Below are 243,793 nucleotides of genomic sequence, written 5' to 3' on the forward strand. Positions count from 1 at the left end.
ACACGGGCAGGGACTGATGGAGCAGGGAGGGGAGCCGGACGCTGCCCAAAGATGTGGAAGGAGGGTGTCAGCCTCTACGCCAACCAGCGTGACTCGCCCCCGCGCTGTGCGGCATTAACCTGCAGCCATGGCCTATCTGCAGAGAGCAGGCTTCCCTGACCCCTGGGCTCATTCCCACCCCCCTACCCCGCCCTTACATATTCGCCGTCTCCCTCGTTCTCCCAGTCTCCTTCTTGACCTCGCCTCCTTTTTATCTCCATGTCCTGCCTTCCTGTCTGTCTTGCTCCCTCTGGGATCTTAGAACCTTCTTTTCAAGGCTCCAGGCTCCCTGCCTCCACCTTTCTCTAGAGGTGACTTTGGGACCACTTTGTCATCAAAACCCATCCAGCCGCCATCAAGAGTGCAGACCCAGCTTTCAGCACAAGCATGAATTAAGTGAAGGTGGTCTTCATATTCCCACCATCCCCAGCCCTGTTGGAACTCAAGCTACCCTTTTCCCACCTCCTCATTCAACAGCCATCTCCCCATCCAGTCCCATGGCTTCCAAGAGCATATCTGCACTGATGATTCTGAAATTTATGTCTTCCATCTCAGCTCATCCCTTGACCTGCAGGCTTGCATATCCCACTGCGTGATTAGGATGTCCACCTGGGACTCCAGCACAGCTCTGAAGCTTACCATGTCTAAAACCAAACCTCTAACTCTCCTCCACTCTCTTCCCACGCTCCTCCGCACCTCAGTTACAAGACCAGCATTTGCCCAGTTGCTCAGTCATCCATGACCACTTCCGTCTCTCACTCCAAGAGGAAATTCTTCAGCCAATCCTGAGAGCTCAACCTTCACGATACATCTCAAATCTGACCCCTTCTTCCAGCCCCGCTGCTACCACCGTGGTCCAAGCCAGCACCTCCTCTCTGCTGGATAATTACAACACCCTCCTCACTGGTCTTCCGGCTTTTCCTCTTGCCTCCCACTACAGTCAGGCTCCATACAGAGGCCAAAATGAGTTTTTCAAAATAGATATCAGCTCACCTCACTCATCTGCTGGAGACCCTCTCAAAGTGTGACGTCCACCATACAGACACCCAACCGTGGCTTCCAAGGGTCTACACAACCTGGTTCCTGGCTAGGTCTTCAATCACACTTGCTGACAGTACTCTTGACTGTTTCTGTCCAACACCACGCCACCCCACCACCCCACCACCTCTCTGCCTTTGGACTTCCTGCTGGTCTAGTCTTCACTCAGAAATTCACGTAGTTCACTCGCTGCTTCAGATCTTTGCTCAAATATCACCTCTCCAGAGGGTGTTGAAAGTGATACCCTACCCCTCCTGCCCCGCTGCCCCTGCCTCGCTGTCCATATGACTTTCACCGTCTCATTATATTTATACACACACACACACCGCTACTCACACGTGTATTTGTTGATTGTCTGTCTCCATCCAACAATATGAACCTCAGGAGACCTTTTCTGTGCTGATCTCACCTGTATCCCTCATGCCATGGACAGTGCCTGCAGCATAGTAGTTATTTACCCTCACTGTTGAACAAATGGGTGACCTGTCTGTCCCTACCTTGCTCAGCAAGGTGTTATCTGAGTTATAAGAACCAGGCCTTGTCCCTTAGCATGTAGCTCATTGTCCTGGCATCTTGCTTTTCAGCAGATTACCTGATAAATGCTTGCTACCGCAGAGCTTGTTAAATAAGTAATGCAACATTCACGTCCCAGAATTCTACGTATTCTTACCCCATCTTTCTTAAAAAGCCATAATGCCTCTAGAAAAGAAGACAAGGAGGGTACACCCAGAACTGAGAATGAAATCACCTCTGCGTCTTGAGATTATGGCTAAAGGTTGGTTTCTTCACTGGCTTTGCTCCATTTTTTAATTTTCCACGATGAAAATGCATCCCTTGTGCAATCAAATCCAATTTTTAAAAAAATTTCACTGTGTTCTTGTTTAGAGGTAAAACAACGAATCGTTTAAGACTCTGAGAGACGCTGTGCTGAGACCTGGATTCTCACCTCTGCTCCTCAGGCTGCCTCAGACACGTCACAGTTTCTCGGGACTCAGTTTACTCCTCTGAAAAATGGGGGCATCACCTGGTATTCTGGATAGAGAAGTGTGATGAGGCTCCCATGGCAGTGTCTCCACACAAATATCCGGGAAACAGTAGCACACTTTGAGGGGTTAGCACTAATGAACTATTTCCAGGGCACTGGTGGGGATTATAACACTTAGTCCCTACTTAGCAAAGACGTGCGCACATCCCCGCTTCACCCAAAAGCCTTGGTGGAAATGTAGGAGTGGAGGGAGGCAAGTGGAGAAACCAGTTCTTCATCAGGCAGCCCCTTTGTCCCCTCCAGGTTACCATTAGCTAAGTGACCACCCACTGTTTATGGATAAGACCTAGGTTTCAGGGTATTCTCCTGAAATGACCCTTCCAGGGAGGAGAGATACAGAGGAGCTCAAGGAGGAGATGGAACCAAGTAAAACCCCCTTCCTTTCCTTTTCTTTTTCCCTTCAAGTCAGATCCCGATTCCCAACTGTCCCCCATCACCTGCCCAGACACCCCCCCCACAAACACATGCATATAACTAAACAGCCTTCATTTCGCTTGTGATGATTTCCCCTTTAAAAATAAAAGTGGGTCTGAGAGTCTGTGATATTTTGCTCAAATCGAGCTGAGTGCTGCCGACAAAGGATGACGGCAGCCCCAGGCACTGGCTCATTACCCTTTCCTAATGTCTCCACCACCATCTCAGAGGAGAAGGCTCACTGGGCAGCCACCAAATGAGAACTCCATTAGGGCTCCTCCCCACGACAGGGGCCTCAGTCTCCCCATCTGTAAAACCAGGAAGCTAGACTGGAATGAGGAAGCGGACAGTTACGTATCTCATATAGATCAAGTGTTTGAAATACGAAAGAAACCAGCCCGAACCCTTATCCCACAGGCAGTGACAGACCCAGCGCCCTTCCCAAGTGGCCCGGGGACCTGTGGGAATGGGGATGAAGGCTGCATTTCTCCATCTCTGAGTTCCCCAGTTTGCCAAATTTGGTTTAGTTTACAGGTCATCAGTTTAGCATCCTACAGGCTCTCTCGGTTTTCCCATATTATATAACATCTCATACTGGACGCTCCCCTATTCCTTCATTCCCGTAAATGCCACCAACACAAGTCTCTGTATGTAAAACAGACTGTTACTTTCAGTTTTGGTCAACAAACTACTTAAAATTGGTAATGCGGTATACTGAGCTTTGAAATCCTCTCCACCAGCACGAGGTCCCCATGTCTTCCCTTCTGTCCGAGGGTCAGCTATCCGTCAGGTGGTGCAGCCTCTCCTCCCTACAAGCCCCTTTCATTCCCTCTCTTTCCTTCTCACCCATGACCTTGAAGTCCTATTAATTATGCAGAGCAATTTAGTTCTGTTTTGCTGTGTTCTTACAGCTTATGCTTCTCAGGGCCTGTCTTCAACACTTAAAATAGCCTAGAAAAATACATTCCAAGACAAAGACTGTTTTTTTCTCTAAAAGGGTTCTGATAGTAAACTGTGTACAGCTTTTCTGACCCCTGCTCAAATACCTGCCATAAATCCCTAGTACCATGCCTGAAGCAGACATCACCAATCAATCTCACCATTATTTGCCACTAAAGGCGTCTCTTCCCAACAGAGAACTATAAGCAGCCACCACTGATCAATTACAGCTGCCACCCTAAGTGCAACCTTTTTTGGCAAATTCTGAGCCCCAGGTGACCTCAAAGTTTCCTTCCAGCTTTGGCTTTCAAGGGTCTGGTGAGACTAGAATATTCACTGAATAAAACCAGCTGAGGACATCATTAGTCCATGGAAATGTTGCAGGAACTCTGAATCGGATATACTCCGACCTCAGACTTCCCTCTTCCCTCAGCTCCAATAGTCTGCCACAGATCTGCAAGTGGCCCACATTTGATTATTCCTTGGGATTAAAATATAAAAGATCATGGTTAAATAAGAATAGCACGACCTCATTCTCTAGAATGGTGTCGCCTCATCCTTTTCTTTGAGTTGACTTCCTCCGAGTCAGCCTTCTGGGCTCGGCTAAAATGTCACTTTCTTCAAAAAGACATCTCTGCGACCTCCCCCTCCAAAACAGAGATCAGGTCCCCCTCCCCTCACTATGAGCCCTTATAGCACCATGCCACTCACCTCTGTAAACTTCATCATCATTTAATTCTATCATTATTACTTGTCCACCTTCGTATGGACTCCAGCCCTACCACCAAGACGTGCCTGCACCTAACAGATGCTCAATCAGTATTTGCTAAATGATGAATTGATTACTGATTAATTAATATCTACTTTCTGGGGTGGCTGTGAGACTTCGAGATGCATGCTGTATATAACGTGTTTAGCAAAGTGCACGTGTTCCACAAAGGACAGTAATAAAAGTATGACTGATACAGGGTTCTGCACCCTCTCTCTATACAGCGTCTCAGTTAGTCCTCACAAAATCACACATGAAGGCACTGTGATTGTTCCCAGGCGGTAAGAGAGGAAACTGGAGCTCGGAGAAGTAAGTGAAGGGCGCCAATGCTGCAAAGTGGCACCACTGAGATGGGTGCCTAGGCAGCTTAGCCTCAGAGCCTCCGCCTGAGGGTGGTCCAAGAGGGATGGGGGAGGGCCTCAGGGTAAGGACTGGAAGGTGAGGGAGGGCCCCACTGGAAGGGAAGGGCCAGTGCAGTAGACTGGCTGAGACTTGAGCCTTCGAGTCAGAACAGCCTGAGCTCCCATCCCTCTTGCAGCCACTTCCCAGCTGGGTGCCTTGGGCAAGTGATTTAACCTCGCTGAACCTCAATGTTCTCCTCCATAAAATGGGGGTAGTAAGACCTGTATCTGTCATTGTATGACGTTGATGAAACAAGATCCTATTAGCAAAGCACTTGGTACACTGCCTGATGCATTATATAGTTCTCATAAAAACAGAACCAAATTATTCCTTCCTCCTCATGCTCTTCTCTTCCCTCTCCCATCTTCCCCTATCCCCCTCAGTGCTTGCATATGCCATTTGAGTCTTAGAACATAATCATTTTTAAGTGGGTAAAGGAGCTAAGTAGAGGCTTCTTGACCCACCACCCAGTGGTATGTGCATTTGGAGGAGAACTGGGGTTTTTTCCCTTAATGCTTTGAAACAAAGAGAGCTTACTGGGCACAATGAATTGTTCAAACTGCCAGAGATTTGAAAGTGGAGGGGTAAACAGATGCTGCTTGGAGCACTGTGCTCATTAACTCAGAGAAAGGATGCATTTCCTATGCATGATTAACTCCCCATCGTCAGTGATTTATACAGCAGATGATCATATGAGAATTCATTATTCCACAGACGGAGTCTGGGCACTAGGCATTCAGCCTCCCTGGGACAGCTCTGTTCCCTAAAATTCCTGGGGTGTCTGTGGTTTGTGCCTTGACCCAGGAAGATGCTGTTTGTTTCTGGCCCAGTTCTCCCAAGGGCTCTAAAAAGGGCAGTGATCCAAAGCGGCCCAGGAGGGAGCCACAAGACCTCCCTCTGCTCCATGACTGGAAGGGATCCGGAACCCAGCTGTCTTTGGTCTCCATTATGTCTCACCATTGCTTACAGGAACACCTGTACATTGGAATACAAAGCCAAGAATGGCAGGGCTCATATTCAACAGAGAAAGGGCCAAAAAAAAAGAGTCAGCCTCACAGATTTCAAGCTCTAGAGAGGTATGTCAAGTATTAACTGAGCACCTACTATGGTATTACAAATCCAGAACATCATAGCCTTTTCTCCCTACATTGGATGGACAATGTCTTCCTCGAAGGTTACGTGAGTACCTTTGATGCTGAGTTAGCAGGCAAAATCTGAGGGCTCTCCACTGCCCTTGCCTGCCAGAAAAGGGTAATTCTACTGCAAGGGCTTTCATTAACCATCAGTGGCACAGAGGCCAAAGGATCAGGGACCAAAAGTATTCCAGAGGGAGATCTCTGCCCTCCGTGACGTCCAGTCAAATAGCCTTACATCGGTCACCTTGAGCCAGGCTTTGCTGGGAAGATGGTGCTCAATTAGACACATTCCCCACCCATGAGGAGCAGTGATGGTGTAGGGACCTGGAGAATTAGGGGACAACGTTTCCAAATGTCCCTTTCTAGGTTTTTCTGTGATGAATTCTTTACTAGGGACTCATAAACAAGGGAAAAATAAGAACCACCCTTGCATGAATTTTCCATAGAACTAAATTTATTTCATTATTAAGATGATTCCTTATTTTGAAATAATGCCCTTCCTTCCCCTTTTCTCTTTTTCTGTTTAAACGAATTGCTTTTATGAAATGATGGTGGTGATAAGATTTGAGTGTTTCAAGGTCTTTTGGGCAAAGTCAAAAGTTGCTAAATCTATGTCAGACACCCCCCCCCCCCTTTCAAGTGCTATTGGTTCAGGAAATCTCTAAATTGGGCACCTACAGCTATATATAAAAGCAGTACAGATAAAACTCAGCAAAGAGGGTGAGAAACTTCATTTGGGTGAAATCAAGAAAGGCTTCAAAAGAGCTGACATTTGGGCTGAGACTTTAAAGATGGATGGGCTTTGTATACCCAGAGTTTGAGGTAGATTTGAAAGGGCACTCCAAGAGGGGGACACAGCTGGAACAAAGGCACCGGGATGGGAACAGAATCCTGCAATGAGTCAGGCTGCAGGGATAGTACAGACCTCGTTTGTAACCAGAGTAATGGATTCCAGACTGTGAGCCACCGCCTTCTAGAGGGCTGTAGAGGTATTGCAAGGTGCCTGCCAATTTTCATACCAATTTGCCAAAGCCTTAGCCCTAGCACGACTACTTTTCAAGTGTCTGTAGATCTACTTATTCAAACACATTATTGAATTCATACATGCATTGGTCAACAAATGTTTTCTCGAGCAAAGTATACTAAAATATCAACTATAATTATGTCAATCTATGATTTTTTTTTTAATGTCAAAAAGGGAACCTCAGACTATTCCCTAAGCATTCATTCATCAGGTATTCACTGAGGGCCATATGTGCCAGGCATATGACACAACTTGCTGTGCTTAGCAAGATCTGGAGGAGGGAGGCCGGTGAGGAGGATGTTGCAACTTGGATGACAGATGAAGAAATGACTTAGACTGGAAAGATAGCAAAAGAAAGGATGAAAAGTAGCCAGACTAAGGCATATTTCAACAGTAGAATAAACCAGACTTGCTGGTGGATTTGATGGCTGGGGGTCAGAGAAAGAGGAATAAAAAAATTACTTCTGGGATTTTAGCCTGGATGACTGGTTAGATGGTCATATGAGAAAATGGGAAAAGGCTGGAAACCACTGGACAACAGAGTGGGGCTTGTGAAGGTGGGGGTGAGAGGGTCACTGGAAATAATCCTGGAGGTCAGATCAAGAGGGTTGGGGACCTTAAATGCCAGAGCAAGAAGTCTAAATATTCATAAGTGAAGGCACTTTCTTTAACCATCCCAAAAAGTCAGCAGCTTGGAATCCATGAGAATGCTTAGAAGAGATGCTCTTCATTCAACTCCTCTTTCTGAGTACCAGCTGTATACAAGACACCACACTTGGCATCACGGGGAACACAAAGATGACAAGACATAATTTCTGCCCTGAAGGCATCATCAGCTGATCAAGTGAGTCTCAAGACTTGCAGATGAGAAGATCAAGTGTCCTGTCTTTGAACAGTGGCATAATAAGATAGGCTCTGGTGGGAAGCTGGGATTCTGGAAGGTGCCAAGATCTCTATGAGGAATCGGTTGGAAATATCCTAAGTTACATCAGGGTGGGTCTTCCTTGCATCTTTTTGTCAAAAGGTTCATCCTCATGCTACATAAAAACAGGCTTGTTTGTTCAGTTCCCACTCTGCAGCCTTACCCTGACAACTGAAAGGGACCCCACTGGTGCACCCAACCCTGACACCCTTTTCTAGCCCAATGCATCCATCACCCAGAGGCGGTGAGTACGGGCTGCTCGGCTCACATCTGCCCTCGGGGAGAACTGCTCTCAAACAGGAGCCACCTAGCCTAGAAAACCCACTTTGGGCACACCCCTCCCCAAGGCATCCTGTATCCAATGACTAACTGACCTGGAGTTTAAAAAGGCTCACCCCATTGCCTCAAGGCAGGATCAGTTCTGCAGCTCAGTCCATACTCTCGAGCCCCCTGTGGGATCAGGCTGTAGTCAGTCTCCAGTTGAGATCACATCCTTATTTAATTCCTTCTCCTGCACTTTCCTGCCTCCCTCACTCCCTTGCTTCCAAGACCTCAGCCTATCACATGCATGAAAACCCCAGGGAACCCAACCTCAGATATCAACTCTGCACTTTACTCTCGAACACAATGCTATTGTTAACAATAGCTAACATTTCTGAGCTCCTACTATGTGCCAGACAGCACGAGAAGTGCTTCATGCACCTTACCTTCTATGATCTCAAAGTTCAACATCATTGCATCCATTTCACAGATGAGAAAACTGAAGCCCTGACAGGTTATTATGAGTGGCATCCCTAACTAGTTTCCTCCAGCCTCTCAGAAGGAACCCAGATCCAGGGGGCTGCACTGCTGTTTCTGCAAAATCATCGCTTCCTCCACTTACATGTTCCTCTGAGCATCTCTTCCTCCTACCCTCTGTTCGCTTCTCATGCCCACCCTCCTCTGAAAACCACTGGTCAATTACATGGGTTTCATTGTTTAAGATCTCCTAGGGCAGAAAATTCAATTGATTGCCATCTATTTTAGTTTTCTCTCAGAATGGCTTTTTTAAATTGGCAATAAGCACTTTAGTTCTCTCAAGAATTGTTCATTCAACAAAATGTTCCTAGCATTTTTAATAGTTATGTGTTGAGGGGAGAGAGGATGTCCCACAGCCTTCTCTTCCAGGTGCTCAAAATAATTAAGGAGATACGGGTCTGCTGTACAATCACAGAGGCTTCTCTCTCCCAGAGAATCAAGCCTCATTGCCAACAGAGTCAAAGGGTGAATACTGTGAAATCCTAAACCTTTCTCTGAAGGAAGGGGCATAAAAGAGTGAGGATGACTTACTTAAACTGGCCATCTCTTAAAAAAAAGTCGGGGGAGAGGGTATGGTGGTCATAGCTGGAGGCAGAGGGAAACAAATAAGAAACAAAACTACATGCTTTGCATAGGCTGTTTCTTCTGTCTGGAATGTTGCCTCTCTTTCTCCAACTACTGAACTCTTATTCATGCTTCAGAACCCATATTAAACATCATCACCTCTAAGATTTACATGAGCTTCTCCAGCCCCCAACATAGTCACTGACTTCTGTGGACGTACAGAGTACAATCCACTTGGAGAACATGGAATGGCAGGTTCTTAATTAAGAGCTCATTTCTGGGTGAGATAACCCAGGATCAAATTCTCACTCCATCACTCCACTGGCTGTGCGACTTTTTGCAAATCATTCAACTTCTCCAAGCCTCAGTTTCCACATCAGTAAAATGCTAGTGCACACAAACAACATGATGCCTGGAACGCGATAAATGCTCAGTAAAATGGTAGCAAATTTCTTCATTACTATCATCATGATCACTCCCTCCTCTGAATTCCCCTAAGCACAATTTTTCTGTTGTCCATTCCATTAATTTTCTATTTACTCTAGATGGCCTTGCTTTGTTAATCAACATTTCATGTGTGCATATCTCCTCTCCTTAACTACACTGCAAGGTCCCTGGGGGACAAGAATGCATCTTATACTTCTATATCTTCCACAGCTCCAAAAACTGTGCCAAACATGTAGTATGTGCTCAAATATTTGCTGAATAAATTCTTAAAGCTTTGGCTACAAGAATAGGTGCTTATTTTGCTTGGCAACAGAGTAACATTTGTATTTACATTCTGGTTTCTAAGGCTAATTTGATGTGGGTCTTATAATCATAAAAACCCCTCTAAACTCTCCCCTAATAATGGCAGAAGCCATCAATTAAATAAGCCATTAGATGTATCAACAATCTATTAATCCACTCTTAGCAAAGGGACACTGGTTGATTTCTCAGCTGTCTGGCTGCACAGAGGAATTAGATTTAACGGTAATATTCAGTGTGGTTTCCAGCTCTCCATCAACACTGCTTACTCTATGAAATGAGGATTAGATGATAATGTAGCTAATATACATATGGAGATAGAGAAAGCCATGCAAATCGCATCAAACTCAGTTCCTGGCATACTGTGAAGCTTTGATACATGGCGGCTCTCGAAATATGGGGAGATAGATCTTGAACTTCTAGCCTCCAGAACTGTGAGAGAATGCATTTCTGTTTTCTAAACCACCCAATTTGTGGTACTTCGCTGCAGTGGAAGCGGATAACTGAAAGGATGTTCAACTCTGGGTCTGGCACTTAACAGCTGTATGACCTTGGGCAAGTCATTTGATCCCGTTGATAACCAGTTTTCTCATAAGCAAAACAGGGGGGGAAAAAAACATCTGCACTGCAGAGCTATTATGAGGACTGAGTGAGCTAATATGCACGATATGATAGCTGTCCGGATTGGCACAGGTGACACAGGGCAGAAAAAGAGACAGAGCATCTGTCCTCCTGAGGTACACAACCTAGGGGAAGACACAAATACTCAGGTAGGACAAGAGGATAGCAGATGCTACGACAGAAGGCAGTACACAGGACTGAGAGGACACAGGGAGGCAGAAGACTAGCCAGGGCTCGTGTGCTGAGGTCACTGAAGGCTCCCCGCAAAGAGGGGAGTGCTGGCCAGTGCCCGACTTCACGCCCTCCCTTCCATCATCGTCTGTGCGCTGGTGCTGACCTGCCACTACATCCCTGCTCCACCAGCTGCATCCCTGGTCGGTCTTGTAAGATGTAAGCCAGGTGGGAGGAGGCTGTGTGATTTCTAGGACCGCCACAGCGAAGTACCACAAACTGGGTGGCTTAGAAAACAGAAATGTATCCTCTCGTAGCTCTGGAGGCTGCAAGTGCAAGATCGAGGTGTCGGCAGGGTGGGCTCCTTCTGAGGGCTGACAGAGTCTGTCCCACGCCTCTCTCCTCGTTGCTGGTGGGTCGCTATCAGTTGCTGGCGGGTCGCTATCAGTTGCTGGCATTCCTGAGCTGGTAAAAGCATCGCCCTCATCTCTGCCTTCACGTCCTCATGGACCGTGTGTGTGTGTGTGTGTGTGTGTGTCTCCAAGTTCTCCCTTTTTACAGGGACACCAGTCATTCTGGATGAGGTTCACCTCAACTAATTACATCTGCGATGACCCTAGTCCCAAGTAAGGGGTACTGGGGGTACTGGGGGCTACGACTTTACTGTATGAATTTGGGGGTGGGGATACAATTCAACCTTTCACGAGGGCAGAAAGGATTGCTCCTTCCAGTCTGCATCCTGTTCCTGACAGTGTGACTAGTTCTCCCCTGACCCTGGGTGGTGCCAGTTGGTTCCAGAAACAGAAGTTAGCCCCTGTGTCCAGGTGTTTCTCCTGGAAACCCCTTCATTATGCCCCATCAGAGTCACCAGTATCAGCTGGCCAGGGCCACCCCCTCAGAGGCAATCTCCTCCCCAGGGGGACCCTCCTCCAAATATGTAGATTCTAAAACTCAGCCTCTCCCCTTTAGGGGTGAAGGGCAGCCTCTCACATGCCCCCCAGTGATCCCTGCCCCCTGATATTTGTGTCTTTGTGTAACCCCCTGCCCTGGAGTGCAGGAGACACTTGCTGACTCGCCTGACGGGATGTCACTTCAGAGATGAAAGAGTAAGACTGTGGCCTGCATCAAGGGTATTCTGGTTTGCTCACTCGATCAGATGAAGCCAGGAGCCGTGCTGAGAGCTTCCCTTTGGACAGGTCCCTGGGGCAATGAACTGAGGGAGGCCTTCAGCCAATAGATAGTGATAAACACAGAGCTTCAGTCCAACAGCCCACGAGGAACTGACTCCTGCCAACAACCACTCAAAAGACCTTACAAGCAGATGCCTCCCCAGTCCAGCCTTCAGATGAGACCCCAACCTTGGCTGCCACCTTGACTGCTGTAATGAGAGACCCTGAGGGAGAAGATCCAGCCAAGTCGCACCCAGTTTCTGGACACACAGAAAATATGAGATGATGAATGGTTGTTTTAAGATACTGAGCTGTGGGGTACTTTGTTATGCAGCAGTGGATAACTAATCCACTGCAGCGACTATCTCTGTGACCTCAGTGTTCCCTTTTTATCTTTTCCATCTTCAAGTAAGTGCTTAACCAATGCCCTATTAAATTCTCTCAGTTCAGTTAACTCCTTTGATTTCTATTTTCCTGATTAGATACCAACTGGTACAAGATGACATCTAAGTTGTGACCTTGAGGACAAATGAGAGTGAGCCAAGCAAAAGGATGGGAAGAGTGTTTCAGGAAGAGGATACAACATAGGCAAAGGCCTGGGAAACATTTATTCTTTAAACACATTCATTAAGCACCACGTACTATGTGCCAGGCCCTGTCCAAGGAATGAGATTACAAGTGAGAGAACAAGGTCCTACCCTCATGAAGACTGCACTGGCATGTTCAGAATAAGGCAGCAATAGGACAAAAGCCAAGACCGGTACATCAGAGAGAGCCTGGGGGACACGTGCATCCCATTAAGATAGGAGCGCTTGGCGTTCTTAATTTAGGCATGACGTGAGTAACCACCTCCCAGCTTCAGCATTTTCAACGGAGACGCAAGGATGACAAGCTCTCCCTCCCAGGACTGGAGCATCGACCAAATGAGCTTTGGGGGGGGCCTTCACGTAGATTTGTGCAGGAGGCAGGGCTCGACTTCTGTTGAGACACAGGAGTCCTACTTTAATCACTGGCACTCCCCACTCAGAATGATCCAAGCTCTTCATCTGCCCATGCGGCCAGCGGCCCTCTGTTGGCCTGGAGTTGGCTGCAGACAAGGCCCAGGTTAACAGGATTAAACAAAGAGCCTGTTGCTTCTGGCTCCAGCCGGCGGGTTGCTGGTCATTGATAAAAACAGGCTGTAATACAAAGAGCAACCCCCCTATGGCTACCCACCCCATAGATCATCAGCTACCAAGGGTTATTGAATTACCTTTAGAAGACGGATGACACCAAGCCGGAAGGCTGCTTGAGAAGGTTTCCCTTTGAATAATTCTGTGAAGAAAGCTGGGTTTGAGAAATGGGTCTTTCCACCAGCTCAGCCCCCTCCATGCCGTCTCCACCAGGTGCTTTCAAGATAAACACGTTTCCTTCTGGGCTGCCAGAGTATCTGCGACAAAGGAAGAAAACTTGCTGCCAGGCTCCAGGAAAGCATCTACTTCCGCCCAACGCACAAAAGGTGGTTTTGTTTTATTATTATTATTATTCATTTTTTCTGCTACTAACCATTAACAATAGCTATGATGTTTTAAGCATATTCTATGTGCCAGGCAATGTGCAAAGCATTTGAGATCATTACATCCTTAAACAGCCACATGAGGCAAGTCGTGTTACTGTCTCCATTTGATGGATGAGAAAATTGAAACTCAGAGAGGTAATGTGACTTCCTCAAGGTCACACAGCTAGTCAGTGTTGGAGCTGAGACTCAGACCCACACTCTTAACAGGAATCAGCAAACATGCTCTGTAAAGGGCCAGACAGTAAGTATTTTGGGCTTTGTAGGTCATCCAGTCTCTGTTCCGTTGCAACTAGTTCCCTCTGTCCTGGTAGTACAAAAGCAACCATGAACAACGCATAAACAAATGGGCGTGGCTGCATTCCAATACAGCTTTATTTACACAAACAGGCAGAGAACCTGATTTGACTGATGAACCATGACCAACTATGACAACCTCTACTCTTAGTGGTTACATGGCACTACCTCCACATTTGGACTTTTGCAGTTTCCTTCACTTCTCTATTTCCACATCGAAAACATGCTGGCTCCTCGTGGAGTTACTTAGTTTATTCAGTTCATTTATAATTCCTCGATGGCCTTCTTGAAGGCTCTAGCTTTAAGGAAAACAAAGAGATTCTGCAAGGTGGAGAAGCAGGATGTGTAACAGATTTCAATCATTCGTTGTATCAGTGAGGAAAAGACTCATTACGCTGCAGTAACAATAAACCCCCAAATCTCGGGGACTTAGGAAAGGGCTTCTCAGCCTCGGCACTATTGATTTTGGGGGCTGGATGATTCTGTTATCCTGTGCACCGGTGAAAAAGGGGTGAAGGGGGATGGCTGGGGAAGCCTTTCCCACGGGAGTGACGAGAACTCTAAAGGGTGTGTGGGTATCAACTAGGTACAGAGGAGGGGGAAAGAATTGTAGGCAGAGAAGTGGGGAGGAGCCTGCCGCCTCAGGAGAGCTGAAAGGTCAGCGGCACGAACACACAGAATGTAAATGTGAGTGGTGTACGGTGCGGTTTAAGAGGACCACAGGGGCCGGATCATCCAGGGTATGGCAGACCAGTTTAGAGGGTTTGGTTTTTCCCTTGCAGGCAACGAGGAGATACTAAAAGTTTTAAGCAGGGATTGAAAAATCTACTCCGCATTAAATATACATATAATAGAAATACAATCAGTTTACAATGTGGTGTCAATTTCTGGTGTTCAGCACAATACTTCAGTCAAAAAGGAACATACATATATTAGTTTTCAAATTCTTTTTCACCGTAAATTACTACAAGATATTGAATATGGTTCCCTGTGCTATACAGTATGAACTTGTTTTACTCCGCATTTTGAACAGACCACTCAAGCCGCAACGTGGAGAATGGTGTAGTGGGGGACTGAGGGGGCTGATGCAGGGAGACGGCTCAGCTGACTGTCCCCGTCTTCCAGGTGATGGGAGCTCAGGCCAGGGTGGTGGTGGTGGGGAAGACAGAGAGGAACACATGTATTTGAGAGATAATTGGACGTGAGATGTCAAGAGAGGAGAGGTTTTCAGACTGCCTTCTACACTTCTGGCCTGTATAACCAGATGGATGATTGTGGGGTTCACTGAGATAAGAAACACTGGAGAAGGATCAGGTTGGGGGTCAGGGGAGGGGGGAGACACTACAGTCTGTAATAGACGGTGAGCTCAAGAAGTCTCTGGGGCAGCCAGGTGAATATCAAGGAGGCAGGTGGATATATTCGTCTGCAACTCAGAGCAGAGACAAGGCTGACGTTATTAACACAAGAATAGAGATGCTCAACCCTCCCACTGCAGCCTGTGGCTTGGACCCCAATCCCTGGCTTCATCCTTTGTGCCTGGTTATCCTTGACTCCGTGGCTGTAACCATAACAACTCTACCAAGAACCATTTGTCTGCTTCCCTCAGAACTCATTCGTTCATTCAACAAACAGTCTTGGACCTCCTCATTTGTGACTGGTTATCCTTGAGTCAATGGCAGTAAGCATAACAACTCTATAAAGACAGAACCATTTGTCTGCCTCCCTCAGAGTTCACTCATTGATTCATTCAACAAACACTCTTAGATGATGGTGTGTACCAGACTTTGTCCTTGGGGGCTGATGATACAGCAGGAAATGAGGACAAACAAGGTAATGATGGTCCTCAAAGGCTTTTAATATTTTATGGCTTCTTATTGTGTGTGAATTGCTCACAACAATGGACTTTTGCTCCTCCATGTCAGGTCTGGAATAAATCATCCCACGCTGAAGGAAATGTTTGCCTGTAAAATGACCTCAAGATTTTCACATGAAAATAGAATTACAGTATCTCAGCCTTATATTGGTAGGATCCATTTAGTTCAATGACATCAAATAGATTTCTTCTCACACGGCCAACTTTAATTGAATGATGGTGGCTGCCTGGAGAGATAGGCCGAGAATGATTCAGTCAGAAAAAAACCAAAGTGATCAATTAGTGATTTTTGTCAGGGGTTTGATATGGCAGAGTAGGATGCCGTGTGATCATGGTTCTGATCTCAGATCCACCTTTTTTACGTACTGCTGGCTTCTGCTTGATGGTATCTTGTTAAGGAATTTTGTGTCACGTTTATGAAAGACAATGGTCTATTACTTTAAATGTCCTCATCAGCTTTTCTTATCAGAGTTATGCTAATCTAAAGATACGCTCTGGAAATAATTCTCTTCTTCATTTTCTGAAAGGGGTTTGTGTAACCTTGGAATAACTTTACCCTTAAATTTTGATAAAATGGGCCTGTTGTGGTCGGGGAGGGAAGTTAAGGAGAGATTTTAGTTGTGAATTCGATTTCTTAAATAGATACAGGGCTTTTTAGATTTTCTATTTCTTCTTCTGTTAATTTTGGTATGTTGTATTCTTCAAGGAATGTGTACCTTTCATCTAAGCTATCAAATTTAACCCATTAATTTAAAAAATTGTGAAACCTAACCTTTTATGACAATTTATAAGCCCTGCAATACACAGGAAATAACAAGAACTCAGGGCTCCAGAGGCTGATTCAGTTGCTCTCAATCTGCCCGTCCCGATTTATCCTGCTTGCAAAAGCCACAGGGAAATGGTCTAAGGATCTTTCCCCAAGTGACATACACATGCATTTTTGAATGCCCACGTGCTGCAGTATTTAGCACAATCTGATGACTGAGAGAAAAAGAGCTCTCCAGGAGAAAAATCACCTTTATCAGCACCAGACTGGAGTCTCAGATTTTAGCAATCTTACCTGCCAAAGAGGCCTGAGAGGCTCTTTGAGAAAACTCACAGTTCGCAAGAAAGAGAATCCACTTGGTTTCGGTTGCCCTGGGAAGTAGCCCAGGCTGCCCTCCCCTCGGCCCCCTCAGCTGAGTGCAAGAAGCCATTCCGTCCATGCAGATTCCTCCCTGCCCCGAGTCTGGGCCTGGCCGGGGGAAGACCAAGTCCCTAGGGACCTTCTCTGCCTGGCCTGACCTACTTGGATGTGACAAGCCTAATGAGAGTGGGAAGGGAGCTGATGGGGATGGACTGCGGTGGCCCGTGGGGGCTGAGCTAACAGGACTTGGCTCAAAATGCTCCTGTGGGAAGGTCTCTCCAGAGGAGAAGCATGTGTTAAATCTGGAAACATCAGTGCCCTGCTTACAATTTTTCAGTGACACCCTTTGTGCCCTCATGAAATAATCCAAACTCCCTCCAGAAGCTTTGCACGACCCTGATCACTCCATGCTTCTTCCTCCATCCTTCCCCCAGCCACTGTCTTCTTCAAGTGAGACTGACCTACTCTTAGTTCCAAAATGGCAACTCGCCCTCCCTTCCCGCGGGGCCTGGCATGGGCGTCTCCCTTTGCCTCAACTCTGTCCTCCCTCTATTTTCACTTGGCTTGTCCTGCTTAAGTCAAAGCTGCAAGATCACTCACGCCAGTGGCATTACCCACCAGCACAAGGCTGTGCCTGTCTGACGTGCTCCCCTAGCCCCCTGCACTCACTCATCCCTTTAGAACAGTCTGCATATTGGTTGACCGGTACCCCTCACTGGTCTGTGAGCTACATGGCCTCTCCCCCGAGTCCCGCAGTCCTATGATCAATGGGCTACTGGACGTCTCCATCTGGATGCCCATAAGCATGTCAGACCTAACACGTCCAATACTGAACTCCCAATTCCTCGTCCCAAACTCTTCCTCCCACAATCTTCCCCATCTCAGCAAACGGCAACTCCATCCGTTTAACTGCTCAAGCCGAAAACCTTGGTGTCATCCTTCACCCCTCGTGTTTCATCATATCGCACACCCCTATCCATCGGCAACACACCCTCCAAAACGTGTCTGGAGGCCGGCCGTGTCCCAGCACGTCAGAGCTGCTACCCGGATCCAAGCCCCACCCTCCCTCACCCAGGTTATTGCAACGGGCGCCCAGCTGGCCTCCCTGATCTAACCTTGCTTCTGTAAGTCCTGTTTCTAATGCAGCAGCCAGAGGAATCACTTGAAGAAAGAAGTTAGATTATGTCACTTCTCTGCTTACAGCACCCCCTCCCTGCCCCATCTCACACACGGTATAAACCAAAGTCCCGGCCACGGCATACACATCCGGATAGGGTCTGACCCCAGCTACCTTCTTCCCACATCTCCTCCGTGCCCTCACTCCCTCATTCCCTCTGGCCACTCTGGCCTCCCTGCTGACCCTGGAACATGCCAACCACACTCCTGCCTTGCACCTTTGTACCTGCTATTCCCTCCGCCTGGAATGCTCGCCTTCCAGAGAGCCGTGTCATTCCTTCTCCCACTTCCTTCAGGCCTCTGCTCAAACCTCACTTGATGAAGGACATCCCCGTCTACCCTTTGCAGAATGGCAATCCCCACCCCTTCCAATTCTTCCATCCTCCCTCACTCTTCTATTTTCCTACATAACACCATCACCACCTGACTTACACATTCCACAGTTGCCTATTTTTTATTTGTTTCCCTCACAGCAATGTAAGTGCCACGAAGCCAGGGACTTCTGCTTTTTCACTGCTGTAACCACAGTGAGTAAGAGTGTCCAACCATATTGTTGGTTGAAAGACTAAACTTCCGACCACATGGTGGACTGACAGATGTAGACAATTCCCATTTCCCGAACACCTGTTGTTAGGAAAAAATGGAAATTGACACAAATGTAGACTCAAAAATAAGTAAAGGAACATCCCAAGGGGTCAGAAGTGAAAAGCATGTAAGACTATAAACACTTCAAGCAAGGTCCAGGTGAGACCAGGGCAACCAGGGGGCGCCACACACAGAACACGGCCCCGAGGGGTTAGGAGCTAGGGGCTAGGACTCTAGTATCACCAGGATAACCGGAGACGTGGTCTTGGGCCTCTGTACGGAAGGCAGCTGGATGGGAGACTCCTGCCTCAGAATCAGGCCTCTCAAAGAGACTAGAAAACTTCCCCAGCAGCCCAGGGAGGCTGCAGATGACTGTGCCATCGGCCTGGGCTCTTGGCGGTCTCCTAGTCTGGGTTCCTCCAAAGCAGATCCTGAAACAGGGATTTGGGTTCAGAGAGTTTATTGAGGCAATAATCCCACAAGGCATAAAGGAAGTAGGGGAATTAAGAGAGAAAATGGAGAAAAGCCAATAAAGGTTGCATAATAAGCAAGTTACTGCTAGGGGAAACTGAGGCTCAGTCCTGCCAGGGAACCTCTGGGAGACCTCAGAACCATCCCTCCGAGGATGAGGGGTGGGACATGAATCCATCAACTCCCATCCCCCAATGGTCTAAGGTTGCTCTGAGGGTGTTAATATCTCTGAACTTCCGGGTTATACCAGAGCTCAGACAAGACAAGCTCTCAGGCAGGAAGAAGGGGGAGAGGGGGCAAGCACTTGCGGTAAAAAGCTGTCATCAGCACCCTCGGGAATGTTTGCAGCTTAAGAAAAGCTCATGGGGACCAAAGGGATGCAAGGTGGGGCATCTACCATGTTGGGGGAAAAGAGTCTCCTGTAAGAAATTGGAACCCCAAGCATATATGTACCATGGTACAGGAGTCAGACTTTTATACTCCCATGTGATACAGAAATCCTCAGCCAAAAACTCAACATAAATGTAAGTCTGGACTCTGAAGCTCTTGAGACGCAGGAGAAACAAAAGCAAAAAGACTGCATAAGATGGAATCTATTACCAGGGAAGTCTGTTGGAGTTTCCACCTCCCTCAGCGCAAAGTCCATGGACAGCAAGCTGGACCAGTGGAAATGACCAGCAGAAAGAGGACAGCCACGACCCCCTCAGCGTGGAGATTCTCCCACGTAGATACAGCAGTTAGAACAAACTGAGAGGACAGCCAGCTCACCAAGGACACGTCAAAAAGAACTGTTCCAGCAATGAGATACCACCACACGCCTTTCACGATGGCCAAAATCTAAAACACTGACAACAGCAAATGCTGCAGAGGATGTGGAGCAACAGGAACCCTCACATGTTGCTGGTGGAAATGCAAAATGGGACAGAACTAAACATGCTTTTACCACGTGGTTCAGCAAACATGCTCCTTGGTATTTTCCAAAATGAATTAAACACTTAAGTCCACACAAAAACCTGCCTGCAGATGTTTATAGCGGCTTGATTCATAACTGCCAAACCTGGAATCAACTAAGTTGTGCTTCAATGGATCAGTGGATTAAAAAAAACCATGGGACATGCACACAGTGGAATATTATTCAGTGCTAACAAGAAGTGAGTTAGCAGACCACGAGAAGACACGAAAGAACCTTAAATGCATCTTACTAAGTGAAAGAAGCCAATTTAAAAGGACTATATATCTTCTGACTTCAACTATATGACATTCTGGGTAAGGCAAAACTAAGGAGATGGTAAAAAGGTTGCCAGGGGCTGGGGTGGGGGGGATGAAAAGCTGGAGCACAGAGGGTTCTGAGGGCAGTGGAAGTATTCTGTACGATACTGCAGTGGTGGATCCATGTCATCATACAATTGTCCAGACCCACAGAATGTACAACACAGAGTGGACCTGAATGTCAACCACGGGCTTTGGGTGATAATGACGTGACAATATAGGTTCCCTGATTATAGTAAGTGCCCCACTCTGGTGGAGGATGTTGACAGTGGGGGAGGCTGTGTGTCTGTGGGGACGGTGGTTCCAGGGAACTCTGTGCTTTCCACTTAGTTCTGCTATGAATCTAAAACTGCTCTAAAAAATAAAATATATTAAGCCCCCCCCCCAAAAAAAAAGAGAGAGAGAGAAAGACAGAAATAGCCCCTTCCTCTCTCTCCTTCCCATCTCAACACAGCAGGACAAAAGGAGCAGGAAAGTGCAAGGCCAGGGGAGTTAGACCAGACCCACCCCGGAGTCCAGCCAGGGCTGGGAAACAGAGGGGGAACTTTGAATGAAATCTAAGGTGTAAGCTGAAAAACGGCCTGGTGACTTGGCTATTTTAATAGCCCACGGAGATTGAAAAGTTATGGAACCCAACTGACTTATCAGGCAGCAAGAAGGCACGGTGTGGGTGGGAGGTGTAACAGAAACTGGCTTCCGCGTAGTTACCCAGGAAAATAAGATAATTCCATGTTTATTCTTCAATGAGAAAACACTTCTCAATGTATCGGGCTCCAGAGGCAATTTCTGAGATCTTTCAAAAATCAGATAAATTCTCCCTTGTTTCTATGCTTAATGTTTACCCTCATGTATACATGCACTCACACGTGCACACACACACACAGTGCTGAGAAAAGCCTTCGTGGCTGGCAGTATCCCAACACCTGTTTTCATCTTGTTGGCAGAACACAGGGCATTTTAACAAGAAGATGCTCTGACTGTGCTGAGAAGCAGAATATCAATCACAATCACAATTACAAAATCTCACACTTCTATCCCATCTCGTTTCAAGAGATTTAAGACACCTGGCGGACTTAAATTCATTAGCATGGGGACACACACTCACCACTCCGGAGAGGAATAGCAATTGTGAGATGCTCCTGCCCAAGCCTGATACGATGTAATAAGGTCCTGGACACCTGTCAGACGTTACATGCAGCCCCATGTCCTGCACCTGTTCTGCGAAGGTTGAGACAACGACTCCCTTCAAGGGTTTCCACATCACCGGTGGCCAATGGGCTGCCATATTGGCTCTTTAGGTTTTAACCAAAGAGGTCATTGCTTCTCTACTTTGACTTGGGTCTCATCTTCATCTCACAGATTCTAGGGATATATAAAGACAGGCAAGGCCCCCAGAGAACAGTTCTCTAACAATGAGGGTTATGGTCATGAACCACCTGTAATAGCGTTATCTTTTCTCTTCCCACAAAGCACAGCAGTCTTCTCAATTAAAAACTCGACCAAGTGCAGGGAAAACGCCCTGAACTGTATCACTTTCCAGGATCAGAGAGACAGAGGTGGAAATCGGTTGGGAGGGGTAGGGGTGGGGGTCCCTCACATGCCATGTTCCTCCCACTACAGGGCCTTTGCAAGGGTTGCTCCCTCTGCCTGGGACACACTCACACTCATGTCTCTCCCTCACTTAATTCCAGCACCTCCTTTAGAGCTTGGCACAAGTCACTTCCCCAAGTCTGGAGCAAACATCTTTGTTAGATGTTCTCACAGAAGCAAGTCTCCTCCTGTACATTCTGTTCACTTTGTAACAATTTACCCATTTTGGGGATTATTTGATTATTTGACCTGCTTCCCCACTCGGACTCTATTTCCAATAGAGCAAGGACTGTTGTTAATTTTACTCAGCAACATAGCTCCAGAATTTAGCACACTGTCTGGTTCGTAGTCGATACTCAATAAATATTTTAATGAATAAATCAACCAGTCCTATTTTACTGAGAAATGCAAACACATTCAATAAATACTTGTTGAATAACCAATATCTTTAAAACTGGCTTAATATTAATACCTACTTAATAATAAAATCTACCTCATAGAGTTATTAGGAGAATTACATTGTTAACACAAATAAAAGTCTTAAACAGCGCCAGGCACATAATAAGCACTCAATAAATATGAGTTCATCATACTGTTAGCATCGCCTTATCCCCGTAATAGGAAGAGACTTTGAATTACTACGCGAAGAGAGTTTTCTTCTTTACATTTGCTGCTAACCCAGCCCTTCTTTCAGCCTGGGCAGCATTTTTCATATGTGGAAACAGAGACTCAAAGAGACTGCGAACGAAAAATACTGCAAACCATACCAGTAAACAAAGAATGCTGAAGCCATCAAGTCATCAGTGGCTGCCGCCACCCCCCAGTGAAGACAAGCATGCAGCCCAGCCTCCAGAGCCACTCACAGTGGTGCCCTCTGAGGGGACTCAGAATAAGAAAGGACAGGACACTGGCCCTAGATAGCTAGGTGCTTGTCAAAGGAATGAATTCAGTGAGCCCGAATGTTTGCTTCCTCCTATACATAGAAAAGCACCAAATTCTTTAATTTCTTGAGATGCCTGGTTTTCTTTAATTAACAAGTAATCTTTTAATGTTCCAACTGCCTGGTCTTTGTTGTAAAACTCCTATCTATCCTAGCCCCTCCCCTTCCTCTTGGGAGCAGTCCCTCAGAGCAATCTGAGAGGCTGTCACCCTGGGCTCGAAGGGGTTCGGGTCCTCAGAAATGTCCGCCAAATAAAACATAACTCTCAACTTTCAGGCTGTGCATTTCTTTCAGTGGACAAGACCTTAAGCTGGGCAGCTGGGAAACGGCAGGACTTGGATTCCAATCCACTTCCCTCAGACGCCAAAACACTAGTGTTTAACTCACTTTTTTTTCAAAACATCTAGCAACTGTAGGATGAACAAACAAATAGAACTTGGACTTTATTCATCTGAAAGATCAACTTATTTTTTATTTGTCCTCTGAAGAGAAAGTACCACTTGACTGAAGAATCACCACCATTAGGAAAGGAACCTAAAAACGGTAACAATCCCATGTCTGGCTAAGAAATAAATTCTCCTGTTTTATTATAACAAAGGCAGCGGTGTGCTGAGGCATTATTGGAAACAATTATCTCCATAATACTTGGTGTGGGCTGTAGCTCACCAGAAGCTGCTGCCTCAGCTGGTATTACTTAAAGATGGTGATTTTTTTTTTTTTCATTTGTTTTAGTCCCATAAAGTGTATTTTAAAAGTGAGTAGGGGGCAGGGTATAGCTCAGTGGTAGAGTGTGTGCCTAGCATGCACAAGGTCCTGGGTTCAATGCCCAATACCTACATTAAAATATAAATAAATTAAAACCTAATTAACTCCTTCCCTGCCAAATTTTTTTCTTAATTGGAAAAAATAAAATAATAAAAGTGAATAGGGAGCCCTATTTGAGAAATCAACTACATATTTCCATTTTAATGTAAACATTGAGTGTCCAACCCTCCACCTCACTATCTTATTAGCATTTGAATGCAAAGCACCATTGCAGACAAGTATTTCAAAACCTTTTTAAAAACTTTTTTTTCAGGCAAAGAAAGCAAACAGAGCAAAGTAGAGCGCCTAGCAGATAGCTGACCAAATGGAATAATCCCGTCAAGGAGTCAGGGGCAAACTGCAGAAGAAATGAGAAAATAAAAGGTAGCTTCAAATCCATCTGCCTCCAGGGAGCTGCTCAGGCATTTATTTGGATTTTTAGTTTTGCAGAACTTTCAAGTTCTGTTTTGCAAAACTTTCAAGTTCTGTTTTGCAAATACTATACCTCCAAAAAGTAATAATAAACAGATAAACTGGATTCTATGATGGTCAATTTCAGCCCTAAATGACCAAATTTTCCTTTTCTCTATGCTGAGGAATCAGCACAGAGAGGCTCTGAGAAAGACCCCTCGGCTAAAACGCACAGGGTCAGAGAGGAAAGCGCTGTTTGAAGCCCAATGCTTCCCCCACCAGTGACCTGGTGCCCTGTCTCCAAAGCCACAGAAAGCAGCCAGCGCTCTTCCGGATGAGCATTCAGTCTACCTGCGCGGCACACTCAGCACGCCAGGGGTGATTGAGGCAATTTAGGCTGAGTGCGAAGCGCTCCATTTCAGGCTGAAATCACGCCAAAGACTCCTTACAGAAGCTCCACTCAGCACCTCCAATTTCACGTTCCATTCCATGCACTGTCTGCCGTGATTACCCAGGATTCCAGCAGCACTTGGCCGCATTAAATGAGAGTCAGGAAGGAAAACAATAGCAAGGGACGGCTTGAGGATGCAAAGCTGGATAATGCAGGGAAGTTGTGGGGAGGCAGCCAGCGATGCCAGCTGAGCTCTGAAAATAGACGCAGCTCAATGAGCAGGAGGGAGGTTGGGGTTTTCTCCAAAAAAGGGGCAGATTCAACCAGGTAAGAACTGGATCATCACCCTCCACAGGTGAGGTGTGCCTGGGTTCAGCACCTTTGGAGGGCTGCCTGGCAGTACTGACTCCAACTAGAAGATGCATGTGCTCTAGGATGCAGGCATTTCTCTTCCTGGTATCCCTCCTACAGAGAAATGCAGACGGCTGCAACGTGCACAAGGAGGGCTGCACCAGAATTTCCAACACTGAGTTGTAATAGCCCGAAGGCAGAAGATGACCTAATTCCATCTACAGGGGACAGTCACCGTCCAGTACTAGCCCGGAGCGAAGGGATTACGCCCTAAGCAGAATCAATAATAATGTCCACACATACCTGTCCAGGGGTTGAGACATTCCAGAAACTCTCCCAAGTGCCTCACGCACACTGAACCATTTAATTCTTCTCACAGTAGGTTCTGAGTACGTCCTGTAGCTATGCTCACAGACCACCTCAGGCACCAAGATGGTAAGTGACCTGCCCAGAACCACACAATACACAGGGCATTGAAACTCAGGCCAGCTGGGTCTGTTACGGAACGCAAATCTGTGTGTGACCCATGCACAGTGAGGCCAAACAAACCAAAACATCAGAGTTTTGGAGCAAAGAAAGGTGTATTGCAGGGCCAAACAAGGAGAAGGGGTAGCTTGTGCTCCAAAACCCTGAACTCCTCGATGGTTTTCATGGGGAAATCTTTACAGGCAAAATCTGGGGTGAGGGCTGCAGGCTGTGTGACTTTCTTCTGATTGGTTGGCGGTGAGGGAACAGGGCGGGGCTCCAGGAATCCTGTGCTCAGCCTGAAGTTACCATCCTCCACCTGGGAGGGGTTCTTAGTTCCTGCAGAAAAACTCAAAGATAATGTTATACCTATTCCTTGAGGAGGAACCAGGACCCTGCCGCACTACTGCCCGCTGCCCTGTTGTCCTTGACTGCTCCTCCTTTGTTTCCGCGTTCCCTTACTTCCCTGATAAGTAACTGTTTGAATCTGCCCTTTGGAATTCAGGGAAGGTCAAGGTGGGTGAATGAAGCCTATCCCTGCAAATAAAAAACAGGGGACACAGTAGGGATATGGACCCAGAGTCTTGCTCTGTTTCAGATGCAAAAGTCACACTGCCTCTCAAGGGATTTTAAAGCATATTTTTGCCCTTTAAAAAAAAAAACAAACAAGTTGCAGAATGATACCTACAATATGCACCTGCCAGCCAAGTCTCAGGTGCCGGAGAGCCTCATGGCCTGTGGCCTCCCATTCCTTGTACAGTATTGAATGAAATTCGCCACCAAATGCCTCTCATGTACTCCTTTCTCTGTTTCCCAGGTTCCTCATTCCCCTCTGATAGCACATTATTATTACGTTTAGGTATGTTCATTCATTCAGTCAGGTTTCAATCAACTTTGTAGCCCTGGGGACCCTTTTGCGTTTTTAAGATGTGGCTTGCCCCAAATCGGAAGTGGGAGGAGGAAGTACATGGAATGGTTGAGAGCATGGATTTTGGAGTCTGACAGATCTAAGTTTGCATCTGGGCTCTGCCTCTGTGTCCTTGAGCAAATGACTTCACCTGTGTAAGCCTCATTTTCCTCATCTGTAAAATGGGGACATTAATAGCTCCTACCTCATGGGTTGTGAGGATAATGCATGGGTAGTGTTTAGCATAATTCCTGATACATCATAAGCCTCTCTCTGGTCCATACTTGGAGGGGGAAAAATTACATTTTCTTATTTCTTCCTTCTTTGGGATGTGCCTGACTCTATCCAAAGGAGGAAAAGTTGCAAATTCAGTCCAGCATATAACATTTGCTGACCACCATCTGGTCCACAACTCCTCTTCCCTGTTGGCACTTTGATTTCCATTTTGGAAACTCTCCCATTGACAGTGGTTCCGGGATGAGTGCCCCCTCCCACTACGAAACCCATAAGGGGCAAGGAGCATGACACAGGTTTCTCTAGTCACAAGCTTCCCTCCAGGAACTTGGAATCCGAAGCTAGTGACCAAAGGATGTAGAGATGACTGAAGCTGTGAACCAGATGATTTCTGCTGCCAGACATTTGCTATAATTCCTGATGCTTATTCCATCACAAGCCTGGTCCTTCAGCCCACCATTCATTCCATACACCCCATGGCCTTCTAATGCATCCTCTTCTAGTTGAAGGAAGCTGGAGTTAGGTTTGTGTTCCTTGCCGCCAAGAATGATGACGGATACATTTACTATCGACAAGATGCTGTGGATATGGGAACTAGTAAGATGCCATCAGTGCCTGCACTCAAGTTGCCCACAGCCTCGCAGGGAAGTTCAGAGCACTCTCATTAGGTGCATGGTTGTGGAGTACATCCATCCTCCCCATCTCCCCCAAATAACGTAACATCTGATTAGAGCTGAGAGGAGAGAGAAGGGCAGGAGAGCGATGAGTGGACCAACGATATTTGACTTCTCTGCACACTACAGCCCCATTTTGGAGACCAGAGACCACACCCAAGCTTAATCTTATGGGCCTATTTAGAAGTCTGGCTAATTAACGGTTGTAAAAGCAGTTTGGACTTTGCAAGCCTTTTATAATGTGCCTCACTTAGACATAATGGGCTCAAGATTGCCTCTGGCATCCTCAAGGAAATTAAAAATCCAGTAGGCAGTGGAATTGCCTCTACATGGTTTTCCTATTAGTTTTATTTTTATTATGATTGAAAATAGCAGCATTACTAATGGTACTTTTTTCTTCCTGGGAAGCCTTTCCAGGGAAGGCCCACCTGTCTCCCCATGTCCACAGTATGGTTTACTGGTCCTCTGGCCAGCAGTGTGCTGGCTCCTCCCTCATGGTGTCATTTAACAAGCACCAGATGGAGGGGCGCTGGGGGGCTCCTGAACACGCGGGATCACTACAAAGGGCAACACTGCCCATCACCCTCCAGCCTGACAATACAAGTCCTAACTGGTATTCGTCTAATCCATGGCTCTAGACAAGCAGGCGTCTGGTGTGTGAGGGCCGGGCAAGATATGGTATTTGGAAGCCTAGAGTGGCACGTGGTGCAGAAAGATGGCAGCATATAAACGTGACCAAGAACAATACAAATAACTCTAACCATTCATTATTTGAAAAGAATCAAAGGACCACTACCAAGTTTAAGAGAAAAATAATTGTAATAATATCAAGAAGTTCCTGGCATCTCCAATGAGGGTCAAAGAATCGCGATCAGGGATTACATGGCCAGGAATGAAACCCAAACTACAGCATTCAGCATGGACAACTGCTGTGGCTACTCGGTACAGACACCTCGGTTAACAGTGACTCTGGGCTTGAAACACCACCACCTGCCAGCTCTGCCCCTAAAAAGCGGGCCGTGTCTGCCACGATGCTCACTCAAAGACAGGATCCACCCGTACCTGCTTACCAGCACTGCTCACCTCCAGATTTCAATTTTCAGTTTTGTACACGCGAGTTAAAAAGGCAGGACTAGGTAAGAGGCATGCCAAGGGCGGTGGGAATGGTCTGCCCCTGGTGCAAACAGTAAGAGAATGCATGGTTAAAAGAGAACTTAAAATCGACATAATAAAACTGACTACAATCACCCTGCTTTATATTATTACCATGAGCCGGTAACTCTAAATAATGTCAAAGGTATAATACACCTCTGGGTGGAGCAGACCAGGCCCACCCTCCTCCTGGCAGGCCACTGGGTTAGTTTACATTTTTGTGCCCCAGCTACAAATGACAGACGCATCTGTCAATGAGGGTAACAACAGAACCTACCTCATAGGGTTGTTGGGGGTGGTGGTGGGGGGGAGAAAGAGTCAATGTTGTAAAAAAAAAAAAAAAAACACGTCATTTCTCCTCCAATTGATCTAGAGACAGTAATCCTAATAAAAATTCCAGCAAGTTTTTCGTTGTAGTGGAAATTTACAAGGTAACTTTAAAATATATGGGGAAAATCAAAGAGCCAAAATTATCACAAAGGAGAACAAAGATGATTTTTCACTACTAGATACTGGGTGTCATTATAAAGCCAGAGTCATTAAGGGAGCGTGCTTTGATACGAGAAAGATAAATAGACAGTGAAACAGCACAGAGAGCTCAGGAACAAATCCACACATGTAGAGACACCTGATTTATAACAAAGGTGTCACGGGGGAGCAATAGGGAAAAAACGGCTTTTTCAACAAACGGTGCTAGGGCAGCTGGCCATCCATACGGAGAAATCTGAAACTTGATCTCCAACTCATTCTACACACAAAAATCAATTCCAGGTGAATTGTAAATCTGAATGTTAAAGGAAAAAAAATGATAAAGATTCTAAAAGACAACAGAGGAAAATACCTTGAGCTTGAGGCACAGATGTCTTAAACAAGACACAAAGGACCTGGGATGGAGGAAGGCCCATTGCCCAGGTGGCTCAGAGTAAGGGGGAATCCACAAATCACACTCCTCATCTCAGTCCCATCGCTTAAAGTTTCACTGCCTCAGAGCCTTTTTAAATCTCATGATGTTCAGGCTGAAGCATTCAGAAGGAGGAGGGAATTTCCTGTCATGCTCTTCATGGGAAGCATCGAGGTCTAGGCAACTTTTACAACGGCAGCGACTCTGATATCGCATATAGTGACTGTTTACTATGTGGCAGCCACCATGCAAAGCACTTTGCAGTCATTTCCTTATTTATCTGTATTTCTGGCTGTGGTTGGTGCCTGCGAGTTGGTGACCATGGAAACCATAACACAAGAAAATCTATCTTCCAAATCTCTCTCCACTACCTCATCCTTTAATATTTGAAATTTTTAATTTACAAAATTAAGACACGAAGAATCAATCATGAAACTGAGGTTTAAATGAGTGCTTCGTGCTTGTTTTGTTCAACTTAAAGTAAACCTTAACATCCAGCTGATGGCTTCAACTTTTAAAAATCCATCCCTGTGCACTCCCTTAGAGGATCTCTGTGCGGTAGCTATAGCTGATACTGCAAGTCCCATTTTCCAAATGGGTAAACTGAGGCACACAAAAAGCACCTCTGAGGGTCTGGAGCCAACGCTACACATCGTAAGTGAACGGAAGAGCTGGCTTGTGAGTTCTGTAGAGGCATGCTCAAGTGAAGACTGGAATTATTATCCGGGACTGTCTCTTTAACAGTCAGTAACTGCAGAGGGTGAGGAAGGAATGTACTTAGCCTTCACCTCTTTTAATTCAGAACAACCTCACCTCTTTCCTAAACTGGTCCCCCTCCCTCCGATTCCACCATCTCATAGCAACACGTTCAGATTTATCTTCCTACAACAGAGTTCTAATATGCCATGTCCTTGTCCAAATACCATCAACTGTTCCTCTTTTTTAAAAAAAATATAGGATTTGTAATCAAACAGCATCAGAAATCATCTTGGGTCCACTAAATGTTTCCAGTTTACTTCTCTGAATCTCAGTTTTCTTGTCTGTAAAATGGGGATAAGACTAGGGTTGATGGGAGGGTTAAAAGGGATAGTTTAAGTAGAATGACTTAGTGTATCGATGTGGTGGTTTTAAAAGACAGAATGAAACAATTCAGTTACTAGTAAAACCAACTTTCCTTCCTCCTTCCTTCTTTTCTTCCTTTTTCTATTTAGATTTTGCTGTGCATCAGGTTCTGTGCTCACAGGTTTCATGCAGGCCATTATCAAATCTGCACAACTACCCCCAAGGTAGGAATTACTTTTTTCTGCATTTTTATATACACAAGGATGAAACACAGAAGTGTCAGTGTTTACCCAGGTTTACCCAGCTGGTAAATAGTACAATTTAGTTTTAAACTCAGATCTCACTGAGTTCACAACTCATACTCTTATAATTACATATAATGGAAAAGAATCTAAGAAGAAAAAAATATATATATATGTATATGTATAACTGAATCACTTTGCTGTATACCTGAAACTAACATTGTAATTCAACTACACTTCAGCAAAAAAAAAAACAAAAAACAAAAAAAAAAACCCTCATACTCTTCACTGCAATATTTGGACCACCTACATCAAAATCACCTAGGGGAAAGCTTGCAAAAATGCAGAGCTCTATGCCCCAGTCCAGAATGCTAGACTACAGAATCCATTCTCTCCTTTCTCCCTAGCGGCAGAGAATATGGCTGCATGACTAGAAGACTTTCCCTATGCTTTTTTCAATGAGATGCAGTCATGTGACAAAGTCTCACCAATGGAATGTGAACAGAAGTAATGGGTACCATCTCCAAGTCAAGGTAAGAAACAGGTGCATCTTCCACTGACTGGAACCTGGAGGAGGTAGGAGCTCAGCCTTTGACTGAACAGATGATGACAAGCTTATAGAAGCCAGAGAAGCCTCATGATGGAAGGGTCTCTGGATCCTTCTGGCTTGCATGGTTTGGTTATCAATGGCTGCACAGCAAGCCACCTAAACAGGCACAATGTTACTGCCACAACATTCTGTTGGTCAAAGGAGTCACAGACCCTATGCAGATTCAAGAGGAGGGCACATCAACCTCATTTCTCAATAAAAACAGCATCAAATAATATGTGGCCACCCTTAATCTGCCCCAAGAAACAGAGATATCCACCAATAAGGAACCCTCACCTTGCACTGCAATGTGTGTAAGAGAAATGAGGTCTTGTTTATCTAGGCCATATTATTATTGGGCCTCTAAATAGCTTAGCCTTTTGCCATTACAAATACTCCTATTGAATCAGAATGGGGTAGGAGGTGGCTGAGAATCTGCATTCTAACTGGCAACCTCATGGCTTCACGCACATCAGAATTTAAGATCCATTCTGCTAAGCAGGACAGCTACTCCATCCCGAGTCTGACCTCCCAGTGACTCTGAGATAGTTAAGCCCTTTTATCTGATTGTTCATGGGGTTCACATCTTAGAATAGACAACCTCTCCACAGGGTTGGTTTGAAGATCCACGACCTTGCTAAATCCCACTTGGAAATACTCAGAGGGGACTTGGACTTCATCCAGGGAAATCCTCGCTGGTACAGGAGCTCTTAATACTCTCGGGCTACAGGATGTTCACTTCAGTGGCAAAAATACAGAAGTCCGGGTAAAAGGACGTGTTTTTCTAAAATGCAACTCCTATAGGCAATCAAATAAAAGGATCAAACTATGTGAGAGGCACCCGGAGATCACACACTGGAGGTATAACAGTGTTGCTTAGCTGAGTGGATCTTGAATACCAGAGACATGACATCAATTAATAGGGAATGACTTTGTAGGTGACACACATTTTAGGTAACAAGAAAGCCAAGCTCCTATACCAGCATGTTAAAACTGTAAACAAGAAAGTCACAGGAAAGAGCAAGAGTATTTAAAGTGATTAGTGAAGACACCCAACTGAAAAAAAGGACAGTTTATAAACCAACATCTGGCTATTCAAGACCCTCAGCACCTGGAGGGTCTTAGGAAATCAGGTCTCTAATTCAAAAGCCTTTCTCCTCTCAGCTCACTTCCAGTTCTATTTGAATATTAAGCTTCCTTATGGTTAATATTGGGTCCCCACAGGCTTAAGTTGGCAACGTTTCTCAACAGAGACAGTAACACCAGCCCCAGGAGGCTGTTGCAAAGATTAAATAAGATAACACAGATATTCATGCAATGAATATTCACAACAAAGATTGAGAGAAGACGTAGTACAATGTTCAGAGCGATGTGGCTGCACAGTAAACGTAAGCCCCTCCTATTCCCTTTCCATTTTTAGAAAATAACTTCTAAATCAGGAATGGCAGCTGTTATTGACTAAATTTTTATATCCTCCCAAAATTCATATGTTGAAATCCCAACCTCCAAGGTGACTGTATGGGAGGGTGGGGGGTGGGGGGGCCTTGGGGACGTGTATAGGTTACATGGGTGGAGTCCTCATGAATGGGGTTAGTGCCCTTATAAGAGACAGCTCCAGGGAGCTCCCTCACCCCTCTCACCTTGTGAGGACATGATGAAAAGACTGTGAACCAAGAAGCGGGCCTCACTGGACATTGAATCTGCCAGCCCCTTGGTCTTGGACTTCCCAGTCGCCAGAACTGTAAGGAATAAATGTCTGTCACTCAAGCCCGCCCAGTGTGCAGTATTTTTGTTACAGTGGCCCCAAAGGACTAAGACACCAGCCCAGAGAGACTTAATTTGCTGTACAAAAGGACCTTTTTTTTTCAAAAAGTTTTAAATTAGGTTCCAACATAAAACTTCGAAGCATTTACACGAAAATTCAGATTTCTGATTTCTTTGAAAAGAACAGAAGCTCTAGAAATGCAGACCAGCCTGGCCCCTACAGGCATGAGTTTGAGAGCCTAGGACCTAATAATGTTCTCTCTCGTCAATTCTTGCCTCCTGGGCCTACTTTCCTGGACTCTAATTTGTCTTCTCAGTCTGAGGCAGTGAGCAGGGAAAGAATGTGTTGAAGGTTTTGACATCACCATGGATTCTGAGTGCAGAATTTTGCCTTTGATTCTTGGCTATGTGCTGGGTGCATGAAATGAGGAAAGACAAGCTAATAATACTGTTTGCTTTCAGAGTCATCATGTTTCATTCAGCATGGATTTGGTGAAACCCTACTAATGCTCAGGGCACTCTGCTCTGTCCTATGGAACATACAAAATTGGCAAGAAAGAGACCTCATCTAGCTAACCCCTGTTCACTGTTTAAGTCTCATTGTTAATGTCCCTTCCTCCAGAAAGCCCTCCCTAATTTCTCCAACTAGGTTACTCTTCAGGTATACTCTGCCCAACTTTTTCTTTGTCACATTCCATGAACTCGGTCAAAGTCTTTCTCTAGCTCCTTCCTCTGAGTTCCTTATAATGTGCTGTTAATTGCTGCATCCCCAGTTCCTCACCCAGTGCCTAATATCCACTGTGCCCTTAATGATATGCTAAAAGAAAGAATAAATGAAAGAGTACATGAATGAATGAAAGTACTAATGGCAGAAGACTGGATGTTTATGTGTTTAATTGCAATAAAAGTGAGAGGTGGGGCAAATGTATTCACTGGTCAATTGCTCATTTGTTAAACATTTTAAATATCACCCTTGAATATAGAAGAGTTAAGTGTCCAGTGTATTAATAGCTATAGTGAATTAATATCTATAATGATACAAGCAGGTAAAGTATTTTCCACTAAAAGGGCCAGTTCTCTCCCCTCAAGGAAATCTGATATAAAGTTCCTTATATAAATTAAGCTCCTGACACACAGTAGGGCCCCAATCCACGGTACAAGATTATTATGAGTTCTGGGATTTATAATATAGCATCTGCTATCTTCCCTGCTATATTCTCAGCACAGAATATGATACAGTGATGTTTAGTAAATATTGGGTAAATTAATTAGGTAATTAATAATGAATTAACAATATTAGCTCAAAAAAAAAAAAAAGCAGCTAGTCTGATCGTCCTGAGGACTGTCTGGATCTGCTGCAGAGTGCCTGAGTGCACTCTGGGACCCCGGGGTCAATGGTGGGAAGGTTAGCAGTCAGCCCAGGATCCCAGAGGCCACACTTCTTATCTGGTCTCTCTGAGGGTCATGTCCAAGGCAACCCTGCCACAAAGGGCACCTTATCTCTGGCAGCACAGGAGGCTGAGGGCCCCAGATAAGCCCTGCAGGAGAGGGGGCCAGGCTCAGATGGGGATCCTGATTAGAGCTGAGGTCTGCAGGGCTCTGGGGTCTGGCCAGGAGTATTTCAGGCTTCTCGGCAGGACGGGTTTTTTTTTTTGTTTTTTTTTTTTGTTTTTTTTTTATATTTCACAGAAAAGCTGTAGAGCTGAGGGGCCAGAAGGCAGAGTGAGGGGGTGAAACAGATTTACAAGAGAGAAGAAAAGGACTGGAGATAGAGAATAATGGAGTCTGTCTGTCCATCCATCTCTCTCTCTCTCTCTCTCTCTCTCTCTCTCTCTCTCTCTCTCTCTCTCTCTCTCACACACACACACACACACACACACACACACACAGAGGCACAGATGCACATAGAGCTGTGGGCAGGAAGAGAGAAAAAAGAGATTCAGGGTCACAGTGAGAGCCAGACAGAAAAGAATCAGAGGGAGAGACTCACAGAGACACACCCAGCAACAGAGCCAGGAAAAAGGAGAGACAGAAGGGAGACATAGAGAGCCAGAGGCTCAGAAACATCCCCCCAGAGAGAGGATGCATCAAACTCAGAGAGAAAGAGATGAGAGAGAGGGAGAGAGGTTGTTAGGGAGACACAGAGAGAGTAAGGAGGACAAACACAGAAGACAGAGACAGAAACATAGTGAATTAAAACTAAAAAACCCACAGAGACCTAAAACAAGAGATCCACAAACCATCAGAGAAGGAGTAGAAGGAGGGAGTGCACCAGTAAATCTGTGGGTCAGCTTTATCTGGAATATAAAGCACTCTCCAGAGATTCTGACACTGGAGTTCTGGGGAGGACCTGGGTATCCCAAGTTTTATAAGTTCCCCAGGCGACCCTCACTCACAGCCTGGACTGAGAACCGCTGCCTAAAGCAAGGTTCTTCATCGGAGGGAGAATTATATCAGAACTACTTAAGGTGTTTGTTTAAAATCCTTAGTTCTTGGATATGAGTCCTTCCTGGGCTCTGAATTAGACCCTAGTGGGAGGCCCAGGCAACTGTATTTTCACATGTTCCTCTGGGTATTCTGAGGCACACTTCAGAGAGTAACTGTCCTCAGCTGGTGGCTTTGGGGAAGCCATACACATGCACGCACACACACACACATCTCAGAGCAGGTGTGGTGATGCTGTCGCCGGGTACTGGGGCCGGCTTTTAAAGAAGTTCCCTAGTCCAACCTGTCCTTATTTGTGGGAGCACGAGACTAGACTCAAGGTCAGGAAACCAGGTCACAGCCCGGCTTCCTACCTGCTGAGTGGCCCCAGACATGTCACTTAACCTTCCTGAGCTCCTCCCTACTTAGGAAGACAATGAGGTTAATAATCTCAGCTCTGTCAGCCTCACAGGCCCTCTGGGTGAAAACATGAGACGAAACCACAGGCGTGTTTGGAAGCTGAAAAGCTCTCCAATGCTATCATTATTATTATTACTAGCTTCATTATTATTAATAGGTATGTTGTCCTTTTCCAACACCAACAACCAGTCCTCCAAATCTCTGATTCTCTGACACTACCTGGGTGTCCGACAATCAATTTTGACAACACCCAGAGTTCGCGCAGACACCACAGGTGAAGCACTCAGTCCCACCGGACTGACTCCTCTGGAGACACCAGCCACAAATGGGGTGTCCAGGCTACTCACACTCCTGTCCAGCCAGCTACAAATTCAACGGTTCCCCAGACCCCTTCCTCAGGTTTGATAATTTGCCAGAACAATTCACAGAACCCAGGAAGATGCTATGCTTGCTATTACAGCTCATTACAAAGGACACAAATGAACGGCCAGGCGGGAAGATACACAGGGTGAGGTCCGGGAGGAGCACAGGAGCATCTGTGCCTGTGGATTCGGGCTGCCCCGCCCTTCTTGCATGTGGACCTGTTCACCAACTTGGAAGCTCTCTGAATCTCATTCAAGAGCGTTTATCACCTGGTTTCCAAGCCCCTCCCTTCCTTACAGGTTGAGGGAGCTGAAAATTTCCACCCTTTTGCAAGAGTTTGGTCTTTCTGATGACCAGCTCCCATCCTGAGTCATCTCATTATCAACTACTCAGTTGTCTAGAAAAGGGTAGAAAATTATAAATAATAAAAGGGACTGCTACCACTCAGGAAATTCCTCTGTATCAGGAAGGGACAAAACCAAATGTGTATTTTATTATATCTACCATAGCAGGTAAATTACTGAGTGCCTGCTAATTACTAACTGCCCTGGTAAGCATTTCACAAGCCTTGTTTCATTGGTTCCTTATAACACAATGGGTATTTTACTATCACTCCCATTTTACAAAAGAAGAAACTGAGGCTGATAGAGATCTAGTATTTTGCCTGGAATCAAAAAACAAGCAAATGGCAGAGCCAGGTCCCTTACCATCTTAGACCTGAAAGGAATCTCAAAGACCAGATGATAAAATTACCTCCCTCTATAGGTGAAGACCCCCAAAGTTTAGAGAGATCAGATGTCTGACCTAGCTCATAGAAGGAGTCACTGCTCCACTCTATGACAAATTATTTTAAACAAATCACAGTCATGACAGACAACTTGATTGTATATGGGAAAAAAATCCTAATAAATTTACACCAAAAAATTTACTAGGATAAATGAATTTAGTTAGGTCACAGCATATAAGTCAATATATAACAAAAATAAATTTTGTTTCTGTTAATAACAAATAACTGGAAAACAAAATTAGAAAAGCAATGGAATTTACAAAACCATCAGCAAAGATACAATAATTAGGAATAAATTTAGTAAAAAAAAAATGTGCAAGATCTGTATACTGAAAGCTAAGGAAGAATGTTCAGGGCAATTAAAGATGACTTGAGTAAATAGAATGATATACCATGTTCATGGATCAGAAGACGTAACACTGTTAAGATGCCCATTCTCACAAATGGAATGTAATCCCAAGCAAAATCTCAGACTGAAAAAATTGACAAGCTGATTCTAAAATTCCCTGAAGAAGCAAAACACCTGTGCACTAGTTTGCTTGAGCTGCCACAACTAAGTACCACACACGGGGGGGCTTAACAAAAATGTATCGTCTCACAGCTCTGGAGGCTGGAAGTCCAAGATTGAGGTGTTGGTGGGATTGGTTCCTTCTGAAGGGTGGGAGAGAAAAAAAATCTGTTTCATGCCTCTCCCCTGGCTTCTGGTGGTTTTCTGGCCATCTGTGATGTTCCTTGGTTTGTAGAAGCATCACCCTGATCTCTGCCTTTGTTTTCATGGGGTGTTCTCTTTGTGTGCATGTCTATGTCCAAATCTCCTCATTTTAAAGGACACGAGTCATACTGGATTAGGGCCCACCCTACAGACCTCATTTTAACTTGATAACCTCTATAAAGACCCTGTCTCTAAATAAAGTTACATTCTGGGGTACTTTGGGTTAGGATCTCAACATATGAATTTGTGAGGACACATAACAACCTAGCAAAGCCAAGGCAATCTTCAAGAAGAACTTACACTCCCTGATTGTTATAAAATAACAGTAATCAAGATAGTGAGCTAGAGTGATACTAAAAAGGAAAAATGTATCAATGTGACAGAGTAAAGAGTCTAGAAATAGATTCACATGTTACAGTCAACTGGTCCTCTACAAAAGCACCAAAGCAATTCTATGGAAAAGGAGTTTTTTTGACAAATGAGGCTGTAAAAACTAGATACTCATATGAAAAAAGTGAATCTCAATTCCTATATCATACTGTACAAGAAAAAATCAATCCTAGAATGAGTCATTGATCTAAACACAAGAGTTAAAACTATAAAGCTTCCAGAAGGAAACGTGAGAGTATGTTGTAATAAGCAAACATTTCTTAAGATGCAAAAGCACTAACCATAAACTTTTTTTAATTCATAAACTGGATGTCATAAAAATTGAAAACTTCTGTTCATTCAAAAGACAGCATTAAGGAAATTAATAGGGAAGTAACAAAGTGGGAGAAAATGGTTACAGTACCTGTATCTGATAATGTCCTTGTATCCAGAACATAAAAGATACTCCTACAATTGAATAATAAAAAGAAAAATAATCTAATTTTTAAACGGTCAAAAATCTTGAACAGACACTTCAGAAAGGAAGACATACAAATAACCAATTAGTCCATGAAAATGTACCCAATGCCATTAGTCACCACAGAAATTAAAACCAGATTGAAAAAACATCAAAAGCCCATCAAAATGGTTTCTTAACAATCTAACCAACATAAAATGTTGGCTAGGACGTGGAACAACAAAAAGACCCAAATATTCCAACCTGGGATACAGAGTGTACAACAATTTTTTGAAAAGATCTGAAAGTGTCTTATAAATGAAATTTACATCGACCTGGTAACCCAGAGAAACTCATTCCTAGCAATTTACCCAAGAGAAATGAAAACATACGTTCACCCAAAGACCTGTCCACGTTTTATTTATAAGAGCCCCAAACTGGAAACAAGCCAGGTTTGAAGAAGAGATAAACTGTGGCACAGTCATACCATGGAACACTATGCAGCAACAAAAAAGGATGAACTGCTGCTTTGGGCAACAAAACGTGTCATCCTCACTGACGCGATGATGAGCAAGAGAAGATACAATGGAACACACACAGCACGGTTCCACTTTATATAAAGTTCAAAAACAGGCAAATGGAATCTATGGTGGTAGAAACCAGCAAGGCAACAGATCAAGGGCACCTTCCCAGGATATCCAAGTGTCCCATCAGTGGGGCAACCACAGTCTAGTCCAACAGTGCTGCAGCCTATCCATGGTGCCATGAAATTAATTTAGTGGATTGAAACTAGCATTTTTTAGTGGAATGGAATGGAAAATATCCCAGCACAATAGTTATGTGTGTGCCCGTGCGTGAGAGCATGTGTGTGAGTGTGCAAGTGTATGCAGGCACGTGCCGGGTCCTGGTTGTGACATGAAATGCATTTCTTACCAAGGATCGCATCAAAATATCTGAACCTGACTCTAGTCCTTTCTCCACTCACGCAGCCCCATTGGGGCACAGACACACCTGCACCAAAAGGCACCTTGGCTGTTGATTTGTATGGAGACTCCTGTGCTGTCAACATTTTAATCAATCCAAAAGGCAAACTCGCCTGCAGCTATGGAACGAGAAAGGTCTTCTGTGTTAATTGAGACATTTACTTTAAGCAAGGCAGGAACCCCACGTGTGCGCTTGTATTGTAACGAGTGTGTACTTTTTGGTTTGCTTAGTAACCACAGTCCCTGGTGTACAGAAGAAACCCCAGACCCAACAACATCCCTCTGGGTCCAGATACAATGGAGGAGGGGAGGGGCTGGGGGCTCCCTCTCAAAAAAGGGCCAGGCACCTCACAAGAGGAATTATTGGGATCAGACAGGTATAAACTCCAGTCCTAATGCTGTTATCTCCCATCTGTATGACCCCGGACAAGCGAAATCACTCCTTTGAGCTTTGGTTTCCTCATCTGAAAAAAGGGGTGATGGTCAGACCAACCTCATAGGACTGTCATGGGTTAATAACAATGACAGTTTATCTCTAACACAGCACTTACAATGACTATGCCTACTGACCCAGGTAATCCTCACTATGACTCTGAGAGATGAAGGGTCACAGATGAGAAAACTGAGGCCACAGTGGTTCAGTGACCTGCCCCGGGTTCCCCAGCTGCTGAACTGCAGGGCCTGGGCTTCCCACTCACTCTCCCTGCTCACTTTTAGCTACTCAATGAAAAAAAAAACTAAGAGCCACTAGAGAAAATGATATCTAAGAGAGGATGCCAGTCTTTGAGGCTGTTTACCAAGAATTCGGGCTTCTCTTTCCAGGCACACAGTAGGATTACTGCTCTCTACCCTCGTGAATTTACAGCTATCAACTTGCTGGCTTTAGCTAATAAAATATAAGTGGAAGCGGAGTGTGCTGCTTCTGGGCAAAAGGTATGAAAGAGAGCATGTCCAACCCTCTTCTTCCTGCTGAGGGGATCATGAAAACATGTCAACACGGAGCCTCCACTGACCTGCTTTCCTGCACAGCTGCGGTGAGCGCAGACCTCCCCACCAATATGCCTTCATCACACTACGTGATTGAGAAATGAAGTTTTGTTATTTTAAGACTCTGAGATTTGGGGTTTTCTGTTCTTATAGCAACATCTGGCCTATCTTGGCTGATACAGGCCCTTCCCAGGTACTGTTTACTGAGTGCCGTGGGTCAGATTAAGATTATACACTTGACCTACATCAACTCATTTAAGCCTGACTACAACCCTAGAGAGAAATCCTATGAGCGTGCCCATTTGCAGATGAGGAAACTGGGACTCCAGGAGGTTAAGTCAATTGCCCAGGTTCATGCAGCTCATAAGTGGCATGGTCAGGACCCAGACTTAGACCAGAATAATGACTGCCTCCACCACTTATGGGAAGGGAACACAGCAGTGCACTGGAGCTGGCCCATGGGAATCCCTTCCCCAGTTCACGCTCGGTGATGTCACACTGGGACCTTGAAATCCAGCACAGTGGGAGTATCTACACCATGGAAATTGGCAAAGGCTACCAATCAAGGCTTTTCTTTTTAATTGAAGAGCCAATGTACCACTACGTTACTCATTAGACCCCTATTATCAGAGCCAGCCATGCTGAGTTCAAATCCACTAAACTTGCCCAGGGAAATTCCCAGAAGCTCATCCAGGACCCCTCAGGATTCCCTGAAGTGTTTTTAGCTGATTGAAAAGAATCTCTAGTGGGACTAGCACCAAGCAGGGGAACCACAGGTTGAATTGCTAAGAGCAAGAGAGAAGGTGCTCAGCAGGGTGGTTAAGAAACAGGGTGAGAGAGCAAGAGGGGGAAAATCCAGTGGAGGAGAGCAGAGCCTCCCAGTAAGGAGAATAGAGTCTTCCATCTGTGGAGCACACATTTTGTTAAGTCTGCATAATTCATAAAACACAAGAACATCCTGAAGACAGCTCAGGTTCAGGGCAGAAGATCAAGTTGACAAGACTGGCTTTGGGGTAAAGCAAGCAGAGGGTGGGGGTGACTGCTGGAAGTGACCTATATTTTCTCTGTGTTTACACTGGAGCAGGAGCTGTCTCTGCTCATCCATCACCCCAACCAGGCTTCACCAGCAGCCCAGTTTTCCCCAGGGGTGAGGGACCTCTGGAGCACAGAGCCACAAGGATGGCTACTGTGTTGGCTTCTGGTGGCTGCTCCCATATCTCCAGACCACTATATTCACTCTTGGGATAAGAGTGATGGTAACTCTGCCACTTGCAGGCAGGCTGACCTTGGACAAGTGGCCTTGTCTCTCGAAGCTTCAGTTTGTTCTTCTGCAAAGTGGGACTGAGACGAACTCCTAATTCAAAGGGCTGTAATGTACAGTGCCTGGCATGTGGTAAGTGCTTAGTAAATAGTGGCCTTCAGCTTTTATAACTACAAGGAAGAAGAATAGGAACAATAAATATAATATTTAACAGTGTCAGATGCTATTCTGAGAGTCTTACTTAAAATAAATCCTTTAATCCTCACAGCAAGCCTCTTAGACAGGTACCACCACTGTCCCCATTTTCTAGAGGAGCAAAGTAAGGCAGAGAAGGAGTGTCATCTGACCAAGGCACAGTTATTGAGCCCCCAAGGGCCAAGGAGTTTATAAACATCATCTTTCATCATCACCTGCACAACTTCGAGAGTTAGGAATGTTTGTTTCCATTTTAAAGATGAGGAAACTGAGGCTGGAAGAGTTAAATGAGCCAACCCTGGGTTACTGAGCGAGTGAGCAGCAAAGTGGGAAATTCGACTAGCTCTTTTCGTCTCTAAGTGTTTGTTTCATTCAACCATCTGTAAATTCCCAGAAATAAAACAAGCCACCCTAATACAGCTAAGTAACATTTATTTGGCACTTAGGATATGCAAGGCACTAGACTAAGCAGTCTCCTATCACAACAGCCACAGGAGGAGGACACTTAGCCCCATTTGACAGAGTGGGAAACTGAGGCACGGGGAGATTGGCCACACAGCTAGAAAGTGGCAGAGCTTGGATGTGAAACCAGCAGTTCTGAGTCTAGAGCCTCTTGGCTTAACCACTGGGCTGAATTCCGTCCAGTTCTGGTATCTATTCAACAAACATCCTGGACCTGAGATAAAGTACAGGAAGGCAGACTTTACTCAGGGGGACCACTGCCATGGGTGTAGGGACCACTGCAATGGGAGTCTGCAGAAGGGAAGAGAGATTGGGCTCAACTCTGAATACAACAAGGAAAAGTAGGAATTTATAACCAAGGAGCAGGGTAGGGGCTCAGCGGATGAAAAATTACTAAGAGGAAACTTCAGGGGGTAAGGAAGGGATTCTGGCTGAACACATCCATTAGGATTCTTGCTGAAACTGGCCAGGGTGATCAGACATCACCTGGGGGATGGTGGAGGGACCCATTCAGATATCCAGGGCGATGAGACACTGGGGAGGGGTAAACAGACTAAACAGGATTCTTGTTAAATGCAGAAAGGAACACAGAAGCCCAAAAGTCAGAGCTTATTTGAGGAGAGAGTTTAGAGGAGACTGAGTGAAGTTTGGTCAAGGAGAGAATCTTTGCCACCTGCCAGGAGGTCCTCTCATTCCCTCTGACCAATATTGGAGTAGGATTGAGGAGGAGAGGAGGGGAAGAAGTGGGGAGAGCCAGGAGCTGGAGAGAGAGGGGCAGACAGCTGAAGGAGGGGCAGTGTTGGAGCGACAGGTGATGGACAGGAAGCTCGACCAATGGCCATGGAGGCTGGGCCGGCCCTCCTCCTCCCCTGGGCATTCCTCTCTCCCTATTCCCTCCAGGAAGGAAACTATCCCAGGTGTGTCCTGGAGGTCTCGGAACTACCAATTAGGACGGGCCTGAAGAGGTCCCTCGGTTTCCTTGGAAACGGAGCGACTCTCCCTACTTCACACCAGGCTTCCCCTTCCTGGGAGGGCAGCGGCAAAGACCTGGGAGGTCCGTGCGTGCCTCGGCTTTCTTGGTTTGAAAGATTTATTAAAGCAGAACCTTCTGAAATGACAAAATAAAGGTCGGAGGCTGCCGGCTGAATGGACTTCCGGGCAGAGTCTGACAGCCAAGCCAGGAGCCGGAGGAGCCCTTGGTTCTATTAACACCACCCTGACCTCCGCGCAGGGTGGGCCACCCCCTGGCAGGGCCGCACCCCGAAAGGAAATTTCACTTCTCCTGTAGGTGCTGGACTGGATTCTAACGTGAGGAGAAGTCGGCCCAGCAGGGAGCTCACCTTCCAGAACCCCCAGACCTGTTCAGGCCGCCAGAATTAGCGCCATGTCTCTCCTGTGCTTATGCCTCAGACAGCTCCTTGGCCCCCACATGAAACCTCTAAGTGGCCTCCAGGACCCTGTGTGAGCTGGGACCCGCTGCCCTCCCAGACTCATCTCATACTAGCCTTTGCGTCATTCAAGAAATGCTGCCCGGCCTGCAGATCTTTGCCTACCCCAGGCTGTTTCTTTTCTCCTGGACTTTGATCGGGCTGTCCCTCTGCCTGGACTGCCATTTCCCTATCCCCTCCCATCTGCCACTTTTGCTAGGAAGACCCCAATCATCCTTCAACATTCTCCTGACTTCCTGGTTGCTGTCTACCTCCCCAGTGCTGGGTCACGTGCTGTGTGAAGTCTCCTAGGGTGGCTGTGAGAGAAATCCATTCTCTCACAGTTCTGGAGGCTAGAAGTCTGAGCAAGGTGTCAGCAGCACCGTGATCCTCCAAAGGTTCTAGGGGAGGATCCTTCCTTGCATCTCCTAGCTTCTGGTGGCTTCAAGCATCCCTCGGCTTGTGGCCACATCCCCCCAATCTCCGCCCCCATCTTCACGTGGCCTTCCTCCCCCTGTGACTTTTCTCTTCTTATAAGGACACTAGTCACTGCATTTAGAGCCCCTGCTAATCCAGTATGACCCTACCTAACTAATTATACCTGCAAGGATCCTATTTCCAAATAAAGTCACATTCTGAGGTTTCTAGGCAGACATGAATTTTGTGGGGACATTATTTAACCCAGTATACCCACTGTACAGATGGGACCAGCACTGCAGCCTGGGATGATCAAGGAAGGCTTCTTAAAAAAAAAAAAAAAAAGAGCTGATCTCTGAGATTGACTACTATGTCATAGGCAGATATTCCGTTTGAGAAAAATGATTTGAGCCAACACCCAGTAGGGGGGAGACAGTGATTCCTTTAAAGCCTCCCTGGCAGGTTCAAGCCTATACCTGACAGTACCTCTTCTCAAGGCTTGGTCTCCCATTTGCTTGCCCCGCTTAAAACAGACTAGCAGGAGACGAGAAATACTCAACCCCTTTAACCAGACCCCATCAGCTGATAAAGCTGAAAGCAATAATCTGTCACTTTGAAAGTACGAGCCAACACGTTTCTCAAGCAGCTTTCCATTCTAGCAATAACACGGGGCTAGTAAACGGCTTGCCTCCCTCCCTCTCTCTCATTTGTGCATTTCCAAATAATGAATGTCAAGTCATCTTTGGGAGTATTAAATACCCAGGCGACCCATGCAACTGGAGAGCAGGCACAGTATTAATTCCAAAGGCAAGGGGAAAAAATGAAACACAAAGCAATAGAGAGGGATGGAGTCAGCGACTTGGGGGTTCAAATACTGGCTTCATCACTTGCTGACTTGTGACTCTCTGACCTCTTAATCACATCTCCCTCCCCGGTTTGTTTTGGGATTAAGTCCCCTGCACCAAGTGAATACCTGAACAAATGCTACCTGGTGATGTTTTTTTAAATAAAAAATTTTGAGTAATCATATTGTTTGTTATTGTATAATCCTGAAACAAAATATATTTGTATTACTAAAAAAAAAAGCAAATTAACACCTAATTTCTCATCATTTAGATTTAAAGCTTTCCATTTAAAAGAGACACAAATGTAAGATCAAAATAAAAACAGTGCATCCCAAGTTTGAATTAGAAATATCATTATGAACACGATGTAGCTTCTCCTAAAAAAGTATGTATTTCCTAACCATCTTCTTAAAATCCCTAGAAACAATAGCTGACCTAGGAGAAATGAGCCCTTCTAACACTTAGATTACGGTCTCAAATACCATTTTCCTATTCAAAGAAATCAGGGCTCCTTGGAGAAATGGCAGACTCCTGGCCTTGGGCAGAAAATGTTCAAGATGAGCCTGAAATCATTATCATATCAGAGAATAAGAAAGCTGTTGATATATTAGGGTCATTTTCAAAGGACTCAAAGGCCAACTTTAATAATCTCCCATCAGGTAAAGATGGGATAATTTGAGCATTAATAAGAATAATGCAAGGGAGTTAAACACATCAATTACATTAAAGACCCATGAATTCATAATGGTATAAACAACTAATTCAGTTGTTTTATTTAATCCTCAATTTAATACTATGATGGAAGATCTCATTAGCCTCTGTGTCACAGATGAAGAAACTAAAGCTCAGAAAAGTGCAGTATCTCACCCAAAATCACACAGCTTACAAGTGGAGGAAGTGGAATTCCAAACCAGGTCTGTGACACTACAAAACTGCAGAAAGTGTTCAATAAAGTTTAACTTTCTCTCCACTACCCCCACCACATCAGGGCTATAGGAAGGCAGATAATAAATGGTGAGAATGTGGCACTATTAAAGTTTCATCCTGCTGTCTCGTATTCCCTGGTTACAAGCAACAGATGTTGATGGTTGAGTGTGTAGCATGATATATATGTAAAATGATAATGATGAACCAATTATAACCACTCTTGTGAAAATCCATGAGAGCCATTAAATGGTCTTTGGTTTTAAAGTGGTAACTGGCAAGATGTTTCTAAGACACTTCCTGATTCATGTCTGTACCTTCCTGCCCCTTAGATCAAAGTTTCTTAAAGTGTGGTCTGGGAACCACCTTTACCCATTACCCAGAGTACTATTTAAAAGACAAAGATTCAATGGGCCCCATCTCAGACCTACTAAAATGAAAGTAGCTGGTCATGTTATATGCTAGGAATCTCCCCTCTGACTATAGTTGATTGGACCAGGACTGAACACTTGATTTAAGTGAGCCAATCAGGTTCTGTCTTGAGAATTTGAACTAGAAAAGAGAAAGGATTTCTTTGAAGGTCATTTTTGGCATTTTTGGATCCTGTAAGCTGAGCCAGTGTGCAGAGAAAAGGAGAGAGGACCCACTAGGTGGTCTCAGAAAGAGAGAGAGAAAAAGAATGGTCTTCTTGGCTTCTGATCTCTGCTCAGGGCCCCTGTAGGAATCTCTTGTGAGAACCAGCTCTGCGTCCTACCCTTGGGTCTTAGGAGTCCCTTTCCTAGCTTCTCAGTAAATCCTCCATCTGACTAGAGTTCATTTGTGTAAATTTCTATTCCCTATAAACAAACAAGCCTTGACCCAGCTGGGGCTGTAAGCAAAAGAAAGAACACTTGGGAAGCAGAAGACCTTGGTAGTTTTGCCACTGAATGACTGCATGACCTCAGGCAAGGCACTTCATTCCCTGGGACCTCAGTTTCCACTTTTGTAAAGTGGGAGAAGCGATAATATCTACCATACAGGATCAAATAAGTAACACACATAAAAGCATTTTTTAGCTATATGACTATTAAATGAAGCAACCTGTCCAAGGTCACTGTAATGGTAGGAGATTCAAGCACCATGGTGGGCAGCCAATGGCAGAACTATGAGGCTCCTTTCAACCAGGAGCCACTTTCTACAAACTACCTCCCAGGAGTGGGCACAGAGGTTACCAGCTTCCCAGAGACACCAGCCTACAGAGTAAGACCTGGTCACCCGATGGGGGAAGGGAGCATCTCCCTCTGGCTCCTTCAGAGCATCAGTTTCTCTCTCTGAGTCCATGAGTTCCAAGGGTAGGGTTGCTGTCTTGCTAATAGGCTTATTTCCAGAGGGCACAGGGCCTAACACACAGCAGGTGCTCACAGGTGAATGAATATCTCCATACTTTCCGTCTGTCTGTCTCTATGTGTCTCTGTTGTCTCTTCCTATGTTTTAATGGTTCTGCCTCTCTCTTTACGTATTTTTCTGTGTTGTCTCTCTCTCTCTGCCTCTCCCTCCCTCACCCCACCTTGCTTGCCTCTCTCATCTCTTTCTGTCTCCCCCTGTCCCTAGTCTCACTCTGCCCTGTGCGTCTGCCTCCCTCTCTCTCATCCTCTGTGTCTCCTCCCCACCTCACCCCACACACACTCACACCTGGCCCAAGCTGCTCCCTCCCACCGGCTCCCTTTGTCTTGGTCCCTCTCCAGTTGCCTGGTAACCTTCCTCCCTGGCAGCTCTGCAGAAACCATAGCAACGGGCAGCCTAAGACACGGCCATTCCTCTCTGTTTTGTCCCTTACTTGCACTTGGACAGTCCAATTACAGGTACTCGTCGGCAGCGATGCCTTTGTCTGTGGCCCATTCACAGCGAGCCGGCTCCCAGGCCCAGGAGCTGTTGGGCGCTGCCTGACAAAGCGCCTTTTGTGCCTCCTCCCCACGCCCCACCACCAAGCTCAAGGACAAGGCATCTCTGAACTGGCGCTCAGGCTGCTGCTGGTGGTGGGGAAGGGGAAAAGGAGAGGGGAGCACCCAGCAGATGCTCCTACAGATGATTCAACAGCCCTACAAGAGAAGCCGACATGGGAAGGGCAGGCAGGGAAATGGCTGGATCTGTGCCCCTCTGGCCTCTGACCTTCTGTGCATTCCTCCAGCCTGTAGGGCATCCTGCAGCCACAGAACCTGCCCACATTCTGTTCCCTCTAGCCCAGACCTTCTTGCTCTTTGCACACTCAACTGCTACCCCACCTCCAGAGCCCAGCTCCTGCACCCCTTGGACACCTCCCCACCCGGCTTCACTGGTGACCACAGCTCCCTACGCTGTACTTCTACGTGTGCAAAAACACACCCATTTCTTGGCTGGCATATTAAATCCCTAGGGCTGCTGCAAAAAATTACCACCAACTGGACGGCTTAAAGCAACACATTTATTATCTCACAGTTCTAGAGGCTAGGAGTTTGAAATCAAGTCGTCAGCGGGGCCGTGCTCTCTCTCAAGGCTTTAGAGGAAGATACTTCCTTGCCTCTTCCTAGCTTCTGGTGGCTGACAGCAATCCTTGGGGTTCCTTGGGTTGCAGATGTGTCACTCTGTCATCACATGGCCTTTCCCTGTGTCTCTCTGTCCAAGTCTCTCTCATAAGGACAGCAGTCACTGGATTAGAGTTGCTCTAATCCAGTATGTCTTCACCGGAAATTGATTATATCTGCAAAGAATCTATTTCCAAATAACATCAATTCAGAGATTCAGGTGACCATGAATTGGGGGTGGGGGAGCTATTCAACCCAGGATAGCCCTGGGGTCTCAGCAAAGGCATCTCCATTGGGTACCACTCTGGCCCCAGCGCCTAGTACAACGTCTGGTCAGTTAAGAGGTGGGTCAATATTGAGTGAATGAATGAGTGAGCATGAGCTTCACCTCCATGAGCCTCAGGACCCCTGAGGCATGAAACAGAAATAAGAGCATCACTTCAAAGCATCGCTGAGGCCTCCACATGTGGCACGTAGAGAATGCTCAAAAATCGGCAACCGGGTATTCGTTTCCTGTGACTGCTGTAACAACGCTGGGACTTAGACCACAGAAGTCTATTCTCTCACAGTTCTGAAGGCCAGGAACCCAAACTCAAGGTGTTGGCAGGACCACGCTCCCTCTGATGGCCCTGGGGGAGAATCCTTCCTGGCTTCTGTCAGCTTATGCTGGGTAGCAACAGACGAGTGTATCACTTCCTCTGCCTCCATCTGCACATGGCCTTCTGCCCTGTTCCACGTCTTCCCTTGTTCTTACAAAGACACTCGTGGTTGGATTTAGGGCCCACCCAGAAAATCCAGGATGATCTCATCTCCAGGTCCTTAATTACACCCACCCAGCCCCTTTTTCCAAATAAAGTCATATTCACTGGTTCCCAGTATTTGACCTGAACGTATCTTTGGGGGGAGCCCCCATTCAGCCCACCACACCACGATTATTTTTTCTGTAATTAAGGTCCAAGTTCTGGTTGCTGATAACTTGTAGTCAGTACATGAGGACCAAGAGGCTACAGTTCTGAAACATGACTCCAGAGGGGCAAATCTGCTATTCCCAACTTAGAGCTGAGGCAAATGAGAGAGGAGGGGTGAAGTGATTTCCACCCCCAAGTCACAAACCAGGGAATTAGAGAGAAGCCCCACAAAGCACCCTGCTCTTTATCCCCGCCGGCGTGTGCACAAGCCATTCCCCTGCAAAGCCCTTACTTTCTCCTGATTTTACTGCTTATCCCTCAGGTTCCCTCCAACTGGATGTCCTGTCCCTTCTCCAGGAAGACTTCTCTGCCCACCCCCGGGCTGTGTGAGGACCCCTCTTTCAGTTTCCAAGGTATCTATCTATTATCTGGTGTCTCTCTGTGTCTCCTTCCTCTGAACTGTGAATTACTCGACGAGGGTAAGCACTGAGTCTAGTATGATGTTACATCATCACAGCTCAGCATGGAGCCAGACATTGAGCGAGAGCTCCATAAATATTTATGGAAGTAAAATTATGTGTATAACGGCGGGGCCATAGACTTGTTCAACTGAAACACATCAGTATCAATTATATTATTACAAATATTATTATTATTATTATTATTACTTATTATTTAATGGAGACCTCAGTCCCACAGAAATCCTGGTTTGGGAGAAGGCTAGTGGAGACTTATTCGTAGGATTCAAATACTGCAAAGGTTTAAGGCTTGGGTAATTGGTAAAATGCTGGTGCCATTAATAAAATGCAGAGAATCAATAGCATAGACCAATGCTTATCAAACATTCATGTGCACGCAAATCACCTGGGGCTTGTTAAAAATGCACATCCTGTTCGGTTGGTCTAGGGCAGGACCTGAGATTCTGCACCCACACGCTCTCAGATGATGCCAACGCAGCTGGCCCTGGGGCGAACTTGAGAAGCAAGGATGCAGCTGATTTGAGCAGAAGGTCAAAGACGATGAGTTAGGTTTGGAAATGCTGAGTTTGAGTTGCTGAAGTGATTTTTCAAATGAATATTTCAATGAGGCAGCTGTAAACGCAGGGCGAGACTTGGAGGGAGAGGTGTGGGCTATATCTTCCAATATAGCGTATCATATCAGATGTTGGTGAGCTTGCATGTGGACAAGCAGAAACAAAGGTATTGGGGGCAAATTCACATTTTGGGGGGAGACAAATGAGAGAAACAGAGAAGGAGCAATTAGAGAGAGAAAGAAACCAGGACAGTGCAGAGTCACAGGACAGCCCACTGCTGCAGAGCATACAGATGGCGAGCCAAGAACTTGCCAATGGAATTTGTGACCTTGAAATAAACATTCTACTAGAGCCCAGGGGTGTGCACCAGACACCGTTGAGCCCTACCCCATATGCCCTTGGCCCACCTGAGCTCGTCTGCAGCTGCTGCCAATAATTCCCCCAAGCGCAAGCTTCCCACCGCGAACACCTGTCTGTCTGTCCTCCCAACCTGAGGACTTCCTCCAGCAGCAAGGGAGCTTGCTTGGCCTCAACCTGGATGTGTAGGGGAGTTAGCACCCAGGGGCGAAGGGGGCAACCCTTAACCAGTCCAGTGTGGCAGTAGATTGATAAATCTCTAGGCGGGTGGGTCTAAGGCATGGTTTCTCAGTGGAACGAAGTTCCAGTTGTCCACAGCAATAATGCCCTCAGTAACACACCTCTTCTTGGTTTTTCTGCCTTCCCCATCTTACTTTTCCACTCCCTCAGTCGTGCTTCCTGAGATCACCTCCCAATAAATTCTTTGCACTTAAGTCCTTGTCTCATGGACTGCTTTGGTGGGGGAGATAGATCAGCAGCCAGAATGCAACATATAAAGTCTGAATGGTTAATATAGAACAAGTGCATTAATACAAGAAGTGGAAGGAGTTTTAACCCAGTCTTGCAAATAGCCCCGCATCCACTAGCCCAGGCAAGTAAAGAGCTGAGCCAGGCACGTAATCTAGTGATTAGATTTGGTGATTTCTCGTGGATAAGGGAAAGCCTTTGGGGACAGGTCCACAGGAGCACCCCTCTCCCCCTGGCATCACCACCACCATCAATCCCCCTTAACACTTGTCTGCACGCAAAAGCGCAGATACTGTCCCGGGAAATGGGCCCAGTCTGAGGAAGAGAGGAAAGTCTGTCTTGCTCAGTTTACATCTCTGGAGAGAGTCTCTGGGTGCAGCTGAGGTTGCTTCTATATATAACACACAAGCACAACAAATAAAACTGACTGTAAAGCACTCTGCAGATCCAAAGTGCCACGTAAACGCTAAATAAGAAAATTAATCTGAGCTCCAAAGAACTCACATTGCGGGACTGGAGTGGTTTTGAGACTGTGCCAGGGAAAAGGGAGTAAGTGCCCTCTTCTGCTCCCGGTCTTCACTTCCCCACAAACAACATACAGATACGGGCACCTGAGGAGCACGGGGGTGTCCCACATGCACCCCCGACACACACAAGCACACATTCCAATACATATATCCCGCCCCCAACATACCACCCAGATACATAGGCACCCAGAGGCATTTTCACAGCCATGCACATACCCTAGATGCACCAACACATACACACCTGCCAAGACACAGGACCCCCCATACACACTCTCCACCCTACACACACGCACCCAGAGACACCTTCACAGCCATGCACATACCCCAGATGCACACACATACATACACCTACCTACAGATGTCCACACACACACAATCTCTCATATACCTCCCACCTTCCAAATGTCCCCTGGGACCTTCTTACACACGTGGCCACAAATTCATCCCCTGAGGACCCCTCACCCACAGAATACCCTCTTACAGGCATACCCAGCACGCACACACCATCTCACACGTGGTCCTTCATACAAGCTTCAGTATCTCAAATCGTGGTTTAAAATTCTTCACACCCTCCATGTATTAAAACCATACATCCATGCCCTTTCTCATGTAACTTCCGCTCACTGTGAACTTAGTTGACTTCCCCACCCACTGATGGTGAACTTGGCCACATGGCTTGCTTTCGTCAATGGAATGTTAGCAGGTGTGACACAAGGAGGGTCTAAATAGGCTTGTGAGGCATGGATTTTCTCCTCTTCTCTAGTTATCCGCCAGGAGTCAAACATGCCCCTCCAGCCTGACCCCAGGATGAACACAGAGCAGATACAAATCCCATGGACACCAGTAGCTCAGCCCAGCAGGACTCACAGCCTGAAGTAAGAGCTACTAGCTGAGCCCAGTCTACAGCAGCCACAGGCTGACCCACAGGCCAGTAAGCCTGAAACTACACTAGAGGTTGGAAAACTATATAGCCCATGGGCCAGAGCCAACCTATGACTGTTTTTGTAAATAAAGGTTTGGGTTTTTTTGTTTTTTGGGTGTTTTAACTTTTTTTTATTGAGTTATAGTCATTTTACAATGTTGTGTCAAATTCCAGTGTAGAGCACAATTTTTCAGTTATACATGAACATACATATATTCATCAAATAAAGGTTTATTAGAACACAGCCATGTCATTCATTTATGTATTGTCTATGCTGCCTTCACCCTAAAAGGGCAGAGCTGAAAAGCTGCAACACTGGATAATCAAGGAAACCAAAAATGCATGCCATCTGGCCCTTTACAGAAAAAGTTGTCCAAGTCCTAGAATGGATGCAAGTTGTTGTAAAGCATTAAGTTTTGGTGTAGTTTGTTACACAGCATTATTGCAGCAGTAGCTGACTAATTAATATGTACAGATACAAGTACTTCAGATATTTTCTCACATCCAAGTATTTTTATTCCCATGTACTGATAGGCCATTATGTTTCATCTCATAAATGTACCCACAGACATCCTCATCTCTGACACACACAGATACCTTTTCATGATCTGCATATATACATGTGCTTGCACACACTCTGACACAGGGATCCACACACAGGCTTACATACAAGTGTACACACATACATAAACAGACACATCGAAGATATTTCCACAAAAAGGCATACAACGTCCTCAAAATCACTCATACATTCCTCCATGTGCCACTCATGTAGTCACATGCCTACATGCTCCCACACAGAAACAAAAACATGTGCATGGTTTTTGGTCTTATTTCAGTTTTCCTGTCTGTTACAAAAAAGCTTGAATAGTCCAAAAAGTCCAGGGTCTTCCATAAAAATTATTTGGGCTGACAAAAAGTGCTCCTGTAGCCTAGACCTCAAAGGACTAGGAACCTTGACTCTGATAGCCACAGGAACCCTCTCCAGGAAGGAGGAACTAGGCTGTCAAAGAGTTTGTACACAGTGGTAGCCATGACTCCAGCTTCTGATGTTGTTGAGAGCAGAGTAAGATGCAAGACTGCCAAATGGACAGAGACTGCCTAGTCAACAGATTGACTTCATCTCCTGCCTCAACAAGCCCTCTGTACTCAGAGTTGCTTCCTCCGAGCACCTCTGGCTCACTCTTTATACCCCCTGTCTGGTCCTCATTGCTGTACTGCCCCATGGCAGCTCTTGTATACACAGTCTTACAATGCTAGGTGGTTGCTATGGAATGACTTGAGTTCCTCCAAATTTCAAATGTTGAAACCCTAACCTCCAACGTGATGATATTTGGAGAGGGGGCTTTGGGGAGGTAATTAGGTTTAGATGAGGTCAGGAGAGTGGAGCCCCCATGATGGGATTGGTGCCTTTATAAGAAGAGACTCTAGAGAGCTTGTTTCTTCTCCCTCCCTCTCTCTCCCTCCCTTCTCCCTTCCATATGAGTGTACAGCAAAAAGGTGGCCATCTACAAGCCAGAAGAGAACCTTAACCAGAAACTGACCATACTGATACCTTAATCTCAGAATTCCAGCCCCAGAACTGTGATGAAATAACACAATAAAAATCGTTGTTTAAGCCAGCCAGTCTACGGTATTTTGCCATGGCATCCTGAGAAGACTAAAACAGTATTATTTCCCATAGGTTTGTTCCACCAGAAAGCAAGTTCTATGAGGACAAAGATTTTTTTTTGTTTATTCCTATAGCCCTAGTATGTAGGACCGTGCCTGGCATGCAGCAGGTGCTGAATAAAAAACTTGAATAAATGAATGAGCGAATGAATGAACGAAGGCACTGCTTCCACAGCAGGATTAAAAACATCCTGAGGACATGAGTGTTATCTCATACATTCTTGTATTTCCTACTGAACATTTCAACATAAATGCAGGAAGAAAGGAAGATGGCAAAAAAAAAAAAAAAAAAAAAAAAAAAACAAGAGAAGAGAGAAGGGAGAGAGAGAATTGAAGGGCAGAAAATGAGAAGGAATGGAGGAAGAAAACTGAAGGAAATAAGAAAGAAAATGCGAAGGAGGAAAGGAAAGGGGGGAGGACAGAAAGAAGGAATGGAGAACAGAGTTTGAATTCTTAGTCTTATCTCTACCTGCTGTGTTTCCTTGGACACATTACCTAACCTGTTTGAGGCTTGGTTATTTTCTTTGATAAAACAGAGGTGAGAAAAGTTGCTAACATGGGATTTTTTTTGAGGATAGAATGAGATGATATAGTCAGTGCTCCATGCAGTGCGTGGAGTGGAGTAAATGCTAAATAAATGCAGAGCTGCTGGGAGAATGATAATGAAGATGAGAGCAATTAATACAGGAAGGGGGAGGGCAAGAGGAAGAGAAAAGCTGGCTAATTTAAAAGCAGCCCCTTCAAAAGACGCTATTCCACAGCCCCATCCCCCTCTGTCTAGCCTCATTTCCCCCAGTTCGTGCCATTCTCCTAGACCCGTGGTTTTCAACCCTGGCTGTCCATTAGAAATTCCTGGGGAGCTTTTAAAATTCCTGTTGTTCAAGTCCCACTCCATACCACGGTACCTGGCACTTGGGAAAGGCTCAATAAAGACTGTTATCTTCCATGATTACCAGAAGCACACATTCTTGTCTTTTTTCCAAAAGCTATAGAGGCAGAAGCGGCTTCTACAGAAGCTCCTCAAAAATCCGTTGTCAATCTCCCAGCATTCACACCAGCTTAAATACAATACAGCACCCAAGCCTGCCCTATTTGTCAAGCACAAACAGAAAGTCAAACATCAGATTTTCCACGCATGGAGAGCAGCCATCTGAGCCCAGACAGGAACACGGATGCCCTCGCAGAAGGCTCTCGCGAGACCTTGGGAATCCACAGCCCAGACAAGCAGGGGCCTTGATAAATCAGAGCAGCTGGTGGGACTTCTAACTAAGCTGGAAAGAGAAGGATTTAGGCTCTTGATCACCTTCAACTCTGACTACCATGTTCCCACTTTACAACGGAGGCCAGGTGGGAAACCTGGGTAGAAGATGCACACCTGGAGTGCAGGGGACCAGACCAGCAGGGCAGGTAAGCACATGGCAGTCAGGAGGCAGCCAGACTTAAGTTCAAGTACCAGCACCGCCAAGTTTTTAGCTGAAAGATCTTGGGGAAGTCGCTTCACCTCTCTGAAACCCCAGTTCCCCACCTATAAAAGTGGCTTAATAAAATACCTCCCTGGTAAGGTGGTTTTGAAGATTAAAAGTGACATAGAAGGTTGCTTTGTAAAGTGCTTGTCACTTAACAAGCACATGATAACTGGCTCCAATTTCTCACTGCATGGGTGTCAACATTTATGGATTTTCTTTAAATACCTGAAGGACCTAGACCTTTTCTCTGTCACACACACTATCCTGTTTCTTTCCTGTTTCTTCTGTTAAGTAACATTTTTTAAATGGACATTCAGCTGCTCCTCACCCCTTCTGTCTTGTTCCCATATAAATGCATACAAATAAAATCATCTTAATGAAAGGAGAATTTCTTCTTTTCCCTTAAAGTTTCTTTAGTGATGGAATTCATGTAAAGCTCTGAATTATGAAAACGTATCCTGTTTAATTTTTTGTGAGTGGACTATTTTCAAATACACACCCCCAAAATGCTGGGGAAAAAAACCACCTATGAAGTTGGTATTGCCCTCTGTTCCTTGTCATAAGAATAAGCATTTAATACCTCATACCACATTTAACCCTCACAACCTCCTGATGAGACTGGTACCATCTGGATCCCAGTTTTTCTCAATAAATTAATTTACTGAAGTATAACACATATTCAGAAAAGTGCACAGAAGTGTGTAAGTCAACGGGTTTTCACAAAGCGATCACAGCTGTGCCACCAGCACCCAGCTCAGAGCCCCCCACGTGTCTCCTCAAGGAATAGTTTAGCTGGCGTTGTACTTTGTATAAATGGAATCACACAGTACTGTCTTAGACAGAATAATGAACCCCCTTAAATATATCCAAGCCCTAATCCCCAGAATCTCTATGTATGTTACCTTGCACGGCAAAGGGTACTTTGTGGGTGTGATTAAATTAAGGACTTTGAGATGGGGAGATTCTCTTGGATTTGGATCCCAGTTTTAAAGTTGCAGCCCAGGTTGCTTAAGTCTAAGGCCAAAAGTCATACATTAAGTGGCAAGGCTGAGATGTGAACCCACATGGAATCTAGGATCTATACTTTGAACCACCACTGCAGGTGGAAAAACAGGCTCTGAGAGGCGACGTGATCTGCCCGTGATCACAAAGGTCAAAGTGCAGAGCTGGGATCTGGACGGGGCCTCCGCCTCCTGACTGCATGGTGCTTCTTGCCAAGCTGACATGCCACGGACATTCCCAGCCTAGATCCTTGATACTAAGAGCTTCCCCTGATAACCTGCTCTTCCCAGTGCGCCACTCTGTGCCAGCTGCGGATGACAGCTGCATGAGCCACTCACCAGCCAGAAGGCAGCTCGGTTGCCTCCCGAGTGTCACTTGCTGTCCCCAGTCCCCTTGGGTGGAAAGGTAATACCACCAGCTCTCTACCACTTTCTGAGGAAGGCTGTGGTCTCTAGGCCCCTTCACACCGGCTTCAGATAGCACTGACCAGGCAGAAGGAAATGTCGGCTGCATTTTCTGCATCGTGTGCAGATTGCGGAATAGCTTAGCAGATAGGAATGAACATTACGGCTGCTCTGGAGCCAAAGAGGTATCAGCCATCCCCTTTCTTCGAGGGTAGCCATGAGATTTAAGCTGGCCACAGGACTAAATGCAAAGCCAGGGTCCCAAAGGTCAGAGGTTCCTTAATTCTCAAGATGAGGAAACCTAACACCTACAGTAACACTAGTTGGTCTTTACTGAGCACCTGCCACACACTAGACGCTGTGCTAGGTGCTTCTGCACTGATTTCCCTATAATCCTCACTACAGTCTAGAGACATAGACCATTATTGGGCCCCCTTTACTCAAAAAGAGTGGAGATCCGAAAGGCATGCTCAGGACCACCCAGCCAGAATTGGCTTTCTGACCCCAGAGATAGGGTGCCGACCCTCTACAGTTTACACCCTCCAGAAAGGTAAAGTTTTCTAGTCCCAGTTATTCTCCAAGTCAGTGACAGGCTGAGACCTAACACCAGATTTATCTTCTGCACAATGAAGCCGACTTTGCAACTAGTACTGGGCACAGATAGAGAATGAGTCACAGGCAAGAATTCACAGTATAGTCGTCACAAGCATGGAGGTAGAGAACAGATGGCTGCCCATCATGGCTGTTTCTCCTTCCCCTTCTTGACTCAGAAGTCAAGTCTAGTTGTCTAAGCCATTCCCACTCTCTTGCCAGGGACTGGTTTGGGAATGGGACAGGGAACTTAGTTTTTGGCCCATGGCTCATTGGAATATTTCCTTGCTCTTAAAGAGACATAGTCAAGGGAGGAGGGACAAATTAGGAGAATGGGATTAACAGATAAAATAGATAAGTAACAAGAACTTACTGTGTAGCACAGGGAATTATGCCCAATATCTTGTAATAACCTATAATGGAATATAATCTGCAAAAAAAATATATATAAATCACTATGCTGTACACCTGAAGCTAACACAATACTGTAAATCAACTAAACTTCAATAAAAAAAATAAAGAGAGACATAGTCAAGAAAAGACCTCTCATCTTCCCTGGATGTGTTATTTGGATGTGACACCTGGAACCACAGCAGCCACTTCGTGACTTTGAGAAGAGCCAGACTGAAGGTAATTCCTATGAGTTTAGAGATGGAAAGAATTCAGGTAAGATGAATTGTTAAAATGCTAATTAACCAGTCACAGAACCAAATGTCCTCCAGACTGCCTGTTAGGGATATTATGAAAGTCTTTCTTGTTTCAGTACATTGAGTCAAGGTTTTCTATCACTTGCAGCCAGAAGCACTCTCACTAATACAATGAACCTTGAATTCTGGTGTCAAATTTCATGAGTTCTAGTCCTCACTCCACCACCAGTTAGCCATGTGACCTTGGACAAGTCTCTTAACCCTTCTGAGCCTTGGTTTTCCTCCTCTATACAAACTGGTGGGTCATAACAACCCTGGGTCATTGTGCAGATACAATGAGAGGATAAAAATCAAAACACTTTGCAAATAGAAAACTCAGGGGTATTGCTGGATATGAGTATTGTTGCTGATGTTACAGACGCAGTAGGGCCAGAAGAAGCCTGGGGAATCCTGGGGCGGGGCGCCCAGACCCTGCTCTTGTTCCTGGCGAGAGACTCAAGGAAGGGAGCAGCTGCACAGGCTCAGATAAGGCCACATTTGCATTCCCCCAACCTCTGCCACCCCACCATCTGCAGGCTGAGCCAGACAGCAGCCCTTCCCAGGGGCACAGGGCCAGCAGTGAGCATCTGATGGAGGGAGGGATGCTGAGGTGGGCAGGGGCTGAGAGGAGACTGCACCTCAGCCATGGAAGCCCCACCAGAGCAGCTCATACACCAGTGACAGTATATGATTCTACCTATCATATTCTGACAGTCTCCTGGGTGGCCAGATCCTCTGCTTTCAGCCTCTCATTCAACCCTCATAACAACTCTATGAAGTAGATTTATTCCTATTTTATGGATGAGGGAATCGAAGCTCAGAGAGATTAACAAACATGTCCAAGTTTAAACAGCCAGGAGTGGGAAGGCCAGACCTGCAGGACTCCAAAGCCACGCTCTTAATCACCATGCTGTAGCCGAGAAAATCAGATGCCCCTCAAGCTGCATGGAAAGAAGGCATGAGCAGTTCTGGGAAGAGCTGGACTTCTGTGTTCACTGACCTGGATTTCGTGGAGCTCACCGCCGAGCCTGCGACCAAAGCATTCAGACTTCAACTGTTCCTACGTTTTGCCTTTGACATCCTGGCCTATCTCAGAACTTTCCTCTTCCTTCTGTGTCATCTCTCTCGGTAGGGGTCCTGGTCTCCAGGAGAGAGTCCTCAAGGGAAACGGCTCCAGAAAAGTGGGAACAGTACCTGTCTCTAAGAGTCTGGGGGCCCAAGCGCGCAAGAGAGAAGGAGCATTTGGGAGTGGACTGGTTACTCCCTGCTGGATACTCGCCCAACCAGATCCGCTCTCTGCCACTCCCTGCCCTGCTCTATGCCTCGGGAGGCTGACCCACACGGATGGCATCCATGGGCTCCTGGTCCTCAGGCTTCCCTTTGGGTTTAATCAATGGGAGGCATGGGGAGAGGCTGGAAAGCTAGAAGAAGGAGCTGGAGCCATTTCTCCCATCCCTACTGCCTCAGTCCTGCTGTTCTGGCTGTGACTAAGTCCTTCCGTGACAACAGCTCCTGCTGGCCTCCCCTCCCTGTCCCCACGTCTCACCAGGTTCCGATAACCCCATCCATCTCCTTGACATTCCAGCCTAGGGGTGGTAGCTGCTCCCAACTATTACTAGTGTCTGGGTGTCTCAACACCCCTCATCAATCCCCCTAACCTTGCCCACTCCTCTGTGTGTAGCCCGTTCATTAAATATTCTTCAAACTGCCAGCCTTCTGTTTCCTCACGAGGCTCTGAGTGTTGGGGGGTGCGGGTGGGGTGCTGGGACAGGAGGCCAGACTGCAATATGTTCTCAGGAGTTGGACAGTCTTGGCTCAGCTATGCAGGAAATTGTCAGTGCGAGGAGTTTTAAGGAACTGCCAGCACTTGGTGATGCTCCGCTGATGCCGTGAGAGGAGGGCAGAGTCTGGCGGCCAAGGCAGCCCTCTATTCCTGGAGGACTCAAGCTTTAACAAAGCCAAGTTCCATCTGGCCTAGGTGGCCTGGCTCCCAGTGACCTTCAGATGGAAGGTGGAAACAGCCTACGACAGTGAGATGGTACCCAGCTCTCAGACACAATAGCTCCCTCTTTTCAGCTACACGGCACTTTTAAATTGACAAAGCAATTTTTCATGAATTCACTCAGCTGAGCCTCACAATTATTCTGTGAGGCAGACAGAGAAAGGCCACTCCCCCACCTCTCATTTAACAGATGAGGAAATGAAATTTGAGAAAGGAAGAGATACACCTAAAGCCATACAGCCCCAGCAGGTCTCAACCCCCAGCCGTGGTGACCCCAAGTCTGAGGCTCCTTTCAACACATCTCACACTTTAAGTTGATGTACTCTTTGCCTCAGTGGCTGAAGGATCACTTGGCAAACCTAAGAAGGCTGGCCTTCCCTGAGGCTCAAAAAAGAAATAAGTGAGTAAGAGCTAGCCAGCATTTGCTCACTGAGCACCTATTATGTACCAGACACTGGGCAGAATACTTCATATATGCATTATCCCTTTTAATCCTCAACAGTGCTGTCAGGTAGTTACGATTATTCCCCATTTAAATGTGGAAGGAACTAGGGCTCAGAGAGTCTCAATGATTTGTCCAAAGTCATACGTCCGATAAATGACAGGCTTGAAATTTGGAACTAGACCCTTCTTAGGCCTCCTGTGCTACTCCACTGCACTGAACTGTCTCTAGTCCAAATGCTCCAAAAAGAGAGCACTGACATGATGGATGAAAGGCATGTCCTTCCCCTATGCCCACGCCTGGAGCTATGTTAGCAAGTGCCCGTGAACTGCATATTGGAAATTGATCATTCTGCAGGAAACCCCTCCCCTGACAGCTGGTCTTCAGTTTTCTGGTCCCACACAATGCTGCTCTGGACTTGGGGGGGATGAGGGAGTTACGTTTCCAAGGATGGAATGAATGATGCCACACACATCTCCAGCATTTCACATCTCAGGATGTGTTTTGACAGTCACTGGGTCATTTCATCCCTACAGTAAGCTTGTTGGGCACACAGGACAAATACTCTCTATCCTATCTTTCATCAGAGAAAACTAAGGATGCAAAGAAGTGAAGAGATTTTCCTAAAGTCGCACTGCTGGTACGGGTGAAGCCTGGATTTCAACTTGCATAGATTAGGCTCCAAAGCCTATGATCACTCCACTACAACATGCAGTTTGGCTTGGGATAAGACTCTGAGAGGGGAAGTCACTTGCCCATGGTTACACAGCAAGACAGTGTTGCTGGGATTAAACTCAACCAACGCCCCATGCTGCACCCCCATCAGCTCCCAGACTTCCTCTTCTCCATCTCCTTCTCCCTTGCTGGCAGTTCTTCCCACTTGGGGCTTCTCTCCCGCAAGTTCCCCCTCTAGAAGCAGCTAGAACTAAGAGATGCCTCCCAACCTATAGCCTCCTTGGAGCGAAACAAAGGGGAAGGGAAGACTAATGAGAAGGGAAAAAGCCGTTATGGGCCTTATTTGCATGAGCTGGTTATAGCCCGGTTTCCTGAACTCTTGGCAGTATCTGCCTGCGGGAAGGAGGTGGAACAGCTGTGTGCACATCTGCCGGAGGATTTCTTTAAAGAGCAGAGACGACACTATCATTCTACCAGCAGTAGCAGCAGCAGGGCAAGTGCCTGAGGCTCATTTTGGGTTCACTTTCTCTCTGTCTGAGGCTCACGTCTTTAGAACAGCTGTACACACAGAGCAAGGCTGTAAGGCAAAGGAGGCCTCTGAAGCCAGATCAGGAGCCCCCAGCCAAATTCATGTGAACTGACTATTCACAGAAGCTGCTTACAAGCAGAAAATAGTAGTTAAGACACACTGTGTGCCAAGAATTCTTCTAAGCTATATACATATTTTATTTCTGTATTCATATTTATATTTCATATATATTAATTTCGCCCTGAAAACATACAATCCAAAAAAATCTCTATGCCATAATTACTATTATTACCATCAGTGGTTCTCAAATTTTAGTGTGTGCAAGCATCACCCAAGACATTGTTTAAAAATCAGATTCTTGGACTCCTGCCCTCTGAGCTCAGGAGAGCTAGAGAGCCCAGGAAATCTGCACTTTACTAAGCTCCACTGTTTGATTCTTGTACAGGTGGTGGATGAACCTCTCTTTGAGAAAGACTGGCAAAGAGATTCTTTCATTTGCAAACTTTATGGGGCAAAAACTATATGCCAGCACCTGGGACAGGTATACACGATTGAGGGAAAGTATAATGCTAGATGTTACCTGGATTGTTACCTGGATGTTAACTATATTCCAGGTACCTTGCTAAATGCTTTCTACTCACTAATGATTAATTATTACAACAACCCCCAAGTCAGGCAATATTACCTCCATGTTACAGGTAAGTAAACTAATGTCCACAGAGGTAAAGTAACTTATCCAAAGCCTTAATTGTCCAAAGTCTCACAGATAACAAGTAGAGAAACTGGGATGTGAATGCAGGTCTGTCTGATTCCAGACATTGTGATCTTAACTACAGATGCACATTTCCTACTGTTGTAGAACTCCCAGACTAGTGGCAAAGCCAAGATGGGGACCTAAACAGTCAAAGCAACACAGGAAAAAAAAAGAAAGAAAGAAAAAAAACCCCAGAGAGTTTTAAAGTTCTAAAAGTTGTGAAGGTTAGTGGGGAAGATAGATCACTTCCTATCAAAGGACAACACTGGTGGGCTTCCTAAGGGAGGTGATATTTATATAGGGTCTTTTAAAAAGGGGTATGATTTGAACACGGTAATGATAGGAGTCGTAGGGAAGAAAATTTCAGGGAGAGGGAATATCACAAGCAAAAGCACTCGTATGAGAAAGGAAAGAGATTTGATGGGAAACATGAGCAACACTATCTGGTTGGTGTGAAACTACAGGCAAATCTGAATAGCTCACTCACCATATCTTTCAAATGTTTATTCATATGCCAGCATCTTCATAAGGCCTTAGCTGACCACCCTATTTATATATGCAAAGAAAACTATGCCCTACTTGTTGCATTACTCTGCTTTACTTTTCTTCCAAAACACTTTTCACCTGCTAATATACAATTTGCCTTTTTCTTTAACTTCTTGTTTGACTCCACCCACTAAAACATAAGCTCCAAGAGGGAAGGGATTTTTGTCAGTTTTGCTTATTGTTGAATCCTGGGGTCTACAACAGGACTTGGGAGGTAACAGGTGATCAGTTTCAATTTTTTTAAAATTTTAATGAAGGAAGCAAGAAAGAGCATCAAAGGGAGAGTGCTCAGAGAGTTCAGCACCTCGGACAGAGACCCATCGTTCTTGCTCCAGGGAGTTACATCCCTGGCTGCCCAACTGATTGCGATTTGGTAGATCTGGGGTAATTCCCTCTCTCCCTCCCTCCGTCCCTTCCTTCCTCCTTTCTAACTCTCCACTGAAGAATCTAATGTACATCCAGGGTGAACATCACGTTATGTCCAGCGGTGGCAGCCTACACAAAAGCCATTCCTATCACAGACATCAGTAGACTTCCCAGGATCCTGATATTTTGACCAGGTTCATGACGCAGTGTCTGGGCGATGCAAGTGGCATTCTCCCATTAAGCCCACTTAGCCTACCAAGGCGATTCCTGAATCAATTCCCCACCACAAGACAGCCTTCTGCACTCTCTTCTCCACCAGAACATCTTTGACAAATCCTATTCTCTCCCTCCTCCTTTCTGATGAGTCCTCAGAGACTCCAACCAGTCTGTTCTGATTCATATTTATCAGCTGGGGGGTTGTCCTCCCTTCTACATCACCCTTGTGTTCTCCCCCAAGTTAATCAGGGAAGATGGATGGATGATGGTACCCTGTGTAACTTAATTAAGATAAAAACTTCCACTGATCTTCCTGCCAGAGAGACATAAGATGTTGCCAGCAACAATTCCTGGGGCTGACATATCTGATATGTGTAGCCTCACAGAGGCTAGGGGTTTTAGTGGCTGCCTTCAGAACCATAGGATCCCAGTAACACAAGCCCCCATGACACGAACAGCTGTGGAAGGTAGAGCAGATAAATCCTGAACCTTATGTTTGCTGAAAATTCTTAGTGTCTGTATCCAGAATCTTCACCTGGTCCAAATCCCGCATCATGTATTACCTGGATTATTGCAGCAGCCTCCTCACTGGTCTGCCTGATTTCATCCTTGCCTCTCTATAACCCACTCTCAATACAATAATATTGTCATATTATTGTGTTCCTTTTGCAACAAATTGGCTCAAGTCACTCCTCTTTTCAAAACCCTCTAGTGGATCCCCAAGTCACTGAAAGTAACAGCCAACGTCTCCACATGGCCCTACCTGTTTAGTTGCAACTCCCTCTGTGATTGCATCTCTGACTGCTCTCCCCTTGCTCACTCTGTTCAGGTCATGTGGTCTCCTTGATGCTCCTAGAACACCCAGCATACTCTGGCCATCTGCATTGCACTGCCCATTCCCTCTGACTGGAATGACTTTCCCCCAGGTAGCCACCTGGTTCATTCCCTCACCTCATGATCACCTTATTTAAAACTGCAACATAACTATCAATCACCCTTACCCTGATTTATTTTTTTCAATAGCAGATGTCAACTTCTACTATACCAGATAATTCATTTGTCCATTATTGGAGAACTAGCATGTGAGCACCACAGAGACAGAGATTTTTGTCTGTTTCATTCCCTGCTGCTTCTCCAGCCCCTTGAATAGTGCCTGGCACATAGTAAACACTCAATAAGTAAATCAGCAGGATTACAAAAATTTGCATTACTAAAGACAGCTAGAAGGAACAAAGGTGACTGTGACAAAAACATGAAAACCAACATAAAATCACATTCCCTGAAGTATCCATCAAGTGCTTGACAGTTCACAGGTATGAAATCTGACTGTGTCAGTTCTGCATCTTATAAGTACACCTGAAGTCACATTAACATCCTGGCTGTGCCACTCCTGGCTGTGTGACTTTGGGCAAGTTACTTAACCACTCTGAACTTTTATTTTCTCATATATAACATGGGGAGAATAATAGAAACCCACCTCATGGGGTTATTGTGGGAATTAAATGACATCTAATGGGCTTAAAATAGTGCTCTAAGCTTAATGAGTAGTTATTCCTTGGAGTCCTCACGTGCTAACATAGTTCCTGAGCCACTGACTGGAGGAGGGACAGAGAGCAGAAAATTGGGTCTCACAATAGCTCAAAGCTCTCTCTATGACTCCTGTCCTCTGGCTGTATCCACTAGAGGCCCTCATGAATCCCCAGGGGCCAGAGCAGCGTTGATGCCTCAGGCAGAGTTGTAGAGATAAATTTTCCTTAAGTCAGGCTCCCACTTCACTCCCTAAGAAATCCTGCTTGGGTTCAGAACCACATATTTCTTGAACCTGACAGCTCTGACTTTTCTTCTTAACTGCAAACTTCATTGGAGCTCAAAATTAGGCCATTGGCTGGGTGTGGAGGTGGATGTGGGAAAGGGGAGGGACAGACACTTGGCTACTCTTACTTCCCTCTTCTTCCTCCCCCACCCTCCCTGGCCCCAAATTTCCCTTCTCCTTAACTACAGAGCAACAGCACCCATGCATGTCAATGAAAGCAAGCAGTCCTAGCCAAGACAGTAAACACTTGTTGTTTAAGCTGTGAAGTTTCAGGGTTATTTGTTATGCAGCAATAGATAACCAATACATCTGGAAAGAGACCTAAAAATCTTTACTACTGACAGCTCCGAGGGGATGCCCATCTTCTTCTATGGACTATACTCTGGGTAACAAAGAGATTAGATGATTTATTTGCTCAAGAAAATATACTTAGTCATAAGTGGAAGAACATGACTCTGAACTCAGATCAACTTGTCCATATCCCCTTAGTACTCACTGTTTCAACATACGCTGAGAGTGTTCTAGTGCAAGCACCACAAGTCTCCACCTGAGGGCTTCCTCCCTGCCCATTCAGGACGTTCTGAGAGTTAATGCCCAATGGCAGCAGTCACCCAGTGATGGGTGGGAATTGAAAGATTCCCCAGTTTCATTACCTCTTAAGTGGGATAACTGAGGTGTGTTCTACAACACCTCCCAGAAGTCCCCAGTGAGACTGGGTTCCAGTTGCCCACTGCGCTAATTTGCTCAATAACAATTCTTTATTGGCTTTCCCCCCTCCCCCATTCCTTATATCACTTTCCCACTACCATACCAGTAGCTCTTGGGATCATCTCCCAAAAAAACTACTTGAACTCAAATCCTTGTCTTGGAATAAATACTATGTGCCAGTTACTGTGCAAAGAACTCAATATACATCATCTCAAACTGTATAACAAGTCATATTTCCTTTTTATAACACTTAAGGCACAGAGAGGGTGGGTGACTTACCAAAGGTTACACAGCTAGGAATGAGCAGAGCACAACTTGAATACAAGCCTCTCTGACCTGAAAGCCTAGGTTCTTATACCTCTAGCCACACTCCACCCACTGCCACTTGCTCTCAGTCTTAAGCCATCCATCCACATTCCCGGGTCCTTCTTCCTGCCCTCCTTATGAAAACTTCCATGCCTCTGGCTCCATCTCAGTGTAGTCTCTTGACCTGGGAAGAGGTCACTAAACCAGTATGAATGTTCCCCAAACTAAGTCACTAAAATCTTCTCAAGACTTGTCCCAAAAATGTGATGCCAGCAATGTGGAATATCGTCAGGTTTTAGAGCAAGTCTGAGGATCCAAATGGAAGAGAACCCACTGTGACAAATGGATCCTAAATCAGTCTTCACAGGTGACAATTTAACTCAGCAAACTCCAGGGCTTCTCCCCAGGAATGGGGGTAGGAGCTTTGCTAAGCACTCTCTGCTCCAACTCATTCTCACAAATGTTAAACAAAATTTACCCAATGTCTGGTTCATAGCAGGCACTCAGTAAGTATTTCCTGAATAAATTTTTAAAATCAGTGAATGGATTAATGAACTGATGAATACAAGTGGGCCATCTAGCTGAGCACGAAGCCTTCAGCTAAGGCCCTCCCCACTTCCAGGACACCTTCTGCCCACCTGACAAAGGAGCGAAGTGCTGAACCACACGCACTAGGAATCAGGACTCTGTACATGTGGAGTGCTTCTGAAATTTTTCAACTCCCTTCACGATGTCTTATTTTATTCCCACCCAACCCATGAGAACATTTGATCCTGTTGGAATGGGAATAGAAGGCAACTGAGTGGGAATGAAAGAACTTTGGCCCCTAAGTCCAAGAGACATTAAGCTCTAGCCTTGGTTTTGCCACCATCTGCCACTAACCTGGGAATGGCCTCTTCCCCATTCTGAGGACAAGCTTCCCTGTCTTTAAACTGAAAGGGGTTACGCTGAATTTAAGATCCAAGAGTCCCTTCTGATGCTAACATTTTAGGATTCCAGTATCTATCCAGACAGAAAGGGAGGGCAGAAGAGGGCCAAATTTTACACACCACAAATTTCCCAATGATTCCTCAAATCTCATCTGTGAATCTCTGGGTACAGTTATTCCTGCCAATAATAAATGCTGTTTTACTGTGTGCTTATTATGTTCTTGGGACTCTTCAGGGAATGCACTATACATTATCTTATTTATTTCTCACAATAACCTGTAAGCCTGGACTTGGAATGTCATTTATAAATGCCTTCAGCTGCCAGAAGCAAGAAGCCTGGCTTAAGCCATAAGGACATTCTTAACAAGGGAACTGGATGTCACACTGCTGGTCCAGCATCTCAGTAATATCACTAAGTATCTAGGTTCTTACATTCTTCTCTTCTATCATCCTTAGAGTCCTGGTTTTTCATTTACAGATTTTTTGCCTCATGGTCATAAGATGGCTACCATGGCTCCAGACATCATAATCCAGACATTATAACCCCACACAATACCATTCAAAGCAGAAAGGAGGAAAGGGAGAGAGAGATCTATCCTCAGAAATGTATTGCTCTCTTTTTTACTGGAGAAAAATCACTCCCAGAATCCTCTACGCCAGCTTCCCTTTTATCTCATTGGCCAAAACTCAGTCTCATGGTCACCGCTGGCTACAAGGAAGGCTGGGAGAGTATCTGGCTTTCTCAATTGCTACGGTGGGTGATGGACATGAGGGAAAAAAGTGAGGCATGCTATTGGCCAGGGAAACAACAGTCTGCCCTACTTTTTATTCCCACTTGAAATTCAGAAAACTGAGGCTTAGAGGGGTAAGGTAACTTGCTCAAGGTCACACAGTGAATAAGTGGCAGAACCGTAAGAAAAATTATGCCCAGCTCCAAAGCTGGCGCTCCTAACTACTATCAAATCCCAACCTGGGCACCAATTAGACCTTAAACGGTTGAATAGTGGACAATTTAAAGGGAGTCATTTTTTTCTAAAGGGCTATTGAAAAAGAACAAGGACTTCAAGCCAGGCTTGAAGATCCAATGATGAGAGAGAGAGGAAATGAGTCTCCTCTAGGAGACCCAAGGGTCCTGCCCAGAGACCTGGCAGGCCGGTGAAGATGGGGCAGCACTCCCCTAGTCACAAGTTTGGCTTCACACAGCTATGCCTTGCCTTCATGGGCATAAGCAGCTGAGTCAGAAGATGGTTCTCCTAAGAAGGGATGCAGGAACCCTGGGGTGGGCTGGTCATCCCTGGGCCATGTGTCAAGGGGCCTTTAATAGCATAATCACTCTCTCCTATGAAGGCTAGTGCTGACAGGCCTTTTAATGAAGGATAATGGTATTTTGCATTTAAATATACTCAGCCACTGACTCATTACTGTGGTAGCTACCAGAAAGACAAATAAATCAGAAGGGAAGGAAGAATTTGTCAGGCTTAAGGAGAAATCAGGCTAACATGTGGACCACCAGGGACCTCTGCAGCCAATGCAGGTACCTCCTTAGCCCTCTTTGGTGGAGAACCGGACTGCATTTCCATCATCGGGGAAAGTTCTGTTGGACAGTCCTAATATGAAATGAAGCTGAAGGAGGGTTAACCCTGAAAGGAAAATCAAGCAGGTGCTGGGACCTGAAGAAGGGTGGACGGATGCGGGAGAAGCAAAACAGATGCCCACTGAGAGTCATTCTTAATGCAAGAGATGTCGACTTCTGCAACTGAAGAGAGCTATGGACCTTCTCCCCAGGGCGGAGAAGGCTGCAAGCAATTCCACAAACACAGAATTCTGCTTAGAGTTCCAAATGGGTCATAGGCTCCCTGAACCCAAACAATGAGCAGTGACCCCCGTTCAGAATGGCCAGTGTTCAGGGAATTTTAGCAAGACAGCGAGGGCTGGAGGGAATAACTTTTAAAGGCTTTACTGCCTGAGTGCTGTCTCCAGAGCCTCCTTTATTCTCCACCCCAATGCCCTTAGTCTAGGAACAAGAAGAATTTGTCTCTACTCCTAATTATCGGGTAAGACACAAACGATGCAAATATTATGCTAAACAAGGCCCCTTAAAATAGCAGAGAGCAAACCAGTGCTGAGGATGCCTTGTCATTTGCAATTTGCAAAGGAGTTTGATGCCTTTCTTCATCCTCTCCCCACTCCCCACTCCTGTGGTTGATGTTAATCTGAATTCCTGAAGGAGTCACCTTCCCCCCAGAAAGGTGTCCCTTGAGGGGAGGAGGGGAGGAAAATGGGGAGATGTAAATGCAGCTTGATTGCCTACATCTGATTAGTAATTACACACCAAGAGCCGCTCTGGAGAGAAACACTGTCACCCTCTGATGAGGCAAAGGCTTTGAGAGGCAGATCTCCCAAGTGGAGGGTGGAAGAGGAAGGTGATGAAAAGGGGTGGGGAGGGGGTAATCGATATGCAATCGGGGGACTGCTGCTAGTTGGGCTGGGGGAGAGGCAGGCAGGTCATCCTTTGCCAGAGTTTCCATTCCACCATTCCTCAGAATGGATGACCTTGAGCTTTGTGTGGCTTAAACTGCGTGCTTCAGTCTCATTATCTGTAAAATGGGGATAAAGCTGGTACCTGCTTCTTAGCGCTGTGGTGAAGACGGAATAAAACCTATGACTGTGCATGCATCCAAACACGTCCCAAGTCAGCCTCCAACTGACTGGATGTTGTGCTTGGGACTCTACAAGACGTCAGGAAGGCCACTTTGGTCTCTGCCAACATGACTGTAGAACCACATCCTTTGAAAATGGGAGACGATAGTATATAGCCAACTTTCAGCTACTTGTGTCTCCAGAAAGGAACGCTGGCTTGGGCAATCTTAGACAAAAGGAACCCAAAATCCCATATTTGGTTTTAGCTATTTCTATGAACTTCCTCACCATCGGTGAAGAATGAGAAAGGTGACTCAGCCCATTCAGCACTGTCAGTTGCTCTCAATGCAGACAAGACCCTGGAAGGAAGGACCTCCATTAAGCATCCCATCCCAAAGTGCATGGATGGCACAATACCTAGTGAATGTCCCTCCTTATTCCTCAAAAATTAGAGCATGTGACTCAGCCTACAAATTGCTGGGTGAGCTTGGGCAACTGGCTTAACCTGCCTGGTCTTCAGTTTCTTTGTGAATAAAATGGAGATAATACAATGAGGCTTCTGCACAGCTGGTTCTTCCCTCTACATTTCTTTTTTTTCTCTAAATGATTTGGATCAGAGCCCCTCTCTTCTGCCTTTATGAAGAGCATACCTACCTCCCCCCAGGGCATACAGGCCCCATCTCATCCCCCCAAATCTGCCTGGCTTCACTACGCCCTATTTTCTGCTCCAAAAAGAAAAAGGTCCACTTTGGTATTGGGCATACAGTAAATGCATGCAGTGATTAGTTTTTTGTTTTTTTTTTTTACTGATCTGTACTGGTTACATCATTCTGATGGTGACCCTTCTCACTGTGGGAAGAATGGGGCTAAAGCAGTAGTCCTCAGCTGTGGCTGCCCACTGAGCTCCCCGGGGGAGATTTTAAAATATCAGTGCCCAAGTTCAACCCCACCTCCCTACCCTTCTCTATACCCCTACCTTGAGATTCTAAATTAATTCATTTTGGGTGTGTCCTAGGCATTGTGATTTTTTTTTTAACCCAGGCTATATTAATTTGCAGTTATGTTTGAGGGTTGCTAAGCTAGAGAAACTAGGGCTAGTGCATGATCTACAGTGATAGGGTAAAGTCTGAAATCCCTATTTTTAAACTTTATCATAAGGAAAATAATGATACATCTGACCACAATTTTTTTTAATCTTTTTGCTCTCCCCAAAGCCAAAAGACAAATTAGGAAGCTAAACAGCCAACTTCTTAAAAAGAAAATGAAATAGATATGGAAGATTAAGCAGAAAGTATACATCCCCCCCAATTAACTGCCAAATTTTTAAAGCTCTGTCATATGTAAAGAGCTCCTGTAAGTCAATAAGAAATATAAAAGAAAATGAAAACTCCAACAAATTAACAAAAGATATGAAAAACAATTCTCAGTAGAATAAATACACATGTCTAATAAGGTTATGATCTTTTTAAAAACCTGGCCTTTTCAGTAATTAAAGAAATGCAAATAGAAACAAGACACCAGCTTTATACTTATTAAATTAGCAAGGACAAAAAGAAAACCTCTCTGCTGGCCTGGGTAAAGGAAGCACTCTCAAACACTGCTGGTGAGATTGTAAATTAGCTCAACATTTCCGGAAAGCAATTTGGCAGGACAATCCCAATTATGTTAAAAAATATATATATGTACACTTAGGCATATGAAAAAATACTGGGAGGATATAAAACAAACGTTAACAGCAATTTTCCTTCTATAATAAGATTAGGGTGATTTTTATATTCTTCTTTATACTTTTCTATATTTTCCAAATTTCCACCGTGAACATGAATTGCTTACATAACGAGAAAAAAAGAAAAGAAAAACAATGAAAAGAGACACATTTTTTAAAAACCTTGTTATGTTCTTTTGAAATGTATTTTTTACCGTTTCATATCAGGATGCTTAGTTTTGCAATGCCAAGCTCTTTAGGAAGAGTTTTGTACTTCATCCTGAGAGAGTTGTCAAATAAAAGGTACTGGTTATTTTAGTGTGTCTAGCAAAAAAAGTAAGCACACCTGCTCTGCACTCAGCAGAACTGTGTAAGTGTTTTGGCTTTGCCCCTTCTTGGCTGTGTGACCTTGGGTGAGTTATTCAAACTCTCTGAGGTTTGGATTCCACAGCTTGAAAGGAAGACATATAAACATTCCTACCTCATGGGATTGAATGGGATCCTTTGTGTAAGTGTCTGGGACAATGCCTGGAGAATAGGTGTTCAATAAACGGTAACTAGTACAAACCAGATGGTGGGGGGAAGGCAGGAAATCCTTGTAAATGGGAAATAGTCATCCAGAGAGAAAATGCAAACCACCCGGATAAAATTATCCCAACAAGTACCCCTCATGTCATCATTCCCTTTTTACAGAGGGCGCTTTCTCAGAAAGGTAGAATGCTTTACTCAAGACCCTCCCAGGACGTCAGGATTAGGGGCTGAATGAGCAGCAAAGCCCAGCTTCCTTTACTCTTGGACTAATGTTCCATTGCTCTCTCCCGAGCCCAGAATGACACATCGCCTGTCTTCCCACGTTTCCCCAGACCAACAGCAACAGCTCCTCCCACCTTCCAGCAACACGATCCTCTAGTGTTCACTGCAGCACATTCGTAACAGGAAAACTTTGAAGCCATCCAAACGTCTGGGAGCTCCCTGAGGACAAAAACCTTGTCCATTTTGCAACCCCCATGCTATGTCCCTAGCTTCTTTGAGTCAGGGTTAAGCTAGAGCTAGAAAGGAAACAGGAAGATTCAAATGGTCCCTGGCCCTTGGCTTATGGGCCAGTCCAAACAGGCGCTGTCATTCGTCTTCCAGCTGCTGTCACGTAGCAGTGAGAAAGTCAGCCACTGGCTGACCACCATGGGGGCAGATGGTGCAGGGTCTTGTAGTCATGCTAAGGACTCCGGCTTTCACTGGAAGGTGGGGATGTTTGCCTTTTTGTTCCCTGGTGCATCCTCAACACCCAGAGCACTGCCTGGTACATAGTAGACACTCAATAAATAGTTGTAGAAATAAAAATAAATAATTACCACGCAGCCAACAAAAAGTCCTGCCATAGGAAGATATGTATGATACACTGCTTAGTTTTTGTTGTCTTTAAAGGCAGATTACAAAAGAGTATAACACTGGGTGATCCCAAATTGTTGACAGTGGTTGGCTGTGAATTTGACTGGGGTAGTGAATTTGTGCCCTCCCTCTTCTTTCTAACTGTCTGTTTCCAAAAAGGAGCTTGTGATATTTGTGTAAGAAAGGAGAAAAATAAGTAAATCAATTGGATGGAGGAGTGGGAAGGAAGAAAGGAAGGAGCCAAGAAGAGGAGATGAATTCAGGCTGTGAAATCCTCCCCTCCCCTCCAATCTCCATCCTTTACACACACACACACCCTCTCTGGAACCTCTCCTTCCCTTTCTTGGCCTTGCCCTTGGCGGCATTTCAGGCTCTTTTTGCTCTTGGCAGCTCCTCCACCTCCTCCCTGAGGCCAGTGCCTAGCGGGCCCCCTGCTGCCCCCGGCCACAACGGAGGCTGCATTCAGAGCCGCAAACAAAGGCAATTAGCAAGGGCCTGCTGCCTGGTTCCTCTAATTGCCTGTACTCCTGAAAAGAAAGAAATGATGGCTCTTTCTCAGGAAAATAAAAACATCTCAGCCATTAGCCCCACAAGCAGACAGAGCAGGCGTCCCCAAGGAATACCCAGACATTGCCAGAGATGGGAATCACATGACCAGAAGGCCACTGTCCCAGGAGAGATTGAGGCCAGCTGACCAGGATGGTCCCTGACTGGCTCTCTGGGGACTGACCATCAATCCCCTAATGTGAAATCAGGCCTCTGAGAAAGAACTAGGTTCAAATGCCATCTCCACCATTCACTAGCTGGGTGGCCTTGGGCAAACCATACAGCCTCTCTGAGCCTTGACCATAAGTGGGGACAGTGACAGCACCAGCCTCAAGGGCTTACTGTGGGGGCCAAGTGAGAAAGCGCCCAAAAAGAGCTTCTGATTGTCGTCATTTACAAGTGTACTTGTCCCTTTGCCTACGCACCCTTCCCCCACCCCTTTCACTATCTCACTAATTCTTACCCATCCTCCAAGATTCAGTTCAGACATTACCTCTCTAAAGATGCCTCCCTGACCCCTCCTGGCTGAATGGGGTGCCCTTGCCCTGTGCTCCCAGGTTACATACTACGGCTCTGTGTAGGTCAGGGCTCACTGGTTGTGAGTGACAGACAGCCCAGGGTGAACTGAAGCAGCGAGGGAGTTTATCAGAGGGATCTCAGAGCTCAGGAAATCAATGTGAGGTTGGAGGATGGGCCTTGAGAATGAACTCCGGATGCTCCAGGGAGTGGGGAAGTAGAACCTGGGCATGAGGCCACAGCTGGGATGGAAACAGAACCTTGACCCTTTCAGGCACCTTGCCCTTCTGCTCAGAATCAAATTGCAAGAAGAGGGTGGCAGACTGCCCTTGCTCAGGGCACAGCCCATCCCTTGACCAGGATGAATCAGAGCCTCCAATTATGGCCCAACCACGGACAGAAGTCACCCCATAAAGGAAGCGATCTGTGAAATAAAAGTGGGTGCTTGTCAGTGAACAAACAATGGAAACCTATCTCAAATATAAGCAGTGATTTCTTCTCATTCATCCCCTCTAAGTCTCTAACACTTTACTCAGTGTCTTGCAGAGTTTGAATGGATGAGGGATGGGGCAACCACAGCCTTCAGGGTGGTGCTAAAGGCCCCAGCTGAGGCACCAAGGGGGTTAGTGCTTAGAAACACGGACTTGGGAGTCAAACAGAGCTGAGTTCCAGTTCCACCGCTGCCTCATTTTTGACTTCACTATCTTTGACTTTGGGCAAATTGCCTTCCAGGCTTCAGTTTCCTTATCTGTAAAGATACCTTTATGAGCTTGTTGTATGGCACCAAGATTTATACAAAGAATGGATACAATGCCTGGGATATTGTTATGGAAATGACAAATGCCTGGGATATATTAAGTGCTCAATAAACCACATTATTAATACCCTTTTGTTTTTATCACTTGTTATTACTGCAGGAAATAGGGCGGGGGGGGGGATGCTGCCAACTGAAAATGAGGCCCCCAGGGAGGAGTCCCTGTGATGTGTGTGGGCCCTGTGGGAGGTCCCTGAATGAACAAGGTGAGGACCCTGCCCCAGGGAAACTCAGAGTTGAGTGAGGGAGACAGAGGAATTCTCACCCCAGATAAAGTGTGAACGTCATAAATTTCTAAAAAACGAACAAGAATAAAACTAACATATGATGAAAAACTTACGCAGCCAGTAGAACCAGATGCAGGGAGAAGCAGAAACAAACGTAGTCAAGGGCTGACTTACACAACTCACTGAATTTGGGGGCAGTGATGAAACGCCCCAGCCCTGGGGAAGGGAGCAGACTCTGCTCCGGAAGTCTTCTCAAGTCAGAACTTGAGCTGAGGCTTGGGATAGTTTGGAAAGGTCAAGAAGGAGAAGGGCACTCCAGGCAGGGTGCAAGGAAGCCAGTGTGTCAAGCCTTAGCTCAGGCTGCTGTGGCAAATACCACTGGCTGGGTGGCTGCCACAGTCGACATTCATTTCTCACAGTTCTGGAGGCTGGGAAGCCTCTAAGATCAAGCTCTTGGTAGATACAGTTCCTAGTGAGGACTCTCTTCCTGACTTGCAGACAGCCACCTTCTTGCTGTGTCTTCACACAAAGGCACGAATCCCATCATGGGGGCCCCACCCTCATGACCTCATCTCAACCCAGTTGCCTCTGAAGGGCCCCACCTCCAAATACTGTCACACTGGGAGTTTTGGCTTCAGCGTATGAATCTGGATGGGAAGAGGACACAAATGTTCAGTCCACAACGGAGACTGAGGTGGTGGGCAGGGGGAGCTGACAGGGAGATGATGCTTCTGCAGGTGGCTTACATTTTGGGCAGACCCTGTCTTCCCTCTAGATCTCTATTTAGCTCAGATAGGAGCACCCAAAGCTGGTTTGGCACAAGTACCTACTGAGGTCTCCTTTTACAATTCAGAATCCTGGGCTCTGCCCCAGATATACTAATGCAGAACCTCCTGGGACAGAGCCAGGAAATCTGGATTTTTTTCGATTCCTCAAGTGATTATTTTTTATTGTGGTAAAAGTCACATAACATAAAATCAACCACTTAGGAGTGTAGAATTCACACTGGAATTTGACACAACATTGTAAAATGACTATAACTCAATAAAAAAAAGTTTAAAAAAAAGTGTAGAATTCAGTGACATTTAATACATTCACAATAATATGCAACCACCACCCCTACCAAGTTCCAAAACATATTCATCATCCCAAAAGGAAATTTCTTACTCATTTTTTTAAAAAAGGAAACCCCTGTATGCCCTGCTCCCTTCCCCCAGCCCCTGGCAACCACTAATCTGCTTTCTGACTACGAATTTACCTACTCTGGTTATTTCATGTAAATGGAATCATACAATGCGAGTCCTTTTGTGTGTTTTGTCTTTCACTTGGCATCATGTTTTCAAGGTTCATCTATGTTGTCACATGTGTCAGAATTTCATTCCTTTGTATGGCTGAATACTATTCCATTGCTTGGATGGACCACATTTTGTTTGTCCATTCATCCACTGATGGACATCTGGGCTACTTCCATCTTTGGGCGATTGTGAATAGTGCCATCCTCCAAGTGATTGTGAGTTCACCGACTTGAGAGTTGCCATTTGGGAATTGTACTGAGGTTACAATCCTTTAAGAAAACCAGAGTTCTCAAACTTCAGTGCGCCCTCCTCCAAATCCCCTGGAGAGCTCGATGAAAATACACATTCCACGGTGTGCCTGGAAATCTTCATTTTCAATGAGGCCCCACCCTCATCCCCCCAAATTTTGATACAAATGAGCAACCCGCCATTCTGTAAGAAGGAAGTCATCATCCATGGTTATTTGAATTATGGGTAGTTTTTTTTTTTTACTTATTAAACATTTGCCATAATTGTCAAATATTCAATAGTGACCGTGTCTGACTTTTATATTCAGAATTACGCAAGTATTAAAGAATAAAAAAAGGCAAAAGGCTCTAATGCCCTGCCTGATTCTCAGTCTCTTGCTTCTCTCCAGCCCTTACCCCCACCAGTGAAGATTTCCTCAGCCCCCTCCTGCGCTCCCCCAAAGCTCAGGCTCTTTCTGAAAACTGCACACACATATTAAGAAAGTCAACGTCTGATTTCTATGCACGGGACACTCTTGCCTACGGCGTGTCATACAATTTGCTTACTTACCGAGAGCTTTTGGAGCATCTGAGGAAATCAAAGCTGGTAGCTGGATCTCTGTTTGTTTTCCTACAGATAATGATATTCCCCCACCACCTAAGTTAATAGATTGAGGCTCGCAGGCATTTATGAGTGGTGTCTTTAATATGGTGCTGGAATATTTGCCCTATAAATTCTTAAGAACAGACTTACAGATTGCCTATTACCAGCATTATGGGCTATTAATAAATCAGTTACAGCCACGTATATATATGTATTTTTTTTTGAAATTGTATTTTCCCTGTGTGTTCACATTCTAAGCAGCGAAAAGTCGGAGACTGAGCACCCATGCTGGGTGAGGGTTGCAATTTCCTCCAGAGAGAGGGCAGGGGAAGGGAACTGACAAGTAGGTCTGCAAAGGTAAACAATTTGGAACAAGGAAGGAAAAGGTGCAAAGGGGCCCCAGCAGCCAGGCGTCCCTGTAATGTTTTAGAGCCACAATCCAACCCCCACCACCACCACCACCGGTGTCCTACGGCAGCAAGGCAGAGCCTGCTAGTGTCACCCTGGTTCCTTTGCTATAAATCCCCCCAGTGTTTCTATACTCAGGCTGCTGTTCTGTGTTAACTTTGCACTTAATGATATGCTGCCTGGTGTGTGAGTATTGCCGGGGCTCTCCAGCTGGTGTGCACAAACGAGGTCACACAGGAGGACGATTCTGAGCTCCTACTGTCCCCCGTAGCCCCTTCCCCTGGTAGGAGGAAACCTGGTCCTCCTTCGAGGCTCCTGTCCCAATCTGGAAGCTGGGGAGTCCCGGGGGGATGACAACTCCTTCCTGTTCGGCACCTCAGAGAGCTGCTGGTTCCCACTCCGTCCAGTGCAGCACCGCTTTCCAGCTGTGGGACTCAGAGCTCCCTAGAACGGTGCTAACCTCCCTACGGTTGAGCATCTCTAACCCCTCACCCTGCCCCACAGGAGGACCCCACAGCACTGGTGCAGGACCACAGTGCACTGTGCATTTTGCACAGACAATCCATTTCTCTCAACAGTGCCAAGGCCAGGATGACAAAAGTAAAAGCTGCATTTTCAGGGCTTTTTTTAAAATTAGCTTTTTTGTTTTTGTTTTTTGTCAGAACTACTCTTTTCAATGAAATAATGCCATTTGTAGCAACATGGATGGACCTAAAGATTGTCATACCAAGTGAAGTCAAGCAGAGAAAGACAAATACCATATGATATTCCTTAAATGTGGAATCTAAAAACTTGATACGAATGAACTTATTTACAAAACAGAGACTCTCAGACATAGAAAACAAATTTATCGTTACCAAAGAAGGGGAAAAGGATAAATTAAGAGTGTGGGATTAACAGATACACACTATTGCATATAAAATAAACAACAAGGTCCTACTGTATAGCACAGGGAACCATATTCAGTATCTTGTAATAACTTATAATGGAAAAGAATATTTATATATAACTGAATCGCTATGCTGTACACCAGAAATTAACACAACATTGCAAGTCAACTATACTTCAATTTTTTTAAAGTAAATTTAAAACTTTTTTTTAAAAATTAAAAAAAAAAGAACCAGTCTTTTCTTTCAACCCACAAGCCTTCTTGGGGGCACTGAGTCACTCGGCCCACTGAATTTTTTCCCACCAGCAGATCCACTTGAACAGATCCCAGTCTCTTCTCATTGCTCCTCTTCTCCCCCAGCCACGCTGTGTGCATGTTTGTTGTGTCTGAACACCAGTCATTAAGGCTGGTGGCATTTTTTTCACCTAGAAGCCGCCAGTGCAAATCAGTAGATGCAAAAAGATACAGAGAACAGAACTCTGGCATCATCCACCCTGTGTGATGGGAGAAGGCACTGCTACTCACTACAACCAACCAACCCCAGATCTCAGCGTCAAGGTTCATTTCCCACTGACCTCCCAGTCTGATGTGGATTGAGAGGCTTGCCTGGTGGCTCTCCTCCAAGTAACGTCTTAGGGATCCAGGCTCTTTATATCATGAGCTGCTGTAATCTTGGGGACGTCACCTTCACAGTCCCTGTGGAAGTGAGGAGAGAGGAACATTCAAAGAGACATCCACATTTGAGCCAAGGGGCTAAACCCCAGTTACGTGGTTCCATCTTAATTGCAGAGGAAACTGGGACGTGAGATCTTCTCGTGTGCCCAAGCAGTGGCAGCAGGATTGCTGGGCATCTAGCCATTCTCTGCCATAGACCCAATTTCCACTCTGCCTCAGCCAGGCACCCAGACACACACGGATTCTCAAAGACTTTGTTCTCCTAATGAGATTATAAAGTGCCTAAGGGTAGGAGTTATTACTCTCTTGAGTCACTCCAAGCCCATGGGCAGTGCTTAGCATACAACTGATCTTCTTCAAAGGCCACAGAATCCTAGAAGTAAAGGAGATCTCCAGAGGTCATATGGGCCAGTCCCCTGCCTTCAATTCCTAAAAGTGTGGGAAGCCACACATCACTTTAACAGATGCCAAGCACCTTTATAAATATAATTGAAGGAGTAGGAAATGAACTAACCTCCCTGAAACTAAAACTGTTTGCTGATTCTTTCTGACTAAGTAATCCTGCATTTTGCTTTCTCTCCCTTACCTTTTTTTTGTGCCAAGCAACCCCCCAAACTTCTCCCTTACATTTTTTACAACCATTTTAACCCAGAGGCTATGTTCCAGGAAGAAGGTAACGGGCCGAGAATCTCAGAAGAGTGGACAGACCCTCCGCAGTTCCCCCATGAAGCCCAGGTTAAGAAGAATGTAGCAGCACCCTATAAAGTTCCTGACTGTTCTCACCTTTTCTGATCCATCCAGTTTTTCCATAAAACTTCAAGACCCCAACCCCAAGACGGACCCACAGCTCCTAAGGCATAAGCCTGCTGTGACTCCCCTTTGCCTGGGAAAGCAACAAAGCTGCTCTTTTTCTCCCAAAACTCTGCCTCCGAGTCTCAACCTGGCTTTCAGGGTGCAAGAGGCCGGTTTTGTGGCAGTGTTATCTCATTTACTCCTCACAGCATCTCCAAGGGGTACAGAGGATCAGAATTCTTATCCCCGCCCCATAGAAAGGAGAAAAGGGAAGTGCAGTCTAAAATATAAAAATAGTGATATGGATTAACAATTTCTGAATGCTGGGATGGTTAATTTTATGTGTCGACTTGACTGGGCCACAGGGACCCCAGACATTTGGTCAAACAACATTCTGGGTATGTTGTGAGGCTGCTTCTGCATGAGATTTACATTTGCATCGGTAAACTGAGGAAAGCAGACTGCCCTCCCCAGGGTGCGTGGGCCCCATCCAATTTGCTGAAGGCCTGAATAGAACATAAAGGTGGACCCTCCTAGGAGGAAGAGGGAAACTTCTGTCTGACTGCCTTCCAGCAGGGGCACTGGGGTTTTTTTTTTTTTCTGCCTTCAAACTGAAACATTGGCTTTTCCTGCATCTCAAGACTGCCAGCCTTTGGACTGCACCTACACCATCCACTCTCCTGGGCCCCAGCAGATCGTGGGACTTCTCAGCCTCCATGATCATGTGAGCCAATTCCTCATAATAAATCTCTTCATATATATTTACATACACACACATATCTGGAGAACCCTGACTAATACAAACACCGAGGATGGGTCAAGTCCTCTAAGATGTGCATTGTCTCATTCAAAACTCACAACAGTCACGTGAGATTATTTTTGATAATTGTTCCCAAGTCCACGCAGTAAATGGGATAACTGAGATCTGAACCAAGGCAAGAGATTCTAGATTCCTTGCTGGTAACTGCTACCCAAAGGAAAATATAGTAAGAGTTGTCTTTTTTAAAGACCCTACTCTACCAAATACCCAGATCCTCCTCATTTAACTGCCACTGAAGTGCCTGAGCCAATTTGGGGCAAAGAGAGGGGGCGGGGGGAGGTACCAATCCTCCTACGTGCTAGTGGCAGCTTCTCACCCACCCTTGTCATCATCTCTCCTTGGTTTCACACAGCCCCGGAGACCATTCAAGAAACTATCTCTAGCCTAACCCTAACCCCAAACCCCCTTCCAGATCGGGTGCCCCTTGGGCATCCGTCCCAACCGCCCAGCCAGAACAGGTCAACAGGTTGACAGTTACCCAGGAGACAGGAGAGTCTGAGAATCGTCAGAAGCTTCCCAAAGTATCCCCCACCCAGGCAACTGTTACTGAATCCAAACTTCCCCTAGCGGAATCACTCCTGGGAGGAAGGAACTGACTGCAGAGGGCCCCTGTTAAAACTGTCCTTCAGAGGCGAGTCCTTCATATGGATTTGCTAAATTTGCTGATCAAATGAGCTCAGTTGTTGATTCATTCAATGTCACTGATGCCTACGGGGCGCAGGACTGGGGATACCTAGTGACAAGAGTGTACCCTTGGAGAGCAGCAGGCAGAGTTCCACAGGATGCGGACCCAGGATGGAAACGGTGGCCCTTGATCTGGTCACGGGGCTCTAGAGTGGGGGCGCCGGGGGGATGACCTGAGGCCTTCAGGAGGCACCAAAGGGCTCTGGGTAGGAAAAACAGGAAGCTAGAGAAGGGATGTTTAATGATTTGGCCTGAGGCTGGTACTGCCCCTGAAATGACTTTGTCCTCTAGCCTCTGTCACATCCTCTGGCTTATTTCTTTGAAGATAAGGTCTGGAGTTTAAAACCAGAGGCTTTCAATTTATATAAACAGAAAGCCCTCGTTGGCAAGGTCACTCAGCACAGTGGAAAGGCTGGACCAGAAGGCAGAAAACTGGCTCTGGTGCTGACTCGTGACCCAGGGATGGTAGGTCTGTCACCTCTCCTCTCGGGGCCTCAGTTTCCTCGTGTGCAGCTGGGCCACACCAGAAGCATGAGGAATGGTGGAGCTGTGGGAAAGCCTGAGGCTCTTATTAAGAGCTGGGTTCACATCCCAACTCAGATGTACATTTAGCTCATGTGACCAACACTATGGGTTCACCCCCAGAGCCATCCACAGCCCTTCTGCTTGTCTTCCTCCTCAATAGAGGCCAGAAAGCTAAGTTCTCATATTTCTAGAGGTTCTCACAGCTTGAGGTAGTTATGGCCAGTGGGAGACACAAATCTCTACGGAAAGCATCCCTTCTAGAATGAACAGACAAAGCTTTAAGAGAAAAGGTTTGCCACTCCCCATTCCTATTGCCTGGATCATGGACAAGACGCTTGAAGGTGCAGCAGCAGCCACCTTGCAACCGTGAGGAAGAAAGCTACATTATGCGAATTAACAGTAATAGTGCAGGAAGATAAAGGCAGCCTGGGTTTCTGAAGATGTTCTTGTGGATGAAATCATGAGCAGCTGACAGCAAGCCTCTTATTTCACTGACCAAATAAAACCCCTGACAGATCTATCAGTCTTCAGTTACTTGCAGCCACACAAAATTCTAACCAGTTCTTCAGTTCTTTCTAAAACTGATATTTATTGAGTACTTACTCTGTGATTAGCATGTACTAATAAGCACATTACATCTATTCTCTCCAGTTTCTCACAATAACTCATTTGATAATTGCCAAATTTGAGGCTCAGACAGGGTAAGTATTGGGCTCAAAGTGAAACAGCATGAATTTGATCTCTAGAGCCTGGGCTGTTAACCATGACCCATGCTTCACTTTCCTGACCTTCAGTTCCCCTATCTGTAAAATGAGACAGCAGACAGCACTGTTGTAAAGGAGCTAAGGCTGTGGGCTCTGGATAATTCAGTGACTTCAGCTTAAGTCCTGCCTCCACCACTTGGTGCTGTGTGACTTAAGAAAATAGCTAAACCTCTCTGACACCTAGATTCTTCTTCAACAAGTGGGGACAATGAGAGGATCTATCTCATAGGGTTGTCATAAAGATCAAGCACCAGCGAGCGCTGCAAGCACAGTGCCCGGCACAGAGCAGACAGTTCTCTGCAGCTGAGATCATCTTGCCTCTCCCTTCCAGCACAGCATTTCCATGACATTGGTGGCTGATTGTACATCAGTGAAGTATTCAACATCCTTCCCTGGGGGAGAAGTGCTACTGTGGCTTTCTAGGTACAGACAACAAATTGAATACAGAAATTGTTCATCTGAAACCAACTATTTTTTAAAACAACTGTTCACAGCTTTGTTTACTCCCGACAAGGGTGAGACCAAGGCATCCAGCCCCTCCCTGCTGCGGGTAATGGAGGGGAGAGAGAGAGAGAATCACTCTCCGGGGGGCTTCACTGGACTCCGCAGCTGAGCTAAAAACTTAAACACCTGAAAACGGGAGGGGAAGAGGGAGGCGCGGAAGTAATAAGCAGCACGTTCCAAGGAGGTTATATAAAAACAATGAAATCGCCATATTTTCCAAGACAGATTTCATCAGTGCCGCCTGAGTGCATTCTATTAAACCTCATTTATTAAATTTTGAGGAGCATAACTTAGATATAAGATCCTGGACAAACAGTTTGCAAAAATAGCTGAATCCGGATGCATCAACGTCCCCCCATGCGTGGAAAACAGGCTGGCGTTTTTCATCTTGATGGGCTCCCAGGGTCCTCCCCCTACAGCATGTGTGGGGGAAGGAGACAGCGAGATGGAGGATGGAGGGGCCTCCACACTGTTATTTGCCGTCTTTCTCCCCCCTCAACAGCCATTTGGAGGTGTGCTTCCTGCCCTGTAGCACAAACATCTCTGAAGTTGAACGGGCATGCTTCGTTGTGTTCTGGAATCCGTGGGCGAGAGGAAATAGGCGTACAGGTGCCAAAAAGGCAACAGACACACACAGCGCAGTTTATCTGTTTACCTAAAGGTCTCCCATGAGCCTCCCAAGACTCCCCCCACCCATCCAGAGAATCTCATTTACTGCTTTTATGAAGCAGGACTTGACCAGGGTCTTCCCTGCAGATGAAACAGATGATGTTTTTATTTGGGGACTTCCAGGTCTTTGGGACGTCTCCCTGCCCCGACCAAACTCCAGCCCAAAACACTTCCTCAGTCCTGTTTTTTAATGCCAAAAATGGCTCTCTGGGAAAACCAAACAAGTTAAGACATGCCAGAGGCTGTCTGCATGACTTCATTTACTCCTCTCCTTGGTCCACTCAAGGCATGGATTATTGATCCTGCTTAATGGATGAAAACACAGACTCAGATTGGTGAAGCGACTTTCCCAGGATCACTCAGTGGTTAGGTGGCAGAACCAGGAACCCAAGCCTAGGGGATGTGGTATAAGATTTAAACATTCTTTCAATGTCAGGACACAACACGCTGACACTTAGATGACAGGGAGAAGTCTTTGTCTTATTCAGGCTCTCAACACATTGGATGATGCCCGCCTGCATTGGTGGGCATGTCTTTAACTCAGTCTGTAGATTCAAATGCTAATCCCTTCTGGAAACACTCTCACAGACACATCGAGAAATAATGTTTTACCAGCTCTCCCGGCCCCGCTCAGTCCAGCCAAACTGACACTTCAACGATAACACTTGAAGATGGACCTTTGAGTAGCTACCTTCCCTCTCTCGTCTCACTCCTCCACTCCCCCACCTCCATCCTCTATTCACTCCAATTCTTGCTTCAGGGGCTGCTTCTAGGGGAATACAAATTGGCACGGAATAGTAGGGTAATCCCTGCTGGCTGCGAGATCTTGAGCGTGTTACTTAAACTCTCTGTGCCTCAGTTTTCTCATCTGTGAATGAGAATACATCTACTTACGGAATTGGAATTCGAGGATGGGATGAGCTAAGCTAAGCTTGGAAAAGTGCCTGAAAAATAGAAAACACTATAAATATTAGGTCTTAGTCATCTCAAGGTCTACCAAAGGACCTGGCATAGGCTAGGGCTTCAAAAAAACGTGTGCCGTTTAAAGCACATTGAGTCTCTCAGGATGGAGGAAGGCTGTATATGAAGCCTTTTCATTCCGCATTAGTTAGGTTCTTCCAGTTGCCAGGAACTCAGTCAGGCTAACACGAGCAAGGAACCTGTATCAAGGATGTGTCTGCAGGAATAGAGACAGGCATCTCTAGGGGACTACAGAACAACCAGCTAAGCAGACCGTAACAAGGCAGGAGCTTAGCTGGGAATCGGAAGGTGGCTCGGATTCCGAGAACAGCCCTAGAGAGCCAGTTATCTTGTCATCTTGTGTGAGCTGCTGGGTGTTTCTCCTCCTTCCCTCTAGAGACCTATCGCTAGAACAACTCACCTGCTCCCTGTCTTGACTCTGTACAGCTTTCTGGTTCCACTGAGGTCTCTGAGTTTCCAGTCACATCTCTTTCCCCCGTGGGTTCTGATCCAACTGAGAAATAGTCATAGGAGTCAAACTGGGATGAAGATACCAGCTTTAGAGGCAGTAAAGATGTGCTGAAGAACAGAGTGTAGACTTGTGACAACAGGCAAGAATACTACTCCTTCCCCCCAGGTCTAGACCATGGTTCTTCACAGAGCCAAGAGTATGCTCACCGGCCAGCCTGCCCCACACCTGCTGAGCAAGAAGAGACCTGAGGAGGGGATGGAAGACAGGTCCTCTCACTACATGGAAGCAGGAGCTGAGAACAGACGTTCCTAAAAGCAGGGCAACTCTGAAACCAGTGCTTGAAGATGAGATGGAGCTGGCCACGTGCAGACCTGTTCCCAGCTACACCAATAGATCACCTATGCACCCCCATTGGTGGAGTGAGAAAAGGAGGAGGTAGGATGCACTGACAGCCTCCCCAGGACTTCTAAAAGTGTAGAACTTATTTTAATGGACTGCGGTAGAATAGACAGGGGAGGGATGGATTATTTTTTTCCTGCAACTACTAACTGACCAACTTTGTCCACGTCTCTAGATTCCCGAGAGAGGACCTGATTGGTCCAGGGGTTCATCTTCATCTCTGTTTGAACAGAGCATCCATAAAAGGGTAGCTCAAAGGCCAATGACCAGCCTACCCCTTAGTGCAACCTGAAATTGCCCTGTTCATGTAGTTGTTTATCGTCTGCCCATACCCCCACTAGAAGGTTCCTGAAGGACAGGAATCGTGCCGGTTATGGTCATTGATTCATCCCCAGCAACTAGAAAGGTACATGGCACCAAGTAGGAGCTGGATAAATGTTTACTGAACATATGACTGAACGATTGATTAATGCAACGAATAAATGAATGAACAAACCTAACAGGTTTAGGAAAAGCACCATCTACATCACTGGAGCCGATCCTCTACTGCCCAGAGAACTCAGCCCCAGCCCGCAGCCTGCTCTGCCCACTGGGCAAAGTCCAGCAGGTAATGAGACCCCACTTACCTAGAAGGCAATTGAGTGAGTTTCCATTGTCAAGGCAGCATGCCTCCAATCCCCATCAAAGCAACTTAGCCAAGTGTTCCTTCCAACCACTGGAATCTTTCTGAGAGATGTTCTGGCCAGCATAATTTTCTCCATCTTATTCTATTTCCAGGGATGTTTTAGCCCCTCTTGAAACTGGACCACTGCCCTGATTACCTGCTTCTTCATCCAACTCTGTCTGCACCAGTACCCTTGATTAACACATTTTCCCATAGACTATAAAGTCTCCCTCCAACTCGCTCTCCAGGGCATTATTTATCAGAAACCTAAACCCAGTACGCTGATGAAAACAGCTCTTGCAAATAATCTTTTACAGAGATTTTAAGTGCCCAGTTCCTATTAAACTGACGCAAATTAATGACGTTTAGGAGGCTTCTAAAAACCCACAATGTCCTTGACCTCACTATTATTTTACCCAGAATGGAGTAGCAATGAGGTCACAGATCATAAGAAGCCCCAAGGACAAATCAGCTGCAAGTTTTATCACTGCTGAGGCTGACACAGTGTTGGAAGGGGACAATGCCCTGGAGAGCTCTGAAGAACGAGGACCTCAGCATTGCCAAGAGACATAGATGGGGATGCCCCCAAATGATGAGACTTTGTCCCAGTTTCCTCAGCATTGGTCAGAGGGGCTGGGAAGCTTAAGGAGTGAGCTGCACTCATGAATAAATAAGACCTACAGGGCCATTCCGCAGATCAGAGATAACAGGTAAAAAGTGCCAGCACATAGCAGATGCTCAATAAATGATAAACGTTGTTATGATGAAAACCACACAGCAGGGACCTGGAGAAAGAGGCTTTCAGCCCAGGGCCAGAGGTATTTTGGCACCAAAGGGCTTTCTGCACTCAACAAAGTGGTGGCTTTGGAGATACGAGTTTTTGCAGTTCTAGGACATGTTAAGGGGCCTCTAAGGCCAAAAGGGCTGATTGAGGATGGTCCTAAGTTAGCTGACTGGTTGAGAGGGCAGAGCAGAGAATTCCTCTCAAGGGAGCCGATGTCAGGGTGAACCTCTCCAATCCTTTGAGTCTGTGCTGGACCAGAGGACCTTTCCTTGTACTCCTCTTCAAAATCACAATGCTCTCTCTACTCCTTCTCACCATCCCTGTCCTCTGATTTTCAGCTTTGGGTTCACCTTCCCCAGGAAGCCCTCCTAGACTTTTGCAAGCTATGTGCTCTTTTTTCCCATGTCTATAATCCTATGCCATTCAGTCTGCAGCCAACAGTCTGACCTCCTCTTTTCACTGTACACCTTACTGGGTTCTGGCTTGTGAGATCTTGGAGCCCTCTTAAGGGTTCATACTCTGGTTCATATGCCTCATGTATGCCTCATGGATATGCTTCCTAGTCCAGTGCTTCTCACACTGAAACAGGCACACGAATCCCCTGGAGAGCTTGTGAGAATGTAGATTCTGTAGGGCTTGCGTAGGGCCTGAGACTCTGCATTCCTCACAAGCTTCCAAGTGATGCTTCTCAACCCACTGACTGAAGAATTGATTGGGAGTGCCATGCAAGATTAAACCCACTATCCTACCCTCACCTGGATGTCCACACTCCCTATGTAGTCCTCACGATTATAATAATGTCCTTAGCTAGTTCTTCTGTGTGTCCCTAACAACATGATCCCAAAGGCATCCCATGTCATCTGAGCAGACTACTGGCATCTTAGCATATTGCCTACTCTCTCTAGCATCTTCTTACTTCTCTGAATTGCACTTTAGTAAGACATAATATGAAACAGTCAAATAAAATCATATTTACTATAAGAACACTGTTGAGGCTATTGTTCATTATTTTATACACTATCTTCTATGAGGTTCCAGGAGAAAAAAAAAAATGCCTTTCTGATCTTAGAATCAATAATGGATGTGTCTCTCCTGAGCCACCAGATTCTTAGGCCTATGTATTCTGTAACTGCCATGTTTCCCCTCTTTGCACTGGCTGCAGGAAGCTTACAGACCAGGACAGCACTACTTGCCTTATAATTCGTGCATTCATCTCCTTCCAGAATCCTTATTATTTTTCTGGGTTGTTTGCCTCCCTTGTCTTATTTATCTTAATTTTCTTTTATTTTATTCTGCTGTTTTTTTTGCGCGTCTCTGCAAACCACCTTGAATATTCTGGGGAATAAGCTTGGTATATTAGATGGATAACCAATATGCTGATGAGTAGAAAGCATTATTCATGCTTTTAAATATTCAATTCAGGTGCAAATGTCAGGGGTGGGGTGCATCAGACTGTTTATTGGGAGAGGGGAGTGCACAAGACCATTTTTCTCTTTAAGCATCCAACCTTGCTCCTCTTACTCTGAGGGACCTAAGAAAAGGTTATGTATGTGTGTGTGTGTCCTCACTTCCCTGCTTCATATATACTCTTTTTTTTAAATATATTTTTATTGAAGTATAGTCAGTTTACAATGTTGTGTCAATTTCTGGTGTACAGCATAATACTTCAGTCATATAGGAACATACATATATTTGTTTTCATAGTCTTTTCCACCATAGGTTACTGCAAGATATTGAATATAGTTCCCTGGGCTATACAGTATAAACTTGTTGTTTATCTATTTTATGTATATTAGTTAGTATCTGCAAATCTAGAACCAATTTATCCCTCCACACCCCTTGTCCTCCCCTGGTAACCATAAGTTTGTTTTCTATGTCTGTGAGTCTGTTTCTCTTTTGTAAGTGAGTTCGCTTGTCTTTTTTTTTTTTTTTTTTTTTTTTAGATTCCACATGAGTGATATCACGTGATATTTTTCTTTCTCTTTCTGGCTACTTCACTGAGAATGATGATCTCTAGGTCCACCCATGTTGCTGCAAATCATATATACTCTTGCAGACGTGAGACCACCTCACAGCAACCTAAATCAGCTTGCCAGGAGGCACACAGTTTAACCTTGATACCAGATGCCCGGGGGTACTTGAAGCAAGGAGAGGAAAGAACAAGGACTCTCATTATTCCCCACCATCACAGCTCTCCACTGTCTAAACCCCTTGTCCAAGCCACTTGTGGTTTAAAGTTAAACACAGGGACTTTGAAGCTCACATACCTGTTTTTAAATCCTCATTCTGCCATTCAAAATGTATTTACTTAACCCCTTTTCTAAGCCTCAGTTTCCACATCTTCAGAATGCCTGCTTCCTAGGGTTGACGGCTTAAGTGAGATAATATATAAAAAGCACTGAGCACAATATTTGGCACATGGTGAGTCCTTAATAAATGACAGCTATTACTTTACAGATTTTATTACTCTTGTCTCCACTAACCTTGTAAAATGTTGGCTCTGTTCCCTATACGTGATGGAGGCAGAGAATAATTTGGCCTATTACATCACTGTTAGCATCTAGCCCAGGATCAAGTACATGTAGGTGTTTAATACCTGGCTGCTGAGTATTTGGAAGAATGCACACCTGGAGACATTAACAATCAATGTATTTACCATGCAGTGCAATATTCCATTAACTGTACTACTTCCTCCTTAGAAGGGTCTCTCTTCAGACTCCCAATTTGCATCAGTTGTGTTGACAGCGCCCTCTGCTAGCTGGCAGTAGCAACAACTAACCTCCCAAATCAGAATGAGATTTGCTCTGAAGGAAAAGAAAGGAAGAAAACTGACACACACTGAGTACCCGCTGTGTGCCAGCCAGTGTCCTGGACATGTCCATCATCTGTGCATGAAACTGTATGGTCGGTGAGGGAACAGCCGCATCAGCCTCCATCAGGTCAATTTTCCCTGTGTGTAAATTCTACAACCTGAGCACCTAACAATCTATATTCTTTTCCAGGTCAAGTGAAATGACAAGAGGATTAAAAATGTGTCTCAGAAACCCACACACAGAGCTCAAGACGCCAGCAACAGGGAGAATCCTGGTTAATTTCAAGATGCCAAACAGCCAGCTTTCCATCAATTTCCAGGACCTCATTTCCCCCTCACCCCCTTCATTCTCAGAATTGATGTTTACGTTTCCACCAGGATGGAGACCAATTCTCCTTGGCATCCTCCGTCAGAGAGAATCAGAAATTTTCCACCTGGGATGCTACAAATTGCATTTCTCAACACAGTTCTGGAATACAGGATATGACCAGCATAGCTAATGCTGAGTGATCAAAACTCAGGTGTTCTAACTTTATAACAATCATCATCAGGCAGTCAGAGTTTCACCAAGGGAGGGAGCCTCCTGTCCTCTAAGATTCAAAGAGCAACAGCACAGCCATCTGAAAGCAGCTCCCAAGGGAGACCGCAGTCAGTGGGGCGGCTGAGTGGAGGCTCTGCCAGCTCCACCCATGTGACCTGGGGTACACTGCTGCATTGCTCTGGGTCTCAGTTTCCCCATTTCTGAAATGAAGAGCAAAGCAGCACCTAATTCAGTGCACTCCTGGGAGGATTAAATAATAAAACACGTGTGGAGTACTTAGCCCTGTGCCCGGATCGTGGAAAGTGTGTGGTAAGTCTCAGCCAAGCTGTAGTAGGCAGCTTGTCTGGTGTTTGTCCTCCTTCTCTAAAAATCCCCCTCACTCCACACCCCAGTTAACCCCTTGGAAGCTTTATTTATCCTACCTGGAACCCCCTCCCACCCTCGCAAAGCTCCCAGCCAATGGTGGTTAGAACATGGAGGAAACCTCACTCAAACCAGACCAATCAGATTCTCCCTCCCGGAAACCTGGGACGGAGCTAAAGGAGCTAGTCTCTGTCGGCTGTTCAGCTGAGGACAGGTAACGTCAGGAGCCAGGATGGTGCCGCGTTCCATGTGTGATTAAAGAAATACAGAAAGAGTCTATGGAGAGAGAAAGTTCTCCAGGTCTCTAGCTCCTGAGCAGCAGAAAGAGAGAGAGGGAGAGAGAGAATTTGCCTCAGTCCTGGATCTTTTCTGGCTCATGGTTCCAGGGCTGTGGGAGGCCACATTGCATCTGTTCCCCACGGGCTTCCTGAATCAGCACCGTGGGCTTTTAACAAACTCCACATTTTCCTTAAGCTACTCTAAGATTTCTCTTAGTTGAAGAAAAAAGTTTTGAGGCCAAAGCAGAGATTTCAGGCCCCAAACTCTTTTCTTGGGAATATGCCATTCCCCGGGATTTAATGAGGAATTCTATGAGGAAGGAAAGGGACAAAAGAAAAACACCATCTAATGAGCACCTGCTGGGTACCAGTCCCTCTTGTTAGCGTTCTCTCATATTACCATCCAGGTGTAAGACAACTGTCTATGCCAGGGAAATCATCATCATTTTATGCAATATTTTATCAATATTTTAAAGCTCAGAGATGTTAGGAGTCTGGCCAAAGGTCACACAGCCAAAAACATGGTGGAGCTCAGATTCAAAGCCGGATCTGTCTGATTCCATGTAAGGGTTTTTCATACCTCTGGGACTTAATTCAATGTCTCTGCTGCATCATCACCACCATCACTATGATACCATCATCACCACCATCACCATCATCACCACCACCATCACCCTGTCACTGCTGTCACTATCACAATCATTACCGTCATCATCATCACTAGCAGCAGCAGCAGCATCCTAATGACTAACATTTATTTACCAATTCCATTCCATCAGTCTTTGTATTGAGCATGGCACAGATACACATTAGCACATAACAAGCCTTTGAAGAAGGTATGATGATGATGATGATGATGATGATGATGATGATGATGATGATGATGTTTACTTTACATATGAGGCAACTGAGATTTTGCGAGGTTAAGTCACTCGCCTGAAGTCACTTAGCTGGTCAATAACACAGCAGGGACTCAAACCTGCTGAGCCCGCTCTGTAAGACTACAGTGACCTGCAGGGCAGGGGCTGCATCTCCTAGCTCTTTTGTATCCCCTGTGACACCTAGCACTGTGCCGTGCATGCAATAGTTGCTGAATAAATAGCTGTTGAGATGATGAAAAATGTGGAAAGGATCCCAGAAGTGCTGAAAGGGAAAGGGTTACATGCTCTGCTCCGGGTCACCGGGAAAGACAGTAGGAAAGCCGGGCTCTGAGCACCAATCTCCAGGCACAAAAGGGTCTCTTTCATGTTGGTAATAAAGATGTTTGTCAAAATGCCTTTGGCGTAGGGCTGAGAGGCTGACAGGAGCGTGCCAAGCATCTCAAAGGCTGAGGTTCACTCCTCAGTCCTTTGCCTCATCTCCTGGGTTAAGGCAGACCATGAATAACTGTCAGAAACTCCTCTCTGACCCCCTAGTTCAAGACAAGGAGACAATGAGGAGAAGATAAGATCCCACTTAGCGAGCGCATGTAGGTGCCAGGATGAGATATGCTGAGGTCACCTGATGGTACAGCACAGTGATTAAACAAGCCTCCAGAGTCAGACCGCCTTAAGCCCTGGCTCTACCACTCACTGCTTATGTGTCCTCAGACCTCAGTCTCCCCAGATATGAAATGGGGATGATGTTATTAATAATGCCTTCTTGGTGGGGTTAGCATAAGGGAGAGATGAGCACATGGTTAGTGCTCCCTAAACATTACAGTGTATTACTCCTCCTGATGACCCTGTGAAGTAGGCGCAACAACCCATTTTGCAGATGAGGTTACTGAGGCTCATGGGCAGAAACAACTTGCCCAATATGACATAGCTAACAAGTATGGAAAACAGATTGGAACCTAGGTCATTCACATCCCAATGCTGGGCCCTTTACCATTCATACTGTCATAGGACTAGAGGGAACCTGGTCATTGTGTCCTCAGCCTTGGGAAGAGGGGAAAGCTCAAACCCTTTGTGTTCTGCAGACCTTCTGTCCCTCTTCCAAGGGTTTAATTTTGTCACACACACACATATGTGGATGCTGTAGGCACAGAGAGGTCAAGTGTCAGGGTTTCTATCACTCATTTCTTCATCCATCACATACTTATTGTGCCATGCACTGAGAAAGTGACCAAGAAAACAGACTCGGCCTCTGACCTCATGGAGGTCAGTTTAGAGGAGATGCAGACACTAATCACCGAGTCATACAATTGTACCATTGTGGCCATAACATGTGCTTAGAAGCAATGATGCTGGTGCTCAGAGGGGCTATAACAGAAAGAAATCGAAAGAAAGGAGTCTAGGAAGGCTTCTCTGAGGAGGCAATGACTGTGCTAGTGCATACAACGGTCGACAGCCACATGAAAAATGGAGGGAGAGCCATTTCAAGTGGAAGGACTGCATGTGTAAAAGCCCTGTGGCAGGAGGGAGCATGGGAGCAGAAGGGACTAAAAGAAGACTTGTGTGGCTGGAGCAGAGAGCACGAGGGATGCAGATCACAGGATTCAGTCAGAGACATTACCAGGAGTCAGGCCAAGCAGAGACTCGGAACTGGAGCAGGAGCCTCAGGCCGGTGCAACAAAGCAAATCTGAGATTCCTTTATTCACTTGTGCATTTTGTGAGTTTCAGGAGGGCAAGGATGTTGTCTGTCTGGTTTACTGCTGCATCCTGTGTCTAGAGTGGTACCCAGAACACAGGACATGCTCAATTAACATTTTTCAATGAATGCATTTATTTATTCATCCCACAAAACTTCACTGCTTTATATCAAGCCCTGGCCTAGGTCCCGAAATGAATGAATGATGGTCCCTGCCCTTGAGTAGTTCAGAGTTAATGAGAAAGGCAGACAGTCCAGCAGACTGTAAATACCCTAAGGACAGGGACTGTGTCCTTGGTTGACTCTGCACCCTGTACACAAGCAAGTCTTCACCTTTATTATGCAGGTCCATGGGTCTTGGTCTCAGACAGTCTAACCTTGTGGTTCATGTGTGGAACCTGGGACTCTGCATTTTAACAAGGGCTCCTATTGATTCTGAAGCAGGTGGTTCCCCAAAAACACTTTTGAGAAACACTGTTCTAGAACACTGCCTGACACATAATAAGTGTTCAGTATAAAGCTGACAAATGAATAACTGAAAGGATTTGAGTCATTGACTGAAGACAACCTATAATATAATGAGATTAAATGCTGTAATAACAAAAGCACGTAGAAAGAACTACAGAAGTGCTTATAGGAATGCAATGTCAGGCCTGGGAAGGCTTCCAGGAGGAAGAGGTTTTTGAGTTGCACCTCGAAGCCTGTGAAGACATTTTCCAGGTAGATATGTCTTTCTATGCCTGAACCTCAGTTTTCTCAACTGTACAATGGGAATAATAATAGCTTCATCAGGAGGAGGATGTTAGAATTACATGAAATTTACTCATTCATCCCATAAATATTTACAGAGCACCTGCCACATGCCAGGCACCGTTCTAGACGTGTACAGGCAGATCTGTGAGCAAAACAGTGAAAGAATCCTGTCCCCGAGTTACTTACATGCTTGGAAGAAGACACAGAATAACCCTAATACACAAGGATGTTGTCTAGTATTTTAGAAGGTGAGAGATGCTATGGAAAACGATAAGGTAGAGTAGGGTCCTGAAATGAATGAATGACACGCATGAATGTATCAAATTGACACATCGCACACCTTAAACTTACACAAAGTTATATGCCAATTATAATAAAAATGTAAAAAGGAAGACAGTACTTGCTGCTATTGTGGTCAAACAATTGTCAAGGAAATAACTGCTCATTTGGGCAGATCTTTTATTTTTAGGCCTTTTTCCTTGCTTGGGATAAGAAATCCCTACTCCCTCAGTTGACTCCATGAGGACAAAAGAAGTTCCTTCTCATCCAGAGAAATGCCCTTTCGCCATTAAAAACAAAAAAAGCAAACAAACCAACCTCCTACTTCAAGCACTTGACAAGTGGAAATATAAAGTCTGGTGGCCAAGAGCACCCTTTCTCCTGAAGCATAAGTTCTCAGTGGTGGGTGCTGCTGCCCTCCAGGAGGAGATTTGGAAATGCTGAGGTGGGGACGGTCAGATCATTGCTAGACTTGGGAGTGTGCAGTGCGTTCACATCAATGTCCTGCCGGACAGCCAACGTCCATAACAAATGAATTAATCATATCCATCTGAGCCTAACTCTAGCGCCTTTGTACATGGAAACAAAACAAAAATTGTCTGCATGTTTTGGTGTCCGTTGAATCTTAAAGGAATGTAACGACTGGATAAATTGAGCAAAGGTTATTCTCTGCTTTGTTCAGAACAGTACCAAAAGTTGTGCACCATTTCAGACAGCGGGGCCGCAGACAGCAGTGCCGTGCATGGCACTTTTTCTTGTAGGTGACACAACACATCTGTACAAGTTTGTCTCCGAAGCTGCAGCAGTCAGAGTGATTATATATAGAAGCAATTATCTGGCTATATCATTATGTTTTATTGTGGAGTCATACCCAGGCATTTACATATTGAAATATATACTATCTTATTATAGACTACTTTCACTCTATTCTCTGTTATAATGCTGTTAGGACGTTATATTGATTTTTTGGAAGTTATGTGTGTATGTACAGATTCTATTATCTGTGAATTTCACTTCTGGATAGTAAAGAGGGTGTTATAAAATGTTTTTTTCTTTTATGAAAAAGGGGCATTGAGTCTGGCTGAGGACTGTTTCATCTAAATGCTACTGTTTGAGCTTCAGAGAGGATGCCTTGTAGATTTTAGCACTATTATTGCCTGATTGCTCCATAATTCAAGAGAAACTGGACATTCAGATATTTATATGTAAGCTCCTGATTTTTAAAGAAATAGCAAAAATTTTAAATATATATATATAAACACACAGTGGAAAAAAATCAGTGGTGACAGGGGTTTGGGTGAGGGAGGGATAAACAGAGCACAGAGGATTTTTAGGGCAGGGAAACCATTCAATATGATACTATAATGGTGGACATGTCATTATACAGTTGTCAAAATCCGTATAATGTACAACACCAAAAGTGAACCCTAAAGTAAACTATGGCCTTTGGATGATAATGATGTGGATCCATCCATTATAACAAATGTCCCACTCTGGTGGGGGATGTTGCTGATGGGGGAGGCTGTGTCTGTGTGCGGGGAGGGGGGATACGGGAACTCTTCCACCCAATTTTGTCATGAACCTAAGACTCCTCTAAAAATACAGTCTATTTTTTTTTCTGGAATCACTATTCAGGCTGAATAATCACATCTTTTGGCTAAATGTAGCCAGACTGTGATCTCAACTTTAAAACGAGATGTGTCTGATGGGGAAAGCAGGAGAGATGCGTGAACCTCTCCAGAGTGTGTGCAATCATTCCAGTTGTCAACTATTAAACACAAATACGCATTGTGCAGTTTTATACATATTATCACTTCATTTCACAAGAAGCCTCTAAGAAAAGAAATGTCCATGTCACAGAAGGGGAAACTGAGGCTTGGAGAAATGAACTGACTTGGCTTAAAAAGTAAAGCCAAAGATCCCCACCTAACTCTGGAACCTTGTGGCTAGTTATAGTCCTTACAGCCAAAAGCATTTTAGGGCCTACTGTCTGCATGACCCGGTGCACAGTGCATGTCAAATATTCTCTCATCTAACTGCTACAAGCACCATGTTTTGAGGCATGTATTTTTATACCCACTTTCTAGACCGTGAAGCTGAGGCTCAGAGAGCAACACTTGCACAGACCTGACAGCCAGAAAGCATCAGAGTCATCTCAGGGTGACCCCAGCCAGGTCTGGTGGATTCCGAAGCTCACACAGTCAACTCAATTTCTGTATTTCCTCTCAAAAAACTAAGCAATCCTAACAATGAGATTCATGCCAGGGACTTTCCTCACTGTGTCTATACTAGAGACTATGAACCTGGAGGTCACACATTAGAATCCCTTGGGCACTCTGGAAGCTATTCACGCCTGGGTCTCACTTCATCAGCCCAGGATGTGGCCTGGGCATCGGGAGGTGTAAAAGCTCCCCCAGGTGATTCCAATAATTAGCAGTAATTATGATAGTGAACTGTAAACGCCAGGGTTGGGTGGGAATCCTGGCTTCACTTCTTGAGCCAAGTCAGTTCACCTCTCCAAGCCTTAGTGTTCTCCTCTGTGCCGTGGACACTAATCTTGGGGGCTGTGAAATTAAGTATGAGCCCCAGCTGATGCACACAAAGTGGCCAGGTCCTCAAGTCTGTGTACTAGACTCTTCTGGGGGTTTTCTTTTCTAGTTACAGATGCCCAGGCTCCATCCCCAAAGATTTTTTTTTCAGCTGGCCCAGTCACTGTGCAGATAAAAGCCTCCCAGGTGATTCTAAAATGCAACCAGGGTCAAGAACCACTGAACTAGGTGTAACTGATGCTCCATTTTGCTTATGCACCAAGTGAGGCTCACAGAGGTGAAGTGACTTTATTCAAGGTCACATATCTAGTAAGTTGTGCTTTTGACTATTATTCTACGATATCCTGAAAAATTAAAAACCTCTTTCCGTGCCGCCAAATCCAGATTGTTGCTAGAACCTCCTTGTCAAGCTAGAGAATCATAGGATCTCAGGGTAAAAAGGTCCTTTAAAGGCCACCATAGTCCAACCTACCATCTGATGCTAATCTCCCTCTCTAGGCAGTTACCTTGGTTCTACTTAGATCCTTTAGAAACAAGACCATCAGCACTTAAGCAGCCTACTCTGCCTTTAAACAATTCTGACTCTTAGAAAGAGCTGCCTTACTTACTACATAGCTAACGAGAATTTTGAGATAGATCTGCTTGAACTGACACAGAAAATTTTCCAAGATAAATTATCAAAGGCAAAAACAAGTTCAAGGACTACATGCCTAGTATGATCTAATTATTATGCAAAATACAAAACCTGAGTGTGTACATAACTGCATAGGAAAAAAAATCTGGAATCATAAGAACAAGCTAGTAACAATGGTTAACTTTAATAGGGAGAGGGAAATTTAGAGGGAGTTAACTGTGTATTTTTTCTGAATTGTAATGATACATACCTCATAGGTTGTGAGAATAAAATAAAATAGATAAATTGAAATACTTAACATGATACTGTCATAAATGCTCAATAAATATTAACTAAATATTTTTTAATCGTAGAAAAATTTCAAAAGGATGTCGACAGTGATTATTCACGAATTTTTTTGCTTGCTTGTTTTTAAATTTTTTTCTAAAATGAGCATTTTATTAGCTGTCACCAAGAAAGAAAAAAGCACTTCTGTATCAGCTCAGAATGCATCTGGCTGCAAGTAATAGAAAACCTAACGAAAGAAAAGAAAAGAAAACTTAACGGACAGTGGCTTACACAAAGAAAGATTAATACAAGGTTCATTTTCTCTTAACAAGAGATCCAGAAGTAGGTGGCTGCTTTAGTTCAGTCATCAGGGATGCAGGGCTTTTGGCCATTCTCAGCACCTCTGTGTTTAGCCCCATGTTTCTCACTGCATGCCTGCAAGGAGGCCACTGCACCTGCAGACACCACATCCACTTTCCAAGAAGAAAAAAGGAAGAGATAGTGCCAGCTAAGTGTTTTCCCTTTCACTGGGAGATACCTTTGATTCTGGAAACACTCACAGCAGACTTCTATTTAGGTCCCATTGATCTAATTTGTGTCCCTTCTACCTTCAAGGGAAGCTGGCAAGGTAAGGAACAAGATTGTCATAATTGGCTTCGGCTCATCGTAAGTCATAGCCTAGGACTGGGTGTGTCACTGTCTATTTTTTAAAAAATGTTCTGCTATCAAAGGAGAAGGAGGTTTGGATACCAGGTATGGGTCACAGGTGTCTGCTGCAGCCTCCATTTATGGAGCCTGAATTTCTCCCCCGAACATCCACCATCGATCCTAGTCGTTGTTTGCAAAATTACATGCATTATCAGTAACTCCATTTGTGGGCTGCTTACAGTGTGACATATAACTTATTTAAAATCTCTTAGGGAAACCCAGCAGGGTCAGAGCTGGGATTTACAGACATCCACCTGTGCAGATAAGTAATACTCTTTCCCCCAAGTATTCATTTACATCCAACTGAAATACAAAACCAAGAGGGAAAAAAACTTGAATCCCAACCATCATTGGGATTTATACATGTTCAAACATCATCTGAAAGAGAAATGGACAAGGGGGAACAGGTAACAGAATCCCAGCTGTTGGGAGGGACGGCTCAGGTCTAGAGAGAAAATTTCATCACAAAAGGAAAAGGAGACTGGCACAGGGTGACTTGACAACAGAGTCTGCTGGGCAGAGGGAAGCAGGAGGCCCAGGTAACACACAACAGGCAGGACAGAGCATAGTCCAAATGATGGGATGTGTGTGTGTGAGTGCATGGGCCCTGGGAGGAGGGGGGCTCTGAGATACAGTGACGTGAAACCTTTGACTTAAGTGGAAGGAGTAGTGAATTTATCCTCTCACTTCACAATCCCCAGCTACCATAGCACCATGGGAACCAAGAGCTGCTTAGAAGAGAGGTTGAGACCTCTGGTCCCAGAATCACACTACTTGGTGCACACCCACTTCTACCATCAGCCAGCTCTGTGACAAGTTGTTTAAATTGGGCAGGCTGTTTAACCTCTCTTTCATCAGTTTCTTCACCTGTAAAATGGAAATAATACAAATGTCTACCGTAAAATATGGTCATGAACATTAAGCCCAGACAGTGCCTGGCACATAGTACACTCTTGCTATTTGTTGGCTGGTGGTATTGTTGTGCAAAAGGGTTGACCACCAACAATTACAGGGGAGTCTCAGAATGGTCATGGCCAGCAGTTACTAGAAGCCAGAACTGATTTAAGAGTACACATGTAACCCTAATCAAAATCAGGATCCCAAGTGGCCAGTATGGAGCGCTGCAGATTTTAAAGAAACTCAGCCCAGCAACTAAAAGTATGTCAGTCCAGTCTTTTTGCATCTCTTGGGCAGCATTAAAGAGGGATCAAATCCGTGATCTACAGACACACTTCTTTAAAGAACCCCCCTTTGTCTCCCTCATACCTCATCAGCACATTCCTTACTCCAAACTCTTCCCCCAAACCTCCAAACACCCTACCCATGAGTATCTCGCATATCTTCTCCCTGTCATAGACCTCTCTGGTCCCTCTTCCCTCTGACAAGTCCATCTAGGTCTTTTCAGAACAAAATCCCACCATCTCTTCTCTGGCTCTTCATCCACTGTTGAGCACATCTTGCATTTGAGCCTGGGCTAGGGAGACAGGGAACGATACTAAATGGGCAAGGCCAGAAATCATCTCAGAAGAATAAGGGATGGGGAGAATATTATGGATAGTCATTTGGCCTCTGCTTTTCATATAAGGCACCTTTCCGTTGTGAATTTGGTCATTCAACAGATACTTATTTGTGCCAGGCACAAACCTCGTCTCAGGGATAGGAGGGTGGGAATGCGCGGTCCCTACTCTTAGGAACTCACCCCCATCTTCTCCTGTCTCAGCCACTTCCCAGCATAGGGGATGCCCCAGATCACCCAGGACCTGAGCCAGGAGTGGATGCTCCTCCTAAAGTCCTCCTAAAGACCTCTGGTGGAGGACAGGATTCCAGCCTCTCCACAACACTCTGGGGAAGTGAAGACACTGAGTTGACAGTGGCCTTGGCAGAGCCAGAGAGAGATCCTAACACATTGATCACCAGCTGGGGAGCTGCTGTTCAGCCTCACTGACCTGTAAAATCCACATTAAACTCAGGCCTGGCTCTCCAGCTTCTGAATTTGATTTAGACCCCAGTAAAAGCCCCCAAGGCCTGATAATGACAAATCACCATTTCTCAGGGCTGTTCTACTCAGTGGACGCTTGAAGTAGCTACTGGGAAGAGCCAGACTTGTCTCAGCTACTAGGCACAAGGGGCCACAAGGTTCCCTACCCACTAAATGCCTCTTCAATTTGGCACTTCTCCCCCAGAGCGCTCATCACATTTGGAATTACTGGACCAAAATCTGTCTCCTCTGGGGGACTATAAGCTCCAGGGGGGCAGGGGCCACATCTGACTCATTCATGGCTAGATCCCCAGCATCAAGCCCTATGTGGAGACCACGGTAGATACTTAACAGATATCTAACGATTTCATCGTACATAATACTACGTTCATGACATCTCTTAAAAAAAAAAGTGTGATGATAATAATAACAATATTTAGCCAACATTGATTCAGCACCAAGTAGGGTACTAAATGATTTACTTTCAGTATCTTAAATAAAGTCAGAGAGACAGGATTTACATCTGACTTAGCCTTTCCCCAAATGCATAACTTTGAGCAAGTGATTCAACCTCTCCGAGCCTCAGTTTCCTGACCTGCAGAAGAAATAAACAAGAATAATACCAATATGTATATGACGTGCATAGCATAGGAACAATTTTTTTTAAAGGGCCCAGCCCCCTCCAAGTCATCCTAATTTTAACTGCTCATGCCCATGACTTCCCAGTAATTCCATTTCTAGGAGTTTCTCCAACAGAAGAAAAACAATGGGCAGCTAAAAAAAGACAGTGCACAAGAATGTCTACTGCAACACTGTTAGTATGAGAAAATCTGGCAATAACCTAAATGTCCATCAACGGGGGATGGTCACATAAATCATAGCGCAGTGTATTAGCTCCCCAGGGCTATCGTAACACATGACCACCAGCTGGGTGCCTAAAAACAACAGAAATGCGTTCTCTCCCAGTGCTGGAGCCCAGAAGCCTGAAATCAGTGTGTCAGGAGGACCACGCTCCCTCCACAGGCTCTGAGGGAAAATCTGTTCCTTGCCTCTTCAGCTGCTGGTGGCCGTCAGCGTTCCTTGGCTCGTAGCATCTGTCTCTCTGCTTCGTCTTTCACGTGCCTTCACTCTATATGTGTCTGTCTGTTTGTAAAAGCTTCCTCCACATCCCTCTTCAAAGAATGCATGGGATAGCATTTAGGGCCCACAGGATAGTTCGGGATGACGTCCTCATCCCAAAACTCTTAATTTAATCATATCTGCAAGACCTTTTTCCCCAATAAGGTAACATTGGCAGGTTTATTATAGGCTGAATGTTTATACTGCACCCAAATTCATATGGTGAAGCCCTGACTTCCCAATGTGCTGGTATTTGGAGATGTGGCATTGGGAGGCTACTTAGGGTCAGATGAGGGTAGAGCCCTCAAGGTGGGATGGTACCCTTATAAGAAAAGAAACCAGAGAGCTCACTCCCTCACCGAGTGAACACAAGGAGGAAGTCGTGTGCGCACACAGCAAGATGCCAAGAGAAGAGGCTTCAGAACGAAATCTATGCTGCTAGCACCTTGAGTAGCCTCTGAATAGATGATAAAGGTTAAATGAGGTCATAAGTGTTGGGTCTTAATCCAATAAGGCTGATGACCATAGAAGAAGAGGAAGAGACACAGCAAGAAGGCAGCTGTCTGCAAGCCAAAAAGACAGCCCTCATCGGGAACCAAACCTTGCCAGAACCTTGATCTTGAACTCTCTAGCCTCCAGAACTGTGAGAAAATAAATTTCTGTCGTTTAAGCCACCCAATGTGTGATGTTTTATTATGGCAGCCCTAACAAACGCCCACTCCTTCACCCTCCCCTGCTCTCCCTCTCCCAACAAAGAAAGAAAATCAGCAAAGGGGAAATTTAGGAGCTGGGTTTCCCTAACATGAAGCTAAGTCACCAGCTGGGGATAGCCTTTTAGAAAGGCACGTACCCAAAATAAGTGAAACACTGACATCGCAAAGGTCGCAAACACAGATGCACAGAGAAGCCAGGCAGGGACCAGAAGTGAGTGAAGTGGGCTGGAGGTGCAGAAAAGGGAGAGGCAGGACCGAGAGCCCCACATAAAAGACACGGCCACTTCTTGGCCTCAGCCAGGCTTGCTGTAGACACACCAGTCAAGTGTTGGCAGATTGTGCCCTTTCATTTTTTTAAAAAAGAATCTCTTAATCTGCATTTGCATATGAAACTTCCAGAGTTTTAAACACGGCACCCTTGTATAGTCCAAACGAAACACATGTATGGGCTATTTCTAGACTGAGGGCAGCCAGTCTGTGGGTGTGTGTGCAAAGCCCTACAGGATCCAGCTGGAGGGAGGGAGGGAGGGGAACAGAAAGAGAACATGCTATGGAGTCACAAACTTGAGTTCAAATCCTGGGTCCAACACTCCGTTGCTGTGCTACTTAACAGGTCACTTAACCTCTCTGATCACTCTGAGTTAGTTGTTTAATCCTGTTGTTTCCAATAATCTGCCAATGCGAATAATGCTATTAGAAGTCATGCTGTACATGTGTCAGGTTGCATTGTACAAGTATACCTGGGGGAGAAGTTCCTGAAAGAGAGACTGCCAAACGTTGCAGGTTGGATTCTCTGGAACAAGTGCTGAGACGGAGTTTAGATCGGAAAATGTTTATTAGGCATATATGGCCACATAAAGCCTTGTACGAGAAATGTTCACAGCAGCATTACTCATAATAGCCAAAAAAGGTAGAAACAACTCAAATGTCCGTCAGCTAAGGAACGGATGGATACAAGTGGCACATCCATGGAGCAGAATAGTATTTGACAATAAAAAGGAGTGACCTACTGATGCATGCTGCACCATGATGAACAATGAAAACATTACCCCGAGTAAAACAAGTCAAACACAAAAGACCTCGTGTTGTATGATGCCATTCATCTGGAATGCCCAGAAGAGGCAAGTCTTTGGAGATGAAAAGTGTATTAGCGCTTGCCTGGGGCAGAAGCTTGGGGGAATGCTAATGATGATGGGTTTTTTTTTGGGGGGGTGGGGGGATGAACATATTCTGAAACTGATTGTGATTCGCAACTCTGTGAACACACTCAAAACTAACTGTCCACTTTAAGTGGGTGAATTGTATTTCAATAAAGTTGTCCCTGAAATGTTGAAGGGAAGAGGGAGGAAGGAGAACTGGGCAGCCAAAAAGTCTAAACTGCAATGCAGGCCCAGTGAAGCCAGCCAAGCAAGCAGAGACTGGCTGAGCCAAGACAGCCAAGCCTTTACACCCGTTTCTTTCGGCGATGGGATGGTGACCGCTCCAGAAGGCACGGCCTTGGTTGGGTGAGGGAGCTCTCTGCAGCTGACAGATGGAAGCCATCTGCTGACCACACTCCCCACCGCAGAGCAGCAAATCCTCCCCTGAAGGGGGGATCTGGGAAGCACAGCTCCATGTCTACCTCACCAACTCAAAAGGCAAATTTAATTAATTTTGATAGACAGGGCCACACTGCATGACTGTCACTGTTACCACTGCCATCCAAGAATTCCCCAACCACTGGCAATATTTTTATATCTGGCAGGTGGGATCCTATGGAACGACAGCAGGGGACAAATTTTAGAAGACCACCCTGGGAAAACCTCAACTGCCGCATGAAAGACGCTTCATTTTCTCCTGTGAGGACCGGGAGCCCCAGCATGGTTCTCTTGTTTTCCAAAGAGAGCTGACATGATGTAAAGCTATACTTTAGAATACTTACTCTAGAGACAGCATGCAAGATGGATTGGAAGGGGGGTACCCAGAAGACAAGGAGACTAATTAGTAGATTATTGAACCACCCAGCCATGGGGTGGGGAGGGCGCGTGGTTGCCGCAGAAAGGGAAGGAAAGGATAGAAGGAAGAAGGAATTTTTAGCGCACCTGGAGGCTGACTGGACCAGGGTGCAAAGGAGAGGGTAACTTCTTTTAGTCCAAGCCCAGGGGCATAGGATGGATGCCCTGGCCCTATCCCACGATGATGCCAACCTGCTAAAAACCATCCCCACCTACCCGTGTCCTGCCATCTCCACTATTATCACCACCACCTCTTGCGTGGGCAACTCTACCACCTTCTAACTGATCTCAGAACATCCATTCTGGCTTGCTGCAATCTACTCCCCTTACAGCAGCCAAAGGGACCCTCTTCAAACTTAAATTAGGTCCTGTCACTCCTAGATTCTAACTCCCCCAACTTGCACCTCATTGTCCTTGGGATAAAGCACCATATGTACAAGGCCCTTCATCGGCTGCCCCTGCCCACCTCCCCAGTCTCATTTCTTACCAGTCCCCACTCCTTTCCTTGCTGAACTTCCTTCGAGACTCTGAAAGTTCCACATTCCCTTTTGCCTCTGAGTCTTCACACGTGCTGTTCCTCTGCGTTCAATATTCCCTAATCTCTAGCCTACTCCCTACTTAAACTGTTAAGTGTCCGGTTAGATGTTGCCTATTCCAGGAAGCCTTCCCTGATCACCACACGTTAAGATTGGACAAGTTGACTGTGGTAGATTATCTGCAGGGAATGGCACAGACCATTCCCTCTCTCTGTTTGCACCCACACTGCTTTCCCCATTACGAGGTGGAATTTGTTTCCCCATTCCTTGAATCAGGCTGGTAGTCAGCTTGCTTTAACCAACAGAATGCTTCAGAAGTGGCTTCCTAGGGTGTCAGATTTCAGACCTTAAGAGGCTACACAACCTTTTCTGCTTCCACTCAGAGGTGAACGCAGCCTTGGGGCAGAGAAGTCCAGGAGACAGAAGCACCCCGTGGAGGAGAACCAAGGTCCTAGACTGTGTGCGAACCAACACCATGAGAACAAAGTGGCTGAGCCACCTGAACAAGCCCCAGGATAGTCCAACCATCCCTATGAGGTGCCAGACGCGTGACTGGGGCCACCTTGGACCCTCCTGTCCCAGTCCTGTTGCCTCAGCCAACACCATGTGGAACAGCAGTAAGTCATTGTAACTGAGCCCTGCCTGAATCCCTAGCCCATAGAATTGGGAATAATGAAATATCTGCTTTAAGCCACTATATTCTGGAGTGCTTTGATATAAAGTAATTGATAAAATGCCCCTCTCCTTAGTTCCTGCGGCACCTCCTGATTACTTCTATTGTGGCTTCTGTTTTATTCTCTTACTTGCTTGTTTAATCCTTTCTGCCTCTCCCATTCATATACGCATTAGCACCAGGAGGAAAAGGACTAAACTATATCTTGTTCAGCACTGTATATATATATACACATACATAGATGACCTTGGAAAGCTCTCAACTTGAAACACCTGGAGAACCAAGCATCCACTCTTACTCCTGTAAACCATGCACATGTCGCAGGAGAAATCAGAGTTCTTCTTTCCCCACGGGCCTTTGGAACCCCACTCTTCTCCAGGTCTGCAGCTTAGTCATGAGGTAAAGCAAGGATAGGTTTGCCCCAGCACAAGGGGGATCTGACAGTAAGGAGTTCAAGGCAGCCTGTGCTTCTGGGACATGCCACGCCTCCACTGTCTTCTGGGAAATCTCCACCCTCAGAAGCAACTCCAGACCCCAATTAACACTCAGCCCACAAAAACTATAGGATCCTTAAGTGCAAGGATTATACACATCATCCTTTCATTTCTGCCCCTCAGAAACTAGAACATTTATTGGCTCACATTCAATAATCAAGTAATTCGTGTATGAGACAGAAAGGGAGGAAACAGAATGGACTTGATAGAAAGGGGGGAAAGGAATGGCCATTTGATGCCAATTGTGCAGTCTTGGGTAAGTTACTTAACTTTTCAAACATCATATACTTTCCTTACCTGTAAAATGGGCATAATGATTTTCTGACAGATAACATTTATTGAATACTTCCTATGTGCCAAGCACAGATCCAAATGCAGTATCTCATTTAATCCTTGTAGCCTATGAAGTAGCTACTATTAGCTATCTACATTTTATTCTTTTTTGCCTATTTTTATGCCCCAAACTCACTCTAATTTTGTTTTGTTTTGCCCTTTGCAGTTCAGTTTAAATACATACACGCAACCATTTCACAGATGAGAATGTAATTAAGTAACTCGCCTAGGATCACATGGCTTCTAAGTGGTTGCGTTGGGATTCGACCCCAGTACTGTGAGCACACAGAGTGGATATGAAGACTAAACAGGATGATGGATATAAGATGCCTAGTGTAGGTCTTAGTGTGCGTGGATTGTTATTAGGAGGCAGGGAAGGAGAGAGGGAAACAGGATATCAGATCTGTCGCTCTAGTTTCTTTCTTCTGTCTGCCTCCCCTCCCCAGGTAGGGGAGAATCAGATGCATCATTAGCTAATGATTATCATTTTATTTTATTTATTATTTTTAAAACAATACAATGAATACCATAAATTCATTGACCAAATGAAGAACCTACATGTTAGCAATAATTTCATCTCCTCATGTGCTCCTCCCACCCTACCGCCTGCCTTTCTCTCAAAGGTAACTACGATCCTAGATGTTGGATCACTCACTTCACTGATTTTTTCTTTAGTTTTTTCACATATATATGCCTAACAATAAATTGTTTCGCTCTGCTTGTCTTTAACTTTCTAATTTCTAGGTCTGTCAATTATAGGCTCTTAATTCTCTCTCATCGTGGTTGAATTTTACAAGCTCACTCAGGCTACCATGTTTTGCTGTGTGGGCTCTTTGGTGCACAAGGGTTCCCAGCTGAGGGCGCAGGTAGAGGCTGAATTCCACCCTGAAGCTCCTCTGGACTTCTTCTAACCAGCACAAGATGCCGTTTCTCCCACCAAGCCACGTATTATGAGGCTGCAGCCATCGAGAGGGGAAGGACACTTTCTCTTATTTGCACAAAGGGACTACAAGGGGTGATGGGGACTCTGAGTTCACCTCCCCTGGATCACCAGCAACCCCTGTCAGACCTTCCACTTTCAAGGCCAAGATAGAGCCCAATGGGACTATAGATAGGAAATGACCCACAGTGACAGCCTCTGGAGACAGCTGCCTCGTGAGATTCACTGTTCCCACTGGAAGCTCGCTGGCCTCACTCCATTGGTCTATCTCTAACCCATCAGGAGGGATTTCCTAATCATGTTTCAGGGGCTTTAAGATTTATGTCAAGGGGCCTTGATTTATTGAATTAATGCTGCTGAGCAGAACTGTAGCTGTTAAACAGTGTGGAGATCTGGATTTTACAGCAATGTAACTAATAAGGCCATTAACACAAACGGGGCCTGCCGCTGGCCTTTATAACACCATAAATCTCTCTTCCCTCTGGAAGTATTTATGGGATGGCATGCACTCAGAGCCCACTGCCTTTTCTGTGCTCTGCTCCCAAGGCTTGGTCAGGAGGATGTGTTGCCCAATAAGGGGGCTAGTTGGGACGAAGGAGGGAGAGAACTGAACCTGGGCTGATTCTCAGCTTCCATCCCTTCCATCAACTGGAAAGGCTGGCCATTGCCGTGGGCAGATGTAGATCTTTTAAATTATTATTTATGTATTTATTTCCCATTTATGGAGCACTTACCATGTGCCAAGCCCTTTGAAAATTTAGTGACCATGAATTTCCCAGCACCTTGTCGGGAGTGAAGTATGTGTGCTCCCACTGAACTTAATTTCTGCCTTTAACACCCCCGACCACCACCAAACTCTCTGAAGCAGAACATTTAATCTTGTCACTTCCAGCTAAACTCAATCATTTTAGTGGTTTTTATTTTTCTCATGGATTTTAGCGTAAACCAAGTCAGATTTTGGATTTTCTCGCTCCTTTCCTCTTAGTGGAAAAGATGCCAAGCTCCAGGGGGTTGTGCAAATATCTCCACGCCACCAGTGGAGAGGGGTGGCCAGGTCTTATTTGTATCTGTCCATGTCCTCTACTGACACCCACTGAGATGTAACCCACGCCATAGTGTCAGCCTCCAAACTGGCGACTCCTGGGATGGCACACACCTCATCTAGTCCTCACATTCTTTACTGAAGTACCTGCACCCCGACCAGAGGCAGCCTTGCACAACTGCTGCCTCACTCTCTCTCCCTCCCCAACTCCTAAACTCCAAGTCCCATGTAGGGGCCAGGGACCACGACACTCTAGGACCACTGGTTAGACACTCTCTGTACTTCACATGCCTGGCCATACCACCAACTGAAGCTAAGGATTCCTCTTGTCTCTGCTTTTGCAGGGCTTTTCAATTGGTTTTTCTTGGCATATTGGGGAGAACTCATTATTGTGCAGGACTGACATGGTAAGAATTTTAGCATTTCTGACCTCTACAGATAGATGCTCACGCCCCTCCTCCAGTCATTCTGTCAGCCCAAAACGCCTCCACCCATGGACAAATGTCCCTTTGGCAGTGTCCACCCTCCCTGACCACTACGAGGTCGCCTACTGAAGAGATACTTCAAAGGATGAAGAATTTGCTAGTGATTTCTGACATTATCAGCCCCAGCAGAGAAACCTTTAATAAATGGTTGAAGATGGTGTAGTTCTGAGTGATATCTGCGAATTAACCAAGACAACCAGCGGAAAGAAATTCAAAAGAGGGCATGACAGGGCGGCAGACTGGCAGGGTGTTGGGTAGAGGAAGAGGGCAGCCGGGAACCTAATTAGCCAGGACTGCTCATATCTCAGCTGCTCTGCTCCCTAGCTGCCTCCTGACTCATGACATGTTGAAAATGAAATCATCACGAAGCACTCACACACAGCCACTTGTTAGAAACGGGTCCTGAGTAGGCTTAATTGGAAGAAGAGGAAGAGGGAGGAAGAAGGGCATGGAAGAAGGGAAATGGTGGGTGGCAGCTGATTGTGGGTCCCTCACACATAGGGTACCACCCAAGATAGGGTATTTTTGAAGGAACTGGGGTTTTCTCCACTTCTCCCCACTCCCGTCCTGCTACTCCACCCACTAATGACTTGTAGAGCACCAGTTCTCAACAGGGTATGTTGGTTCACTCAGAAGCATGGAAATTGATAATGCAATGTGCTGAAAGTAACCCTACTGTGGTTAAAAATCACTAACAAGTCTTTAAAAAAAATGATTTTCTCCCTTCTTTCCATGTCTTTCTTCAATCCTTTAAAAAATTAATTGAAATAGATTGAAGTTGTCTGTATAATAACTTCATTTTATGGCACTTATATTCCAAAATCCTCTTACATAGAAGAGAAAAAAAAAAGAGTTCCAGAGTGGCTTAGATATGAGCAGGTCACAACCCCAACCGATTTCATCTTCCCAACTCAATTATAAATGATGTTCATCCTCTACCTTCTACACCTTTCACTACCCACCTCACCACTAAAGAAAAAAAGTTTTAACTTTTGAAATTAGCATACTGTAACATGATAAAGAACAGTGGAGTCATATAGAACTGAGTTCTAATCCTTTTTTGGACATTCAGTGGCTCTGGGATTAAGAGCAAATTACTAACCACTCTGAGCCCTACTTTTCCTCCCCACTGGATACAGCCATTGGCAGCTCAGCTTCTGGACCCTGGATGCTGCTGAGAAATGGGGAACCTGATTCCTGTATTGCCAAATCGCACAGGGCTGTTGTGAGGATCACAAGGTTGTTGTGAGGATCAAGGAAGATAATGGATGGAAGGGTTCTCTGTAACATTCAATCAGATACCGTAGTGCCTTGGTTATATGCAATGACTTGTGCATTCCATGGATTATTTATATCTATCTCCTTGTTCTGCCTCTAAATTAATCCTAGATTGGAGATCTGGCCAGAGTGAATGAGTAGCAGCCCTTTTGCTGCCTACGCTACAACCATTTACTCTCTCTTCTTTTCCCAACACAACTCTGATTTTATTTACTCTCTCAACAGCCAAGCGCTTGTACCGGGGCTGTGCCCCTCTTAACCCCAAGAGACGGGTGAGTCTTGACTGGTCAAAACCAATCATAACAATTTCATTGTCCTTGTCAGTTACTGGCTGAAGCATGGACATGTGACAAAATTTTGACCAACGGACACAATGGGAAGTCTGCTGGGGGCTCTGGAAAATGTATTCCTTGCTCTTACAAAGTCAGTGCCTTTGATGCCTGAAGCTGTTGCAGCCATCTCTGAGCTCAAAGGGAAAAGTATAAGGACAAAAGCTAGCTGTTGAGACTTTGAGATCCTCAATGTCTTTGATCCTCAGAATTAACTCTAGATCCGCCCAGCCTAGAGATGTTCTGATATGTAGGATATGGTGTATGGTGATCACACATCCTTGTCTTAGTCAGCTCAGGCTGATGTAACAAATTGTCATAGACTGAGTGGCTTAAACAAAAGACATTTAATTCTTACAATTTTGGAGGCTGGAAGTCAGAGATCAGAGTGGTCAGGTTTTGGTGAGAGCCCTCTTCCAGATTGTAGAAGACCAACCTCTCCTTGTATCCTCACATGATGGAAAGAGAGCTAGCTAGCACTCTGGCTTTCTCTTATAAGGGCACTAATCCCATTCATAAGGGCTCCACCCTAGTGACCTAATGATCTTTCAAAAGCCCCACCTCCAAATACCATCACATTGGGGATTAGACTTCAACATATGAATTGGGGGTGGCAGACATAAATGTTCATTCCATAACAACCCTGGTTTTCCTGGAACTGTTCCAGTTGACATTTGTACCAGTGTACTTTCTGAGTTAGGGTTTGTTCTGAACAATAGTTTCCTGGTTTGAATGATAAATTATATGGTCTCCCCACTGATAATAAATGCCCTTATTATGTAAGTCACTTTGAGTTAGATTTACTCTGTGCAGCCAAAATATTCTAATTAATACAAGGCTAGGGAGAGGTATAAAGGCTGTGTGCATAAATACATGTGTGTATTTATGCATATACTCAAGTACATGAATGACAATACTAAAGCTTAGAATGAATGTTTATAATAACCCCTACTTAAAATTTTCCATGCTTTCTCTTCCTCCCTCTTTAGTAAACACCATTATTGTGGAAACAGAAAAAAAACATGAGAAAGAAACAAATAATGACATAATAATCTGAGATTTCATCTTCTCCCAAATGCCTCGTGAATCTTTAAGGCAGAGCTCTGTGCCTCTCCTACCCAACACACTATTTTTTCACTACTGTCTCATGCAGTCAAACCCTGATCCTTCTCAGTGCATGTAGCACTTAAACTTCCCCAATAGTTATATGTGCATTGTCAGAAAGTACATCTACAAATGCTTGTTCTTTCTCTCTCCTTCATCTGTCCTTCCCCAGTCACTCTGGTAATAGCTTCAATTTGCCAGTTGCCCTCTCCCCTTATGCTGTGATCAGCAGGGTGGGGTTGACTTGGCCACTGTCACAGAGAAAACTGAGCAGTCAATTGATGTAGTGTGTCGAACAAGGGCCCCATTAGTTTTCTTATCATCTGGCAAGCCTCATCCATTAGCTTGGCTGATTTGAGACAAGGTTTCAAGGTAAATCTAGCAGGCAGACACTCTACGTTAAGACAAAAGCAAGTTAGAACACTCAATGCCTGCCCATCCTGTAAATGACCCTTAAACATAAACTCTTTCTCTTTTTTATTTCTCACCTGGTGCAAATCCAAGTGTCTGAAATCAACTTCTAACCACCCAAGGTCAGGAGTATCTGGACTTGGAAATTGGAATCAAGGAACTTAGAAGATACTCACAGCTGTTACTAACACTCTTTCCAAATCAATGAAACAGGCACTCCTCTACTCTGATGGTAGCGGTATAAAAAGGTACAACAGCTCTGAGAGGGCAGTATGATCATATGCACCAAAAACCTTCCTTAAAAGAATTCATATACTTCGATTCAGCAATCCAGTTTCTATGAATTTATCCTAAAGAAATAAGGGGATAAATATATGTGTGTATAAAATGTTCATAACATCGTTGTAATGGAAAAAATTAGAAGTGCTCACTGGCAGGGAATTGATGAAATGACCTGCGATACATCCATGAAATGGAGGATAGGATAGTTATTAAAATAAGTCCTTGTCATTTTAATGCCTGAGAGTGTAAACTGGTAGAACCATTCTGTAGGATAGTTTGCCGATGTGCATCAAAAGCCTTAAAAATGTTCACACCACTTGAAATTGTCACTAATACTGTTCACAATGTTTCTGACTCTCCACTTGCCAGACACATGGTAGAACTGAGCTTCATGGCCTCCTACTTATTATCCAAGGTTCTGGCTAATGAGTTGTAAGAAGAGCTGAATACGACTTCTAGGCCAGAGCATTGAACTGTCAATGTAACAGCCAGAAAACTCTTTTCTGCTTCCATGGTGACTATTAATGATTCCAATGGTGGAAGTTCCATCAGCTTCAGTTCCAGAGTGAGAAGACGTAAGTATAACTCAGTTGGATATGCAGGATGAATGGGAAATAAGCCTTTGTTGTTTTAAGATTTTTAGAGTTGTTTGTTACTGCAGCATATCCTACCTATGCTGACTGATACACCCTCTGACCTAGCATGCCCGTCTCTAGAATTATAAGGAAACACTTTTACACATAGATATACATATTGGAGGATACTTTGTATACAGAGATATGTGTTGAAGGATATTAATCACAAAATTGCTCTTAACACACATACAAAACAGCCCTACAGCACACCTATGATGCCAAGACAACGAGGTCAGAAGGCATGGCAACATTGTCCATATGCTACCGGCTTTCCTAAGAAGACCTGGGCCCCGATGTAGAACCAAGTCCCATTCCAGTTTTTCCATCTCTCCTACATAATGAGCCCCTACGGTCCAATCAACTGACTTTAGTCAAGGCTTCTCACAGTCCATTGAAGATGTTCTAATAATTTTAAACTTCAAAAGATAAAGGTTAGAACCTCAATCTCAAATCTCTGAGGTTCCTATGCAAATGTATCCAACTCTCTCCACAATAAGTTATTAAGGTCCATACAGCAAGGAATATAGGGAGAACAAGCCTTTATCTATCCCCAAACACACCCGCTGTGCTCTTTCCCTGGAACAGTGGGTACAAATTTGCTCTACACCTACATAACCCACTCAAGCCGAGTCTCTACCTTTAGATATAAAAGCCGCTAGAAGTGTAGAAACTTCTCTCAACTTGGAGGGAAATAATTTTTAAGTTTACCAGTTCACTATACCATTATTATTATGAATTATATTGACCACATTGACACTGATGAGAAACAAAACAAGGGCGTAGCAGAGAAAAGTGACATGTTTCACCATCCAGATCAGAATTTTCCTGGGGGTCTCTGGATGCCACTTCAGCAACAGCTCTTTAAAACTTAATGGCCCTACTGGATATTCCTTCTGAGCCCTAGAAAGTAGTTGGTGAAGAGAAAAAGTAGAATGAAAAGTCCCTGAGGCTCCCAAAGGGATAGTTTCTCAGTTCCTAGAAGACCTTATAAGTTGCTAGTGGTGGCATTTGTGGCAATGGTCGTAGTAGGGGTGGTGGGGGTGATGGCAGCAGTGGTAATGGGTAAACATAGTAGACCTACTCGTCAGCCTAATCCTGACCTCTCAATTCACAAGACTGAATTAAATGTGACAGTAATGAGGCATTAATATTTACAAGGATTTAATATTTCATAGCCAGTCACTCACTCTAGAAACGGATTGAAAACAGAGAGGTTTGCTGTCACCAGGGAAAACAAGCAACTCAAATGCAATGAGAGAAGAGCAGGGAAGTAACAGGGGAGGGGACAGAGCAATGAGCAGAGAGGGAAGAACAGCCACCATGAGAGCTGAGGATCTTAGGGCACCAGCCTTCACAAGCTTTAAGCCTGGGAGACAGAAACATCACCAGAACGTCTGGTCAACCACTCGCACCTCCTATCTCTCTTCTTTCTATAATAGTCTGCCTCTGTTAGCTCATCTATCTCTCCTCCCACGTGGGGCAGAAAAGAAAAAGAAAGAGAATGTACCCTTTTACACCTGGAAAGCCAACAGGCAGACTTCAGGTAGCAAATCAAGTTGGGTAAAGGCTGCCACGCTGGTCACTGGTTGCCTTTGGGATATCTCCTCTCTAGGAATGGGTGAACCCTCCTACGTATCACAGTTTCCCCCAAAGAATATTTGGAGAAGTGGTCTGTAAGCTGGACTGGTAGTGCTGTCAAGGCGGGGACCAGGTCTGTCTTGATCACCAATGTTTCCCAAGGGCTGGAAAAATGCCTGCTGCATGGTCAGAGCTCAAGAATGTTTGAAAGATGAACAGATGAGTAGACAGCTCCATGGGATGTTTCATTTTTTAAACTTCCATAGTCAAATAACTGTGGGAAGCATGCAAATGCTAGCCCTCTCTTGGAGAATTACAGTGTAATATCAGAGAAGCCCTTGTCTAACTCTTTTTATCAATCAAGGTCTCAAATTTGTTTGAACATATTATCTGTCACCTTTTTTGGAATGTCTTAACTATTTCTATGGGACATGCTTTGGAAAATGCTGATCTATAGCATTACAGCACAGTGGAAAGAGCAAGAAATCTAGAGTCAGACAAATCAAGATTCAAACTCTCAACTTCACTACCTTCCAGCTGGGTTACCTTGGCCCAGCTGCTTAATCTCTCTGAGCCTCAGTTTCCTCATTTGTGATATGTGACTGTAACAATGTCTCCTTTCGGTATTTCACAGAGGCTGCTACAAAAATTAAACGAGATACTACACATGAAAAGTAAACTGCCTGCACATTGCAATTGTTGCTGTTTCTAAAAGCCAGAATCATGTCAAGGTGACATTCCCCAAGGCAATTCCCATTTCGGTATCAGACCCTACTAAAGGCGTCCCAAGGTACACTGCTTTCCGGGAGCTTCTTGGGCCGTGAAGGTACATTTCCAGGCGCAAGTGAGACTTTCTAACATAGAAAACAAACAGCAGAGTTTTTAAAAAGGCCTCTTGAAATATTGTAGCAGACACTGGTCATTCACAATACCTTTATCCCTTGCCACCTCCAGCTATTTGAAGGCTGGAAAGCCAAATACTCAATTTCCAGATGTCTCAGAAGCTATGGAAGTTACGGCTTACAAAATGTAAGCAGACATCTTCAGTGAGGCTTCTGGGAAAGTCTTGATTTTCTGATTTAATAAAGAACCAGGCAATACCAGCACAGCATTCTCATCACTCCTTTCTTGGACTAAGTACGGATATGAAGGCTGGAACAACAGCAGCTACCTTGCAACCTTGAGGGGAAGTACAAGGGAATTACAGAATCATTATTACGGAGTTATTAAGTCAATGCACCGGGGTCAGAAACCACCTTCCTTCAACTTCATGTTATTAAGAAAAAAGTTTTAATCACTAGAGTCAGGTTTATGCTACTTGCAGCTGAAAAAAAAAAATCCTACCTGATAAAAATAGTGGGGAAAAAAAGGGTTTGATTGGGACTTTATCTTTAAAATCAAACTTAAAATTAAGAAAACACATTTGTATATTATATGGAAACAAATTTAAGTTATAATTAAGTTGCTCTATAAATCCCATGCTCTAATCCTCCAAACCAAGAATGTATTATTGATTTTGTTGGGACAGAGCATAATTTTTCTAACCAAGTTACATCCCAACACGTTATGGAGATGATTCAGCTCATATTTGACTTTTACAGTAAATTCATTAAGATGAGTCTCTTCGATTTTCCTGCTGGTCTCTTAGTCCTCTGCTCTCATCCCTCCCCTCTGCAGCTCCCATTGTAGGGTCACTTTTGTAGGTTTTTCTCTTCTTTAATTGCCTAAAGCTGCCAGGTGCTCAGCTGTCAAGGGCTTTGCATGAGACGTGAGAAGTTCACCAGCATCATTGTCATCAGCGTCTGTAAGACTGCAGGTCCACTTTGCAGTGAGTTTGCACTATGTTTCTTTAATGCTGTTAGATGTTCACAACACTGGATACTTGAAGAAGAGGCTGAGACATTGACTTGAAGGTAGGGAGAGGCTAGTGTTGAGTGAAAAGAAGCATCTGTAGGGGGACTGATTTTTTAAGTGGACGGTTCATTGGTGAACATTTTAATGCATTAATGGGATTCAGAAATCTACCCCTGGTGTTCACCTTGATGAAGCCATGAAGGCAAGAGAATAGGAGTCAGAAGACTGTGCTCCGCTTCCGCCTCTGGCCCTGATCTGCTGTGTTACACGGAGCAAGTCATTTCCTCTTGCTGGGGCTCAGTTTTCTCAACTGCAAAGTGACTAGACTGTATACATTCTAAGATCCTTCAACTTCTAAAAAGTCCATTATCCTGCACACAATTGGTAATGAGTAGGGGGGTGGGTCACAAGCTTGAGTTCAAAAGCTAAGAAAGTCTGAAAAGGGTGACAAAAACCCCCGAACAAGGTCCTTTGCTAAATCTGACTCAAGCTACACATTTTCAACTTGAGGACTGCCTCGATCTCTTAGCAGCAAAGAAACTAATTAGATTTAATAAGAGACAAGGCTGCTAAATGAAAGCACAGGAGAAATATCACATTGCTGAAGATTAACACATGCTCTGGTCTGTCCTCATTATAAAACCAGGGCTCCCATTTGTCCTGGAATCTGTGACCCAGACAGAGTGAGAGGAACAAGCAGCTTATTCATCTAGGATAAGTAAGGATTTCATCTCCAAGGAAGAACAAGAAATACAAGCACCATTTACAAAGTGAAAACACGTAAGTGGTAAAAGGCCAATCTTGCCCCATCTTACTGCTCAAAAAAGTCCCTAATGCTTGAAATTGTTTCCCACTGAACCAACATACCCATCTAGCATGGTGTTCAAAGACCTCCACAATCTGGTCCCTGCAGGTGTCTCTGCCCTTGTCACTCACTATTTCGAGTCTTTTACTTTGTACTCCAGCCATCAAGGAATCCAATATTTTAAATATTAGGGTACATTCCATTTGCACTGAGCTCTTCCTCACTTCCACAGATGTACTTCTTCTGTATTTCTCAGAATTCTCTTTCCTTCGTTCTATTCTATCCTTCAGACAAACTATTCACAGTTCCCTGAGCATGTTCCCTGAAGCCTCTTCTTCCAGGGACACTTTATTAGTTACAGTGTACTTCACTACAATTAACAGAAGACCCAACTAAAAATAACTTAAACAATGCAGCACTTAAAATAGTTTGTTCAGTGGCTCAACATCCTCAGGTGTGACAGCCCCACAACACGTGCACAGGGTGGCAAAATGGTTGCCACAGCTCCAGGTATCACAACTCACTTAACAGCACCCAAAGGCATTCAAATGAGAACTTCATCTTCTCAACTTTCCTCTTCATGAAGGAGAAAAATTGTTCCCAGAAGCTCCTGCTCCCAGCAGAATTTCCCTCAAATTTCACCAGCCATAAAAGTTCTTAAACTTCCCAGGAGTAAAATTTATCAAGCATTTACCCTCTGCTCCATTTCTAAATGTCACCAGATCTCCCCTCAACTTCACGTCTGATTTTTTAATTTTAGCAACATTTACTGAATATTAATAAGTGCTAGGCACTCTGCTAAGCTCTCTAAAAACATTATCTTATTTGGCTCTTAGAACAACTCTGTGAGACAGGCATTGTTATACCCATTTTAAAGTTGACAAAACAGCCCAGAAAGGTTGAGCAACTTGCCCAAGGACACACAGCTAGAAAGAGGTGTTACATGGAGCAAGTCACTTCCTTCTGGGAAAGGATTCAAATCCAAGTATGTCCAACTCCAAAGCCCAAGCTCTCAGCCACTGTGTCCTTCTCACTCCTATGTCCTCTTGACATTCTTTACCCCTCAATGGCTCCTTCTCTTTAACACCATAGAAGTCTCCCTGTCTAATGGATGCTTTCCCATTGCTTAGCAACATTTTCAGATCTTCCCTATAATTAAAGAAAAATGAGGGCCGTTTTTCTTCACCCTATTCTCTCCTCAATCTATCAAACTTCTCAAAAGCACCTCTTTACACTCACCGATTCCACATCCTCAGTACACATTTACTCTTGACTTAATCTAGCATCCTCTCCTGCCTCCCCACTGAAACAGCTCTGCCCAGGGTTATCAGCACTAACCAATCGAATGGCTTCTCCCCAGGCTCCCTCCTCCTGGACCTGATTGATTGGCATGGTAGCCAGGCAGCTGCCCAGGGCTCCACTCTACTTGGGACTCTGAAAGATCACTAGAAATATAACAACATGAAGAAAACTGTGTTTATCAGAACTCCTCTCAGGAGTCAGTGCCATGGGCAGTTAGAAAGTAAACTTTGATCAGTTACTCAGTGAAGGGCTAGGAGAGCTCCCCAGGAGCCATGCCTGCGTAGCAACAAATGCTCTCCAGCTGCCCACCTATGAGGGTTGGTCTTTTTTTTTTTTTTTAACATTTTTTTATTGAGTTATAGTCCTTTCACAATGTTGTGTCAAATTCCAGTGTAGAGAACAATTTTTCAGTTATACATGAACATAATACATTCACTGTCACATTTTTTTTTTTCTTCTGTGAGCTACCACAAAAAAGGGGAGGGTTGGTCTCTTTAGCTGCAGGGCTGCTGTTTGGCTGATGATTGAATGCAAGCCCGGAGCCAGAGATAATTGCTTGGGTCAGTAGAGGAGAGGCTTTTGCCCCATGAGGTGCTCAGGCCCTCCTCCAAATTAATGCCAAGCAAATATTTAAAGAACATTCATTTGAAGGGCACAAAATTATTAGCCTACTCTATGAACCTACATTTTTCAGTCCAGATAAATCTGCTGTATGTAGTATGACTGACCCACTTCCTCCTGTCCCTGATGGTCTGGTCTGTATTCTTCTGGGCCCCAACAACCAACTGGTAAGTCCATTCTCCCTCTCCTCTTCATTTCCTCTGCCTCTTCCTACATCTACAATGGGGACATGTCCCCAGGCTCTGACTTCAGACTCCCCTCTACATCTTCTCCCTCCTGATCACCACCATTCCCAGGTGTATTCCTTATCTACTGCTGCATAACAAAGGACCCCAAAACTTCGCAGCTAAAAACAATAAACATTTGTTATCTTAGTTTCCGCCAATCAGGAATCCAGGAATGGCTTAAGCAGGTGTTTCTGGTTCAAGGTCTTTCAAGAGGCTGCAATCAAGATATTAACCAGGACTGCAGTCATCTCAAGGCATGACTTGGGGGAGAACCCACTTCCGAGCTCACCCACATGCTTCTCCACAGGCTGCACCATAACACAGCAGCTGGCTTCCCCAAGAGTGAGTGGTCCCAGAGAATGCACCCAAGATGGAAGCCACAGTCCTTTTATAACCTAATCTCAGAGTGACATCCCATCACTTCTGCTGTATTCTATGCATTAGAATCAAGTCAAAGTCCCATCCACACACAAAAGGAGGGGATTACACAAAGGCACAAATGCCAGGAGGTGGGGATCATTGGGGCCAATTTAGGGGCTGCATAGCATCCAAGGATCTCCCGTCAACTCTTAGGAGGGTCATTTCTTTTGTCATGACCCTTTCATCTCTCCATTCCCAACTGCCTGCTAAGTCATTCCACGGCAGGTGGCTGGTACCTCATGCTCTACGTATGTCAAACCAGCTTTTATGTGCTCCCTTAGAGCAGCCCAATTTGCCTTCCTTGTTCCACTGATGGCATTGTTGTTTTCCCAGCCCCTGAAGATTTGGGGCATTGAGTCATCCTTTGTTCTTTAATCCAACAAAAATCCTCATGTTGCCGTTTACTGAGCCCCTGATATGTGCCAAGCTCTTTCATGGACATTATCCTATTTAATTTTTGCAGCACTGGAAGGTGAATGAACTCATTTTTCTTTCAAAGGGAAGTCAATTTCCTGGAGTTGGGTCCCATTCTATGCACTGAGAAACAGCAATGAATAAGACAGGTACCATCCCTCAGGCTCTTGTAACCTAGCAGAGAATTTTCCCGTACTAAGTGGCCCATGGCTGAGATCGCATGTTGTATACAGTGAAAACCTAGGGCTTGGAATAAAAGATATCTAGGTTCAAGTCCCCGTTTATCCACTTACCAGGGAGGTGACCTCGGGCAAGTTATTGAACCTTTCTAGAACTCAGTTCCCTTCTGTAGCAAAGTAACAGTGTCCACCCCATGTAGCTATTTTGAGTATTAAAGGAGATGACACAAGTATTCCCCTTGGCACAGGGCCTAGCACACCAGGGCTCAACAAAAGGGAGGTTCTGATGGTGACATATGATGACGATCACTGTGACATTTTCCCAACTCACAGCAGCAATAATCGCTAACATGTATGGAGAGCCACTGTGCACCAGATGCTTTCCTAAGCACCACATGTGCAATAATGCACTCCATCTTCACAGCAACTCTGTGAATTATTAGACATATCATGATGTCCATCTTCTATATGAGGAAACTGAGGCACAGAGAGGTCAAGCCAGCAAGGGGGCAGAAACAGAATTTGAACCCAGGCAGACTAGCCTCAGGGCCAGGAAGGAACTGGATAGAATTTTAGAAGTGGAGACATCTAAAAACCCAGTGTTCAGGGAATCACAGTGGTGTGTGTGCGCGTCTGTCTGTGTGCATGACAATGTGTGTGCATTTGTGTGTGTGACTGTGTATGTGGGATTATGTGTGTGGCTATACACAGTGCTCGTTTTGTGTGTGTGTGTTCCTGCTCACTCTATTGGGTAGAGAGAAAGAAATCTACATTCTGGGTCATATTTTTGCCTTCTCTTCGCACTTGGGCATGCAGCTTTTGGTGATGAAAAACCTTGCATGTTTTTCTTAGAATGCCTCTCCTTTTTCTAAAGCATGATCCCCACTTGTGGTTCAGGGAATGATGAAAAAGCCCCCAGCGGCAAAAGAGAACCTGCCTCTTAAGGGCACATAAAAAGAATTACAAAACTCACTTAAGCCTTCCCTACTGATAAATTATAGGGAGATTTCCCCAGTAAAGAAGACAAATGAATTATACAGTATTTCATTCCAACACTCTCTCCTCTTTCACTCTCTGTATTTCTAAGACATAACTGGAAGAAGAATAGCCCTGTGGGAGGCAGCATCCCCCACCCTCCATGCCCAGACTTGGTGTCTTCATCACAAAGGCTCAGCAACGTGTGCACCCCTCCCCCACTGAGGATGTCCCCATTGGGAAATAACCAATTCCGGCATCAACAAAACCCACCTGCTACGTCTCTCCCCTCTTTCCCTTCTCTGGAAAAAACTTGAGGTTTACCCCCTTCCCTCCCATTTCCAACCTCCTCCCTGCCTCCCCCTGTTCCTTCCGTCTCCTTCCCATTTTTACTCATAAAATTAGGAAGCAGAGGTGGTTAACACATAGGGATCTGGAGTCAGACTCAGCACTGCCATTTACTACCTATGTGACCTTGAGCAAGTGGTTTGACCTCTCAGAGCCTCAGGTCCCTTATCTGAAAAATGAGGGTAATTGTGGGGATTAAATGAAATATGTAACTGAAGTGCTTAGAATAGTGCCTGACATGTGGTAAGCACTAAATATATATTAGAAGTAACTATTAAATGCATAATGAATCACACTGGGGACTCAAACATTTCCTGACTGAATGGTCACACATCTGTTAAGAACATTCCTCTGAGTCAAGAAGGAATTCAGTCTGGCATCAAGCAGCGGTCAAGAACACAGACCTGGGTTCAAGTGCAAGCTCTACACCATACTTGCTTTGTGACCCTAGGTGAGAGACTTAAGCTCTCTGGTGTCAGTTTCCTCAGCTGTCAGACGGTGACAGTAATAGTTCCCACCTCCCAGGGGTGGGCATAAGCGATTAGATTTAAGCCCTCAGGTCAGGGTCTGGTGCACAGCAGATGTTCAATAAATGGAAATTATTAGGACTGGGGCATACCCTTCCTTTGCAGCCCATGAACTCTCCTCGCCCATTGTCAGCCCTCTTCTCTCTATTTGGTCTTTAACTCTCCTCACTCCATATTTACGCGCAAAACTAGGAAAGTTCATGAGAGTGTTTATTCAATGCTGCATCTCCTATCTATTGCTGCCCAACAAAACGTCCCAAACTTAGTGGCCTAAAACAACCACAATCGTTTATTTTGCTCACAAATCCACAATTTGGGCAGGGCTGGCAGAGCTGACTGTTCCCTGCTCCAAGAAGCATCACGTGAGGCAATTCAACTGGGCGCTGGACGGTCCACTTTCAAGATGGTCATTTACTTGGCCCATAAGTTGATGCTGGTTTTAGGCTGGGAACCCAGCCAGAAAGCTATGCACTGGGGAGCTTGGTTCCTCTCCACAGGCTGCCTGGACTTCCTCACAGCATGGTGCCTGTGTCCCAAGAGTAAATGTCCTAAGAGAACAAGAGGGAAATGCACAGCCATTTTTATAAACCAGCCTGGGAGGTCACAGAGCACCACTTCCATCGATATTCCATAGCTCAGGTGGTCACAAAGGTCCACCCAGGTCCAAGAGGAGATGATACAGACTCCTGATGGCTGGGAAAGCATGAAGGATGGGAGATATCCTTGTGGCCACCCTTGGAAAACACTATCTGCCATACTTGGCTACTTTCTTTTCCCTTAACTTCTACCCTCCAAGGAAAGTGCTCCACCTAAGTTAGTTCTCTCTCCCAAACAGCTTTAATCAGGTTAGAGCTAAAGAAAGCCAAGTTAGGAGCCCTCGTAAGACACTGAACTGACCTCAGGTCTGCTTCCTAATTGGTTTGGATTATCTGTGTGAATCTGCTGGTCTGGACAGCTTTGAGTAAGTTTTATCTGGTCATTTGCAGGAGGTATTTCTGGGAGGGGTGGGTGGGGGCAACACAAGACAGTGTCCCAGATACTGTGCTCAGGTTTTAATTCCTAACTTGAGAATGTAAAACGGAAGCTTAGGAAAGTAAACTTAAGATCAAGATCCAATGGAGTCAGAACTTGTAAGCATCTCCTAATTCCAAGGCAGTGTTCCTTCCCCATTACTGCACTGCCCTGGACCCTAAAAATTTTTAATAAAGTATTTATTCACTAAGAAGGACTAGCTAATATGCACTTCCAGTCCTATATAGTCAGCCATGCCCGGCCCCAGTCCTTTCTGACAGGGCAATCATTTTTTTTTTCTTTTTAAATTGAAGTACAGTCAATTATAATGTGTTAATTTCTGGTGTACAGCACAATGTCTCAGTCATGCACATACATACATATATTTGCTTTCATATTTTTTTCATTAAAGGTTATTACAAGATATTGAACATAGCTCCCTGTGTATACAGAAGAAACTTTTTAAAAAATCTGTTTTTATATAGTGGCTACCATTTATAAATCTCAAACTCCCAAATTTATCCCTTCCCACCCTCTTTCCCCAGTACCATAGATTGTTTACTATGTGAGTCTGTTTCTGTTTTGTAGATGAGTTCATAGTGTCCTTTATTTTTTTTTAAAGATTCCACATATGAGTGATATCATATGGCATTTTTCTTTCTCTTTCTGATTTACTTAACTTAGAATGATGATCTCTAGGTCCATCCATGTTGCTGCAAATGGCATTATTTTATTCTTTTTTATGGCTGAGTAGTATTCACACACACACACACACACACACACACACACACACACACACACATATACATATACAGATATATACCACAGAGTCTTTATCCAGTCATCTGTCGATGGACATATAGGTTGTTTCCATGTCTTGGCTATTGTAAATAGTGCTGCTATGAACATTGGGGTGCATGTATCTTTTCAAATTAGAGTTCCCTCCAGATATATACACAGAAGTGTGATGGCTGGATCATATGGTGAGTCTATTTTTAGTTTCTTGAGAAATTTCCATACTGTTTACCATAATGGCTGCACCAAACTGCATTCCCACCAGCAGTGTAGGAGGGTTCCCTCTTCTCCACATGACTGGGCAATCTTAGGCAATCAATTCAAAGTTATATGATGGGAGTCTACCCTTCCATGGACAGCTGACTGGCTTGGGTTTAGTCACCTGACCTAAACACAATCAATCCAGAGCCCCAGTGCATAAAGATAAGCTAAACCCGTCAGATTCTCTCTCTCTCTCTCTCTCTCTCTCTCTCTGGACCATGAATAAGAACTAGAAGGCAGCATCTGTTCATGGCAATGGAAACTGACAGTTCATGAAGCAGAGTAGGCATGATGCTGCCTTAAAAGTTTTCTGCAAAATATTATTTTGATGACTAAAAACTGATTTATAGACGAGCTAGTCTGTAGAAAGGAAAGCGGAGCAGCCCCAAAATAGAGACAACGAGTTACAAAAGGATGGAGAAAACATTTATTGGAACCATTTCAGATTCTGAGAACTTTCCATCCCAGTTTCAGGGACTTATGATTAATTCCCTTTTATTCCCTGAAGTGGGACTGCTGGGTCATATGGTAGTTCTATTTTTAATTCTTTGAGGAATCTTCATACCTTTTTTCCATAGTGGCTGCACCATTGTACACTCCCACCAATAGTACACAAGGGTTCCCTTTTCTCCAAATCCTCATCAACACCTGTTACCTTTTGTCTTTATGATAACAGCCATCCTGACAGGTGTAGGGTTATATCTCACTGTGGTTTTGATTTTCATTCCCCTGATGATTAATGAATTTGAGAATCTTTTCATATACTGGTTGGCAACTTGTATATTTTCTTTCGGAGAAACATCTATTCAGATCCTCTGCCCATTTTTCAATCAGGTTTTTTTGCTTTTGTTTTTGTTATGGATAAAGAAAGCGTGCTATATACGTACACTGAAGTATTATTCACCCTTTTAAAAGAAGGAAATCCTGTCATATGCAAAAACATGGATGCCCTGGAGAACAGTGTGTTAAGTGAAATAGGCCGATCACAGAAATACTGCACAATTTTGTTTGCATGAGGTATGAAAATAGTCAAACTCATAGAAACAGAGGTGAATAGTGGCTGCCGGTGGCTGGGGGAGGGATAAATGAAAAGTTGCTTTTCAATGGGGCTAAAGTTTCAGTTATACAAGATGAGCAAGTTCTAGAGATCTGCTGTACAAACGACTGTGCCTAGCGTTAACAATACTGCAGAGTGCACTTAAAAATTTAAGAGTAGTTCTCATGTTAAGTGGTAAGTTCTTACCACAATTTTAAAAAAAGGTCCCTTTTATTTATGCTGGCCTGTGTTCCTTGCCAGCCACCTCACTGCTTTAACTCACTAAACTGTATTCACCCATTTCACAGATAAGAAAACTGAGGCTCAGAGAGGTGAACCAACTTACCCAAGATAGCACAGCTACTGAGTGACAGAGTGGAGCCTGAGCTTTTTCTTCTATATCTTGTTGGAAGGTCATCCCTCTCTGACCTGTCCCTCTAATTAATACTACCCCCTCCAGAGGCTTGTTCCTTGGAGGCTGCCATGGAGGTAATTTAGCCATCACCCTGTCTTGGAAAGATGACTTTGCCTTCGGATTCCATCTTCCTGATGAAACGCTTTGATTCCACCTCTTCCTCGAGCTGAGCTGATTGCCAAGACCATAAGGAAATCTCACCACCTCCTCAGCTCACCCAGCAGGACCCCCGTCCTTAACAAGGCAACTTTCTGACAAAGCATGTTAGATGGCCTCAGACAAAACTTTCCTAGCAGGAGACTGGAGAGGAAAGAAAAAAATAAATGCAGAATACAGAGGAGAAAAAAAAAAAGGGAGAATTCTTTCCATTGATTTCTTTGCCAATGAGAAGTCTTTAAAAATCACTTTTTAGCTGCAGCCCTCAGATGCATGAGCTGTTATGCTGAGGGAGGGAGAAAAAAATCAAACTCTGAATCAGATCAAATTCTGATCTTTCATTCATCTGAACAGTCGGCCCTCCTGGTAAACAGAAAATTAGAAATTCAAACAAAAGGAAGAGGGAACATCTAAGGTAGGGTTGGCCTTGGGCAGAACTGTGAGTCAGCAAAGTCTGACTTCAGAACCCCCCAGAGCCGCATTCTCCCCCTCATTCCTACCCCAGGCAGAATCCTCCTTGAGTGAGATGTGGAAAAGAGGAAGTTGGCTTTGTCTCCTCAGCTTCTTCTGTTTGGTGGTAGACCTCCTGTCACTTGTCCCATCCAGCTTTGGTATCATATGTCCCATCAGTGTTCTCTGACGCTAGCAACAGACCCCTAAGAGGGGATAACTGATAATTCAACCAACTATTAATTAACTGATAATAAAATCTAAGCTCAAGATACCCCCCCCCACCCCACCAATTCAAGGATACGTGAGATTTGAAAGAGGGAGCTCTTGGAGAGCACAAAGTCTTCAAGATACAGACTCTGTGATGGACGAATAGTAGGCAGTGTGTTGATTGAGGGGTGTGGTGGATGCCAAAAAGCACTGCCAAGATCCCCCTTCAGAAATGAAGGATGCATTGTCTCAACTGCTGAAGTACTTCTTTAAAAGAGCCCTTTGTGGTGAGTACTTACATTTTCATCTGAAGAGTGATACCTCATCCAAGGTCACGCCCCCTTCCCTGGGCAGCCCGCACCCAATTACTGATTAGCAGAGGGTATGCAGGACAAGTTCAGAAGATCATTCCATCTTCAAAACTCCCCCTAAGACTGGCTGAAGTTTCTGTTGAGACATTACAGCTCAATTTCCTCCTCTTTTCAATCTTGCATCCTTCCCTTCCCCGCTAAGTACTGATCCCAAAGGTTCTCCCTAATAAATGTTCTACATGCCAGTCCCCATCTCAAAATCTGCTTCCCCGAGGAATCCAACCTACAACAGGGCAATAAGAGAAGAGCCTTCTTGGCAGAGCCAACATGTTGCATAACTCCAGGGGACACCACTTCCGCTGCCCTGCTTGGAAATGATGCTTCCTAGAGTTATGCAATCCTAAAGCCCTGCATTCTGTAATTGCTTCAGATCACAACACCAACTCATACGCACGCATTCACGAGCACCCAGATATCCACGCTACTGACCTCTAAGACTGGCTCTTCCAGGTACCTGATTCTTTGACTGTGGCCTGTTTTTGCCACTCAGGGCTTCGCAGTGTGTTTTCCCTGTACCAATATCTGGCCTGCTAAGCTATTTCCCCGCATTGTGACACTTCTCCACATCTAGTCCTCCTGAAAATGTGTATGTTCCATGTCTGCCACTACCTATATGGCATCGGGCAAATGTTTACCCTTCTGAGCCTGCAATTCCTCAGCTGTGACATGGCACAGGCTGCTGATTAGCTCCTGATGTCCATCCTTGCCCAGAGTATATGGCCACCCACATAGACATTTCCCAGCCTGCCTTGCAGCTAGGTGCCACGTGACCACATTCTGACCACTGAGATGCAAGTAAGAGAAACTGCATAGCATATTTAACTACTGTATTCTTACCCTAAAAACAAGCTGTTTTCCCTCTACATTTTATTTCTCCTTTCTGCTGGCTAGGAAATTCCAAAAAGCAGAACCACCACCTTGAATCTATAAGTGAAAGCCAGTTTCAAACCAATGAACTTGGCCAGTTACATGAGAGAGAAACAAGTTTCTACCTTGTTTAAGTTACTGTAGTTGGGGGGTTATAGAGTTTGTGCATGTATCAAGACCAATATACATAAAAAGAAGAAATAACCTTCCCTCACAAATTTCCTAACATCTAATCACCCTCACTGAGAATTTCTGCATCCTGTTTCTGTTTAATCTCATCTCTAAAGTGAGGGGCTTAAAAAGAATGGATCTCAAGAGATACAGAAGGACACAAGGAAAGATCCTGAGCTTGGAGCCCAGATAAGCCTTGAATTCACCCTACATAAGCTCTGCAATCCAGGGCCAAGTCACTCAACCTCTCTGTGCCTTTGTTTCTTTGCTTTCTGTAGTTATCTCATAGGGCTGCTGTGAAAAATTAAATGAGAAAATGTATGTAACAGGTTTATGTAAATACATGTTACATGATGGGTGTTAGTTCTGCATAAATAGACTGTCAATCAAGGATACCTATTATTACTAGACAGGCCACTATGCCCATGGGACGTGAGCGTGTGCTCTGGAACCAGGCAGGCTAGAGTTAAATCCAAGCTCCCCCACTTACAATATGTATGAACATAGGTGGGCTACTAAACCTCTCTGGGATCTCAATTTCCATCCGTATAAATTAAGGATTCTAACAGTATCCACCTCATGGGTTCCTCATAAACATCAGATGAGTTGATAATTTTAAATCCCTGGAAGGGTACCAGCAGATTGCAAGCGTTCAAGAAGTCTGCCAACAGATCATCATTAACAAAGACTCGTTCTAGGGCTGGTAGGCTAGGACTCTCCTCACCAAACTGAAAAGCAACAAAAGACTCATCCAAGGGACAACACAGACTTCAATGCTCTGTGCAAATGAGATGTGCCCTTGCTGACCTGCTGTTAGCCCAAATCCTCAGTATTAGAACCATACCTTCAAATTAAGATGTGTTTTCATAAAAATCCTGGCCCCAAACCAAACTATACTAACAGAAAATGGGACTGCTATAATTTAGCTGAAATACACTCTGTCATGTATTCACTGAAACATTTTCTAAGTAGCTGTAAGCATAGTTCAAGGCTCTTAAGATATTTAAAAAAATAATAGAAATCAGTTTCTCCGGACCGCTATTCTCACACTGTAGAGAAAAAGGACAAAGGTAGACACTGTTAATTGCCTCGGTAATATCTATTCCTCATTTTTCTTGATAACATAACCACATTTTATTTAGAAAAGTAAAGGCCAATTCCAGGCAACGGATCATGATTGCTCTAAGTGGATCATGACAGTCTTGTCCCTCTTCCCAGCCCCTCTTGCAGCTAAGGATGGTCATGTGACCCAGGTACAGCCAACAAAGGTAAGCAAAATCAGCTGAGGGGCAGTCCTGAAAAAGCATTTGCTTTTCTGGTAAGAGGAGACAGAGCAGCTGGTTTGGTGCCTTTGCCTTTTCCCCTACCTGTCTTCTTTCTGTCTTGAACATATACGAGGTGTCTGAAACTGAAGCAGATATCACATGATCCTAACATAACAAGCATGCAGGAAAGGCCGAGGAAAGGACAGCTATACTGGCCCTGACATTCCCGGGCCACTCAATGAACCGACACCAGTAACCATTTACCTCCTGACCTCTTGTTATAAGCTACTATGAGTGAGTTTTACTTGCAGCTAAATGTATCCCTAAATACACAGATCCTTCCACAGAATACAGAGCAGGTGGGTCCACATTGTAGGTTCCAAAACATGGGAATATGTCCTTAAATTCAGGTTGTTGGGATTATAATGAAGGATGTGAAGAGGGTACTAATACTAAACCATTCCTACTTCATCATTTTGCCTGTGACCATTATCTAATTCAAGCCAGTCTTTGGTGTATTCCTCTATCCTGGATCCAAGTGGCTCACTGATAATCCTAAGAGGCACAATTCACCTAAAAATACAGAGAATAGGTATTCCCTGCCCTCACATGAAACCTTGCTCTATTTGGACAGACACTCTCCCCAGTCCACAGCTTTTTTCCTTTCCTATCATTTCTGTTCTAGCACATAGCAATTCTGTCCCAAAGGCTTCCTGTGCCTTTTCAACACTGCAATCACAAAGCAGTTGATAAGACCTATTAATATTTCAGCTCATTTTTCAATTGCAGGGCCATGATAATCACCGAACACAAACCATCTATTTGTCTACCACAAAATGCACCCAAGTGTCTCAAAATGTAACCTTCTCATTACAAAATAAGACAGTGCTCCAGGACCTTGGAGAGCATCCTTTCAGGTCCACACAGGGTCAATTTCTCTAGGAGCTCTTCCACAATCTAGGGCATGGCATTGCCTCTTCTTGACATTATTGACCAGAAAAAAAAAAAAATTTAACCACTGGGTGGAGGGAGATAGCCTTTTTCTCCACCTGAAATATGACAATCCACCTCAGGGTGCTTGGGGGGAAAAAAACAACACTTTCATTAGCAAGATTAAGATAATAATCATAATCGTTCACTGAGTACCTGGTATGTGCCAGAAGCATAAGATATTGTTGCCAGTTGATAGGTGGAAAAACAGAGGCATAAAAGGCTACCACGGTATAGAACACTTACTAAATGCCAGGCAGCCTGCCAAGCCATATATATATATGGATATACATATATACGGCTTATATATAGTTTAAATATATACGTACTTATCCCATACACATGCACAGTCCTATGAATTTCTACTGATATGTTTTGCTATATTGATCTATTCAGTCCTTGAATTTGGATAAAAATAATTTGGATAGTGAGAGATACTTCTCACTTTAGGTGAAGAAATTGAGGCAGATATTACATAGCTCTTAATAGCAGTATTAGAATTTAACCCAGCCAGTCTGACAATACCGAAGGTGACTATATACTTTACTATGCAAAATAGCATTCTTTTAAGGGTGAAAGGGATGCTATTAATGACAAGGCCAGATTAGTAGGTGTGAATCTGGGCTGTCCTACATAAACCAGAGCATACGGTCACTCTAGTGAACCTCGATGAAATAATGAAATGAAATAATGTATTTAAAGCATTCATCCTCATGTCTGAAACACTGAGTATGTGCTCAGTATATTTTAGCTGTTTTTATTATTCCCTGTCTCTCAGGGTCACTCTGAGGCCCTCATGAGTTGGAAGGTAGAAAGTGGTCCAGAGATGCATAGCATCATCGAGGGTTTCCTCAACATGCCTCCTCCTCCTGCTTTCCAAGGAAGCATTATTTCCAACACATGATGCCTGTCCCACGTGGGCAATGCAGAGCCAGAAGAACTTGAGATGACTCTGGGTCTGCCTGCCTCCAGTTGATGGATGGGAAACCAGTGAACTGCTGAGACTGGCCCAGACACCCCTCTGCTGCATGCCAGGAAAGAAGCCGGTGCTTCTAGAGCAGCCATTGATGTCTGTCTGGACGTTTGATACCTCAGCTAAATTTGGACTGGCAATCAATAGAGACTCTTCCGGAGATCTCATTTTCACAGCCTCCCTCAGCTCACCAGCATGTCATGTTGCAGTGGTGAGACCTTCATTCAGGGTGGCCACTCCTCTTTCTAAGCAGGTGTCTGAAATTTCCCAGTTCTACCTCCACTCTCCTCTGTGTCTTAAATCTCTTCATCTTGCAGCAAGGAAAACCTTTTATCAATGGCCACTTTCCTTAAGATGGGATTACAGACATCAAATCACAAAATCATGAAATTCTAGATAAAGCCAGATTGAACGGAGATGCAATGAGACAAGAGACCTGCTTAATGTAACAGACAAATGATTTTAGCATTAGAATAGGGCAGTTGTGGGCAGGACTCTAGGTTTAGATTTTACCTCCACCAAATTCAAGTTAATTTATTTCTCTGTGCCTCACTTTTCTCAGCTATAAACTGGGACTAATCATAACATCTATCTCCTTATATTCTGGTGAGGATTAAAAGAGACAGTGGACATAAACCCCTTAGCACAGTTTCCTAGGGCTTAAAATAAGCATTAGATAAAGGTTGCATTTTATTATTAATATTGATGGAGCCAGTACAAGAATCCACATCTCTTAGGAGGAAAAATTGTGAATTTGTCAAATTCCAGGTATATCCTTAAGAAAAGAGGCATTCTTTAAGGTTTTAGGTTTTCAAAGGTTTTTCCTTTATAACCTTTAATGCTCTCAAGGTTAATGAACTTGACCGCATTTCTTAAACTGTATTCCTCAAAATAGTAGTTTTCTTCAAACCTAGGAATTCCTCAAAATCCCCAGTTTGGTGGTCAAACAAGTTTGAGACTGACTGGGCCTTCTGTTTCTTCCTCCACTGGAGATTCATAATACACATGAACATACTAAAGATCCAAGAAATACCGTACAAAAGAAACCCACGTATTGTTTAAGCTGGCATTTCCCAAGCATTCTTGACCACAAAATTCTTTAGACTATCCCCACTGACATTAGTATTCCAGAACATGGTTTGAAAAATTCTGAATTAAATCAAAGCTTCTTCAAGTCCACCATTCAAATCAGAAGCCAAGCCATGTCACCTAACATTCCACAGCTTCCCAACCAGAAAAAAAAAATCTAACAAATAACCTAGACTTGACGTCTTCTGTCCAGCCTGACTCACACAGCACTGAGTCTTAACAACCATGTTTATATAATTTTACTCTGCCACCCCACCCCTTAGCTACAACTGATTGGACCAGAAGTGAACACTTGACTGAGGATAAATCAGTCAGGTTCTCTCCAGAGAGAGCCTCACTAGGGAGGTATCCCAGCTCTGAAGTTAAAGTCCCAAAGCTCCTATTGCTGGAGATTCAGGAACTGTTCTGCTTAGAGCTTCTTTCTAAATCCTCCCCTTCGAGTGATAAAGACGGTGATGAGCATGTCCTGCCTACATTCTACTTCTCACTTCCAACAATTCCATGAAAATCCCAGAACTGAGTCTTCCTGACCCTAATCGGCCCCAACTGGGTCACTCATTCATCCCAAATCAATCACAGAGGACAAGAGGGTATGGGCCTCTGATTGGCTGGGCCTGAGTCACATGACCATTTCTGGAGCCAGGACTTCATCCTCCAGATATATGCCCTCCAGATATATGCCCAGGCATGGGATTGCTGGATCATAGGCTAAGTCTATTTACAGTTTTTTAAGAAATCTCTATACTGTTTTCCATAATGATTGCAGCAACTACATTCCTACCAAAAAGCCCATCTGAATCTCACAAGATTCAGACTATAGGAAGAGTGGTTCCCCAAAGTAAAACTGTGGTTCTGTGACCAGAAGAGGGAATAGAGAGTGGGTAGAATAGAAAAAAAAATAAAGATCTCCACCATACCCATGGCCACATTATGACTTTTATGGGTCTGAAGCACTTCTATCTTCATGAGTCCCTTTCTCCGTAAAAACATATATATTTAAAATGGTATTTTACTAGTGTGTTTGCATAAAGACAAATATATTCATATTCTTCTTATAATTTTAGAAGAAGTGAAAACATTTTTATGGTCTCTAGGCTCTCCACCTGCTGTGCCACTGGATACATCAGCCCTGACCACACCTGCTCTCAGAAGAAGCCTTTTCAGCAGGAACTTGTGCCCCCTAATCAGCAAGTACTCTTCCTGTGCCTGCCTTCCACACCATACTCTAGGTCGTCCCAAGAGCTCATGAGAAGGAGCAGCCAATTTCTCAAAAGAACCGACCTGGAGAAAAGGGAACTCAGTAAATTATGGCTTCTTAATAAGCATAATCTTCCTACTAAGGGGTTTATCTGCCAGAGTGGCCTTAATCTGCTTCCAAAGTTCACATTCATTAACTGCCCAATTTCTGAATGGTGCTGACAGCCCCCTTCACAAATCTCTCACTTGCTATATAACCCAAGTTATACTTGTGGCGGCTGTTTTTAGGATTATATGAAGTCAGTAACTTTACTTTCTCCCCCTCATAGTTTGAAGAGAGATGAACCAGGGGATGTTTTCATGAAGAGGAAAACCAGAGAAAGAAACAACCTGAAAAGGGCCCTGACTGCTTTGAAACCAAAGTCCAAAAGGGACTTGCTGAAGTTAGCTGGGAAACGTCTGCTCCCTAGTAATTTATCCTAAATGACTCCGGGTGGAGGATCACCTGTCAGTGTACCGTGGTGCACGCATCCTTATCTGGTGCACATATCCTTATCTGTCAGCCACTGGCTTAATATGCTGGTGGTTTTTGCATATTTGTGTATCAACTGTAGTATTATTTATTAAGCTTTTGTTTACTTTAAACCAGCTCACTTATTTTCCACATAAGCTCATTCTAAGCATGACCATCCACGGGATCAAAAAGCTTAAAAACCAGTTATATTTTTCCTGATACACTTAATTAAATGTGAACTATTCAAATAGAAAGTAAGTTTGTTTTCTATGTCTTGAGTCTGTTTCTGTTTTATAAATAAGTTCATTTGTGTCATATTTTTAGATTCCACATATAAGTGACATATGGTATTTTTCTTTTCTCTTTCTGGCTTAATTCACTTAGTATGACTATCTCCAGGTCCATCCATGTTGCTTCAAATGGCATTATTTTATTCTTTTTTATGGCTGAGTAGTATTCCATTGTATAAATATACCACAACTTCTTTATCCGATCATCTGTCAATGGATATTTAGGTTTCTTCCATGTCTCGATTACTGTAAATAATGCTTCTATGAACACCGGGGTGCAGGTATCTTTTTCGAATTAGAGTTTCCTCCAGATATATGCCCAGGCATGGGATTGCTGGATCATAGGGTAAGTGTATTTATAGTTTTTTAAGAAATCTCTATACTGTTTTCCATAATGATTGCAGCAACTACATTCCTACCAACAATGTAGGAGGGTACCCTTTTCTCCACAGCCTGTCCAGCATTTATTGTTTATGGACTTTTTAATGATTTAACCTCCAATGTTAAAAATTATCATCTGGACTTCTGTATTAATACCATCATGTTAATGGTATTATCAAAAATATAACTTGAATCACTACCACAACCTACAGCTTACTAATTAGTTTTATCAGTCTATCTCTTCTTAACCAATTTAACAACAACAGCCGTGACTTTTCACTACAATTCTCCTCTGAGTCCCTCTTAGCACCTTGATGAATTCTAACAACATGACTCATACCAGTAATACTCAGAGTCAGCCAATGCCACCCATCTAAAGAATCACCAACTTGGAAAAAGCTATGTATTACTATATGAATCACGCTACTGATGCTCCTAATTATAACATTCATAGCCACAGAATTAACTCCATTCTATATCTTATTAGAAGCAATGCTGGCCCCAGTATTATTATTACCCACTGAGGAAACCAAACAGAATGACTTAATGCTGGATTTTACTTTTTATTTGACACACTAGATGGATCTCTTCCACTTCTAGTTGCTCTTGTATATATCCAAAATATTATAGGTTCAAAAAACCTTTAAATAATCCAATACTGAGCCCAAAGAATATCTAATTCTTGACTCAATATTTTCATGTGACTAGCATGCATTATAGCTTTTTTAAGTAAAAATACCCCTCTGACTGCCAAAAGCACATGTCAAAGCCCCCATTCTGTAGTTCTTGCATCCGTTACTACCCAAACTCAGCCACAGTATGCTATGAATCACAACAGTCCTAAACCCCTTAGCAAACCACAGAGCATATCGTTCCTCATATTGTCCTTATGAGGAATAATTATAGCTAGCTCAATCTGTTTGTGCTAAATGGACTTAAAATCACTCATCGTGTACTCCTCCATTTGCCACACAGCACGTGCCATCATAGCTATCCTCATCCAAACACGCTGAAGTTACAGGCGTCGCCCATGGCCTCAAGTCAGTTATATTATTCTGCCTGGCAAATTCAAATTACAGACATATTCACAGTCAAACCGTAATTTTAGTCTGTGGCCTACAGACATCTCTTCCACTAATGGTAACATGATGACTACTCGGAAGTCTTACAAACCTAGCATTGCCCACCGACAATCAATTTCATCAGAGAACTACTGGTAGTAATATCTTTTTCATGATCCAACATCACCATCCTCCTAATAGGGATTAATGCAGTCATTACTGCCTTATATGCTCCATATGTACTAATCACAACACAACACTAACATGAGAAGACGCCCTCATCACTCTGTACCTGTGACCCCTTTGACTATTGTTCAACCCCAAAATTATTTGGAGACCCATGTACTGTAAATACAGTTAGACAAAAACATTAGATTATGAATCTAACAATAGAAGCTCAAATCTTCTCATTTACCAAAAAAGTATACAAAATGCTAACTCATGCCTTCATATTTAACCAAACTTTTAAAGAATAAGAGTAATCCATCAGTCTTAGAAACCAAAAAACTGGTGCAACTCCAAAGAAAAGTAATAAGTTTATTCCCTCTTCTACACTAGTCATGGTAATTATATTAACTCTGACAATTATAATAACAACCTCCAATGTCTACAAGAGCAACCCATATATAGCCATTTTCTGTAAAACCCGTATCTCATATGCCTTCATTACCAGCTTAATCCCCACGACAATATTCATTTACTCAGGCTAAGAAATAATCATTTCAAACTGGCACTGAATTACTTACTGTTCGACCCTAAAACTATCACTTGGCTTTAAATTAAAAGTATTGCTCAATGATATTCGTACCAGTAGCACCTTCTGTCACATGGTCAATCATAGAAGTCTCAATATGCTATACACACTCAGACCCTAACATTAATCTATTCCTTAAACATCTATTCGTAGTTCTCATCACTATACTAAATTTTAGTTACTGCCAACAATCTTCTCCAGCTTTTTAGCTGGAATCGTGTCCTTTTAGTAATTGGATGAATGGCATGGCCAAAGCAAACACTGCCGCTCTTCAAGGAATCATATATAACCGCACTGGTCTCCAGTTGGATTCATTATATTAATAGTGTGGCTCTCACTCAACTTCAATGCATGAGACTTAACAACAAATTTTCACACTTAACTTAAATCACACAAATTTACCCCTAAGTGGGCTTCTCCTAGCTGCAGCTAAAAAACATCCGCTCACTCTGACCTTCACCATGACTTCCTTTAGCAACAGAGGGCCCCGCTTCCAGTCTCAGCCCGGCTCCACTGAAGTACAATACTTGAAGTGGGTGTTTTCTTACTTATCCATTTTCACCCACTAATAGAAAACAATAAAACAACTCAAACAATAATATTATGCCTAGGACCTATCACCACACAATTTACAGCAATCTGTTCTCTTACCCAAAACAACATCAAAAAAAGTCTTCTTTTCTACCTCAAGCCAACTGGGCCTTATAACAGTAACCGTGGGCTCTAACCAACCCTACCTAGCACTCCCCCATAACCGCACACGCGTATTCTTCAAAGCAGTGCTATTTATATGTTCCAGATCCATTATTCACAGCCTAAATGGCAAGCAAGATAATCAAAGAATAGGAGGTCTATTTAAAGCAATACCTTTCACCACAATCTCCCTCCTCATCGGAAGTCTCGCATTAATAGGAATGCCTTTCCACACAGGCTTTTGTTCCAAAGACCTAATCATGGAAACCGCCAACACATCCTATACCAATGCCTGAGCCCCGCTAATTATACCTACTGTCACATCCCTAACGACTGTCTACCGCACTCAAATTATCCTCCTCGCACTCTTAGGACAGCCTCACTTCTCCACTCTAACTCGAATTAATGAAAATAATCCACTCCCAATTAATTCTATTAAACGCCTCTTAATTGGAAGTGTTTTGCTGGATTCTTTACCTCCAGCCACATCTCTCCAACAACTACTCCACAAATAACTATGCTTTACTATTTGAAATTAACAGCCCTTGTCGTGACTATTTCAGGGTTTATTCTGGCACTCAAAATCAACTTTACTACACAAAATCTAAAATTCAGTTGTCCCTCAAACCTATTCAAATTCTCTCATCTTCTCAGATACAGTCCAACTACCATATTAGCATGGTCTCGCATCAGATTTAGATACTAAACCTATCAGCATATCAAAAATTAGCATCATTACCATTAGATAGGATTTGACCAGAAAATGTTCTATCAATATCTACCTCACTTTTCCAAATAAAAATTTCTACACTAGTCTTAGACAAAAACAGCCTAAGTAAGTATTTCCTCTCCTTCCTCATGACACTTGCCTGAAGCATAGCTCTATTTAATTTTCATGAGCAACTTCCATAATTACCACACTACCAGTAAGCAATGACCAACCAGTCACAGTCACCAGCCAAGTACCGTAACAGAGCAATTTCTATAGCTTCCTCACTAAAAAAATCCAGAATTTCTAGTATCATAAGTCACTCAATCCCCCATTCCATTAAACTTCAACACAATCCCTACTTCTTCAGCCTTTAAAATGTAAAGAATCACTGCAAGCTCCATTATCAGCCCTGAAAGAAACATGCCTAAGACGGTTTTATTAGAAACTCGAACCTCAGGACACTGTTGGGTAGCCACAGCTGTTGCATAACCAAAAACTACTAATACACCCCCCTAAATAAAATTTTAAAACCATCAAACCCAAAACTGACCCACCAAAATTTATTACGATACCACAACCAATTCCACCACTCATAATTAACCCAAGCCCACCATAAATAGGTTATGGTTTTGAAGGAAAACCTACAAAACTAAATACAAAAATAGTATTTAAAATAAATACAATGTATGTCATTATTATTATTACATGGAATGTAACTATGGCCAACGACATGAAAACTCATCATCGTATTTCAACATAAGAACACTGACGGCCAACATTCAAAAATTCCACCCATTAATTAAAATTGTTAACAATGCATTTATCAACCTATCAGTTCCATCAAATATTTCATCAGGATGAAATTTCAGCTCCCTACTAGGCATCTGTTTAATTCTACAAATTTTAACAGGGTTACTCCTAGCAATACATTACACATCGGACACAACCACCACCTTTTCATTCGTAACCCGTATCTGCTGAGATGTAAATTACGGATGAATTATCTGACATCTACATGCAAAAGGAGTCTCCATGTTCTTTATTTGCTTATTTATCCACATGGGGAGAGGACTGTATTACAGGTCTCACATGTTCCTAGAAACGTGAAGCGTCAGAACCATCCTCCCGTTTATGGTAACGGCTGCAGCCTGTGTGAGTTACGTGTTAACAAGCGGCCAAATGTGCTTCTCAGGAGCAACAGTCATTACAGGTCTCCTTGCAGCAACTCTTCACCTTGGCACCAACCTAGTCGAATGAATCTGAGGAGGATTCTCAGTCAACAAAGCCACCCTTACATGCTTCTTCTTCCACTTTATCCTTCCGTTTTTTTGCAGCCTTAGCAGTTGTCCACTTATTATTCCTTCATGACCCCGGCTCTAAAAATCCAATAGGAATCTCATCCAACATGGACAAAACCCCACTGCATCCATACACAGTCAAAGATACCTTGGGTGCCTTGTTCCTATTTCTAACCCTGCTAGTACTATCCTCACCTGAACTTCCAGGGAACCAGACAACTGTACCCTGGATAACCCTTCAACACTCTCCCTCACACCAAACCATAATGACACTTCTCGTACCATTACACAATCCTACAATCAATTCCCAACAAACGAGGAGGCATGCTAGGACTTGCTAACACTAACATGAACCAGAGGACAACCTGTTGAACACCCATTTATTATCACGGGCAACTAGCATCTATTTTATACTTCCTTCTAATGCTAGTCCATACACCACTAACAGGCATCACTGAAAACAACCTCCTAAAAAGAAAAGTCTTTATAGTATATTTATTACCCTCGTAAACCAGAAAAACAGAACAACATCTCCCTAAGACTCAAGGAAGTAGCTTCAGTTCCACCACCAGCACCCAAAACTGAAGTTCTGCTTAAACTATTTCCTGAACAATTTGTTATGGGACATTTACACTGTCTTTAAGTACTACGTAAGTATTAAAAGTGGTACCATTAAAATCAACACTGCTATGTATTCCATGCATTATGCACCCTTCCACATACATAGTACATATATGCTTTATCATACACAATACACGAAATGTGTAATCGCACATTAATGATCTACCCCATGCTTATAAGCATGTACATTATCCTATTGACATGACATAATACATTATATTGGGCAACTCATATTAAACCCTTGTTCCTACGAATATCCATGAAGTAACTGAACTGGTTGATATCACATAGGACACATATATTATTAATTGTACGTGCCACATTAACTTAAATCATTTCCAGTCAACATGCTATCATAACCGATAATCATCATTATCATCAGGCTGCAAGAAACATCAACCTGCCCACAAACATGTCCCTCTTATTACTCGAGGCTCATAAATCACAGGGGTTTCTATGAATGAACTACATCTGGCATCTGGTTCTTACTTGAGGGCCATCTCACCTAAAATCGCCCACTCTTTCCCCTTAAGCAAGATACCTTAATGGACTAATGACTAATCAGCTCAATCATGCACATAACTGCGTTTCATGCATTTGGCGTTCTTCAATTTGGGGCAAATGCTGTGATTCCGCTACGGCTGTCAAAAGTCTTAACACAGTCAAGCAACTTGTAGCTGAGCTTAAACTGAGTATTATTTACCAACGTCATCAACCCACAAGGTGTTACTCTGTCAGTGGTTATGGGACATGATATAATTACACACATACGTACACACATACATACACATGTACATACACATGTACACACGTATCACATAAATAGCCTGTTCAACCAAACCCACCCTTATCCCTCGCCAAATCCACTCTTATATATCATCATCACCCTGCCAAACGCCCAAAACAAGGCAAAACATAAATATGTAAGATTCAACTCAAACATATTATCCTCATTCTACCAACCCAAAGCTAGCATAACTACAAACTAGCCTCCAAGCTATACCAATGAATTACTTAGATATATAGGGCTTACATAGACCGGCATTGCCCTAGACCTGCCATTTACCTCAAACAAAATCAAAATTAAAATACATTTCAATAATGCACAAAAGAAAAAAAGTATTTCAATACTAATTTTGACACAACACAAACTACTACACTGAATACCAGTATATCGCTTAAATACATAAATCTTATATGTACAAAAACCTACTCAACCTGTTGATGTAGCAAGGCCCTGAAAATGCCTAGATGGGTTTACTAACTCCATAAATACATAGGTTTGGCCCCAGCATGTCTATTAATTTTTGATAAAATTACACATGCAAGCATCTGCATCCCAGGGAGCATGCCCTCTAAACCATGAAAGATATAAAGGAGCAGGCACTGAGCATACCAAAAACTAGCTCACAGCGTCTTGCTTAACCACACCCCTACGGGACACAGCAGTGATAAAAATGACGCCATAAACGAAAGTCTGACTAAGTTATATTAAACGATCTGGGTTGGTAAATTTTGTGCCAGCCACCGTGGTCATACAACTAACCCAGATTAACAGAAATCTGGCATGAGGTTTGTTGAAGAGCACCTGAAATTAAAGGTAAGTCCTAGCCAAGCTGCAAAAAGCCATAGCTAAAACAAAAACAAGCTACAAAAGTGACGTTCACATTTCTGACTACACAACCGTGGAGATCCAAACTGAGATCAGATACCCCACTATGCTTAGCCCTAATTTCAAGTAATTACAACAGCAAAAATTTTGCCAGAATACTAGTAGCAAAAAGCCTGAAACTCAAAGGTCTTGGCGATGCTTCATATCCCTTTAGAGGAGCCTGTAATAAACCCCAAAAAACCTTACCAACTCTTGCTAATACAGTCTATTTACTACCATCTTCAGCAAGCCCTAAAAAGGAAAAATATACAAGTATAGTGATCAGAAATAAAAATGTTAGGTCAGATTGTAACCCATGGGATGGGAAGAAATGGGCTACACTTTCTACCTCAAGAATATAAGCTAATTTAATACAAAAGTTTTTCACAGAATTAAAAACCAAAGCAAGATTTAGTAGTAAATTAAGAATAGAATGCTTAGTTAAATCAGACCATCAAGTTCACACACACCACCTGTCACCCTCCTCAAATATGGATAACTTTCCATAAACTATTGACAAGTACCAAACATAAAAGAGGAGACAAGCTGTAACAAGGGAAGTATATTGGAAAGCATGCTCGGACAAATCAAAATGTAGCTTAAATAAAGCACCTAGTTTACACCCAGGAGATTTCATTTTGAACTAAAACTTGCCCAAATTTCCCACCAAATTCAACTACCATAAGCAAATTAAATAAAACATTCATTCAACATCTAAAGAACAGGAGATAGAAATTTAAACTTGGTGCCATAAAGTACCACAGGGAATGATGAACGAAGCATTGAAAGTACCAAAAAGCAAAGCTTATCCCTTCTACCTTTTGCACAATGATTGAACTAGAAAACTTTAACAGAGAGAACTTATGTCAAACACCCCCAAACCAGACAAGCTACTTAAGAACAGTTTACAAGAACAAACTCATCTATGTGGCAAAATAGAAGATTTATAAGCAGAGGTGACAAGCCTCATGAGCCTGGTGTTAGCTGGTTGTCCAGAAAAAGAAAATTACTTAAAGAATCGTAACTTTTAATGTGGACGTTGCTCTTAAAAGGTACAGCTTTTTAGACACAGGATACAACTTTTCTCAGAGAGTAAACACAATTCCATAGTTGGCTTAAAAGCAGCCACCAATTAAGAAAGCATTCAAGCTCAACAACACATTCATCTTAATACCAACAATAAATAAGCCAACTGCTAATTTAATACTGGACTAACTAATCTATTAATTAATGGAAACAATACTATTAATATGAGTAACAAAAAATAACTATCCTTGCATAAGCCTATATCAGGGCAGACAGCCCACTAATAGTTAACAATAAAGTAAACCTAAGCCAACAATTATTTATCAAAACAACACTTAACCCAACACAGAAATGCACTTAAGGAAAGATTTTTAAAAGTAAAAGGAATTCGGCAAACACAAACCCTGCCTGTTTACCAAAAACATCACCTCTAGCAAAACTAGTGTTAGAGGCACTGCCTGCCCCGTGACACGTGTTTAAGGGCCGTGGTATCCTGACGGGGCAAAGATAGCGTGATCATTTGTTCTCTAAATAAGGACTTGTATGAATGGCCACACCAGGCTTTTACTGTCTCTCACTTTTGATCAGTGAAACTGGCCCTCCTGTGAAGATGAGGGAACAATAATATTCCATTACATATATATGCTGCATCTTCTTTATCCATTCATCTATTGATGTGCACTTATGATGCGTCCATATCTTGGCAATTATAAATAATGTTGCTATTAATAGTGGGGTGTATGTATCTTTCTGAATTAATTCTTATTTTGTGGATGGCCTTATTCCTTTGATAAATATATGTTTAAAAAACTAAAGCTCTAAATGTTCTTAGAAACAATGAAAAGTACATATATGTCAACTTTAAAATATGTGCAGCACATTGTGTATATGTATTTACATGCAATGCACCGTATATGTGCAGTCAAATTGTAACAATTCTATCTAATAAAACTGAAAAATGAAAAAAAAAAGAGGAGAGAACAATATAATAAGACAAGACCCTTTGGAGCTTTAATTAACTAATCCAAAAAATAATAATAATAAACAAGAACCTAACCTCAGGGGATAACAAAGCTTTTAATGGATTAACAATTTTGGTTGGGGCGACCTCAGAGAATCCAACAAGCTCCAAGTGATTAAAATTTAGACCAACTAGTCAAAATGCTTCATCACTTATTGACCCAAAATATTGGTCAACAGAACAAGTTACCCTAGGGATAACAGAGCAATCCTATTCTGGAGTTCGTATCGACAACAGGGTTTAGGACCTCAGTGTTGGATCAGGACATCCCAAAGTTGCAACAGCTATTAATGGTTCATTTGCTCAACGATTAAAGTCCTAAGTGATAGGAGTTGAGACCAGAGTAATCCAGGCAGGTTTCAATCTATTACACATTTCTCCCAGTACAAGAGGAAAAGAGAAATAAGGCCTACTTTACAAAAGCACTGTCAAATCGATTAATGATATCACCTCAAGTCAATTAATTTATACATACCCTACCCAAGAACACGGTTTGTTAGGGTGGCAGAGCCCAGTAATTGTGTAAAACTCAAACCTTTATCGCCAGAGGTTCAATTCCTCTTCCTAACAAAATGCTTATGATCAACACTCCTTCACGCACTATCCTGATCCTACCAGCTGTAGCATTCTTCATGTTAACTGGATGAAAAGTTCTAGACTATATGTGGCTCTGGATAGGGGCCAAACATCGTCAGCCCCCGTGGATTATCACACTCACTGCCGATGCAGTCCAATTATTTACTAAAGCACCACTACGGACCACCATCATCAGTTTCTATACTCAGCACTGCACCAATTCTAGCCTTAACACTAGCTCTCACAATAGGAATCACTCTTCCCGGACCCCAGTCACTAAGTAACATAAACCTATGGGTACTATTTACACCAGCCATTTCAAGCCTAACCTTTTACTTCACCCTCTGATCCGGATGGGCTTCAAATTCAAAACACGCCCTATGAGCGATAGCACAGACAATCCTGTATGAAGTAACACTAGTGATTATTCTATCAGTCCTATGGATAAACAGATCACTTACACTTTCAACACTATTACACCAGAACACATAAGATTCATTTCCTCATCCTGACTCCCAGCCATACATGATGTGTTTCCACTCTAGCAGAAACTTGCTGAGCCCTATTTGATGTACTAGAAAGAGAATCAGAATTAGGATTCGGCTTCAACGTGGAATATGCCCAGGCCCATTCACCCTGTGCTTCCTAGCAGAATATGCCATCCTGTCATAATAAATATTTTCACAACAATCCTATTTCTAGAAGCATTGCATAATTCCTACTGACCAGAATGACATACAGCCAACTTCATCATTAAAACACTCCTCCTAACAATAGCCTTTCTATGAATTCAAGCGTCACCACTCCGATGTGATCAACTCATACATGTCTCATGGAAACATTCCCTACCACTAACACTAGCCCTGTGTACATCACACGTTGCACTACCTATCGCTACATCAAGCATCCCACCACAAACATAAGAAATACGCCTCACAAAAGAGATTACTTTGATAGAGTAAATAATAGAGGTTTAAATCCTCTTATTTCTAGAAATACAGGAATTGAACCTACCCCTAAGAATTCAAAATTCTTCATGTTACCACATTATACCACATCCTATAGTTAAGGTCAGCTAAATAATCTTAGAGTCCATACCCCAAAAATGGTGGTTTATAGACTCTCTGTACTAAAAAAAACTCTTATTATCTTCACTTTTATTGTACAGACCATCATCTTAAGAACTGTAATTGTAATAACAAGCTCACACTGGTTACTTACCTGCATCAGATGCAAAATAAACATATTAGCTATTATTCTCATTCTACTAAAAGAAATTCAACCCAAGAGTTACAGAAGCATCCACCCAATATTTTCCAGCACAGGCCACTGCATAAATACTACTTAGAATGGTTTCATCATTAATGTTATACACTCTGGTCAATGAACTATTACAAAAATTTTTTTAATCAGCAAGGAGCTCTCCTCCCCATAGATACTTTCCTCTCTTCTCCACTAGCGATATTTATAAACTGCATTACTTATTTATATATATATATGTGTGTGTGTGTGTGTGTATGTGTGTGTATATATACACATATATGTATATAGTTGTTGCCATATCTGTCTCCTCCACTCAGCTGAGCTCTGCAAGGGCAGGGACCATGATTCGCTCACCAATATGTTGTTGGTGCCTAGCATAAACGCCTGGCACAAGGCAGTTTCTCAATAAGTTATGGTGTAATAAATGCGGAGCAAAGTTTGCCCACATCCACATTAAACAATGCCCAGAACCCTTCTCATTTTGGTCCAGTTCCGGCTCCAACAATCACTCTGGAGCAATACAGTCAACTTCTTTACCCCAGGCTACAAAGGGAGTCTTTGCTCTCTAGTCTATCTGTATGTCAATGGGATCACTACTTTTCATTATGGCAAAACTGACATTCGGCACATCAAGAGGAAGGACATGATGATGTAAGTAACGAAAGGCTTTTACAACTTCCAACCATGAACGTGGGGTACATGGAGGGATGGAAGTTCCTAACAAAGAAAATGGTTTGGTTCATCAACAGGGAAAAGTGTGAATTTAATTAGGACTCTACAGTGGCTGAGATGCAGACCTCATCTTTTATAGCTGCCTTCAGCAAGAGAAATGGAGATGATAAATCAGAAATCTGGAATCATTACCAAGGCTGCTAAAATCCAGCCCAAACACTAACTGACCTCCAGGAGTGACAATAGAGTTTTGGAATCAATGTATCCATACGTCCAAGCAATCAATAATCCCCAGGGAAGCCAGTCAAATTAGCCGGGGCCCAGCAGACTGCAGCCTGAAATAAATAGCCTAAAGGAAATCCATTGTTGGCCAAAATTGGAACGGAAATCAGAAAACAAAAGCTTGGCACTGGTCCCACAATTCTTCTGACAATGGATGCTCCTTTTTCCAAAAGACTGTAAACTCTTTGAGGACAGCAATTCTGTCCATCCCTTTACAGATATATTCTGAGAGCCCAGCCCAGTGACACGTACGTAGCAAATCTTCATCAAATATAAGTTGAAAGAGTGAGTGAATAAATAACTAAATGCTGTAGCATCCTTTCTTAAAATTTGAAGCATGTTATTGCTGTCAATTTCTCCAGTTTTGCATCTCACCGTTCTCCACCATGCAACTGAACCTCTAGCCAAGGTGCAGACGTGGAGGAAATGGAGCCTTCATCCATGGACAGAGGAAATGTAAATCTGTACAAGCACTTTGAAAAACTATTCGGCAGTATCTACTAGTGTTGAATATATATATTATATGTCATGATCCAATAATCCCATTTCTAAATATATGCTCAGGAGAAATACGCATACATGTTCACTAAAAGACACATACAACATGTTCATAGAAGTCACTATTCACAATGGCCCCAAACTAGAAACTACCAAGATGCCCATCAATGGTAGAATGGATGAATATGTTATGATGCAATTATACAGTACAGTATGGTAATGAGAATGAACGAACAACAATTACAGGCAACGGAGTGGGTGCAAATGACAAATATCATGTTGTGTGAAAGAATCCAGACATGGTGGTACTAGTGTGTGATTCAATTTTTATAAAGTTCAAAAGCAAGCAAAATAATCTATTCTGTTAGAAGACAGGAAATGGATAACCTTGGGGCCAGCAGTGACCAAAAGTGGTGACGGTGGATCTTGAGGAATACTAGCAAAGATGCATTTCTTGATCTCAGTGCTGGTTACATGGATATGCTCAAACTGCAAACATTCACTGCACCACATGCACTTGTGATTTGTGCTTCTTCTACATTTAAGTTGTACTTTATTTAAAATTTGTTTTTAAGTAAAAACTAATAATTCTAGTCAATGAGTTGCAAACCCTAATGTTTTTAGAGGCCACTGTATGTACTTAATGTATGTGAAAGAAATGGGCCAGTGGGCTACGCATGAGGGAAAAAAAAAGTGGGAGGCTGCAATGAACAGGGAGGCAAGTCCAACTAAAGACACTTAAATTCAGATTCTTTTAAACTCTGTGCTCACCCAATCAAACATGACTGTGTAACCAATTCAACCCAAGTATAACCAAATATCAATCTCTTCAGGTCCAGTCTGCATCCAACCACCCACAGCCTTTAGACACATCTGAGAGCATGCCCCCAAGCCTCAGCTCTCAAGCTGCCTTCTGCCACATTCTCCAAAGGTAATGCCTTTCTCATTCTCCAAGGCATAGCTCAAATGTTTATTCATTAGAAAGTCTTGCTGACCCTTCCTCTCTCAGGCATTAATAATCACTTTCTCCTTTGTGCTGCCGTGAGACTATGTCTCTCCCACAGAGTATGAGCTCCAAGAAGATGGGGATTGCTATTTTGTTCACAGCCGAATCCTCAGCACCTAGGACAGCGCCTCACACATAGTAGATGCTTGTTATGTAGGTTGAGAAAGACAGAGAGACAGAAAGACTGTAGCTCTGAAATTATGCCCTTTATCTAGAAGGACGTGGTTATAAAGCCTGTAAACAAATATGCAAAGCAATCAATACTCCATACCAAATCCGGAGGACTACGCAAACAGCCCTTTATTTGGGACGGGGGTTGGAATTGTGTCTTTATTCTATCATAGCACTATGCCAATGCCTAAAGCTACTCCAGCGGCTACATGGATTTTCTTCTTGACTCTTGGGAATGATCCCATAAGGCACTGCCAACTTGGAAGCCTCTTCCACTTGGACCCTCATTGTCTACGACCTCTCCCCTCTGGACCCTTAGCTTATTAAAGACAATGTTGGGAGGAGGGTAGAGCTCAGTGGCAGAGTGCATACCCAGCATGCACAAGGTCCTGGGTTCAATCCCCAGTACTTCCATTAAAAATGAATAAATAAATAAACCTTATTACCTCCCCCCACCAGAAAAAGGCCAGTGTTCATTCTGCTTGTGTTCAGTTTCCAGTGCAATTTTTCAGCCATGTGGATCTTCCTTTTGTTCCACTGCTGGGTTAGAGGTTGGGGCATGAGGAGGGGATGAAGATCCTTTGAGGAGAAGACGAGAGGTACTCACCCTGGCCTCCCTCATGGATGATCATCAAAAAAAGCAATCAGATGTGTCACACGGCCAAGATTAACCCCATTACCTCATCCTCTATGCATTATTATGCTAAAAGAATATCTATCTTCTACTGCTATACTAGCCTTGGTATATGCCATAAGAAGGTGTGAGTGGAGGGAGAAAAATATGTGTTTCTGCTCTTCTATCATAATAATCATCACACTGCATTTTGCTTTGTTGTACACAATCTGCCTCCCCTAGGAGACGGTGAGCTCCCTAAGGGCACGGACTACGTTTCATTCTTCTATACATCTAAGTGTCCTCAAGGCACTCACAAAGGGGTGGAGGTGTATGCCATATGATGCTGTGCTCTGCTGGGTAGTGGTTGAGAGAAAAGCTGTTGCCACTTGTGAAAAAGTAGTATTTTAAACCAAACTCATGTTTGCCTCCAACAGATTGCATCTGTCCAATGTTCTGTATGGTTGTGTTTATGCTACAGAAGACAAAAGGCACCAAGTGGGAGTCTGGGGTAACTGAAAGCTTGACCATTCAGAATGATGGGTCTGAATAACAGCTCTGTCAGCTGGAAGCTCTGGGTGCCCACCCTGTCTTTGGCATACATAATACTGCATGCAGGGTAGAAGATTTAAGATGCCATAAATGCATTCCCTGGACTATGAGAGCATCGACCAGCACCACTAGGCACCAGTACCACACACAACCTAACAGGGGGTGCAATTCCAGCCAATATTTTAAAATCAAAAATAACTTTTTTCTTAATACAAACATCATCTATGCTAACTGTGGAAGATTTAGAAAACACAGGGAAGGGCAAATAATTTTTTAAAATGCATGTGATACTAGTACCTAGAAATAAACACTGTAAGTCCCTACAGACTTTAATACGCCAATCCTAGCACTGATCTCAGAGTGTTTGGCTAGATCTTCATGTTAATTCAACTCTGCTCCACGTGGCTTCTGCCAGGTGTGGTCCTCCCTTCCATGTCCATTGCCACTTCCACTTCCCTCCAGCCATAGTGACTCTCATCTCCAGTGGACCATAAGCAAAGGATCATCTTGCTGCTCTTCTTTTCATTCTACAATCCACATGCAGTTATGGCATAAACTCTGTGTCCATCTTCTCTCAAGCCCTTCCCTTTGGATTACAAAGAGCTTACATCATAAACTAAAAAAAAAAAAATTACTATCATGTTCCTGCTACAACCACCTTTATTCTCCGCAAGGCAAGACAGATACTTCTTAGTTGGGGAAGCATACGTACTGGGAAGGAGAATACTCCCCCAAATGCACACACACATAGGCATTTCTACATTTCAACAGATCGAAAAAGCTAGTAATTACAAGACACACTATTTTTTTAAATGTTATTGAAGTGAAAGCACGCAAGGAGAAATGTGTAAGAAACATAAATGTATAGCTCAATGAATAATCACAAACATCTGTGTGGCTGCCAGCTGGGTCAAGAAACAGAATGATGCCAGCCTTTCGGAAGTCCCTCCCTCCAGCATGTTCCCTCGACCCTCTCAGAGGACAGAACCTGCCTTGACTTATAACACTGTATCTTGGTTTTGCCTGGGATTTTGAACTGTACGTATATTCTTTTGTTTACGATTTCTATCATTCAACATTGTACTTGTGAGATTCATCCTTGACTCCTCACTATTTTATGTACCCCTAAGAAAGAAAAAACACTACCAATTAAACTATGCCACAAAGCTTTCTTATCACTTATCATTTTTATTTTATGCCTATTTAAAGAGCTCTTTTAGACTTATTTGTTCAGACTTTTATCACATATTATTCTTATGCACTCATAAAAAAAAGGAAAATACGAGCAAAATAAATTGGCAGGATATTCCGAAAACTCCTTTCTATTCAGAATCCAACTCTTCTAAATCACCTTTGACTCACAATCAAGGATTCCCATTTCTTTTTGCCATTCATTGCACCATGGCGTTGGTGATGTGACTTTTCCTCAAAGAGTGTCCCACTGTTGTCTCCAAAGTTCTCTTCTGAGCTGATGACACCAAGTATGGATGCTTAAATTTTCTTACTCTTACTAGAAGTGTCAGTGGAAGGTTTTTAGACATCAACCAGAATTCATAGTCCTTCCTCAAATGGTCTTTAATGGTTTGTTGAAACTGAAGCATGGAGCTAAGTGGTCCATTCAGGCCACCAGGAATAAGAACCAAATGTGCAAACACTCAGACAATGACAACCACATAAAAATGACTGTCTAGCTGACAGTGGCTGTAGGATGCCATCAATCCCCAGACACATCCCAGTTTCTGAGGTGACACAATGTTATTTAACGTGTATTTTAGAAACAATGAAATGCAGTAATAGTGTAGTGTTCTCTCTTACTTTAGTAGAGTAGGAAATGGTCATGTGATAGGACTATACTTCCCTAAGATAGGGAGAGGGGAAAAACAATCAGAGATGAGTAATTCAGTATATCAAGAAAATATTTGGGCCAAAAACATTAATAAGCCTATTTAGGGATAAAGTGGGTTTGGCTGAATTTACTTAAATTTTGACTAAAAAAATTTCTTTGATGCTTTATGTCTTATTTCTCTGATGATTTCACAGTAGCTGTGCTCACCATCACAGGGAACGCCACCACCATTCATCCACCCACTTCCCACGACAGAAACTTAAGCGACAGCGCCCTTGCTCATGACCCCCACACCCAGTCCAAGTCTAAATGGCATCTTTCCAGTCACCTGAAGATCTCTCCTATCTGCCCACACCTCTCTCTTCATCACAAGCAGCCCAGTTTAAATCACCATCATTGCTCACTTTGCTGATACAGACGTAACCTTACGGGTCAAATCTCATCTCTTCTAGGCCCACTACCATACATCCATCTCCCACCAAGCAAAGAAGGGATCTTCCTAAAATGTAAATCTAGGCATGCCACCCCATGGCTCTAGCAAATGATGTCCAAACTCCTTTCCTTACCGTGGCTCATAAACTCCTGCAATTTCTGGATGAGAAATACCACACATGGCTAGGCTGGTGTATCCTGATCAACTCTAGGGCACACCATGCTCTAGGCCGTAACTTGGCTCACGCTGTGGAGTTGCACCATACACAATATACAAAGCAGCCCTGTCCCTGCTTACTTGTCCAGTCTCATCTGTACCACTTTCCTCCTTGCTCTCCATATTGGACCCATATGGACCTTCTCTTAGTCCCCCAAACACACCAAACTCCTTTCCAACTTTGTCTATGCTGTGCAATCTTTTTAGGCACCCATACCCTCAATCGCCCCTTCACTTAAATAACTCCTACTAATCCTCTATGTCTCAGTTTGAATGATACTTCCTCAAGAAAGCCTTCCCTGACTGTCCAGGCTTTCTGTACAACCACTCATAGACCTGGTTAAAATTGTATTAGATTCTTTTTTATGTGCTTTATCGCTTAAAATCTGGTTTCTTGCCTGGCGTGTAAGCTGCTCAAGGGAACTGTCTGTCTTTTCACTGATGCACTCCCAATGCCCAATATAGTGCCAGGCACAGAGCAGGTGTTCAATAAGTAGGGAACGAATGAATGAGTAGAAGGGTAGATGTAGGGTGGATGGATAGGGAAATAACTGATGAATGAATGAATGAACCCCTTTATGACAAACAGAGGCAGCACTGATTCATTTGGTGAATTTCAGGGCTGCTTCGTATCTCCATTCTTCTCTCCTTCTTCTCCCTAACCTGCCACCCACCTAAACTGGTCTGACAATTGGGCCCCTCCAAGGGTTCAAAACTGCCTTCAACCTAGAGTGGCCAACTGTAGCAAAGAAAACACAAGCTACCCAGCTAAATGTGAATTTTAGATAAGCAATGATTTTTTTTCTTAGTATGTCAAAATGAATAATAATTTTAAATATCAATTTCATTTTTATATACTTATACTTTAAAAAGTCATTGTTTACCTGAAATTCAAATTTAGGAATCCTGTAGTTCATCTGGCAACTGTAATTCCACTTCTTCAAACCTGGACCTGCTTACCTTCAGCTCCACCCTCTGCCTTCTACCCACTTCTGTGTCACAGGGGTCTGACCTCTGCGGACTACATTTCCCAGAACCCTTTGCTAGCTGGCTTCTGGGTTGGACCAGTGGGAGGCACAAGTGGGAGAGTGACAGGTAACAGTAAGAAAAAAGTCAGTCTTCCTCTCCCGTCTTCTCTGCCTCAGGCAGCATCTCTAGTAGTAGCTCCTGCTAGAAGGTGCTGTGTGGTTCCAACTTCCAAAGGGTGACCCCAGCTCCTGGTCACGCCACCTCCTCTCTGTTCCACCAGCCTAGGAATGGCAGCTTCCTGCTGCTGCCAGTCTCCAAGCTACCTCACCGTTTCAGTTTGTCTCCTCTACTCTTTGCTCATCTGTATAACCTCTCCCCTGCACTTAATTCCTTCTGCATTAAAACCTCAGAAGGTTTCTGTTTTCCTAATTTGAACCCCAGACTGATACACTCCAAGCCTCTGACTCCTTGTTGGTCTGACCTGGTTGCTGCATAAACTCTTTCTCCTTAGTAAACCAAGTGCAACATCCCCAGTGCCAGCCCCATTTTCAAGTCCTTTCACTTTGATTGTAGTTAGAGATTGCTTCTCTGGTCTAGTGTTTGAGGAAATGGCTTCAGTATTATTTTTATGAGTAATAATAATGATGCTAATATTTATTCAGCAGTTACTATGTGCAAAGAACTATATGTGCTTCACCCCATTTACCTTCCAATATAACTTTATGGCTTGATACTATTGTCCCCACTTGGCAGATGAGAAGTCTGAGGCTCAGAGACCAAGGTGATGCATTTAGAAAGGGAGCCCCAAGCCAGTGTGACTCTGTGCTCTGAACTGTCCCCCTCTACTGCCCGGGAATCCAGTCCCATCTTCCTCTGCCCACGCTCTCAGAGCCAGTGCCAGTTCTCTCAGAGGATATGGGCATCTTTAGAAGCTGCTGTGTGGGCTTTCTCTGGAGGGAACTTTGAGTTTTTCAGCCAGTAGTCTTTATCTTGAGGCTGCTTTGAATGAACACGTCTCCATGGTGTATGTGTATGTGGGGGTGGGTGTAACAAAGAGGGAGTGACCTTGAAATTTGCAGTGAAGTCCCTCTGTGTCAGCTGTCATCACGGTGAGATGCCAGCCAGGCGGCTTGGCAGGGGACTCAGGGAGACATGAAAGACACCGACTCAGATGAAAGGAGATACCATTAATCAGCAGAGGGGCCGTTGGCAGCAAGGGAGTATCTGCTCAACAAAATATGAAGTGTCACCCAAGCAGCACAGTGAGAGGGCCGCCTGATGCATGCTGCCTTAGAAAGGCCCATTTTATAGCAAAAATAAATAACGAGAAGAGGGTGACATCCACCCCTCCATCACTCTCCTGAGTTTCTGGGGAAATTGCAGAGAATGGACTCCGAGCTTCACAATCAGAGCACGTGGAGGAGCCCCCAACAGGGACTCAGATCCCTCCGCTACAGACCTCAGCCCTGCTAGCCACCAGCTGCTGGCCTCACACAGATCCAGCTGTTTAACATTTGCAAACCAATATCAATTTTTAACATGGCACGGGTGTCAGGGAGTGGGCAGAAAGCCAGGCAGGAATGAAGTGAGCACAATTTGATTTGGCCAAGTTTCCTGCTCTGGGGAGTAGTGGAGGAGGGAAGGCAGGATGCAGTCTGGACAACCTGGGAAGCAGACGGAGTATGTGTCTGGCGGGTTCCTTCCCAGGACTCCCCACATCAAACATGCATTGCTCACAGGTCATTGCCATGCTGCCCCAGGAAGGCCCACCTGCAAAGTCCGATTCGTTTGTTGCCTATTTAACAAGCATTCACCGAGCACTTACCATGTCCTAGGCGTTGTGCTGGGGTAATCCCAGACTCCATCAGGGAGGACTTTCCCCATCTTCTGTCCCATCCGTCAAGACCTTGCTTTTTGGTCATTCTGATTATTCAGGTCAAGAATATTCATTGAGCACCTACTCTGTGCTGGGCACGACAGCTGAATTCACAGCAGTGGATAAGACAGATCCGGCCAGTGATAGATGGTGGAAAGAATAACAGATTTGTAGCCCAATGACCCACTTTGGACAGGCGGGTTAGCCCCTCAGAACATCAGTCTCCTCCTACAGAAAGTGAGGGTGTTCCCACTCATTCATAAAGACATTGTGAACCTCAGAGACAAAGGATGTGAAAATTTCTAAGCACACCTACAAAGACCCTATTTCTAAATAAAGTCACATTCTGAGGGGAATAGCAGATATAAACCTGGGGGGATACTACCCTACTATAATTCTACTGTTATCAATGAAGTAATATTTTTTATGGTTTGAATGTATGTTTTTGTCTCTTATTCCTCAACCTCCCTATAATCTCCCAGAGATCAGGAAGCGTGGGTAACATTGTCTGGGGTCCCCATTTTTACCAACATCTAAATATCTGTTGAATGAATGAGTGAATGACTTACTAAAGGGATATTAATTGGGGGTTGAAACCTCAAGAGCCAGGCTGGGAACACAACCAAGAGAACACTGGGCCTGATGGCGGGAACTGGAGGGCACATGACCTCATGAGGGCACTGCTGCTGGACTCCAGCCAACTCCTGCCATGCCAGAATCAAGCCAAGAGTTGCCAGACCTTCTAATTTTTCAACAAAAGTAGAATACGTGGCTTTTTACGTGAAATCTCCCAAGTTTTAAATGTTGGCAATAAACTAAACTGCTAAAAACACAGTACAGAATAAGCAAAATACACCTTTAAGCTGTATTTGGCAGACCACCAGCTTATAACCTCTACTAAGACATAAGGAGTGACTCTGATGGCGTCATTTCAGGCAGGCCAGTGACAAAGACGTCACTGAGATGACTGGCCTTGCAATGTCTCTCCTCTGCCTGCCGGTGGGTTCAGTGTTTGTGACCCCGCAAAAATTTACAAGTGAAAGACTCACGTGCTCATCAATTCGTGCATTCAAGAAGTACTCAGGGGAACTCCACACTGCATGATGCTGTGTGCTGGGGTGGGCACACACAGGAGCCCAAAACAGCCATGATGCCTGCCCTCAAGGAGCCTGGAAAGGGAGGGAGAGATTAAACTGATCATTATTCAAACAATTATTTAGTTGTAACTATGGTGAACTGAAAAGAAGACAGAGCAAATTTTCCCCTCTCTTAGTTTTTTGGTATTTTTGTTTAATTTATTTGAGAATGGAGATATGTGGAGGGGCTCGTGGTTATAACCCAAACAAGAGAATAGAATTCTTTTTTTTTTTTTGAGGTTTTTTCTTTTTTAACATTTTTTATTGAGTTATAATCATTTGACAATGTTGTGTCTAATTCCAGTGTAGAGCACAATTTTTCAGTTATACATGAACGTATATATATTCACTGTCACATTTTTTTCTCTGTGTGCTACCATAAGACCTGGTATATATTTTCCTGGGCTATACAGTATCAGAATTCTTTAAAAAGTGGACAGGAAAAGGCAGCAGCAACAGCTACCATTTAGTGAGCATCTACTATATGCCCGTCATTGTGCCGGACATGTTAGATGTGTTTTCTTTAGCTTCCAAAATAAGTCTGCAGGGTGAGTATTATTTCCATCTTCTAAAGGAAAAACACTAAGGCTAAGTAAACTGCCCAAGATTCAGAGTGCAGTGAGCGGCAGAGCCGAGACTCCAACGCACAATTGTCTCGCTCTGTGGCTCATGGTCTTTCAGTCACATAACGCTCTTTCTCCGCAAGCACCCACCACCAAGTGCAAACTCCCTGTCCCAACTTCCAGCCAAGAGAGTAAACAATCTCTGGAAGGTATAATGGCCCAAACATAACCGAAGTTCATTTCTCACTTGTCTAATATTCCAAGGCAGTGGTCCTGGTAGGGCAGCGCTGGCAAATAGTAACTTAAGGACCCAGAACCTTTGTATCTCCTGGCTTTGGCACCTCCAAAAACAAACTGGCTTCCAAGGTACCCCGGGTGGGAAAAGAACAAGAAAGACTGTGGGTGTGAGGTTTTTATGGGCCACGCAAGAGGGAGGCTACATTTCTGTTTATATCATTGGCTACAATTCAGTCACATGGTGACAGCTGCTGCAAGGGAGGCTGGGAAGTGTAGTCTGTGCACCGAGGAAAAAGGGAAATTCATTTGGTGATCAGCTAGTCCTCCTGCCACACAGCTTCCCAGTAATCCATTTATTCTGGTTGTATCTTTTGAGTACTTGCAAAAATTCACCCAGGCTTATCCTCCCTGCTGGAGTGTCCAAGGAGCTTTATTCATGTACCTTACAGTTTTATATTCACATGGGTAGCTATTGAAAGTCAATACAACTGCTTGACACTATCATCACCTGAGGCTGGAGTCTCAGGGAGAGATAGGCTTTCTTTTCCACAGATTAGAAATGAATGCAGCCCCCTAAGCAATCTTGCCAAGGAGTAAGAAAATGATATAAAGAATGAAAAGCTTTCAAAAAGAAGATATTACTCACACATCGTCCAGAGCTAGGTCTTCAAAGGAGGTATGAAAATACCATAAGCCAATTTCAAGCAAATGTCATCCAAGACTCTTAAGAGGTTCCCTCTTGTCAAGTTTCCCTTCATGATACACTGAAAATTTTAGGGTACATCAATAAATCATGACTTGCCATTTCCCTCCAAAACTCTCCCTGTTGTGAAATTCCAAGCAGCTAATCCTTAGAACAATACCTTCAAGAAGATTTTACTGGGTATGTCTGGGTTTATGTTCCCCTTTATGTAAAGAAAGAACTCTTGCCCTATTCACCACCAGCAAGAGATGCACATTGAAATGGGTTTTTCTCCCCCAGTTTGGGGAATACACGCTGCCTTAAATGCTTCCCCTACAAGAGGAATTACCCAAACTCTGTTTCATGGAATAGTCTTCCTGTGAATGCTAATACAGGTTCTGAAAGAAAACAGGAGGCAGAAAAATGATTTTGGAGAAAAAACAGGGAGGGACAAGCAGGAGGGTTAAAGAAAGATAAAGAGGTTTCTTTACTGCAGGCCTTTCAGAATCTTTTGTATGTTAATTCTGGACTGAAAGAGAACTTAGGTTGACTCTGCAGACAGAAACAGCTTCTATCCTTTCAATGGACCATAAGATGTCCATAGAGAGTATGCTTTCCATATATAGAATTCTTCTGAGTTTGAAAAACAAGGGGCTCTGGTCTGCTCAAAATATTCCTAAATGAGATACTGGGTACATTCTCTGTTCACCCCAATGCAAGTCAACAGTCTAGGAAAGAAAAAAAAGCTCTAATTCAACTTAAGAACAGAAGTTTTGGGGCCAAAAGACCTGGGTTCAAATCCTCATTTTTGCATTCACCTACTGTGCAACCTTGGGTAAATTAACTAATCTCTCTGAGCACCATTTTTTTGATGTTTCATTTCTTCATATGTGAAATGGGGATTATAATAACCATTGTCCCTATCTCACTGGGACATTACAGAATTAAGTGACACAAACTCGGGAAAATACTTAGTACACTTGCTGGCACACGTAAGTAACCTGCCCTCCAAAAATATTAGCCAGTATCATCATCACTATAGTAAGCTGTATTTCCCAGATCTATATGGCATGGGAACCTTTTAACACAGATTATCCATTAGCATCTCAAGGAACACTGCAGAATCAAGCTTGGGAAATGCTAACTAAAAGGGCATCTTATAAAGATGGCATCCTGTGATGCTGACAGACTACAGGGGATTGCAGGACCCAGAAGGTGTTCATCCCGGGGCTCAACATCATGAACGTGGTCCCTCTACCCATTTCTCAAAATCCAAAACGGTACATCTGGAGATGGTGCCAACTTTCCGGGTCCACCTGCAAATTCTTGGTGTCTGGCTGGGTCTTCTGCTCACTGAGTCCCAATCCTAGCCAGGGCTCGCAAAGTGTGAGGCTAACCTTCCTCTGTTTAAAATGAGGATGGGCTGGCTGAACACGTCATGGACTGTCTTTATACCCACCACCGAGGTCAATGCTTCCCCGTCTCTTCCTGTGGCTTATTCGGCTCCCATGGTAGACTGCCCTTTCCCCTTTGAGGCTGCTCCAGTTTGTCCACTCCAGGCTCTAAGAGAGATGATCTGCCACCGAATGCAGTTATAGCTATTTGAGTTTCAATGGCTGTCAATAACAAAATCATTACAGTCACCTCACTCCTTAGCCCTTCCAATATGTCAGGCAGTGTAAGCACCTGAAAGGCACCACCTCCTTCACATACCCCTTACAAGAACTCTGTGAGGGAGGGTCTATATTGTGCCCATGTCACAGATGAAGAGAGTGAGTTTCCAATGACTCGCCCAAGTTCTCACAGTAAGTTACGATCTGAACCTGGGCCAGGTCTCCTGAATTTGGTACGTCTACTTCATGTCACCTCCTTTTTCTCATGGCTTCCCACCCTCTCCTGCCTACTCCCTGCAGTAGCCTCCAAGAAAGAACTGGACAGATTTGGTCAGGGAGGAGGAATGCCAGCTGGACACACTGATTTCCAGAAAAACAGCTTTCTGCTCACTCATGTTCAGCAAACTGGCCTGCTTCCAATATCAGAACGAGCAGTTGGTTGGTTCCTGAAGAAAGCCCCAGTGAACAGTCATAAAACATAATGCACTCATACCTTAAGAGTTTTAGTTTAACCTAAAAACAAAGCAATGTCATTTGTTCGCCAATCTTTTGAGGCAGGGAGGTTTTGTCTTGGAGCATGGGAGCCCTGATGGAATTCCCTTTACTCTCCCTTGCATAAATCACAACTATAATATATTACCTTTGATATTCAATTCCAATTTCTTTACAGCGAAGCACTTTAAAGGAGGCCCATGTGAAGTAACCGGAGTACTGCACTCTTTCAGATTGTTGTGGGTTGTGTGTGTGTGTGTGTGTGTGTGTGTGTGTGTGTTTTCTGCCAGTCATTTAGTTTTCAACCCTTAATTTAACAGCATTTCTTTGCAACTCACCTTTTCAAGTATTTTCAAAGCGCTTAACTTAATGTTCACAGAAACAACTCCTCTTTTAACTCTTGTGTATTTCATCTATGATTTGTAATATTTAATTAAACTATATACTCACAGTAGAACAAAATGTAGGAGCCATGATCTTCCCGACTCACTCACTCACCTCCTTGAGATCGTGCCCAAAGGCTGTCTTCTAGGTAAGATGACATGACAGCTCTCCCTGCGCTCCTTCCCGGCTCACCTTCACCTGCAGCACATACACTCATCTGAGGCACTGACCTTTTTTTTTTTATGGTTGTCTCACCCCATTAGAATGTAAGTGCCATGAAGACAGATTTTAGCCTGTTTTGTTTTGCTGATGTATCCCTAGTGCTGGGCACACAGTAGGTCCTCAGTTAATATATGCTGAATGAATGAACAAATGCTCCAAAATAATGACTAGGACGAAAAGCCAGTAGCAAAGAGATCTTAAGAACCTCTGTGTTTTAAAATGAACCACTAACCTGGAAGTCAGACACCTACATCTGAGGCGAGTATAGCCCTTCCCATGTCCAGTTCTCATCTCTTCCCCCAACCTCTTCGCAGACTATAAAAGAAGGCAGCCACGGCGTGGGGAGTCACGTTTCGTAGTAACAGTGGTTCCCAGCCTCCGCTATGGGGTGAGGTGTGGCGGGGTGGAAATTTCACCCACCCTGAGACCAAGTAAGGAGAAATTTTCTCTTTGTTTTGGTTTTCTTTTTCTTTTTTTTTTTCCCCCTAGTATGTGCCTACGTATTTATAGTTTCTTTTTATTTATTCTGTTCGGGGTTTGTAGGGCATCGTAAGTCTGGCTTGATGCCTTTCATTGGTTTTGGAAAAATTTCAGTCACTCTGCCACATTTCCTTCCTCCCTTCTCCTTCCAAAATCCCAAACAGACCTTCTCACCATGTGCTCCAAGTCTCTCCTCTTCTGAACCTACCCTCCTTGCATCTCTCCTTTCTCAATTTTGTCTGTTTTCTCCTGTCTCATCTCCCAACTGACCAAGTTTCTTCCACCGTGCCAAATGTCTAATTTGCTGAGTTCTTAACTTGTCATTTTTTTCATTTCTAGAACTTCCTATTATTTACTTTTATTATTTCTAGTTTTCCACCAGCATTCTCAATTTTGCCTTTCCTCTCCTTGTACATAGCAAGCAGTTACCTTACAGGCACTGTCTGCTAACCTCACTATTTGGAGGTTCTGGGGATCTGTTTCTTTTGTCTGTTGTTTCTGCTGGTTGTCATTCATTTGCTCACCACCTCCTCATGGGCCAGATTGTCTGGTTTTTTGCATGGCAGACAGTGCATTTGTTAACCTGCTTGTAAAAACCATTTGAGACCTAGAATTATGTTCTTTTTCTCCAGGGAGAATTTATTGTTGCTTCCTCTGGGTCCCTGTGGAAACTAGCAACCTGGGGTCACCTTCACACAAATTCAGGGACTAAGGGGAGTCAAGCGCTGACCTGCAGTCCCTGCAAGAGCCTGTCTGCCTCCGTTTCACCTCTACCCCTGGGATGCAGCCCCCCAGGAAACCAGTCAAAAGTAAGGAGGGCTCACCAAGGCCTTCTCCCCTCAGCAAGCTCTGAGTTCGGCCCCCCATGTCCCCAGCCCCACGAGGTATGGAATTACCACTCAGCCTCTTCATCTCTCAGCACACCTGGAATTGCCAGATACTGGTCTCACCTCCCTTGACCTCTAGCCTCCTCAGATTCTGGTGAATTTTCACCACTTGTTAGCTCTCTGATGTCTTGAAGCTCTGTGTGTGTGTGTGTGTGTGTGTACATATATGTGTACTGTGTACATGTATGTGTGTGTATATACGTGTGTGTATATGTATGTGTATATGTGAATATATATTCCAGTCTGCCTAGTGGCAGGATTGATCCAAATTACCTAGTTGGCCATTATCAGAAGCAGAAGTCTCTGCATTACCTGTGTCAGGGCCTGGCTAGGGTAAGGCAAGCGAGGCACCTGGGTGCATGCAATTGCGGGGCTGGCACTCGAGAGTGAGCACATCCTTGAACCATGCCCCCTGCGCACCTCACATGCCTCTCTCTAGAGCCAGCTCTGATCTGTACACGTCTGCAGAGGTTCAGATACTTGAGCAGACGTGACTGGGCGAACCTGAATCTAGAAAATAGGCTGGGAATAGACTTGACTTCTTAACGTTTACCTCTAGGTTGTCTGACTGTTCTTCTAGAACCAGTCATTGTTTACATGCATCATTATCTCATGCGACCCTGATAGCAACCCTGCCAAGTAGGTGCCAGTTTGCCTATGAGGAAACCAAAGTACACAAAGATCTGGTAACTCATCCATGTTCCCGAAACTGAGAGGGGGATGGAGCCGGATTTTGAACCCAGGCAGCCGGGCTCCGAAGCCTCCATGTCGAACCACTGCACACAGAGCTACCCATCATGACTCGTGTTAAAAGCACTGAACTACATACTTTTGCAATTGAAAAACATGCTGCAATATAAAATCGAAAATAATATTTTAACTAATAATAAAGACATAGGTTTTATATATTTAAAATATATACTAGAAGTCATTCTCACGCCCCAAACTGCAGGGTGCCACCACCATTGGCTGAAGCTGCTTCCAGCCCATCCCGCAGCAGGGAAGCAGCAGGGCCCCGTGGCGCCTTCCTCACTTTCTTGGCCTTTTCACTCCCCAGCGCAGAGGAAAAATGACCCAGGGCCTGTTCTCAGACGTGTCCAGGGGCCAGACTACTGCCCAGGCCACATCGGTCTGCCTGTTGTTACCATGTCAACTTGGGCCTTTGTCCACGACACGGTGCCCGACTCCCATTACTCACTCTGTCCTTTCCTGTCCAGCTGTGCCAATAAAATGATTTATCAGCAGGAGTTCAGGACGGGTTGCCAGGTTCTGGACAGGGGAAGGAGGCATGGGAACTGTTTTATGAAATAAAGGTCTTGGCTGCCAAAGGACACACTTTACAGTCTCAAATGCCTCTCCCATGGGCTCTGGATAATCCATTCATTCACTCATTCACTCATTCATTCATTCAGCACGTATTTACTGAGACCCTAGAGCTGAGCTAGGCCTATGGGATACGCCGGTGAACAAAAGAGGTGAGGCTTCTGTCCTCCCAGAGTTCACAGACTGGCAGGGGGGTGGGGTGGGGGGACACAGAACAAGTTTCAGGTGCATCATTACCTCTCCTTGCCTTGTTGTTTTGGAATTCTTCATGCTTAAGTGGATTCCCCAGGCACACAGAATAAATTTGATTTTCTCCTGTTAATCTACCTTATGTCACTTTAATTGCCAGCCAAAAGAACTAAGAGGGGAAACCTGATCTCCCCAACAGCTGTGGATGTGAAGGCAGAACAGAAGTCAACTCCCCCAGCCTGGGGGGCAAAGCACGCCAGGTAAAGGATGTCACACAGGCAAAGGTCTTGCGGTCAGAGGGAGCGTGGTGTTTGTAAGGACACAGGAAGCACAGTGGGGTGGGGAAGGAAACAGAGGGGAGGAGGCGAGCAAGGATCAGATGATACAGGATCTCACAGGCCATTGTGAAGTTGGTTTTTATCCAAAGGGGCTTGAGAAAGTCACTGGAGGGCTGTAGAGGGAGGCATGTCAGGATGCTCCCTGCATTCTGGGACAACCACCAAGGAACACAGATTAGGAGGGAACCTGCATGGAATGAGAGAAGCCACTTAGGAACCCAGAGCAGCACTTTTCAGACTCTCTGCAGAGACGAACCATTTTCTCCCCAATCCATCGCCAAATGATGCTTTTGTAAAATACAACACAAATTCACTTGGATGTCACAGCAATGTCAAATTGCTATAAAAGTTCGTAAACACTTACTCCCAGTTTCTTTACTTACTGTGGACCAGTAATGGTTTGCTGACTGTCACTAGTCTGTAGATGACAGTTTGAGCAGCACTGGGATAGCACAAATGAGGGTCCCAAGCCAGACTCGAGTGTCCAAGGAGGAGACAATTTTACCTTCTAGCCTGATGTAGGTAACATTCTGAGCCCTTCCAGGTAAGCTTGCAGGTGGCCAGTCACATACACGGAGGAGTGCTGATTCTCCTCCGTCTCCCACCTGGCCCTCCCCCACCGCCATGCTCCCGGGATCTCACGCACACACCAGCCTGGATGGTCTTGGTAGGGAAGCGCTGCTCTGTTTAGTCTTTATCTGCCTCTGCCCAGTGCCAGTTCCTGCCCTGGATGTCCTCATCCCTTCTGGTCCTGGAGCTCATCCTCTGTCCTGCACTGACCTCCGCCGAGATGGCGCTGCATCCTCTTTCAGTCCTCACCTGTTTAACTCATCAATACATCCTCTGTTGCACAAGTCCCTGCATCCTGGGACGAGCCTTTCCTCTGGCCCTCCCTGCTCACAACCAGCTCCCTTCCCAACCCCTCCGGGCCACACACAACCCCCGTGCTTGGGGCAGCTTTCCCTCTGCCCAAGACGCCTCACAGCCATCCCTGATCTCTAGCCTTCTTGCCACTGAGGAGAGCAAGGCTGTCGGTTATCAGAGTATCACAGGAGCCAAAAATACACAGGCTCCCCTTGACCCTTGGCTCTCTGTCCTCTAAGTGGTGCCCCCAAGAGTCAACTCAAGGAAGTGAAGCAAACACATCTGCGTAAAATTCTCTCCCGGCGGGTGGGTAGAGCTCAGTGGTAGAACACATGCTTAGCAGGCATGAGGTCCTGGGTTCAATCCCCAGCACCTCCATTATAATTAATTGATTAATCAATTAATTAATTAATTAATTCTGTCTCTTTTTCTTTCTCTCAATCTTTTTCTCTCCTTCCCTCCTTTCCCTCCTCCTCTCTCTGTCTCTCTCTCCATGTCTGTCTGTCTCCTTCCCTCTCTCTCATCTCTCTTTTCTCTTTCCTCCTCCTCCTCTTCCTTCTCTCTCTCTCCCCACCTCCCTCCCTCCCCGCACCTCTCCCTCTCATTCCCTCCCTCCTCCTCCCCTTCAATCCCACCTCCCACCTGGCCTCTGGTCAGAGGTGGGAGGAGGAGACCTGGGTCTGGCTGATGTTGATTTCCCGAATCTTTCTGTCTCAAAACTGGATCAATATTTTGAATTCCAGGTGATAAATCACCACTCTTACTCTCAGCTCCTGTTCTGCCTGGTGGACATGATTAGACATGAGCACTGCTCACCAATATTTCCAGTTCCTCTTCTTCCACCTGCTCCTCTGCTCCTTTCAATTAGACATGGTCATATGACTTGCTGTGGCCAGTAAAATGTGAGCAGGAGTGACACACGTCACTTCTGGGTGGAAGCATCTCAGAGCTGCTGGACAATTCTCTCTCTGTCTCTCTCTCCTCCTGCAGCAATCATGGAAGCAGGTTCCACTGATATGGAAGATTCGTAGGATCAAAGCAGCCCAGAATGCTGGACTAGTCACAGAGGACAGCTGCCCCGGAGTATCACCAAGACTGCAGCAGGCTTTGCGTAAGTGCAAAACTGTATTTTAAACCCACCAGTTATCTGTTACAGCAGCACAGCACAGCCTGTCCTGACTAACAGACCACGTTTCTGGCCCAAACAGCAGGTGGTGAAAGTGAAAAGAACACTCGGTAGCTAATAGCTCAGCGGGTCATCGTCCAGGGGAGGCTGTGGCATTCTCCAAGCTACAAATAATGGTGGCCTCGCTTGCAGAGGTGGTGGCAGCAAAGATGACAGGAGGGGACAGATGGGACACAAGGTGAAAAGAGACAAGTCTTGGTGATGGATCAGACGGGGAGGATGAGGAGGAGAGGGATATGTCAGGCTGTGCCCTGGTTCCCTGGCTTCAGGAATCGGGGGGAATGTCAGAGCCATTAGATGAGATACTGAGCAGCAAAGAACAGGCTGACCGCACGGCCCTGCCCCAGGAGCTCTGAACATGGCCGGTTACAGCAGTTGGAATAAACAGCCTTCCTTTCAGGTGCTCTCCCGACTCCAGGCTGCAGGCTAGGGGCTGAGCTTTTTCCATTATGTGGCAGGCGCTCCGTGGAACAGCCAGCAGGACTCGGCTGTAATCGCTCCCATTTATAATCATCAGGGAAATACCAAACTACAAGGAGGAAAGCTGCACTGCAGAAACCACTGGTATTTGAGCACCTGACAGAGCTGCCAGTGCTGAGGGTTTGATGGATGGAGGACGCTAAGAGGAGTGTCTCGTTTAATTGTTCATTGTATCAACTAATTACCTGGCGTTCATCCATCAGCACAGGATGGTGAAAGGGAGAAAGTCCTGAACTTGAGGTTCTGAGGCCTGGGTCTCGGTTCCAAATCTGCCACTCGTGACCCTAGGCAGGCATTTCCCCTCTCTGGGTTTCCTTAGCCCTACAGTGTAGAAGTCCTTCAGCAGGGTCCTGTGCACTCCTTGGAGATCCATGAACGGGATCCACGAACAGTATTTGAATGTGCTGATATTTATATTTGGGAGAAGAGGGTCTGTGCCTTTCATCAGATCCCCAAAGAATTCCATGACTTGAAACTGCTGAAAGTAGAGACGGACAAACCGGAGGGTTGTGGAGAATGAGGCAGGAGCCAGTCATGAAGGACCTGGGAAGCGGGAGCCTGGTATCACCCAAAAGAATACAGGAATCCTTTCAGATTCTCTTTTCCAACCGTGCCCAGTCCAGCCAAGACAACAAATACCAGAACACTCAGGGGCAGGGCTGGGAGGGAATACCTGCTCATTTGTGTGTTTATTCACCCAACAGGCATCTGTTGGACTCCTACCGTGAGCTGGGATCTGATACTAGAGGCTGTGATACCGTGATAAAGAAACAGTGAGACAAACGGGCAGAGGAGTGTGTGTGTGTGTCCATGTGCATCTGTGTGTGGCTGTGTGTGTGTGTCCGTGTATGTGGCGCTTGGAGCAGCTGTGGGCTGGGACCTCACCGCAGGCTCTTCTCCACCAGACCCTGAGTCTGAGAATCTCCAGGGAACCGTGTGCAACATGGTGAGAAAGAGTTGGCGCTAAAGCTGCAGGGCACATGAGGAGGATGCCAGGGAGTGATGGTCTGGGAATCAAAAAGTTGCGTTCCCAAGACACAAACCTGGCTTAGCAGGGACTGGCTGTCCCAGGCCCTCCTCTGGTCTCCTGCCTCCACCACTGTTGACAGCCAGCCCCGCATTGCCAAGACCTGAAACCTGGCTGGACGTAGAATCCCTAGATTTCTCCACTCATTGCTAGCAAACCTCCATTATCACCCAAAATTTGAGTTGCAAAAACTCAGAGTTCTTGGTACATCTATTAACTGCAAACTGAAAAGGCTTTCAGTATTAGGTGCCTTTCTGCAGGAGGAAGCTGTGGGACACTGGCCTCTATCTGAAAGCTGTGAGGCTGAGCAGCCCAGCACAGGGAGGTGGAGAAGGAGCGGTCAGGAGCAAGGGCTTCGGAGTCAGTGTGGACAGGTTTGAACCAGTGACCAGTGTGTGCCTCAGTCTCCTCCTCTGTCAAATGGGAACAACAACAGCACGGATCTCCTTGGGTTGTGTGAGAATTCAACGAGTTAAAATGCAACAGGGCTTGCAGATGTGACCAGCACATAGTAAGTACTAAATAAATATCGCTTGTTATTACGGTTATTATTATCGTTATTATTATTTATGGTTTCCTCACAGTCCTTTGAAATTTGTACATTGCTGGAAGAGAGAGAGAGAAAAGAAGGCAAGAGAGTAAGATGTTACATGTCTACCCATTAATGATGCCAGGCAAGAGAAGGGAGAATCAATTTTTATGACACATTAATATAAATATTTTATCATATGAGAATTAGCTTGGGCTGTAATATATCTTTTTCTCAACTGTAAGGCATTTTTTTTTTCTCTTCTAAGTTAATTATGTCATGTTTCACTTAGAAGGAAAGAAGGAAGGACGAGGGGAGGGGAGGGAAGGAGCTCAGCAGAAGCCTGTCCCCCATGTAGTGACTGATAGAGCCCACATTGCCTGCGTCGTGTTTTACAGGCTCCTGAGTGTCTGCAGTTTACGAGCCCCTCTAGCTGCTCAAAAACAGTCCCTGAAGCAGGTGTTCTCAGCTCCATTTTACAGATGGGGAGGGGCTGAGGCCAGAGAGGTTAAGTGACTTGTCCAGGATCACGCGTCCAAGCCCCAGCTCCTCTGATCCCCTGCCTGAGAGCACTGGGTCCTCCTCCCATTGCCTCTCAAAATTCTCCACTTACTCGTTCAACCAGCAGTACGCAGAGTCCATGCCCGGCCTCCTGATCAATGCTGCAGGTACAGAAAGGAATACACTACTGCAGTCTCACTGAGGCAGGACAGTCCCGTCACAGGAGGTATTTCAAAGGGCTTTCTCCTAGAGTGATCTTCTGAGACAAGAAAGCCCAGGCCCCAGGGCCACAGGGTCATACAGTCGCTGCAGTCAAATCCTGATTCCTCTACATCCTGCTGTGTGATCTTGGGCACCCAAACAACCTCTCTGAGAGCCCCTTTCCTCAAATGTCAGATGACAATGATGATGATGATGATGACAATGCCTACTTCGCAGGGCTGCTGTGAGTCTTACATAAAACATTTCCTGCAGAAACTCTAAGCCTGTTATGGGAGAGGCTCCTTCTGAAAGGCAAACTTCATAGATTTCCTCCCTGATGAGTCTGAACATCTCAAAAGAAGATTTAGTCAATTGGCAAAGGGTTGAGGGTTGAGTTAGTGGAAAGTACACAGATAACAAAGCCAAGGGGAAAACAAGGCAATTATTAACTTCAGGGAGAACAAAAGATGTTGCAGGAGGGGAAAGTAATCTGAGCTGACTGCAGCATCAGCAGCACACACCATTTACAGTTAGGGTAATAGAAACACTGAATATTGATCCAACAGAAATGACAGCGGATCTGCAGGGGAGGGGGCCCCGTGTGCAGGCAGGCACAGCTCAGGGTGAGAAAGGAGAGCTAACTCCTTGCCTTCCACAGTGAGAAGCCAAGGGATAAAGCCTAGAATGGAGTCATCAAGAAGTCACAATACAAGCAGGCATCTATTTAGAGATGCATAAGTAAATAAAATAATCCGTTCAAAGGGCAAAAGTGGTTGCTTCCAGGGAAGGGGAGGGAAGAAAGGGGCCAAGAGGCTGTTGTTTTACACAACATGCTTTGCAGAACTACCTGAATCTAAACAAAGATTTCGCAACCTCAGCACCACTGACATTTGGGACGAGTTGATGCTTTGTGTTGGGAGATGTTCTGTACATTGCAGGATGTTTGGCAGCATCCCTGGCCCCCACCCATCAGAGACCACTGGTAAATAACACCCCCACTCCTAGGGTGACAACCAAAAATGTCTCCAGACATTTCCAAATGTCCCCTGGAGGCAAAACACACACACACACACACACACACACACACACACACAAATACACACACACACACACACACACACACACACACAAATACACACAAGTTGAGAACCACTGATCTAAATTAAGTACATGTACAACTTTAATATTTAAATTTTTTTATAAACTGTGTTTAGTGCAGTGACAGGTACATGGTTAGTGCTTAATAAATGGTAGCAAGGATTGTTATTTCCTTGACCTTGCTGGGGCGGCCTTCTCAATCCACTGACAGGCATTTCCTGCATCGCCACAGACACGCCATGCCCCAGTGAGCTCCTAATCCTTCATCATGGAAGACAATACCACGGCTACTAATCATATTAGTATTGAAAACAATAACAGCACAGCATCTCTGGGCCTGGCACACACAGAAGGGCGAGTGCATTAATTCACATCTAGCAATACCCTGTTGCCAGGCTTGTACACAGTCAGTGTTAATTTCATCTTCATAACAAGTGGATGGGCGGGTGGGGATTGTTCTTCTCAGGATACAGTGAAGAAACTGAGGATCAGAGAAGCTAGGCAACATGCCTAAGGTCACACAGCTAGTAGTAAGTGGAAAAGCTCTAGCTTCAAATTTGATTCTCTCCAACTCCAAAGCAAGTCAGCCTCTACCACACCTAGGATCACACCTTACTATGCTTGCTATCACCTGGGGAGCTTTTAAAAAATAATGATGCCCAGACCTGACCCCAGACCAATGGACCAAAATCTGTGGGTTTGGAGCCCAGGCATCTGCATCTTTAATACTTCCCCCAGATGACCCTGATGCACAAGGAAAGATGATAAGAATTGCCCTAGATCAGTGCTTCTCAAACTGTAAGGTGCACATGAATCCCTAGGGGATCTTGTCAAAATGCAGACTCGGCAGATCTGGGGGAGGGCCTGTGACCCTGTGTTTCTAACAGGCTCCCGGTCATGCTCCTGTTGGTACACAGACACACTTCGAGCAACAATGCGTGAACCTGCTGCATGTCCTCTCTTGGTAACCCTGCCCACCAAATTTACTTCAGGAGTTTCCAAGGGAAGAGGTAAACTGAATTTCTTCTTCAGGGGATAACAATAACAGTCACAACACCATTTACTAAGTACGTACTATGTGCCGAACACTGTGCTAACTATGCTTTAAGAACATCAGCTCATCTCAACGTCTTAATAACCCTATGTGGTGGTGACTTCTACGATAATTCCGATTTTACCGGGGATGAAACAGAGACACAGAAAAATTAAATGACTTGTTCAAGAGCAATACAGTTAGCGAAGTAGCCAAAATTCATACCCCTGGTTATCCTGCCTACCCTCATTCAAGGCCATTCTCCACCTAGGCAGTGCCATCTTAGGCAAGTCACTCGACCTCTCTGAGCTTCATATTTCCCAACTGAAAAGTGAGCACAAAGGTCATCCCTAGATACTTCACATCAGGAAAATACATTCTGATATCAAATAAGACCTCATCCCTGAACGAGACATTCACTCTTCAAAGACGCAGCATGTTACAAATACTCATTTGGAGAGTTGGGGGGCCCTGTTTTGTTTTTAATCTTGAGCGAGTGGGTGGAATTCTGGCTTCTGGGAACACAACTGTGTTAAAGGCTGGGAGGTAAGTAGCCATACCTGCAGAAGAAGATAAGGTTTTCATCATCCTCAATGACTGGAAGCTTATTTAGAAAGGGGTGGTTGGAGAGATGCTATCTCCCAACTGAAACTTCGGCCAGTGCATCTCTAGCAGCGCCTCAGCCTGAGCTGAGGGGCAAAGGCAGCAGGGTGACCAACCACAGTGCTTCCTGCTCTCCAAGGATGCTGAGAGACGCCGCCCGCCCACATGTGGTGGGGCTGAGCACCGGGTCACATGTGGGTGAGCAATCTAGCTTTTCAGGGAAATCAGATGCGTTGTAGGTTCAAACTCTTTCTCAGGGTGGAATTTCTATCCGAAATGACAGAGGCAAGAGATGGAGCCAAAAGGCCCAGTCCCAGAGCCTTCTGGTGTGTGAGCCTAGCAGGTCATTGTACCTCTTGGAGCTTCAACTTCCCCCTCAGTAAACAGGATGCCATCTGACCCGATCTGCCTCCCTCTTGAAGTTGTTTGAAGGTTTTCTAAACGGTTGTATGTATTCTGCACAGACCTTGGGGTATGAGGCAAGTCCAGATGGCATCTGAATCAACATTTTTATTCTAACAGTTATGTACCGATTTTATGTGCGTCAGGAAAATATGTGTATAGACAGTTACTGTATTACATTGCTGGTCTCTGTTATCTTCATCTGCTTCATTTTATTTCAAATCACGTATCACCACCCGACACTGTAAAAATGCATAGATTCATTCATTGTGTGTCCCCCGTGACTATGACATCAGAGGGTTTCTCTTTTGGCGCACTGATGTACTCCCAGTGCCCCAAATCTTGCCTGGTATAACGCAGGTGATCAATAATGAAGGAATACCAAATCATGAGTTCCCTTGATACCATTGCTTAGGACTGAGCAAAGTTATTTTTGTTTTCAATTTTGGTTTTTAAGTAAGCAGGTTTAAAGAACAGCCAAGGGGGCATGCAAAAGTCCAAAGTCAGGGGGCCACCAAGTAACAGATGTGGAGATGCTTAAACCACTGGATAACACTGCCAGGATGCTGGGGACTATTGGCAGCAGTGACAGCCTGGGGGCCAAAGAGTGACTCTGGGCGAGTGCCAGCCCCTGTAACCTGAATCCCTGCTTGTATCCTCAGTCTCCTGTGAGAACCAAATGCATTAACCAAGCGGAACTGTTCTATAAACCTTCAAGAGCTACTGACACGGCAGTGAAGTTCTGTTACTACATAAACACTCTGGGTGCCACCCAACCCGAACAGTGCAAGAATCTCATTCATTCCCATGGTAGGTGCTTCCCACGGGAGTCTGAGTGGCTCTGGAGTGGGGCCAGACTTGGGTTCAAGTCCCAGCACTGCCACTTGGCACTGGTATGATCTGAGCAGCCTCTGGACCTCATTTTCCACACTCAGCAAATGTCTTTTGCTCTGTGTCTATAAAATAGGGATAACACAGCTGCCCTATACAACAGCTGCTCCATAAATGGCAATACTAGGTCCTAGGTCCCTGTAACAATCTATTATCCCCACTGTACAGATGAGGAAACTGAGGCCCGGGGAGGTGGGATGATTATAATCATATAGCTAATAAGAGATGAAGCCTTCCTTGCCTCAAACTCAGGCAGTCAGACAACCAAGCTCCAAGGTTGTTCACACCAAGCTACACCGCCTCCCCTTTAAAAAGGATGTGGGAACCTACGGCAGCTGTCTTCATCCGTTCACCGAAAAACATTCACAAGCACCAACTGCATGCCGGGCACTGGGCTAGTGACTGAGGAATGCAGCTGTCAGTGAGTGGGACAAGTTCCCTGCTCTCATGGGGAGACAAGAGTACCATAGGGTGGTGAATGCTACAAAATACAAACAGGTCAGGTTTGTTGATGGTCAGGGAAGACCTCTCTGAAGATGAGACATGAGTGACCAGAAGGGATCAATCTTAAGGGAAGGTTTCAGGAAGGGAATTCCAGAAAGAGAGAGCAGTCAGTACCAAGGCCACAGCCTTGGCATATTCATGGGACAGAAAGAAGGCCAGGGTGGCTGAAGCACAGTGAGAGGGAGAGAGGTTTAAGAAGAACCAGGAATGGCAGGCAGAGGGCAGAACATGTAAGGTTTTTATAGGCCTGAGGAAAGAGTTGGGGTTTCTTCTAAGTGTAATAGGGAGCCTTTGGAAGCTTAAGCAATTGAGTCACATGCCCTATTTAAAATCATTCTGACAGCTATGTAGAGACTAGATTAAAGGGGGGAAGCATAGAAGCTAGAACATTAATGAAGAGACTGTTACAATTGTTGGTAAAGAAATGATGGTAGAAACAAAGGCTTATGTCCGCCAAAAGCCATATAGGAAATGTCCATAGCAGCATTATTGATAATAGCCGCAAACTGAAAACAAGCCAGAAGCCCACCAACAGTAGAATGTATAAACAAATCATAGGACATTCGCCTGGTGGAATACTACACAGCACTGAAAAGGGGGAAACTACTGGAACACAGAAGAATCTCTCAAACATAATGTTAAGAACCCAGATGCAAAGCAGTACATGCTGTTTAATTCTACTTATAGGAAGTCAAAACAGGCATAAGTAATCTGTGGTGAGGGTTGGGGAGTGGTTACCCTTGGGGTGATATTGAGTGGGAGGGAACATGAGAGAGCCAGCTGCAGTCCAAGTAAGGCTATCTTGATCTATGCGGTGGTTATACGAGTGTGTTGGTCTGTAAAATTCACTGAGCTGTGCACTTAAGATCTAAAAGAAGAGAAATGTTTAGAAAGGGAAAAACAATGATAGGGTGGGTCAGGCTGGCAGCAGGGAATGAACTCAACAGGTCTGGTCCCTCCCTTAGCATTCTGGAAGTGAAACCGGCCTCCTGGGGCTGTGTCCCATGACCTGTGAGCAGCACTCTCTCCCACAGCTGAGGCTGTCACCCACACTAGGGATGACTGCATGGAGCCCACAGCTGCAAGAGACAGGATTCCCCAAGAGTATTGGAAATCTCCAGCAAGAGGTCCCAAATGGTGAGCTCTGGCTCCCCACCCTGCCAGCAGAACTGAGAGAGGTGGGGCTGTGGTGGGAGAAACTCTGACTCCATGGCCTGGGCACATACCCAGACGAAACTCTAATTTGAAAAGACACATGCACCCCAGTGTTCATAGCAGCACTGTTTACAATAGCCAGGACATGGAAGCAACCTAAATGTCCACTGACAGATGATTGGATAAAGAAGTTGTGGTATATTTATACAATGGAATACTACTCAACCTTAAAAAATGCCATTTGCAGCAACATGGATGGACCTAGAGATTATCATACTAAGTAAAGTAAGTCAGACAGAGAAAGACAAATATCATTTATCACTTACATGTGGAATCTGAAAAAAAAAGACACAAATAAACTTATTTACAAAACAGAAACAGACTCACAGACATAGAAAACAAAGTAATGGTTACATGGGGGGAAGGGGGTGGGAAAGGATAAATTGGGAATTCAGGATTTGCAAATACTAACTACCATATATAAAATAGATAAACAACAAGGTCCTGCTGTAGAGCATGTGAAACTATATTTAATACCTTGTAATGGCCTATAATGAAAAAGAACATGAAAAGGAATATATATATATATATATACACACATACCGATATATAAAACTAAAGCACTATGTTATACACCAGAAACTAACACAACATTGTAAATCAACTATACTTCAATCAAAAAATAAAATAAAATAAATCTGTTTTCCCCCTTAAAGAAAAGAAGCCTGACTCCAAGCCAAGGAGCAGCTGCTGACAGCCCTGGCTGGTTTAAACAACTTTTGATCTGCCAACCAAAGGGCTGTATCAGAACTGGAGAAAGCAGAGCAGCCACAGATTCGACCCCTTCTGCCGATTTTCAGACGGAGCAGGCTGCCCTGTGTTCCCTATCACATCAAAATGACTGCAGGTTGGGACCCTGCTGCTCTGGGAAGCCTCCTTCTAAAAAGGTCCCCATGGACCAGTGGAAGCTGGGCTGGGAGGTGCTTTGCATCCTCGCACTTTAAGATGTATGTCTTTAATGTCTCTTTTAAATTTTTAGAAAAAAATTTTAAAGCATCAAGAAGAAAAAAATAAATTATCTATACACATATATACACATGTATATATACAATAATACACACACACAAATGGGGTCCCTTCTCAGCTGCCTTTTCTCACTTAATAACAGATGTTGACCATCTTCCAGTGTTATTTGAGAGTCTTCAAGTGCACCTGTTTCATCAGCTCCATAATAAAGTAATATTCAGTGAAGCTGGAATTCACCTGCTACATACTGTTCTAAGCACTTCTCATGTCTTCGTGCCTTTAACCCTCAGTTAAGCCTTATGAGGTAAGTTCTATAATCATCATCCCCATTTTACACACAAGGAAACTGAGGCTCTGCAGAGGTCTGCCCAAGGACAGACACAGGACTGTCCTAAACACAGGTCTGCCCTTGACCAACGTGTGACAACCTCGGTGTCCCACCCAATGACAGTGCTTTAGGGTCTTGAGTCAAGAGGCCCTGCATCATAGATCCAGACCGAGTCTCCCTTCTCCAGTCTGTTGTATGACTGCGCTGAGTAAGTCCTTGTGAACAGATAAGTGGGAGTTGGCAGGACTATTTCCTGAGGATAAATGCCTGGTGGTGGGATGCCTGGGAGGAAAGGTGAGCCCCCTGACAAATGACTGGCACTCCAGAAAGGTTGTGTCGTTTCCTCTCCCACCTGCGGTGTGGGAACTGCCTTCACAACCCCTCCTACTTTTCAACATCTCAGCCAAAAGGGACTCTCCATCCTCCTTCTCTCTTTTCTCTCCTTGAAAACACGCATTTTTGGGAGCCAGTGACCAGATCCCAGAAGATGGAGACCACAACTTACTCCTCTTTCTGACCCTCCAAGCTCCAGGGGGTGGGGGAAGGCATCTGCACTGCACTTTACTTAAAGTAAAGACCAGATTCTCAGCTCCCAGCCTTTGCACATGCTGTTTCCTCTGCCTGGGTCTCTCTTACTCCACCCTCACTGCTACTGATCCTCACAGCTTCACCTCTGACATCTTCACCGCCACTGCCACCACCTCCAGGGAGCCTTTCTTGCTCCCCAGCACCTCCACAACCCCATCTTTAATCGCAATGACATAACATGGACCACATCAAGTTACACAAAATCTCATCAAATTGAAGCCATCTTCATTATTGCTGACCCTAAGATACATTCTGACCAAATGCTTTCTTTTTTTCCAACAGCTTTGATAAGATATAATTCATATACTGTACAGTTCACCAGTGGAACATGTACAATTCAGTGGGTTTTAGTGCATTCACAGATATGTGGGACCATCACTGAAGTCAATTTTAGAACATTTTTCATCACCCCAAAAAGAAACCCTGTACCCATTAGCTATCACCTCCCTATCCCCTGATCCCCCACCCTTCCTTAATCACAGGCAACCACTATCCTGTTTTCTGTCTCTATAGATTTCCCTATTCTGAATTTTCATATGAATGGAGTCATGTAATACGTGGACTGACGTGTCCGGCCTCTTTCACCTAGCATAACATTTTCAACGTTCCTCCACATTGTAGCAGGTATTCGTGCTTCATTCTTTTTTATGGCAGAGTAATATTTCATTGTTAACGCTAGACCACAGTTTCTTAATCCATTCATCACCTGATGAATGGATGTTTCTATTTCCCCTTCTGTCTACTGTGAATAATGCTGCTGTAAACATTTGTGTACATGTTTTTCTGTGGACATGTGCTTTCATTTCTCTTGGGTATATGCATAAGAATCACAATGCTTTCTTATCACTTTATTTCTACTTATTTTAAAAGTGCTTTTAGTTATTTAGACATCAATTTTTTTAATCACATATCACTCTGGAATATACTTTAAAAAACAGAAGCAAAATATATCAGCTAAGATATTCCAAAAATTCAATACAAAGTCCAGGTCTTCTAAAACATTTTTAAAATCATTGTTGCCAGAGTCTGAGTTTTCCTGTAAGATATTGGCCTCTGAGCCATGAAGAGTATTAGCAATACGAGAATTCTTAAAAGTGAGTTCCAATGTCATCTCTAGGCCAGGCTAATCTCATCCCAACTGCTGCTGGTGACAGGTGATCTTACATCCGTGATTGTAAGACGCATCCTAATCTCAAGCAAGTTAATACACAGGAGAATGTGCATCTTAGAATTTATGAAATACAGTCATTTCCTGTCTGCCTCCCTGTATCCCACACAAAAGATCCCAGGTGTCTTAAGGACAGGAACCAATCGTATCCACCTAACTACTCATTCAGTCAACAGAAACCTACGAAGCACCAGCCCACACATGATTTATTCTTAATGAAAATACCTCAAATGAATGAATGAGTGCTGAGCTACGTTAGAAAACTGAACTCACTCACCTCCTACCTGGGGGACCGCCCTCCATTTGTGTCATTTCTCTGAGCTGTTTCCCCATCTGTGACATGAGGGTAGTGACAAGAATTAAAATGAGCTCATGTGAGCAGTGCACCTGGGAGAGTTCCTGGCACCTAGCAGGATACTTTAAAATATTTGTGGAATAAAAGCATGAATAAGTGAAGAAAAAAATAATGACTATTGCAGCTAAAATTTATCATATACTTTTCTGCGTGCCAGACACTGTTCCATGCACTTTCCACGCGTGAACTCCTTTTTCTGACCCTTCGTTGAATTTTCACAACAACCCCACAAGGTGGATACTAATACCGTCTCCAGTTGACAGATGAGGAAATGGAGGCAGGAGAGGCTGAATGAATGAATAAAGGAATACAGGAATGAATGAATGTTAACCCACATTCAAATCCCAGGCATCTGGGTAAACTGGTCAGCCACTTCACCTTTCTGAGCCTCACGTCCCTGTTTGTAAAATGGGGAAGCAAATCACCTGGAGCTCACAGACAGGTGCCGAAGAGGAAGTGAGTCTGCATGCATTAAGGAAGCAACTGGCTCAGGTGCAAAGGGGCAAAATGAAGGCTGACCCATCTGATAGGAAAATCCCTTCATTGCTTGGCCAGGTGAACTTGCGCATCACGTAACGTCTCTGAACCTCATTTCCTCATCTGTAAGACGGGGCTACATCCCCATGGTGGCCGTGAAGGAGCGTGCAGTCATGCTTGCAAAGCCCCTAGCTCGGCCAGTGACTACTTAGAGACAGTCTCCAATATCGGGCGGCCTCACCTGGCCTGGCCTGCTTTCCAGGACAGCTAATCCTCCCTCTCGAGGCAAATCTAACACGTGCCTGCAGCGCCAACCTTTCAAGCTGTCAGACAGGCGGGGCAGAACCCAGGGGGTGCACTCTGCTTCCCCCAGATGAATAAATCATTACAGGAGAGTGCTATGCATCCCACCAGCATCCATAAGGACCTGAATTATATATAAAAAGGCAGCAAAAGCAATTTATCCCAGGCACGTGCAAGTCGTAAAACGGGAGTTCTCGGGCACCTGAGACAATTTTCAGATATTGCAGTTTTTATCAAAGCAAAAAGGCCCTCCAAAGGAGCACCCTGCCCCACGGGTGCGCGGTGCCTTAATCGGGTTTATTCATTATCGGTGGAGAGAAACAGAACTCTCCCTCCCAGTTCCGCCACCTCCCCCACCCGCCACCCCAGTGTGGCCGCTTCTCGGCTCAGGAGCTCTGGAGTAGGAGGGTGAGCTGCCAAGAGCAACCACAGTCCTGGCGGGAACCATATGCTGGGAGGCTGGGGGCGGGGCCAGGTGTGCTCCAAATCCCTGGAGGGACAGAGGAGAAGGAGGAAGGAATTGCAAGAAGATAGCAAGAGCTCTAAGCCAGAGCTCCAGAGACCCACCTTTGCCACTGAGCACAGGTGGGGAGACAGGGGCATTGGAAGGCTGAGTAACTAACTGCTTGTTCAAGGTCACATGGAGAGTGAGGAAGGAGCTGGAATGATACCCATTAGGCTCCTCAGACATTTACTCAGGGCCTCCAATGTGCCACATAAGGGATACACGGTAGAGATGCCCCTGCACAGGTGCCTTCTGGCTGCCCCTCCATCGCACTTCCAACAGTCACCCTCCATCCCTGGGCTTCAGCCCCCTGGGCTGCGCCACGGCTGATGCTCAGATGTGCCAAGTGTGCACCTATCTCGGGACTTCCATACTTGCTGTTCTTTCTGCCTGGAACGCTGTTCCTCCAGATCTTGGCATAACTGACTCCCTCCCCTCGTGATTTCTGCTCAGATGTCATCCTCTCAGGAGGGACTTCCCTGACCACCTTATCCGAACTAGCAAGCCCCTCCTGTGCCCTGAGGCGCCATCACCGTGTCACATGTTGGATTGTCCTGGAGTAAACACAGTGACAGAGTGTGGGGTGTAGAGAAGAAAGCAGGTTTGAGGAAAGAGGGGGGAGATAAACTGTGACAGTTTCCACAAAGCTTCATCCACACAGGCAAAGAGCTTGTGGGCAAGTACTGTCCCCCAAAACGTCCCAAGTCAGCCTGAAATGGGGGCCGCTGGACCTCCTCCCCTCGTAGTCACTGAATGCAGGCGGCCCTGGAAAAGGGCTGAGCTTGGGCAAGCTGGCTCTGCAGCTCAGGCTGACTGAAGGGGCCAACAGGTATGGGCTGTCTGCTGACCACCCTCCCAGACCCCACCGGCAAGTCCTTCCTTGACGGGGCAGGGGGGTGGCGTCTGCATGCCTACAGCACTCCTAATCTGGCTTTAAATTTCTCCCCAGCACTTACCAGCCAACACTGTACATGTCTATGTATTTATTTATTTATTATCCTTCCACACAACTCGACTGCTGTTTTTCTAATACATAAGCAATGGTGTCTTGTTCTCGCTGCCTAGACCCGTGCTCGCCATAGAGCAGATACCCAATAAAAATGTGCCCAATGAATGAGTGCCTTCCACTGCTCCCAGTTTAATAGGGAAGACTGGCCAGTGAACAATTACATTTCAGCACGGTAGGTGCTGTCAAAGGGGACAGCCCAAGGGCATTGGGTGGCCTCCAACTCAGCCTGGGGTCGGGAGTGTCCAGGGAAGGCTGTCTGACTCCAAGTCCACTGCTATTTCCACTTCACCAGGATGGGACAAGCAGGGTGGAAGCAGCCTTCATTGTACTCGGGGCTCCTGCTTTTATATATTGCATATATATATATATGTCCAACCAGGCTATAACTTCTCTGAGCCCAGGGGGCATGTCTTACATTTCTTTTTGTTATCCCCCTCAATGCGAGTGTGGTGTTTTGTGTACCACTGACACTCACTGAATAACAACTGAATATATGAACAGGTCCTTTAAGGATGAAGACAGTATGGCTCTGGGTGAGCAGGTTTCCTGACCTCCAGTTGGGACACAAAGTCTGTAAAAATAAAAGTAGCTATTGTTTACTGAGCACCAGCTCCAGCCAGACACATCTGTGCCATGCACTTCGCACTCATCACACTATCAAATCTCATGGCAGCCTTGCAAGCTAGAGGTCTGAATATTGTCTCCATTTTACTGATGAGGAAACTGAGGCTCAGAGAAGGGAAAACATTTTCCCAAGGCCACACAGTTAATAGATGGTAGAGCCGCCAGACAAGCCTGAGCTAATGTTCTTAACCATTACACGGACCCTTCAAGATTAATGAGAGTTTTAAATCAGGACAGAGTTGTAAAATCTGCATTGTGAGGTCGAACACCTCCACAAGCCTGAAGTCACTAGGGTCTCTGTGTATTCAGGAGGTCAGGGAGCATAGCAAATGCCACTCAGCCCTCTTCATTCTCATATCCGTAGTAATTCCAGATATCTTCTCTCACCCACTGATTGTATCTCCACCAGAAGAAAGAACCAGAAGCTATCTCCCAAAGAGATTTATGTGACAGCATAAAGGTTGGGTGACTGTACCCAGATCATTACAAACATGGAAACCTGGCGTTCTCAACACACTAAGAGTGGGATTAGACTCACATTAGCACCACTTTGAGACTGATGTGTAAACCAGATGACAATTTGTTCATTTGCAGAGAGAAATGACTATAGTAGGGATTGGTTCAGAAAGTCTACACAACCAGTACCTTCTCTCCTGATACGAAGACCAGCCTGGGGAAATAATTATTAATCTGGTTTCTTAATGAATAAACCTGGGACAAGGAGAGATGGATGTATGCATTTAATGCTTAGTGGCAGCAAACTGAAATGGCTGGGCGTAAGCATCTCATGGAAAAGATAGTTCAGATGGAATCACAAATATTACAAGTCAATTGGCAGCAATATCTATATTCACCTTATGGCAGAGACTTTGGTTGTTGCCAAAGGTCGTTGTCAACCCAGTTTCGTGGTTGCTTCACACTACAGAGACTAGATAAACATACATTCACTTTCCTTGGAACTAACGATGGTCATATCTGGCCAATGAGACATAATGGCAAGTCATCTGAGGGGCTTCTGGGAAGATAATTGCCTTCCTAGCGAGAAGTACAGAGGTGAGAGGAAAGTTCACTAGTACTACCTCTTTCCCCTTCATTTTGCTTAAATATGCATGTGATACCTGGAGCTGACGCAGCCATCTTGTAACCATAAGGAGGACGAAAAGCCAATGTGCTGAGATTTAGGAAATGTAACGGAAGAGCACAGATCACTGATGATATTGCTGATGTGCTGCATCAAACCTCAAACTTCCTACATCCAAACTTCCCATTAGAGAAGATCATTAAACGTCTTTGTTCCTTAAGCCATTCTTGTTACCTGTTGCACTATTACAAATCACTCCAAAATTAAGCAGCTTTTAACAACCATTATTATCTCTCATGAGTCTATGAGTTGACTGGACTCCGCAGGGCAGTTGTTCTGCTCCATGTGGTGTTGACTGGAGTTGCAATCATCTGGAAGCTCAACTGGGTCAAATGCCCAGCAGCGTTCACTCACGTGACTGGCAGCTGGCTGAGAGCTCAGCCTTTCTCCATATGGCTTGCATTTCTCACAGCAGTGCAGCTGGGTCCCAAAACGGAGTCTCCCAAGTGTGCAAAAGTACAAGTTGCAGATCTTTTGCAGCCCAGCGTCAGAAATTACAGAGCATCACTTTCACTTCAATCTGTTTTTCAAAGGAAGTCACAGGGTGTGCCCAGATGCACTCCTCTTAATAGGAGAAGTGGCAAGGAAGTTCCAGCCACCTTTAACTGACCATAGTTTATCAATCTGCTTTTATACGACTTGTGGCTGAAAGCATTTCTCTAAATGCAGCCTTGCAGAGATCAAGACTCCCTGTCCACTAGGACAGGATGCAGCGACTGCACTGCCAAGGCTGGCATTTGCAACTCTGCCCTCTTGGCCGCCCTGGCAGATCATGATGGACAACAGTCTCTTTAAGTATGTGAATACATTCAATCACATGACAGACAAGTCTTGCAGGCCTAGGAGCCATCCTGTCTCTTTAAGGTGACTTTGCCTTGCTCCACTTTCAACTATAATATATTGACTTCGTGGTTTAACTCTCAGAAGGCAATCTTCACTCCCTGTGTTTTCCAAGTGCTTGAGAAAACATCACTGAAGCCCCCTAAACCTGCCAGCAATCTTCACCAGGATGATTATCCTTGCCCTGTCTGCATCAAAACCTTGCTGAAAGAATCAGATGGGACGATGGCTAGAAAGGTATCCTGGATTGGTTAAGAGGGAATATCAGTATCAAAATTAAATAAGCATGTTGTGTCAGTTACAACTCTTTTGGTAACACTGACATAAAACCCAATTCAGTCCAGCTTACACAAAAGGGAGAAAGGTTGACTAGAAATCTGAGGGGCTCTTGCCAGTTTCAGGCATGGCAGGATCCAGCAACTCAAACACTGTCAGCAGGACCGACTTCCTTTTCACCTCTTGGTCCTGGTCTCCTCCAGGCTGCCTCATTTCTCAGTAGGGCGGGCTGCCAACAGCCTCTGGTGCACATCCTACTTAGTTTCTTCCTCCCTAACTCTTTAAACAAAACTTCTTCTCCTGACCGTTATTGGTACAAGTTGAGCAATATGTCCATCTCTTAACCAGTCTGTATGGCCAAGGGCATGTAATGGGAAGGGGAGAAACATGGTATGAATGGTACCTTGACAGGTACATCATGAGTGAGCAGATGTGCAGAGAGAAGCAGGGGAATGGAGTGCTCATGGCAAGAAGTAGGTGAGGAAGACGGTGCAGTTCCATGACAAAAGGAGGGAGGGCCTTCCCTCCCTGGCTTTTTTGTTTCCATCCTTGAGAAGAGAATCAATCTTGGTAGAAGGCATTTGAAGTGACTTGACACTGAGCCCAAATTTTCATAGCAAATTGTGGGGAAGAAAAAGGGTTTGAGTTGGACATTTATCTTGAAAAACGACACTAAAGCTTATCAACCTAACAAAATTTAGGTTACCATTTCAACAACACATGAATTCTTATGAAGAACGGAAAATGAATTAAGCAGTAAGGGGTTTTTTTGGTGTAATTTTTCTGACAGAAATCCTTCACTTCGGCTTTCGCTTTCATAGTGTGATAGCAAAGAGGTCATTTAAAAAAATATTCAAGGGCCTCACCAATTTTTCCTAAGGCCTTCTAGAATCTTTTGATATTTAAATCTTTCTCTTTTGAAGTGCTCACCGTGTCACTTTCCTTGTTATTTTTTTTCCTTCAACTGTTAACCACTTGGAGGATGATATTCAGAATGTTGAATAACTGGTATGATACAGGCACTGAATGGTCAGAACAGCTACCACCAGGGCCACCTGTGGGTTCCAGCTGAGCATCAGCCCTGATTGTTTCAGGACCACCAGACTCCCATGGGTTCTCTGTGATTTTTCTGTTCTTTAAGCATGTTTCATCCACTTCTTGGAATCCTGCACCTTTGGCAAAATTTTCAATCAAAGATTTGCAGTTTGATTGTATTGTATTGTTGATTACATTGGATATGCACCAGGGTCAGACAGTCAGTGGGAGACTGATTCTCTCTGACAGGACTCATTGGTTATAAGAAACAACCATCCACCCCAGGACATGCGATGGGTATTCAAAATTCAGGGGGTCCTTCAGAGAGACTGAGCCACAAGGAAGGTGACGTGGTAGAAAAGGATTCGTGCTAGTGTTAATCATTAAAGTGTTTAACAGCTGAAGTTGTATAATTACTGGAAAAGTTTGATGACAACTTTCACTTCTCTGCACAACCCCATCATTTCAAGGACAAATACTCAATAACAAAGACCCCCTGAATTTTGTTTGTGAACCAGCTTGCGTGGATTGCCCTTTCTCACCACCAACAGGTCTTGCCAAAAACAGTCAGGATTTACGCATACGGTTTCCACAGAAATATCAGAACCACTTGGAAAAAACACGATGACCGTGCATGCGTATGATATTTTCTGTATTTGTTTCCTAAGTAAAATGCTCAGCCTACGTGGTTCAAACTAGACATCCCATTTATAAAATTCAGGACAGACCCTTTGTACGACTGTATACACTTTAGCCCACTGATTCAGACAAGTGTGGGGTCTGCCAAACAGAATAAACACACAAGCGGGGAAGAAGCAGCCCTGAATTGGTGAATTTCTCCATCTTGCCTCTGCTGAGGCTTTGGAGGTCTGACCCTCGGACTTAGAGTCAGGGCTGGGGTGGTTAGAGGTCACTGGGTATCTTTCTGCCCCCAGTTTTGAGAAACAACATCAATTAGTTCATGTCCTGCAATACTAATTAACTCTAACCGGTCAAATCAGATCAGAAGTAGTTCTGAAAACAGACTTGTGAATTCTGCAGACTGTGAATTTCCCATAATTAACATATTAACATACATCCTTCACCTGCCTCAAGTCAGAATTGGTTCGCTCTTGGGAACAGAAAAGCAAGAGCATGTGAAGCTAGCAGTCACTGGCTCTCGAAAGAGTATCATGGTAAAAAGCTGTGGTTCTGCAGCCTGACAGGTGTGGACGTAAATCCTGGCTCTGCTACTTAGTCACTGCGTGACATTGGGTAGGTCCTCTCACTTGTGTGTGCCTCAGTTTTCTCACCTGTAAAATGAGGGAAATAACCGTATCTACCTCATGAGGTTGTTGCATTAAGTATAAAGAGCTTTCAAGACCTAATGCAAAATGAATGTCTGATAATTATCCTGGATCTGATACAGTGGGTGGACAATCTAGCTTTTTTCCCTACCGGGCCATTATTCTTCCTTGTAATAACCCCTTGGGTTTCCTTTAAGTAACCACCTCTTCTCTACTAATAGTGTAGTTCCAAAGGGACTAAATAAATTCACCCCAATTCCAGGGCTGAACCCATGAACTAGTTTGCTAGCACTGCACAGACTACTGGGTGGCTTAAACAACAAAAATTTTCTCACATTTCCAGAGGCAAGAAGTCTGAGAGCAAGGCGCTGGCAGCGTTAATTTCTTCTGATGCCTCTCTTTGTCTCCTTGGCTTGCAGACGGCCGTCTTCTCCCTCTGTCTTCACGTGGCCTTTCCCTCTGGGTGTGTCTGTGTCCTAATTTCCTCTTCTTATGAGGACACCAGTCATACTGGATGAGGGCCCACCTGTATGACTTCATGTTACCTTAACTGCCCCTTTAAAGACCCTATCTCCAAAATATAGTCATGTTATGAGATACTGAGGAGTTAGGACCTCAACATGAATCTGAGGGAGACAAAATTCAGCCTATAACAATGTGTGATGTAGACCTGGCCAAAATAGTTCCTTCCCCCTACTTAGAGTAATTGATTCAATCCAAGACTTTTTTGTTTAAACTTAAGTACAGAGAATTTCTTCATCTACAGGATTGTGTGTTGCAAAAATAATCATGTGGGATGGAACTGTTGGGGTCACCATCTGGAAAAGGCCAATACAGAAGAAAATATACAAGAGAGATAGAAAGAGAGAGACAGTATTAATGTCATCACCTGAGCCCCTAGATCCAGCTGAGCCTGAATCTTGCCTTGACAGTTCGTTCATATAATCCACTAAACATCCTCTTTTTTGTGGCCTGAGACAGTTTGAGCTGGGTTTCTGTCACTTCCAACCAAAGAAGTCTTGCCTAGCATAGACCATACTTAATTATCAGGGAGCTTGTAGACCCCAAAGAAATAGAAAGAAAAGGAGAAGACTGAAAGACAGGACTGGGAAGTGGAAGAAATACTTACAGAAAAAATTAGGTAGGAATCATGAGTTTTCATATTCTTTTCCACTGTAAGTTACTACAAGATCTTGAATATAGTTTCCTATGCTATACAGTGGGAACCTGTTGTTTATCGGATTTTGTGAGAATCCTCCCCTATTTCAAAGTGAGAGACACTCTGCCAGAGTTCAGTAGGTGTTCTGTGCGATTCAGTGGGTCTGTAGATGTAATTCTTCGTCTATTTGTGGGAGAGGGTGAGCAGTGAATCTCTCTACTCCGTCACCTTTGCCTGTTCCCCTCAGCTTCATTTTCTTATTCTGCCTTAAGCATCCTCCCTCCATGACCCCATCCTTAGGCCATCCTTAGGCCATCCTTAGTGACTTTAGGCTTAGTCACCCCCAAATTAATTATCCAGATTAATTATCATTTTTTTCTCCTATAGCTTCTTCAGTCCCCAACTCCGGGCCAAGTTAATTGCTCCTCCTCCATGTTCCCATAAACTGTTCCCCAAATCTCCATTTCAGCACGGTCTTCCTTGAACTTTACTTGTGAGTCTATCTCCCCGGCTGTGTGCTCCCCACATACAAAGTATGTCCTGGTTTCTAGTTCCTAGACACCTAGGAGTCTCTGAATTCCCAGCAAAGGGCTGCAGAATTCAATCAATGTCTTGGTCAGTGTCCATGACTTCCAGCCTCCCCATCTGTAAAAGAATCCTGAGTAGGATTCAGTCTCAAGACAGAAGGAGGGAATTCAATGATATTTTGAGCCTCCTTCTAGCTTTGTGACAATTTTAAGACCCCAAGCTCATAACAGGCAGAATAACAGAAAGCTATCTGAAAATTATGTTTGCTAAGAATCCAGAGAGCTACTTTCACTCATTTATTCATTTATCTCAATAAAGATTTACTGTGCATTCATTATTCTGTGCCAGGCATTGTGATAAACCCTAGGGTTATAATCGGGGAAAACAAAAAAAAAGATAACTGGCCAAGCCTTCATGAAACCCAACCCTTGGTGAGAAATAAGAGACCCCCCCCCCAAAAAAAAGAAAGAAAGAAAGAAAGAAAGAAAAATCATGTGATACATGCTATTAAATGCTAGGGGCATGTACCCAGAAATGGGACTGCTGGATCATAAGGTAGTTTTATTCTTAATTTTTTGAGGAACCTCTATACTGTTTCCACAGTGACTGTACCAATTTACGTTCCCACCAACAGTGTACAAAGAGAGGTTCCTTTTTATCCACATCCTCCCCAACACACGTTATCTTTTGTCTGTCTGATAACAGCCATCCTAATAGGTGTGAGGTGATATCCACTGTGGTTTTGATTTGCATTTCCCTGATGATTAGTGATGGTGAGCACCTTTTCATATACATGTCGGCCATGTGCAAGTCTTCTTTTGAGAAATGTCCATTCAGGTCCTTTGGCCATTGTTTAATCATGCTGTCTGGGGTTTTGCTACTGAGTTGTATGAGTTCCTTCTATACTTTGAAATACTAGCACCTGATCAGACACATGGATTGATATAATAGTTTCTCCCATTCTGTAGATTGCCTTTTCCCTCTGTTGATTGTTTCTTTGCTGTGCAGGAGCTGTTTAGTTTGATGCAATCCCATTTGTCTATTTTGGCTTTTGCTGCCTGTGCTTTTGATGTCATATCCAAAATATCATTGTCTAGACATTAGTTGATCGTGGTGGTTATTTCATAATGTGTATGTGTCAAAACATCAGCTTGTACACCTAAATATACACAATTTATGTTTGTCAAGTATACTTCAATAAAGCTGGTTGCGATACAAGTTAGGGGGACCATGAGCACAAAGAAGCACCTAGCCCAAGCATGAGAATTCAAGAGATTGCTCCCAGAGGGAGCTACCCAAGATAATACCTAAAGGTTGCAGAAAGGAGCTTGGAAAGTGTTCCAGGAAGAGGGAAGAAAGTGTGCAAAAAGCACAGGGGTGAGAGAGAGAGCATAAGAAGCTTTAAAAAGTTCAAGTTAGCGAGAGCACAGAGTGAAAAGGTAGCTGGGAAAGTAGAAAGTCATACTGCAAAGCATATAGCAAAGCCATAATAAGGCATTTGGTATTCATCCTGAAGGCAACAGGGACACATTTAAAGTTTTAGGCAGGAGAGTGGCACCGATTTTCCTGTTAGCTCTCTCTAATTTGGTGTGGAGACATGCTTCGGTTAGACTGGAGGCAGGATACTAGTTAGAAGGAAGAGGATGGTATCTGAGGGTGAAGAGAACAGAAGCACACAGCACATCCACCAGAATTTGGAACACTGCACAGCCGCAAACGACTTCCCCAACCTGGGCGCACGCACACACACCATTATGTACTGTAATGCTGGTGATATTCAAGGGGAGTCTGAAGACTCTTACCACGTGTCCTACGGGGCAAAAATAGACAAAACTACTTGAGCAAGTAAGTCTGAGATACTGCTGGGTTAACCAAAGTGAAGCAGATGTTTTTATTGCAAACCATCTGAAAACCTTTGATACATGACTGTATTTGCTAAAAAGAAGATACAATAGATGATGTTTTTCAAATTTAATTAAATAGAAACTGCCTCTCCTTCCATCTTTCCCATCTCAGGAGATAGTACCTTCATTCATTCAGAGTGAATTCCTCTCTTTTCCCCACCCAACACCGCAAGTCCTGGTAGGCTCAACTTTCTAAATAGATGCCAAATGCAACCACTTCTAACCACCTCCCTTGCTACTGTCTGGTTCAAACCACCACCCTCTTTCAACTAGGATCATTTCAACACTTTCTCATTGAGCTCCAGGCTCCCACTCCTGCAGTCTGTTCTCCCAACAGCAGTCAGAGTGATCCTTCAGAAATGTGAGTTGGATCATGTCATTTTTTTGCTTAATACCATCCAATGGCTTCCTCCTTCACTCAGATTAACATTCCAATGCCTCATCAGGGCTACCAGGCACTGTGTGATCCAGCCCCTGCCCACCTCGCTCTCCCTCTCCCCACATCATCCACTGTGAGCCACAGTCCATCCTGCTGCCCCTTCAACCCACCAAGCTCATTCCCATCCCAGGGTTCCACGCTCGCTGGTCCTTATGCCTGGAATACTATTCCTCCAGATCTACGCATGACTTGCTTCTTCTCATCACTCAGGTCGCCATGGAGAGAGGAACTTTCCCTCATTTTTTAATGTGTCCTCATCGTCTCAAACAGTGTCAGACACATTGGCAGGAGCTCAAAAAGCACTGAATGAGTGAGTGAATTTATATTTGAATAGCACGGCACCAAACGACTCACTATTCAAAAGCACATTTGGCTGGATGGATGTGATAAAATTTCTTGCCTCTTTCCCAGGTGAGAAGAAAAAAAAAAACCCAAACAAATGAAAAACAAGTCACCATTCTTCCCTTTGGTGTGCTGAAACTGACCATTTCTTCACATCCGCTTTCAGTTCATGTTACAGGGAGAAAAAAGCACAGCCCAGCTTCTGCAGGTTAATTCAAAGCTCCAATATTGCCTGATGAGTGATGGATCTACACAATGGCCCTTGTTGGTCTTGTGTCTTTGGCACAGAGCTCAATAAACACTGGAGGGAAGCGGGGAGGAAGGGAGGAAGAACCAATCCATCAGGTCAAAAGGTTTTCCTTCTCATTGTCAGGAAAGTCCACTCCTTGGTCCCAGCTGCTCCATGCCAACCCTCGGTACTTCCCAGATGCCTTTTAAGATCCCAGTACCATGTTAAACCCAAAGGAACACAGGAGAAGACAAAGACAGGATCCTCAAGGAATGTACAAGTTGGGTCCTGTTTAAACCAGAGGTTAGAATCAAAATTCAAATCCCAGCACAGTCTAATCCTAATCCAAGCACAGTCATCTCTCCCCTGTGAATGATCTCTGGCTAGTTTGGGGGTCTTGGGCAGACTGTATACTTTTTTGAGCCTCAGTTTGTTTATCTGTAAAAGGGACATATTAATCCTTGCCTCCAAAAATTCATTGCAAGAATTAGATACACACACATCAGTGTGCTTGCAGAGAGTCTGGCACATACCAAGTATCAAAATGATCAGCTATTAACATTAATAATATTATGAATGCCCCAAGCCTCCGTTTCCACGTCTTTAACATGGCAGGGGGCGGTGGGGGGGGTTGTTCATAGGTTTTTTATGAGGACTAAGTAAGTAGTTCTCAATCTTTCCTGCATCTTAGAATCACCTGGGACGGTTTAAAGTTCCTGACATGAAGCTGCCACCCCCACCCCAGGTACTCCCAATTACTTCATAATCTCTTAGAGTGGGGACCAGGCATCAGAATCTTTTAGCTCCCTAGGTGATTCCAATGTGCAGCCAACCGTAAGAACCAGTGGACTAAATAAATGAAAGCATATTTTTACGCACAGAGTAGGTGTTCAACAAATGTCCCTTTTTTCTACCCCTCAAACGACTCTGGGGAGAATGCATTCCTTGTATAATCTGAGATCTCTGCCACTTTTATGATTATATAAACAGAAATGGCAAAGCTTCTGGAAATCAAATAAGATATAACTGCACAGGCCAAGATAGGTGATGCAAATTTAATTTAAATCAACAATTATGCAAATACTCTTGTGGCCTTTCTAACTATTTTATGTTTCCAGGGGAAGCCCAGGAAGACTTCGGTGGAAACACATGTCTTAAGTGACAGATACAAAGAGAGCAAGTTTCTGTCTCATCAGCAGATGGTCCCAAAACAAGGCAGCTCACCTGAGTATGAGGAAAACGAAGAGACTCAGCAAAGAGGGGAAGGGGCTTGTTTTGCTGCTAATCACGGAGTAGATGATCTTTATTTCGGTTTAATTACCCTAAAACTAGGCACCACCTCTTCTTGTTTCAAGAAATACTCTGAAAGGTGGGCCGCGGAGGGGCAGTAAATTATCAATACCAGTAACACAGGTGTTTTTACCTTGCTTTTCATCTGTGGCTTCAGAGGCACTTTATAAATATTAGTTAATTAAGGCACCCAACAGTTTTGCAAAGAATATATTATTATCTTCATCTTTCAGATGGATGAAACCACCCTTATTGGAAGACAAGGCTAATCTGTTATCCCAGGACCAGCCTGGGCAATTCTCACAGCTGAATGGACGGCTTTGTTGGGAAAGGGGCTGGGGGGAGGCAGGAGTCACTTGCTCTCTGCATTCGTTTATTCACGTAGTCATTCATCCAGCAGGCCCTTCTTGAGGGCTGACTGTGGGTTCCGGGCTTGGTGGGGAAATGATGGACTCCGAGGACAGGGGTTCTGTCTCAGTCTTAGCTGCATGCTTAGGACCTAGAACAGTGCCTGCCACATAGTAAGTGCTCACTGCATGTGGGTTTAAAAATGAAGTGAACAGAGATGAGTGAGACACTATCCCAGCTACACCCACAGTCTGGGGGAGGGAGGGAGGGAAGAAGGGCAGGACCCCTGCTTACTCCCCTCCCTTAATAATAACAACTGCTAGTTACTCTGTGCCAGGCACCATGCTAAGTGCTTTACATACACCAACTCATTTAATCCTAAAAACAACCCTAAGAGGCCAGCGCTGTTACTCCCATTGGAGAGAGGAGGAAATGGAGACCCATAGAGGTACTGGTGGAAGGCAGGAGAGAACAGTAATTTCAAAACACAGGCTCTGGAGTCCAGCAGGGCCCGGAGGGAGCTCCCCCGCTCTGCTCATCACTAGTTCGTCATACAGGGCAGGTGTCTTAACCTCTCTTAAGCCTCAGCATCCTCATCTGTGAGAGGACCTGCCCTAAGAGGGCCATTTGAGAGTTAAATGAAACCATGAAGGGCTGGCACTCAGAGCAGCACCTGGCACACACCAAGTGCACAGTAAACATCAGATATTTTTGTCACTACAGCATCTACCCAAGACTGTGCCAGGGGGTGAAACTGACATTCGGACCCAGATTTGCTAAATGCCGTGACAGGCTTGTCAGCTGCTTCTCTTCTTGGCAAATGATCCCACATCCCAGAATCATCCATAAAATCCTATCTTCAACAAGCAGCTCCCTCTACATCCTCCCTCCATCTCCTCGGCCAGCCTCCTTCTGCATTTCTCATTCCCCTTAATCCGTATCTCTCACCGCGATTGCTCCCACATCAGCACCCCTTTCCCCTGAGCACGCGAGGCGTTCACAGCCTGCCAAGCAGCCACTCACCCCACCCAACCCACAGCACCTATGAACACTGGATCTGGGTTCGGAACCTAATCCCTCTCCTCATTTGCTGGAGGTAATTACAGCATCTACTTCTCAGGGCTGTTTTGAATAAAGAGATGCAATAAATTATGAACAGGGCTTGGCATGGTGGGCACAGAGTAAGCACCCTGATAAACATGAATTTGTAATAACGGTCCCCAACTAGTTCTAAACCGGGCTTAATTTTGCCCCCTATCTAGGGTTGCCAGATTTGGGGGTGGGGTAGGGGGGAACCAGGATGCCCAGTATAAACAAAGAATAATTTTTAATATAAGCATAGCCCATGCAATATTTGAGACATACATGTACTTAAAATTATCTGAAATTCGTATCTAACTGAGGTCATGTGTTTTGCAACTTTATCCCCAGGAGACACTGGGGGATGTCGGGAGACATTCTTGGCTGCTACAGCTGGTGGAGGGTGCTACTGGCATCTAACGGGCAGGGATGCTACTAAACATCCTTCAAGGCACAAGATAGCGCCTCCACGCCAAAGAATTATCTAACCCAAATATGTTAATAGTGCTGAGGTTGAGAAACCCTGAAATAAGCAATAAAATCATAATATTATTGAGGGGAAAGGGCTGAACGGGCAGGGTTTTATACCCCTATAGCGGGTTGAATTTGCCCTCCCCCCAAAAGATACGTCAAATCCTAACCCCTGATACCTGCGAATGTGAACTTATCTGGAAGTAGGGTCTTTGCAGAAGGAATTAAGTTAAAGATCTCCAGATGAGATCAGCCTGGAGTTAGGCAATGACATTCTAAGAACGGAGAGGGAGATCTGAGATACAGAGAGAAGGCCACGTGAAGACCGGGGCAGAGACTGGAGTAATGGGGCCCACGCCAAAAGAACACCAGGGGTTGCCAGCAGCCATGCGAAGCTAGGAGAGAGGCAGGGAACAGATTCTCCCCTGAGCCTCCCGAGAGAAAACAACCCTAAGGACACCATGATTTCAGACTCCTGGCCTGCAGAACTGAGCAGGCATACACCTCCATGGTTCTCGGCCACCAAGGTTTTAGTTATCCCTAGGAAACGAGCAAAAACCCCTACAAATTTCAACTCAAGCACCTCCTCCTTTTTCTTTCTTTTTAAAATTGTAATTATTACAAAATGCCTCAAGCCTATATTTAAAAAAAAAAAAAAAGAGGATAGACACTAATATAATGAGTACGACGAACTCATCCCCTATCTTGGGAAGCGAGGCTGCCCATGAACTACTGAAGCCCCGAAGACACCCCCACCCGGCCCGCTCCTCTGAGAGGCAGCCGCTCCACTGGGAGCAGTGTTAGCTATTCCCTTAAGGGCTTTTATACCTTCACTACCTACGTGTGAATTGCTAAATAACAAATAGAATTATTTTGCCTGTTTCTAAACTGTATATATAAACGGTGTCCTAGAACATATATCCTTCAACTTGAATTTTAACGCAATACTGTTTTTGAGAGACATGCTGATTCATGTGGTTCAAATTCATTTATTTCTACCCTTCCATGGTGCACGTAAATCACAAATGCACTGATACGTTCTCCTGTGGATAGACCTTTCAGGTGGTTGTTTTTTCCTTCTTTTGTTTGGTTTTGCTGTTTCCAATTTTGTTGTTGTTATTACAGACAATGCATCAGTAAGCCTTGCTGTTTCCTGGTGTGTAAGAATTTCTCCAGGGTTCTATTGCTCAAAGTGTGGCTTGAGACCCACTGATGAACAATGGAATCATTGCAGTGGCTTTGTGGTCAACACAGCTTTTGGGGGGGGGGGGCAGAAGAGAAAATATTAGAGTGCATCATATGGCAAGGATAAGAATTGCTTCATAAAACTTTTGTTTCAATTATAGATAAGTGCATACTGGGTTGCAATCTAGAATGTATTTCTTACTGGCAGAGCCAAAAGGAAGTTTAGAAAGCAGTTTCCTGGGCCCCTGCTACTCAAAGTGTGTTCCAAGCATCAGCGTCGCCTGGGAGTCAGCCAGAAATAGAGTCTCAGGCCGCATTCAGGATCTACTGGACCAGATTCTGCATTTTGAAAAGATCCAGGTTCCTCATCTGCCCACTGAAGTCTGAGGAGCAATTCTCTAGGGATAGACTAACAAGGGGTATCACTGGGTCAGAGAACATTCCGTGCTTATTTAGCTTTGTTAGATATTGCAACGACACTACCCAAAGTGTTCAGACCAAGAGGCCCCTTTAAAGATTTGCTTTCCATGTTAAGAGTTCGTAGTGAGACTCCACTTGATCAAAGCATTCTACAGCTATAATTTTTTAAATTTTTTTGTCTTTTTAAATCACAGTCCCTTGCTGCTGTCTTGCAACTTCCTTATTCTCCATCCCTCCTGGCTTTCTCTGAGGAGTGAGGGAAGCTGGGATAAACCAGGCCCCCTCCTGGGAGAACAAGGGCTTCACCCAGAGACAGAGCAAGAGACAGCTGCTGTCACATGGAACCACCTGAGATGTTTAATCACCAAGTCCTAGAGAGACACCAGCCCCAGGAGAACACAACAGGCCCGCCTGGCAGCTCCTGGCCTTCCTGGGATAAGGGAATGCTGCAGCCTTTTTCACTGAAGCTGACACTGTTTCCTAGCTAGAGCAGCCCCACTCCCAGATGCAAAGTTTAATATGATTTTTTCACTTGAGTAACCAAAGCATTTCTGATGCATTGCTTTTCATGAGGTCCTGGCAGTGCATCAGCTGAGCCATTTCCTCGGGCCTCTCTCTGCTCTGGTTCACACTTCCTTTTCCTGGGGTTTCAGCGCCCGACTGACTACCCCCTGCATCCACTGCCTTACACAGAGCTGATGAAGTAATATATTCCTCTGCTGACAGCCATGCTCACTGAGGGTCTACCATGGGCCTGGAGCTGCGCTGGGGACTTTCCTCACCCCACAGAGAGACACAGTCTTCCCCCTTTTACGGCTGAGATCATCGTTCCAAGATGCACATCATCATGCTGATGACACTGGAGTGGGTCCTGGAATCAATGGCATCTCACTGCCATGTGAGTAGATGGCAGTGATGTAATGAACATCCCGCACAGACTGGAGAACTTGGTTGGTTTTCCTTTTTTTTTTTAAACATTCATTTTTTAATTTATTTTTTATTTTTAGGATTATCTTTCTATGCCTCAGTTTCCACACCTTTTTGTTTGTTAGTGGAGGTACTGGGGGTTGAACCCAGGACCTCACGCGTGCTAAGCATGCACTCTACCACCGAGCTATACCCTCCCCGCCTTGGTTGGTTTTCCTCACAGTCTGAGCAGACAATTGCACCTTTTCAATACTGCAGTCAGCAAATCATATCAGGACTACAAGCACACGCGAAAGGACCATGAATCCTGGCTATTGTCTGAGAATCTTCTTTTGATATTTTCTGGTAAGATCAAGAAAACACCAACATTAAAACTTGCAGAATGGGTTTCAGGGGCTTGAATGAAAATCCTGAGTCCATAGTGGGGCCCTCTCTTAAGAACTGCTCCTGACAGCAGGACCTGGTTATTTATTGCTGCATAACAAAGCTCCCAACACAGTGCTTAAAACAACAGCAATCATTCATTTTGCTCCAGGATCTGAGGGTTGGCTGGGTGCAGCCAGGCAGCTTTCGCTTGGGACTGTCTCATGCACTTGTATTCACTGTAGCTGAGTCCTGGGTGACCTCAGAGGTTTCTCCACTCAAATGTCAGACACCTGGGCTGGGAAGGCGCAGGCAACCGAGGGCAGGAACTGCTGCGGCTCTTTGAGCATCTCTTCTTGACATAGTCTCACCACATAGGGTCTGCAGGGTAGCCAGGGTTGGTGAGGAAGGCTCCCAGAGCGAGAATCCCAAGAGACACCAGCAGAGGCTGCATGCTCTTCTACGGCATGCCTTGGATGTCACACAGTGTCACTTCCACTGCATTCTGTTCATCCAAGTTGCCACAAAGGCACACTCAGATGAAAGGACAGGAAACAGACTCCACCTCTTGAACAGAGACATCTGTTCACATGTGGACAGTCTGCCATAGCGGCATAAATCATACACATATAATACAAACCCACCCGCTCCCAAGGGCCCCAGAAAATCTCTCCAAGAAGCAGCAAGCTCAGCTCAGGATCCTGTTGTCTAAATCAAGTCTAAGTGTGGTTCAGGCTTCTTGCGTGAAATTCAGCAAACACAGTTCCTCTTGATGGGAAGACCTGCGGACTAAAAAGACAGTATCTTCCCTCGACATACCCAACCAACAACGGTGGGCCAAGCAGACTGCTATAGACATTCCCATTAAAAAGCAGGGAGGTGAGAGGCACTCAACAGTCCATAGCAATTTTTTTAATTGAAGTAGAGTCGCTTTACAAGGCTGTGTTCATAGCAATTCTGAAACCGAATAGGGCATATGCTGCCAGTGCCTTGATTAGGGCTCAGTCCAACTGCCTGGGATGCACCCAGCCAGGATCATGAGTTTTACTGGGGCTCCCAGAAACTCTGTCCCGCAAAACTGCCCCAGCCAGCAAGCTCCATGGGAAGCCTATCAGTGAGATCACCTTCCTGCCCAAGCTCTGTCTTTAATGCTGACTCTGACTCTCCTTTCATTCCTGAGGTTTTTAGTACGCTTTCCCCAAAATCTACATTGAGATTTTTTTCAGTTGTATTGTGAAGGTTGGGACACATCTCTAGTGCTCTGGTTAACTAGTAACAGGCAGAAGGCCTGAGGTTGTCCAAGGATCACTCACTCCTGAACTGAGAGGATGACAGGAAGGTTCAGTGTAATGAGATTTTGCCCAGTAACTACTATGGGCCAGCAGCAGAATAAACCAGTACATAGCACAATGTCTAGCACACAACAGGTATTCAAAAGTCCTTACTGATGGAAGGAAGAAGGGAAGGAGGGAGGGAGGGAAAGAGGAAGGAAGGAAGAGATGGAGGAAGGGAGGGAGGAAGGAAGTCTATCCACGCCCTCAGGAGAAAACTGACTCATAAATATATCATTGCAGTAGCACAAAGGGGGAGGCACTTAACTCAGCCTGAAGGAAGGCACACTAAGTGGAAGGAACAGCAGAGGCAGACACATTTTCACATCCAGTTATCTACCCTATGAAGGAGGCAGAGGACATGCCATCCTGCCCTGTACACCAATGAGGAAACTGGGGTTCAGAGTTACATTTCTTGCTAGTTGTTTTCCAAAACTGGCAGCCCAGAAGTAGAACTCATGCTTCCTGACTTCTAATCCAAGGCTTGTTCCCAATAAACGAATCAATATTTACTGATACAGTCAATGCTGCAGCCCTTCAGAGACCCCAGGAAGGAAGCCATTTCCTCTCTCATCAAAACAGCACCCGAGGGTAGTCCTCAAGGGCTCAGACCCTGGAATCAGACTGGTTCCCAATCACCAACCTGTTGGTTATTAGACGTATAGTCTTGAGATCATTATTTTAATCTGTCTGAACCTCAGTTTTAAATATGTCAAAGGGAGTAGTAATAACACAAACCCTGAGTAGACCTGTCACCTTTTCCCTCTCCTTTCCAGGACTCAGTCCCCCTCTTCTGGTAAAAATATGGACATATTTCTTTTGAAGAATCACCACTACCCCATTCTCAGTCCACTTGTTTCAGATGAAGTTAAGTTAACCACACCCACAGTTCCAGAGTAGGCACATGACCAAGTGCTGGCCAATCAGAGTATTCCACCCCCAAGCACATGACTAAGGCCTGGCCAATCGGAATACTCCACCCCACATGTGATTGGTTCAGAAATGAGTACAGGACCCAAACTGGTCCAATGAGACACCATTATGGTATGAACCACTGGAAAAGAGAACCTGTCTTCCCAGTGGGTTTGCTGAGCTGGTCACCGGCACTCCTATAACTGCTAGAGGCCAACCTGCCATCACTGAAGGGAGGGGACAGAGAAGCTGCCTGAGAGTGAAGCCAACACAAATGAAAGCACAGTAGAAAGGCAGATAGAAACTAGTGACATTTTATTTAAACTCCTGGATCCAGGCTGTGCCTAATTCCCCTAGATTTTGCCATTTCGTGAGCCAAAAATTTACTTCCCCGCCCTCTCCTGAGCCAGGTTGTCCTGGGTTTCTATTACCTGTAACAAAGGAGTCATAGTAGGACAGGAGATGATGCTCGTGGGGCACTGAGCACAGAGCCTCACACACAGCAAGTGCTCAGTAAAAGACTTACTATCTTATCCCAGGCCTGAACCAACTCATCACCCTCAAAACAATTAGCAGAACAGTGGCCGTGACCCTGAGGACAGAGCTGCTGACTTAGGCTGGTGCATTCACTTACTTCTCCCTCACTGCCCCTCAGCTCCCTCTGCAGAAAGCTGCAATGCCAGATGGCTCGGGAAAATGGTGACAGATGAAGGCTGGTGCAGCAAAGGTGGTAGCAACTCCTGATGGATAGAGAGGCCACTGGAGGGGTGAGAGGTGGGAGGGAGGAGGCAGTCAGAGACTAAATGAGCCCAAGGGACGTCTGAATCTCCAGACCTCCAGCTGCTGGACAGTCAGCCTTGGCATGGGCAGGTACCCAAGGCTCCCTGGGCCCAGTGACCTCATGCCAACCTCATCCATCTAGCAGGGGCCTGAGACAGCCGCTCTGGCATCCCTGCTGCCTGTAGTCTTTGCTGAATCACCGCCTCACTTGTTTCTGCACAGTGAGGTCTCAGCATGTTGCTGAGGACTGTAAGGGCCACTGTGATGATCGCTGCTGTCAGTGGCAGTGTGGCAGAAAAGCAGGGGAGGTGCGGGGTGGGGGCTGCTTCTTGGTTTCTCCTCCTCGATGCTGACCAGGAGGAGGGACCATTTCACCTCCCCATCTTCTCACGGGAGCCCATTCTTTCCCTTGCCCTTGCCTCCTCCCCTGCCCTCCTCCTTCTGCTCCGCACATCTGTGACCTCCCCCCGAGTACAGCGGTCTTAGATTCCCTGGCATCCCTTTAACCACTCCTGTAGACCCCCGAGCTTCTGCGTGCTATGCCGCCAAAGCCCCACACCTGTGACCTTCTTCAGAGCACTGTCCTTGAGCTACTGTTGCTCCGTCCACCACTTAGAGATGCAGAAGTCCCTGGGATTAGCACACCCAGGGAAGCCCATTGCTAGTGACTTATTCCTGAGTACAAAGACCCAGCTCCTATGCCTCAAGGTAGGACATACTCTGAGGTGTAATTTACATCCCAGAACTCCCCATAGGATCGGGGGGCTGGCTTGGTTGGAAGCCAAGAGAATTAAGATCTGACCATGCCCTTATATCCACGACATCCCACTTAATGATGCAATGGAGAAATCAAAGGCCCTGGAGGTATAGATATCCAGGGTCAAATCCATAGTCTACCAATCACTGGCTATGTGACCTTGAACAAGTCACTTGGCCTCTCTGAGCCATTTTTCTCATCCATAAAAAGGACAACTCACAGATGCCCCTCCCAGGGTTGGTAAGTAGCACATGGTAGAAACTCATTAAACACCAGCTCCCTCTAGCATTTTCCTTTATTCTCCTGTGACACGGTTCTCCCACAGTAAAGGCAGAGATGACGGTAACCCTTTCTGTTTGAAGAGAACTGAGTAGTTGCCAAAGCCCTTTCACGTAATAGCCACCAGCTGCCTCCCCGGGGAACTGGAGGCTTAAATGGGACATTGGACCTGAAGTGCTTTGCGGGCCTTGAGAGAAAAGGGAGGAGAGAATCCGGAGGGTTATTATTAGACATGGAAGCGGGAGCACGGGAGCCCACACACGCCTCTCGTATAATCAAACTGACACTGAGGTTTCCAGTGCATTGAACACTGCGTTCCAGTCCCGGGAGCTAAAAATGGAAACCTGTGAAAACAGCAGCTGGGTTCAAAAGGGAGAGGGCCCGGAGTGCACCGAGCGGGCTCCCTCAGGCCAAAGAGCAGGAAGGACACAGAGCCTTCACCGCCCGAGCTGAGGCAGCAGCGGGCCCCATGCCAGCTGGGGCATGGACCCTGAAATGGGCCGTGACCTTGTGGGACTCTTGGAAAGAGCCAAGTCAGGGCTGCAGCCTGTCCTTAGGCCAGACACTTCACCACTCTGGATCTCAGTTTCCCCATCTGCAAAGTGGATGTACCACAAGGACTGCTAGGAGGATTTATTTAGTTAACACAGGAGAGAACTTCGCAGAGTGGCTGGTGCATAATAAGCGTAAACAGCCATTGGCTTACGTTCTGGGGACCTTGTCTGTCCTCCTCTTATGCCTTCACTTATGCTGTGGTCCCCACTGAACCATCCCCTCCCCTCAGCCTCATTTATTTCTTCCTAACTAAATCCTGTCCATCCTATAAGCCTAAGTTCAAATTCCATTTCCTGGTAAAACCACAGACGTGCTGGGAGAGCCACGCATTCCTTTATTCCCTGGGTACCAGCTGTGTGCCGGGGGCTCTCCTACATGCTGAGTTACAGCCATGAACAAAACGGACAGAAGCCCCTGCCCCCGTGAGCCTCCTTTTTACTGCATATTTAGTTATATTATAGTTCTTCTAATTATATTAATACAACTACATGACAATGAACATTTCTAAGTGGGTCCTTGCATTTTGAGAATCAGCTCATATACTATGAGAATCCCTGAACTGAGGCTTCAAATACACAAATCTTCCCGCAAAACAGGCTGCTGAACTGCTCCAGGGCAGGGTGGGCCCCATTCCTCTCCCCAGAACACCAGCTGATCACTTTTCTGGAGAAAAAAAAAAAATTCTGGAGGCCTTGAGTCATGAAATCAGGCACCCATACCTCACATTTCTCTCCCTATTTATCCCAAATAATGCCAGTTTATGCTAAAATAATCCTCTGTACAAACTTGCCTCTCTGCCTGCATGTCCCATATTACTCCACACCTCAGTGACATTTCAGCAGCCTGATTAGCCCTGCCCAGATCTCTCCCCAGAGAGCAAGAGGCTGTTTTCCGAGTCTGGCAGCCCCTGGCACGGGTGTGTGTTCTCAGATGGAGCTGGCCTTGGGGATCTGAGGGCAGATGGTCTAAATGAACAGCACCCAACTGCCCATAATCACCCTGTTTTTTTCTAACCCACAGACCCCATAATCCCTGGGGGAAAGGAGTCCGCAGTGAGACTCTCAGCCCTGCAGGAGGGAAGGCTGGGAGGCCCAAGATCTGCTGATGAATGCAAAGAGTGTCAGAGCCAGTGACCCTCAAGCCTCTTCAAGGGGACACTCTTCATCCTCCCACAGAAGGCACATAACAGAAGCCATGCAACAGCCTGGGGGTTAGAAGATCGGATCTCCCACCTAACACAAGGGCCACTGACCATGGGAAAGTCATTATCCTTTCTGAACCTTGCCCTACCTGTCCATAAAGTGGGGATGCAAAAAATCCCTCCCTAATCTTACAGGCTGCCCTGAGAGGAAATGAAATAATGGTCATGGTAGTATTTTGTGTGACCACTGTCTACTGTGAGATCAGTATTCCCTGTGCCTCAGTTTCTCCATCTGCAACATGGGTTTAACCAGGAGAACATTCCTTAGAGATCTGTTGTAAAAATAGGTGAATGAGGTCAATGAGAAACAAAAGCTTGGGGAAGGAGTAAGTAGGGTGACCAACCATGCTGGTTTGCCCACATACGACCTAAGGAGGTTCTTGGGATGGAAAACCCCAGTAAATCAGGACGAGCTGGTCACTCTGGGATTCAATAAGGTAACACAGTGTCTGGCACCTAGTATGGCCCAGTAGGCATTAATTAGCTCAACGAGTAAGGCTGACATTCAAACCAACAAGCACAGAATCTAGAAGGTCCCAGACGGCATTAATGAGCAACCAATGCCTAGAGCTAGAAAAAGAAAACCTCTACACCACAGGTTTCCAATCCAGTCTACAGACGGGGATCACCCAGGGTGCTTTTGGAAACTCCCTATGCAGGGCCCCCCACCCCCAACCAAGAAGCTCTGCTGTGGGGCCTGGCATCGTTTTTTTTTTTTATTGAAGTAGAGTTGATTTACAGTATTATATTAGTTTCAGGTGTACAACATAGTAATTTGATATTTTTATAGGTTACACTCCATGTAAAGTTATTATAAGTATTAGCTATATTCCCCGTGCTATACCTTATACTCTTGTATCTTATTTTTTTTTATGCCTAGTAGTTTGTACCTCTTCCTCTATCATGCCCCTCCCCGCCACTCCTTTCCCCGCTGGTAACCACTAGTTCGTTCTCTGATTCGTAAAGATATATACACCCCAATGTTCATAGCAGCATTATTTACAATAGCCAAGATATGGAAACAACCCAAGTGCCCATCCACAGATGAATGGATAAAGAAGATCACACACACACACACACACACACACACACACAGGACTATTACTCAGCTATAAATGAGAATGAAATTTTACCATTTGCGGGAGGAGGGTATAGCTCAAGTGGTAGAACGCATGCTTAGCATACACAAAGTCCTGTGTTCAATCCCCACTACTTCCTCTAAAAATAAATAAATAAGTAAACCTAATTACTTCCCCTCAACGAAAACAACAACAACAACAACAATTTTACTATTTGCAACATGGATGGACCTGGAGGGTATTACGCTTAGTGAAGTAAGTCAGATGGAGAAAGACAAATACTGTATGTTTTCACTAAGACGTGAAATCTAAAAAATGAAACGAATGAACATAACACAAAGGAAACAGCTCACAGATAATGACACTGTTATTTCTGACAAGTTCTGCATGAATCTAAGGAGCAGGCAGGGATGAGGACCACTGATCGAAAACAAAACAGGCTCCCACCCAAGGGAAGTGCATCCTTGCACAGGTACTGGGTGACTTTTGGGGACCAGTCATTTACTCAAGGTTGTTAAGAGGATTAAAGAAGAGAAGGCACCAATAAGAGGCTCAGTAAGTGGTCAGCTTATTATTATTCAGTTAATCAGCATAGTGAGCTGGTGAAGAGCCCAGACTCTGGAGTCTGCCTGGATTCCAATCCCAGCCCTGCCACTTTCTAAGTGTGTGGATATGAGGAAGTGACTCACCTCTCTGTGCCCCAGTGCCCTCATCTATAGAATAAGGATGTGAATTTCTGCCTCAGGGGGTTGTTATGAGAGTTAAAGGAGTGAAGGTGAGTGGCATCAAATAAGAGCTGAATAATCAGTAGCAGACACACACTACTATATATAAAATAGATAAACAACAAAGACCTACTGTATTGTATAGGGAACTATATTCAATTTCTTGTAATAACATGTAATGGAAAAAATCTGAAAAGAAAATATATTTATGTCTGTACATGTATTACTAAATCACTTTGCTGTATACCTGAAACTAACATTATAAATCAACCATACTTCAATTAAAAATTTTTTTAAATTTTTTTTAAAAATAGCTGAATAATCAAGGTAAGGCATATTATTCCTCAGCACACATTAATGAACCCATTTTGCAGTTGAGAAAATTGAGGCTTAAACAGCTTGTCCCAGTTCACCTACCTACTAAGCACTGGGACCCTCAGCTGACAAGTCAGAAATCACTTGCTTCTGTCACCCTTCCACGGAGTTCCACACCCTGGCTGCATACCCTCCCTTCCCTGGTCCTATGTCTGTCCCCTGTGTTCTTCTCACCATTCTCACGATTTCTGTTTCTGGGCCTTGCAGCCACAGGCAGACATGCAATGTTAATCACCAAAATGAGTTCTGAGTCAAAGACACAAAACAAACAGGGTCCCTGCATCCAGGTGAGTTTTCCAGGTGAGAATCTCAGAGCCTGACAATCCTGCCACCTTCCTCTCCTCTGTGGAGAATCCAGACCCTGTGGACACCTGGTGACAGCACATGCCAGGCCTGGTCTAAAGGTCTAGAAAATGGCCTACGACTCATTTAATCCCCACAGCAACCAATGCAGCAGGAACTGTGATTATCTCCATTCCACAGATGAGGAAACTAAGGCTCACAGAGAATTAAGAAACTTGTCCAACTGATCCAGCAGTCCCACTCCTGGGCATATATCCAGAGGGAACTCTAATTCAAAAAGATACTTGTACCCCAGCATTCATAACAGCACTATAGACAATAGACAAGACATGGAAGCAATCTAAATGTCCATCAACAGATGACTGGACAAAGAAGTTGTGGTATAGCTATACAATGGAATACTACTCAGTGATTAAAAAAATAATAATAAAATAATGCCATTTGCAGCAACATGGATGGAACTGGAGATAGTCATTCTAAGTGAAGTAAGTCAGAAAGAGAAAGAAAGATACCATATGATATCACTCACATGTGGAATCTTAAAAAAAAAAAGAAAGAAAAAAGAGGACACTATGAACTCATCTACAAAACAGAAACAGACTCGCAGACATAGTAAACAATCTTATGGTTACCAAGGGAAAGGGCGTGGGAAGGGATAAATCTGGGAGTTTGAGATTTGCAAATCTTAACCACTATATATAAAAACAGATTTAAAAAACACCTTTTCTGTATAGCACAGGGAACTATATTCAATATCTCATAATAATCTTTAATAAAAAATACAAAAATGAATCTGTGTATATATATATATAAATGACTGGGACATTATGCTGTATACCAGAAATTGACACATTGTAACTGACTATACTTCAATTTTAAAAAAATTCCAAAAAATAAAAAAAAAAGAAAGAAGCTTGCCCAAGGAACCCAGGGGGTCTGGCTACACAGCTGTGCTCTTAACCTTGTCCAGCCTTCACAGGCAGCCAATCAGTCCTCGATAGAAAGGAAGATCAGGATGCAAGCCAAAAAGACACTCTGGCTTGTCTGTCTGGGTTTTTGTTTGGTTTTGCTTTTCTTTGCTTTTTTGTTTGTTTATTTTATTTTTGTTTTGTTTTGTTTCTCTAGCTTCATAAAGAAAGCCTGGGGCTAAGAGTAAAAGAAACAAGAAGCAGTTTTCAACACAACATAAAGAAGAGCTCTCCAACCATAAGAACTCCCTTAAAGAGAAAGATTACTATAACCATTAGAAAGCATGCTGGAATTATTAAGCATGGTTAGCCCCAGGGAGGTGGTGACAGAGGGGGCTAGAATAACCCCAAAGAGCCAGTTAAAACTTCTAGATGCCCTGAGCTCTGGGAAGATTATATATTCCGTTTTTTTTTAATGCAGAAAATAAGCAAAAGGAATAACAACAAACGCTTCCTTCGAAATATCAAATTCTTTATCCCAACAAGAAAAATGGGGGCAGGAAGACTCCCTTAGGCTGCTCTTGGATAATCCAGCCAGACAGGGTAGGGAGGCTTTATTTTCCATTCCACAGACTTCTCCATTGGTTGTCCTTGGGACAACAAACATTTACCATTTCTGCAGACAAAATAATATGAAAATTATTTTAAATGGTTTGAAAGAGTATTTATGATGGGGGAATATTCATGATGTAGGATTAATAAAAGTAATGTTTTAATTAAAAATTTAGTCAACACTACATAAATTGTGGACAGTGCAATTATGATATAGTAAAAACTGAATATTATTGACTTTTTAACCAGCATGAATCAATTGTGTCAGAGTGGAATAATAAGATCATTTCTGTGAAAAAATTTCCAGTTGCTAATAAAATCCTTTTTTTAAACTAGCTGGGGATGAGGTAGATATACTTAGCTTGTTTTTAACTGATCAAAATATTTCCCTCTGTCATCATCTTCAACAATCTGGTATCTCATTTGATAACTTTGCGTTTTTTGAACAAATTTTTTACTTTTGAAAAGGCTGTAAAACTTTATTGGTGTCAAGCTGAGTTTGTTTTTTCAAGTAAAGCGTTTTGGGTTTGCGATCTCCTTTAGTTTTATCATCCATTGACGGGGATTTTTGGTGCACAGTCACGTTCACATTTATATTCCACTTGCTCTGAAAGTCTTTGGGCTAGATAAGGATTTTTCTTGCATCTGACTCTTGAAAACTCCACAATAAATTTACTCACTGAGGTCCACACTGGTACAGGTTAGCCCAGACATGCAAATGGTCCCGTGGTTTGTTTTTAAACAAGTTCAGTCCTTAACTTAAAATCCTACCTGTTAATCATTTACATTAGAATAATAATGTATATTGATTCTGTTGTTATAAAATTTAAACTCATGTTATATATCTTTATAAAGTACCTTTATAAATGTTTATAGAAGTAAATACCTATCTACAAAGGTTTTATAAATGTGTACATAAAATGTAAAAAGAAAAAGAAATATCAAATTCTTTATCCCAATAAGAAAAATGGGGGCAGGGGGAACCCCCTTAGACTGCTCTTGGATAATCCAGCCAGAGAGTGAGGAGGCTTTATTTTCTATTCCACAGACTTCTCCATTGGTTGTCCTTGGGACAACAAACATTTACCACTTCTGCAGACAAAATAATATAAAAATTATTTTAAATGGTTCTAAAAGAGTGTTTATGATGAGGGAATATTCGTGATGTCATTTTAAGTAAAAAATGACATTACAAAAACATTTCACAATATAACCTTTTTTCTTTCTGTTTATTTTTATATACCTATACATTAACAGTAGTAGAGGATAGAATTATGGGTGGCTTTTATTTTCTCCTTTATGCTTTCAATATTTATTTATATTTTTCTACAATTCACACGTATCAGTTGTATAATAAGAAAAAAATAAAACTGTTTCTGAAAAGGAGATAATCCTTGCCCAGGACTGAGCTACCATGGCTAGAAAGTTTCAAGCAGAGGCAAAGGGGTTCCAGCTTTGGGTAAAGGTCAGAGATTTGAATTCAGAGAATCCTTGATGCTGGATTCTGAGGTTTATAAAAACCTGAATCACCAAGCTAATGATGGTTACATTGATCAGAAGAGAAATCTGGAAAATGAAAAAGATGGTGAGTTTGATACAATCTCAGACACATCCATATAAGCAGAGGATGTAAACCTCGGAATCATGGAAAAGGTCAGAGCTGGAAAGTTAAATGTGGGAATTCCATTGTGAATTCTGACAAAGAGAAAGATCCTCCAGAGAGTTTTGCCCAGTAATTCTCAGCCTTGCTGTACCTTAGAATCAACCGAGCCAAAGAAGTCAGACTCTCTGGTTATGGGGCCCAGGCAACAGCATTTTTAATTAATAGACTTCATTTTTAAGAGCAGCTCTAGGTTTACAGAAAAACTGACGAAAACGTCCAGAGAGTTTCCACCTGCCTCTTTCCCCACCATATACACAGAACCACCTTACCATCAACATCCCCCGCCAGAGGGCTTCACTTGTTACAGCTGATGAAGCCACACTGACACATCGTTACCACCCAAAGTCCACAATGTACATACATTAGGGCAAACTCTTGGTATTGTACATTCCACAGTTTTGACAAATGCACAATGACAAATATCCACCATTGTAGTATCATTTAGGAGAGTATCCTTGCCCTAAAAATCCTCTGTGGACATCTTTTTTTTTTTTAATCTCCAGATGATTCTTAGGTACAAGGCAGGCTTAAGAATCACCATGGTAGCCAGCGAGAAGAGCATTATAAGCATTTAAATCTTGAAGACAGCTTGCTCTTGGAAGAATGGAAGAAGTGAGTTCTGAAAGGGAAAGATGAATAAAGAATAGTTTTAGAGAGAACACTGTCATGAGAACCAGGGAAAGGACAAATATTTAACAGAAGAAGATGCAACACGCTGCAGGAGTGAAGACTGAGAAATGAGGAGAAGGAGAATGGAGAACTGTATTTGCAAGATCTTTGGTGGCCTTTGAAATTTCAGGTTCGATAGCGCATCCAGGTGAGGTAGGCTGTGGAAGCAAATCTGCAGTGGGTGGTGTGGAGTGGCTGATGAAATGGAGGCTGCAAACATTTTTTAGGTTGAAAAGAATGGGAATAAGGCAGTCAAAAAAGAGAGCAAGTTCAAGGAAAGGGACTTTCTTTTACATACACATATATAAATGCACACACATACGTATACATGTACCTACACGCACAGGTTTGTAGGCAAAGGAAAAAAATCTGTAAAGAGGCAGAGATCAAAGATGCTAGAGAAAAAGAAGATATTTTGGGGTGAGACCTTGAAAAGCAGTGCCTAGAGGTGTGATGAAGAACACAGGTAGGTTCACCCACAGGGAGAAAAAAAGAGAATTCATCTACCTCTGAGGCTAGAAAGACAGAAAGAAATAGTGCTGAGGACATGTCTATAACGGTGAAGAGGTCACCTGAAGGTTCAGGTGTGGTGGCCCCAATCTCTGAAGCAAAGTAGAAGCCAAGGTCACCTGGTGGGACTCGAGAAGCAAGATGAGAAGATAGAAGAGGAAACTTGAGGGCTGAGGAAGGTTGAGAAAAGAAAGGAAGAATTCTTGGAAGGGCTTTGATAGCCCTTATTACAATGCCTGGCACAAGTTAATTGCTCAATACTTAGTTTAGTTTAGTCAGCTAGTTAGTTAATTTTAAGAGGAGAAGATGTAATTTTCTAAAGTGGTGTCTTCACTAAAGGATTACAGAGAGATAGGGCCAGATGAGATACCCTTTTAAGAGCTTTTATCACATACAAGATTAATTTCCTTATCAATTCTGTTGCAGACTCTCTTTCCTTAGGATGTGAGGGCCCATCCAACATCCCTGTGACCCACCTCAGATTTCACCTGCATCTGTGGGGGACAGGACCAGGTCGATGGGGAGCGTCACACATTAAACGCTCCCTTGACTCTCTGGTTTTCTGCCTCAAAGCCACAGGAACAGCCTTCACAGGTGCATTCTACACGTATAGAATCCCCAGGGGTAACCCTTAGCCAATGGGGGATAGAGGCAGTTAGTACACAGCTCTGTCCTCTGAAGGGACAGTGGTTGCCTACAACGTTGGTCTGCTCAGTGATGCTCCTCTTTGTCCCCCCATCTCACCTCCCCATTCCCTCATTTCTGCTTCCTGAGGTAACTTTCTGAATAAACTACCTACACCAAGTCCTTGTCGGGGGCCCTGCTTTGGAAGGAACCCCAACCAAAACACTCACCATCTGCTATACTGCGAGCCCCAAGAGGGCTGCACTGAACTCTGCTGCACCACCCAGGTGCTCCTTCAGGACTGAAGGATTTATTCCCCCAACTGCTGGGTTCCTGCAAGGATTGCCTCAGCTGGAAAGAGCTGTTTCACCCAAGGTCACTTTCCAAAGCTGCCCACATCCAATGACTGATGGTCCTCTCATGTCCAACCTGGGACAGCCCTGAAGGAACACCTGGCTTCAGAATGTCCCAGAGGGTGGGCAAAGGCTTCCATTCTGACCGCATCACAGCTCAGCTGCCCACATGCCGAATCCTGCTTTGTCCCTTCCGCCAACAGATGTGGATCCCGGAGCGCTCCCTAACAGACCTGTAAGTTCATCTCTGCCTCAGAGTCTGTTTCCCAGAGACATTTCTCTGCAATACTTCCAGACTGCATTCTCAGTGCCCAGACAGGAGCTGGCTCACAAACTCTCAGTCTGTAATTACTGAACTAACTGATTGATTGGCAGACTGATTGGAAGGTCGGGGAGCTCTGTACAGAAACTACCATCTCAGTTGTAATATCAAGACGAGAGAAGCCCACCTTCCCCCTGCTATCAGCACCTCTCTGCCATTTTGAAGTCTGGACACACCACCTCTCAACAGTTGCTCCCAGTAGCCTGGGTATGGGGGAAGGATTTCACAGTTTACCTCTCACAGACCTTTCATCTTTTCCCAGTCACAAACCCAAGGTCACAAAAGCCAACCTTGTCCATGAACATCTCAAGCCAGGAGAAATAAAATCTCTATTACATTTGACCGCTTGCTCTTTATTCGGGTGGTTATTTAGAAGAGAGTCCAGGTGTGGGTCCAGAAGATGAAATGCAATTGCAAAAGATACCTGGGGCCAAAAGAAGTGTTGACCTGTAAGCAAACCATTTCCCCGGGACCTAGGTCTCTCTGTATATGATTAATTGTCCAAGGCGGCGAACTGACTGCATTCTGGTTCCTGCCTGTTGAGAAGGGACTGGCTGCACCGGCCCCTCAGCCCAGCAGCAGGGATCTGGCGGGCTAATACTGGGACTCAGCAGCCTGAGCTTTGCAGCAACATCTGCTTGGGATAAGGCCACAGCAGGCTGGCCATAGAGGAGGCGGCGGGCAACGGCTATGCCTAAATCCTGAAGAATTTCCAGGCTCTGGGTCATGAAGACATGGCGTTGAGTGTCTTCTTTTAGAAAGTACACCTGTGCATACACAGCAATCCTTTAACCAGCAATTCCTCTCCTAAAAATGTATCCTGATGATGAATTAGCTACAAGGATGTTCATCAGAGCAGCTTTTCCAAATAATGGTGCAGGACTAGAAACAACCTAAGTGTCCACCTGAAGGGGATTTGTTTTTTATAAACCAGGGTCTAAACATGCCAAGGAATATAGTCATTAAAATGAGGTTATGCTATACCACTATATTTGTTAAATTGTAATGACATGCCTAACGTGTCATTAAGCAAAAAAGTCAGTGTGTGCTGTGTGCTTCCACTGGAAGGAAGAGAGGGAGGAAGGAAGGAGGAAGAAGAAGACGAAAGGAAAAAAGGGATATGGTTCCCACCTGGCACCTCAAATTGCCCAATGGAAAATGGCCACAGTCCTCCTGGAGTTCCCAAGAGGCAAAAAATTATCTCAAGGCAATTTCTTCAAGGGCCCCCCTTTTATTTTTAAAGTCAGGAAAGGGAGCAGGAACAAAAGAAGAAAGAGTGGTGTAGTAAATCAACAACGAGGGGCCCCTGTCTTCTGCCTTGAGATCTGCCACTGAACAGCTTCCTGATCTGGGCCTATTTCCACAACGAGGGAGTGAAGTTAGCCTGAGTGATCGCCAAACCTGACACTCTGGGCTAAAACTGATTCTAAGAATCTCTCTAGTCGATCCTTAGCTCTCCCTCTGCCTCTTCTCAGCCCTCCACTGCCGCTATTGATGTTCCCTAACTATGCTTAACTCTCCTAAGAGTAGGATGTAGCAGACATGTTTTAGAGCTTCTCTCTTGCCTCACATCCCTCATTTGAGAAGGAACCCATAATTCGGTAGGGCAGGACCAGGCGGATATATTTGTTTCAAGTGATCCTGCCTTCCATAGTCACAGCTGACTGGGCTAGAGCTGGACACATGGCCCCAGAAAAGCCAGTCCCCTTTTCTGGCCAAGGACCAATTAGATCCTCACTCTTTCTTTCTCTCCCCTCCTCCCTCTCTCTCTCTCTCTCTCTCTCCCTCTCCACCATCCCTGTGATGGACAATGAAGTTATCAGGCCATCTAGAGCTGAGGCTGACAGTCATGCTGAGTCATGGATAGACAAGGGAAGGCCATTCAAAACAAAGAGGATCTAGAAACAGAGAAGAGAGAACGTGTCCATCCTGGGAAACGAGGGCTGCTCTGTTTCTTGCGGTTTCCGTAGCGGTTTCCATATTTCAGCTTCCATGAGGCCTGGCTATATTTGATTTCCTGTGTCCCTAAGATTCTCAAGTATATCCCTTTTCTGAGCTAGCCAGAATGTTTCTGTTTCTTGCAATGAATAGCCTCTAAGTAAAAATCAATGACTGTGGGTGTACATTATACTTTGTTCTACACCTCTTGCACTTGGCTAAAGGGTCTGGTGTATATTTCAAATGTTGTTAATATACTAATAATGAATAATAATAGCTAACAATTTATTGAGCACTTAGTATGTGCCTAATCCTCTGCCAAGCACATTGTCATTGAAACCTCACACTAAACCTATGATGGCTACAAGTCATCCTCATCTAACAAAGGGAAAAACTGAAGCTCAGAGAAGTTGAGTCGCGTTTCTTAACTTTGGCTTTATCGACACATAGGACCAGGTCATTCTTTGCAGTGAGGGCTTACCTGTGCACTGTAGGATGGTTATCAGCACCCCTGGCCTCTACCCACTAGATGCCAGTAGCAGCTTTACCCTCTTCCATTTGTAACAACCAGAAATATCTCCAGACATCACCAAATGTCACCTGGGGGGACGGAGGCACCGCTGGTTGAGGACCACTGCTTAGATGACCTCCTGCGGCCGTGGGGGGTGAGCTGGGAGTCCATTCAGACTGTATATGCTGGAGACAAAGCTCTTTACCACTGTCTGCCTCTGATTCGAAATGATTTTCTAAGGATATGGGGAAATACCTATGGCATAATGTTAAGTGAAAACATGTGGACCCCAAATTACATGATCCCATCCAGATAAAAGTCACAGGAAAAAATACCCCAAAATGTTAACCACAGTTCAGTCTGGGTGGTGGCGTTTGGGGTGACTGCCTTTATTGATCCTTCTCTGTACTTCCCCAGATTTCCAAAATGAGCTGTTTTGGCTTTCATAATTAGAAGTAATCAATAGATATTAAAAATTATATTAAATCCCACTTACCAAAAGAAATTAGCAAAGCACATTTGAAAAGGGCTCTGTGACTTCTGTATCAACTGTGTTTTGATTACACGTTTGCTCAGTCGCTGATCTGCCAAACGCCATGAACAGTCACACAGCGGGGTCCCACATCACAAGAGCCAGGCTGGTTTGCTGCATTTCCTAATAAGCCTGGTCTGTGCTCAGGTGAAGAGCAATCACTCAGTTCTCCCCATCGCCTCCTTTCAAATAGAGGACTCTGAACACTCAACAGAGGAGAATTCAATCATTTTCCCAGAAGCATCTGAAGGAGCAGTGGGGAAGCTTGTTCCTCTCCATCTTCAGGGGAAAGAACTGTTCTTCCCAGGGAACATAACACCCAGATGAAATTAAATGTGACTCACAACTCCACTCTTCTTCCACACACACCAACACACCCACAGCGACACCAGTATCCTACACCAGCTAGTGCGAATTTGCAGCCTGACTCTGCTTGAGGCATTCTGTACAAGCCTGGCGTCTGGATGCCTTCCAACACCCACTGGAAATGGTATCTTCTAAAGCAAGAAGAACAAAGTCTCAAAGCTCACACACGCGCACACACGCGCACACACACACTTTCTACCTGTGTGACCTTGGATTCCAGTTCAAGCTGGTGATGTGGGAGGATCCTGAACTCATCTCCTCCCACAGACACCAAATCTGCAGCTATGTAAGAACAATTTTCCCTGAAAAAAACTTAAAAACTGGCAGAGGGACTCCTACGCATCAGTGAGTGAGAGAAAGCCCACATCGAAGTGGGTAGGAGAGGCTGGGACACAGTGTCACCGTGAGTCCCACCCTTGGTGTGATGACACAAAATCGGTGTGTGTGTGTGGGGGGGGTGGATTCAAAACCCGGAGCTTCCCCCTAAGGAGCGAAGGGTTTGAACCCCACGTCAAGTGCCCCCACTTTCAAGACCTGTACTTGAGATGAACACCCAAAACATACAGCTTTGAAAACCAACAGGCCTTGCAGCTACAAGACCCACAAGGCTACAAGAAACTGACGAAGAGTTCTTAAAGGGCTCCTGCGAGGACTCAGCCACCGCAGGGCCCAGCACAGAGGCAGCCAACTGAGAGGCGGCGCCCAGAGTTTAGGCAAACGAGGCTCATTTGCTAATCTTCAAGCATCAGCCTGAGGGCAGGCATCTAACTGGCACATGTACAGGGGCCCTCTGGCTGGTGCGCAGCATCTTCACGCTCTCCCTCTGACTCACTCCAGCTGGGGGTTGGGGGGGCGGTTAACTCTAGGCTTTTTTCCCTTTTCTTTTCTTTCTTTTCACCTGCAGACGCTATCATCACACTCTCCCTCTGCCGTGCTCCAGAGCACCAGGATCTCTCAGACGGGAGATTTTACATGCCATCTGGTGCTCAGGTTTCTGAAGCCGCCACCCAGGGGGTGCCCTCTGATCCCCTAGCTCTGCAGGCCAGAGGAGCCAGCAATTCTGGGTCCCCCAGGATATAACAACCCATAGATCGTTCTTGGCGGGTTACCACCCGCAAAGGGGCTGCACAGATAGCAGACTGAAATACACCTCCATCTTTCTGAGGAAGAGGTCTATTTGCTTGCCAGGAGCGTCAGCCTGAGGGACAGGCCTCTGCTGTGGTACAAAACGAGGAGCCCTCAGAGGGGTTCTCAGGAGCGGACAGAGGCCAGGACACAAACTGTGCTCTCTCTCTGCCTCACTCCAGCTCGCTGGTGTCACCCAGAAAGAAGCTCATATCCTTGTCTGGGACCCCAGTTTTGCAGCTGCCACCAGGGGGCACTTCTACATCACTTGGTTCTGGTGACCAGTGGGGGGCTTCCGCTCGTGGGTGGTCCCACAGGACTGCATATATTTGCATGCTTCCAAAGCTCTGCCTGATGGTCTGGCTTCCAAACAGCCTGGATCTAGGTGCTGACTGAGATCCTGCCCTTTGGGACATGGACAGGTCTTGGCACAACCCCCACTACTGGGAGCCGCTGAAAATAAAACAGGTGCTTGGACTTTCACAAAGGTTTGAAGAACAATCAAGAGCTAAGGCAGGGTTGAATGATAAGGTCCGTCTCCTATACCCGCTCCTTCAAGACTAGGAGAGGTGGCTATTTCATCTAATGCACAGACACCAAAATAGAGAGTCAAGGAAAATGAAGATACAAAGGAATATGTTCCAAATGAAGGAACTAGATAACACCTCAAAAAAAAAAAAAATCGAATGGAGAAAAGTAATTTACCTGATAAAGGTTCAAAGCAACGGTTACAAAGATGCTTACCTCTGTGACATTGAGCTGGTGATGTAACCTCTCAGAGCCCCAGTTTCCTCATCTTTACTAAATGGACATGACAGTCTCTCCTCACAGGGCTGTTTGGAAACTAAATACTACAAATAAAGCACTAAGCATAGCGGCTGGCAGAAGGTAGCTACAATGAACAGTCTGGCCGTTAAGCATGGAAACTAGCAATTTGTGGTGTGGGGTAGATGCTTGTTGCAGAGGGATGTATGAGTTTCCTGTTGCTGCTGTAACAAACTACTACAAACTCAGTGGCTTAAAACAACTCAAATTTATTATCTGACAGTTCTAGAGGTCTGAGGTCTGAAATGAGTCCTTCAGGTGATAAATTCAAGGTGTCAGCAGAGCTGTGCTTCTTCTAGAAGTGTTAGGGGAGAATTATTTTTCTTGTTTTTCTGTCTTCTAGAGGCTCATGGCCCTTCCAACCATCTCCAAAAACAGCAGTATAGCATTTTCAAACCCCAATCTCCATCTCTCTTTCTCTCTTTCTGTCTGTCTGTCTGTCTCTCTCACAACAGACATACCTCTGCTTCTATCCTCATATCTCCTTCTGTGACTCACCTGTCCCCTCTTATAAGGACCCTTGAGATGAGACAACATTGGGCCCACCCAGATCCTCCAGTATAATCCTCCAATCTCAAGATCTTTAACTTTACCTTATCAGCAAAGTCCCTTTTGCCACATAAGGTAACATATTCACAGATTTCAGGGATTAGGGTGTGGATATCTTTGGGGGGTGCTATTCTGCCTACCACAAGGGACAAGAAAGGAGTCCATCCTTATAATCAAACAGCCAGGGCTAATCACAATACTGAGAACATTCAGACAACTTGAGGGCTAGAAGTAACCTTAGATGGCCCAGTGGTTTTATTGAGTCCTTACTACATGCCAGGCCCCCCAGGGGAACCTCAAGGAATCGGAAGGTGTGAGGATGAGGTCTGGGGATCCTCTTCAGGCTACTAACTACTCCTACCTGCTTTATATATTGGATTGTATTTTTTAAAAAATATTCCACTACATTAAAATATTCTTAGGGGAGAGGGTATAGCTCAAGTGGTAGAGCACATGCTTAGCATGCACGACGTGGTGGGTTCAATCCCCAGTACCCCTTCTAAAAAAAAAGTAAACAAATCTAATTGCCTCTCCCCTATCAAAATAAAATAACTAAACATACAATAATTTTTTTAAAGTATATTTCTTTCCTTAAAAAAATATTCTTGAAAAATTCTGATCTAGCCAAATGTTTTCATGGTGAACTGAGGCTTGGTGAGATTCAGTGACTTATCAGAGAGGCAGAGGACGATCACCCCAGAAACGAAAGCTCTCACCCTGGCAGTCACTGAGCTCTGAGCTAATGTGGTCAGTCACTGAGCAATCAATCATCCCAAAGGGAGTAGCACCTAGCGGCAAAGAGCATGGCCTGCAGGCACACACACGCAGGTTCAAGTCCTGCCCAGATACTTGCTGGGCAGTGTGTTTTTGAACCTATTGTGAGGGCAAATTAAGTGAGATAACGCACTGAACGCACTTAACATGTAGTCTGTCATTGTTGGCTAATTGGTGTTGTCATTATTTCCAAATATTTCTTATCTCTTAAGAGTGAGTGCCTCACTCCCTCTCAGCACCTGACTCACCTCTCAAGTCTCATCTAAAATAACCCTCCCTTAGGGAAGACATCCAGACCACCTAGGAGGCATCAGATCTCCTGGCTTACACTCTCTTGGCATTCCCAATTCTCTGTTGTAGCCTTCATCCCAATTATTGTTAAACAATTATCTGTGCAATGATTTGTTTGATCCCTGCCTTCTCCTACAATGCAAGCTGCAATGCAAGCTGCAATGCAAGCTCTCTAAGGACAGTTAGGCATATCAAATATTCCGTGTGCTCCCTCCGCATTTCTCAGCCTCCTTTGAAGTTAATTGGAGCCATGTGACTAATATCTGGCTCATGGGCTGAGTACAGAAGTGATACATGTCACCTCTGGCTGAAACACAGAAAAGCTGGCACAGTAATTCTCCAGTTATCAATTCCCCTACTGCAGTGATGCACTGTTCCATCAGCCTGGGCCCCTGAGTGACTACATGGAGGAGCGCCCTCTGTTGATCCACAGTGGATGTGCAGCTTAATGAGAAAAAAAAATCTGTTGTTTTAAGCTGCCAGTATTTCAGAGTTAACTTGTTACTCAGTGCAACCTAGCCTATCCTGACCAATACACCACTATATTCACAGCATTCACATAGTGTTGGACAGGTAGAAAGTGCTCCACAAATATGTGAGGAAAGAGCAAGCCTCTGAAGCAACAGTAAAAGCCAGAACACATGGTAAGTCCTAAGTCAATGGAGAAAGACAGCTCTCCACTACGAAAAATAAAAGATTGGACCACTAAAAAGTGAAACACCAGGATCCCTGTCGCCCAGGACAGAAGCTAGAAACACAGGCTCTCTGACCTTGAAACTGCTGGGCTCTGAGTCACTGTCGTGTTGCTGCAGGTCACAGAAACATTCAGTGAGGCTGAGGACGATTAGGTGCTCAACAAAGTGACAAAATCCACTACAAACAAAGCCATTAGTCACAGGGCATTTAGAAATTGTTGTAATTTATAATATTTATGAATTGATCTGCAGGAACCCATAAACATTGCTCATCAATATAACTAATTGGCATTTATGAGTTTGTTTGGTTGGCTGATACAGTCAGGCTGGTGTCATGACGGTCTTGAAGGAAAAAGGAACCCATGCACACGGGGGCCTTTGGCTGGGGTGTTGGCATTCTGACCATTTCACGGGACTGGACAAGGAACTGAGTGAAAGTGGTATGTTTAAGGAGAGGAGGAAACACTGGTATAGAAGCAAGGAAGATACAGCAAATAATGGGTTGCTGTTAAGCAAGCTACCACAGAAGGCAGCAGAAGCTTAACGACACGAGGAAGCTCTACAGAAAGGTGCAAACACACCTTTTCCCTCCTACTCGTCGCTCACACTTACCTCTCTCTCTCTTTTTTTTTCTCTCTCTCTCTCCCCCCACTGGCCCCACTGACCAGTTTTCTCTTTCCCCATCTTCATGGGAGAAAAACAGCCATCCACCCTCTTCTATATGTTATAATTTCAGCCACTACGTGTTCAGTCCCAGGGAAGCACGCTAATAAGCCCAGCTAGGGTCCAGAGTATACATCTGAACCAACCACCTAAAGCAAAGGGCTGAGTCTTGCAGTAACACCAACAGCTCTCTTGGTGCCCTCGTGATCAGAGTACTGAATTGGGGTAGGAGTGTGCTTTACTCAGATGAAAAAAGGAATTTTCCAGAAATAAATATCTGTTAAATGAATGGTCCTTAAGATCCCTTTACAGTCTGGAAATCTTAAGATCTGAACTCCAGACAAAGTGGTTTCGGTTAAAACGGCTAACAGAGTGATTTTTGGTGAGGGCTGGCACCATTCTTGAGCTGCAAGCACAGCAGGGCAGCATCTTGTGCCCAGCAGGGCCAGGCAGAAGAGTTGGGTTTGGGGACATAGCAGACCTCTGCAGCAGCCCTTCATCTCAAGACTTGGCCTCCCAGCCCCGCTCTCAAGAAGATAGTGACCCCCCCACAGGGCACCCACATGGGCCTACAGATGACGTCCCGTCGCCAACTCAGCTGAAATGCACTTCTCCAGATCACGCAGAGATGGTCCTGGCTCTCGTCAGCACCGCTCTCACTTGAGCCACAGATGGCAAATGGACTGCTCATCCCCGCCCCTGCTCCCCAGCCTGGCTGCTTCCACATTCCTTGACAATAATGCTGGTTCAGAAGCTGGCATTGGAGCCAACCCTCGCTAGGCACAGCAGGGTGGGCAAGGCGGAAGGAAAGCTGGCAATGTGAGAAGTAGGGGCTATTTATTTTATGCCTGCCCCAGCAGCCTGGAAAGTACTGTGAAAAGTGGGCAGCAAGACTGCAGCAGACAACAGAGCTTTATCAGGTAAGGGGTGGCAGGTGGGGGGACACGGGAAAATTACAGCCCCCCTTGTCAAGTTTCAGAGACACCTGCGTCTAATTCAGCATAAGGAAGAGATTATGGAAAAGGGCTGCCACCTTCCCCAGATGCAGACTCTTACAAATCTGGTCTCTTCCATCTCCTCAACCTTTCTCCAGCTTCCTCTCCATCCCCACCCCACCTGCTCTAAGCCACCATCATCTCCTGCCTGGAGCATGTGACTACCGCACAAACCCTCCCTCTGTATTTGCTCCTTGGCCACAACAGTCCATTCCCACCCAGCGACCAGAGTGATCTTTTCTAAGTTCAGATCAGCTTAAAATCCAACAATGGTTCCCCAAACGCCAGAGTTCTAAAATCTTTCACAGCAGCTCATAAGGGCCTTCACAAGCTGATACTGCCTGACCCCAACAGCTCTAAGCATCAAAGGGGGCTAGAGTATGCAGCAGATGCAATGATGCCCTGCCAGGCCCCCTCGCTTCTACCGTACTGGCCCAACTTCCAAGGGCCAGCCCCTGCTTTCATTTGCCTAATGGCTTTCTCTGGCAGTTGGAGCCCACTTTTGCTCATGTATATGGCAGAATAGAAGGGGCAGGAAATTAATGTCCTCTTACCCCAAGAACAGTCATCAAACAATTATTGACGGCAGATGGTGTATAAATACCCCAGCTCCATCATCCATTGGATGGGATGTTTGACACTGGCCCCCCAAGTTCCCCACTTGCCCACAGTGGTAACTAGCTTCATAATGCATCCTTTCCTGCCTCCTTCCCTTCCCTGTCTCACCTCCCCATTCCTCAACTCATATTCAGAATTGCCTCCCTGAATGGAAATATCTTGCATTGAAATCTTTATCTAAGGGTCTTCTTTAGGGAGATCCCTGAAAAAGCAATTATTTTCCATAACCAGGCTTTCCAGCTATGTACTTTTTTTTTGCTATGTACTTATTCATACATATTAGTCATGTGCCATGTTCTCTGCAGCCTCAGGACCTTTGCACAAGCTGTTTCCGCTGCTTAGCATACACTCTCCTGGCCCCACCCCCACACTCTCACTGCCTTGTCTATCTCCTGGATGAGTTTGACTCTACCCTTGGCTAGATCTATGTTCTCAGGTAGAACTGCTCTGATTCCATTCCACATACACAGATACTCTGATTCCCTCGGAATGTGTTCTCCTCACATTCTATTTCTCTTTCATTTCACTCATCCCACTTGTAATTATTTTTGAAGCCTGCATTCCCCACTGAAATGTAAGCCCCATGAGAAGAGGGACTGTGTTTATGGGATCATTTCTCTATCCCCAGAGTGGAACACAAAATAATGCCCAATGTGGAATCAAATAAGTCTTGCTTTGACTTAAAAAAAATAGAAAAAGAAAGGTATAAAATCACCCAAAGAAATGATAATTATGTGATATAATAGAGCTGTCAGCTAATACTATGGTGGTAATCATATTGCAATATATAAATATATCAAATCAACATATGTACACTTTAAACTTAGTGCTGTGTATCAGTTATATCTCAGTTAAAGAGTTCCAAAAAAAAAAAATCACCCAGAAACAGAAATGTACAACACATACTAACTGGGTAATCACAGCCACCACCACTCAGCACATACGATGCACCTGGTACCATGCCAATAGTTTCACAAACATCAGTTCACCCTCATAAGTGGATACAGATGTTATCCCTATTTGACAAAGGGGGAAACAGGGTGAAAGAGAGGTTAAGTAGTTTCTAAATGGCACATAAGTAACAAAAGGCAGAGCTGAGATGTGAACCTGGAGAGCCTGGTACCAGTGCACACGTATTTAACCACTAAGCCCTCCTGCCTCTTACCACTCAGGAGTGAGACTCCGGTGGTAGAGAGCTTCATGGCACCTGTATACAGAGCCTCTCCCCTCAGGAAACACAAAGTAAAGAAAAACAAACAGAATTACTGACCTGGTGACATTTGTTCTTTGGACCAGATATTTATAAAGTACCTACTATGAGCCAAGCATTATGCCATGCACCAAGATGGAGTGGTAAACAAGACAGAGGCTGTCCCTGCCCTCCCGAGCCTTACAGTCCAGTAGGAAAGACAGACAATGAATAAACACACAAATAGGTATACAATTACCAGTTGCTGAAATCACAAAAATAAAAGACAAAAGGGCATGGTAAGCACCTAACTTAAATTGGCCAGAGACAACATTTAAATGAAGACCTGAAATGGGAAAAGAATTCAGCCACCCTAAGGGGGTGGATGGAGAACGTTTCCCACCAGACCTTAGGAAAGGCTGGGTGTTATTCTAGGTGCAGGGGGAAGCCACTGGTGTGGATGTGGTCTGATTCACATTTTCAAACATCCCCACCAGACGTCGGGGCACAGTGAGTGGCAGGAAGCAGGAACACAGAGACCAGCCAGAGGCTACAGTGGGTTAGCTGAGAGATGATGGTGCCTCCAGTGAGGCTCTCCAGCAGGAGAGATGGGGAAACAGGCTCTGTTCAGGATATATTTAGTGAAAATCTGCAACAGAATTTAGCGATGAGTTGAGTGAAGGGTTGAAGCAGGTGGGGGAATATCCAAGTTGACTCTCAGGAGCGGGTGACGGGACGTCTCAAGTCTGGTCCAAGTGAACCAACTTTCATCCAGGCAGTTCCACTATCCTCAAGGCAACATCTTTCCCAGTCCCTCCCTTCACCATAACCTCATTCCATAATAAACTGTTGGGGCATTTTAGGAAGGAAGGAAGGGGAGAGCCTCAGAGCTAGTGGTTTTTGCATGCTCATTATGTGTCAGGCATATATTTCCTGCAATTCTCTCAAATATTCTATGATAAAAAGCCTACTATCACCATTTTACCAAGAAAGCTTAGGGGCACTAACTTTTGCCCAAGGTTCACACAGCTCATCAAGGACAGAGTGGGGTTCAAACTTGGGACTGGCAGCTTATACAGCCATATCGCACCCCTTTGCTCTGCATTTGGACAGGTTTGTCCTTGGAGGACCAGTGGGAGATACTGTCTTTTATGGTGGACTCGAGCATCCTGGGACTGCCAGTGGTTGCCTGAGAGAGCGAGGAAACTGACCAGATGTGCCCCATGGTGCCTGACTCTGAGACCACTGCCTAGAGTCACACATCCTCACCAAAATCCAGCAAACACCCCAGTTCTGCACACCCTGCTAATCTCAGTCCAGACTAAGGAAACAACAACTGAAAAATACCAAGGATATAAAAGAAACTAGGATTTCTGTGGTGGATCCTTTCAGTACCACCAAAAGAGTGGAGAAGGCAGGCCTGAAATGCCCACCTATCACACCCTTGGTCTTTTCAAGCAACTCTCCTCCGATCTCCTGCCTCATTAAATTTTTCACAAACATTATCTCATTCACTCTGTGGGTACAAAGCATTCTACCCAGTCCTACAAGATGAGTAAACTGAGGCTCAGCAAAATGAAATGGCGTGCAAGCTCAGAGCCAAGTTCTGAAGCCAGGGCCTCTCAGCCTAAGCCCAGCAGCCTTTCCAACACCACTCAATGGCTTGCTGTGAAAACCTTCTCAGAAGTTTGCTCTTTATTGATTTTTGCCCTACATGCATTTTTACCACTTCAGCAACAGCCAGGAATTGGAGGGGGAGGGTGGAAAAGGGAGGGTGGGGAGAGAGGGAAGGCTTTAAAACAAGGGTTTGATTCAAAGAGGAGCTGTGATTTGAACTGAGTAGAAATTGGTTTTCTGTTATCTTTGTGGCCACTACATTTGCAATTCAGGACCTGATGCCCATGTATGGAGCCAAACACTGCTACAGTTTTCTGATCAAATCTCCTTTCCAGGAAAACACTATTAAAAAATTCTCTGTAACCAATCAGATAATCTAAGCTCCTCTAAAACACCCATATCACTGAACAAGTTCACAGAGGACTCCAACCCTGATATAGCCAGAAAAAAAAAGCCATGCACCACCACATTTGCAGGGCCCAGGTAGTAAGATAAATTCACAAAGGCCTATGTGGAGCCAAAAGGAAACATACAGGTGCTGGGACACCAATCAGCGCCTCCCCCACCCACATCCTTGCTAACAGAATCTGCCCCCAGTCACAGCCTGCGATGTCCTGTGTGCCTCATGACTGATATCCAGCCATTACACACAAATGCAGGTATCCTAGAGGTTAAAACATTGAACTCCCTCGGTACCCTTGGGTAAGTGACCTCCCTAAATGCCCCTGAGGAGCTTCATCTAAACAATAAGGAAATGTGTCATCTCGTGCAACAGGAAGTCCATATGTAAGGAGGTTTCAGGTCTGGTTGGTTCAGGGGCTCAACAAGGACCCAGGTTCTTGCTGTTCCTCTTCTCTGCCATCTGTGGTATACACTTCATCCCGAGTCTGACTCCTGTCATGGCTGTACCATGGCTGTCAGTGGCACTCGGTGCTAAGGTTTTCTTGTTTAAGTCTAAGAGGAGAGAGAACCTCTCCCCTAATCATGGACTATAAGCTCTTCCAATTATTAGTCTATTTGGACCAACCTGAGTCACATGACTAGCCCTGGACCAGTAACAGTCCCCAGGGAAATGCCCCCAGGGACATTTCGCAATGTCTGGGAACATTTCTAGTCGTCAGGCTGGGTGGGGGATGCTACTGGCGTCTCGTGGGTAGAGGCCAGGGATGCTGCTGCACACCCTATCGTGCACAGGACAGCCCCCACCACAAAGAATTGTCTGGTCCATAATGTCAAGTGTGCTGAGACTGGGAAGCCCTAGCTTAGATTAATGTAGATCAGGGTTGGCAAACTACAACCCATGGGCCACATTTGGCCCACTGCCTAATTTTATAAATAAAGTTTTATTGGAACACAGCCACACTCCACCATTTACATATAGTCTATAACTGCTTTCGCACTATAACAGAGAGCTGTCACACAGCTAGTTGTGACAGAGACCATATGCCCCCACTAAAGCTTAAAATATTTACTCTCTGGCCCTCTTCTGAAAAAGCTTGCTGATCCTTGATCTGGATCTGCCCTAAAAGCTGGGGATGGGAGACTATCTAAGCAAAATTAGGGTTCTGTTAGGAAGAAGAATTGATATGGAAGTAATAAACAGAAATGACTACCAAGATAAATTCTATTTCTGGAGATCACACGATAGGGCACAGCTCTCAGCAGGAACCTTCTCAATGAATATGTATTTCCACATAAAGGATTTATTATAGAAACTAGGGACTTAGACCTTATGCAATTTTTAAACTGGTGGGAGGTGTGAAGCCTCCAACTGCACCTCCCTCCCCAACAAAATCAATCAAGACTGTCCCTCATTCAACTCCTACCACAAAGAGACAGAAATGAGCAACAGACAACGGTGAGTTCTGAGCCCACAAAATCTCATGCGTCAGGCCTGGTGTGAGCTCCGTGGTGGGCCAAAGCCACACAGAAATCAGGGGAGGGGCACACACAGGGGTGTTTCAGAATACTCCTGGGAGAGGAAGTCACTCAGCAGAGAGAATCATAGGATAGATGAGCCAGGCATCTCCAGAAAAACAGCAGCCTGACATTAATCCTGTCCCATAACACCCAGGGGGCCTGTGAGATTTCACAACGCATGCTCAGTAAGTCCTTTTCCCTCTATGAGTTTAAGTGGGTTTCTGGTACTTGGAACCAAAGGATTCCTGAGGAAGATAAGACTACCGTGTCACTGAATACCCAACCCAGGACCCCAGGGCAGGGTACCTATTTACCCACTGGGTTGACTGGCTCCTCTTCTCTCCTTCCAGCTCAGTCGTCCAGGGATTCCCGACCCACTTGGCAGGAAACTGGACAGGCCCAGAGGCCTAACAGAACATTCAAGACTTAAAAATTAAGAAACCCAGAAGGGAAAATGGTACCTGACTTTTCATAGTTATTATAAAGGTTTCTTTTAATGCCAACTCGAAGTGGTTACTGGACTTGTCAGACCTGAGTCAATATCAACTCCTAAAAAAGACTAAGGAGGGAAAACACTTCCCATAAGTGGAAAAAAAAAGTCCATGGCCACTTCTTTCCCACATGTGATAACGACACGACTTTGATCTTCTGCCCACTCAGCCTGGTCTTTAAGTTATCAGAAGCCCCGCACTAAATGCCGTTCCTGTTACTTCCCTATTCGATATTTTAATTGAATGAGAACCATCATATCCTGGCCAATATTCATTCCCCATCTGCTGCTTCTCTGGTTTTTTTCTGGGAGCGCCTGGGGGCAACATTCCTTCCTGGAACAAAATCTCCTCTCTCTGACTTCCTCTGGAATAGATTCTCTTTCCTGAAGCCAGAATCATTTGCCTCCTGGAGGCAAGTCTGTCCTGGAGGAGTCCCTCTGGGGGCCACCATCTGGGTTTCCAGGCTGGCTTTACTGGGTGAAAGGCAGTGGTGCCCAGTGAGTACGTTGCCACCGCTGGTCCCAACCACCCTCCTCAGGCTGAGGCTTTGGAAAAGGGGTGTCTCTCAATTGCAACCACAACCAAGCACGATCAAACAAATGAAGATACCGAGTTACACAAACCGACTTCCTCCCAGCAAGTTCACGGCAGAGACAAACACTTCATGTGAACGTATTCAGTGCACGCACACCCCGACTAAGTGTGGATTCTACAGAGAGAGGTGCAGAAAATACAATCCAAACCCTCCAAGAGGCCAGTCTTGAACAACAAATGCTGCCCAGCAGAAAAACAGCACAAGCCACGTTTGTAATTTGGGAGTTTCCAGTAACCACATGAAGGTAAGCAGAAGGAAACAGGTGTCTCCAGGCATATCTCATACATTATTTTCTAATTTAATCCTCACAACAAGCATATGAACCAAGAACTTTTCTCTCCTCGTTTTGCAGATGATAACACCAAGGACCAGAAAGGTTAAAACTGCTCAGGGTCTCACACTGGTAAGTGGCATCAGGGGAATTTTCACCAGACAATTCCATTGTAGAGCCTATGCTCCTGGCACACCCAATTGTTGTGCAGAAGTTGTTATTTAGAAAGGCCAAGTAAGTGGTTCCCTTCCAAATCAAGAAGCCTTTTTTCTTCCATCCTTTAATCTATTTCTGGCCTATAAATATAGATTCTGAAAAATCGAGGATTTTTTTCTGTGGCAAACATGTCAAGCCAGGATATTAATTTCAGACCTAACTAAATACGCTTTCATCAGTGCTGCAAACTGGCTCTCTGCTTGTTTGGCCCTTGCTTGTTTACAAAATTCTTCCCTCCAACCTCGTATCTGTTGGTGCCATCTAGCAGAGACACAGGGAGGTTGAGTAGCTAGCTATGGGTCACACAGCTCATAACAGGTCAGAATTAGAACCCCTTCCTGGGGTTCCTAATCCACACTGGGGCCCAAGGATATTCTCTCAGATCTAAACAGCCTCTCAGAGGAGCCTTTCCCCACAGACACAAAGGATTAAAACGGAACATCTTTAGGCATTCATTTATTGAGCACCTGTTATATGCCCAGCACTGGGCTGGATGCTGGGGTTAAAGAGAAAAAGGCAAGATGCCCACCCTCTGAGAACTCACATTGTCCCAGAGGCATCAGACAGAGTGGACAACTAGGGTACCATGTGATGAGAACCAGGAAACGGAAACTGGGGGAACCCTTGGGCAAAGCACTTAACCCTGCCCAGGGGGCTGCCAGGGGATGGGGAGGGTAGTAGTCAAGGAAAACTCCCTGGAGGAGGTGATGACTGAACTGAACCTTGAAGAATGAGAGTAAAAACTGCAGGAGACACAAGGTCAGAAAGACATGAGGCTGGAGAGATAGGCAGGGCCAGAGGGTGAAAGCCCTTGAGTACCCGAGTAAGGAGTGTGGACGTTTCCTTGAAGAAATGAGGGATTTCCACATCTAAAATGAGGGCATAATCCTATCCACCTCTTAGGGTTGTTGTGAGATTAAAGTGCTCCGCATAATGGTTGATTCATATCAAGTGCTCAATAAATGCTTGATAGCTACAATTATTGTTGAAAGGTTTTAGAGAGACTGGTAACATGATGTTAATTACTGTTAAGACAACTACCATTAATGAAACACCTACATGTGCTGGACATGGAGCTAAGCACTTTGTGTACATCACTATTTTTCTTCTAAATATCTGTCACTACCTGACGTTGCGCTGTGTACTTGTTGGACTATGCCATGACTGCCTGTCTCTCCACTAGAATAAAATCTTCACGGGGGCAAGGCCTGCTTGTCTTGTTTGCTGCTATGTCTCCAGTGCCTACAGTGGAGAATGACACATGAAGAGGAGCTCAATAAATCACTGTTGGATCAATAGATAATAATCCCACCTATGGTAATCCAGAGAAGTAGTATTTCCTTGATTTTACAAATGAGGAAACTGAAGTGTAGAAAGATCATTCGAGCTGCAATGTGGACAAAAGATGCCAGATGAGAAAGGCTGGAGGCAAGGAGACCAGTGGGGAGGCTGTTTCAGACACTCAGGGAAGAAAACTGGGATGGAGAGAGGGAACTAGATTGAAGAGATATTAAGAAAGTGGGTGAGCAGGCAAGTGAACAGATGGATGGATGGGTGGAGGGATGGGCAGAGGAGTGGATGGGCAGATAAGTGGATATGTGGGTGAATGGATGGGTGGGTGAATTGATGGATGAGTGGATGGATAAATGGGTGGGTTGATTACAGACAGGTGGATAAACAGATCTTCAGAAGGCCCTCATGCTCCTCCATGAAGCATTTTATACATAGAATTTTTTTTAACCAAAAGTAACCAGAACGGATATCAAAATATTATCCAGATGATGAAGGCAAAGTCTGTAACATCATCATATTCAAGGACTATAACAATCCTCTCCAATATACCTTTGCACCAATTTTGTCCAAGGCTTGTGTGCTCAATTATTCTTCCCTTTACCCCTCCAAGACAAATATGGCATAATCAGCCCTTAAGCTGTCATTCCTTCAGCTGATTTCCAAATCCAGAGCACCGAGGCTTTAAATTATTCTGTACCTAACTTGGTTAAGCAGTACCTGGGTCCAGATAGGATGATCTCATTGTCAGGGAAACAGAGTTGGTCTGACCTGCAGAAGCTCCTGCTGCTGCGGCCGCCAATCCAGGGAGAGTGTTAAAGCCAACTCAGAATGGCTTTGAAAGATGAGTCCTGTCCAGTCGAGTCTGAACAGACATCCAGCCATTAAAAACTCCCAGCTGGATCATTCTCCCTTATTAAAGGCAACGCGTGGACAGACAGGAGTCCAATCTGTTCTTTCTTTTTCTTCAGCCCCTCCTCCCCACCCTGTTCCCTGTGTCTAGAAAACACACACACACACATACACACACACACACACACACACACACACACACACACTCGCTGCCAAATTCAGGGCTAGAGTACCTGAAATATACTAAGATATAAAGGAAAGCCCCACCTCAAAACAGTTATCTTCCCAATCTTTCCTTGAAATTCCCCCACGAGCAATACATTCTTTTGTGACAAGCATTCGCTGGTGATCTGATGATCGCGTTTTAAATAATATTCAAGAATTCCACAGGCTGGAGTAACTGGAATCACTACGTCGCTATGGGAGCTTCCTCTGGCCTGTAAATTATTCACGTTATCCAGCGTGTCAGTTTGCTAGGGTGGCCGCAGTAGAGCTTAACCAATAGAAATTTTTCTCCCCGTTCTGGAGACTGGAAGTCCACATTCAAGGTCTCCACTCTGTACCTGTCTATGTCCTAATCTCTTCTTAAAAATGGAGAGACACGAGTCATACTGGATTAGGGCCCACCTTAACGACCTCATTTAACCTAAGTTCCCTCCTGGAAGGTACTGTCATCTCCAAACACAGTCGCATTCTGAGATACTGGGGTTAGAACTTCAACATCTGGACTTGGTGGGGGAGACACAATTCAGCCATAACACCCTGGACACTGAGCTGTCCAGCATCCACATCTCAATGGGTGGGTGCTGGCTGACTCTGTTCCTTGATATCCCAGGGAGAAAATGGAACGTCATAGTGTGCCTGGCAACACTGGGGCACTCCATAGTGGCCACCTGTTGGGCCAGCTCCTGGACCAGGCCTTTACCCCACTTATAAGGAAGAAAGTGCCACTCCCTCATGCCAATCTGGCTGAGAATGCCACCCTTGGGTTCCCTGTTCCATTACTCACCTAACCTCGGACCAGTGTCTTCTAGGAGTAACAGGGTGGGTAGATCAAGAAGAAAAATAAATTTTTTTGTGGTAAAATATATATAACATAAAATGTATCATTTTAACCATTTTTAGCCTCCACTCTCCTTTTCTTCAACTTGATTTTATTTCATGATTCCCACAGCTCTTCTCTGTGCCACTAGGTTTTGGTCATGATCCCCTCAAGTCCCTCCCTAACTGCTAATCTGGGGGATTAGAGATTGGGGTATTGATTCTGTCCTCCCAGGAAGCCCCAGGACCCCGATGCAGGTTGATCCATTGTTTCCCCTCCTGGGGGTGATACAAAACAGGCAACTGGGGGGACAACGTTGGTTGAATCCCAAGAGTTTTTCTAATGTACTTATCCCAAAACAAAGGCAGACAGCTCCTACATTTGCCCAGCAAAGAAATAAGATTAGTTTCTCTCAGCTGAAAACAAAACTATAATCCTGTACAAGTAAGCAACCAAACACTTATGGAATGGCTATAGAACACGATATTAAAATGACTTTATTTCCCGGAGTTGGACCAACACCCCCACATCCTAAATTAAGGTTCTGCATCACCCACACAGGGATGATTACACTGGATTGGCAGGCATTAGGCCATCTCACATCTCTGGACTACAAACATGAGGTTGAGGTTTGAAGGAGCTGGAGTGAGGATTTTGTGACGGACAGTTGTTGAAGGGCTCTGCTCCCCAACACCCCACCACAGAGGAAAGGAGGTATGTCCTCTCATCTCAAGACAAGTGGAGGAGGCCTCATAGAGCTTGATGTAGGCCTCCTGGAGTCTGGTGAACTCGCGGCATGGTGTTGGACCCTCAACAGAAGTCCAGCAAGACAAGAGGCCATGTCTGGAGCTCTCCATGCCAGGGAGCAGAGTGAAGAGAGGACTTCATTGAGAGCAAGCTGCCCCTCCACAGGCAGGGAGGGTCAAACGAATGAGTTTCCTGGACACCAATATGGTTCCCATAGAAGGGAGCTGTCTGGCATCATTTTAAAAGGTATCCTGCCCAGGAGAACCGCTCAGAGACATGAAGGGACCCACGTGAGTCTAGGAGGTTAGCAGCAGAGAGAGCACTGCAGTCAGAGACCCCAGTGGGAGGCACTCCTGGGAACCCATAAATGAGTCAGCTTTGACGCCCACTCTGCCCAGAGGATAGCAATCTCCAACTGCAACTGTACCAGTTGCAGGAGAGCTTCCTCAAGGCTGCCACACCCCCACCCCAATTTCTCCTTTCCACCCACCCACTCTCCTCCAACCTCACGGGGACCAAAACTGCAGCCTGCAACAGAGGGTAAGCTAGCTCCTTCAAAGGGAGAAGGAGGAAAGGTTTAAATCAGATAAGAGATGGGCCTTTGTAGTTACTAAAAGGAGCCTGCCCTTGTAACTGCATGGCTCCCCAAAGCTACAGACCTGGGAGGAATTTCTTCCAAGACCAGGAAAGGACAGTTCCAGAGGCAGTGGACTTCCTTCCTCTTTATACCCTGTCAAGTCAAAACCACCCAACGAACTCATTACACTCATCACGTGCACTTTGCAAAGCCCCGGGACTCGAAACTATAAAGACTTACAGTCTTGCCTCGAGGAAATCTTTATATAACCCTTTATTTATTATGTGGGAGTCTGTTTCTCTTGGACAGGTGCCTGCGTAAAGAAGGGATCAGGGGCTTGCTGGAAGAAGAAAGCCCACACATAAAGGATAATCTAGACTCTGGGAAGGTGACAAAGACAGTGACGTGGTTTTAGAATCACCCTCAAGTCTCCCCATAGAAACAAAGAGAATAGCTGGGAGAGTGTCGAGGATGCTGCTGGTGCCCCCAAGCCGAATACGGGGCCGATACACCCACTCCACCACACACACTGAGGGATCACAACTGCCCTCTTCTCTGGAGACTTATTTTCAGTCCAACGGGATCCCCTGGTCCAGGAGGTGACATCGCTCAGAAGGCAGCCCGCACCCGATGGCTGACTGACACGGGGGTAGAAAGGAGACCCCCTCACTTAAGGGAGGACTACTCTGTGGTGCAAGCTACACCCCAGAACAAGCTGGCTGTTCATCAGGTTGACGCTTCTCCCCAGCTTTGGCTCCGTCTTTACTCAGCTCCTGTCTCTGCTCTCCCTCTCCTGCTTCCCTCCCTCCTTTTCTTCTGAGGACTCGCCAGAGTCCTCACCTCAAGCTCTGCCTCTAGGGAAGCTGACCCAAAAGAAAGAGCCAAGCCGGAAACTCACAGACAAGACCTACAATGAACGAGGTAACAAGTGTCCCCACAAACCCCAAAAGATGAGTGGGTGGGGACAAACCCTCGGCAGCTACTGGCCCCAAGTGGTGTCAGCGTCTTTGTAAGATGAAACAGAGGGAAGGGAAAGGGTCCTCCTGAAACCCCCCCCTAAACCTACTGATGCTCACAGAGAAGCAAAGCAAGCCCACCTGAGAACATCAGTGAAGACTCGAATCTGCAGATTCCAGCTCACAAGCAAGCACACAGGGACCAGCATGTGATAAGGAAGGTCTGAGTGCTGGTCTCAGATCTAGCAGAGAAAGCTCTCTTCCAGGGCAAAGGCCAGACAGAACTGAGGAGAAACTGCTGAGAGTAGGATCCAAACAGGGCAGGGACAGCAGTGACAAAGGAAGAAGAATGCACAGACACAATGCAGAAGAGGGACAGCAGAGAAAGACCAGCTGGAAGTGTGAAGCCATGTATTCAATCATGTAGTGAGAACAACTGAAGATGGTGCTCTAGAAACCGGAAGCTGGAGAAGCTCTCCTAGCCTGACTTTTCCACGTAAAAATAGGAAAATTCATTTCACTTAAGCAAGAAACAACAAAGTAACCCTGTCAAATACCATTCAAAATGAAAAAAAATAGAAAATTTACAGACAAGGAAAACATGCCAGAAACATAAGTCCCCCCAGAAAGAGAAGGAAAAACAAGAAAATTACAAGCTGATATTGGAAAGGAGCCAAAAGGAATTAAGAAAGTAATTGCTATGGAATATTCATATAATACAAGTCCCTTAAAAAGAAATCCAAAGCAATGAAACAGAAAAAAAAAAAACCCTAAGAACCATAATTCAAGAAAATCAAGACAAAATAACCAACAGTGAAATATATCCAAGAAACATTATAGGAATAACAACAACAACAAAAAACCAATTATACTTTGGGCACCAGGCCAAAAAGATCAAGTCACTATAAGGTGAATAAAATCAGGTTGCCATTAGGCATTTTTAACATCAGCACATTATGCTAGAAAAAATGAAGAAGCCATATTTAGGATCCTCAAGGAAAGAAAATGTGGGCCAAGAACTTCTAAACTGACCTTCAAACAAAATTAAATTTTAAAAGTAATTCCAACAAATTCAAAGTAAATTAAAATAAATGAATCTCAATATGCATTCACTTAGTATTATAAACACACAGAAAAGAATTCTTCCAAGTAACTTTAAAATATAAAATCTGACTAGATACCCCTCATAGGGTCTACCTCAGGAATAAAAAAGGACTGCAGAAATATATATATACACACTCACAAGAACTGAAAACAAAACTTGTACATGAATGTTCATAGCAACATTATATATAATAGCCAAAATGTAGGAACAACCCAAGTGTCCCATAATGAATGAATGAATGAACGAACAAACAGGGTATATGCATGCAGTGGAATATGATTCAGCCATAAAAATGAATGCAGTACAGATACAGGCTCTGACGTAGATGAACTTGAAACTGTTATGCCAAGGGACAGAGAAGCCAGACAAAAGACCACATGTGTTTGATGCTATTTATATGAAATGTCCAGAATAGGCAACTCCATAGAGGCAGAAAGTGAATTATGAAGGTTGGAAAAGAAACCAAAAACCTGAGTGTGTGCTTGATGTGGGTGCACACAGAAAAAAGTCTTCAAGAATCTGTTAAGATTACTAGCAGCAAGCATGTTTAGGCAGTGGAAAGAAAAGTGGCTAGGATTTTTCACTATTTACCTTAATAACATTTTCTAACTTAAGAGTATTTTAAAGAGCATTAGGACTTTATAATAAAAATACATTTTAAACAAAAGCCCTCAAGCAAATTGGTGATACGTACTACAAATGTTAAAACTGTGCTTGAGACAAATTAATAGAGCTGTTTGTGCATATGGTTGTTTGTCTCATTATTATATAATATGGGAAATTTTTAAACTACCAAGGTCCAATAATAAGGCACTGGTTAAATTAATTATGCAACATACATATATTGGAATGCTATTATGCATTAAAATGCATTAAATGCATTAAAACTCATGTTTTCCAAAACCATTTAAGTGAATAGAAACTGTCTATGATACATTTTTAAAGTGAGAAAAAAACCTAACTCTAAAAAGTATTGTATATGAAATCCAAAATTTTGTTTAAAATATTTGTGTGTTTGCACATGCATTACATACAATCAATATATCTGCATGCATCAAAACAGGTCGGAAAAAATGTTAAAGAGGTTACCCCTGAGTTACAAAATTATGGGTAATTTTTATTTTTATTCCTTCAGTCACTTCATAATTATTGTGTACAAGTGTTTTCTGTATTTCCCTTTGTATAAATATGTTTTATTTTTGTAATTAGAAAAGAGCAATAAATGTTCATTTTAAAAAACTAAAAAAGGATCTCTAGAAATGAAAAAGAACACCAGCTTCCTCTCACTCCCCTAAATCTGAATAGAGGTTTGCACTTAACCTGAGCACATGAGTTCTGATCACTGCAGGAGTCTTAAGGGAACAGAGACCAACTGGGGACCTAAGCTTTGCTTCTGCTCAGAACCAGAACCATGTGACCACTCACCATCACCCCTTGTGGCCATCTTCCAAATGTATCAAACCCCCTCGCTTCTCTCTCCTTTCCTACCTGGTTCTCCGCTTTTCTACACAAGTCTGAATTTTCCACACTAATACTCAGGGTCACATCCCTAGGTTGGACATCGGTAGTTTTTGCGAACCTGCATCCATCCACTCTTCTCCTAGCAAAGGATCCAGAATTGTCTTTGGGGATTACCACCGTTCTGTTCTCATCCAGTGTGTTACAGGTTGGGCTCCATCCCTAGCCCAGGGTCAGAACATATGGCCCAGGTTCAGTCCAACCAGTACACTAAATGTTAAATCCCTCTGGTCAAAATGACTGGTTCAGGGACCATCATGTGAGCTGATGAGAGCCCATGAGATGCAACAAGAATTTTGCTGGGAATGCTGGGGTGAAGACTGTCATACTTTTCCTGTTGTGAGTAAACATGAAAGGAAGTACATATTCCTAGGAACTGCTAGCAGTCATGCTGACCACAAAGGGAAAACTTGCCCATGAATGGGATCAATTCAAAGAACATCGAGCACAGAGATGGAGAGGGAGAAACAATGCACCCTGAAATCACTTAGGCTCCTGGATCCAGGTGTACCCTGATCAACGCCTGGACTTTTCAGTTACTTGAGCCAGTGAAGTCCCTTCTTTGCTTAAGCCAGTTTCAGTTGTGTTTTTTCTCTGACTTCCAACCAAAACCACCAACTAACATACCTGGCTTCTTCTAAGTGTCTGAAGAAAGGGCACCATGCAGTCACATGTATTAAATGGCTTAAACAGAAACCCAGAATCTGAAGACCTGCATTTGAATCCTTCCTCTACTACTTACTAACTCTGTGACCCTGAGCCAAGCACTTACTCTTGCTTCAGTTTCCTCTTCTGTAAAAGGATATGAACACTTATCTCATAGACTTGTTGTGAGAATCAGATGTTAGGAATTTTGATTTTTAAGAACAATGGGAAGCCTTTGACAGACATTAGTGAGGAGAGTTCTTCAGTCTGTTTTGAAAAAATCACTTTGGCTATAGTATAGAGAGAACAGGTTGGAGGAGGGCAAGAGTGAAAGCAGAGAGATCTGTTAGGAGGGGGCTTTAGAAGTCCAGGCCGATGATGGTGGCTTGCACCAGGACAAGATTTACCTTATGTCAACTACCAAATGACAGTTGTCAAAATGGCTATCACACAGACCAGCTCTGACTTTCTGCCATGTTATCTTAACATAAATTAATTTCATGCTTAAATAAATTCTGCCTCACCCTAAGCAATAACATGACATCTCGAGGATGATTTACAAGAGATATATACATGATATATTACACATCATATATGTGATAAGTTACATATCATATTTATTACATATCATATGTCATAATATTTCTAGTCTACATTAAAATAAGTACATAACTATTGTGAAGGAAAAGTCGGGCTGGTCTAACAAGATAACTCATAGGTCTAGGAATGTGAAGGAGAGGCTGGACTGGGCTAACAAGATAACTCACAAATCTAAGTATTGGAATACTGATTGATCTGAGTTCTGCTAGACTAACTTGTAAATCTAGGTTAATTAGTGTTGGTTTGCTGCTCATGTTTTTTTTGCTAGCCAGCTGGATTTTCAAAGATACATATTTGGCTTTAGAATGTTGGTTTGCTGCCTCCCCGCCTCCACTTTTGTGATGATAATGCTGCTAAAGCTGTTCCATGCCTATTGGCCTAATACCCCAAGCTTGTACTTTACCCTATAAAACCTCATGCGCACGTCTTGGATGTGCTCAGAGCTTCGGAGCAGAAGCCCCTCTGAGCCCGCCGGCGTAATACATCTGAGTACTCCAACCCTCCAAGTGGTGCTTGTTTCTTGACTGGCCTGTCGTTTCCGTAACACTATAAACTTTTAAAATGGTTATGTACAAATCACTGAAACCCAATTCAAACACTACCAGGAGGAGACAATAAACCACCCAAAAGGATTGTGGGAGGTACAGGGGACAGAAAGAAGTATTTCTTCTAGTTATTCAGAGAAAAAGTGCTACTTGGCATCAAGTAGGGTAATTTAAGAAGGCTAGTAGAGAAGTATTTACCTGTAGATGGACCTTACTTTAAGAGAGAACCCAATTAAAAAAAAAAAAAAAAAAAAAAAAACCTCAGCTGAGTAGAGAAATTAGAGGGTGATTATTTAAATGACATTCTTTCTTTTACAAAATGGCTCACCACGGAGACCCTTTAAACTGAGAGCTCCCCTACCAAATAAGTGCCTAGTACAATCATTAACTACTTGACAGAGAAGCTGGGGGCAGCTGGGGAGGAAAGAAAGGGTAGAGAGGAATCTTAAAGCCAAGCCCCAGCCCATTTAAGACCAATCTGAAATGAAGATTTCAGAAAGTCTGAAAGTATAATTTAAGTGAATGGGCTAAGTAGGCTTCCATGAATAACTCTTCCACTTAGACAGTGTTCCTCAAGAACACCCCACTCTGTTGCCATTAAAAAGTGTGTTTTAGGAGAATATTTAATGACATTGGAAACATCTCAAAAGCAGGTGGCAAATCAGCATGTACAGCATGATTCCAATTTCAGATTTAAAAAAGAAATTCTATACATGGGTGGGAAAAAAAAACTAAAAGTCTACATTAAAATGTTAACAGTACTTATATTTAGATGTTGGGTTAGATGGATGGTATATATTTTCTCCTTTATTCTTGTATGAATTTACCCAAGTTTCTGATAATTTTTTAATCAGAGAAGGACAATTAAAGGGTTTTTTTTAATAAGAATTCACTGATGATCTATTATAAATTGGACCAATTCCTTATTGACTAAAAAACTAAAATAGGAAATTTTTTACTAGAAGGGCCAAATCTCTTATTTCAAATATGATGCTATAGTGATAGTTAACATTTGTAATCACTTATTACGTGTCAGGCACTGGGCGCAGCACCTTATATAATCATGTCATTCACAATGCCTCCTCACAATCACTCTATGAGATGCGTGTTTTCACACACATCCCCCTCCCCAATTCAATTCTCCAGACAAAGAATCTGGGGCTCAGAGCAAAGATATAACCTATTCAAGGTCACTAGCTGGCAGGTGACAGAGAATCCAGGTCTCCTTATTTCTAATTCAGGGCTTTCGCCTCCATAGTGTTGGGTTTCCACAGATGCCCTAGTTTATGGGCTGAAAATTTCCCATAATTACCCCATAAATAAGCCATCGAATTTATTTATTCCTTGCATTTAACTTATTATTTAGCATTTAAAGGATACATTACATTGAGAAAGAATCATCAATCTTTCACATAATGCTCTGGTTAATAACTTGGTAATTATAATCCACAGTCACAAAGCTGAACATGCCTGTCGTTTCCATGGTGCCAAATCACCTTTTAAAGAAGAGAACTCATCAATTATCTCCAACCTGCTCATATGGTGAATTTACACCCTCTCAGAGTACTAGCACTTACCCTCATCACTGGAGAGTTCAATAGTAATTGCAGAGCCCCTAAACCTAAGGATTTAAAGGTCAAGTACCTATAATCCCCTTTAACATATCAGAATATCATCTGGCCATTCATCAATGCTAACAGAACTCCTATTAGAAAACATTCACTCTGTGTGTTCCAAGACCTCAGCTAGCTCCTTTGTGTATGGGAAGAATAGTAGAACACAATGTTTATCAATTCTATCAATCTTACCAGACCCAACATCTCTTTGTATCAGTTAGTTTCTGGTGCATAACAATCTCAAAATCTCAATAACTTACAAGGGGAAAAAAAACTTATTTTTTTAACTCATGAATCTGTGGTTGGCTGTGGTTCTGCTGAGCTCAGTGAGCTTGGCTCCAGGCTTCAGGTTGGGTTCAGTCTGTTTCAAGGGTCTTCCCATTCTCCATAGAGTGGTAGAGGCACATTTTTCTCAAAGCAAATGTCAGAAGAATAAGAAGATGAGTGAAAACACATGATGCCTTTTGAGGACTGGCATATTTCCATTACTGTCCAAAGCAAATCTCACGGCTAAGCCCCAAAATCAGTGAGGCACACAAATATTCTCCACCTACTCTAGTGAGAAGTACTACAAAGTCACACGGCAAAAGGAGTTGATGTGTAATTCCTTTATAGGAAAGAACGAAGACTTGGGAGCAACAATTCATTCTACCCACTTTTTTATAACAAATTTATTGTAATGTGCCCTTTACTATCCCAAAATGAAATTCAGAGATATTGTAATCTTCATATGTGTATAATTTTCAGAAATCAACTTCATATGTAAATGCTAGAAGACATAGTGAGGTAGTCTGATGTTAGCACATAAACAAAGAGCTGCCGTGTGCATAACAGATAAAATGCAAGCTAATTCAGTGGCGTAATTTTGGCCCCTCAGATACCTTGCCATTGGTAATGTGATCTTTCTGAAATTGTATACAACTATGGATAAAGTTCTTAGCAAAATAAACCACAACCATTCCTTGATGCACACTGCAAGCTGCATTCCTAGAAAAAAACAGAATATGCTAACACCATGTAAAATATACTCTATGTGTAAAACAAGCTCAGATGATAATAAATGAGTTTTTCACCTACAAGAAGGTCTGGCAGGACACTGGAAAGTCAAGCAGAACACAAGACAGATCTTTCCCACACATCACTGAGTATCTAGCTCGCGTGGTCCCCTAAAGCAAATCATGCCAATGTCATGATTTTGTAACTCCCCATCACCATAACTACGAAATCATCCCCAAAAATTTCTGGAAAGAGTCCTAGGGGGCAGTATCACCCCTGTGAGACCACTGGCATTGTATTAGAGCTAAATCTTTGACATTCCACAGTCTGATTCTGAATCCAGACACTGAATCCTACTTACTAGTTGTGTGACTTTGGACAAATTATTGAACTACTTTGAATCTGCCTTATTCATAATGTTGCTTTAAGGATTAAATGAGAGCATGTAGATGGCAAAGCATTTAGCACAAAGCTTGCACACAAAACGTATGCAACAAAAGTCAGAGCCTAATGTTGTACTATTAAATTTACTTATTCACATTTCACAGATGAGGAAACTGGGGCTGGAATGAGATGTCTTTGGGTGTCATTCCTCCTCCTCTCCCTGCTGTCTTCTAGTCTGAAGATGGGCAATCATTAATGTTCTGCTGAGGGTCAGTTTCAGGAGAACGGTAAGGCTGGAGAGGTTGTGGGATTGGCATGTGAGTCCATGAGTGGAGGATCTGGATTCAAATTCTAGGCTAGGATGTGTAGTGGTTTTACTCTGAAAAAAGCACTTCCTTTCACATCCACATCAAGTCACCACTTGGCACCCTCAAGAGTGGTGACAGTGCAGAATGACCCAACAGTGGTCCAAAGGAGGGTATGGTCTTCAGTGGTAATGTCAGGAGAGGTTTTAGAGAGCGGGTATCAAAGAAAGACTCTGGATTCAGGTGCCAGAGTTCAAACACTAGCTCTACCACTTACCATTCATGCATCCATATGACCCTGGGTAAAAAAAAAAAAAACAAAAAAAAACTCCCTTGTGCCTCAGTTTCCTAATCTGTAAGGGGGGCAACACTAGTACATACCTCACAGGGTTGCTGTGAAGACTAAGTGAATTAATATATGTAAAGTATTTAGAAAGGGTTGGCTTATAATAATTTCTAACTAATTGTGCACCATTGCACAACTGATGTCCACTCCTAGGTTCAGGGCAGTCATACAGAGCCTGACCCATGGTGGATGACAGAGTGGTGAAAGGAAGAGATGAATGGTTGGACAAGGGTTGGAAGTAACTGTGAATTTTGGGAATGAGATTTTCAGCTTCTGACTTGGCATCTGGACAGCTGCAGTAGAGTATTTATGCTTATTGGCCAGGTCTCAACCAGCAGACCGTATGGTCTTTCAAAAACACAAAACAAACAGGGGTGGGTCAAGTTGTGCTCACAGCAGTTAACAATCTAAATGAACTAAAACCATCGGCATCAATCTTATACAGACTTGCTCTAACAAGTATGAAGTTTTTTTTATCCATTCTTATCAACATTCACAGAGGAGAAAGAAGGAGGAGAAAGAAGGAGGAAGTATGGATGAGAAAAAGAATGAGACAACAGGAAAAAGGAAAGCAGACAGAAGCAGAGAGCCTCGTCCAGTGCCTGACACATAGCAGGCCCTCCATCACTGTCTGTTGAACGAGTGGACAGCTGGATGGACAGACGGACGGATGGATGGATGCGTGGATGGATGGATGCCTCATCTTCCTTTCTGCCCCCATTTCAAACTTCAAACCAAGTTGGAAGATTTCCAGAGATGAAGTGATCATCCCTGTTCATTTTTTAAAGTCAACAGCTTCCTTAGGAGGAGATAATGAAAATACTGTGTTTTCCCGTGTTAGACAAATCATAAATATTTCAGATTCTGGTGAAAACTCTGCTTACTAGCTATATGACTGCAGTGAGTTGATTTGATTCTGAGCCTCATTTTTCTCATAGGACCTCTAAGAATCCACACAGCACAGACGTCATATAATATTACAAACAATATGTGCATGAGTATAGGCTCCTGTTTACGCACTATAGCCAGTGCCTAATTTGTTAGTGTTGCTCATTCCAATCCTCTTATCATTATTATTATGCAGAATGTTGTTATATATTGATGACTCTTTACTTCTACATAGTACTCAAGCATTTGTAAAGCACCGTAATGCCATGGCTACCATTAAACATTTATGTGCTCTTTCACAGGTCCTCACCACTCAGTGAGTAGATATCTCTAACCCTGTATCAGTCATATATTCCCCCAGTGATGCTGAGTAACAAGCAAGCACAAAAAAACCCCAGAGCATTTAGCAATAAACATTTATGTGGGGTTTCGCTGACTCGGGAGAGGCTCATCTGATTTTGCTGCCTCACTCGAGTGCTCGTGGGTAACTGTAGGTTATCTACACAGCTCTGCGGATCTTGGCTAGACTCACTGACATGTCTGAGGTTTGGCTGGATGTTGGCTTATTTAGGATGGCCTCTGCTGGGATGCCTGGAACAACCTGGCTCCTCTACATGGGCCTCTCATCCTCTAGCAGGCTAGCCTGGAAATTTTCATACTGCAATTGTATGAAAACTTTTGCAGACTTCTGTCTGCAATGCCTCTAGCATTCCCTTGGCCAAAGCAAGTCACAAGGCCAACAGAGATTATTTAAACAGTGGGTTGGGGGGAGGGTATAGCTCAGTAGTAGAGTGCATGCCTAGCACGTGCAAGGTTCTGGGTTTAATCCCCAGTACCTTCATTAAAAAAATAAATGAATGAATGAATTACCTCCTCCCTCCAAAAAAAAATTTTTTTAATCTCATAAAAAAAAATAAAGGATGGGTAAATACACTCTACCTCTTTTATGAGAAGAATTAAAAAGGCTGTGAGTACAGGAAGGTTGTTATCATTTGACTTGTCTCCCTAAAATTCACATGTTCATATAATTCCCAGTATAATTCATATAACTCCCAGTATCTCAGAATGTGACATTATTTGGAGATAAGGTCTTCACAGAGGTAATCAAGCTAAAATGAGGTCTTTATGGTAGGCCCTACTCCACTATGACTAGCATTCCTATAAGAACGAGAAACTGGGACACAGACAAGCACATAGGGAAGACAGTGTGCCATCTACAAGTCAAGGAGAGAGAGGCCTGGAACTGATTCTTCCTTACAGCCCTCAGAAGGAACCGACCCTGCCAACACCTTGATCTGGGACTTCTAGCCTCCAGAGCTGTAAGATTACAAATTCCTGTTAAGCCACTCAGTTTGTGGTACTTTGTTAAGGCAGTCCTAGCAAACTAACACAAGGGGTAAAGAATTAAGGCACTAATGCCATCAGTCTTCAGTACCCTATTTCAAAGTGGGGAAACTGAGGCTCAGAGAGTCCAGTTAATGTACCATCTAAGAGGCATCAGAGTTGTGAGTGGAACCCAGAGCTTCTTTATCAGACATCCTTGCACCTGCCATGAAGGCACTTCAGTTCCCAGTCCTTTGTCTTTCCCTAGGTGGCTTCCAACAGGGAGCCACTGGCACATGCAGGACACTGTTCATGCCCAACTAGGCAACTCTGTGCATGTTGTTTCAAAGTCTCTGTTTTATAGCCCTTAATGATCTAGTAATTGTGTTTATGGCTTTCCAATGAAGTGTGCAGAGCTCTGATAGCCGTCACCGGTTTCTTGAGGGCCTTTTTTTTTTTAAATCTGAGACTGTACAAAGCTTCTCATAGATTAAAAGAAAAAAGGATATGTGAGGCAAAGAGGAGAAAATTCGGGTCAAATGCTTTTCGGAATGGTTTTCAGCTAACCACTCTACATACTTGAGCCACCAACTACATTTGTATTGAACATACTCAATTATTTGGGATAACTCTGAAACCCCTGGAATGATTTCCTTGGACAGAATAAAAGGAAAGGAAAAAACTGGGTCATTAACTCAGATCAGTCAGGGTTCTCCAGACAAACAGAACCAACAGTAGATAGATAGATAGATAGATAGATAGATAGATAGATAGATAGATAGATAGATATGAGATTTATTATAGTTTTTGGCTCATGTGATTATGGAAGCAGAGAAGTCTAACATCTGCAAGTTGGAGACCCAGGAAGGCCAGTGGTGTAGTTCAAAGGCCCCAGAGCCAGAGAGCTGATGGCACAGATTCTAGTCCAGGTCCAAAGGCCTGAGAACTAGGAGCGCCAAGGACAGAAGACCGATGGCCCAGCTCAAATAGTCAGAGTTAATTCAACCTTCCTCTATCTTTTTATTCTGTTCAAGCCCTCAACAGGTTGGGTGAGGCCCATCCAAACTGGGAAGGGCCATCTGCTTTACTTAGTTCATCCATTCAAAAGCTAATCTCCTCCAGAAGCACCCCCCACAGACAAAATCAGAAATAATATTTAACCAGCGACCTGGGCATCCCATGACCCAGCCACGCTGACACACAAAACTAACCATCACAACGCATTCACAAATATTTACTGACTACCTGCTATGCGCCAAGCATTGTTACAGGTCTTAGAATACAGGCAGGAGTGAGGTACAATCCACACACAAAAGAAGCTTAACTGCCTCATTCAGTGTTCACTCATCAAATACTGATTATGAGCATCTACTGAGATGAACGAGACAGGTATGGTCCCTGCACTCACGGGGTTTACAGGTGAGCTGGTGAGAAAGGTACTGGATAACTCACGGCACAATTAAGCAATGACAATTGTGACAAGTGCTGCAAAGGAGAAGCTGAAGTTGTTAGTGACTGCATAACAGGAAGATCCGATCTATTCATTTTGCTGGGGGTGGGCTAGGGTTGGGGGAGAGGGATGGCTAAGGAAAGACTATCCTTAGGAAATGAGGTTTGAGCTGAGATCTGATGGATCAGTAGAGATTATTCAGGAAAAGACAGAGGAAACTTCCTTCTGAGGAGAGAAGAAGCCACCCTGACATCCACGAGCTGGCCTGGTACTTACTATGAGCTTGGCCTCCGTGTTCCTATGAGCTGATCTGCTGGCACTCACAGCTAGTGCTTGGTGTTCTCCTGTTGAAAATAAACAATTGCACAGAACATCAGTATCAGACGAGGCCACTGTGAAACCACAATGGAGCAAGACAATGGACACAGACCAAACATGAACACTGTCCAAACCACAAATATGACCAAAATTCCCCTCCCCTGATATGAGGGGCTGCTGCTTCTTTAACAATTTACCAAGTGAATTTCTGCCACTTCCTGCCAGTATCCAGTCCCGAGCAGAGCCCTAGCTCCTTAAACCCTACCCAAATCATCCAACCTAAGTCCAAATCCCATACTAAGTCCTTTCTGATACCCTCTAACTGAGATACCCCACACCTCCCATAGTGCAGTTCCCCTCTCACTGCAATGAATATTAATCTCAACTTGTA

General features: G+C 44.5%; 1 long non-coding RNA gene and 1 pseudogene across 1 annotated transcript; one reads left to right on the forward strand and one right to left on the reverse strand.

The window, feature by feature from the left end:
• Positions 1-78,792: 78,792 nt before the first annotated feature.
• On the reverse strand, positions 78,793-243,533 carry LOC141575809 (uncharacterized). Its single transcript, XR_012503685.1, has 3 exons — positions 243,361-243,533; positions 156,144-156,263; positions 78,793-79,474 (listed from the first exon to the last, which is right to left on the reverse strand). It is a non-coding gene; the product is annotated as an uncharacterized LOC141575809 (long non-coding RNA).
• LOC141575750 (cytochrome b-like) lies at positions 139,210-140,312 on the forward strand (annotated as a pseudogene).
• Positions 243,534-243,793: the final 260 nt, after the last annotated feature.

This window comes from Camelus bactrianus, chromosome 32 (genome assembly GCF_048773025.1).
Source record: "Camelus bactrianus isolate YW-2024 breed Bactrian camel chromosome 32, ASM4877302v1, whole genome shotgun sequence".
In the NCBI taxonomy this organism is placed as follows: Eukaryota; Metazoa; Chordata; class Mammalia; order Artiodactyla; family Camelidae; genus Camelus; species Camelus bactrianus.